Source organism: Mus caroli, unplaced genomic scaffold (genome assembly GCF_978045245.1).
Source record: "Mus caroli unplaced genomic scaffold, Mus_caroli_1 scaffold_13, whole genome shotgun sequence".
NCBI lineage: Eukaryota > Metazoa > Chordata > Mammalia > Rodentia > Muridae > Mus > Mus caroli.
In genome coordinates, this window is record NW_028227268.1 from 47,094,661 (window position 1) to 47,375,987 (window position 281,327).

The 281,327-nt window shown below is 47.5% G+C and overlaps 10 protein-coding genes, 2 long non-coding RNA genes, 1 other non-coding gene and 1 pseudogene across 20 annotated transcripts in view; 5 read left to right on the forward strand and 9 right to left on the reverse strand.

The window, feature by feature from the left end:
• Nucleotides 1–5,284: 5,284 nt before the first annotated feature.
• On the reverse strand, nt 5,285–52,608 carry Slc43a2 (solute carrier family 43 member 2). 6 transcript variants are annotated; one of them, XM_085829820.1, is made up of 14 exons: nt 52,181–52,608; nt 50,483–50,683; nt 39,907–40,114; nt 38,257–38,312; nt 37,181–37,257; nt 22,269–22,361; nt 20,179–20,312; nt 19,892–20,094; nt 19,377–19,523; nt 15,970–16,108; nt 14,596–14,725; nt 12,189–12,262; nt 10,946–11,069; nt 5,285–10,502 (listed from the first exon to the last, which is right to left on the reverse strand). In XM_085829820.1, exons 2-14 carry the CDS (start codon nt 50,640–50,642, stop codon nt 10,341–10,343), a joined length of 1,707 nt encoding a protein of 568 aa, XP_085685946.1. In that variant the 5' UTR covers nt 50,643–50,683; nt 52,181–52,608; the 3' UTR covers nt 5,285–10,340. The 6 variants fall into 6 exon arrangements, with proteins under 6 accessions (XP_085685946.1, XP_021033327.1, XP_085685945.1 ...); XM_021177668.2 differs by lacking the exon at nt 52,181–52,608 and adding an exon at nt 51,504–51,615; XM_085829819.1 differs by lacking the exon at nt 52,181–52,608 and adding an exon at nt 51,541–51,570.
• Nucleotides 52,609–57,766: 5,158 nt separating this feature from the next.
• Scarf1 (scavenger receptor class F member 1) lies at nt 57,767–70,600 on the reverse strand. Its single transcript, XM_021177678.3, has 11 exons — nt 70,249–70,600; nt 69,875–69,933; nt 69,530–69,631; nt 68,271–68,793; nt 63,907–64,125; nt 63,389–63,517; nt 62,410–62,513; nt 62,169–62,286; nt 60,457–60,578; nt 60,216–60,362; nt 57,767–58,985 (listed from the first exon to the last, which is right to left on the reverse strand). Exons 1-11 carry the CDS (start codon nt 70,359–70,361, stop codon nt 58,174–58,176), a joined length of 2,448 nt encoding a protein of 815 aa, XP_021033337.1. The 5' UTR covers nt 70,362–70,600; the 3' UTR covers nt 57,767–58,173.
• Nucleotides 70,601–70,734: 134 nt separating this feature from the next.
• Nucleotides 70,735–73,986, reverse strand: Rilp (Rab interacting lysosomal protein). The gene is made up of 8 exons (XM_021177680.3): nt 73,562–73,986; nt 73,397–73,490; nt 73,196–73,302; nt 72,927–73,112; nt 72,506–72,651; nt 72,038–72,160; nt 71,504–71,587; nt 70,735–71,238 (listed from the first exon to the last, which is right to left on the reverse strand). Exons 1-8 carry the CDS (start codon nt 73,781–73,783, stop codon nt 71,094–71,096), a joined length of 1,107 nt encoding a protein of 368 aa, XP_021033339.1. The 5' UTR covers nt 73,784–73,986; the 3' UTR covers nt 70,735–71,093.
• Nucleotides 73,987–74,494: 508 nt separating this feature from the next.
• Prpf8 (pre-mRNA processing factor 8) lies at nt 74,495–97,971 on the reverse strand. Its single transcript, XM_021177904.2, has 42 exons — nt 97,599–97,971; nt 96,979–97,147; nt 95,714–95,878; nt 95,404–95,622; nt 95,079–95,291; nt 94,840–94,965; nt 94,654–94,759; nt 93,979–94,169; nt 93,734–93,853; nt 93,460–93,649; nt 93,230–93,349; nt 92,975–93,109; nt 92,495–92,624; nt 92,040–92,236; nt 91,562–91,768; nt 91,281–91,444; nt 91,025–91,151; nt 90,713–90,905; nt 90,072–90,259; nt 89,673–89,911; nt 89,322–89,468; nt 88,930–89,140; nt 88,224–88,340; nt 85,063–85,310; nt 84,781–84,960; nt 84,464–84,599; nt 84,172–84,341; nt 83,885–84,014; nt 83,618–83,764; nt 83,145–83,305; nt 82,394–82,585; nt 81,573–81,810; nt 81,332–81,460; nt 80,325–80,438; nt 80,075–80,248; nt 79,620–79,813; nt 78,261–78,500; nt 78,017–78,158; nt 75,524–75,664; nt 75,275–75,414; nt 74,966–75,168; nt 74,495–74,806 (listed from the first exon to the last, which is right to left on the reverse strand). Exons 1-42 carry the CDS (start codon nt 97,696–97,698, stop codon nt 74,652–74,654), a joined length of 7,008 nt encoding a protein of 2,335 aa, XP_021033563.1. The 5' UTR covers nt 97,699–97,971; the 3' UTR covers nt 74,495–74,651.
• A 19,622-nt stretch (nt 97,972–117,593) lies between these two features.
• Nucleotides 117,594–122,602, reverse strand: Tlcd2 (TLC domain containing 2). Its single transcript, XM_021178102.3, has 4 exons — nt 122,297–122,602; nt 122,036–122,118; nt 121,747–121,829; nt 117,594–121,123 (listed from the first exon to the last, which is right to left on the reverse strand). The coding sequence occupies exons 1-4, from the start codon at nt 122,467–122,469 to the stop codon at nt 120,632–120,634; spliced, it is 831 nt and encodes a 276-aa protein (XP_021033761.1). The 5' UTR covers nt 122,470–122,602; the 3' UTR covers nt 117,594–120,631.
• A 1,392-nt stretch (nt 122,603–123,994) lies between these two features.
• On the reverse strand, nt 123,995–129,324 carry LOC110305929 (uncharacterized). Its single transcript, XR_015045024.1, has 2 exons — nt 128,971–129,324; nt 123,995–127,032 (listed from the first exon to the last, which is right to left on the reverse strand). It is a non-coding gene; the product is annotated as an uncharacterized LOC110305929 (long non-coding RNA).
• Nucleotides 129,325–138,199: 8,875 nt separating this feature from the next.
• On the forward strand, nt 138,200–152,415 carry Wdr81 (WD repeat domain 81). The gene is made up of 10 exons (XM_021176176.3): nt 138,200–142,127; nt 143,038–143,145; nt 143,409–143,599; nt 143,730–143,920; nt 144,663–144,828; nt 144,922–145,087; nt 146,636–147,322; nt 147,886–148,031; nt 148,292–148,471; nt 151,267–152,415. The coding sequence occupies exons 1-10, from the start codon at nt 138,482–138,484 to the stop codon at nt 151,585–151,587; spliced, it is 5,802 nt and encodes a 1,933-aa protein (XP_021031835.1). The 5' UTR covers nt 138,200–138,481; the 3' UTR covers nt 151,588–152,415.
• A 1,367-nt stretch (nt 152,416–153,782) lies between these two features.
• Serpinf2 (serpin family F member 2) lies at nt 153,783–161,439 on the forward strand. The gene is made up of 10 exons (XM_021177239.3): nt 153,783–153,927; nt 154,945–155,011; nt 155,148–155,186; nt 155,301–155,363; nt 155,640–155,841; nt 156,323–156,466; nt 156,608–156,811; nt 157,156–157,298; nt 159,843–160,047; nt 160,359–161,439. The coding sequence occupies exons 2-10, from the start codon at nt 154,949–154,951 to the stop codon at nt 160,769–160,771; spliced, it is 1,476 nt and encodes a 491-aa protein (XP_021032898.1). The 5' UTR covers nt 153,783–153,927; nt 154,945–154,948; the 3' UTR covers nt 160,772–161,439.
• A 2,468-nt stretch (nt 161,440–163,907) lies between these two features.
• On the reverse strand, nt 163,908–171,653 carry LOC110304394 (uncharacterized). 2 transcript variants are annotated; one of them, XR_015045025.1, is made up of 5 exons: nt 171,360–171,653; nt 170,672–170,742; nt 170,231–170,354; nt 168,313–168,510; nt 163,908–164,304 (listed from the first exon to the last, which is right to left on the reverse strand). It is a non-coding gene; the product is annotated as an uncharacterized LOC110304394 (long non-coding RNA). The 2 variants fall into 2 exon arrangements; XR_002379077.3 differs by lacking the exon at nt 163,908–164,304 and having other exon boundaries at nt 168,196–168,510.
• LOC110304393 (ATP synthase F(0) complex subunit C1, mitochondrial pseudogene) lies at nt 164,601–167,387 on the reverse strand (annotated as a pseudogene).
• A 273-nt stretch (nt 171,654–171,926) lies between the features above and the next one.
• Serpinf1 (serpin family F member 1) lies at nt 171,927–185,177 on the forward strand. Its single transcript, XM_021175753.2, has 8 exons — nt 171,927–172,062; nt 176,513–176,600; nt 178,416–178,614; nt 179,293–179,448; nt 179,923–180,126; nt 180,994–181,136; nt 184,171–184,381; nt 184,811–185,177. Exons 2-8 carry the CDS (start codon nt 176,520–176,522, stop codon nt 185,068–185,070), a joined length of 1,254 nt encoding a protein of 417 aa, XP_021031412.1. The 5' UTR covers nt 171,927–172,062; nt 176,513–176,519; the 3' UTR covers nt 185,071–185,177.
• A 3,636-nt stretch (nt 185,178–188,813) lies between these two features.
• Smyd4 (SET and MYND domain containing 4) lies at nt 188,814–238,639 on the reverse strand. 2 transcript variants are annotated; one of them, XM_029484211.2, is made up of 11 exons: nt 237,946–238,331; nt 237,299–237,444; nt 212,779–212,923; nt 207,440–207,529; nt 203,717–204,872; nt 195,190–195,372; nt 194,523–194,686; nt 192,523–192,655; nt 191,566–191,682; nt 191,266–191,389; nt 188,814–190,026 (listed from the first exon to the last, which is right to left on the reverse strand). In XM_029484211.2, the coding sequence occupies exons 1-11, from the start codon at nt 237,955–237,957 to the stop codon at nt 189,873–189,875; spliced, it is 2,424 nt and encodes an 807-aa protein (XP_029340071.1). In that variant the 5' UTR covers nt 237,958–238,331; the 3' UTR covers nt 188,814–189,872. The 2 variants fall into 2 exon arrangements, with proteins under 2 accessions (XP_029340071.1, XP_021032632.1); XM_021176973.2 differs by lacking the exon at nt 237,946–238,331 and adding an exon at nt 238,364–238,639 and having other exon boundaries at nt 188,815–190,026.
• Nucleotides 200,580–200,684, forward strand: LOC115032616 (U6 spliceosomal RNA). Its single transcript, XR_003838256.1, has one exon. It is a non-coding gene; the product is annotated as a U6 spliceosomal RNA (small nuclear RNA).
• Nucleotides 238,640–238,784: 145 nt separating the features above from the next.
• The window catches only part of Rpa1 (replication protein A1), a 47,971-nt gene continuing 5,428 nt past the window's right edge, over nt 238,785–281,327 (forward strand). Inside the window, exons 1-15 of the mRNA XM_021177355.3 lie at nt 238,785–238,893; nt 243,968–244,018; nt 245,155–245,233; nt 245,875–245,983; nt 257,855–257,943; nt 268,372–268,473; nt 270,618–270,750; nt 272,090–272,192; nt 273,605–273,673; nt 273,804–273,996; nt 274,129–274,268; nt 274,516–274,664; nt 276,686–276,818; nt 279,582–279,758; nt 280,679–280,786. Coding sequence (XP_021033014.1) covers nt 238,861–238,893; nt 243,968–244,018; nt 245,155–245,233; nt 245,875–245,983; nt 257,855–257,943; nt 268,372–268,473; nt 270,618–270,750; nt 272,090–272,192; nt 273,605–273,673; nt 273,804–273,996; nt 274,129–274,268; nt 274,516–274,664; nt 276,686–276,818; nt 279,582–279,758; nt 280,679–280,786 — 1,668 coding nt within the window. The 5' untranslated portion in view covers nt 238,785–238,860. The remainder of the gene's footprint in view (nt 238,894–243,967; nt 244,019–245,154; nt 245,234–245,874; nt 245,984–257,854; nt 257,944–268,371; nt 268,474–270,617; nt 270,751–272,089; nt 272,193–273,604; nt 273,674–273,803; nt 273,997–274,128; nt 274,269–274,515; nt 274,665–276,685; nt 276,819–279,581; nt 279,759–280,678; nt 280,787–281,327) is intronic.

The following is a 281,327-nucleotide window of genomic DNA, read 5'->3' on the forward strand; positions in this document are numbered from 1 at the left end:
AACTCAGAGATCCACCTGCCTCGGCCTCCCAAGTGCTAGGATAAAAGGTGTGTGCCTTGGAGCTGAAGAGCTGGCTCAGCAGCTAAGAAGAGCACTTGCTACTCTTGCAGAGGACCTGGGTTCAGTTCCTAGCACCCACGCAGTAGTTTACAACTACCTACAACTCCAGTTCCAGAGAAGCTGATGTCTTCTTTTGTTCTCCATGAGCACCTGGCACTCACAACTGTACACATACATACATGCAGGCATTCAAATGTAGACATAAAACTAAAATAAATATTCACAAAAAAAAAAAAAGTGATGTACCACATCCAGCCCTGAAACATTTTTTCCTGTTGTTTTTTTTTTTTTTTTTTCTGAGACAGGGTTTCTCTGTGTAGTCTTGGCTATTCTTAAACTTGCTCTGTAGACAGGGCTAGCCTCGGACTCATAGAGATCCACCTGCCTCTGCCTTCAGAGTAATGGGATTAAAGGTTTGGGCTACTACCACCACCCACCATGATAGATTCTCACCATCTTGAGTCCAGGTTTGCTTTGAACTAGTTTTGAGGCCTGGACTTGTGATCCTCCTGCCTCAGGAGTGAGGGATTATAGGCATGAACAGCCACATCAGGCTCCAATTTTTCTTTCTGTTTGTTTTTTGTTTTGGGGGTTTTTTTTGTTTGTTTGTTTTTGTTTTTTTTTGAGACAGGGCTTTTCTGTGTAGCCCTGGCTGTCCTGGAACTCACTCTGTAGACCAGGCTGGCCTCGAACTCAGAAATCTGCCTGCCTCTGTTGGACCCCCGAAGGGAGACCCTCACTCAAGTCTCAGGGATCTCGAGCCCAGAAAGCCACAACAGTCAAGCTTGCTGCAAACACACGAGGTTTTAATGGCACAGAAACCAGTATGTTGAGGTCGAGACCCATATACCACATAGGGGTAGAGGCGTCTGACAATGACCCTATTTTCCAGTAGGCTTATAAAGGCAAAAAACACAACCTAGGAGCCGGGCGTGGTGGCGCACGCCTTTAATCCCAGCACTCGGGAGGCAGAGGCAGGCGGATTTCTGAGTTCGAGGCCAGCCTGGGCTACAGAGTGAGTTCCAGGACAGCCACGACTACACAGAGAAACCCTGTCTCAAAAAACCAAAAACCAAAAAAAAAAAAAAAAAAAAAAAAAACACAACCTAGGGGGAGGATCGGAGAGGAAATAGGGGAAGTCTAGGGACGGATATTTACTTCAAGGCACCTGGGACATTGAAACATTTTGTGGTTGTTTTTCCCAAAAGTTCCGGGGAATTAGGCCATCTGGCCGGGGGCCGGGACCCATGTTCTCAGGGCAGTCAGTATTTTTTTATTCTTCACCTCTGCCTCCCAAGTGCTGGGATTAAAGGTGTGTGCCACCGCTGCCCGGCCAATTTTACTTTCTTTATATTATCTCTTCTGCAGATCATATTCCAATTTCCCCTTCTAAATTTGTTGTGTGTGTGTGTATGTGTGTGTGTGTGTGTTTTAGAGAAATTCAGTAAATAAAATCCCTGTGGTTGTTTTATATATTTGAGTCTGTTTTTGTCTGTTCTATGTAGCCAAGGATGACCTTAATTGTCTTTTCTTTCTTTTTTTTTTTAAGAATTATTTATTTTCTGTATATGAGTACACTATAGCTGTCTTCATACATACTGGAAGAGATCATCAGATCCATTTTTCAGATAGTTGTGAGCCACCATGTGGTTGCTGGGATATGAACTCAGGACCTTTGGAAGAGCAGTCAGTGCTCTTAACTGCTGAGCCATCTCTCCAGTCTGACCTTGCTTTTTCTAATCCTGCTACTTCCACCTCCTGAGGGCTAACATGACAGGCAGGAGCTAGCACAACTGGTCTAAGTAGTAATGGAGATTGAACCAGGGCTTTATACATACAGGGCAAGCACTCTATCAACTGAGCCATACCACCAGACCCTGAACTTTGTTTCCTAGATCACTTTTACCCTAGCAAGTTTGGTTTCCCCAGGCATAGGCCTTCAGATGTATGATCCACACTGTCTGTAACTGTGCCCCAGTGCCCCACTCTCTACAGCTTCCTCCCAACAGAAAACCCAGGGTCCTGATGCCTGAGTCCTATCCCTAACACTCTCCTACCTGACACTGGGCAAGTTAACCTCTTCACTTATAAAATGAGAACAGTGATAAATGCCTGCATAATGGGCTTGCAGTGGCTCATTAGAGGAACCTCTGTAGCTAAAGCAGTGTTTGCAGCTGATATGAGTCCATGTTATTTTTAATTATCTTATTACTTTCTGGGTACAGGTGTTTTTCCTGCATGTATGTCTATGTACCACTGTGGTTTTGGTACAAAGTAAGTCAGAGAAAGGCATTAGGTTCTCCCAGAACTGGAGTCACAGATAGATGCAAGCTGCCATGTAGATGCTGGGAATTGAACTCTGGTCCTTTATAAGGAGAGCCGGTGCTCTTAACCACTGAGCCATCTCTTCAGGCTAGAGCACTGGCTGTTTTTCTAGAGAACTTGAGTTCAGTTCCCAGACCCAGAACCCATGTCAGGTAAGTCATAAGTTTGTAGTTCCAGGGAGTCTGATATCTCTAGCCTCTGAGAGCAACTGTATTCCCGTGCACATATCCAAGTACACATACATAATTACAATGATGAAAACTATCATTAAAAATTTTTATTTGGGCTGGTGAGATGGCTCAACGGGTAAGAGCACCGACAGCTCTTCCAAAAGTCCTGAGTTCGATTCCCAGCAACCACATGGTGGTGGCTCACAACCATCCATAATGAGATCTAACGCCCTCTTCTGGCGCATCTAAAGACAACTACAGTGTACTTATATATAATAATAAATAAGCCGGGCGGTGGTGGCGCACGCCTTTAATCCCAGCACTCGGGAGGCAGAGGCAGGCGGATTTCTGAGTTCGAGGCCAGCCTGGTCTACAAAGTGAGTGCCAGGACAGCCAGGGTTACACAGAGAAACCCTGTCTCGAAAAACCAAAAAAAAAAAAATAGTAATAATAATAATAAATAAATCATTTTAAAAATTTTTATTTATCTTGTATGTACGTACGTTTCTAAGTAACATACCGCATGTGTACAGGTTCTTGAGGAGGTCAGAAAAGGGTGTTGGATCCCTTAGGACAGGAGTGATAGGTGGTTGTAAGCCACCTGATGTGGGCACTGGGAACTGAACCTGGGTCTTTGGCACGTGAGTGCAGCAAGTGCGTTTAACCACTCTGAGCCACCTCTCCCACCGCCCCTGTTTACTTACTTTGTTTCCTTTTTCCTTTCCTTTCCTTTCCACTGTGTGTGTGTGTGTGTGTGTATGTGTGTCTGTTTACTTAGTTTCCTTTTTCCTTTCCTTTCCTGTGTGTGTGTGTGTGTGTGTGTGTGTGTGTGTGTGTGTTTTGAGACAGGGTTTCCCCATGTAGCCCTGGCTGTCCTGGAACTCACTGCCATCTCTTCAGCCCCATCATCTCCTTTCTTCCTGTGTCTCCATTTCAGGAGCCACCCCACGCCCTCCCCACTGAATGTCTCTGTCACTGGACTTTGGGGAACATACGTTCTGCCTTCCTTTCATTTATCTTCTCTTTGCAACTGTCTTCTTTGGGCCTGTCTCCTCCCCTCCACCCCTTCACCCCCTTCATCTTTGTGTCTCTGGATCTCCTGGCTCAGGCCCTGCAGTCTCCCCTGTGGCTGGCTGGACTCCAATACTACTCTGCTACAGCCACACCTGTAACCAATCTCTTAGTATCTCCGAGAGACTGAGTTTCACTGTTTCCATCTTCTGCACTGCCTCAGCCTAGCAGGCCAGGGTGGGCTGGTCAGCTAGTCTGCTTCCCAGGCTTCTCCTCTCCTTGGCTTTAAGACAGGGTTTCCTTCTGTAGCCCAAGCTGGCCTCAAACTCCTGATCCTCCAACCTGCTCCTCTTGCCTCAGCTGTTGGGACCACAGGCAGGCTCCTACCACACCTGGCTCTGTCTTTTTAAACATCATCCCCACAGTGTTTACTGGGCAGCTATTTCACGCCAGCACAGGCCAAGTCCCCGGGGGTATCATGATGACCAAGACAGAGCTCGTGCCAGCTCTCAGGGAACATTGCTTCTGAAGGTCCAGACAGACACTGGACAAAGAGCAGCCAGGCTGCAGGTGGAACTCATAGGTGAGGCTCTTAGCGTGCCTGAGGCCCTGAGTTCTGTCCCCAGTACTACAAAAAGAAACAAATGGCCCATTACTCATGATTCTGGCTGCTCAAATGATCCAACTGGGCATGAGAGTCGGCAGACCTGAGGGCAAGCTGCTGAGTGTCTATGACAAGTCTGTCACTAAATCAGACTTTGTGTACCTCAGGAATTAGATTCAAGTGGTTAACCCATTTGCTGTCTCTGAATAACATTCCTTATGAACCAGGCTCGGAAAGAAATAAATAGACGAAATTTAAAATGCAAGACAGGGGCTGGAGAGACGGCTCAGCAGTTAAGAGCACTGACTGCTCTTCCAAAGGTCGAGTTCAAACCCCAACAACCACGTGGTGGCTCACAACCATCCCTAATGAGATCTGATGGCCTCGTCTGGTGTGTCTAAAGACAGCTGCAGTGTACTTAGATATAATAAATAAACAAATCTTTAAAAAATAAAAATAAATAAAATGGAAGACAGACAAACAAACAAATAAACAAACAACCCTATGATGCTAGAGGCAATGTTTGCTGGACCTAGTGGGATGGCTGGAGGCCCTGGCATCCTGTGAGGCAGGGGACCCTTCACCTCCATCTCCTCTCACACTGGCCTATACAAGGTTAAAACACAAAAAGCGGCTGGTGAGCTAACATTTGAAGAGTGGTATTTTACAGAAAACTCAGGATTCCTAGCTTCTCAGAGGAAAACAATGTATCAGATCTGGCCCCATGGGGCATATTCCAGCTGACAGTAATTGGCTGTCTCTCTAAGTGGGGGCTGCAGTCCCCAAGTCTTCATTTGCCCTTGAGGTGGAGGTCATACCAGAGAAAAAGACGTCTGCTCCATAAAAAAAAAAAAAAAAAAAGGTTGACTCCATCCAAAGTGGGGTGGGGGTGGGAAATGGTGACAAGAAAAGATGGGGGGCAGAGACACCTTCCAAGCTTGCAGGCTTTGTCTCCCATCCTAGCATCTCTGCCCTGCATCCTCTGACTGTCCTCTCTCCTGAGCTTCAGGCCCCCTCCACTGGAGCAGCAGTGAGAACCATGCTGCTCACTAGGGGCAGGGAGTCTGAGGAAGAGTGGTGTGATCCAGGCAGAAAGAGACATGGAAGCCACAGAGGAGTTCTTCATCATTCTCAGCATACATTTATTAAGAGCTTACTGTGTGCCAAGGAGTATGCTGGGGGCTAGGAACAGTAGAAGTGACAGGGAAGAGCCAAGGTCAGCTGCTGAGTTAACAGTGACACAATGTGACCCCGTGAACAGAAGAACACACCCTCAGGCCTCACTCTAAGGCTTGGTCTGGGTCTTCCATGTGGCCTGCATTGTGACCTGCCTAGATGCTCCTGGTAACAGAAAGGGACACCATGGGCCTTTCCTTTGCCTCCCAGTATTACAGCACATAGGCACACTTATACATCTCTCTCAACAGACACACCAGAACACACCTCTCTCCTCTCCTCCCCACCTCTCCCTCCCTCTCTCTCTCTCACTCTTTCACACACACACACACACACACACACACACACACACAAAGCCTGGCCAAGCAGTCATTCAAAAAGGCGGTACGGGCTGGGCCTTTTGACACCAAGACTCTTTGGCCAAGCCTCCTACCAAAACGTGAAGGACAAAATAGAAAAGTAGGCAGGGGGGACTTAAGGCTTCTCTATAAGACGACTTCTGAAGAGACTGAGGTCAGTACCATCTTTATCTGGCCACCAGTCTGGCATGGTCAGTCCCTTGTGTCAGGGTCCTGTCATAGGAGGGAGGGGCAGGGGGGGGTGTGTGTGCCTGGCTCCCGTGCCTTTCTCCAGGGTCCTGGTGTTAAGTTTCTGCTGTGAGCTACACACACTGCGGTTCTTGCGATTTACCTACAGGCCCCCTTAGCCACCTCGTGAGAGCACGGAAGCCTCCATTTCGCGTGAGGAAATGGCACGAGCTTTCCCTGAGAATGTGGAGTGGCTGCTAACCCACATGCTTCCCTCAGAGAACAGTCAAGGTTAGGAAGTGACCTGTGCTCCTGTCTTGGGTCTATCCATGTAAGAATGACTCACTGCAGGGACCAAGGGGCAGAGTTGGTGGCTGTGCTGACAGAGCCATGATACCTTCCTCATAGAGGACATGAACTCTCCTTAACTCAGGAGGCTCTGTCCACACTCTAGGGCCCAAGGCAGGTTAGAGCATGGGGACACAGCCTCATCTTGACCCTCAAACCAGGGAAGGGCTACAGCCCGAGAAGCCAGCCCTCCTGTAACCCTTGGGTGCTCTTTCCACACAGCTGAGTCAGTACTCATGTATATAATACTCAATATTAGGTTGTGCCAAGTAACTTCACAGATAAGGCACTGTCACTGCCATAAAACCCACAACTACCTTACTGCCCTTCCTAGGGAACAGTATTGAGGCTATAACAGCCCCTGTGGCTGGGCTCTGTGGAGACAAGTGTTGAGCTTTGAGCAGGGGAGAGCTGGGGTTAAAGGTGTGCACCAGCACCACTGGCTGGCTATGTACAAGTTTTGATCAGAACTTCTGGATGTGGGTGTAGGGGACAGAACACAGGAGGTGGTCCTGAGGGCCTGTACTTTGGCTTTAATGAAGGTTGGACCCAGCTGTGAATAGGTCCCTGCAGAGTCATAAGGGTAGAGTCCCAGGGGAATCCATCCTTGCTGAATGCCAAGACCACAAAGGAGGGGCTTCTTGTGATACTGTCCTTGACGGGTAAAACCACAAGACTGGCATCGCTTCCTGTTCCTTCCACCAGTGCCTCTAGCCTGTAGCCTGTGCTTCTGTGCCTATCTTGGGGCAACTCTTCTTGAGGTTGAAGAGATCAGGGAAATTATTCCTGCAAGGATCTGTCAGCCTCCAGGGCTCACGTGACTCTTGTGCAAATAGCTTGCCTCAAACCTGAGAAAGTGTTGGCTCCAAGATATGGAAACCATCCTGAGCTTGCACCCTTTGGGCTCTTTGCTTCCAACGGGGGAGTTCTAGCTGAGACAGCCTCGGCTGTGTTAGTGACTTGAGACCCACAGGAGAGTCCTCTGGGGTTGTTTCTCCAAGCATCTACACCACTCTAGGCTGCCACCGTGATTCAAAGACACTGACATGTCTGCCAAGACAGGGCAGAATGGCCCTTGCCTAGGGAGAGCTCATCTGGCTTGCCACACCTGTTCTCTGCTACCAGTGGACGTCTCTCATCTTTCAGTACTGTTGGCTCTTTTCCAACCCACATTTAGTTTTCTAGTGTCTCAATCCTAGGATGCCCTTACAGCATCATGATCAAAAGTGTGGGAGCCTCAGTGTTGCTGGGGACTGCACAGGTCGTGTCTGATCAACCTCAGGCTATATCCCTAGCAGGAAGGGACATTCCTTCAATCTCTTCTCTTCCTCATAGGGGCATCTTAACCTCTGGGCAGCACCAGAATCAAATGGAGACATAGGTGAAACCAGTGGTCTGCCATCTGATTTTGTCATTCTTTTTCTGAAGATGAGAGTTCTTGGATTCCAGGTTGGCTTCAAACTCACTATCTGGCCAAGAGGGACTTTTGATCCTGATGTCACCACCTTCCAAATGCTGCACTACCATGCCAGGTTTATTCAAACCCAGGGCTTTGGGTAAGCTAGGCAAACATGCTACCAACTGAACTACATCCACACCCAGGCCTGGAGCCAATCCACATTTCAGCCAAGTAGCCACCATGTCGCACATGCAGCAAGGGCATGGCTATGACTGTCACCACTCAGCATGTCACAACCTTGTGTGTGAGCAGGGTTGCAGCTCAGGCTGAAAGATGCCACCCTTTGCCTCTCGGTGCTGGCATTACAGGACTGTGCCATGTTTCCACAGCTCTCAGCTCCACCACTCAGACAGCAATGCCTAAAACTTCCAATTTTTCTCCACATCCTTGCAAATAGGTTTTTGGATCTCTCTTTTTTTTTTTTTTTTTTTTTTTTTTTTTTTTTTTTTTTTTTTGGACAGGGTCTCATTGAATAGTCCTGGCTAGCCTGGAACTCGAAATGTACAGGAGGCTGGGCTTGAACTCACAGAGGTCCTCCTGACACTACACCTGGTGCCACCCCCAGCTCCAATGCTCAGGAACATGGGGAAAGGGCTGTGGATCCCTGCTGTGAAGCGGCAGGTATGACTTTAACTCAGTGTACCCCACTAGACCTTTTCACAGACCAGTGTTGTGAGAGATGGTTTGGAAAACACACAATAGCTCTTTTGGGAAACAGAACCTAGGGTCTAAGCCATGTTAAGAGTGAGCGTAGTCTACCACTGAGCTATGAGAAGCCTCAGAGGGGCTTCCACTAGCTCACTGTTGTGGTTATGTGTTTACTGTTTGAACAGACTGGAGTCAAGACCTGGCAGTCCACTCTCACAACAGGGCCTGCACTGAGACTGAGGGCATCTCAGTTAGCCTGGGTGCTAGTTAGCCTAGGACTCTCCTGGAGTCACCATATAACCCTTGAGCTTACACGGTAACAGCCAACAATGGAGATGAAGGCTCTCTCTGGATTGGCCTGTCTAGTCGGAACAGATAGCAGTGAGGGCAGCCCACACCTCTCCACAGCCCCATTTCCCTGGAGAACAGGGTAGACAGGGCTTTCCTTTGCCCATGCCCCTTCCTGGACATGTCACCCAGGTGTAGCTGGGTTTGTCACTAGCAGAACATCTACAGGCTTTGACTATGTAGCCCTAGAATTCTCCATTTAGATTAGACTGGCCTCAAACTCTGCCTGCTTCAGTTTCCCATGCTGGGATTAAAGTGTGTGTCACTATGTCTGGCTTTTTCTTTTCTTCCTGGCTCTTTTTGCCCTGTCTCTCCTCTCAAATATAAAACAGGCACACGCAGTACTCCGCTGATAGGTGAGGAGGGGCATCCATTACCAACAGGAAATGGATTTATTGCTTCATAAAAAGAATCATGATAAAACCATAAAATTAAAAACCAATGTACCCCTCTTGGCACCCCAAGAGGTCTCAGACAGGGTTTCTAGGGGTTGTCAAGGTAAGGTGCGTTTGTGAGCCAGGCAGGCTTCTACCACATGAACCGCTCCAGTGCCCTGATGTGAGTCTGCCAGCAGGGGGCACTGTGATCACACCACCACACAGAGGTCCCCATCATAAAGCAAGGCTGACTTTCCTATTTTGAGCCTGCTGTAGGGCTGGCTGGCTTCTGGTCTAGTCCACTCTGATAAAAGCAGCCCCTGGGGCTAGCCTCCTACCATATACACACATGCACACACACGTACCACATAAACACACACCCCTCGGGTTACTCTCTAATCCTCTTTCCTACTTAGGCTTGGCTCCTCATGTCTAGTCACAGCCTTATTTCCACCCCAGAAAAACAGCTGTGGGTGGGTGGAAGGGTGCCCTTGTGGTGTCCCCTTAGTTCCCTTCAGGTTGCAGACTGGAACAAAGCGTGCCAGCAGAGAGACACTGCTCTGGCTCCCGAGGAAGAAGCCTCGCCCAGGGCTCTTGAGGCTTTGTATAAATAGTCTGCCCTCCACTCCTTCCCCAGCCTGAGACAGGGGGGCTTCTTCTCAGGCCTTCAAGGAAAAGAGGGGCCAGAGACTAGCCACAGGGGGGGGGTTGGGATGACAAAAGGGTTAGCACCAACAACAGGAAGCGGGTCCTTCCTTCCTCAGGCAGCCAGACTGGCCAGGGGAGGTAAGGGGCCAAGCGAGGGGAGTGCAGACAGCGCAAGCCTTTGTCCTCAGGTGGGCGTGGTTGGTGGGCGTGCAGCTCAGGGACAGGTAGTGTGCTGGAGGATGGCAGGCCCCTCTGCTTTGGCAAGAGGCAGAATCCGATCAGTGAGAAAGAGAAAGAAAAAAAAAAGAAAGAAAGAAAGAAAGAAATGCTCGCTGGAAAGGTCCCCTTGGCTCCAGGTACAAGCCCCATGGAGATCGGGAGACTCCAGAGCCCCTGGGGTGACAGCTAGGCCAGGGAAGCCCAGCTTCTGGCAGTGGGAGGTTCACTTGTCCCAGGCCCTCTCCTGTCCCTCCACACCAGCACTCCACGGCAGGGCCAGGTGGTTCTGAGGAAGTATGGGCTCCAGTGTGGTAAAGGGCAGAATCCAGGGAGAGCATGAGGTCCTCTGGGGTGGGGAGATGACTGCAGTCAGTCACTGAAGCACAGGCAGGAGGCCACAACTGAGGCGGTGGGTGGGCACTACACGAAAGCCTCCCGGTTGGATGAGCCATTGATCTTAAGGAACAGCTTGCTGTCTTCCCTCTTCTGCTGCAGCTGCCTCTCCAGCTGGCGCCGGTAGCAGATGAGGTAAAGTGGCAGGCAGAAGCCCAGCATGCTCATGGCGAGCAGACCCACGTTCACCTGGGATGGTGGGGAGTTGGCTGTGAGAGGGAGCTGCATGCACGCAAGGCAGCACCCTCCCCCCTCCCGCTCGCCCACCCGTGCACGCAGGTCTGGGGAAGGGAAAGAGTCACATAGAAAAGACTCAAAACTAAACAGGAGGTTCAAGAGGTCCCAGCTGTCAACCCACATTCCAGCATCTCATTTCCCCAATGCTCCTCAGCGGCCTCCAGGGAACGGGCCGGGATTGGGACAACTCATGACACCTGGATGAGAATGCTTTGGATGGAAAACCTGGGATTCACCCCAGAATCAGATCCAGAGAGGCCAGTTTTCTCCTCCTTCCTGGTCACCATCCACCACGGACCCCTGACTGGGTACTGTCCAACGTTCCCACACTACCTGTTGTCCTTGGACCCCCCCTTCCCAGGAGCAGAATGGAGAGACACCCTGACCCTTCTTACCCACAGAGGGTCTCCTCCCAGAGGACCCATCATGGCCAGATACAGCGGCTGCTGCAGGAGAGCAAAGAGTGCACTGACCAGGGACTGCAGTCCAGTGAGGCTACCAAACTGTGTGGAGGGGTACCTGTTGGGGCAATGAGACCCATCACAGCCAGCACTGGTGACAGGCTTCCCCAGTCCCTCACTGGCCTGGCTTAGGTATGCTGGTAACCAGGGCTGCACCACTGGTGCCTGTAGGGAGAGGCGGTATCAGCCTCAGGCCCCTGAGGCTCCAGACTCTGGAGCAAGCCTCTCCCTTACTCAAATGTGCCCTTAGCCTGTGGGTGTGGGGCTGTGCAGGGTGGAAAGCATGGTGCCAGCAGAGTCTGCGGCTTGGGTTGGAGGCTGAGCCTGGCTCTGCTGTGCCCCCACCCCCTTCCAGGAGCATTGCGCAATCACGGAAACTCAGCATCACAGCTCCTGCCCGACTCCCTCATACCCTGCCAGGGCAGCCACAACTTCCTCCAGGCTTGGGGAACGGGAGGGGGGGCACAACAAGGGGACAAGCAGACCTGGAATGACCCTGTAGGATGAGGCTTAAAGAGGGAAGTAGCTCTGGCCTTAATCTCGGGGAACACCAGGCTCTGCCAGAGAGGTATGAGGGACTATATTCACAGTCACAGATGGTGGATGATGGAACTCGGTTTCAATTTGTGGGCCAAGCCCTGGGCAATAGAGGGAGGAGCAGCTGGGTAGAGCTTCTTGGGAAAGATGTAGGTTTCACTAGCTGGGGTCCAAGGAGGTTATGGCCGGCAAGTGGCCCTCTGAGGCTCCTGGGTGAGGCCAGCCCAGGGCTTTCTGGGACCAGTTACTTAATTCACTGCCCCTGTGGAGGGCTATTTACACTGCAGTATTTCGCTTCAGGCATCCAGAACCCAGCCCTGACCCAGTGAGCAGCCAGGGACAGTGCCAGGACTTGGCTGAACAGCAATGCCTGGGGCTCAAAGGCACTGACCCCAGCTGAGAGGCTGGCTTCGTGTGAAATGCCAAGGCTTGTGGGCACCCAACTGTCGGCCTACTGACTCACCTGCTGTCAGGTATGGATGACGGCCTGTTCTGACACAGACAGCAGAAACCCTAGTTCATGTCCCCTGATCCAACATCACACATGCCAACAGGTCAGGATAGGCTAGTTTCAGGGTTTCAGGGCCACCAGCAGTCCCCTCGGGTTAAGGCCACACCACCCAGAGCTTCCAGGACTTACACGGCAGCGTATAGGCCCCCTACGGCAGAGTGGATGAATCCTCGCACAATTGTGTGCAGGACGAAGGAGAAGATCTGAGGGAGGGAAGGAGCGAGAGCAGAGCGTGAGCAGCAGACCCTCAGGACTGCCTCTGTCCCTGCCCTCAGGCTCTGGAGACCCGGGCACAGCAATGGCAGCCACCTGGAGTTGGATGCTATCGGCTCTCTAGTGCAGACCGCTCTTTTGTTCTTTTATTCTGGTGTTTGTTTTTGTTTTTTGAGACAGGATCTCACTGTGTATCCTTGGCTGCCCTAGAACTCTTTATGTAGACAATGCTGGTCTCGCACAAAGATCTGCTTGCCTCTACCTCCACAGTACTGGGATTAAAGTTATGCGCCACCATGCCTGACCCTTGATAAAACACTTTGTATCATTAAAAAAAAAAAAAAAAAATAGAACATACCCTGATAACCACAGACCCACAAAAATACATATATTTTAATTTCAGTTATGTGTATCAGTGCACCTTTGTGCCAGAGTTCAGAAAATTCCTTGAAACCAGAGTTACAGACAGTTCTGAGTCACCCTGTGGGTGCTGGGAACTGAACTCAGGTCCTTGCATAAGAGCATCCACTGAACCATCTCTCCAGGTCCTCATTTGTATAATTAAAATAATGTAAATTGAGGCTAGAGAGATGGCCCAGCAGTTGAGAACACTGCCTGCTCTTCCAGAGGATCTCCTTTAATTCCCAACATCAACAGGGCAGCTGACTACTGTCTGGGGAACCTGATGCCCTCTTCTGGCCTTTGTAGACAATTTCTCACTCTTGCAACACAGAGTTACACATGTAGGTAAAAATATATTTTAAGGTCTTTTGTTTTTTGAGACAGAGTTAGTCCTGGCTGACCTGGAACTCACTATGTGGACCTCTGTGGCCTTGAAATCACAGAGATCCTCCTGCCTCTGCCTCCCGAGTGCTGGGATAAGCTTTTCTCTTTAAAAAATTACATTCATTTATTTCACGCATGCAAGCATGTTGTGTGGAGGTACTGCTTCCAGGAATATGGATAGTGCAGGGGCCAGGGCTACTCTTGAAAGGCCATGCAGATGTGGATTTACACAGGCCCTGTCTCTTCCTTCAAATGCATTGCTGCCTTTTCAAAACTGGCCTTCAATGAAAAGTGCGTTAAACAAAGAGCAGTGACTGTCTTCCATTACATCTTCCACCTGTTAGACAAGATAGTCTGTGAGGACCTCCCTCCCCACCTAGAACTGATGCAAGTCTCCCAGGGCTTCCTCTGGTCTGTACACTCAGAACCAGCACATATGTGTAATAGATAGTGCCTGTGGGTGTGCACACCTGTGTGTTCAACATAGCTCAACACCTGGCACCTCGTAAACAAAGAGCCTCTTCATCTCCGGAGCCAGCATGAGACGATGATGCACTTGGCCTACGCCCCGATGGAAGCAATGCTATCAGGTGCATCCCCGTCACCTTGTAAACCTGGGACCCGGGCCCAGACGGACTGCTAGAACGTTTTCACAGACCAAAGGTGGGGCCAGGTGCAAAGTCTACTTGGCTTACAAACTCCAGCAAGTCAGGTTTCAGAAAACTCAGAAATCTTGTGCAGGCAAAGCATGGTGGTTCGTTCTTGTAATCTCAGCACTTGAAGGGCTAAGGCAAGAGGATCAAACCTGAGGCCAGCCTGGGCTACACAGAAACTCTGTCTGAAAAGACGAAAGAAATCTTGTATGAAGGAATTAACCCTTTGAACCCTGACACCAAGCCAGGCCCAGTCACTGTCTGCTCTCTCCAGGATCTCAGGCACATGGACGCCGCTGTCTCTGCATTAAGAGTGCGGGGATTAGCCGGGCGTGGTGGCGCACGCCTTTAGTCCCAGCACTCGGGAGCAGAGGCAGGAGGATTTCTGAGTTCGAGGCCAGCCTGGTCTACAAAGTGAGTGCCAGGACAGCCAGGGCTACACAGAGAAACCCTGTCTCGAAAAAAAAAAAAAAAAAAAAAAAGATCACTCTGAAAAAAAAAAAAAGAGTGCGGGGATTACAAGCGTGCACCGCCACACTCAGCCTTGGCCAAAACCTCTGTAGCTTTCAACTGTCTGAGAAAATGCAAAACCAAACAGTTCCAGGAAACAGAAGATTGTGGCACCCATGGCAGGCAAGGTGCCTGAGGACAGAGAAGAACAAAGAGCTTTCTTAGAGAAGAGTCCTGTGAAGGAAAGCTGGGGTTTACAGCTCACGCTCCTCCTCGAGCCCAGAGCTGGGGAGTAGCGGAGGCTAAGTAGACCCCCAGAAAATACTGCCGAATGGCCAAACTGAATGAACTAAGAATAAATGCATGTTTTAGCCACGAAAACCCCCTCATTTGTGTCCCATCCCCAACATTATCTTCCCTCTCCCCAAACATACCTGTAGAGGCAGGTTGGGAATGAGGCAGGTCACCCCAAAACCCACAAGCAGCACGTTTGTAAAGGCAAAGGCCCGCATGGCATTCGTGACTTTCTGAATCTGCCTGTCCCGTTTCTGCTTCTTTTCACCTCTGTAGAGAAAGAGCACACAGGACTTAGGGTGGCATTGGGGGTGGCTCCCTGGGGGAAGGTAGGCTCTCTCCAAAAAATCAGACCTCAGGGATCCCAGTATGTGGACTGAACCCAGGTCACTCAACCGCATCTTGGCCCAGCAGCAGGGACACTCTCTGGCCTGCTGTCTCAGTTGAGTGGAGGCTGATTCGAATGGAAGCTCTCACAGCTGAGAAGACAGCTTCACCACCCCCACCCCACCCCACCCCCCCTCCTCACGCCCCATCCCCACCCTCCCAACCCTGCTTATCAAGCTCAGCTAATGGCAGGGATGGGGAAGAGCAGAGAGTGCCCCTGCGAAGAGGACCAGGAGGACCGGCAAAGCCTCAGTATACCCATAGCTTGCAGGAAGCTGGCCATAAGCCAGATAATAAGCCAAATAAGGGAGTACGCTGGTTTCGCCTTGCGGGGCAGGATAGGGTGAGGGGAAACAAATACACAGCAGATGGAACCAGGATGGCAAATAGCCTTTTGGCTCTAGGGCCTAACCTAGATAACAGAGAGTCTCTGTCATTATTTCCTTGTGGATTAACTATTACTGATTCCAGCCATGCCACCCACACTGAAACCCCACGGATGATCATAAGAAGGAACAGCAAATGTGCAAAGGAGGGCAGCAGTTCCCAGGCCCACATAACTACACCACCTCTGAAAGAAGGCTCAAGCACCTAGCCCTGTCCCCTCATCTGTAAAGTGGGTACAACGCTGGCACACATTGTATCATGGTACTGAAGCTAAACTGAGACACTGTGTGTTAAATGCTTGGCACTGGGCCTGACACAATAAATAACAGCCTCTCACGTGATGGGGGTTGTAGACGACAGCATTTAACTCATCCTCTGATCTCAGAGCCCAGCCCTTCCATAAAGCAGGACTCCAGAGCCTTGTTTTATTTTTATAGTCAGCACATCGTTAGCACACTCGATTAGAGTAGCCTACAATTCAAGGGAGTGGAACGAACCCCAGTGACAAGTGGCTTGAAGATAGGCCCACGTGTGGCATGTGAGTGCCAGCCTGCGGTCCTCAGTCTCCTCTGCTTTCATCTACCTCAGCATCTCCCAAACGTCATATCAGGAAATGTCCACAGAGGTGGGAACAATGGATGCTGAGCTTGCAAGGGTCCCCTCCTGCCCTCCAGGCTCTGCCTAATATCTATCTTGGCTGTCTTTCTCTGAGGGCTGCAAGCAGGCTGTGGTCTACGTACTGAGTGCCGTCTTTCTCCTCAGGCTCCTCTGAAGTATCTTCACACTCTTTCAGCTTCCAGTCCATGATGTAGCCGATGACAGGAGCTGTCAGCAGGCAGAGCAGCTGGAGTGCGCCAAAGATGGAGGTATAGAGGGCAACTGGGGAGGAATAGGACACGTCATGGGAGCTCTGGGCACACGGCCCTGGGGAGCAGCTTGAGTGGACTCTATGGGTCCTCAGATGTCTGCCTTGGGGCCTCTTGGTCACCGTGGGTTGCAGGGTACCTACGGACCTTAACTTTTCAAATCAAAGCTGGAACAAAGGCCAAGTTTCTGCTCCACGCTTCTGTTGCTTCCCCCGAAACAGCTACTGAAATCCAGCACGTCACAATGACCCACCCTCCAAAGTTTCAGGAAGTCACTCTGACTTGGAAACCACAGTATCACTAATGTCCATAACCAGGGCTTTCTATGTGACTGGCCATCTTTTTCTGCCCCCAGAGACTCAGACGTCAGGGCTTCTATCTTCAAAGAGACTTAAAATTATAGAGGTGGGAACAAAAAAATCGTTGACCACTGAGTGTTCTACCCTTACCCCACCAGTTTAGTCAAGAGGGATGTTTGCTATTTGAGGGAAGGAGCCTCCAGGCTGAGCAGAGAGTACTTAGGGGTGTCGTAACGTTCCCTGACAATGCCCCTGGCTTACCAGTCGCCATCACTTCAGCAAGAGCACAAAGGTGGAAAAGCAGAAAGGAGAGGGGTTAGTGGCAGAAGACATGAATGAGACAGGAAACAAACAGACTAGCTCAGAACACATACTCCACTTCCCAAGAGTCCCTCTCCCCCAGAGCACTCAACGAAGGCCTTGCTCACACCAGCTCTGGGGTTAGATGTGAAAGAGAGCCAGCCCAGCTGATCTTTTCCTGGCTGCTGCCCATGGGCATGCTGGTGTGTCAGGCCTGTGGCCCTGGTCTGGGCACCATGATGAAGTAGCATGCTGAAGGCAGCAGGCCTGGTAGAATCGGAGTTCTACCATGTGGCCCCATGGGAGAGCTGCCCTGTCACTGCTGCCTCCCACTGCACTCAGAGAGAAGGAAAGGTCAGAGGATCTGTGCCAGGCACACAGTCATCTGACACCACAAGTCTCCCTAGACAGCCAGGCTTCTTCCTTCAGCTCCCTGCCCCAGGGCAGCCCTCCTGAGCAGAGCCAGGCCTGTGAGTCCTGGATGCTGGAGACTAGGGGAATACAGTGCTGTCTACTCTACTCCACACTTCTTCTCCTGAGCCCTCTACTTCTTGAAGCTGACACTTTGTTTGTTTGTTTTGTTTTTGTCTTCGTTTTTTTTTTTTTTTAGATAAGGTTTTATTGTGTAGCCAAACTGGACTCAAAATCATAATCTTCCTGCCTCACTCTGCCTCATCCCTGAGATTGTGGGAGTATATCAGGATTTCCATCTCCCCTGCCCACCCACCCCGCTTTGTCTTTTTTAAGACAGGGTGTCTCTGTGTAGCCATGGCTACCCTAGATAAAATTCGATCTGTAGACCAGGCTGGCCTTGAACCCACAGAGATTCACCTGCCTCTGCCACCTGAGTGCTGGATATTGAATGCACAGGGGAAGAAGAGAACTAACTCCTGACCACTGTGTGCTACTTCCACGCTAGCAGCAAGCATCTCTTCCTGCCGAGTTGGTCCCATCGAAAGGTTTTTTATTCCAGTGAAATACCAGAAGATTAAGCTGCGTGTGACGGTCCAGTGTGACGGTTCCAGTCCCAGGCTGAGACAGGAGGACCACCTACTGTCTGAAGCCAACCCTGTCTACTAAGTAAGTCCATGACAGCCTAGTCTACCACATCTCAAAAACAAAACAAAACAAAACAAAACAAAACCAAAAAATGTTCTACTAGGTAGGGTGGTTCACACTTGTAGTCATAGCTACAGGTGCCTGGAGAGGCTAAACAGCAGCGAGCAAGACTCATCTAGATCTACTCTCCCTAACCCATGCAGGCCTCCAATGTGCCCTGCAACCTCAGAGGACTCTGAACCTCGCCTTTCTACTTCCACCTCTGAGTGCTGGGATCACAGGCCATTATCGCTGTGCGACTTATGTGGTGCAGGTGCCATGAGTGCTAAGAAAGCACTCTACCTACCATCAAGACCCCCTATCTTACCAAAAAAAAAAAATTTGTTCCAGGGGTATAAAGTTAGGAAATTATAGCCAGGCAGTGGTGGTGTACAACTTTGATCCTGCAACCTCTCGAGAGGCAGAAGCAGGCAGATCTCTGTGGGCTTGAGGCCAGCCTGGTCTACAGAGGGAGTTACAGGACAGCCAGGGCTACACAGAGAAACAGTCTCAAAAAAAAACCAACCAAACAAACAAACAAATAAAAAAGTTAGGGAACTATCATTGGATTAAACAAAGCTTAAGGTCTTCTCCTCCCAAGGACCCTGAGGCCATTACCGTGGCCCATCATGATTTTTTTGCTCATTGCATTCGGCTTCTTTCCACTTCTCCCCTCTGAGAAGCCCTTAGTTGCCAGGAGCTTTTCCCTCTGTGAAAGCCGGCCTTCCTGTCCCTGTGGATAACTGGTATTTGGCTCCTTGCAAATCTTTCCCTGGATAAAAACAAGTTAGCCAACAAAAGAAAGTGGCAGGCTGGTGAGACTGCCAACAAAGAAGATTTGCCACCGAGTGTGTTTGTCCTGCTTGCTCAGGATGACTAAAGCTGACTCAGCCAGGCCTGGGGAAGTCCTGACTTTCTCTGCACAGCAAAGCCCCTCGTCAGCTCAAGACCTGCTACTGTTTTCCTGTGGGTTATCAGTTCTGTTTCCCAGAGTGAACAAGCCTCAACTGGAGTACTTCGTGCCTGGGAAGCCTCTGTTTTCCCTTGTTCCCAGGGCAGGACATGGATCATAGAGTGGGCCCCCACTGACCCGTAGTCCTCAGTCGGGACAAAGGTCCTCCCTCAGCCCCCAGGTTGTCCAAGTGCCAAGCTAGTCCCTTTGGATCAGAGATGTGATGGGTGGGGCTAGGCTGCTGACTCCGGCTCTGGGCCGTGTTCTCAGCAGACAGCCCGCAGCCCTCCCCACTGGTACTGGAAGCATTCACCCCACACCCTAAACACAGCGCTATTTCAGTCCTCTCCCTCCTTAGCCGGGAAAACCCTGATGGGGACATGAAAGAACAGTCAAGCTGGCCGTGACAAGACAAGCCAGCAGGGCCTCAGACACGGCAACTTCACAGCCCTACTGATGAGATCTAGGTCACAAAGTACGTAAGCTGGAGGGGATGGAGGTCTTTATTGGGCTGGTGAGAGTAGCAGCACTGCCCTACCCTGGAGGGACGCATCAAGGAAGGCCCAGAGGTATGTGTATGTGTGTGTGTGTGTGTGAGTGTGTGTGTGTGTGTGTGTAGGGGGGACACTTACCTGTCTTCTGATCCCCCCTGACCAGGAACTCAAGGATGCTGTTCATGGCCCCCATGTAGAAGATAAGTCGCAGCTGTGTGACACACATGGTGACCAGGCTGAGCACCAGGAGGGGGCTGAACACACTGTGCATGAACGAGGGGGCCGCTGTGGGAAGAAGGCATAGGGCTCAGGTTCAGGAAATATGGCCCATCCAGCACCCAGGGCCTGGGGAAGGGTCGAAGGCTCAGTGTGTGGACTATGCTGGAGGTGAGGGACAGTGAAGAGCCCCGCTGAGGTCTGTGGTCTTGATGCTCATCAGCAGGCCCCCTAAGCTCTGCGGAACTCAGTGTAACCAGGTCCCTCTCCCCCTTTAAGACAGAATAGGTATGCAGTGAGAAGATACCCAGAGTCTCAGTCAGTGATTCCCAATCAAGGGGGCCATGGGCTAGACCTGCAGTGTAAATGCAGCTACTCTCCCCCTGCCCCCGGGTCTCTTGGGCCAACCTGGATGGGGACAGTCGTGTTTTGGGTACCTGCAGCATCAGGCTGGCACTTCACCTCCAGGTCCACAGTGGACAGACACAGCTTGTGGCCCTCCTGCAGGGTGGCTTGCTCCTTGGCAGTCCGCATGGAGCTGCCGACGCTCAGGCGGCGCCCCACTGTGGTCACCTGCTTATAGAACTGCTTCCCTGTGATCTTGTGGTCAAAGCCTAGCCAGCTGAACTTGATCTTCACCCTAGCAGCCACAGGAAGGGTGTTTGTAGGTGCTGCCCGGTCCCTGGCTGGTGTGAGGGTAGGGCAGAGAGCATGCCTAACTTACGAGTAGTCCATGTCCTCTGGGCCTGGGAAGGGCTCGAGTGGCCAGTTGAAGAAACAGTTGAGGAAAACCAGGCCAGAGCAGCCAGCCCAGACCACTAGGATGCCAATGAAGGAGGCGCCAGCGTCGTAGATGAGCTGTCAGAAGAGGGAGCAGTGTTATCAATGGGAAACCAGAGTGGGCATTGGGCAGGGGACAGCTGGGAGCTCTCACTGTGCTGGGCCATATAGAGAGGCTCAACCCTGTGAGCTGAGCTGTTTGGCTATTAGAACCCCCATGCTCTGATAATCCCAATCTGTCTGAACCTAGAATCCAATTTGAACCAAATGTCACCATCTTAAAAGGTGACTGAGTTATTGCTGTCATGTCTGTCTTGGTGGGTCACAGTAAACAGTCCTGGCTAGACTTTTCTGCTTCTTCTGAGTGTTTTTTCCCCTCTGTTTTGAGACAGGTTCTCGTGTAGCCCTGGCTGGCTTCAAACTCTTGATCCTCCTGCCTCTGCACCCAGAGTGTTGGGATCACAGGCAGCCTAGCCATTCTGTTTGACTGTCTAGTTCCCCAAGGACAGGAACCTGGCGGCCTCATCCACTGATACTTCTCTAGCCTCTAAGTATTCACAGGGCAGGTGCTCCAGACGCTCAGGAGACCGACTGACTTAGCTCCTTCGGTGCCTCTGTGAAACAGGTATTGATGCTATACCGGGAGAGTGCGTCAGCCAGGATTAGTGGGGATCCTGGCAGAGGGCAGAGAGCCAAGCATTCTAGCACCAATTGATACCTTTTTTTTTTTCTCTTTCCTACTCTCTTTTCTTTCCAAGAAAGTGTTTCTCTGTGTGGCCCAGGCTGTTCTGGAACTCACTTTGTAGACCAGGCTGGCCTCGAACTCAGAAATCCACCTGCTTCTGCCTCCCAAGTGCTGGGATTAAAGGCATGCACCACCACTGCCCAGCTCTTTTCTTTGTACCAGAAATTGAACTTGGGGCCTCCCGTGTGCTTGCCAACTATCTACCAGTGAACTTTACTCATGGTCCTTAAAAAAGCTGAGATAAGTAGAGACTAACTTGCCCAGGCTGCCCTTGAACGTTCCATGCCCTCCTACCTCAGCCTCCTCAGTAGTCGTCATTACAGGCCCATGCCCCTAGGCCTGTCTTTTTTTTTTTTTTTTTTTTTTTTTTTTGGTTTTTCTAGACAGGGTTTCTCTGTGTAGCCCTGGCTGTCCTGGCACTCACTTTGTAGACCAGGCTGGCCTCGAACTCAGAAATCCGCCTGCCTCTGCCTCCCAAGTGCTGGGATTAAAGGCGTGCGCCACCACGCCCGGCTGGCCTGTCTTGATCATCCCCATTTCATCCCAACGTGAGGTCCTCTAAGTGCCTTAGCATGTACCTGCCCAGCTCCCTGGGCAGAAGCTAGCATTCTACACAGAAGCCAAGGAGCATCTGCTTCTGCCACCATCCAGGAGCAAGAGGAAGTTCACAGGGTGGCTGGCCAGATTCCTACCACCCAGCACATGGACCCCCAGGTTCCCAGCCTACATCTGAGGCCCCCTCTCATCATCACAGTGCCCCATACCCCCCCCCCGAAGTGGGCTTCTACTTGATGCCAGTGCTTGGGGAGAGAAGAGCCCTTGGTGACCTCCTGACAGAAGCCTAGGAGAGTCTGAGCCTAGGCTTCTTCCTGATGCCATGTGACTTCCACAGGCTCAGAATTCTGCCTGGGAGGGAAACAGCTGAACCAACTTGGCGGACAGCAGAGCTCTGGCTACTGGGCAGCAACAGCCCAACATCAACAGGCTGGAGTGTCCTGGAGGCAAGCTCACTCACCCTCCTTTCTTGTCCCCAGGCAGTCTGGGGTCACACACCACAGAACAACACTCAAGCTCCCCTCTTCCGGGGCCCAGGGGTTTTCTTTTCTTCCTCCTGTGGTGCCAGGTGCATCCTGCCTAGGTGGGAGGGGCAGTTGAGGAGCCACCCCTAGTGTTCACAATGACGGACCTCTTCAGAGAGGCTTCAGTGGCCTAGGTAGAGGCCTCTGCCCAGATGCTAGGGAAAAGTGTGAGTTGGGAGGTGGAGAGCCACGGGCTGGCCACATCCTCACCTTGATTCCTGGGAAGGTAACTGCTGAGGAAGCGTAGGATCCAATCATCAAGGCAATAAATGTGGACCGAAGGTCGCCGAACATATTGGGCAGCTGAGGGGATGGATGGGAGAAAGGCAGGCTTAGGTCACAGGTGCATCTCACCTTTTGACATTGTGACGCAACACTCTCATCTGCAAAATTCATACCAGAGAACTACGCAATTGAGCTTACACGAGTGCCAGGAAGGTTCTACGTAAGCTTTATGACTTTGTGTTGGAGTACATTTATAGCTGTCCTGGGCTGTCGGCCTCGCCTAAGGCAGAAGGGAAGGGAGCAGCTAGCAATGGCCAGGCCTCACGTCTCAGCCACCCTCCTCTGTGGAATTCACAGCACAGCAGTCTAGGCAACTGCCACAAATTAATGGCAAGCTTTCTTTCCCTTCCCGGACATAGACAGAGAAAAGACATGACTGTCTGCACACTGCCCTGCCACTCCTGACACAGGCCAGGGCTTACCACAGTTGTTGTATTTGAAGGAGGTTGTCAGAGAGCAAAGCTGTAAGCCTTTAGCACCCCTCAAAGGGAGAAAGCCCGTTAAAAATAAGAATCTATTTGGGGAAATGAGTGTCATTTTATAAATAAAAGTATCAGAGTCCCAGAAAGACCAGATGTCAGCAAAAGCTGCTTTTGGTTTTCAGAGTATGTTTCTGGAAGGTGCCAATCATAGTCCTTACAAGACAGGTGGCTCCCCAATTCCTGACTGAGTTTTTGAGTGTAACCAGGGGATTTGTTCCAACTTGATGTTACCCTGGGAGTCACCTAGCACCTCCAGGAAGCAAAGATTAGGAAGGCTCTGGCTGTTTTTAACATGACCACTTGCATGGGTACAAAGCAAGATTGGGCCCATCTGAAATGATTTCAAGGCCAACCCTCAATGATTCTGCAGAAACTCAGTTGTGATTACAGGCCCGTGCTAAGACACCACAACCTGGGCTGGAGCCACTGCTCGGGAGTTACAAGCGCTTACTGCTCTTGCAGAGGATCTCGGTTTGGTTCTCAGGACTGACGGGGCAGCTTACAGCCATCCGTAACTCCAGCCCCTTCTTCTGTCTTCTGTGTACTGCACGTGCCATATACATACATTTATACACAGAGACAAACCACTCATGCAAATAAATAAAGTAGCTTTAAAATATGCTAGGCATGGTGATGCACACCTTTAATCCCAGCACTTGGGAGGCAGAGGCAGGCTGATCTCTGAGTTTGAGGTCAGTCTGGACTACAGAGTGAGTTCCAGGACAACCAGGGCTACACAGAGAAGCTCAGGGATGGATTCCAACACACTGGAGCAAACCAAATCCTGCCCACAAGCAGCCACAACAACTCTCCCAGCTCAAGAACCTGTACCACGTCCTCATCAACAGTGCTGAGGACATTGAGCAATGCTTCTTTTCTTATTGTCTGGGCCTTTTTTGTTTAGTCGTCGTGACTATAGCCTGAGCATACCCAGAAATCCAGTACTCATGCAGAAAGAGAGGACTCAAAGTCCTAGGCCAGCAGAGGCTTACAGCAAAACCCTAGCAAGACTAGAGAAGGCCACTGCAAGCCCATTCCTTGCTACCAAAATGGGGGTAGCTGTGACACTATGCCTGACATTATTTTTGCCTTGTTTTGCTCTTGATTAAATAAATGAGCAATGAATCTATCAACTAGGGCTACACAGCAGGGTTCAGTCTTAAAAAAACAAAAACAAAAACAAAGCAGAGAGACAGTGGACACTTTTAATCCCAGCACTTGGGAGACAAAGGCAAGTTGATCTCTGTGAGTTTGAGGCCAGTAAGGTCTACGTAACAATTTCCAAGACAGCCAGGGACACAGAGTAAGACCCTGCCTCAGTAAATTACAGACAGACAGACAGACTGAGTGAGTGGCAGCTCCTGGGTAAAGGCACTTACTGCCAAGGCTCTCAACCTGAGCTCAACCCCTGGGACCTACATGGGGGAAGAAGAGAGGCACCTCTCACAGCTGTCCTCTGACCGCCACGGGGGCACGCGTGCGCACGCACGCGCGCGCACACACACACACACACACACACTCACACCCACTAGAATGGCTGCTCTAAGTCAGACAGTAACAAGTGCTGGAGAGAACCAGGAGGAGTGGCACGAGCCTCCAGAGAAATACAAAGCTACAGCCACTCTGGAAACAGAGCTGGTTTTTCACAGTTAAAACAAAATAACCACACGATCAGGGCATTCCACTCCTAGGTACATTCACTCCTAAGAGAAATAAGAGCATGTGCTGCACATGAATGCTTGGGAAAGCATTCTTCTTAATAGCAAAAAATGGCAACAACCTAATGTCCATCAAGATGAACAGATAAACAAAAGGTATATACGCAATTACAGAATGGAGAGCAGACATGCTACAACAGGTGTGGACCTAGGAGACAGTAAGCTAAGAGAGAACAAAGGCAGCTCAGAAGAGCACACCCAGAGGGTACTGCTCCTTCCGACACCCACATGGCAGCTAACAACCGCCCGCAATTCCAGTTCCAGGGGATCTGGTGCCCTCTACTGGACCCCACAGGCACTGCATGCTTGTGGTGCACATACATGCACACAAGCAAAACACCTTTACACATAAAATAAATAATGTTTTCTTTAAAAGCATATGTTATATGGATCCATTGCATGAAATGCTCCACATAGACAAACCCAAAATAACAAAGAGCGCATCAGTAACAGGCAAGGGGGGGCAGGGGATGGGCACACATGGGACAGGGGATGGGCATACATGGGGCAGGGGATGGGCACACGTGGGGCAGGATTCCTGTTGGGTGATGCAGGTGACTGAAGTGACTCTGCACCTCTAAATACACTAAAGCTCACTGAATATACAAGCTTTAGGTGAAATGGGTGGTATGCGTATTCTCTGTCAGTAATGCTTTGCAGGCTATTAGTAAGAAGCAAGGTTGTTGGGGGGGGGGGACCGCAGGGCTGAAAAGGAGCATTAGCAGATCTGTAAGTCTTACGGTCCAAGGCCAGGGTGACCAGCTAAGTTTTCTCCCCAATTCTTAGCACATAAGTGGCTTTTTGTCATCATTTTAGACTGAGAAGGGTGGGAAGGGCACACATGATGGACATAGGAGACAGGACACGTGACAAGGCCAGGTATGCATGAACACGCCCTGGTGGGCACGAAAGGTAACTGTGTTCGCTGTACACCTGCATGGAAGGAATGCTGTAATTCAAGGTCACACTCACTTCCCAAAGGCACACAGTCAGGCAGCAAGGCATACTTGTAGGAAAGGCATCCACCCTGAGGAGATTCAAAAGGTGATACGTGCCTATGTAGAAAGAGGGAAATACAACTGCAGGGGATTCTAGTCCAGCTGAGACAAGCGGAGAAAGGATCAGAGGGTCAGAAGAGCAGCTGAAGCCAACCGCCTGTCCTTCAGGCAGGGTCAAGCAGGAGAACACTGAGCACTCAGGCGCACATGGCTGCCATGCCCTTAGGGAAGAAAATTCCCCACAGCAGAATCAGCCCTGCGCAGAAGCAGACCCTGGGTTGGTCGGCCCTTTTCTTTCTTCTTTGTCTCAAGCCTGCCTTAACCCTTACCCAGGACAGAGGCCGGTGTAACCAGGGCTTGAGCAGCCCTGCTCTGACCTCCTCAGACCAAACTCAGACCAGGGACAAAAGAGCAGATTCACCCATTCATGAAGAAACCCCGTGCCCTGGGCGGGATCAATGGCAGCACTTGAATTATCCCTCTGGTCACCCAGCCTGGAGCACTTCTCTTCTGATTTCTTTTAAGACAAGGTCTGCTATGGTCTTTCAATCTTGCTCCCCCCCCGCCTTCACACCCCCACTCCCCCACCCTAGTCTCCCAAAATGCTGGTATTACCGGCAGGGGCCACCACACCCAGCATCCTACCTGGAAGAGTGTTACTGAACCAAGAAAACTCACATTCTTTTGGTCAGTGTGCCACTCCCAGGGCATCAGGGAGCCTCAGGGCAAGCCACATTAGACAGCTTTCCGCCAACATCTATGTCTTATATTTTAAATTATGAATATTTTTCCTAGTTAGAAAAGGAATGCATAGCTATTATAAAACATTTGGAACAAAAGGACGACTTGTGGGAGTTGGTTCTTTTCTTCCACTATGTAGATCCTAGAGGTTCAACGTCGGCCATCACACTTGGCAACAAGCACCTTTATCCGCTGAGCCCTCTCACCAGTCCAACGTACTGCTTTAGAAACTTCCTTTTTTAAAAAAAGATTTATTTATTTATTTATTTTATGTATGTGAGTACACTGTAACTGTACAGATGGTTGTGAGCCTTCATGTGGTTGTTGAGAATTGAATTTTTAGGACCTCTGCTTGCTCTGGTCAGCCCCACTCACTTAGTTCCTGCTTGCTCCAGCCCAAAGGTTTATTTATTATTATACATAAGTACACTGTAGCTGGGCAGTGGTAGCACACACCTTTAATCCCAGCACTTGGGAGGCAGAGGCAGGCGGAATTTTGAGGCCAGCCTGGTCTACAGAGTGAGTTCCAGGACAGCCAGGGCTACAAAGAGAAACCCTATCTCGAAAAACCAAAAACCAAACCAAACCAAACCAAACCAAAACACTGTAGGTTAGCTTCAAACTTGCTGAATTCAGATGCACCAGAAGAGGGCGTCCGATCTTGTTATGGGTGGTTGTGAGCCACCATGTGGTTGCTAGGATTTGAACTCAGGACTTTCTGAAGATGCTCTTACCCGCTGAGCCATCTCACCAGCCCAACTTTTTCCTTTTTTAAAAGTAGTTTTACTATGTTGCCCGCGCTGATCTTGAACTCCTGGGCACAGGTAATTTTCCTGCCTTGGTCTTTCACACAGCTGAGACTACAGGACTGAACACTGTATCCAACTAACCTTTGTTTTGTTTTGTTTTTCGAGACAGGGTTTCTTTGGCTGTCCTGGAACTCACTTTGTAGACCAGGCTGGCTCAACTAACCTTTTTTTTCCTCTTCATTTTTTTTTTTTTTCTTCAAGGTAGGGTTTTCTCTGTATAGCAGCCCTAGCCCTGAACTCATGTAGATCTGCCTGCCTCTGCCACTCCAGTGCTGGGATTAAAGGCATGCACTACCACACCCAGCTACTTTATTCACTTTTTTGGTCAGTATTTTATTGTATTCTATGTGTATGGGTGCTCTGCCTGCAAGTATGTCTATGGTCCACTTGTGTGTAGGAACCCAAGGAGGCCGGAAGGTGTTGGATCCCTGAGAATGGAGGTACAGATGTTGTGAGCTGCCATGTGGGTGCTGGGGATTACACTAGGCCCTCTAGAGGAGCAGCCAGAGCTCTTAATCACCGAGCCATCGCTCCAGCCCCTCCACACTGTTTTTTGCTTTTATCTTTAAGATAGGGTCTCACGTAGCCCAGGTTAGCTTCAAACTTGCTATTAGGGGCTGGAGAGACACCTCTCTGCCACTACCTCCTAAGAACCAGGGTTACAGGCATGCGTCACCTTTTCCCTTCTAACCCGACATATTAGTATAAAGTGTTTTCTAAACAGTTTCCTCTTCCTTCCTGACACAATCTGAAATGACTGCCTACGATTTGCTTACCTGGATGGTCTATAATTTAGGAAACCATGTCTCTAGTTTTAGACCCTAAGTCCTTTTGTATTTATTCATAAAACGATTTCAGTTGTGGGGTATGGGGCTCAGTACTGGAACTGTAACGCAAGGCTGTGCACAGGTTTGGCAAGTGCTCTACCACAGAGCTACAGCTACAGCCTGCCTTCTCCTTTTAAACCAGGGTCTCACTGATTTGTCCCGGCTGGCCTCGAACTCACTCTGCAGCCTAGGAAGGCTTTTTTAACTTAGAGATCTTTCAACCCCAACTTCCCAAGTCACTAGGACTACAGGCCCTGTACTGCCAGACCTGACTAATTTGTTTTAGAAAACAAGGTCTTACAATATTAGCTGTTGGGCTGAGCAGTGGTGGCACACGCCTTTAATCCCAGCACTTGGGAGGCAGAGGCAGGTGGATTTCTGAGTTCGAGGCCAGCCTAGTATACAGAGTGAGTTCCAGGACAGTCAGGGCTACACAGAGAAACCCTGTCTCAGAAAAACAAAAAAATATTAGCTGTGCTGGCCTTGAACTCACGGTCTTCCTGCCTCAGTCTCCTAAAGCAGCTAGATCTGGAGCATGAAACCGCCTCCCGCAGCTCAGTGACTTCAGGATGAAGGCAAGTGTAGGTGTCTTCCATCTCAAGGAAAATCCCCGCAGCGAAGCAAGAATCGTTAAGGGAAAGGAATGCACTTTCTAGGATTTACCATACTCCGACAAACTGCCGTACAGGAGAGATGCGCCAGCTGGTACCCCACTAACTAACAGTGTGTGCACCTTCAACACTAGCCACTCCAAGTACACTCTTGCTTCAAAGTGTACTTGCCTGGCATGTGCTAGAGCCCACATCCGCACTCAGTACCACACACTCAAAACACATTTAGTTGCATATATGGGTAGAATTAATTACTGATAATTAATTCAAAGTAATCTAGATGGTGGAGGGTGGAAAAAGGAGGAATTATGCCTTCTACAAAGATTCTTTCGTAAAGACAGTCGTGGTCTGAGAAGGTCAGCTCAGTGGTAGAATCCTCGCATACCGTGTGAGGTCCTAGGTTTAGTCTGCAGCACTGGAAGGACATGAGGAGGAAAGCCAGAGGAGGCACAGTAACATGTGCATATGAGCATGTCCTAATGAGAGCCAGAGGAGGCACAGTAACATGTGCATATGAGCATGTCCTAATGAGACCTACTATTTTGTATACCAAACTAAAAAAATTAGTGAAAATACATTAAAAATAAAAGTCAGGCATTCTGTATGACCACATATAAGTATGCTTTTCTTTGTCATCTAATTTCCTCTTAATGTATAATTTTGTTTTTGAGACAGAGTTTTTGTGTAGCCCTGGGTGTCCTGGAACTTGCTCTGTACACCAGGCTGGTCTCAAGTGCTGGGACTAACGGCGTGCTCCACCACCGCCCTGCTCTTAATTTTTTTTTTCCTTTTTTACAAAAAAGCAACAAGGATTTCTGAGTTCAAGGCCAGCCTGGTCTACAAAGTGAGTTCCAGAACAGCCAGGGCTATACAGAGAAACCCTGTCTCGAAAAACCAAAAAAAAAAAACCCAAAAACAAAAAAACCAAAAAGACGTATTTCAAAGAGGCAACGAAGCTGGGTACAGTGGCACATTTCTGTAGTCCCAGCACGTATGAAATGACAGGAGGAGAATTAGAAGCACGAAGCCGGTCTGTGTTAAAATAATTTAACTCTGTTTCAAAAACTATGGGAAAGAGAGAGGGCAAGATAGTCCACGCCTGTTTTGGCTTGAGGGCTACCAGGGCTTATACTGGACAAAACTGCTCAGCAAGGAGCCTGAGGCTGACCTTGACTAAGGAAACCCAAAGCATAAACATCCCAGCAATAGTCAGAGGGCTCAGGAGAGGGGAAGGCTAAGAAAGGCAGCGAAAGTTTCCGGGTGGTATTGGTTACCTTGTACCTAAGTGGTAACACTAATTGTGTTCTCTCCCTCAGGCCGGGTCCTTCTCCTCTTTCCAAAGCCCGAGGCCGGCCTGCCTGCAGGAGATTTCCCTCACGGGTTGGCTCGGGAGCAGTGTGGTCAGATTTCCTTCCCAGTAAAGAGCATGGATACTAATAGCAACTATTTTTAGCACCTGCTTTCTATATCTTTAAAATCCTGAAAGCAACTGTTCTTTGCTCATTCACCGCTTACAAAACTTTCAGAGTCTAAACCAGGCATGGTGGTGCGCACCTGTAATCCCAGCCTCCCGAGGTGGAGGGGGGAAGGATCAGAAATTCATGGTCATCCCTGCCAGCCCGAGTTACACAAAACATTTAAGGGTCAAAAGACTCCCTCAAGCTGGGCAGGGTCAATCTTAGGATTCGAAACTCTTGCTGGGTGAAGGCCTGGTACGACACTTCTGTTTGGCTCTCAAGTCACTTCCCCTCGAATGTTGTCTCTTTCCTCGGGTGTTCTTTATTGAGCATCCTGCCTTGATTCAGCGCACTGTGGATTCTTCTATCCCTTCACACGCTCCTCTTAGATCTACCAGCCTCTGTTTAATTCTGCCTTCGGCTGACACCTGTGATCCAGGACCATTCCGCACAGGGATGTGTGCTTGTATACGAACTTGCCCTGTGTCTGTCTTTGGGAGCTGGGTCCCCTCTTTCACTAGTCTTGTCTCTCCTTGCTTATTCTGTCTGTCTTCCTGCCCCTGCCCAGCCCTGTCAGACATAATGGTGCTGAGACGGTGGTGGTGTAGTTAGTGCTGTCTGAGTGTTAAGCTGACTGCCTTAGTGAGGCCTCGAGGGCCTGCTGGAGGGGAAAACCAGCTCTGCTGCCAAATAGGAAGCTGGAGCCATGCTGCGGGGACAGGTGCCAGGGGGAATGATCCGCTCTGCTCCGCAGAGGCTGCCTCCTGACTCCCTGGCACGCACAGGGAGGCAGCCTAAGCCCCTCTCCCAGCTCCTGGTTTCTTCTCGCAGCCACTTTGCTGCCTTCTACTCTGCTAAGTAAAACCTGTCCTCTGTGCCTGAGCTCCTGGGCCTCATGGTAGGCCTTCCCTCGCCCAGATGACTCACTCTCCCTCAGTCCCTCAGCTGTACCATAAACAGGCCCAGCTGTGTCACATTCCCAGAGGGGAAAACAGCAGCTGCAGGCAGCCCCTCCCCTGGAGTTCAGGCCACTGGACAAGAATCCCCAGAGGCCATGGCCAAAAACAGTTTAGACCATCTTCCTTAGGGACCCTAAGATATCCAAAGATGTGTGCGTCTTTTCACAGGAACCCCCAGGAGAGGCAAAGACAGGATGAATGACAGTCCCTTTTTCGTATCTAAGGCCTCCTGAATCCATTCACCATGGGGTACTATCTGACTCTCTAATGAAGTCACAGAGCCAAGCAGTGGGTGACATTCTAGGTCTGTGGTCCTTTCAAGCTTTGTCCTCGGCTGCCTGTTATATACACCCCGAGTTCAGAAAAGTCTGCATAGGCCAGGATCCAGCCCATCTCTCTTGTCCAGACTACCTACCCAGGAACTAGTCTGCACAAGTGGACTCAGTAAAGCTGGGCCATTCCCTAACTGAAACAAGCAGGCAGCCCTCAGCACGTATCATGGGCCCATGCGGTCACCTTTCCGCTTCACTGGTACAGGGGTGGGGAGGGAAAACTGCCTTCTCCCGGCCGCTTCCCATTCCACCTGCCAAGCCCAGATCCCTGGCGACACCCCCACTGCCTCCTGTCAACCTCTGTACATGCCACGTGCAGCAAATTTATCACATAGAACCCCTCTGAAAAAATGGCCAATTTTCCCTAGGCTGATGGCCACCCACTGACTGCTTTGGCTTCCCAAGATATGGATGGGAATCAGAGGCTAAGTGGGCTCTGGTCTGATACCAGGAGAGTTCTACCTGCCTGGTACCTAGGCTCTCCAGGTAGGGAGGCAAATGAAATTCTACTTGGTAGAATAGGACTTCGCAGGAAGGCTGCTGGCCTCACATCCGCTCACAGGGGGCTATTTGCTTCCACACCTGTCCCTCGGGTCCTTACTCACAGCAATCTAATTCCCCTGAGGTCATTTATTCCTCAGGTTTAAAGCCAAACTCCAATGAATAAAATAGGGAAAGCCCACAGAGAGATTTTTCCCCCTGAACATTTTGTAACCACTCTTCCGTAAGTGTTTCAGACCAGAACTCCCCATCCCGCCCGCCCACACTGACAAGGGTCAGGGTAATGAAGTGGAAAAGATACGTTCACAATTTTGGCTGCATCTGCTCCCATCTCTAAGCAACCCAGGCCCTGGATTGTGGGGTGGCGGCCCAAAGACGCCACCTCAGCCGCTGGCCGATGTTTGTGCTTCAGCTGACAGAGCGAACTAAAGGGCTGTACAAACTAGAGACATTGAGCAAACAGACCAGAGTGTGCTGACCAGATGTCCAGGGCAGGCTAAGGCTCCACAGCACCGGGTGTGTGCTTGCACCAGTGGATTGGCCCTCTGGGATCCCCAGGCCCAGTGCTGCAAGAGACCTGAGCTAAATAGCCATGACAGTTGGATAGCCTTGGAACCTCCACACTGGAGGAAAGGACTATAGCGAGGAGGACAGAGTGTAGACTCCCAACGCTCTGTGAGGGGGGAGGGTGAGAGAAGCTATGGGACACCTCCTTCTGGATTGTGAGGAAAAGGCATCTTGCCAACTTGGGGCCCCTTCTTCACCAATGAGTGTACCAGCCCACAGTCCATGCCATACAAAGCCCTCGGGCCTGAGAAAGTCCCCAAATGAAGGTTTCCCTGACAACACATTCCCCCACATTCCCAGGTTATCACGGAGCCATTCTGTTTAAAAGTCCTTATGGATTTGATTTAGGGAGTTCTAAAGGCAACCTTGAAAACTCTTTTGTCTCCAAAATGAAAACACGGATGGGAGTCACAAACAGAAACAAAGCGCCACTGCACTGCCGGCCTGTGTGTCTGCGAGCTGGTCCTGAGGGTTCTACTTTTTTAAAGGCCCGTGCTGTGTCAGAATGCGATTCAGCTCTGCTCAGCAGAAAGCATCAGCAGCCCAGGGACATTGCCTAACAGCCTCAGTCTGTCCTCGGTGAGCCATTTCCTGTTCCCTCTCAGGGTTGACTCTCATGAGCTCTCAGGTCCCGTGAGAAGGCTCACGGGACAAGGGACTGTCCAGGGAGCTCCTCCAGCTGGGGGAAGGGGTGAAGAAGGTGACTTTAAAAGTGCTTAGAGACCTAACCTGTACAACTTGGGGGCGGGAGTGTCTGTGGGAGGTACTGACCCTCTGTCCTCCGGTGGAGAGCAGTGTAGTGTCTTGGGGCCTCTAGACACAAAGTTGGCAAATGTTTTTCCATGAAGGGCCAGACGGTAAACATTTCTGTCTTTGTGGGCCATATGGTCTCTGTCATGACAGCCCAAGAGCCCCTGTGGCAGGAGAGCATTCACAGACAACACATGAGCAAACTGGCACATTGTAGTTCAGGCAAAACCTTGTTTATAAAAAACAGGCAGACGTTTGGAGTTGGCCTGGGGTGGCAACTCATTGACTCCCAAAATATAGGTCCAAGATAAAGACGTCAGAGGACAAGCCCTATACCTCCCTTACAAGGATGGATCCCCTCCTACCAAATGCATTACACAGTGCCCGCGCACCGAGCACACACACACACATACACACACAATGACGCTGAAAGCAACTGACATTCCACAACTCCCCTGAACAGAACATGTATGTTCACTGCTTGTCTGAGTGCATATTTTTTCTAGAGCATATTCATGGACCATACAGAAATCTCAAGGCCCTAGATAAACCCTTTACTCCTACAGAGTGATTATTTGTATTTCAAAGATAGTTTTACCAAGTATGAAGAGGAAAAAACAATATGAAGGAAAATGAGATAAATGAAGCAATACAAAGAAGCAATTCAATGAAAAGACACACTGATGACAGTGGCCAGGCTCAGGGACTACATCTGTAATCTGAGCTCTTGAGAGGGGAAAGCAGGAGGGTCAGGAGGGAAGGCCAGCCTGGGCAACATGGTAAGTTCAAAAGCAGGCAGGGCTTATAACAACATAAAAGAGGTAAGAGGACGGATGACTTATTAGAAAAGAAAAAGTTTATGATGTATCATTTTTCATGGTGTCAAACCTCCTAATCTTTAAAGGATGAAACATTTAAACACCCCTTCAGCCCCGGCATCTAGGAAGCAGGAACAGACTGAGAGTTTGGAACTACCCTGGTCTACTCAGCAAAGGCCAGGCCAGCCATGACAACATTAGTGAGACTTTAAAAAAACAAAAGATAAATAAGACAGAAGAGACCAGCAAGAGGGCTCACTGTATAAAAAGGTATTTGATAAAAAAGTTCATTCCCACTGGGCAGTGGTGGTGCACGCCTTTAATCCCAGCACTTGGGAGGCAGAGGCAGGTAGATTTCAGAGTTTGAGGACAGCCTGGTCTACAGAGTGAGTTCCAGGACAGCCAGGGCTATACAGAGAAACCCTGTCTCAAAAAAAAAAAAAAAAAAAAAAAAAAAAAAAAAAAAAAAACCAACCAAAAAACAAACAAACAAACAAAAACCAGAGAGAGAAAGAGAAAGTTAGTTCATTCCTCAGAACCCACGTGGTTGAGGAAACCACCTCAGAAAGCCATCCTCCATCCTCCACCCTCCATCCTCATAGCCCCACATGAGCTTCATGTGCACGTGCCTACAAACATAAGACAACAGACAAATCAAATCAAACGAATACATGTAAAAAATGTGTTAAAGATCAATGATGTAGTCTTGGAGGGATATGAAGAAGGCACTTTCAAACATGTTGCTGGACTGTAACTGCAGACAGTGGATTCCAGTCTAGGAGTCGGCTCGAAAGCATAGATTAAAATTTAAAGCATGTTAATCCCGGGGCCCAGAAATTCTACTTCCTGGAACTTATTTTACAGAAATACATGTACAGACCGCTCATTTCAACAGTGTTCACGAAGAGAAGCACTGGAAGCCGACCTGAATGTCTGTGAGTGGGGCACTCGCTGTGTGAACCGCAGTCGTTTCTACTAGGGTAGCACTGACTGAACAACAGCCTGCTCTAAAGACAAAGAATGCAGAGCTCTAGGTACTGGCAGGGAAATGGGAGGCGCATTGTGTACAAGAAGCAAACCGACAAAGCTGAAGTCAGACAGTGACAGACTACTGAAGGACAGACGCTAAAATACATGGTGCGAGACACATAGGTTGGTTTTTGTTTGTTTGTTTGTTTGGTTGGTTGGTTTTTTGGTTTTTGGAGACAGGGTTTCCTTGTGTAGCCTTGGCTGTCCTTCCTGGAAGTTGCCTGTAGGCTGGCCTCAAATTTAGAGATTCACCTGCCTCTGCCTCCCAAGTGTTTGGATTAAAGGCGTGCACCACCACTGCCCAGCTTGAAGGATTTCTTAAACAGAATTCCCACATAGTGTTTTTCATCTTTCTGCCCTTTGCTCTTTGTCTGAGATGGTCTTGTAGAGCCCAGGGTGACCATGAACCTCCCATGTAACTAAGGATGGATAGATACTGTTACTGTTTGAGGAAAGGTAACTGAGGTTGACCTTGAACTCCTCCTGCTCCTGCTCCCTCTAATCCTAGGGACTACAAGAACAGGCTTCTGTTCTGCTCTCCTTTTTATCATTTCAGGGGAACAGGGGCAAGGCTTCATTCTGTAGCCCAAACTGACCTCAAAGTCACAGCAACTGCCTCGCCTCTGCCCGGAAAGTGCTGGGATGACGGGCATATACCACCATACCCAGCTCTTCTCTTTTTATAGATGTAGTGCTAGGGTTGGTAGCGAGTCATGTTCATGCCAGGCATGTGCTCTGCCAGAGCCACACCCCAGCCCGTATTTATCCCATACCTCATGCTAAGAAAGCACCATCCTGAACCGTGGTGCTTAAACTCCTCACGTCCCAGGACCATCCCCAAGTGCTATCCCTGAAATTCAGATCTGCCCTAACAGAGGTCCAGCATTTCTACAACAACAAGGGCGCTGCCAGGTTTATATTTTTCATCTTGATAAAAAGGGCTGGTGGTTGCCGTGTTGTCCCAGAACAAACAGGCCTGTGCAGGACTCCTGTTTCACGTTTACACAACACTGTGGAATCTGTACTCTCCACAGTATGAACATACTTCCCACTGCTTAAACATTTGTTTCCTCTGGGGTTATGAGAAGAGAAAATATATCTATTTTTATTTTAAATGCATCTGATTTTAAACAAACAAACAAACAAACAAACAAATAAAATGCCCCAACAGATACAAAGCAAACCTCACTGGCACCAGCAAAGGTGAGGCCACTGAGCCCCAGATTTCTGTGGGTCACTCAGCCTCAGACACCCACACCCAGGGCACAACACTCAGGCTGCCTATGCTGGGCCTTTTTCACTGAACAGATACCATAGTGAACTTTCCGTGTCCACAGGCACAGGGCCACACGGCTAATCCTCCCTGCCGGAGCAAAGCTTAGGAAAAGGGAACAGAAGGCGTGGCCCTATCACAGGTCACAAAGATGCCTGCACCTCCACGAGCTCCTTTATCAAAAGACCAGGAAGGTCCTAGAGATTTCTCAACAGCTTGACCCCTGACTTGAGCACAATGGAAAATCAGAGCCAGGCTTCACCGCAAAGAGTAACAGCAGCTGGTGTACCCCAGACCTTCCCAGGTAAACAGAAGGAGGATGCCCCTGTTGACAGAAGCCTCTGGTGATACGCCTGCCTGGCTGGGGCTGGACAAGTCTGCGGTCTTCCCTCTGGCAAAGATGCTTCTATGCCTTAACTTCCTTCAGCTCTCCCTCCAACCCTCCTCCCTGACTAAAAAGAAACCCATTTTGTGGCATCCCAGAGGCCCTGGGAAGAGTAGACTCAGAGTTCCAAGAACAGTTCCACTTATCTAGGCAGACATCTGTGCCCTAGTCAAGAAGAAAGTGACAATGTTGCCACTCAGCCCTAGGCACCACAAGCTTGGGGCTGGTTAGTTCTTAAATAGGTTTGTCTACAAATGGCATTGTTAGCTGGAGTTCCTGGAGAACCTCAAGACAGCAGCCATGGAAGATCCTGTCTTCTCTGGATATATGATTAATAACCTGCATCCTCCATGCCAAAGGCAAGGCCAGAGGCAGTTGCAAGTCACCAGGGGAGGCGCAGCTGCCCACTTTGGAACCCAGGGGACTGGTTTTGCTGTCTGACCACTGTAACCACAGCCCCCACACTGCTTGGGACATGCAAGAATATATGTGAATGGAAGGAAAGGACCTGGAAACCAACAAATGTGCCCCAAATTCCGTTTAATCAGCTGAAAATGTTCCTTAACAAACCGGTACTTACTGTTAACGAAGTGAACGTCATGCACATCCCCCCAAAGCCGTTCAGAGCCAAGGCGATAAAGATGAGCACAGAGAGCGCTGTGGGCAGACACAAAGGCATGAGTAGGGGAACCCAGCAGCACAGAGCTCCATGCTGAGAAGGCTACAGATGAGCTAAAAATAAGAGACAGGCCACTGAGGGTCGGCGACACCTGGAGAGAGTTCTCTTTCTTACCCCTCACCCTCCTGTCTATCCTGTGGAGCCTGCGTTCTGGAAAAGACATACACCCACTCTCTTCTGTTAACCTGGCAGCAATCAAATAGCCACAAAAAGCTCCTCACAGACACCAAAACCCCAGTTTCCTGAAAACCAGTAGAGAAGGCTGGTGAAGACGTTAGTGAAATTCAGGTCCTAGTTTGGTGGTGTTCTAAAAGCCCTTCAACTCCTGTCAGGGGACAGGGTCCAGAAGGGAGATGTTCCTAAGCTGTTTGTCAAGGACTGGCCGAAGCTGCCTTGAGGGCTCTGCTCAATTGAGTGTGAGGTATCATGCCTGTAATCCCAGCCCTCAGGCTGAGCAAGGACGGAGGATTGCAGGCTTGAGACTAGCTTGGGCTATCTCTGTCACAAGTGTCCAAGTGCTGGGAACGGTTTGCTCCATGATAAGAGTGCTTGCCTGGAATTTGCAAGCCCTGGGTCATCCCCCCAAGACTGAAGGGAAAAAAAAAAGAGGAGGAAGAGGAGATAGGTCAGTCTACCATATCTGCACCATCGAAGGCTATGTCCTGTGGCTGGCCTGGTCTAGGACTGGGTTTGTGGCTTGGGAATGAGACAGGAGTGTCACACCCTGGGAACACCTCTCACACGTTTGCTTGGGACAATCATTCTCTTACTACCCATGCATCTGAAAAAGCGAAACCCTAGGCAACAGACCACTGGAAAGCTGCCACAGCCACCCACGAGATTAGTGACGAGGAGGGCCAATACACGGGCGACACCAAGCCCAACATAGCATCCAAGAGCAGGTGGGCCAGTGAGCACCTGTGGATGGTGGATCTTCCCTTAAGTTTCTGGCAAAAAGGGAGAAAAGGTGTACTCACAGTCTGGGTTACTTGCTCCATATGCAATCAGCAAGCAGGAGACAGCAAAGCAGGCACTAAAACCAAACAGAAAGTATGCTATTTACACTATGTTATCAACTGCTACTCTCATATAGTTATGTGGGATATTTACTATGTGTCACTTCAGAACGTTTTACAATCATTTAACAGTTCTAGGGAGACCGGGGAGAGATGCCTCATGAGCTATGAAGATGACGCAGGAGGATGCCATCTATTAGGACTTGCTCTCAGTGCTGAGATTTAAGCCATGGCTCTTTTGTATGCTACACGAGTGCTCCACTACTGAGCTGCATCCTCAGCCTCACCTTATAATTGTTAAACTTTCATTCATTTTGTCAGGCTGTAGTGGTGCACGCCTTTGATCTCAGTACCCAGGAGGCAGCTCATGGCCAGCCTGAGCTACAGAGTGAGTTCCAGGACAGCCAGGGCTACTCAGAGAAACCCTGTTCGCAAAACAAAACAAAAGCTTCATTCATGCGGGGCGTGGTGGTGCAAGCCTTTAATCCCAGCACTCCGGAGGCAGAGGCAGGCGGATTTCTGACTTCGAGGCCAGCCTGGGCTACAGAGTGAGCTCCAGGACAGCCAGAGCTATAAAGAGAAACCCTGTCTCGAAAAACAAAAACAAAACAAAAAACAAACAAAGAAAAAGCTTCATTCATTTTAATTAATTGATTAATTTTATTTTATTATTGCAGTGCTGGGGGTAGAACCCAGGGCCATACACTTAGGCAAGCACTCTACTACTGAGCCCCAACTGTAGCCTTTATATTTAAAGCACATACTATTAAGAATGACATATGTGCCAGGACAGCCAGGGCTACACAGAGAAACCCTGTCTCGAAAAACCAAAAAAAAAAAAAAAAAAGAATGACATATGTGGGCTACAATTCATGTATACACATAACTCACACTAGCCCAGCCAGCACTCATTAGGTAGAATTTCATATGCAGCAACTCCCCTCCTCCTATACAGACACAGACACACAGACACACACACACATACACATAGATCTATACATACACACACAGACACACACACATATACACACTACAGATATGTAGACACACACAGACACACACACACAGACACACACACAAACACACACCAGACACACACATAAACCACAGGAGGAGAAGGACACATGATAAATAATTTACATTTGCATATATTTATATATGTTTTAAGACTATTTTTTTCCTGGACAAAGTATAAGACCAGAAGCCTTTGAAAACCAATGCTCTTTTTTATTTTCTTAGTGTGTGCATCCCATGGCACGAGTGGATAATGGTTAGAGGGGAACTTGCAGGAGTCAGTTCTCTAGCTTCTACCATGTAGGTTTCAAGGATAGAACAAAAGTCATCAGGTTGGTGGCAAGTATCTTTACCAGATGAGTCATCTTTAATGACCCCCAAAACTAATGTTAAAGACAAGTTAGGGTCCTGTGGCTCACATGTGGAAATCAGCAGGGTCACGATATCTACCAATTCTGTGCCAGATACGGTAGTAATCCTGTCCAGGGTGGGAATTTAGGGAGTCCCATGGTGCACTGCTACCACAGTCCAAGATTCCCTACAGTAGGGAATGCAGCTCAAGGCATCACTTATGCTGACCCAGGATCCCACACTGACCTGCCCAGCAGCCTGAGCTTCCTTGGACCATACTTGTCCATGATGATGCCCAGAGGCAGGGTGATGGCACTGAGCAGGAAGGAGCCCACGGTGAACGCCAAATTCAGAATCTCATCCTGGGCCTTACAGCTGAGCCAGCCATTCACCAGGCTCACCTCCTCGGGTTCCGGCTCTGCGGTGCCCCCGACCGTGCCGTTAGTGACATTCTCTGTGTGTATAAAGAAAGAGAACAGGGTAGGCTTCCCCAAAGATTGCAGACACAGACTCACCTTTGGGATTTTACCACCAAGAAAGCCAAAGCTCACTGTGAGTGCCTTAAGGCTCTGGCAAATGACAAGATGTGGCTGGTTCGCCCAGACCCCTTAATGCAGATGTTTTCAGTATTTGTAGAAACCAGAGACCAGTCAAAGAATTCAATAAAGAAGCCATTCCTCAAAAAACACAGTCCTGTCTACACTTTCAAGGGTTTCACCCATGCCTTGACACGACATCAGTCCCAGATTAGGATTCTCATTCTACTGGAGGGTAGATGCCTACTAAGTAAGTACTTTAGAGCTGAATGCAAGCAAATCAGGGGCCCAAAGTCATCCACAGATAAGGAGTCTGAGGGCAGTCTAGGCTACAAGAGACCCTGTGTGGAAAGGGAGGGTGGGTGGAGGGACAAGATGGCTTAGCAGGTAATGGCATCCGCCACCAAGCCTGATGACCTAAATTGGATCCTCACCCTCATATTAGCAGGTGAGTACTGATTCCCAAAAGCTGTCCTCTGACCCTGACTTATGTCCTGTGTGCACACACACATACACTACATAAACATAATGAAGCAGGGTTGAAGCTGCAGATACTGGCACAGGCCTTTAATCCCAGCACTTGGGAGGCAGAGGTGGGAGGCTATCTGAATTTGAGGCCAACTGGTTTACAGAGTGAGTTCCAGTACAGTCAGGGCTACAGAGAAACCCTGTCTCAACAGAACAGGAGAGGGGAGAGGAGGGGAGGGGAGGGGAGGGGAGGGGAGGGGAGGGGAGGGGAGGGAAGGGACACGTAGCATGGTGTCAAGTGGAAGAGACAGAGAAAAGCAGATCCTTGACTCTCAGTCGTTGGCCAGCCTAACCTTACTTGGCAAATTCTAGGCTAGTGAGAGACCATGTCTCAAACAAACAAACCCAAGGTGGATGGCTCCCAAAGGAACAATAAACACCTAGGGCTGTCTCCACATGTGTCTGTGCATATGTGCACATACATACATGCAGTGGGCATGAGCACACCCATGCACATACACAAGGCTACCTGGGCTCCAGAGAGAGACCTTGTCTCAAAAAATGATGTGATTTCTGCCAGGCGGTAGAGGTGCATGCCTTTAATCCCAGAACTCGGGATGCATCTCCAAGAATTCAAGGCCAGCGTGATTTCCATTCTAGAGTATCCTATACTCTACACCTAGTAACAGTAGCTCAGGGTCTAGCCTTGACTGTGGAGCCACAGGCTGCCTCAAACATTCTCAGTAGCTCTGTCCACAGAAACACACAGCCAGTGTAAGAAGGACTTGCACAAGACAAGGTGCCGGTCGCTCCAGAACACCAGGTTCTTCCTCAGCTAATCTGGGCAAACTTATTGAGCCTGTGCTTCCCAATCGTAGCATACACCATATACTGTAAGTCAGAACCAAAGGGTTGGAGTTCCCGGCCTGTTTTTGAGGGGGTGGGGACTGAACTCAGATCCGCACGCACGTATATAAGACAAGCCACACCTACCACTTAGATGCACTCCCTGCGTGAGTTTTTGCTTTGTTTTTTTTTTTGGTTTTTTGTTTTGTTTTGTTTTGTTTTGTGTTTTGGTTTTTCGAGACAGGGTTTCTCTTTATAGCTCTGGCTTTCCTGGAGCTCACTTTGTAGACCAGGCTGGCCTCGAACTCAGAAATCTGCCTGCCACTGCCTCCCGAGTGCTGGGATTAAAGGCGTGCGCCACCATGCCGGGCTTGAGTTTTTGCTTTATTAATGGCACAGAGTTATTTCTTTTGATTTCCTGACAGGTGCCTCTCTTACTGCCCCCTCCCCCATGATGACACCCATTGCCTGCTGCGTCAGCCATACGTTGCACACATAAGTGCCCCCACCAAAGTTCAGCCAGGGTCAAAACAACACAAGAAGAAGTCCTGCACTGGCAGGAAGGAGGGTGGGGGCCAAGCTGGGAACCAGACTGGTACGGTTCCTTTGGTGGTGCTGACTAATCCTGCAGAAGCAAGCTTACTGATTAGCTTCGAGGCGCCACCAAAGAGCCAGAGAAACTCTTCCTCAGACTGCCTGCCTCCCTGCCTCCCAGTAGCAACCCTCTGGCTGCCAGGGCAGCCCAGCTGAGGTCTACAAAGCCTGCTTGGGGCCTCTCAGAGCCACTCTAGGTAACTGAAAAAGAAAGCATCTGGAGTGACTAACCACAATGGCTGATCTGCCTCTAGATTCTAACTTCCCTTCCCCTGCTTCCTATTGTATATCCTTGGAAATGCGACTTGACCATGCTCTGCTGGTTTCCTTATCTGTGAACGAGACACAATGTAATGACAGCATACACCCCTAGAGCTTTGGGGACCGTGATGAGAAAAAGCCGACAGCATTCTAGAGCTCCCAACAGGCATATGGAGCATGTGGCAAATAACAAATGTGTGCTTTTGCTAGTGTCGGCCTTCCTGGGGCTCAGATTGGGGTGGTTTATAGCATGGCAGCTTCTTAACAGTAGCGAGGCGCACAGCGCCAGATCACCATGTGACAGTACGGGTGTGTGCTTAGTTCAGCCTGGGCTGAGTCTTAGGCTAGGAATTGTCTTCTGCTACTGTGTAGTGTTATCTCCATGGGCCCTGACCCCCTTAGCTGTTTACCAAGTGAGTGGAAACAACGAACCAGAAACCAGTGGCCAAAAGGATCAAAATGGATATGGAAATAGGACATGCAGAACCAAGCTGAAGACAGAGGGATTTAGGGAGATCAGAGCCACGGACTAACAGCCTGACCGCTCACACAAACAAAACCTTTCAGGTCAGACTCCTGCCCCTGCCACCTTCAATCCCCTTTCCAACATATCCTCCACACTGACAGCCAAAACACATAGCAAACAGGGTTCTCCGAGCCCACTGGTCCCATGTGTTCCTGTGGCTGGTAGGTGTGAGGCAGCTCCTGGAAGGGGAGAGGCTGGTTTCAGGTGTCCGCCCTGCCAGCAGAACAGGAACTGGACCTGCAGTAGGGGGACAGGGCCTCCTCCCAGCCGTGAGCATTCCTCGGCATCATCCAGGGATGGGCAGCCAGCACAGATGAGATACAGTGGGCAGGTGGAGGAGGGTACTCTATTTGCTGAGAGACCTGACTGTGGCCACCAAGAGTCTGCATGCAGTCACTTACTTCAACAGCCGTGAGCTCCTAGTGACACAGAACAGGGGAGGAAGGAGGGCTTTTTTTTGGGGGGGGGTGGCACAAGACCAGTACAGCCTATTTAGAGACACTCTCTTCCAGAGCCCCCCAGATTCCATCCATGACTCTTCTTGTTTTGTTTGTTTTTCTAGACAGGGTTTCTCTGTGTAGCCCTGATTGACCTGGAACTCACTCTGTTGACCAGGCTGGCCTTGAACTCAGGGATCTACCTGCCTCTGCCTCCCAAGTGCTGAGATCAAACGCCTGCACTACCAGGTTCAGCTTCTGTCAACTCTTGATGGACAGAAGATAAAAATCCCAAGGCACTGGCTAACATGTGGCTCAGAGGTACAGTACCAGGTCCTGAGTTCAGTTCTCAGCATTGCAGTGTAACAAAAATAAAATGCTTAGAGCTGGAGAGATGGCTCAGTGGTTAGAGCACTTGTTACCCTTGCAGAGGACGTAGGTTCAGTTCCCAGCACCCCCACGGTGGCTCACAACCACTGAAATTCTAGCTCCAGAGGATTCAATGCTTTCTTCTCACCTCCAATGGCACCAGGCACAAATGTGCTATACATAAATATATTTGGGCAAAACATTTGTACACATAAAATAAATCTTTACAAAAAAAAATTTTAATCCTAAAATGGGCCAGTGATGTGGGTAGGCAGATAAAGGCACTTGCCACCAGGCCTGACAGCTTGAGTCTGATCCCCTGGACCCTACGGTGGAAGCAAAAATCCAACTCCTGCAAGTTGTTCACTGACTACCATATGCACACTGTGGTTAATGCTCATTCACACGCGCACACACGCACACACAAATAACTGAATGTAATTTAAAAGATTAAATCCCAAGGCGCTGGCAGGCTCCCAACACGGTAGAAGTATGCACATGAGGATGGGTTATCTGAAGTTATGTGATGGTCTGTTCAGTCTGCAACTAGACACGGTTTCCGAGGGGAGGGCCTAGAGCAGAAGTAAAGGTGTCTAGCCTTCTTTCATTTATGCTAATGTCACTGCACCCAGGAGCAGGTACCCACGCTTCAAACCACCAGTATCTGTTCTTAAATCTGCCAACAGGGCCACCGGGCCTCTGCTCACAAGCCTTCAGACTTGATGTCTAGCAACAAGTGACCTGGGAGTTAGGTGACTACTTAGGGCCTCTTCTCTGGGGAGTCTGAGTGTCCCTTACATAGGGAGGAAGCTCCTTCCAGGAGCCTAGACTTCTGTGAGCAATAAACAGCCACACAAATGATCTCGGTCCCAATTGGCGCCCACTCACACCCAGGCTGCTCCTGTCTTCTCTCCTCCCACTTGGCCACAGAAAGCCAGGAGAGGGACCAACACTAGGAGTGTCAAGCCCCACGGTGTCCCCTGTGCAGTCTAGAGTGCAGCCAGCGCCAACCCAGTTCAGGCCAGCCTGTTTGGATCTCCCCTGCACCTGTTTATTAAACAGGTGCCACCATGAAGTGGTCAGAGCAGCCCGGGCTAGCCCTGCCAGGGAGGGCAAACAAGAAGACAGGCAAGAAACTGGTGTGCCAGTGTGCTGAGAAGAGGACTCGGCTGCCAGAGCCCGGAAGGGAGAACAATGCCCTGTACTGTTGGCCCCCTCACAAACAAAATCTCCACAGAGATGGCAGAGGAGGCATGAGGGTTCTGTGACCCCACTCAGGGCTCCCCTTGACTTCTCTAGGGTCAGAGAGAGTCCTCCTCTCACCCCAGACAAACAAAGAGAGTGGGGAACTCCAGAACACCTCCCTGATAGTGCTAAGGAAACAAAGAGGCCCACAGATGGAGACACCCCCTAAGTTCCAAAGCAGTCCTTTCTCTGGCTGGTGCCTGAGCCCCTCCCCTCCACGGTGCTGACCCCTGGCCAGCCCTCCTGAGGGTACCTGCCCCAGCATCCCCTGCCTCTCTTCCATCCTTAGTCTATCCGGCAACAGGAAGCAGCATGTCAGCCCAGCAGGAGAGATGTGGGTGAGAGGTCGCCTGAGCCACAGAGCAAGCAGGAGGCCTGACTGTGAGTACCACTGGGCCAGCCCTCTCATGGAGGTCCCAGCAGCAGCAGCCTCCTGCAGGCAGCCTGTGGGTACTGGCCCCTGTGCTCTGTAAAAGGCATTCCTCGGGCCACCAAGTGCCATCTCAGTCTGATCCCATATTCCACACATGGCACGTGGCATTAGGAGCAGGTGTGCATCTTGTGGAAGGTCTTGTGGAGCCTGGCTCGAATGGAGACTGTCAGAGCCAGAGACTCTGACTGTGATGTCCTCGTCCCCATGGGTTAGAGAGGCCGAGAGAACAAAGCTGGGAAAGAGTTGGGCACCACCAGAGGCTCTTCCTATCGCCTGGTGAGAATGGGGCCGTCCCTCCGCTCCCTCACAAAGGCATGGAAAGCCAACCCTACCCTAGCAGATAGGACCTTCGTGAGACACTAAGACAAAATAGGCCGACAGATGTCAGGAAGGGAAACCAGGTCATGAGAGGGTGAGGGTGGTGGGGACAGCCAAGGGTACGCTTTGTGAGATGTTCTTAGAGGTTGTGGGTACACTCTTAACCCCCTCACTGTTTCTTTTGGACTTTTTCTGAAATTCAAAATAAACTAGGGGTGAGCTAAATAAAGGTGTAGCTAAGTGGTAGAACTGGCATGTGTGAAGCCCCGTGTTTAATCCCTAGCACTGAAAAAAATAAATTAACCAACAAACAGGGGGTGGGAGAAGTTAAAACAAGTCCAGGGAAGTGGTTCACAACTGTCATCACCGCATTCCGGAGGTTGAGGCAGTTCAAGGCCAGCCTGGTCTACACAGTGAGTCCTCCAGAGAGAGGTGAGGGTCTTGCTTCTTGCTGTCAGGGTGAGGGCCAGGAACACAAAACCGAGGCCAGAGAATAAAGTGTTCTCTATGCAAACATTGAGCACTGGTGTCTGATCCCCAGAACCCATGGAAAAGCTGTGATCTCTGAGCTCAATAAGTGCCATGGAGCAGGCGACGGGGGTGCATGCCTTTAATCCCAGCACCAAGAGGCAGAGGCAGGCTGAGTTTGAAGCCAGCCCGGTCTACAGAGCTAGTTCCAGGACAGCCAAGAACACACAGAGAAACCCTGTCTAGGGTGGGGAGGTGGGGAGTGGGGACTAGAGAGTGACTGAAGAAGAATCCTGGCACCGACTTGCACATGCACACACATGTCCATAGATGTGAGAGCATTCACAGGCACACACATAGCATGGCCCACCTAAGATCCTGTTCAGAGCTAGGCTGAAGTCTAGCAGGGGCCCTGGAACTTTTTGTCTTCAATCCTCAGTCCACCCACATTCACACCCAGCATGTAGCAAGCGCTCAGCGTTCACAAGAACCTCTGAGAGGTTCACTGGATTCTGGCAGCCCTCTGCCTCCTGGGCTTCTTTCCGGCCTTAGGAATAAAATCTAGTTTTCCTTGTTTCCCAGCCCTTCCACCTGCACAGCCATTAGCTCCCTTCTGCACCAGTCCTTTCTGTCTTCCCCTCTGAGGTGTAGGTGTATCCTACTCTGGCTCTCTCCCAACATCAGCTCAGCCTTCATTACCCTCTAAGCTTGTGCCTTAAGTTTAGGGAGGTCCCCGGGCAGTGGTGGCGCATGCCTTTAATCCCAGCACTTGGGAGGCAGAGGCAGGTGAGTTTGAGGCCAGCCTGGACTACAGAGTGAGTTCCAGGACAGCCAGGGCTACACAGAGAAACCCTGTCTCGAAAAACCAAAAAAAAAAAAAAAAAAAGTTTAGGGAGGTCTCCCACTTGGGTAACTTGGGCACAACCTGATCCCCATGGTTGGTCTTACTTCCCCTCCCAATTCCCATACCCCCCACATCCCCAGGCTCAAAGAGGCAGAGGCAAGCGGAAAGACACAGCGAATACCAGGCCAGCCAGAGTTATATGATGAAACCCTGTCTCAAAAACAACCACCCCCAATCCACCAAAGAACAACAACAACAAAAAAAAAAAAAAAAAAAAAAAAAAAAAACCAAAACCAAGGGAAGAGGTCATGTCAGGTGAATTCTATGGTGGCCATATAATATAGAAGCCAAGGGACTTAGCTTGGGAAAAACCCCCACTCTTCCCAGACTACACACTCAACTGCCACACCAGAAGGACAAGAGAGGTCTCTAGTTGCTATTACCAGGAGTGTATTATTACACAAAACTCACTAACTGCCCAGGCCCAGCTCCCGAGCCCCTGCCCAGGAGACAGAAAAAGCAAAGCAAGCTGTGACCACAGAGAGGTAAGGGACTCCTTTCCTCTCTCCACACCACCAAACTGGAACCCAGCACCACACCGTGTCTGTAGCCAGATTCTGGCTAGAGTCCCAAACCTTTCAACAGGTTCAGGCAAATTTCCTTTGGGGAACGAATTCACACCATTAATCTTAAAGACAACAAAAAGCTGTGACATTTGACTCTCCATCAGCTGTATACAGGTCAGCTCTTTAAAGGCCTAAAGCGATCCACTTAGCCATGCATCAGGGCTGATGATGTTGGGCCACACTGCAAACCTTGACCTTAGCTTTACCAGACACTCCCAGTCAAGGAAGCGCAGAGGTTTCTGGCCCCAAAAGTCAACAGGTTCCCGGGACTCCACACAGCCAGGAGGCTGGAGAGATAAGCTGTATGTAGAATCAGCAGGCTTCCCCAGCTAAGGATGCTAGGTCAGCACGTTTGCCAGATAATCAGAAAAGCCCAAATCAGACACAGGAGCAAAGGCACGGGATAAGAAGTTGATGTTCAACCCATGATCCTGACCCTTTCCCCTTCACTCTGGTTTGTAGGAGTGACCCGTCAAGTCTCTCAAGGGCTTAAATACCAACTCAGCACTCTGCTGGCGAAATCCCTGGCCTCCCCTCACCCAAAGGAAGGAAGAAGACAGGGTTTCCCCAGGAAAACAGTTTCCAGCCCCAGGGTGCCCATGCCGTCGGAGAAATTGTGTAAAAGTGGACAATCTGATGTCACCAGTGCCATGAATCAGAAAAAAAGAAAAAGAAAAAAAAAGAAAAAGAAAGAGAAGAGAAGAGAGAGAAGAGAAGAGAAGAGAAGAGAAGAGAAGAGAAGAGAAGAGAAGAGAAGAGAAGAGAGAAGAGATGAAATCTGACCTCGGGATGAGGTAGTAAAAGCTTTGCCAAAGGCTGATTTTTTTTTTTCTTTCTGTTTTTTAAATCCCCAGTGTATCCTATAACAAAGGCAGAAAAGAGAGCCAACACTCGCACCTGTTCCTTTCAGAGGGGCCTTTAATCTCCTGACATCCCTGAAGCAAAAGAGAAAGCTTGGTCAGGGAACAAGGTCTGACTCTCAGTCTCTCAAGATTTCTTGCTGATGTGGGGAAAGACCTGCCAAGAACCCTTAGGCTATTAGGAAATATTTTTGAGTGCTAAAGGCTAAAGGTTGGTTATAAACGATAGGCTTTCTGCCCTCTCCCAGGTGGCCTTTGATCCCTCCCTTTCTCCCACCTTTCTCCTCTCCTGCTAAGCTCTGTACACTAAGGATCCTCTGGGCAGATCAGAGAAGGGAAGTGAAGACTAACTGACTGGGGTCCAGGCAGTGGGAGCAGGTCCAAGGCTTTCCCTTCCTGCTAAGAATGAGAGGCTGGGTGAGGCAGTACAGGCTTCTCAGCCCATCACTTAGGAGAATGAGATGGCATTATTACAAGTTAAAGGCTAGCCTGGGCTACATAGCAAGATCCTTTGTGAAGAACAAAAGACCAAACAAACTTACAGACAAAAAAATCTTTAGAGCCGGAGAGCAGGGCAGTAGTGGCGCACACTTTTGATCCCACAACTTGGGAGGCAGAGACAGGCAGATTTCGAGGCCAGCCTGGTCTACAGAGTGAGTTCCAGGACAGCCAAGGCTACACAGAGAAACCTTGTCTCAGGGGAAAAAAAATTCTTTAGAGCCCAGCAATAATGGTGCACTTTGATCCCAGGACTCAAGAGGCAGAGGCAGGTGGATCCTTGAGTTTGAAGCAAGCTTGGTCTATGGGTCGAGTTCCAGGACACACAGGGCTACACAGAGAAACCTTATTTTGCAAATAAAATAAAATAAAATAAAATAAAATAGCAAGCCCACTTCTTAGAGATGACACTCAGGGCGTTGAACCTCTTGCCACCAAGTCTGTCAACCTGAGTTTGACCTCATAAATTCACATAGTGGAAAAAGAGTGTCAACAACCAAAAGCAGTCCTTTGTCATCCACAGCAGTCCTCTGTCATCCAGTTCTGTGGCCCCCCATAAATGAATAAAAAAATGTAAGAAAAAATTTAAAGTAAAAAAGTAAATGAATAGGGCTCTAGAAATAAAAAAGACATACCAGCAGTGACCTACAGAGTCAAGCCTGGGCCAGCACCATCAAACAAGACTGAGGTACGGGGTGGGGCAGAGACAAGAGACAAAGGCAAGAAGCAGTTCTTACCAAGGATGCCTAAAAAGGGGAGAGGATGGCAGCTGACTCGGCCCCACTGATGACCCTACAGCAACCAGGGTATGAAGACAGGAGTGGCAGAAGGAAGGGTGGGGGTAGTGTGGGCCAGCCTCAGCCTGCCTGCAGTCAGTCCTGGAGAGTCTAAGCATCCTTCTACCACTGTCTCCCTTCCTCTTCCTCCCTACGATGTTTTGAAAGCCACTGAGATGTTCTCACAGTTCAGGAGAGGAAATGGCCTTTGGAGAATCATAAAGCAGCAAAAATAGACAAGAAATTCTATCTTGGCAAGCCTTTAAGGGGACTCCATAATAGCCTGACTTAAAAACATGTAGGTCTAGATGAACCTTCCTTCGGGTGGAGGCAAAGCCACTTCCTCTCTCCTGCTGCACCCCGGCCTATGAGAGTTCCTCTTTCTTACACATGTTTTTTTGCAAGGCAAGCAATGCTGCAGGTCCTGGAAGACCAGAAGGCCAGCAACGTTCCTGACTGCACGCAGGAGTCTATTAGGCTATTAGTCTACAGCTTGGGCAAATGGAAGACTTGTCCCAGCCTCAGTTTCTCCATCCACAAACAGGGACGATGATAATGATACGCACCCAGAGAGCTGGATGAGGATCAAATGGGCTTTTTGGCACTTAGAGGCGCTGTGCAGCAAGCGGGCATAGCTGGCTTACATCTTCACCACCAACCGCCCTCTCCCAAAGACCCACTCCAGAAACCTGCCCCCGACCGAGGCGCCCATCTCACCTGGCTTCGTACACAGGTAGGAGTAAAAGCCCTCGGACTTGAGCATGATGAGCAGCGAACCCCAGCCCAGGAGGACTGCGGAGAAAAGGAGGTTTTCCAACACAGCGGTGCAGGCCATCCACCAGCGGCGCCGATGGGCAGTGGCCAGGGTGGGCGCCATGGTGCGGTGTGGCGGTGGCCGGGCTCCGGCTCTGCAGACACCTGCGCGCAGACCTCAGCTTCAGCGGTGGCTCTACCCAACCCGTGTGGCCGCTGGCGTACAGCGACTAACTAGCCTGTCAGTCCCTTGCAGCCCAAGCTATAGGTGCCCGCCGCAAAAGAAGAGAACCCTAGCCCTGTCAGGGACCTGGGCCACCCCGTACCCGCAGCTGCCTGGTAATGCTACCTTAGGCCACCGTGGAGCCCCGCTGGCCAAGAGGAAAGGCTTCTCCCTTAGTTCACTCGGAGGTAAACTGAGGCATGGCAGCTGGAAAAGGGCTAATTATGCTCAAGGACGTGGAGAGGGTCCTGATCCCAAGCAAGACTGAACAGCCACTTTGGGGGCCGGAAAGGGAGGCAGCTCGTAGTAAGGTCACCTGAGCGGAGGCACACCTGAGAGCGGCCACTCCCAGGGACCCTGACAGGCTCCCGCCCGCCCGCACTAGAGACCCTTCCTTAGTGCTTGTTCCTTCAACCACAAAATCAGCACAGGGAGCCCCGGAACGGCCCGCCCACGGCGCATTCATTGGCGGGACCGCACAGGAACTGCCGCGCCATTGGTTAGTGTTTAGGTCGCTAGGCGCTACCGCCACGCGAACCCCGCATGGGAGAGGCGAAGCCGGTTCAAACCGGCGGCGCGAGCCAAGCGCGCGACCCCCGTGCCGGGCTGTTACCCCGGCGATTAGCCCGTTTCCATAGAAGCGGATCCCGTCCCTCTGTCCTCCTGGCTTTTTTCGTTACGTCTCCCTCCCGGTGTCGTCCCTCTGACAAGCATGCACCTTCCCTCCAACCCCTGCCTGCGAGCGGCTTCAGGCTCTCGCACCCTCGTCTGAGGCCCGGATCCTGGGAGTCCAGCTCACCCGGCTCCTACCAGTGTGTATCGGGCCCGCCCGGCGCCTTTTCTGTCCCCTTTATTTCCAGCCCTTTTATTCCTATCCTAAGATGAAAAACACTGCCGCCCGTTGATTGGCTGAGTGGGGCTGGAAACAGGCGTCGGCCAATCAGCAGCTACCCACCCGCCCCCCGGCGAGCAGAAGCCGGTTCCGGCCGGACTTGGAGACAAACAAGAGGAATGGGGGGGTTGGGGGGCGGCTCGGGCAGGCTCAGCTTTACCCAGTTAAACTGGAGTGCCCCTCGACCCGGTGAGAGCCGCGGGCATCGCCCCACGCCCTTCTCGTTGCCCTCCTCCTTGTCAAGTTCATGGGTCAGCGTTTCAGGGAGTCTTGGTCCACAGCGAGCTGGGCTCCAAGCACCGTGCGGTTTGGCCCGCAGTATAGACCACCGTTCTCGCCCGGAGAGAACCAGGGCCGGATGCTCCAACTCCCCAGGCCATTGCCGCCCTTTTGTGCTCTGTTTCCCGGCCTGCTCCTTGGGCTTTGTGTCCGGGTTCCTCGCTGCCTAGCCCGCGTTGTCCTATCCAGGCGCTGTCTACGGGTATCAGAACACCCCGACCCAGGTCGAGGCATCATTACCACATCCCTGCTAGATCTCCCGACTCACCGGGTCCTTGCCTGGAATCAGGTGCCTCCTGCCTGGTCTTTAATCGGTGTCCCTTAAGGGTCTGTAGTCAGGATTTTGGACTGAGAGCCCCTGGTCCTCCAGTTGTCTCCATCCCCATCCCGCGCCCTCTTTTCTCGGTGCCTTCAGAGACCAGTCAGTGTTCAGGCCGGTCACCTTGGCATGCCCTGCCCTCCCACTTTCCCAAACGACTCTTTCATGTGGCTGGCACACTTTCTCGTCCACCCTTCTTCATGCTGTGAGCAATCCCGAGCACCTAGTTAGTCTAAGTCTGGCTTTGGAGAGCGCGATAGATCGCTAGGGGTCCAAAGAGCTCCGTCCTTTCTGTATCATCAGCGGAGCTGCGCTCCTCTGAGGACCTGCTTGGACGTGGGATGGAGCCTCAGCACGAAAGATTTAGCTGTCCGTCCGAGTCTCCCTGACGAGAGGCACTAACCTCCCCTTAGAAAACACTCGGTATCCCTCAGATTCTCCACACTTCAAGAGCGGGCTTGCTTTAGGGCGGAGGGAGTCCCCAGCAGCCTGACTCAGCTTCCCTCAGCTCGAGTGCGCCCCCTGGTGCCCAGAACCTTCGCCAGCCATCCTGCTAGTGCATGCTCTCCAAGACTTGGTCTAGGTTTGCTGGTGGGTTTGGGGCCTGATGACCTACTGTGCAGAAATCTCATAAGCTCCAAATTGGACCTACCACCTGCCAATAGATTAAGCCCTTCAATCCTTTTCCTAAGCAATCTGCTTGAGGACCTTCTCCAGACATATATCTAAAATGTTCCCTCCCCCTCTTCAAATAAATCGTGCCCCCCTTCTCCCTCAGATGTGTGTGTGTGTGTGTGTGTGTGTGTGTGTGTGTGTGTGTGTGTGTGTGTGTCGGGAAGTGTTGAGACAGGATCTCACTATGTATGTAGCTCTGGCCATCCTGGACCTCGCTATGTAATCCAAGCTGCCCTCTGCCTCCTCGTGCTAGGGGGCTCAAAGGCACCCTACTGAGCTAATAACATCTAATGATGTTAGACACTGTGAACTTAACATTTAACAGAATAATTAGGTTATCTACTGTGAGCCTTGCCCTTCCCCTGTCCCCACTGCACCAGGATAACCTGGTGTCCTGTTTATCTTATCTGCCCATTTCTGTCCCTGGGACACAACTACTCATCCATCAATCTCTGCATCACATATCTACCCCGCAGTGAATTGTGGGAAATGTAAACCTGACCTTGATAAACCTGACCTATTGCTAGATCCTGCAGAAACTCTTTACCTTGTTCTTCAAGATAAAGTTCAAGTTCCTCAACTGACTGGACCATGCTGCTTCCTACACAGCAGCCTTTTCCTCCTCCCTGGTCCTGGATGCTCCCCTCTGGGGAACTGCTGTGGCTCTGGCCTTGTGCTGCTCTCGCTAGTGACCCTCCCTTGGGAAGCACCTCCTCTGGGAAGCCTTCCCTGGCCACTCTCTATATTGCCTTTTGCTTTCTTTGTCTGCTGACCGTAATGCCTTATAATCTGTATCCCCATTTCCCACTGGCTCTGAATTTCTTGGGGGGCAGACATGCCTCAGTCCTAGGTGCCCAATATGAGTCCTGGAAGGAAAACACAAGCAAGTGAAAAGCACCAGGTTCAAGGACAGAAGATCGCAGAGTGCTGGATAGATGGCGGGAGGATCAATGATAACTGCCATTTATTGATGGCTGAACTCGTACTGGGTGCTTTTACACCGCGTGCCAGGGTGCCACTCCATCCCTACAACTGCCCTGGATACAGCCATTATACTTACATTCCAGAAGAAAAACTGAGGGGTTAGGTGGCTTGTTCAAATGAAATAAGAAGTCACTGTCTGTTGAGATGAAACTACCACTCCTTCTCCTCTTCTCATTTTTTTTAAGATTTATTTATTATATGTAAGTATACTGTAGCTGTCTTTAGACACACCAGAAGAGGGCATCAGATCTCATTACAGATGGTTGTGAGCCACCATGTAGTCTCTGGGATTTGAACTCAGGACCTTCAGAAGAGCAGTCAGTGCTCTTACCCAGTCAGCCATCTCTCCAGTCCCCCGTTTTTGTTTTTGGTTTTGGTTTTGGTTTTGGTTTTTCGAGACAGGGTTTCTCTGTATAGCCCTGGCTGTCCTGGAACTCACTTTGTAGACCAGGCTGGCCTCGAACTCAGAAATTCGCCTGCCTCTGCCTCCCGAGTGCTGGGATTAAAGGCGTGCGCCACCACGCCCGGCTCTTGTTTTTTTTTTTTTTTTTTAAGATTGATTTTATGTACATGAGTACACTGTAGCTTTCTTCAGACACACCAGAAGAGGGCATCAAGCCGGGCGTGGTGGCGCACGCCTTTAATCCCAGCACTCGGGAGGCAGAGACAGGTGGATTTCTGAGTTCGAGGCCAGCCTGGTCTACAAAGTGAGTTCCAGGACAGCCAGGGCTATACAGAGAAACCCTGTCTCGAAAAACCAAAAAAAAAAAAAACAAAAACAAAAAAACAGAAGAGGGCATCAGACCCCATTACAGATGGTTGTGACCCACCATGTGGTTGCTGGAAATTGAACTTAGGACCTCTGGAAGAGCAGCCAGTGTTCTTAACCACTGAGCCATCTCTCCCACCCTTCTTTATTTACTTTCCTTCTCGATCTGGCCCTGCTAGCTCAGCCTTTATTTTTTTTATTTTATTTTTTTTGTTTTTGTTTTTGTTTTTTTCGAGACAGGGTTTCTCTGTATAGCCCTGGCTGTCCTGGAACTCACTTTGTAGACCAGGCTGGCCTCGAACTCAGAAATCCACCTGTCTCTGCCTCCCGAGTGCTGGGATTAAAGGCGTGCGCCACCACGCCCGGCGTTCAGCCTTTATTCTTACTCTTCTTTTTAAATTGAGAGTGCCCAGGCTAGACTTCAGGACTTTTGGCAAGTCTTAAAGAAATAAGTCAGGACGACAACCTTGCCACAGGAAAAAAACACAAGGCTCAATAGGCCATCAGAAGAGAGGCCAGGAAAAGTGTAAGAAGCACACATATATGTATGTGTATACCGCACACAAAAAGTAAATAAAATAAAGCCAGTCGGATTGAGGAGAGCATATCCTTAACATATAAAAGGCCCTTACAAATCAGCAGAAGGATGAATGCTGCCCCTTTTGAAATTGTGAGTCCAAGCCAGGCATGATGGCACACATTTAATCTCAGCACCAAGGAGGTAGAGGCAGGCACATAGCCCAGTCTACACAGAGTTCCTGGCTAGTGCCAACCTGGGTTATCCAATGAGACCCTGGTCTTTATTTGGCTAATTTGTTTGTTTGTTTGTTTAAAGGCAGGGTTTCTCTGTGTAGACCAGGCTGTCCTGAAACTCACTCTTTAGGTTTTTTGTTTGTTTGTTTGTTTTTGTTTTTTAAAGCTTTATTTATTATTATATCTAAGTACACTGTAGCTGTCTTCAGATGCACCAGAAGAGGGCGTCAGATCTCATTACAGATGGTTGTGAGCCATCCATGGGTTGCTGGGATTTGAACTCAGGACCTTCGGAAGAGCAGTCGGGTGCTCTTATCCACTGAGCCATCTCTCCAGCCCAAAACTCACTCTTTAAAGCAGGCTGGGGCTGGTGAGATGGCTCAGTGGATAAGAGCACCCGACTGCTCTTCCGAAGGTCCAGAGTTCAAATCCCAGCAACCACATGGTGGCTCATAACCATCCGTAACGAGATCTGGCGCCCTCTTCTGGAGTGTCTGAAGACAGCTACAGTGTACTTACATATAATAAATGAATCTTAAAAAAAAAAAAAAAATTCTGGGAACCCAGAAGCTTTTAAACCAGGCTGGCCTCCAACTCAGAGACTGTCTTTGCTTTCCAAGTGCTGGGATTAAAGGCATGGGCCACCATCACCCAGCTGACACACCCAGGTTTTTGTTTTGTTTCATTTTGTTTTTAAAGAAAGATTGTAAGCCAGGTCTGGTGGCTCACACCTATAATCCCAACATTCAGGGGAACAGGAACAAGTGGATTGCCTTTGTTCCAGGGCTGCCTAGGATATGTACTGAGATCCAGGTCAGCCTAAGCAACAGAACAAGACTATTTCAAAAACAAAAAGAATTTACTATAATCAGATAATATGTAGAAAAATGCAACCACTTCAAAGACCTGAAAAGAACTCCCACCTTAGAATGTAGAATGAACATAGTACAAAAACATCTTTTTTTTTTTTTTTTTGACAGGGTTTCTCTGTGTAGCCCTGGCTGTCCTGGAACTCACTCTGTAGATCAGGCTGGCCTCGAACTCAGAAATCTGCCTGCCTCTGCCTCCCAAGTGCTGGGATTAAAGGCATGCGCCACCACTGCTCGGCCAAAGATATCTTTTTTAAAATTTACAAGTGTTCTGACTAAATGTATGTAAGTCACCTAGAAATAGAGTTGCCTAGATGGGAAGCAAACTTGGTCCTCCTCAAAAGCAGCAAATGATCTTTTAAGTTAGGTTGTTTTGTTTTGTTTTGTTTTGTTTTTGAGACAGGGTTTCTCTAGGACAGCCTTGGCTGTCCTAGAATTCGCTCTGTAGACCAAGCTGGCCTCAAAACTCAAGTGATCTGCCTGCCTCTGCCTCCCAAGCGTTAGGATCAAAGGCGTGCACCATCATAGCCTGGCATTAAAAGAAAAATTTGCTGGGAAGTAGGAGTGAGAGCCTGTGCCCAGTCTCCAGCACCAAAGAAACAGCAATGGATGGCAGGAACTGCTCTGTGCTCTCCAACCTGTTAGTGACTTTATACTCTCACATGCCAAGTTCTTAAATCTTTAAGTGTATTTCATATATATATGTGTTTTGCATGCATGAGTGTTCTTTTTTTTTTTTTTAAGATTTATTTATTATATGTAAGTACACTGTAGCTGTCTTCAGACACTCCAGAAGAGGGCGCCAGATCTTGTTACGGATGGTTGTAAGCCACCATGTGGTTGCTGGGATTTGAACTCTGGACCTTCGGAAGAGCAGTCGGGTGCTCTTACCCACTGAGCCATCTCACCAGCCCCATGAGTGTTCTGTAAGCGACTTCACACCCCATGTCCTCAAGAGGCCAGGCTTTGAGCCACCATGTGGTTGCTGGGAAACAAACCCAGCTCCTCTGAAGGAGCAGTCAGGGCTCTCTCCCCCTGAGCCATGTCTCCAGATCCGCCTAGCAAATAGTTTTGAATAACGTATCTAGCCACTGTGTAGAAACCAACTGTAAGTAATCTCTTGTTCGGCTGAGCTGATGTGTTGCTCAGTTGGTAGCATGCTTGCTTAACCATGCATGGAGCCCTGTGAAAACAGACAACTCAGGTGATTCAGGCCAGCACTGGGGAAGTAGAGACAAGAGAATCATAAACTCAAGGGCAATCTCAGCCACAGAGCACGTCTGAGAGCAGCTTGGGCTGTAAGAGAGACCTTGCCTCATAAAAGGATGGCTAGTGAGATGGTTAGAACTACTTAGGTCACAGGCCCCAGTTCCATCTCTAGACTCATGAGGTGATGAAGGAACCACCGAGAATTGACCACTGACCTCCATCCATGTGCAGGTTTTGGTACACGCCCTCCCCCTCCCAAATAAATAAATTAATAAATTTTCTAAAAGAAATATTTGTTTAATCAATATTTATCATCAAACATTTAGGATTGTTTTCCAGTTCAGAAAAAAAAATGTTTTGAAGTGATGGAAAGAACAGTCTCTGGACGGGATTCAGAACAACAATGGAGGAAAAGACCCGTAGCCATCTCCTCCTTCCTCTGACCTTGTTACACAGGGTCTCTGCTCAGGCCTTCCAGTCCCACCTAGGGACACCATCAGGGCCAGACCCACAACCAGCTGGCCTCTAACCCTTGCCTCTTTCACGGCAGAGTTTCTGTTTAGTCTGTCACAGCTATGGCATCATTTTCAGGCACAAAGCCCAATCTGGTCCACAGCAGCTTCAGCATCCCGCTCTCCCTGCATCCCCATCCACAGTCTTCCCGTTCACCAAACTCAAGGTCCTCAGTGCTGTGGCAGCACGGACATGGGCACGACATTCTCATACAGGGGCTCCTCTTGCTCCTTCTCTTCGGCCTGCTTCTGGGAACTGCCTCCAGCGTCTGGCTCTTGGACAGTCCCTGAGCTCTCAATGCCATCTCCCAGACCTCTGGGTGTTTCCTCTGGCCTAACTGCGGTGGACTCCATAACCCCGGAGAGCACGGCATCTGGAGCTGAGCCAGTGCTAGCCTGGTTCCGACCCAGAGATCGGCGCAAAGGCTTAGGGATAGCACTCTTTACTTTGGGAGCTGCCTGATCTTTCTGGTAGTTTCCCAAACGACGAAAGACAGACCAGACAGGACCCTCAGGTTTCTGGGGTGTCCCTGCCAGCATATAGATAGTGGCCACAGATCCCGAGCTGTCCTGGATGCCTCCATCGGTGGTCTCCGCACACTCAGCTACCGTCTGGCTACCAGGTGGAAGTTGGCCGTGACTAGTGGCAGGATCTCCAGAGCTTGCGGCTGTAAGAGCATCCTCCTCTGTGTTCACTTGCTCTGGGCCTGTAGACTCCTCCGCCTCCTGCCCTTCAGGATGGGGCTGAGCACCTCTGGAGAGTCTCTTGGGTTTTCGTATGGGGCTGGAGAGATCCCCAGAGCTTCGGCCATTCTGTGGTGCAAACTTCGTGCCTTCAGCAAAGGAGACGGATGGCCTCTTGGCCCTAGCCAGGCTGGAGGTACGTGGAATGGGGAATGGTGTGGAGGCATCCTCAGGGGGAGGGAAGGAGCCTCCAGGAAGGCTAGCTTCTGGCGACTCTTCTTGGGCCATAGGGACCTTCCCTGGCAGGGGAGAAAACAGAGGAACTTCAGCTGCTCTGACCTTTCCAGAGGCCTCAAGATGTGGCAGGGAAGAGTGAGGCAGGAGAGAGGCTGGTGTAGTAGACACCTCTCCTTTGCTCTTTTCTCTTTACCCATCCTTGCTTTGAACCACTGCACACTGCATTTTATCCAAAACACCATTACTGCTGCCAAATTTTCGCTTGGCCAATTCCTACTGATTCAGTTAGACACAGCTATTACTAACAGGCATATTCCTTAAGCCCAGTTACCTCAGGCATGGGTAGCTTCAGAGTCCCTCCTTTTTGTTTGTATGCCCCACTAAAGCATGACAGTTGTGGCTGTCCTCTGAGCTTAGCAACTGCCATGTTGGAGTGTTCACCTGTGCACTTGGAAAAAGATGATCCCAGCTGGGTTTGCTGACTGTTTCCACCCCCTCATGGAGAGATGGGTTAAGAGGCATTTACCTGAGCCTCCAGCCCTCCTGATGACCTGTTCTATGCAACTCTACCTTAATTGCATGAGGCCTATGGGGAGGGGCCAGAATATATAAGCTGCAGAATATATAGGAGAGGAAGGCTCCATCATGTGGCTGGGTAAGCCCACATCCCTATGGGTGAAGGCCTTCTAGATATGGCCTATTGCTGGGAGGAGCGCCTGTACCCTGTAAATAGCCCTTTACCTATGCTCTATATGAAAACCTAATAAATTCATTGGTTCCCAGAACAAGCTTTGGTAGCATCGTGCCTCTGTTGTTGGGACCTTCATTTTAGGAGAAGGGGTAGAGGTCGCTTATGTCTCCCTCTGGGAAGGAATTTTAGCAACTATGACACATTCTGTCCTCTACTGTCAGGTGACATATCTTTTTACATCTCCATCCATCCATCCATCCATCCATCCATCCATCCATCCATCCATTTATTTTGAGACAGGGCCTCTTTACACACTCCTGGCTCTCCTGGAGCTCACTATGTAGACCAAGCTGGCCTTGACCTCAAGCTCACAAAGATCCACCTGCCTCTGTCTCCCAAATGCCGGGATTAAAGGCAATGTGCCACCATACCCAGCGTGGCATTGTCCTTTTTGCTGTTCACTACAAGCTCTGTGAGGACAGGATGTTTCTTTGTTCTGAACTTGTTCTCAGAGCCAGAAACAGCAAGTGGAAGAAAATAAAGCGCGGACAGACATCTGCCAAAAGAACACGGAAGGTGCCACCGTGGTGGGCAAGGCTACCTTCTCGAGGTGGCACGGAGTAGGCATGAGCTTCATCCTCTTCTCCAGAGTCAGGATCAGAAGAGAAGGAGTCGTCAGAGGCCCAGCCGGCAGAGGGGGGCTCAATGAAGCTGTGGTTGAAGGGGACCTCCGGATCGTGATGAGAAACTGCAGGGGGTTCAGGTCAGGCGTGGGGCCTCATGGGAAGCCTTGTCCCACCTTAGCCCTAGACTCCTGTCCCTGATTCCCAGTGCCCACTTACCTGTCACCCAGGGTAGCTTGTAGTTACTGAGGGAGCCACAGGGCAGTGCCGAGCCTAGGTTGGTGAGGGCCCCCCATACCTGCTGCTTCATTCTGAAAAAGGCAGCCCCATTTCTCTCAGGCCTGAGAGGGTGGCAAAGAGAGGGTGATCAGTGTACAAGACCTAAGGGAATCCATGTCAGACTGGCAGGATGTTTCAGGTGACCACATCTACTTCGGTGGCTCTGCATATTGATGACAGAATAAAATCCAAAACATGGTGTCCAAAAATCTAAGTCACAGAAGGCAGCACAGCTCCAGATCACTGAACCTGTAGGCTGCGATCCCTTTGGCAAACTTCTATCTCCAAATATTTGCATTATGATTCAAAAGGAGTAGCAAAATTACAGTTGTGAAATGGCAATGAAAATCATTTTATGGTTGGGGCAGAGAGTGTCACCACAACAAGAGGAACTAATCCCAGCACTCGGGAGGCAGAGGCAGGCTGGTTTCTAAGTTCGAGGCCAGCCTGGTCTACAGAGTGAGTTCCAGGACAGCCAGGGCTATACAGAGAAAAACCAAAAAAAAAAAAAAAAAAAAAAAAAAAGGAAGGTTGAGAACCGCTGCTCTAGATAGAGACAGGCAAGTCTGGGTAACCATGTCGGCTCTGATTTCACTTGTCTTGGCCTCCCTCTGTTGTAAATCTGATAGAGGGTTTGGCACGGCCCAGAACCAAGTACAAAGACTAAATGCCTGCAATGGTTTCTCAGAAACGTAGCTCTTAGGACTCTCATCCTGGCCGAATACCACTCTTCACCAGCCACTCTACTGCATCTCCAAACCGGAGTGACAGTTTGTCACTGTTCTCTGGCAGCCTCTGGATAGGTCCTCATCTTCTTCTGGAGGGTAGGGGGTAGACCAATATGCTCATTATGAATGCCTTACAGCACAGCGGACCGAATCAAGGCTCAGGGTCTACTATGGTGACACATTCCTAGACTCCTAGCACTCCAGGGGCTGAGGAATGAAGGTATCCACTTCATGACAGCCTGAGCTACAGAGTAAGGTATTTTATCACAAAGCAAGCAAGCAAACAAGACGGTGGGTGAGCTCAGTGGTAGAGTACTTGCTTAGCATGAGCAAGCCCCAGCTCTCATTCCTAGCATGATGGAGGAGAAAGAACACTGGGCAGAGAATCCAAAAAGCCAGGCAGGGCCTCTGTGTGAGCCCAAAGCAGCTGAGACCCCATGAGCCTGAGCATCTTTGTAAATTGAAGAAATGAACCCTCCATTACCACATTCCCTGTTCCAGACTCCCATGATGTGGTGGGCCCAAGGGACCAAGAGATGCGAGAATGAACTCCTGGGTCTCACTGGCCCTTCCTCCATAATCTATTCCTCAGGTTTTTCCCTCTGCAAAACCACGGCTCGGACCTCTCTGTCCCTCCCTTTTCTGACGGTTTGAAGTCTTGTCTCTTCCCTTCTCTGCTGAGCTGTGTGGGTTCTCCTCTATCCCAGCCCTCGCAGCGCTATCATGAGCTCAGCCTTCTGCCACAGGTTTGACTCTGAGTCCCCTGCCACCCAGTACCCCTGCTCATTCATATCCATGTGACTCAGACGCTTCCTTGTCAGAAAGCCATGCAGTTCCAGGCTTTAGTCTGTGTCACTCCCTGAAGAGTGAAAAGTTCAGCCCTTCCCCACCCCCAAAGGAACCTGCCTAACCGCCAGTGTTTACCTGTCCTTGGGGTCCAGTCGGGTTCCTGAGCAGCAGTAGGCACAGCAGACAATGCCCATGAGGAGCAGCAGCAGAGGTACCAGGATGCCCACAATGAGGGCGTTCTTACCATGACGGCCTAGGGACACGGGAGATGGTGACATATTTAGGGCCTTTGAGGCTCCTGTCTCTGGAGTGTGCCCGCTCCTTCCCTGCAGCCCGTGGAAATGACCAAATGTTCCTCCGTGCTCTCCCCATTTACCCAGCTGGCAGGTCCCAGACACAGGGTGGCAGAGCCCCTCTGGGCATTGGCAGGGGATAGAGCAGTTGTTTCCATGGAAGCCAGATGGGCAGGAACTGTTGCAGCTAGGGGTACATAACAGGAAAGGCAGGCTAAAGAAAGGCACCGCAGAGGGGAAGGGAAGGTAATTTCTGGATACTGTTCCTGGGTTCTGTCAGGAGACCTTTCTGACTTCTAAGTCACATCCTAAGTGGCCCTTTAGTGTTGACAGTGCTTAACTGTAGAGACTTTGGGTGACAGCCCTCATCCCTCAGCCTTAATGTGGGAGAAGCAAGATGCCTTGCATCAAGACCAGCCCTGCCCCTAACTCCCTGGACCTCCATCTCTTTCTTTGTAAAACAGGTCTCCTTCACATGACCCTATGTGCTGTTCTCTACACAGACATCTGCCTGGGGTCGCTGACTGCTTGATACCTGAAGAACTAGAGAGGGGGTCAGTGGGATCTGAGTCCCACCCCTAAGCAAATGAGGCACTAACTCATTTTTCTTCAGATATTTTTCTTTCCCTTTAAAAATTATTTTTAGGGGACTAGAGAGATGGCTCAGTGGTTAAGAGCACTGACTGCTCTTCCAGAGGTCCTGAGTTCAATTCCCAGCAACCACATGGTTGCTCACAACAATCTTCAGTAGGGTCTGATGCCCTCTTCTGGTGTGTCTGAAGAGACACATATACATAAAATAAATAAATAAATAAATAAATACTTAAATTTTTTTTCTTTCCTTTTAAAAAGTTTCATTTATTTTTTAGTCCTTTTAGATTAACCCCTGAGTTTCCTCAGAAGGTGCCACCCCACACCAGCGAACTAACACCCTCATTACAGGGTGGAAGAGAGGCTTTCTGGGAAATGGAGAGACTCAGTGGGGGACATTTAAGAAACATTACACAGAGGTCTGACCTCATCTCCCATAATCCTGTGTCCCCCCCAAGGCCTTGTCCTTACCTGGTCCCCCAGTAGCCAGCACTGCAGACACATTCCCCAGTCACCGCATCGCAAGTCCCCTGAACACAGGCAGGGCAGGTAGAGCTGCAACCCTTTCCAAAGGTACCAAGGGGACAAGGGTTCTCACACCTGAGATTACACGAGGGAAGCACGACTCAGAATTGGGAGGGCAGGAAGGTCCCACAACATTTCCCATCTTCCTGGACATGGGGTCCCAAAAGGGCCATTCCCCTGCCTCAAAGATCAAGTGCACATGGCCTTGAAGCTAGAGCCAAACCCAAGTGGGTGATGAACTACAGGTCCCTGAGGGATAAGGAAAGGACTAAGGAGGAGGCAGCTAGATGTACATCCTTCCTAGAGCCCCTCCAGAACCTCTTTTCCCCCTCAGCCCGGCCAGGAGGCAGTCCCTGAGATGGGTGAATGTAAACTTTATGGAAGTGAAGGTCCTCCGGGGAAGAACATCTGGGCTCCGGGTGGAAGAGAAAAATGTGCTCTGAGCAAGGTAGCCTCTCCCTCACCTGTGCCCCAGCCAACCGGGGTCGCAGTGCTGGCAGTGCCCAGTTTCTGCTTGACAGGGCTCCCCAAGCCGGCAGCGGGGGCACTGCCCAGTGCACCTCTCACCAAAGGTGCCTGCAGGACATGGCTGCTTGCACTGAGTCCCGTTCCAGCCTGGCTTGCAGGACTCACAGTTGCCGGTGACTGGAGAGCATGTGGCATTCGGCTCACAGTGGCCACAGCTGGCAAGAGAAAGGGATCATGGGAGCCCTGGGATTAGACGGAGAGCCATACCTTCCAGCCTGTGAATGGCCCACATTGTCAGATCTCGGGGCACTGGAGAAATCTGGGTCGCAGATGGACCACTCAAGCTAAACCCTCAGTTTTTCTGTGTTGTACACTGGAAAGGCTGGGCAGATGGTCTCTGAGGGAATTCCAGGTCTCTAGTTTACTCCTGACTCCCTGCTCTGTGACTCATCCTTCCCTGGGTTCACAAAGGATGCTGGGAGCCACCAGCTCAGCCAGAGCAACCATGTTACCTCCCACCCCTCACTTCCCTCCCACTCAGCCCTCTTGCCCCCCTTTCTCTGCTGTTTCCCATACCATACAATCTTTGAGGTTAGGACAGAGTGGCTAGGGACAGAGACACAATGTCACATAAGAAACCGCTCAGGTGCCGGGTGGTGGTGGTGTACGCCTTTAATCCCAGTACTTGGGAGGCAGAGGCAGGTGGATTTCTGTGTTCAATGCCAGCCTGGGCTACAGAGTGAGTTCCAGGACAGCCAGGGCTACACAGAGAAACCCTGTCTCAAAAAAACAAAACAAAACAAAACAAAACAAAAAAAGAAACCCTGTCTCAAAAACAAACAAACAAACAAACAAGCAAACAAAAAAAGAAACCGCTCAGGAGGCTGTAAGAGGAGAGCCACTTGAGCACAGGAGTTTGAGACTAGCCTGGGGAACCTACAGAGACCCTTTCCCTTTTTATTTAATTTTTAAGGGTAAATTAGTTTAACTATAGTGAAAAAATCTACAATCTTCTTGAACACACACACGGTATAGCTTTTTAAGCCAGTGGAAACCCCCCCCTCCTCCTCTTCCTCCTCTCTTCCTCCTCCTCTGCCTCCTCCTCTTTTTAAATGTGTATGGGTATGCCGGGCGTGGTGGCGCACGCCTTTAATCCCAGCACTCGGGAGGCAGAGGCAGGCGGATTTCTGAGTTCAAGGCCAGCCTGGTCTACAAAGTGAGTTCCAGGACAGCCAGGGCTACACAGAGAAACCCTGTCTCGAAAAACCAAAAAAAAAAAAAAATGTGTATGGGTAATTTGCTTGCATATATGTATGTACACCACTTGCGTGCCTGGTGACCAAGGAAGCAGGAAAAGAGCTTCAGCTCTTCTGAAACTGGAGTTCCAGATGATTTCAAGCCATCATGTGTGTGCTGAGACTCAAACCCTGGTTCTCTGCGAGAGCAGCCAGTGCTCTTCTTTGCTGAGCCATCTTCCTAGCCATCCAAGCTTTTGTCTTCTTTCTTTTTTTTTTTTTTTTTGTTTGGTTTGGTTTTGGTTTTTTCGATAAAGGGCTTCTCTGTATAGCCCTGGCTGTCCTGGAAATCACTTTGTAGACCAGGTTGGCCTCGAACTCAGAAATCTGCCTGCCTCTGCCTCCCGAGTGCTGGGATTAAAGGTGTGCACCACCAAGCCCGGCTGATAGACCCTTTCACAAGGATCACTTATCAGATATCCTGCACACCAGATATTTACATCACAATTCATAATGGTAGTAAAAGTACAGTTATGAAGTAGCAATGAGGATAATTTCATGGCTGGATGGGTCACCACATCATGAGGAACTGTATTAAAGGGTGGAAGCTTTAGTAAGGTTGCAAATCACTGTTGGTATAGGATTCAGTTTCCAGCACCCACATGGTGACTTACAGCTGTATATAACTCCAACTCTAGGGGACCTCGTGTCCCCCTCTGGAATCTGCATGCATTTTGTGCTCAGACATACATGGTGGAAAAACACTCACATGTGTAAAATAAAAATAAGGATTTTTTTTAATTCAAAAAATAAATAAATGAAAAGATAAAGAAAATAGAAATTATTTCATCATGATGGTTAGTTTCAGGAGTAACGCATCTTGATTTTCCAGTGATGCTGATAGGAACCTGACTCCTCTCTGCTGATACTTGATCTTCTGGGATCCATTATCAGGGAGAAAGGGTAAACACAAAGTGTAGCTGAGCTGGGTGTGGTGGTTCACAGTTCCAGTACTCTGGATGGAGGCAGAGGCAGGAAGACCTCTGCAAAGTGAACAGTGGCCTGAGATACACAAAAGACCTCGTCTACAAAAAAACAGCAGTTTGTCTGATTCTGAATAGTACTGGCGGTGGGGTGTGGGGGAGGGTGGTTACTACAAACTGGGAGTTGCAGCTTGGACCTGGAATCCCAGCGCTCAGGAAACAGAGGAGGAAAGATTGCCTGGGTTATATAGTGAGTCCCAGGCCTGTCTGGGCTACAGAATGAGACCCATCTCAAAAATATCAAAGAAAAGGGGTGGGGGAGGAGCTGTGTGGCTGCTGTGGTATGAGGGCTTGGGAGGTGGAGGCAGGAGGATCAGGAGTTTGAGGTCAGCCTAAGCCACAAGAGATTGGAACCCACACCAAAACCAAACCAAACAAAACAGAAGAAAGAAAGGAAGGAAGCAAGCAAGAAAACAAGGAAGGGGCTGGAGAGATGGCTCAGTGGTTAAGAGCACTGACTGCTCTTCCAAAGGTCCTGAGTTCAAATCCCAGAAACCACACGGTGGCTCACAACCATCCCTAATGAGATCTGACTCCCTCTTCTGGGGTGTCTGAAGACAGCTACAGTGTACTTATAATAAATAAATAAATAAATCTTTATTAAAAAGAAAAAGAAAAGAAAACAAAGAAAAAGACCACGGTACATTCTTATTCATTCTTAGGAGAGGCCGAGTCTGTGCTGTCTGCTTACATTTTGACTCAGGTTGTTTCAAATACTCACTATGAATTATGGGATATAATGTCTTGCTCTACATTTTGCCCCCTGACCTTTCTGGTGTTGGAAACTGAACCTAGGGCTTAGTGCCTGCCCGGCCAGCAATCTACTACTGATCTGCATCCCCAGACCCTTTCTCTCTTCTAAACAGAGCTTGTTGCTACTTTGTGTGGGAGGGGGATCACTGACAGTGCCTCCACGTAGCCCAGACTAGCTTTAGACTTGCTGTGTTGTGATCCTCCTGCCTCCACCCTGCTTTGTTACTATTGATCCTACACACAGCCTTGCTACCTCAGTGTGTGACACAGGCTGATGTCTAATGTGTGATCTTTTTCTTGCTGTTGGTTTTTTTTTTTTTTTTTTTTTTTTTTTTGATTTTTCGAGACAGGGTTTCTCTGTGTAGCCCTGGCTGTCCTGGAACTCACTTTGTACACCAGGGTGGCCTCGAACTCAGAAATCCGCCTGCCTCTGCCTCCCAAGTGCTGGGATTAAAGGCCTGCGCCACCACGCCCGGCCTAATGTGTGATCTTATGTTTCTGCTGCCTTCCACATGCTGACATTAGAGACCTACCCAGCCCCAACAGGCTGGACAGCAACATTTTATTGAGACTTTCACTCTTGCTTCAGCCTCCTGAGTGCTGGGATTACAGGGAATATATATATATATATATATATATATATATATATATATATATCACATACACACACACACACATTTTTTTTTTTTTGAGACAGAATTTCACTATGTAGTTCTGGATGTCCTAGAACTACATAAATTAGGCTGGCCTCAAACACACAGAAATTTATCTGCCTCTACTCACCAGAGCTGGGATTAAAGGCATATGCTACTATGCTCAGAAAAAAAAAAGAATATGTGTGTGTATGTATGTGTGTTTGTGGGGATGTGTACACATGAGTACAGTTACAGGTCAGCAGAGGGCAGCAGATGTGGGTCCTGAGAACAGCTAAGAGCACTCACTACTCAGGCCTCTGAAAGAGCAGCACAGTCAAGTCTCAAGACTTTAACATTGATAGGCTAAGAGAAGTAGGCATAAATACTCGGAGATGCATGGCTGTGGTCTTTTTTCTTTTATCCTTGTCTTGTATATCAGATTGCCCCTCAGTACACTTGTCTTATTTCTTTCTTTCTTTTTTTTTTTTTTTTTTTTTTTTTTTTTTTTGGTTTTTCGAGACAGGGTTTCTCTGTGTAGCCCTGGCTGTCCTGAAACTCACTCTAGACCAGGCTGGCCTCGAATTCAGAAATCCGCCTGCCTCTGACTCCCCAGTGCTGGGATTTAAAGGTGTGTGCCACCACGCCCGACTTTGTCTTATTTCTTGCCCACCCCTTACCCTGTTGGGTGGCTCACCTTTCTTTGCACTGCGCCCCATAGTGGCCAGGGTTGCAAGGCAGCTCACAGCGGATTCCATGGAAGCCAGGAGGGCAGGAACAGTGGCCAGAAGTAACGCTGCATTGGCCTCGCACACACTGGCACTTACGACTGCACTCTGGACCCCACCAGCCCGGCAGGCAGACGCAGCGGCCGGAGTCCTGCATGCAGGGCGAGGTGTGGCAGTTGCAACTGAAGCTGCAGCGACGGCCCCACCAGCCCGGCGGGCATACACAGGCTCCAGTGGCCTGGTCACAGCGTGCGGCTGGGTTGCACTGGCATGAGCGACGACACGTGGGTGACCACCAGCCAGGGTCACAGTGGCACAAGCCCGTCTTTGGGTCGCACTGTCCGTGGGGGCCGCAGGTGCAGGGGAACTCACAGAGCCTGCCCCAATAGTTGGGCTGGCATTGGCAATCACCCGTGGCCGGTTCGCACTGGCCACGTGGATGACAGGGGCAGGTCTCACGACAGTCGTGGCCCCAGTACTGTCCTGGACAGCCTGTGAGGTTGGGAGACAATCGGGTTCAGGCCTGGGCACAGGGCCTTGTCCTGACCCTTCCTCAAGGAAGAGGACACAGGCTTGCTCCTCAAGAGCCAAGGACAGACCCTGAGAACATCTGGCAGCCTCTCCTGGGACTCAGCTCAGCTCATTTCCGGCCCCAGATTCAGATGACAAAACCCTTAGTCTTGGCTTAGCCTCCATTTCACATTCCAGAACCCAGAGCTTGAGTTTGGACAGCAATGTGGATGAGATGTCATTCATGTCCCTTCCCTCTCTCTGCTAAGGTGTCACCCTGTCCTTGGCCATTGCTGGCATTTGAATTTTAGGTAGAAGATGCCTACCAGGGTGGCAGGAAAGTACATATATCCCCTTCCAACCCAAGGATCCTGGCGCCTGCCACTCAGCCCTTGAGAGCCTGGTTCCAGGCACCTTCTTCTACCTGCCATTCAAGTATGAGGCATAGTTAGTAGAGAACCACAGGTCCACGCCCTCCCATCTATTTGTCTTCACCAAGAAGTTAAAAGTGAAGGTGCCGGATAAGCAGGGCTCTCTGGCTGTAGGTTAAAACCCAGGGCTGTTCCCAGGATCACTTCTCATTTCTGAGCCCATTTTCTAAGCAAAGCTTGGGTAATTTGGGCCTTACCATTTTATGTTCACATCTCTACAAGCCTTGCCTACTTCCTGCCCCTTACCCAGTTCTGCCCAGAAACGCCACCCAGTCATTAAAACTCACGGGAGCTGCACTGGGCTCCGAAGAATCCAGGTTTACACCGACAGAGGCCCGGCTTCACGCACACCTCTTCTTTCCTGCAGGCATCAGGCCCCTCACAGATGGCTGAAAAACACCCCACCTGGGCTTGAAAGGACTGGGGGACAAAGAAGTAAGGGACATCCCTGGCCCTCTCACCCATTCCTGGGATTCTGCTCCCTTCAAAGCCATCCTTAGTGCCAGACAGGGGTAATGTGTCACAGGATGGACACTGCTTCCAGGGCTCAGGAGGGGGGACAGAGTAGAAAGGTTGTCATTGGGTCACATCCTTGCTTTTCCTTGGCTAAGGGGACTGTCCTGGCTACTCACGGATGGTGCATTCTTGATCTTTCTGCCTCCAGCCGGGACAACACTGGAGTTCAGAGGGGCTGTGGGATAGAAATGGGGCAGCAGAGCCCCGTAGCGTGGGTCATTGATGCTGGCTGAGATGTGGGAGTCTTCCCCAGCTCCACTTAGGAAATCTAGCCCAGTGTCACAGGCCATGAGTCACAGTATCCATGTCCCCAACCCTCCTTTTTCCCTTCCCTGACCTTCCCACCATCTGTGTGACCATCTATCATCTGCCAGGCTGCCTCTCAAAGTCCCTTTCTTGAGGCCTATGACCCTCCCACCCACCTCTTTATTTTCCAAAATGACCCAACACTAGTCAGCTACCATACCAGCCAGACTCCCACAAGACCCACCTGCTGCCTTTACAGACGTGCTGACCAGCTGGGTCTAGCGTGGATCCCTGGGTCCCCTGAGCCCAGAACAGCAACAGTGAGAACACCAGCTCTAGTCCCATGGCGGCCAGCATGTTAGGAGGGCCTGGTTTGATCTGGTCCCCACAGCTCCCAACCCCCTCCGTGCTTCCTCCCAAGGCTTTTCCTGAGGAAGCCAGGATAGAGGGGCGGGCTGCTACGAGGCACCTCCCTAAGAGGGCAGGCAGCTTAGCACATAGAAACGAAAGGGAAAATAGGGCTGATGGTGAAAACTGAGTGGATTTAGGCAGGAGAGGACCAAAAGATTGAAACTACAGGTCCCTGAAACACTAGAGACAGGCAAAGGAATAGGGTGGGGGTAGGAGCCATACCCCCCAAATAAGGAGACACTCCTTATCCTCAGTGAGGAGCAGAGGAGACCTTCTAAAGAAACATTACCATTGTTCCTGGCAGGGCTGGGACAGACAGACAGACAAACTGAGAACATTTTAGGGGTATTATGGTTATTTATTGCACTGGTCAACTGCACAAGCCCCAGCGAGGCAGGCAGGCAGGCAGGCAGGCAGGCAGGCAGGCAGTCCTCTGTCTCACAATGGGGAAAAGCAGAGCTCAGAGATCCCTTTATCTCTGTAAAGTGTGGTACAGAGATGTCAAGAAAGGGAGACAGGCTGGCGTTCCACCATAGCTAGTACAGGCGAGGTTTAAGTGGGGAGCCACATCCTCATTTGAGGTCACACATTCACACACAGTTAACTGGAACCCAGAGTTAAGCCTCCTGCATAGCTGAAGCCCTCAGACCAAGATGTTCATTGAAAGCAGGGGACTAGTCAGGAGTTGGGGGCTGGAGGGCTGTTCACAGGCTGCGGGTGGGGTTGCTGTGGGGTCTCTTCTCCTTTCTGTAGGCTGCTGGAAGCTGGGTTGCTGGTCTCGGCTTCAGGGGCCTCAGTTTCACCCCGGTACCATAAGCCAAAGCTGGAAGGGAAGCCAAGAGAGGTACATTGAGCCAGGGAGGCAGAGATGTCAAGGATGCAGGCTGAGGGTCCAGAAAGATGAAAAGGAGATTTTGGAGGAAAGAGGAAAGCATGGGTCACAGGGAAATGAAGGCACAGAGGACAGAGAAGCAGGTGGGAAGACAGATCTTAGAACAGTGTGAAAGGCAGTGGAGCAGAAAGAAAGGGTGGGAGAAGAGCCAGGCAGGCCCCTCCTTCACCCTCCTCCCTCCCCTCCTCCAACATACAAATTCTGGATTCTGGACTCAGGAACTAGGGGAACATCTTCCTTGTCGTTTGAGAGCAGGAGCCACGAGCCATCCTCATCATCACTAGGATAAAGAAATGCAAGGGCTGTATATCAGGGCCTAAGGGATACTATGAGTCCAGCTTGTGTGGAGGCTCCTGAAGGACTTTCAGAAACATCAGGGGAGGATGGAGTAACTACAGAGGCCTCAGGGCTGGAGAGGGGACAGTGAGGGGATCAGGGATACTTTATAGCCAGGCAGACAACAGCCCCTCACAAGACTGCATAGCTTCCTTTAGTAAAGAGATCCAGCCAAGGAAGGAAACATGAGTCTGGAGAAGTAGCATTGACAGTTTCTTCAGTATGAGGCATAGCAGCTGGGGCAAGCAGGAACAGTGGATTCCAGAGGACAGACAGGACAGCAGCTGGAGAGCAGGCTTAGTGAGGTGCCAGGCACAGCTAAGGCATCGTTGGGCACAGCAGAACTGCAGCAGGCCAAGGGGTTTGTTTGGTGAGCACAGAGGCAGGATCTTACCTGCTCTCTGCTTCTTCGGGTGTCCCCAACATCTTGGCCTTGATCTTCCTCCTCTGTTTCTTGACTGCCACCTTCATGGCTTCAAGCAGAAGCCCAGGAACACGGTGATCTGTGAGCAGCTCTCTAGAGAAGCAGGAAGGGAAGAAAGTGGGAAGGCCAACAGGAGGTGTCAATCAAGTACCTGAGCTCTGCTCACTGTTTCCCCTGGAAACCCGTGAAAGCTCTATACCGCCAACACCTCTGAAATGAGCTTAGATGGCCCCTCCTAAAGATAAGGCTTGCTGCTTCAGTTTGGTGACCCCTGGTGCTGCCCTGTTTGAGTGAGGTTCCAGAAGGGCAAGGTCTATGGAAGTTACTTCTTCCCAGTGCCTGAGCAGGACCCTGGCAATTGTCACTGCTGATCTATAAATGATCCAAAAAATAAGGTGGGGTGACCAGGAACAGGCATCCTGGCTTCCAGTCCCTCACCGCTGGAAGTACGCCAACTCCTCCTTGAGCAAGAACACGTTGGCTTTGAGCTCATTCCGCTCCTGAAGGATCTGCTTAAGTTCTTCCCTGCTGAATCCACACTGGACAGCTTCTGGAAGGTCCCCTGGCTGCTTCTGAGTATCCACCTGTGCAAGGTGAGGAATGGTCAGAGAGCAGTCTGTCTTAGCTCTTCCCTAAGTCCCGGCGCTCACAATAATATTAGGGGAAGTGTCTGCTGTAAAAACTTGGAGGACAAGGTTGCTGCTACATAGGTGGCACACAACTGCTGTTGTTGCCTTCCAACTTCCTGGGTACCTTCTATACTGCATGGCACATCCATGCCTGGTAAACCCAGGCTGGGTCACCAACTGCTGAATGCTGTGAGCTCTGGGATGTATTTTGACTTCGCTCCGTCTCTTACCGGGTCATCTGAGGTTGCCGCATCAGGTTCCAAGCTCTGTTCTTTAGCCAACTGGCTGGAGCCATCCTGAGCTATCTGGCGCTCCCTCTCCCGGTCCTGGGCGGCCCTCAACTGGGTCTGCACTGCAGCCAGCTTGTGCCGCAGCTCAGAGTTGATCAGCAGGAGGCGCTGTAGCTGTTCCTGCAGCTGGGGGGTGGAGCGAGAGAGCTAGGGGCGGGGCTCCGAGGACCGTAGCGGCCCCACCCCACTCGCCCTGGCCCCGCCCTCACCGCTTCGGTCTCTTGGCTTCTGCGCTGCAGATCTCGGTTGTGTGCCCGAAGCTCATCCCGCTGTCTATCTGTCACCTCCTTGAGCTGTCGGAGCAGCGCGCGCTCCTCTGAGGAAGGGGTGTCTTTAGCACCACCGGTCTCTGGGGTACGCAGGCCCCGGCTGCCCCCAGCTCGCTCTGCTCCGATGGGCCCCTCACTCACCCTGCGGCCCGGAGCCTAGCTCCTGGCGGAGGCGTTGGTTCTCCTCGCGCAGCCGCCGCAGCTCCACTTCTGCCTGCTGTGCGGACACCTGCAGCTGGGGGAGCCAGGGGTCTCAGGGTTAGGCCTGCTGGCTCTCAGGGGTAAAAGGAGGAGCCGGTGACTCACCGAGTCCGGAGCCGGCCCCACAGCGGCCTTTTCCAAGAGCTCCAGCGCCCGCACGACTAGTGGCACCAGCCCAGCCGCCGCGTCGGGTCCGAAGCGGCGTGCCAGCCCCTGTAGCTCAGAGCCCAGAGCCCCCGCTAGATGGTATACGAGCTCGGCGGCTGACCCCGCGCCCACTGAAGAGGCCTGACTGGTTAGCCTGGGCGCTGCCCTCCTGGGCTCCATTTTTTCCTCTCTTAAGGTCAAAAGCCACCCACACCCTCAACTGGAGCAGGAAAAAGCTTAACAGTTCCGGCCCAGGAAGTTTAGGGCCATAAGGGGCGTGGTAGAAGTAACCTGGGAGGAACAAATAGGGAAAAAGGCCCTGGGGTGGGAGAGTGCTCTGGGCTCCTTGTGCCCTACAAGGTCACTGGATACAGGTCGGCCAACTTCCAGGCAGGTATCCAAGAGTTGAGGACTAGAGCTGTAAGTGGTCACTTTAGGCAAGCCCTCCCCATAGCGCCTGACCCAGGCTCCACCCCTGGACTTGGCTGCCAAGCACTCCCCAGAGGTGAAAGACTGAAGGTCAGCAAACAACCTCTACTGGACTGCAGGGACAGTCACTTAAGTTTGTTCCCCCACCAGGAACCACACAAAGTTTACAAATAAACGAGGCTGGGCACTACAGCTATAGAAGGACCACACAGTCCAAGAAGTGATGCTGAAAATAGGTAGATTCCAAGTACTTTTACAGAGAAACCAGCAAATATGCTCAAAGTAATAAGCCAGCCCCAACTCAGCTCCCTGAGTCTAGGGTAGCCTCAAAGCCTCCAATGGAGAAGGCCTCAAGGCTCTGAAGGCAGAGTCCAGTACCTTGCTGTGAACTGCCCAAGCTAGTCCCCAATCCTCAAATGCCTAGACCCAGAATTTGACCTCACAACAGCAAGAAAACAAAAGCACTATTTATAAAATTTATTACATTTTGTTCAGGATTACAATCTATCAACAACACAAGCACAAAACACAAAGGGGCAGACTGCTGAATGTCAGCAGCTTGTCTGGGGAGGGCGTTCAAGAGGCTCCAGGCTTTGGGATCTGAAGCAGAAGGAAGTAACTAGGCATAGAGGTCCTCTCTGTCTGCAGAGTACACCTCACCCTCCTGCAGAAGGGCGAAGTTGAGAAAGTGGGAGGGCCTGTGGACCTCATGGTAGAATTCCTTGGGGTTTGCAAGCTGCAGTTCATATTTCATGTTGGGATCATGTCGAACACCTAATGGGAGGGGAAACATCAGAAGTTAATAAGGTTCTGCCCGCCTCACCCAGCCTGAGCCCCTGGGCCGTTTCCAAGGCAGCCAGACCTCAAGAACTAACCAAGCATGCTGGTCACCTGTCTCCACCCAACACTTCCTGGGCACACACAATCACGTACCCATAAAGTTGTAGTTCCAGGAGGACTGGGCAGGGACCATGAAGAAGCCGAGGAAACGGTCAGACAGGAGCATCTGAACCCTCTCGTAGTGCGAGGGTAGGTAGCCTTTGGGGTTGTTGCCTTTGTCTGTGTTCTGCCGGCCCCACTCATACCCACTGGGCGTCAGCTTGTAGGCTGTCAGTGTGCAGGAGCCTGGTGTGAAGCTGGGGTGCGGGGGACAGGGACAGGGTAAGCGCTCAAGCCACCAATCCAGGCCCTGGCCTGCCATGCCTGCTCTATAGTATTTCTACCCAGGAGGTCCACACCAACCTGCACGTGATGATAATCGTCTTCTCCCCATCCCAAGATGGGTTGTCAGCCATGATTTTGGCATGAGTGGTGACATCTTGGGGTGATAGCTGGGGGGATTCATTGGGCTGAGTGTGGATCCAACCTAAGGGTTCCATCTCCTATAGGCAAACAGCAATAAAGAGATGTTCAACCCATCTGCAGACAAATGTCACCCATTAGGGTAGCATGACAGTAAGTGCACTCCCAGGCTCCACCACCACCACTAACCTTGAGGTACTCATGCTGGGGCAGCTGGCTGGGCAGGTGCACAGTCTGGTGCGTGCCCCACTGCGGCACCATCACAATACAACGGATCTCCTTCACCTGAGGGTTATCTGGAGGGCTCACCCCATACAGGTATCCTGCAATCTAGAGATGAGATCAGAAGGTCTTCTTAGTACCGACCCAGAATGCCAGAAGTTTCACAAATTTTATTGTTGGGGCTGAGAGGCGGCTCACTGGTCAAGGGTACTGGTTGCTCTTCCAGAGGACCTGCCACATGGTGGCTCACAACTGTCTGTAACTCCAGTTTTAGAACCTTCTTTTGCTCTCTACAGGTACTGCCTGCATATGATGTACAGAAAAAACACCTACATACAAAAATGTTTTTAATGTATTATTATTCTGTATGTGTGGCACTGAGTGTATGTGAAGGTCAGAGGAAAATTCTATGACAGGCTCTTCTTTCACCTTTACAGGGGTTCTGGAGCATCAAACTCAGCTTGTCCGGCTCCCATGAGAAGTGCTTCACCCACTGAGCCACCTCAGCGGCCTCAGGGTTTTTTTCTTCTCAAGAAACCAAACCCAGGTGTGCATAGGTAATGCATACCAGGTAAGCATTCTGCGGTTGAGCTTTCTCTATATCTGTAGCCTTTTTTTTTTTTTTTAAGATTTATTTATTTATCATATGTAACTACACTGTAGCTGTCTTCAGACACACCAGAAGAGGGTGTCAGATCTCATTGCAGATAGTTGTGAGCCACCATGTGGTTGCTGGGATTTGAACTCAGCACCTCTGGAAGAGCAGTCAGTACTCTTAACCACTGAGCCATCTCTCCAGCCTATCTGTAGCCTTTTTCTTTCCCTTTTAAGTCAATCTCTCTCTCTCTCTGAAACAGGGTCTTGCTATGTAGCTCTAGCTGTCCTGGAACTCACTATGTAGACCAAGTTGGCCTTGAACTCATATAGAACTGTTATAAAAGAGCTTTTCTTTAAAAAAAAAATATTAATTTACTTTATGTATGTGGGTATACTGTCACTGTCTTCAGACACACCAGAAGAGGGCATCAGGTCCCATTTCAGATGGTTGAGAGCACCATGTGGTTGCTGGGAATTGAACTCAGGACCTCCGGAAGAGCACCAACTGCTCCAGCCCCCTTTCTTCCTTCTTCACTTTATTATTACTATTTTACACACACCTGTGGGTGACTGCATGCATGGTGTGCATGTGGCGGTCAGAGGACAACTCTGAAGAGCTGGCTCTCTCCTTCCACAGTGGGATTTGGGGTCTTAACTCAGTCAACTTTGTGTGGCACACTTTCTCTGCTGTCCAAGTTTTAACACTTTTTTGTTTGTTTTTCCAGTCAGGGTCTCTCTGTGGAGCCCTGGCTATCCTGGAACTCACTTTGTAGACCAGGCTGGCCTCAGAAATCCACCTGCCTCTGCCTCTGCCTCTCAAGTGCTCGGATTAAAGGCGTGCGCCACCACTGCCCTGCAAGTTTTAACACTTTTAAAACATGAATGTGCATGTGTGTCCATGTGCGTCACACTGGGTATGTGGACAGCACAGGACAGTTTGCAAGAGTCAGTTCTCTCTCTCTACTGCGTAGATTCTGGAGCTTACACTGCGGTTAGCAGACTTGACAGAAGCATCTGTACCTATAGAGCCATTTCACCAGCCTGCCATTTTCATGCTAGGTTTTGTGTATTGTTTTGAGAAAGTTTCTTGGGTACCTGCTGACTAGAACTCAGCATGCCACAAAAGCTGGCTTTGAACTCCTGACCATCCCACCTCTACTTCTAGAGTTTGCCTTTAAACTCACAGCAATCCTGTCTCCTCAGCTGTCCAAGTACTGGGATTAAGGTGTGTACCACCATGCCCAGCTCTGCTTAATGTTGTGTTTAATGGTTTTCCCAATACTAGGTCTTCAGTATTTCCTTCTAGTACTCTAGTATTTTACTCTATTTGGATTTTACTTGTGAGTGGTGTGAAGAAAAGATCCTGTCCTTTCCTATCTCGACATCATAAAGCATGCAGTCATACAGATTCAATACAGCATGTCAAACAAATACATATCTGAATCTATTTGTTATTACTCTCTGCCAATAAATTCTACCCCAATAAAATTTTCTCTTAATTGCCCTAGCTTTACAAAATGTTTTGATACCCCTTTGTTTGTGCTGTCTTTTTAAAATTATTCATTCATCCATAAATTTTGAAATAAGCACCTCAAAAAAAAAAAAAAAAAAGCCGGGCAGTGGTGGCACACACCTTTAATCCCAGCACTTGAGAGGCAGAGGCAGGCAGATCTCTGAGTTCAAGACCAGCCTGGTCTACAGAGTGAGCTCCAGGACAGCCAGGGCTACACAGAGAAACCCTTGTCTCGAGAAAAGAAAAAGAAAGAAAGAAGCACCTCAAAGTTTCTGGAACTCTCAGATGAATGTTAGGCGCAGACTAAGTGGGCTCACACTGTGGTCCAGGTGTGAGCCATAGCTACTCACTTGGGCACGGAGATCAGATATGCAGATGAACTTCTTAAGCACATTTTTCGGAAGAATGTACGTATAACCAGTCTCCTTAATGTCATCAGATGAAACATAAATGTGATTGGTCCGTAGATGCAGGTTGGCAGCAGAGATGGCCCTAAAGGACAGACAGGGAATGTCAGCATCTCAGCGCAAGCCCATGCAGCAACATCAACAGACCTGTCCGTCCATCCCACGTGGCTCCATGCCTCCACGGTACCTGACTCTCCATTCAGTCTTTGATGAGAAGGTCTGGGTCTCATAGTTGCTAGTGGTTGAAGTGATAATCTCGTCACCGTGCTTGTTGACAGTTCGAGTCTGGGTAGCAGTGAGCTGGGACTGTTCCTTGGTCTGCTTCTCAATCTCAGCTATCTGCTGCCGCTGCTGCGATGGCGCCGAGATCTCCATTCCCAGGATGATGTCTCGAATTTCTGACTGTGTCAGTGACGCCACATTCACGCTGTGGGGACACTGAGAGTTAAAAGAGAAGGAGCTCTTCCTTCCCACAAGTCCCTTTTGTCTTGATGATAAAGTAGACTTGGGTAGACAGTGGGTATACTCTGCCAAGATAATCCTCAAGTAAGATTTCTTTTTTTTTTTAAATGTTTATTTTATTTATATAAGTACACATTGGAGCTGTCTTCAGACACACTCGAAGAGGACATTGGATTCCATTACAGATGGTTGTGAGCTACCATGTGGTTGCTGGGATTTGAACTCAGGACCTCTGGAAAAGCAGTCAGTGCTCTTAACCACTGAGCCAGCTCTCCAGCCGGTAACATTTCTTTTTAAATGTATTTACTCTGGAGGAGGAAGACATGTATCACAGTGCAAATGCAGAGGTCAAAGGACAACTTAGAGAAGGTTTCTCCTCCTCCTGTGGGTTCTAGAGACTGAACTCCTGATAGCAGCACCTTTACCCCTGGACCTGGAGATGCTGTCACTCTGTGGAGACTCCCTGCAGCCAAGCAGCACCACACTAATGCACACGACCTTCACCTCTGTAGCTTTTCCCACAGAAACTGTCCTGACACAAGACAACTCTCAAAAACGGAAACCCCAAATTGGGTGTAGTGAGACATACTGATATTCCAGCAGCTACAAGGTTAAGGCAAGAGGGCTGTTGGAAGCTTTAAGGCCAGCCTGGGATATAGAATGACATCCTGTCTCAAAACACAAGAGAAATGCAGACAGAAGGAACAAAAAAGAGAGTGAATCTGTTCAAAATGGCTTCAATGCCTTCACTGAGAACCGTGTTTCTTCCTAAGTTTCCAAAATGTTATTTTTCTTTTTTTCTTTTTCTTTTCTTTTCTTTTTTTTTTTTTGTTTTTTTGTTTTTCAAGACCGGGTTTCTCTGTATAGCCCTGGCTGTCCTGGAACTCACTTTGTAGACTAGGCTGGCCTCGAACTCAGAAATCCACCTGCCTCTGCCTCCCGAGTGCTGGGATTACAGGCATGCATTACCAAACACAGGTAAAATATCTGAGAAACTTGTAAGCCTAAATGTTTCCAAACTCCAGAGCCTATGTCCTGAGCCAGGCTTCCCCTCGCTGCACTAGGACACCTGGCCCCTACTCACTTGTTTTTCTTGCCGTAGTCAGCCAAGATCAGATCCTTGAGCTGTACCTCCACCTTGATCCATTCCTCGTCAGTCAGCGTGGGCCAGATGTGATGCGGTTCCGTAACAGTAGTCTTGTCTGGCTTCAGGATCACCTTTGCTCTATCATTGTTCACATGCAAAGCACGCAGAATCAGAATGAGACGGGAGAAAGCCTGGAAAAAGATGTGCAAAGCATGACTGTCAGTTTTGTGAGGCTCTCTCCTCCTTTACCCTAGCCTCACAGGAAAGCTAGCACTGTCCCCAGTTTCTTAAGGTGCCAACCCCTCTGCAAGATTTCCTGCTCTTTGTATACATAGGTCAAGATTTAAAAATGACCTCATCAAGTGGCTTCTGGAGACCCCTGAGGCACACAGTATCCTCTCCTGACTCCACATTCACCCCAGGGAGCCCCTCTTCCTAAGGTATCTAATTACCGTGTAGGATGAGATAGTCTTGAGCCAGTCATCATAGAGGTTGAAAAGAACCATCTGGGGCTCGGTGGCTTTAAGGATGAGATCCCCAAACTTCTCCACCTTGAGACAAGCCTGGAAGGGCAGCTGGAGCTCCGATCCTTTGATCACAATATTGGGGAAATCCAGTAAGTGGACCTAAAGGAAAGCCTGAAGTCAGAGACACAGCCCAGAGGGCGTGGGCCTACCTCTTTCTACTGCGTCCACCTCTCACCTCCAGAGGATCCAGCATGCCTTTCCGAGTGACAATGATCTGTTTAGGCTGTTCCTCCACAGGCAGAGATCGGATCAGGGCAGCCACTTCCTCAGCAGTCTTCCACTTGGCCAACTAATAACCAAAAAGGAACAAAACAAACTGAGTCTACCTTCCTCAATTATCTAGAAAAAAAAAATCTTGAAATAAACGGTTTCTATAATGACGAACATGGATGCTAAACTTAGTAATCAGAAAAAGGTGCCTGCCTACATGTTTAATGATGTTCAGAAACAGTGAAGTAAGACAGGCGCCAGAGCTACTGGCTTCGGGTTAAGATCATGCCCTTACAGAAGACGTGAGGATGTGGTTCCCGACATCCACACCAGGCAGCTTATAACTGCCTGTCACTCTAGTTCCAGATCTGATGCTCCTAGCTTCTGTAGGTGTCGTCGCCCCCACCCCCCACAATTAAAGTAAAATAATATTTAATTTTTAGAGACATGATCTCACTATGCAGTCCTGGATGGCTTAGAATTCAATATATAAGAGGCTGGCTTCAGCCGGGTGTGGTGGCGCATGCTTTTAATCCCAGCACTTGGGAGGCAGAGGCAGGCGGATTTCTGAGTTCGAGGCCAGCCTGGTCTACAGAGTGAGTTCCAGGACAGCCAGGGCTACACAGAGAAACCCTGTCTTAAAAAAAAAAAAAAAAGCCGGGCGTGGTGGCGCACGCCTTTAATCCCAGCACTCAGGAGGCAGAGGCAGGGGGATTTCTGAGTTCGAGGCCAGCCTGGTCTACAAAGTGAGTGCCAGGACAGCCAGGGCTACACAGAGAAACCCTGTCTCAAAAAACCAAAAAAAAAAAAAAAAAAAACCAAAAAAAGAGAGGCTGGCTTCAAACTTGCAAAGATCTACCCAGAAATGCTGTCTCTCAGTAGAGAAATCAGTATTTTTTTATCATGTCCCTTTGCCCTCTACCAAGAGAGACAGCCAGGTTCTATAGCCTCACTATCATTTAAACTGCTCACCTGACCCAAACGCTTCTGTCCAGCCCATACAGATGTGTGGATTATCTTGAGGAACAGCTGTCCCGTTCGTGGATTGAAGATGAAGATGGCCCCATTGATGGGTTTAGTTGTCAAGTTCCCCTCAAAGGTCTAAAGAACAACTATATTGGTTAGCATGGTCTAGACATAATCACTCTACTGTGTCTTACTCTCACAGGCACTTGAAGCCTGCATGCCCGCCCACACTGCATCCAAGACTCACCTTGTGGATAGTTACTCTATAGACATTGGTGTCATCCACAAACCAGATAATCTGGTTAGAGAAGAGTTCACCATAGTTCTGAGAGGACAGGTAAGGCTCAGTGGGCTCAGATGAATACAGCTGCAATCCTTTGCGTATCCGTTCACGTAACACATACAACGCAGGGTTTGCCTTCATGATCTTGGCCATGGCCTGCTGTATGAGAGGCTTGCTGCCTGGGAACCAGTTTCCATAGGCACTGTGAGAATGAAGGGAATCACAAGAACTTAAGCATAGGCAGAAAGCTCCAAGTACAGCAAAGGGACAAAGACAGTTGGCCAGGCTTATGTAGTAATCTGCTAACACACATACATACTCAGAGAAGAGTCAGTCAGTGACCCAGAAGACAAAAACCTCATCTTAGCCAGGCAAGTTAAAACTGGTGTAAAAGCCGGGCAGTGGTGGCACACACCATTAATCCCAGCACTTGGGAGGCAAAGGCAGGCAGATCTCTGAGTTTGAGGCCAGCCTGGTCTACAGAGTGAATTCCAGGACAGCCAAGGGTACACAGAGAAACCCTGTCTTGAAAAGACAAAACAAAACAAAACAAAAAAAACCTGGTGTAAAGACTAATGTGTAGGCTGTGGTAGCACACACCTTAGTACCAGCACTCAGGAGGTTGAAAGAGGTGGATCTCTGGGAGTTTGGGGCCAAGCTGGTCTATAGAGTGAGTTCTAGGCCAGCTAAGGCTATATAATGAGACCCTACTTCAAATAAATGAAACAAAACAAACAGAAAGTACAGGGCTAATGGAAAACCCATGCTTCTCAGCCCTCACTCACCTGTGTAGATTATAGGCCAGATCAATGGCAATGAGCACGCCTGTGGGCGAAGGGTAGATACTCATGTTGTCTGTGGTGTAATCCAAGAACTTGGCCCGGGCATAGCGCTCAATATCATGGGAATCATAGTCTCCCCAGCGTAATTGGATGTCAATCCAATACTTCTGTGTGGTGGTGCTGTCCATCACATCCCTAAGGGTGGGGAAAAAGGTCAAGTTTCCAGGAAACCACAGCGTAAGCAATGAATGTCTCAGAATCATGAGAACTCTGCACCTAAACCTCAAACTCATCCCCTTCCTCAGTGCAGAGCAGCGAGAGCCTGAGCCGGCCGTGTGGTGCGTGACTGTAATCCCAGCACTTGGGAGGCAGAGGCAGGCATAATTCTGAGTTCAAGGCCAGCCTGGTCTACAGAGTGAGTTCCAGGACAGGCAGAGCTACAAGGAGAAACCCTATCTCAAACGAAAACAAGCAAATCAAACAGATCAGCAAGACCCCCAGGAAATGAGCAGGTCTGACTGCTGATGGGCTACAGGGGTTAACATTACCTCCAAGTTTGAAAGAATGTCAGCAAAAAGCTGGGAATGGTGCCCACTCTTGTACAGCAAGCATTTGGAGGGGCCGAGGCAATAGGATTATAAGGTTTAAGCCAGAATAACAAAACCGAAGAGGCGGGGCTAATCCCTTAAGTAACATGAGTAGTACATTAACACCAAGGTTCCTGATACCTAAAGCTGGACCACAAAACACTTACTTGGAGTCTGCCAGCAGCGAGGGCCGGGAGACATTCCACTTATAGGAGGCAAAGAGTAGTATATCCGCACAGGAAGAGTTCATCTTATAGGACTTTCGGGGATGGATTGTCTCCTTTTGCACTGTTTCAATTTCCAGTGCATCCAGTTCCTGGTCAAAGACCTGGGAGTAAAGATGAGAGGGTTGTACCCTGTTACAGAAATCCACTCACACTGAGTGCAAAGAGAAGTTAGATGAAGCAGTAGGAGTCTAATCCTCGAATGTCCAGGATAAACTTCCCATTCTCAAAAGAGCAAGCTGGCCGTGTGAGGCAGTGCATGCTTTTAATCCAAACCCTTGGGAGGCAGAGGTAGGTGGTCTGAGTTCAAGGCCAGCCTAAGGATCTCTAGGCCAAGGCCACATAGACTGTCTCCAAAACTAGAAAAACAGTGAGGTGATGTGACTCTGTGAAGTCACCCCTCAACTGCAGCCCACCTGACACAAGTCCATCACGATGCTCTCGTGGATCTTCTGCCACAAGTGAGCTCGGAATATCTGGATGAGAGAGATCTTCAGTGTGGGGATCTTGCCGTGCATGAAGATTCCTGTCAGGTCCAGCTGCACCTGGAAGCCCACATAGACCTGCCAGGAAAGAGAAAGGGCTTTAGAGACCCGAGACCACAGCAGGCCACTTCTTAGGACAAAGATTAAAGCAAAAGAAACCACCTTCCCTCATCTCCCCTGCTGAGAAATCACACTCACATTGGCTCGATTGATGGTTGGGGACCACCAGAGGGTGAATCTACGATTAGGAATCTGGTTTAATCCTGATCGCTGAGCATTGGTCAGCTTCTTCCACTTCATGGACTCCTCAAAGCCACTGGCTTTCTCCCTGACGAGCAGAGTAACCAAGTGAGACGCTGCCCACCCACCTCCCAGAGGTGCCTCGCTCTCACTGGGTAAGCAGCAGCAGCAGCAGGCCACTACAGCACACAAGTGATAGGCTCAGGTAGTTGGGACGGGTCCCTGTACAGGGGCAGTGTCCTTACCAGAACAGACCCTCCCAGGTGGGGAAGTAAGTGCCCTTGAAGAGAGTGTGCTCCAGAATGCCCTCCACACCGCCCAGTGCCTGAATCATGTCTGTGCGGTAGTTGTTGAGGTTCCAAAGCTTGCCATCATGCCGCTGATGTGTCCACCAAAAGGGGTTCTGCTTCAAAACCTAGACAGCAAGATAAGGCAAGTACAGTGAAGTAAGTGTCTGGGTGTCTCCCACTCTAAGTGACACGGATGCCAGAAATATCCTGATTGGGAGAAACTTGCTCTACTCTCCACTCCACATACCTGGTACTGCTTAAAGTCAGTTCGGACACGCCAGCCTTTATCATAAGCCAATGTGTGCCGGTCTTTCTGGAAGAGGGTATTGATCCGGGGAATGCCTCGATCCCATGAATCTTCTAAATCTTCTAAAGTCAAGCGTCTGCCAGAAAAAAAGAGTCAATATCCTTCCTCACAAAGAGGAAGCATTCAACATTCTTTGGCCAAGGATAAACAGAATTAGTCTTAACTCCTAAACACATACTCTGCCCATGGCCTCTATATAAGATTCAAAATGCTGTGACCCAAAAGCTGTGTGATTGGCACACTCTCCGCATGCCCACCTGTTCTGAGCAATAGCCTCTTGTCTCTTGAGTGCATACTCAGCCCAGACCCGCTGGGAGTCGATGAACTCGCTCTCCCATGGCTGTATGTAGCGGTACAAGTTGGGAATCAGTTGGTCTTCTTCATGACTCATTCCTGAACGGAAGTGTGTGATACCCACATCTGTCTGCTTGGACCACCTGTTTTGGAAAATTGAGACAAGAGATAAAAGTAAAATCACACGTAACCAAACACCCGTTTCCCTCCCAGTTGAAATAATGAAGCTAGCACCCAGGCCATACCTGAGGTCAGACTGGGGGATAAGAACGTGGCCCATCGAGAGCATGCCAAGCCCACCCAGCTCCTTAGGGGTGTAGAATACAACAGGGGGGAACCGGCTAGGCATCTTCGAGTTCAATCCAATCTTGATACGTGTCTGGATCTTGTTTTCACACTTCACCAATAAGTCTAGGAGTTCCTGTGTATTCACCACAGCCTCTCGAAAATATGTCATAAGGCCGATGAGAGCTGTGTTCCACTTATTCACAATCTAAAGTCAGTGGAAAGGAGTAAATTCCACATGAGCAATGCAGGCCTTGCAGTTACTAGTGAATTACTTACATCCCTACTGTGACGGTTCATCTTAAAAATCATTAGTAGTTACAGAAAATAATATATATATAATATATAAATTTACAAGACACAGTAAAATTAAACAAGAGGAAGAAAAGGAGCTTTTTTCTATTAACCAGGGAGGTAGGGGAGGGGGAGGTTTTGGGGGGTTTTCTGGTGTGGCCGTATATGATGCATACATTGTGAGTATAAGTGTGTATACATGTATATGTGTGGGAACATGTATATGTTGAAGCCTGACATCAGTGTCAGGTGGCTTATGTCTGTAATCCCAGTACTTCAGAGGCTAAATCAGGATGGAGTTCAGTGTCGGCCTGGATTATACATAAAGTTTGTCTTAAGCAAGCAAACCAATGAACAAACAAAAGCAAAGGAGGAGAAAAAGTAAACAAGTCCACACCCATCAGTGTGCGCTCAGCACAATCTCTGATCTAATTAATATGAGCCCTTTATAAAATATGGCTTATTGGACTACTATATGCATTATTTAATTTTCACAAGAGCCTTTTTTTAAAAAGATTTATTTATTTATTTATTTATTTATTTATTAATTATATGTAAGTACACTGTAGCTGTCTTCAGATGCACCAGAAGAGGGCATTAGATCTCATTACGGGTGGTTGTGAGCCACCATGTGGTTGCTGGGACTTGAACTTCAGACCTTCGGAAGAGCAGTCGGGTGCTCTTACCTACTGAGCCATCTCACCAGCCCCACAAGAGCCTTTTTAGCTAAGAAATATGATTATACTCATTTTATAGATGATGCAGTAGAGGATCTCCCAAAGTCTTAACTAGTAACAGACCCAACAATGCAATCTGACTCAACATCATGAGTGTCTAACCATGATTGTGAAACACCTCCCTCAACTCTCATCACTCCTCCATAAGGCTCGGAGCGAGGCTGAGACAGGAGGATTGCTGGACCTCATAGGCTTCTAGAGCTGCAGACTTCAGAAGAGACCCTGCTTCAAAGGAATAGGAAGAGTAGGAAGAGGGTGATGGAGCCCCACGATACTCCACACCTACCCTGTCTCTCTCTCTCTCTCTCTCTCTCTCTCACACACACACACACACACACACACACACACCTTTTTAAAGGAAGGGGCTGCAGGAAGCGGGGATTAAAGAGGATAACAAGAGGTTGATATGGTTATAATGCATTGTATACAAGTAAATATACAAAAAACAAAAGAGAGCCAGGCGGTGGTGGCGCACGCCTTTAATCCCAGCACCCGGGAGGCAGAGGCAGGTGGATTTCTGAGTTCAAGGCCAGCCTGGTCTACAGAGTGAGTTCCAGGACAGCCAGGGCTACACAGAGAAACCCTGTCTCAACTCCCCCCTCCCCCCAAAAAAAGAAAGAAAAGAAAGTGAGTAAAAGTAAAAAACTCCCAAAAACAAAAAGGCCTGTTCTGATGTGTAGCTCCCTCTATAAAAGGGAGATCCTAACGCATCTACTCCAGCTCTGGCAAACTCACTGTCTCCACTCACCTCCAATCAAGTTTTGTCCACACAATCTGGCTTGCATCCCAACACTGAAATAACTCTAAGGTCATCAACGACACCCTAACTGCCAATCCCACTGAGTCTCACTCAGTCTTATCTAACAAACTGATCTCAGGCAACTGAGGCTGTTAAACACCTGCTTGATTCTGGGCCTTGGTCCGTCAGTGCACCTGAGAGCTTCCCATCACCCTCAGCTGTCTCCACTCTTCCAGACAGTCTCACTCATCCTTGAGCTTTCAACCTTTACAACACAATCAGAAAACTGCCTTGTGGTGGTGACGCACACTTGCAATCCCAGCACTTGGGTGGCAGAGGTAGTGGAGCTCTGGTCTACAGGTCAAGTTCCTGGAAAGCCCGGGCTACATGAAGAGAAACCATGGCTTGGAAAAAAATTATAAAATTAAAGTCGAGAATGCCTTATTATTTTTATATTTACTGAAAATTCTATTTCCAGGGATCTAGAAAATATCCAAATCCACACCTTACTGCAGTAAACCTTAAACTTCTTATATTTACACAACACAAGCACCATGGTAATTAAGCACATCTCCACACCTCTGCTAAAGCTGAACACCTTCACTTTGTTTCTTATAGAAGAAGCCTTTCTTCTTCCACACTCAGACAGGACCAGAACTCATGACCTCTGGTATTCTCAGCTCCCAGATAACGTAAGGCTCCATAAACATCACACATTAGGGGTTCTTTGATCGTGTATCTGTCTGTCTCTCAAAGGGAAAGGGCTCTACTTTATAGCTAGCATCTAGTATGTACAAAGTACCTACAGCACAGAGGTTACCAATCATGGGGAGATCAACCTAGAAGGACAAGCTAATTCCTCAGAGCCATGGTTAAAAAATTACATCATGGGATATCTGGCCTTGCAAGACCCTAATATACACAACTAACAAATCCCCAGCTTCCCTCAGCTGTGTTAAATGGGCCCCAGAAACAACTTAAGGAAAAATATAAACAAAAGACCCTGCATTTTAATGGTATTATATGCTACTCCCTAAAATATAAGCTGTTTGACTTAGATAACAAGCCTAAGGGAAAATGCAAATAGATACTTTTGTTCAAATTATAGACTCCACTTTTGCTGTGATCTAAAAATCATCAAAACCCCACAGATGCAGCCTGTTAAATTTTTGCAGGGAATCCTCAGAAATAAACTCAATAGATCTAACATTCTAAGATGCCATCCCAAAATAATACATGGAGATTAGAATACTAGGCAAAGTTGGGAAAGAGGGAACTCAAACCAGGGACGAGCTGAAGGGATGCTAAGACAGAGGCTGGCAGGAAATCTGAGGTTTCCGGCCCTCCATACCTTGGTGAACGTGGTGGAGCCAGAGGCCATCAGAATCTGCCGCACACGGTTATGGAAGCGTTGCATTGACTCATCATCCACACGCAGGAAGCACTGAGCTGTCCGCTCCTTGGTAACCTACACCATAAAGTCAGTGTTAACTTGTCTCAGACACTCCCAAGGGGCTGGTGAAATGGCTCAGAGCAGGCCAAGGTGCTGTTTACCAAGCCTTAGTTCCTTACTTAAGCCCCCAGAACCCACACAGAACAGACTACAAGTTGTCCTCTGACGTCCACACAAATGCCATGGCAAAAATCAAAGTGAAAAGCCAAACATGGTAGTGTGTGCATTTAATCTCAGTACTCAGGAAGCAGCAGAGGTGGAGGGTGGATCTATGAGAATTCAAGGCTAAGCTGGCTAGTCAGAGCTACACAGTGAGACCCTGTTTCAATCAATCGATAAAGCATAATAGCACACATGCCTTTAATCCTTACACTTCTTGGGAGGTAGAGACAGAGGCAGGCTGATCTCTGAGACAACCAGGGCCAGTCTTGTTTACAAAGTGAACTACAGGCCAGCCAGTGTTACAGAGACACTGTTTAAACAAGCAAAGATTAACTGTGACTAAACCCAACCCACTTAATGATAATGAAAAGCTATGACTGTTCTTCACCCATTGACTCCAGAGTTACAGGGGTCGTAAAATGATGTCCTTGCTGGACTGTACCTCATTCTGTAGGTTCCAGACCCCGTCCTTGTGGGTGAACTCTTCATAGCTGGTGCGGCACTTAGGCAGGATGCGGCACTCAAAGCCACACATGTTGAATAGCAGGTTGGGGTTGTCTTTACTGTACACAGACACAAAGCTATTCTCCCACTGAACTGTAGTCACCGATCGTGGCAGCCGGTTTTTGATGTCCCAGAACACTGCCCGACCCCTATCCACAGAGAACACAGAGGCACTTCAGTCTGTTGAAGACACATTCAAAGACCAGGTAGATGATAGCCCAATAGGCCTATATTCCTTCCACCCAAGGCACAACCTCCTCAGTCCTAATTGATTTTTGGGTCCCTAGGACTAACTTCCTCGTGATTCCCACAAACCCAGCTGAGACTCACAAGTTGACATCATGCTTCATGAGCCGCATTCGGGCATCTCGGGGCCAGCATTTCTTGTTATTGTAGCCAACAATGTTTTCATTGTTGGGGTCTGGATGTTCTGTCAGATAACGCTGGATCAGATCCCGAGCCTCATCTGCTGTGAACCTACGTTAAGACAGGTACATGGTTGAACTCCAAATATACTAGGACCCTTTAAGAACTCTAGTTCCACAGTAGGGACCCTATTCCTCACTAGGCTTCATTTCACTTTATAGCCCAAAAGCAATTAATCAACTAATCTACAAGAGCCACTGCACAGACAGAGCTTGGCTCCCAGCCCTGTTGGGTAAGTGAGCTGTGTGTCATTACCTGAAGAAAATATGGATGCGATCAATGTATCTACAGAAGAGCCGGATTGGGTGTGCAGCCTCAGTGGCTATGTCCTGGAAACTGAGAAAGTCATTTGGCATCTGAGGAGGCCCAGCCATCTCACTGGCCCGGTGCAATCCCAGTACAAGCAAATCCATCACCAAGCCATAGTACTGTACAATGAATGAGGCAAACTGCAGGCCTCTGATGATTCCATATGAGTTTGTATGGTTCATGTCCTAGAAATGAAAAAGGAAAAAAAGAGAACCACAATTCTTAGCTATGACTAGGGTTGGCTGTGTCCCAGACACTTCAGGGTCCAGTCTCCCTCAGCAAATCCTAACTCCCTGGGTCAGACACGCCCCAACACATTCCTTTGCTCCTTGCTCCAGGACAGACCTTATAGTTGATGACTACGTTGTTCTTGGCGGTCATGTAGTCAGCTATGTTGTGGTCCACAATGAGTCGCAGCAGCCTGTTAAGCAGGGTCAGGTCAATCTTCTCATACATCTTCTCAAATCGAGACTCCAGCATGACGTTGCACTCGCCCTCACTCGTCTCCCACACATCCTGCAGGTTATTGATGCCTACAAAAGAAAAATGCTGGAGCTATGGCACATTACAAATTTCTTTTCAGGACTAGTAACCTCAGCAGCTCTCAACACATTCCAAAACCCTCTACCATCCATCCATCCATCCATCCATCCATCCATCCATCCATTTATTCATTCATCCCAACTGCTATAAATGTCAGCTTTGCTCAACATCAGTAGTATTCACTCTCTCTTTTTATTAGACAGGGTCTCTCTGTGTAGCCCTGGCTGTCCTGGAACTCACTCTGTAGACCAGGCTGGCCTCAAACTTAGAGATCTGCCTGCCTCTGCCTCCCAAGTGCTGGGATTAAAGGCACGTGAAACCACCACCTGGCAGTACTACTCACTCTTATGCAATAAAACGGACCATGCAGCCTAGGCCTGAATGTTTATACAGAGCCCAATCATCTCCTTTCTCTGTGGAGGGTAACTCCAGCAAAGTTGTACCTTGACACCACTTGTAAACAAGCAGTGGTGGTGGCTCTGTGTCAGCAGGCTTGATCCAGGGCGGGAAAAGACGGCGTTTATCTGCTTCATACCACAGGTACTGGTCCAGGTAAGCATCAGTTATTTTCTCCAGTGGTTCCACATCATACACTGGCACAAGGTGGCTATAGAGATCCATAAACTCAATGCCCACCTGTGGGAGGAGGAACCTGGCTCACATCAATTCACCTAAGGCAATCTGCCCCCCACTAGATAATCTGCCAGGAATAAAGAACACAGACCAAAAGAAAACGGAGGGAACATATTACTCACTTCCTTAAAGGCTCTCTGTGTGAGGAGGTGACGCTTGATGCGGGACAAAGCCTCGTGGGGATTGTCATAGGCTTGTTCAATCAGACCCAGCTCCTCCCTCTGAGACTGGTTTAACCTAGACTTCACACTGACAAAGCAAAAGGAAAGTGAATGAGATGCTAAACCAGAAAGAACTATACCTTCTTCTGAACTCTGACCACAATGCCATTCTCTCTGTTACCCTCCTCCCAACAGGAACCCACCAACCACCCCTTACCTATAAGCTTCCTTGAGACGCTCCAGAGCCAAGATGAGCAACTTGGTATCATGCTTGTAGGAGAGTGGAGGGAAGGGGATGGGAGAAAATCTCCGGCTCTCCAGCCAGTGCACAGTGGTGGTATACACGGCCACTGCTTCCTCGGCTGTGATGTAAGGCCCATCCTGGAAGGTGAACATCAGGTTAGTCTCCCACTACTGTCCACACCAGGACAAAGCCTGATCCTCACTCTGCAGTCCACCTCACCACCCAGCCCCCACACCCAGTCTAGCTGTCCCAACCTTCAGGTAATTGTGCTGCCGCTCCTGCTCTGCCTTCAGATACAGGCGAGTGAGGCGGCCCAGGTTCTTTTTGCAAACAGTCTTGTCTACAGTAGCCCCGCGACGGATCCGTTCCCGGTTGTAGTGGGCAGTATTGGTCCACCAATCAGCCTTGGCCTTAACGTACCGAAGAATCATATTCTCTATAGGTGTTGGCAGTCCTGGGACCTGCAGGTACAGACACAATGAAAGAGTACTAAGACCCAAGCATAGTGCTTCACACCTGCACCCCAGCATGGAGGCGGAGGCAGATTGATCTCTTGAGTCTGAGACCAGCCTGGCCTGCAGACTTCCAGCTCAGCCAGGACAACACAGTGAGACTGTCTCAAGAAGGAGGGGTATTAGAAGAGAAGGTGGACAATCCTGTGAGGATGTGGTACTCCTAACCTCAGAAGGATGAATGAATGGCAGGCCTCCTTGGAGGTGGAGGAGAGCCTACCTTCCAAGGGATGTTGGCCTTCCAGCAGCGCCAGGCTTCGCTGAGGTGCTGCAGAATTGTCCGGGCCTTGTTCTGCTTGATGCCTTCAGGCATCATGTCCAGAATGTCGTGCATCACAGCCGCCCTGAGCTCCAGGTCAAAGTGTGACTCCACCCGCTGCTTCGTTACTGTCTTTGCCACCCCCTTTGAGTGACGGCCTAGAAGTGAAGGACAGCCCAGAGATCAAATCAGTAAATAGTGACAAGTGTCCATGCAACCCACACATGGCAAAGAGACAAGCCATTTCAGACAGTCACAAACATACAAACACATGATAGCTCAAAATCCTAGAGAGCAGCCTGAGAACCAGAACAGGAGTAGGTCAGAGTCACTTAACACAGACCTGGGACAGATGACAAGCGCAGACAGAGACACAGAACATCAGGAACACAAGCCTGGGTGAGAAAACCACTTACCTTCAAACTGTCGGGCCAGAAGGTTGCCCAGCCATCGCTCTAGCAGAGGGGTAATTCCACGCATAAAGAACAGCCAGACCCGCCAGCCAGCAGCCCAGAAACCACAGCCAGGGCCTTTCCCTACAGGACCCTACAGTCAGGCAGAAATCATGACCATAAATGAACAATTCCTTTAGAGAAATGATAGAAAGAAAACCGGGCAGAAGTAGAAGGATGAACATGATAATCAGGCTGCCGTGAGACAGGGTAAATGCTGTTTGAGTTCTCACAGTCTAGAATAGGGACGCATGTAAGAATTTCAGGCAGAAACTGAGGCTCCTGCATGGATTCAGTGGTAGGTTTGAGGGGAAGTGCTGTGATTCATTGAATATAGTAAGGACATAGTCAAGAGCTTCTCTCTAAGGAGGTCCTGGGGAAGAGCTCTAACTGCAAAGAAAAAGCAAGGGTGTGTGAAGGCTGGCAGTGAGGGCTGGGTCTCACCGTGTTGAAGCGGTAATAGATGAGATGTTTCAAGTCCTTGCACATGCGGATCTGCCGCATCAGCTTATATTTGTATCGATACATGCCTGTCAACTGTCCCACATGGGCAAATATATACTGCAAACCGTCTGCCAGCTGCAAAAAAAAAAAAAAAAAAATCACCCATTAGACTTAGAGCCAGAGCCAGCTCCAAAGCCAGCACAGGCTTTACCCTGTCTCTCCATCCGGGCAGGGGTCCAGGCAGCATGGCCTCACCTGGAAGGCATCTACATTGCCCAAGCGATACTGCACATGGCTGTCCACAACCAGCTTGGTTAAACGCAGTACTTCCCGACACAGATGGAAAGCATTCCCAAAACGGGATTTCTTTCTTTCCTGAAAAGGCCAAGAACACAAAGAACATTAATGATAGCGGCCACAGAAGGAGGTATGCACAGTCCCGTCCACCCCTAAGCGCAGCAGAGCCGCGAGATCCCCGACAGGACCTTGGTGGTGAGCGTCTTGACAGGCTTCAGGTTGAAGTTGTAGTCCAAGTGCAGGTAGTTGAGGTTCTTCCGGTGAATGAGAAGGTTGAGCATGTTGTAGCCCTGGCGGCAAACCTGCAGCCCTACCTCCACCCAGTCCAGCTTGGTGGACTGAAAGAATTTGGTAGCTTTGAAAGAACGGAACAGATACCTGGGTAAAAATAAAGACGAGCGTTAAAGTGGCAGAGTGACATTTTTGGAACACAAGGTGTAGCAGGGGCCTCCAGCACCGTACCTCTTCTTCTGGGCTTTGGGAGGCCGGTGCTTGAGGGCATTCAGCACATAGTACTTAAGCAGCTTCTGATAAGAGACTCGAACCTTCACAGGCTGCCCAGCAGGACAGTGCTCCCGATACCTGGTTAAATAAGCCCATCAGAGCCTTACCCACTTCTCCTTCCAGACCCCCTGGGAAGGCCGCATGCCCATCCAGACCGTCTTTTCTCATAAACTGTTCTATTATCCCTTAGGGAGAAGCCTCACCAGTTCTTGACAAGGGGTATGTCCAAGGCCCGGCGGGTACGACCAGAGCGTAGGTTGAAGGGCCGTGGTGCCCAGAGCAGGGCAATGCCATTGGCTGTGTTGTCTGTATAGAGAGGTGTATCCTTCAGGAAGGGCTCGACAAACTCTGGGAGTTCAAACTCTTCATCATCATCAGGCAGTGGTTCTTGGCTCTGAAAAAGAAATCCTCGCGGGTTCATTTCCCACTCACTGAGTGCAGAACTGAGATGGGCAGTAGTGGCTACACATGCCTGACAAGAGCAGCCTAAAGAGCTAGATAAAGAAGCCAAGGGAGTAGAGAAGAGAGCTAAGCAGGAAATCAACCCACCCGCTTACCACTAAAAGCCTCCCAAAGGAGCTCTAGTATCACACCATAGGAAGTACCCACTGCCATCAGTTCCTGACCAAAACTCCTGAGCTCAAGAAAGGAAGCCTGAAATCCCAGTATGTAGGCAGAGGCTAAGACAAAGGGACTGAATGAGTAAGACCAACATGAAACCACACAGCCAATTTAGGCTAACCTACACTATATGTCCGAAAAGAAAAAAGTGAGGCATAGGCTGCTGAGTGGCAGAAAACTTGCATGCATAAGGCCCCAAGCTCAATCTTCAGGACTCTCATTCCCAGCCACCCTCCAAACATGTGATTTCCTCTTACCTTGACTGAGTGCCTATGGGAGATTGGGTTGATCAAAGGATCAAAGTAGAAAGCTGGCAGATCAGGATCCTCAGTCTTGATGAACACAACGTTGGGAGTGTGGTACCTATAACAAAGAGAAGAGTCAGCCAACGTTCTCGTGCTCTGGCCTTCTCCATTCTAACTGCTATGCTGCAAGCGTCTTACCAGGTCAGGTGAACGTGGTGTGGAAGGTTGTTATACAGGTAAGGAAAAGCAATCTTGTACTCAGTACGAATAGGCTGACGGATGATGATCTTATTAATATCGTTAAACTCATTCCAGTCTTCATCCCTAGGACAGACAGTCAAGTGAGTTGTCTAGTTCCACTGTTAGACAGGATCTTAAGATAAATATTAAACTTTAACACACACAAGGCGCCTAAAATTGATATTCTCCCAACTTACTGTAAGTTGATGTCTCGAACAAGAGGCTCAAATTTGGGTCCCCCAGGAATGGCCATGTTGAGTGCCTTAGAGGTAAAGAAGGCCTTCAGATCAAAGAGATAGAAGTAGTTGTCATCTACGAGGTCAGTCAGAAGCTGATTGGCCAGTCGGTAGAGAGTGGACATCATAGGCAATGTGAACTGCCAGCGTTGGTAGGTGGAACCATTAACGTACCTAGGGAAAAGATGGAGGGCCCCCATCAAGTAGGCATTGAGCCCAGTCGCTTACCTACTGCCTCCCCACAGCTCCTGTTTGCAGAACTCTCACAGAAATTAGTTCCACTCACTTCCTACTGTCTCTCAACGGCTGGTGGTCATAGAACCAGTCCAACACAGGGGCATCCTCCTCTGGGTCCAGCTCTAGCTGAATGGCTTCCAGTGGCTCAACATCTAAGATGTTGTCGGCATAATCCAGGGGCGGTTCCTCGTCATCAAAAGGGGGGAAACGCATCCTCTTGAAATGCCTCCTGTCTCTTTTTTCTCTACGCATCATGATCCACATTGACCTAGAATCCAAGAGCATCATGTCCACTGATCTCAGCTGCAACACCCCACCCCAGCGCCCAACACCTCCCACCAGATACCAGCCCTTCTCACCCCCACTGGGAGATGTAAACCGGCTCGATAACCCAGGGAATCTCGTTAACAAAGGAGATGGCTCCAGTGATGTGGTACAGTACAGGCACATCCCGGATCTGCTCCCAAGGCATGGGCATGTTCTCCAGGAGCTTGAGAACCGCATGAGGCATGTACTTAAGAGCTCTGCAACGAGGAGGAGAGACCATGAGAAAGAACTAAGGGTTCTGTTATCTGTCCCCTGCTGACAAGCCATACAGTTATCACGTGTTCCTCACAAAATGCTGCCTTATACTCCAAAGTCCCAAATTAGGACTTAGGCCCTACACAATCACAAGTCCTGCCTCCTCATCTCCACCTTCATCTAATACCACTCTCCCTTCCAAATGTCTTGGTGTGGGACTCAGCCTGTAGAAACTAACACCCATCCCTTTGAAAGCAACTTCCTTCTACCCTTCCTGTAAATACCAATACCTTCCCTGTCCTATATGGTAACCATTTGTCTCTCATCCATCATACCACTAAACTTATACTCCTAAAAGGAAAGGACCAAATACGGTCTATTCACTGAAGACAAAAAGAAAGTTTCAAAAATAACAGTAATAATGTTTATTGTTGTTTGAGACAGGGTCCCACCGTATAGCCCTGGCTGGCCTGAAACTCACTGCATAGAACAGAAGTCTCACCTATCTCTGTCTCCCATGCGCAGAGACTAAATGCCTGTGCCATCACATGTGGCTTTGCTGTTTTTGATGGAGCATCTCACCAGGTAGTTCAAGCTGGCCTCAAGCTCATGATGCTCCTGCTTCTGCAGCTCAAGGGCTGAGATTACATGCAAACACTACCACGGCTGCTTAAGTTATTTTTGTTGTTGTTTTATTTTTCAGGACAGAGTTTCTCTGTCCAGCCTTATCAGTTATAGAACTCACTCTGTAAACCAGGCCATCCTCAATCTCAAAGTCACCTGACTCCCGAGTGCTGGGATTACAGGCATTTGCTATTACCTTGCCCGGCAACAAGTTGGTGTCGTTACACTGTATGTAAGCCCAACATCTGCCTTTAATCCCAGCTCTTTTCGAGGCAGAGGCATGGGGATCCCTGTCAGTTCAAGGGCAGCCCAGTCTACAGAGCTAAATCCAGGGCAGAAATGCCCACACAGGGAAACTGTGTCTCAGTTAAAAAGTCACGTTCCAAATGCTAGTCCCTCTATCCAGCACTATCAATGAAGGGGCAGAGGAAGGAAAGAAGTCAAACTCCATATGATATTATCCTGGGATGTTACTCACCCCAAATAGACCCTTTTGTCATGACGGAACTTCCTGTTGGTCATGTCTCCATGGTCTCGAATGATCTTCCTGACATGTTCTGGGGGCATGTCTTCCTTCTGAGCATCCACAAACCCAAATTTCCGCTTCTCTGCATATCGCTTGGCCTGCAACTGCTGCCATTTTCGAGCTAGAAAAGCACCTCCGCTTAAAGGGCTGCACACATTAACCCTAGTTATCCCCAACTCTTGCCCTGGGGCAACCCTCAGCACACTGTGACGAGAAATACTCACTGCCAAGTATCCTGCCATTTTACTACCCCAAACCACCTGATATTTTTGCTATAGATGTTTAGGGGAGGGCTGTTGTCTAAGTCCTACATTGTAATGCAAACCCTATAAAGAAGCAGGTTTTATCGTCATTGATGCATTTTACACACACACACACACGTACACACACACACGTACACAATTAGCTCCTGCAAAATAACAGGCGCTTCCAAACTTTCAATGATTGGACTCAATTTTTAAAAATGTAAATAGTGCTAATAAGCACACCCCTGATGACCTGCCTATAGAGGGAAGAAATGAAACCCGCCTACACGTTCGGGCCTGCGCACGCCGTTCCCGTTCGCCTCTCACCTTTCTCCTGCAGCTTCTCCTCTGACATATAATCCGGCAGCGGGGCTAGAGGGCCGGGCACCGGGTTACCGGGCCCTCGGTAAGGAAACACTCCGGCCATGCCGGGAGAATCTGGGATAGAGAGGCAGGCCAAAACTAAAGAGCTAGGCCCGGGCCCACAAGGGGCAGATGGAACACGTCCGGAGCCCCCTGGCCTGCACTCTAGCCGGGCTGAGCGCTCGGGACCCGGGCCTGGCGCAGCTCCTTAGGCCGCTCGGCCCACTCGATTACCTTGCGCTCAGCCTCAGACACCCACCACCCACCTGTCGCCCCTCACTCAGGTAGCGGCTAGGCTCGCAGAGCAATGGCGGAAAGACGACGTCCGCTCCGCGTTCCCAACTCCAGGAAGTGCGCAACCGGGCTCAGAAATTCACCCAATAGACGCCGAGATGCTCTGATGGATTAGCGACATCCCCAATTGACGTTGCAGCCCAAGTCGGAGAGGCGGGTCTAAAAGCGGATTTCACCAGGAGGGGTGTGGTCCGGGGAGGCTCACGCCCCGCCTTCTGCCAGTCGGTTTAGGTTCCCTCTCTAATAGATCTGACATTTAATTGGCTATTGATATTGCTCCCCCAAAGCCAAAGCCATACAATTTTAATAAGTTTGCGTACGTTGTACATTTCCCCTATATTTATTCTCATGAATTCAGAGCTGATATGTAGTACTAACTCCTACTCAATGAATCCTTTGTTCTTCTATCCTCCATTACATTACTGTTAATAGTGGTAACTATGTACCAAAGAGTCAAATAACTCTTGGAACATCCAAAGCAGAAGGAAGGCTGGCAAAAATATATGATGATCTGGGATGGGAATGTACTTCAGTTTGTGGCAATGCATAGACCTGTAGGATCTCAGCACTCGGGGGGGGGGGGGGGCGGTGGTGGAGGGGCGGGAGGTGAAAGACAGAATAGTCATAAATTCAAGGTCTGGTCCTGGAAAGATGACTGACCGATTAAGAGCCTTAGCTGTTCTTCCAGAGAACCTAGTGTGATCCCCAGCACATGGTGCCTCACAACTGTCCGTAACTCTGATTCTAGGGGATCTAAAACCCTCTTCTGCCCTCTGTAGATACAGAACACACATGGTGCATATACAGACATGCAACCCAAACAACCCATATACATAAAATAATTTTTTTTCAAGAAGACATTCAAATTCTTCCTTGGCTATATAGTGTTTATCAAACCTCAAAAACAAAACAAAACATACCAAAGAATCATTAATGTTTTGCCTTCATATATGCCTGTCCACCACAGACATGCCTGGTACCCAGGGAGATTAAAAGAAGACATTAGCTCCCCTGGAATGGAGATAGATATGATCTACCACTTGGGTGCTGGGAACCTGGGTCCCCTGCAAAAGCAATAAATCTTTTTAACCCCTAAGCTGTCTCTCCCAATGCCTAAAGATTCTTGTAACGCAGCGTGATGAGCATTGGCAAGCAGAGCATGCTAATCTGACTTCAGGGCACCAGATTTTGAGCTTAATGCTTGCTTATTAGAAGTAAAGTACAGCCGGGCGTGGTGGCGCACGGCTTTAATCCCAGCACTCGGAAGGCAGAGGCAGGCGGATTTCTGAGTTCGAGGCCAGCCTGGTCTACAAAGTGAGTTCCAGGACAGCCAGGGCTACACAGAGAAACCCTGTCTCGGAAAAAAAAAAAAAAAAAAAGAAGTAAAGTACTAGATTTAATGCCTGGAGCTATAAGCAACGAAATAAACTGAAGAATAAAAATAAAAACCCTGCCAGCCATGATGGTAATCCCAGAACTTGAGAAGGCAGAGGCAGTTTTCAAGAGTCTGTGTTTTCAAGGCCAGCCAAATCTACATAGCAAGTTCCAGTACAGCCAAGGTTACATAGAGAGACTGTATCAAAACATAAAATAATCGTGCTTCCTTGGGAGATGGAAAGGAAATAACCTAGAAAAATTAGAAATGTCTCTGGGGAATTTCACTGGTAACAATTTTCTTCTCTCATTTCTCTTTCCTCTATCTGGCAACAATCACTCTAACTCATGCTATAGACAAAAAAAAAAAAAAAATCTGTGTAAATCATAGACCAATAAAGGCCTTAGAAGGAAGCTTAGGAAAAAATATAGGAGCAGGACTGAGGATGTAGCTGACTGTAGAACATTTCTAAATATTGCAGGGAGAGTCTATATTATAGCCTGATGAGGAAAGGTGGATGAGAAGGATTTGACTGCAGCAAAAGATCAGAAACAAAGTAATTCCAGGTGGCCAGAACGGCTACAATACTTTTCTTTCCACAGTGTTAAGAATTGAGCCCAGGGCTGGGTGGTGGTGGCCCATGCCTTTAATCCCAGCACTCCAGAGGCAGAGGCAGAGGCAGGCAGATTTCTGAATTCGAGGCCAGCCTGGTCTACAAAGTGAGTTCCAGGACAGCCAGGGCTACACAGAGAAACCCTGTCTCAGAAAAAAAAAAAAAAAAAAAAAAATGAATTGAGCTCAGGACTTGACTCAGGCTCCCTCTCCCACTGAGCGGACTCCAGGCTCCTAACATAACCTGTGGAAAGAGTATTTTTCAACACTGGGGAGGCTGAAGCAGGAAGATGGCATTTGGGCTGCATAGGACAACCCTGTTATGAGGGGAGAGGAGAGGGGAGAGCAAAGTAAAAGAGGGGTAAGAAGAAACAGCAGAGGGAGAGAGGAAAGGAAGGAAACAAATTTAGGACGAGAGGCTAACATTACTCCTTAGAAATACCCTGCAGACACACCCAGCAGTAGTAGCAAGTCTAGCTTCAATGTTATCATGGTCACTATTGTAAAGTCCTTGCAATGACTGTCACTGTAGCTGTCTTTAGACACACCAGAAGAGGGCATCAAATCCCATTAGAGATGTCTGTGAGCCACCATGTGGTTGCTGGGAACTGAACTCAGGACCTCTGGAAGAGCAGTCAGTGCTCTTAACCGCTGAGCCATCTCTCCAGCCTCTGTTTTCTTTTTTTTTTTTTTTCCTTTATTCTTCACTTTCTTTTTTTTTTTTTTAATTTTTAATATTTTTATTACATATTTTCCTCAATTACATTTCCAATGCTATCCCAAAAGTCCCCCATAGCGCCCCCCACTTCCCTACCCACCCATTCCCATTCTTTTGGCCCTGGCATTCCCCTATATTGGGGCATATAAAGTTTGCAAGTCCAATGGGCCTCTCTTTCCAGTGATGGCCGACTAGGCCATCTTTCGATACATATGCAGCTAGAGACAAGAGCTCCGGGGTTCTGGTTAGTACATCATGTTGTTCCAACAATAGGGTTGCAGATCCCTTTAGCTCCTTGGGTATTTTCTCTAGCTTCTCCATTGGGAGCCCTGTGATACACAGCCTCTGTTTTCATTATTTTTATTATTGTTACTATCATTATTTTTTTTTGAGCCACCACCACCTGGCTAAAACTGTATTTTTATTGCCATACCAAGAAATGTCTTAACACACACACACACACACACACACGTCTGTACATCTTCTAAACTACATTACTGAGACAAGTTTTATTACATTCATTTAAAGTGTACAATTCAATGAGTTTTAGTATATATGCTGAGTTATCACCATTTTTTAGTTCTAGAACATTCTCATCATTCCAAAAAGAAATGTTGTAGCCATTAGAACCCCCCATATCTTCCTCAGCTCCCGATTTCAGAGTTCACATGTTCAATACTTCATACAGATACTCTTGAGCAGAAAGGTCTTGCCTGGTGTGGTGGCACACGCCTTTAATCCCAGCACTTAGGAGGCAGAGGCAGGCGAATTTCTGAGTTCCAGGCCAGCCTGGTCTACAAAGTGAGTTCCAGGACAGCCAGGGCTACACAGAGAAACCCTGTCTATTGTTAGGAAAAAAAAAGGCCTTGTGTGCAACTCGCTCCTATTACTCAGCATAACGTATTTAAGGTTCACACTTGCATGTGTATTTTCTCTTCATAGACAAGGTACATGATAGATAGTATCATGTACCTGTGTTATTAACATTAAGGGACAAGCCGGGCGTGGTGGCGCACGCCCTTAATCCCAGCACTCGGGAGGCAGAGGCAGGCGGATTTCTGAGTTCGAGGCCAGCCTGGTCTACAAAGTGAGTGCCAGGACAGCCAGGGCTACACAGAGAAACCCTGTCTCAAAAAAACCAAAAAAAAAAAAAAAAAAAAACATTAAGGGACAGAGGCAAGAGGATTTTAAAAAGGGAGAGTGGAGAGATGGCTCTTTCTTTTTTCTTTTTTAAATTTATTTGTTTGAGTACACTTTAGCTGTCTTCAGACACACCAGAAGAGGGCATCGGATCCCATTACATATGGTTGTGAGCCACCATGTGGTTGCTGGGATTTGATCTCCAGATCTCTGGAAGAGCAGCATTGAGTGCTCTTAACCGCTGAGCCATCTCTCCAGCCCGAGGTGGCTCTTTCAGATTTGATTCCCAGCACCCACATGGCTGCTCACAACCTTCTGTAACAATAGTTCTAGGGGACCGATGCCCTCCTCTGGTCCAGGCACACAAGTGATGCACAGACATGCATGTATTCAAAACAACCATACACATTAGGTAACAAACACAAAGAAGAAAATTAAAACCTCATCTACTCAGATCCCTTGCTTTTGTTTGTTGAGACTGTAGAGTCCAGCTGTTCTCAACCTCATGGCTCTCCTGTCTCAGTTCTGGATGCTATTATAACTAGACACCACCATATCCAGCTCTGCACCTTTTTAAAAAATACATACTTATTCATTTTATTTCTCTGGTATAAAAATCCTATGTGGTAACCACAGCTGGAGCCTGGGTCCTCTGAACAGAGACACCGGGGTGGGTTTTCACAAGATGGTCAGTGAGTTCCTGAGAAGGAGACTTGATGAACACAGTCTCTTAACAGAGGTCAGAGGTTAAGACAATCATAGGAATTCCTCTTTTCTTTTCCTTTGTATGCCAGGTGAGCACTGCCCCGGCTGAGTTACATCCCCATGCTGTGGTTCAGGGGATCTGGATTTCTGGTTTCATGATCTGTTGCAGTGCTGGGGAGCGAACCCAGAGCCTTACAGTGCATACTAGGCTTACTCTTACTTTCAGGGCTTATGATTCACATTCAGTTAATTTCTGGATGTGGTGTGATGCAGGAATCTAAACGTCTTTTTTTTTTTCATGAGAATATCTACAATCCCACCATACTGGCTATTTTTTATGTCAACATTAAACAAGCTAGAATCTTTTTACCTCTACCTCTGTGTTACAGACCCAGCCTCCTTTTTCTGTTTGTTTGTTTTGGGTTTTTTTGGGTTTGGTTTTTTTTGTTTTTGTTTTTCGAGACAGGGTTTCTCTGTGTAGCCCTGGCAATCCTGGAACTCACTCTGTAGACCAGGCTGGCCTCAAACTCAGAAATCTGCCTGCCTCAGAACAAGTGTTCTTAACTGTGGAGCCATCTCTTCAGTCCTCTCCTTTTCTTTTAAGATTTTTTTTCCTTCTTTTTTTCATTTTTCTTTTTTTTTCAAGACAGGGTTTCTCTGTGTAGTCCTGGCTTTCCTGGAACTCACTCTGTAGACCAGGCTGACCTCGAACTCAGAAATATGCCTGCCTCTGCCTCCCAAGTGCTGGGATTAATAGTATGTGCCACCACGCCCGGCTTCTTTTAAGATTTATCTACTTAGTATTTTATGTAAGTTTTGCCTGTGTATGTATGCATGCATGTATGTATGTATGTGCATTGTGTACATGCCTGGTACCGTGAAAAGGGCATTGGATCCCCTGAAACTAAAGTTATGGATGATTGTGAGTGCCCATGTGGGTGCTGGGAATTGAACTCAGGTCCTTTGCAAGAGGAGTAATGCTCTTAATCACTGAGCCATCTCTCCTGCGTACTGGCCTGGGCAGAGTCTCATTAAAGCTACCCAAGCTGCTCTCTGAGTTAACTCTGGAGTCCAGGTGGGCCTTGAACTTCTGCTGTCCTCCCTCAGTCCACCCAGTAGCTTGGATTTCAGGCCTGTGCTACCAGACTCAGCTCTTCTTCACTTCCTCTGTGGTATTTAATGACATAACTCTTTATTCAGATAAAGCCCAACTTGTTGATCTCTTTTATCATTGTGATTTTGGTGTCTCGAGGATTATCACTTGTCACTTGACTCAAGTTAGGATGCCCTCATCCTCCACTGTTCTCTTTCTACATTGGTGGTGCTAGAGACCAAACACAGGCCAGGCAGGTGTTTTTCTGTTGGGTTACACCCCCAGCCCTATTCCTGACTTCTTGTAGTTCATAGTTCTTCGTAGTTGTTTTTTTTTTAAGATTTATTTATTTATTATATGTAAGTACACTGTAGCTGTCTTCAGACACTCCAGAAGAGGGAGTCAGATCTTGTTACAGATAGTTGTGAGCCACCATGTGGTTGCTGTGATTTGAACTCTGGACCTTCGGAAGAGCAGTCGGGTGCTCTTACCCACTGAGCCATCTCACCAGCCTGATTTTTCATAATTTTAACTCTTACTTTCAGAGCTTATGGTTCACATCGAGTTAATTTCTGAATATGGTGTTATGCAGGAATCTAAATGTCTTTTTTTCCATGAGAATATCTATAATCCCAATATGCTGGCTAGTTTTTATGTCAACATAATGCAAGCTAAAGTCCTTTTGGAAGAAGGAACTTCGATTGAGAAAATGGCCCCACCAGATTGGCCTGTGTGCAAACCTGTAGTGCATTTTCTAAATTTATGATTGCTATGGGAGAGCCTAGCCCACTGTGGGCAGTACAACCCCTAGGCTAGTACTCCTGTGTGCTAGAGCAAGCCAGAAGGGACTCCATGGCTTCTGTATCAGCTCCTACCTCCAGGCTTCTGACCTGTTTGAATTTCTGCCCTGACTTCCCTGGGTGACTGGTCATGTTGTAGACATATAAGCTGAAATAAACAGCTTCCTCCCCAGGTTAATTTTGGTCAGGGCATTTTTAATCACAGCATAGAAACCCTAACTCAGACTCCCAGCACGATTTACAGGAAATACGTTTATTTTTCCTTCAATGCTGTTCAGTGATATACATGCTTGCCTTTCTACTCTCTGTGTTATTGTTGCCCAGGCATGTAAAAATCACTTTCAACATAAAAGTTACTAAGCTAATTTTAGTTTTATTTATTCTTGATGTGTGTTTGGGAGGGCTGTTCATTCCATGGCACACACGGGGAGAGCAGAGGACAACATCATAGAGTTGATTCTCCCCTTCCCCCTTTACTTGGGTTCCAGACAGTGAACTCAGCTCCTCAGGCTTATGACACAAACTTCTTTACCTGCTGAGCCATCTTGCAGGCCCTTGTCTGTGTGTGTGTTTTTGTGATGATGAGAATTGAGCTCGAGGGCTGGGTGGGGGTGGCGGTGGTGGTGGTGCTGCATTTGAGCACCCACAGGGCAGCTCTCAACCCCTGTAACCCAGGCACTCTCTTCTGGCCTTCTCAGGTTTCTGTATACCCATGGCATACTGATACATACACATAAGCATACACACATACACACAAACATAGACAAATAAATCGAAATAAAATCTAAAAGGAAAGAAAGAAATGGAAAAACAGATCTGGGGATGTAGCTCACTTGGCAGAGCTCCTGTAGTCCTGGGTTCAATCCTCAGTACCGTGGGGTAAAAGAAAAAAAAGAAAGAAAGAAAGAAAGAAAACTAGAGCCAGGTGCAGTGGCACACTATTGAGTAGCTGTTTCTTTTTGGTCAGCCATCGTCACCATTTTGGTCATGGAGTAGACCAGCTGTAGTCACTCCCATGAGATCCTAATGATAAACCACAAGGCTCACCCACCCGACAAGGTTGTATAGGAGGTAAATATTTGCTGGTTGAGGTGGTGGAACTCCTTGGTGATGCTTTTTTCCCCTTCGTCATCCAAGCCGGGTGGGGATGGTGTTCCTAGCAGCACAGATGTCCAAAGTTACTCCTGCTCTCACAAGCAGTTCTGATAACACGGAGTCAGCGAGTTAGCCTTGAACAGAGTGGATAGACATAACAAAGAGAAAAGAGAAAGCTGGGCTGGCAGGATGACTCTGTGGATAAAGGAGCTTGCCACCAAGGCTGACCCCAAGTTCCACCCCTGAGTCCTACACAGTAGGAGGAAAAAAACAGACTCTCTCAAGTTCTCCTCTGAACTCTACACACGTCCTATCGTACTCACACACATGTACTGTGGTGCTCACACACATGTGCTGTGGTGCTCACACACATGTGCTGTTGGTGCTCAAACACATGTGCGTTGGTGTTCACACACAAATGCTGTGGTACTCACACACATGTGCTGTGGTGCTCATACAGGTGTGCGTTCGTGTTCACACACATATGCTGAAGTGCTCACATACATGGGCTATGAAGATTAGGCTTTCCCCGAACAAATAAATAAATATGATAGAGAAAAACAGAAAGAGAAAGCAATAAAATCTGATAGAGCTTGGAACAAAGATTTGCTAGCAAGGATGGAAGCTTCTGCCCTTCTCCTTGCAAAGGCGTCTTATTTCAGCCTGTGTCATGGCTCGTGTCGTGTCTGTAATTCAGGCTACAGACTGTGTTTTAAGGTTGTTCACTGACTTAATGGATTATTTTAGTATGTATTTACATGTCACATTTACAGTATTTTCCAACAAATAAGTGTGGCTGTTTTGTAGGCCTTCACTTTCAGGAGTTACTTATTCACCTTCCACTATAGAAAAGCTCCTGTCTCACAAACTAAACTAACCAACCAATCAGGAATGAGGGGGGGGGAGGGGGCTGGAGAGATGGCTCAGCGGTTAAGAACACTGACTGCTCTTCCAAAGGTCCTGAGTTCAATTCCTAGCAACCATGGTGGCTCACCACCATCTGTAATAAGATCTGATGCCCTCTTCTGGTGTGTCTGAAGACAGCTACAATATAGCATTTGAAATGTAAATGAAGAAAATATCTAATAAAAAAAGTTAAAAAGTATATTAGCAAAACCTCATACTAGCATGTTAAAAGCACACCTTAAAGCTCTCAAACACAAAGAAGAAATAATACCCGAAAGAAGTGGTGTTAGGAAATAGTAAGAACACTGACTGCTCTTCCAAAGGTCCTGAGTTCAATTCCTAGCAACCATGCTCACCACCGTCTGTAATAAGATCTGATGCCCTCTTCTGGTGTGTCTGAAGACAGCTACAATATACTCACATAAAATAAGTAAAATTTTTTTTTTTTTTTTTTGGTTTTTCAAGACAAGGTTTCTCTGTGTAGTCCTGGCTGTCCTGGAACTCACTCTGTAGACCAGGCGGACCTCGAATTCAGAAATCTGCCTGCCTCTGCCTCCCAAGTGCTGGGATTAAAGGCATGCGCCACCACCACCCGGCATAAATCTTTTTTTAAAACAAAGTAATGAGCAGGCACTACTGCATCCACCTGTAATTATGCAAATCCTGACATACTTTGCTTGAATCATGTGTCACTATGTAGCCCTGGCTGTATAGAGCATCTGGCCTTGACCTTACAGACATCTGCCTGCCTCTGCCTCCCTCCAGAGTGCTGGGATTAAAGGTATATGCTACCTTACTTGGCTTCAAACTCAAGAGGTGAGAATGATCTGATGGTCTGGTTCTGCTACCTGGACTTCCCGAGTGCTGGGCTGAGAGCCCTGTACCACCAGGCCTGGTCTATGCAGCCACACAGTGCTGGGGGTGGGGGAGTCTAGGGCTTAGTGTGCGCCAGACAAGTACGCTACCAACTAAGCTACATGCCCAGCCCACCTCCTAATACCATCAAAGTTTTCGTCATATTCGAAGTCGGGATGGACGGGAGTACATGGGAAGCTGGAGAAGAACTCTCCCAGTGCTCAGGGGGCTGAGCTAAGAGATTCATTTCAAGCTTGAGATGAGCGTGGATACAAAGTGAACCTCTGTGGGGAAAAAAAAAGGAAAGAAGAAAGGAAGAAGGGAGGGAAGGAGGAAGGAGGAAGGAAGGAAAGAAGGAAGGAAAGAAGAAAGGAGCATGAGATAGTTAATAAACTGAAGAAAGCTATATAAAGAGTAAAGCAGATAATAGCATGCATGAAGAAAGACAAACCACTTGAGCTTTTCTTTTGTCGTAAGGAGGAAGCCAGACGGGTCCGGAGAGATGACTCAGAGATTAAGAGCACTGACTGCTCTTCAGAAGGTCCTGAGTTCAAATCCCAGTAACCACATGATGGTTCATAACCACCTGTACAGCTACAGTGTACTCATATACATTAAATAAATAAATAAATAAATAAATAAATAAATAAATCTTAAAAGAAAAAACCTAACCAATCAGCCAGGCGATTGTGGCACATGTCTTTAATCCCAGCACTTGGGAGGCAGAGGCAGGTGAATTTCTGAGTTCGAGGCCAGCCTGGTCTACAAAGTGAGTTCCTGGACAGCCAGGGTGATACAGAGAAACCCTGTCTTGAAAAACAAACAGACAAACAAACAAAAAAGGAGGAAGCCAGACAGGATGCACTTTATATGTGAATGAAATTGGCAAAAGACAAGTTCGATAAGTGTTAGGGAAAGGGGGAGGACAACAGGGGTTCATGTCTGTGGTGGAACACGTATTAGAAGGCTCTGGGTATCTTGTTTCCGACACCACACAGGCCACTGGATGTCTCAGGCAGAGAAAGATGTGATAGATTGGCTTTTTAACAATCACAGACTGTGTGGAGAATATCTGTAAGGTTGTCATTGTCACCCAGGCTAGAGCTGATGGTTATTCAAACGAGGATGGGACAGCAGAAATGGAAGAGAGGGATGTGAGAACCATTCTGAACCAGGGTGATTTACTGCGCCCGTGTATAGGGTCTACAGGCAGTGGGATATCTAGAGGAGGCCTATGTTCCTAACTTTGGTAATGAGCTTATTACAGTTACTATGCACAGCCTGGAAGATACTGGAAAGGGTGCAGGCTAGGCTAGAAAGGTACTAAATGAGGGTTTGACAGCCCCTTGGATGTCAGGATGCAGCAAGCCTACCTCTGTATGTAGTCAATCCCTTCTCAGGCTATGGGTCCTACAGATCACCCGTCTCTGTATCCATCATTCCCAGTCCATCCTCTGAGTGGCTCCCACTTATCCAGTTTAACAAAATGCTGACTGCAAGCTCCCAAGCCCAGGGCTCTGGCTCCTTTACTCATTGTTATTGTACTTTACCCTGTTTGCTTGGGACAGAGTGTGCCCTTTATAAACATTTGTGAAAGGGGGAATGAAGAAGAAAAAAAAATGAAGTAAGCCTCTTGGAACAGCAAAATAAAATGACACTGTTCCTTAGATCACAGTACTGGTAGCTGTGCTTGACAGTTTGTAGATATGTTAAAAATCAGTTTAATACACAGAGAAACCCTATCTCAATAAACCAAAAAAAAAAAAAATCAATTTGAGATGGATCAGAAACCTAATTTAAAACCTGAAACACTGACACTTGTAGAAGAGGACGTAGGGGATACACCCTTCAAGACACTGGTGTGCAAGAACTTTTTGAATAGAACACCAGGAGCACAGAAAGTGACCATCATCAACAGACTGAACTCCGTGAGCAGATAAAAAGTTGCAAAGGAAACAATGGGCAGAGTTAACAAACAGCACACAGGACCTGAGAAAATCTGTATCAGCTACACTTCTGACAAGGGGCTAATAGACAAGAACTGCAGGAACTAAATACCACAGAAATAAAACTCCAACCAGTAAATGGACAAATGTGCTGAATGCACAGTCTAAAAACAAACAAACAAACAAACACAACTGCCAACAAGCACAACAAAACAGTCAACAACTATTTTTAAAAGTGTTCAAGGGATGGTGAGATGGCTCAGCAGTTAAGAGCACTGACTGTTCTTCCTAAGGTCCTGAGTTCAAATCCCAGCAACCACATGGTTGCTCACAACCATCTGTAATGAGATCTGACGCCCTCTTCTGGAGTGTCTGAAGACAGCTACAGTGTACTTACATATAATAAATAAATAAATAATTTTTAAAAATTATATTAAAAAAAAAGTGTTCAATATCCCAGCCATTAGGGAGCTGCAAATTCGAACTCCTCTGAGAGAGCATCTCACCCCAGTCAGAATGGCTGACATTAACAAATCTGACAACAGATGTTGGAGAGGATGTGGAGAGGAAGAAGCCACTATTCATTGTAAGGGGAGTGCAAATTAGTACAGCCATGGTGGAAATCAGTTTGGAGATTTCTTTACCTTATGACCCCACTATTTCTTTTCTTTTTTAAAGATTTATTTATTATTATATGTAAGTACGCAGTAGCTGTCTTCAGACACTTTTTCTTCTCCAGCCCGGCCCTGCTTTCTCTGGCCCCCGCTCACTCTGGCTGTCTTCAGACACCCCAGAAGAGGGCATCAGATCTCATTACGGATGGTTGTGAGCCACCATGTGGTCGCTGGGATTTGAACTCAGAAGCTCTGGAAGAACAATCAGTGCTCTTTAACTACTGAGCCATCTCTCCAGCCCTGACCTCACTATTTCACTCCTGGATCTATATCCAGAGAACAACACACCCTACCACAGAGTTATCTGCACTGCCATATTTATTGCTGCTTTACTCACTAGACCAAAAAAATTAAAGCCAACCTAGTTCTTCAACAGATAAATGGAGAGAGTAGAACTGGTCTGTATGTAAAATGGAATACTATTCAGCTCTGAAGAAAAATGTAGGGCTGGTGAGATGGCTCAGTGGGTAAGAGCACCCGACTGCTCTTCCGAAGGTCCAGAGTTCAAATCCCAATCCCAAATCACAACCATCTGTAACGAGATCTGGCGCCCTCTTCTGGAGTGTCTGAAGACAGCTACAGTGTACTTACATATAATAAATAAATAAATCTTTAAAAAAAATGTAATCACAAAATTTGTGGAAACATGGAAGGACTTGAAATGTATAATATTGAGCAAGGTTGTATGCATAATTTTTTTTTTTTTTTTTTTTTTGGTTTTTCGAGACAGGGTTTCTCTGTATAGCCCTGGCTGTCCTGGAACTCACTTTGTAGACCAGGCTGGCCTCGAACTCAGAAATCCGCCTGCCTCTGCCTCTGGAGTGCTGGGATTAAAGGCGTGCGCCACCACGCCCGGCTGCATAAAATTTTTTGACCTACTTTTTTTTTTAAATTAATTAATTAATTTATTTATTTATTATATGTAAGTACACTGTAGCTGTCTTCAGACACTCCAGAAGAGGGCGCCAGATCTAGTTACAGATAGTTGTGAGCCACCATGTGGTTGCTGTGATTTGAACTCTGGACCTTCGGAAGAGCAGTCGGGTGCTCTTACCCAGTGAGCCATCTCACCAGCCCTTGACCTACTTTTAATAAGGGTTCAACCTCTCCTTTAGCCCAGCACTCAGCAGATGTAGTGGAAGAGAGAAGTTCTTAGGATGGGGGAAGTGGACCTGCTCAGCCATAGTTCTTTGGGGTGAGCTTGATCTTCTTGGGAAGCAGTTCAGTCCTGTAGCAAACACCAAATAAGACTCAGCAGCGGCAGACCAGTCCTCTGGGCAGGCAGACACCAGGCACGAACCAGCAGCTACAGTCCAGTCCTTGCAGCAAGCAGACACCAGGCAGCTGTAGTTCAATCCTGAAGATACTGCCAGGCTCGCCAACCTGGCAACAAAGCCACACAAGTGGCAAGCTGCCACAGGAACCTCCTGAACAGTTCTTGAGCGAGTTTCTCTCAATATCGAAGTTATCACAAGTTGAGCTCAACAAAGCTATGTAAGGCAAACCAATACATGCGCGTCTTTAGCGAAGAACAGAGAGGCAGAGCGAACCAAATCAAGGCTCAGTGCTCGTCCCTCACTGTCGGTGGGGTCATATTTATACTCCTCCATCAAGAGTCCTTTCACGTGTCTGCTATATCCAAACATTCTTTCACCTGTGTCTGCTTTAGGAAAACACTCTTTCACCTGTGTGCCCCAGCAAACCATCATTTGATTGATATGACTAACTTTCCAAAGAACTAGAAATTTCCACTTTACAAGGTCACATAATCTTAGGGAAAAAATGTGTGTTCTCCCTCATACGCAGAGTCTGGACAGTGATATATGTGTTTATGTAAACAACCGAGTGTGTGGATTCAGTATAAAATGTAGAAAAGAGGACAGGGATGAGGTAGGACTAAGGCAGGGAGTGGATGCGTGTTATGACAGAGGGTCAAAGCTAACTGATGTCTAATTCTAACTCTCTCATGGGTGTTTTGTTATCAGTAGTAGATAGGTGCATAAAACATATTCTATAAACAAAGTATAAAATTCAATGTGAAGCGCCATGGCCTCCACTCCAAATGGCTACTGTAACTGTGTACCAGTGCACTGAGCCTCACTTGTGTATGGTTAATTTCATTATGTGATTTCTTTCTTTCTTTTTTTTTTTAACTTGTAACTTTTTAAAAATAATAACATTTAAAATTTATTTAAAAAGTTAAAGGCATTTTTAAATCAAGTATTGAAAATTTTTAATTATTCCAAATAGCATTTTGAAACATTTTGTTGTTGCATTTTTGTGTTGAAACAGATGGGGTTATATTTAGAAACAGAACACAAAGTTTATATGAATTTTTAACACTCAATATACAGCAAAGAAGTTCTGCTGCAGCTGCCTTAAGCTGTACCCGTTGCTCCCCCCATCTCTCTAGAGCCCCAGCGACCACTGGATTACTGCGGGGGAGGAGCACATTTGGAGAGGGTAAAGACTTAGGTTTAGGGGAAGGAAGAGCGGGAGGTAGAGGCAAAGTATGCTCAGCCGATGGCTACAGAGAAGAGGTGAGTTCACAGCACACCAGTTTATTCTTCTTTTGTACCGCTTGGGATCTGTAAGTCTCCCAGCCACAATTGGCCAATGAGGCTCAAGGCGATAAAGGAGGTGTCCAGCGCATGCGCAGATGGGCCTGGGTGCGAAAGCAAATATTAACTGGGAAATCTGAGGCTGGAGATAATGGCTCGACAGTTAAGAGCACATACCGCTCTTGTGGATGAACCAAGTTTCATCCCCAGCACACACATGGGACTGCTTACAGTTGTTTGGGACTTCATCTCCAGGAAAGTCAAACCACACCTTCTTCTGGCCTGTGGGGCACCAGGCATGCACATGGTGCACATACATACATGCAGGCTAACATTCGTGAACATAAAATAAAGTTAAGTAAATCATGAGCCAAGTATGGTGGTGCATGCCTCTAATCTTAGTTCTTGGGAGGCAGAGGCAAATGGGTCTCTGAGATGTGAAGCCATCCTGGTTTATACCCCCGTTCCAGGACAGTCAGGGCTACCTCATGAATACATACATACATTTCCAGGAATGTCAGATATTACCCTGAGATTTGTGCTTTCGGTGATGGTGGGGGCAGGGAGCCCTTTCCAGGGACCCTCACTTTGTACTTGTAAACACACACGGCTTGTACCCTTATCTCTGTAGACAGAGCTCCCCGAGGCTGAGTCACACCAGTGTCTGGATCTGGCAGAAGGTGTGTGAGGATCTACCAGATCAGAGGCAGGGACTGCTCAGCAATGCTAACGTCAGTCTGCAAAGGAAAGCTAAAGTGACATTGCCCTGGACAGAGACGGAAGTCTTGGAAATGCAGAAGTCAATAGTCACTGCATTGGTTTGGCTGACTGAAGCATCCTGATGTGGAAATGGCGTTTTGGAAGTAATATATCTGACCTGATTGAACTTTGTCGGCAGTCTCTGTCTGGCTCGTCCGCTTTGGCGCTTCTCCACCCTTAACTCGTCTTAAGCAAATCTGAGGGGCTTTCTCTTGAGTTTCACTTTTCCAGAGTCATCTTCATTAACCATTCTCTTTCTCCCTCTTTCTTTTTCTGTAGCCCAGGCTGCTCTTGAATGCACCACACACTTGTGGCTAGCCTTGAACTCCTCAGTCTCCCAAGGGCTTAGATTACAAGTGTGTGTCCTCAGGCCTGGTTGGGTCTGTTCTCTTTTGTTTGTTTGTTGAGAGAGGGTTTCTCTGTGGAGCCCTGGATGCCCTAGAGCTCACTCGGTAAGTAGACCTGGCTGGCCCTGACTTCAGAGTCTCTTGAGTGCTAGGAGGGATGGTTCTTTTTAAAATATTTTTTTTTAGAAAAAAAAAAAAAAAGACAAAAAGAAAGAAAAAATAAATCTTTAGCCAGGCAGTGGTGGGACATCCTTTAATGTGCTTGGGAAGCAGAAGCAGTTGGATCTCTGTGAGTTCAAGGCCAGCCTGGTCTGCAGACCAAGTTCCAGGACAAATAAAACAAAATAAAAATAATATTTAAAGTGTTTTTTTTTTTTGTTGTTGTTGTTATTTCGAGACAGGGTTTCTCTGTGTAGCCCTGGCTGTCCTAGAACTCACTTTGTAGACCAGGCAAGCCTCAGAAATCCACCTGCCTCTGCCTCCCAAGTGCTGGGATTAAAGGGGTGCGCTACCTTGCTCGGCTGCATTTCTTTCTTTTTTTTTTTCTTTTTTTTTTTTTTGGTTTTTCGAGATAGGGTTTCTCTGTGTAGCCCTGGCTGTCCTGGCACTCACTTTGTAGACCAGGCTGGCCTCGAACTCAGAAATCCGCCTGCCTCTGCCTCCCGAGTGCTGGGATTAAAGGCGTGCGCCACCACGCCCGGCTTGCATTTATTTCTTGATTGTGTGTTTGTGTGTAGGCACACACACGTGTACGGCATGCCTGTGGAGGTCAAAGGAGAGCATAACGAGGCTATAAGTTATCACCAGGTGGTCAGCTGTAGTGGAGGTAGCTTTGCTTGCTGAGCCATCACACAAGACCTGGGTTTGATTTTTTTTTTTTTATTCTTACATTCTTTTTTTATTTTTCCTTTGGGGAAGGAGAGCCCATGCTGCAGGGCACATGTGGAAGTCAGAAGAGCCGGTGAGAGTCTATTCTATCCTCGGTACCATGTGGGTACTGAGGCTCAAACTCAGGCAGTGTGATGGTTTGTATATCCTTGGATCAGGGAGTGGCACCATCTGAAGGTGTGGCCTTGTTGGAATAGGTGTGACCCGGTTGGAATGGGTGTGTCACTGTGAGTGTGGGTATAAGATCCTCACCCTAGTTGCCTGGAAGTGAGTCTTCCACTAGCATCCTTTGGATGAAGACATAGAACTCTCAGCTCCTCCTGTGCCATGCCTGTCTGGATACTGCCATGCTCCCACCTAGATGATAATGGACTGAACCTCTGAACCTGTAAGCCAGCCCCAATTAAATGTTGTTTTTTTAAAAGACTTGCCTTGGTCATGGTGTCTGTTCACAGCAGTAAAACCCTAACTAAGACAGAAGTTGGTACTGGGAGTGGGGTATTGCTGTGATAGGCCTGACCATGCTTTTATTTGACAGAATGTGGATTTTGGGACTTTGGATTTGGAAAGCAATGGAATGCTTTAAATGGGGCTTAATGGCTCATCCTAGTAGGAATATGGAAGACTTAGTTGCTGGGAGTAATTTGAACTGTGTTGACCTGGCCCAAGAGATTTCAAAGGAGAAGAATTTCAGAATGTGGCATAAAGACTGGTTTTGTGGTACTTTGGTGAAGAATGTGGCTACTTTTTGCCGTTGTCTGAAAAGTTTGCCTGAGGCTAAGGTGAAGAGACTTGGATTAATTGCATTGACAAAGGAAGTTTCAAAAAAGCCCAGCAGAGACTTTGTTCTCTGGTTAAGTCTTATGAAGAGAAGTTTGAACAAGCATAGCAAGCTTAGAAAGGAAAAATATAAAATATATGGTTTGAGTATTAAAGGGGTACCAGGAAGTGAAATGGAACAAATTCCTGTGTTCTAGGAGATAACAGATTAAGGGAGTGGGACCTTGGGGCAAGATCCTACCTAGCTAAATTAAATCCAGGCATGGTGGTACACACCTTTAATCTCAGGAGACAGGCATGCTGATCTCTGCATTCAAGGTCAATCTACAGAGCAAGAACCAGGATAGCCAAGCTTAGGCAGTGAAGGATTTAGAAAATATAAAGCTAGTGATAATGTAATAGGACAAGGGGATCATGTTCTAGTTCCCGTATGCAGCAGAACTCCGCAGCTTCAGCCATGTGGCTCTGGCTCTAGAGTTAAGAATGGAAGGAACTACTGGGAAAATTGATGCTGGTTAGCTGGAGCTAAGGAATTAGCAGTGATTAAGAAAAGACAAGCATTACTGAGGTGAAATCTTCTGGAAATTGTTTTCTGGGAGCACAAAGAAGCTGTGTTCCAGAGATACCCAAGGTTGTACTTCATGCTGCGGCTGGACTTGGTAATGTGTAAGAGTCACTCAGGTGGTACTGCTCGTGAAGGAATGAAGGGATCATGGAGAGAAGCTGAGGCTTAGCACTGTGAGAGGCCAGAGAAGGCCATTGGAGAAGTTGAAGCCTCAGCTGTAGTTGATGGCCCAGGACTGAAGGGGTCATGCAAAGAATTTGAGGCTTGGCACCCTGAAGAGAGCCTATGAGAGACTATTGGTGAAGCCTAGTTGGAGTGGAACACCCCAGTGTATTGGAGATGTCAGTACCATGGGATGATCACCAAGAACAGCAGCCGTAGTGGAGTGGATCAACCTGAGCATAGAGTGCTACAGAGCACAGAGATGGAAAAGTGATGCCAGCCCTTAGGAGGAGTCCAAAAGATCAAGTGGAATCCCAGACACTGAAACAAGAAGCTGTAACATTGAAATTTCCTTGGAGACTCAAAGATGTTAAAGATGCCAGAGCCATGGGATACATGCTGAGGAAAGCTGCTAACAGGAAGTGGAACCAGCCCAGGAGAAAGCAGTTTGTTGCAGTCAAAAAAACATGAACAAGGAGTGGAGATCTGAAGACCACTTTGACATCAGCCATGGAGATGCAGTTTGGAGTTTGCCCAGCTGGTTTCCTGCCTTGCTTTGGGGATTACAGTTAATTAAGTTGAATGAATCTCAGAAGAGACCTTGAACTTTGGACTTTAAACATTGTTGCGACCGCTATAGACTATGAGGACTTTGAAAGTTGGACTAAATGCATTTTGCATTATGCTATGTTTAAGTATGGTCCCCATAGACTCATGTTTTTGAACAAGTCTATGGGGACCAGGGAGTGGAATGTGATGGTTTGTATATCCTTGGATCAGGGAGTGGCACCATCTGAAGGTGTGGCCTTGTTGGAATAGGTGTGACCCGGTTGGAATGGGTGTGTCACTGTGAGTGTGGGTATAAGATCCTCACCCTAGTTGCCTGGAAGTGAGTCTTCCACTAGCATCCTTTGGATGAAGACATAGAACTCTCAGCTCCTCCTGTGCCATGCCTGTCTGGATACTGCCATGCTCCCACCTAGATGATAATGGACTGAACCTCTGAACCTGTAAGCCAGCCCCAATTAAATGTTGTTTTTTTAAAAGACTTGCCTTGGTCATGGTGTCTGTTCACAGCAGTAAAACCCTAACTAAGACAGGCAGTTAGGCCAAGTGTGGTGGCACATACCTTTGATCCTGGTACCTGACACTCAGGAGGCCGAGGCAGGTGGATCTCTGTGAATTCCAGGCCAGCCAGCCAGCCAGTCCCCCTTCTCCCCCCTCTTGCGCGCATGCTCATGAGCACACACACACACACACATAGAACAAAAAAACGCAGGTTATGTCTTTACCTACTAAGGCATTTCTGTGGCCCCCTGGGTTTGTTTTCTGATCACAGAGGATCTAATAATACTCTAGGTATTTGTAGATCAGAGAATATTCTAGCCTGGCCTGGTGCGGTGGTACACTTCCATACTCACAGTGTCTAAGAGGTAGAGGCAGGGGGATCCAGATATATCTAATGCCAGTCTTCACTACATCATCCATACCAACTTCTAACACACACACACACACCAGACAAACAAAACAAAAACCGGGAGGAAAGAAAAGAGCCAGAGAAACCTTAACAGGAAACCCTCCCAACTCAAAGCTTCCACAACTCCACACCACACTGCAGACCAGGATAACACTGGAGCCAAGAAAAATGACTCAAAGCAATCACATTCACAAGAGACTGATGAAATCATTTGCACAGCAATTTATTCATATACAATAGGGCTCAATGTTCTCTCCTCAGCGAAGTACCTCCCTTTTGTTGGAAGGCAGTCTATCAGCAAGTTGCTGGGTAAGGTGTTCAGTTAGCCATGGTATTCCAGGGTGGCCAGACCCTTATCAAACTAGGCACTGCCAACTTGGCATTGAACTCAGGACCTTATGAATGCCAGATAATGTTCCGGCTGCCATGTCCAGTTTTTGCTTTCTCTTCTTTGGTTTGTTTGTTTGTTTGTTGAAACAGGGTCTCTTGTAGCCCAGGCTGGCCTTGAACTCCTGATCCTTCTGCTTGTCATTCCCAAGTGCTAGCAATATCAGCATGTGCCACTTTGCCAGGCTCTAGTCTTTGTTATTTACCTCTCTTCGCTCCTGCTTTCCTGACTGTAATGGAGATCTCATACAATGTTCTCTCTCTTTCTCTCTCTCTCTTTCTCTCTTCCTCCTCCTTGTCTTTGCTTCCTTTGGATGTTATCCAGTTATCACATCCCCATCCTGTCACCCACCCCATCCTCCCCCATAGTTCATCTCTGCCCTGGTTTATCCTTCTGTCTCACTGCACATCTCTGATTCTGACGCTGGTCTCTGTTCTTTGTCAGACTGTCTGTGTGTTTTCACCACTTGTGCTTTGTCCTTCTGCCCATCATGCTTCCTGTTTCTATATAGCAACCCTTCCTCTTGCCTGCCTCTACCATCTCAGACCCCTCTCTAATCCCCCTCATCTCTATTTCCACCTCTCCTCACTGTTAATCTCTCCATTTGCCACTATCATCCATCTCTCCTGAGTCTGCTTTTAGTATTTTGATGTGTACATGTGCTGGTTCTTTCTTGGGGTCCCTTTCTGCCCACATTCTTGTTTTTCTTGCCTGGTTGTTTGTAATCATTTTTACCAATGCTATGATTTGGGTTCCTCTTAGCCTCCATAACTACTTTTCTCATTATGTCTGCGGCAGCTTTGCTCTTCCTCACCCTTGAGATCTCTGTGCCTAGATTCTCGATGGGTTTAATTTTTCTCTCTTCTTTCCAGACCTCTATCTGTGCACATCTGTCTTCCTTATCCTCTGTCTTTTTCTTCCTTCACTTCTTAGCTCAATTCTTAGCAGTGCTTTTCTTCCTTCCTTCCTTCCTTCCTTCCTTCCTTCCTTCCTTCCTTCCTTCGTTTCTTTCTTTTTCAAGACAGAGTTTCTCTGTCTTTGGCTGCTCTGGAACTCACTCCTCTGTATATCAGGTTGGCCTCAGAGATCTGCCTCCCTCTGCCTCTCAAGTGTGGTATGTGTCACCACTGCCTGGCTTGGCAGTACTTTTTAAAAATCTTTCCTAGCTGGGCGTGGTGGCATACGCCTTTAATCCCAACACTTGGGAGGCAGAGGCAGGCAGATTTCTGAGTTCAAGGCCAGCCTGGTGTACAGAGTGAGTTCCAGGACAGCCCAGGACTACACAGAGAAACCCTGTCTCAAAAAACAAAAACCAAACAAGCAAAGGCCTTTCGTGCCTCTTCTTTTTGTTCCTGTATTTTTTTTCTTTTTTTTAAAGATTTACTTATTTTGTTATTTACATGAGTACACTGTAGCTGACTTCAGACACACACCAGAAGAGGGCATTAGGTCCCATTACAGATGGTTGTGAGCCACCATGTGGGTGCTGGGAATTGAACTCAGGACCTCTGGAAGAGCAATCAGTGCTCTTAACCGCTTAATTGCTTAATGCTCTTAACTCTTAACTCTCCAGCCCTCCTGTTCCTTTTCTATTGATGACGAAGAGTTATCACTTTCTGCCCTGCCATTCAGTACAACAGTAACCTCAATCTGCTCTACAGTTCTGTATTCTAGGCTTTCAGACTAGACAGGGAGGAGATATGCAGAGATAGGGAGGAGAGAGCCTTTAAAAGACTCCAGAAGAGGGTCAGCCAGTGACCCCGCCCCTCTAGAGATGGGTGGGAGGCTCTTCTACCGTGCTGTGCCTCTGCCTCAATGCTCAAAACACCACAAAGCCCTGAATAGCTTAGCTCTGGGTGATCACACTGGATGCTTAGCACTGGGTGATCACACTGGATGCTTAGCACTGGGTGATCACACTGGATGCTTAGCACTGGGTGATCACACTGGATGCTTAGCACTGGGTGATCACACTGGATGCTTAGCACTGGGTGATCACACTGGATGCTTAGCACTGGGTGATCACACTGGATGCTTAGCTCTGGGTGATCACACTGGATGCTTAGCTCTGGGTGATCACACTGGATGCTTAGCTCTGGGTGATCACACTGGATGCTTAGCACTGGGTGATCACACTGGATGCTTAGCACTGGGTGATCACACTGGATGCTTAGCACTTGGTGATCACACTGGATGCTTAGCACTGGGTGATCACACTGGATGCTTAGCTCTGGGTGATCACACTGGATGCTTAGCTCTGGGTGATCACACTGGATGCTTAGCACTGGGTGATCACACTGGATGCTTTAGTCCCTTTTATGGTTTGGGGCTCCTGTGCTGCCTTAGGAGACACACCATGTTCATCGAAGAATTCACATTTCTTTAAAAAGGTCAGAAGATACACAAGAATTAGAAAGGCTGTACATAGTAGAGGAGGGTTGGGTATAACCTGGGACTTGCAGTCTGACTAGGGGATCGATCAGAAGGATCAGTAGCAAGTGCCATGGCCTGGCTTCTTCCGTCTGTCACTGGCAACTGCCATGCCCCTCCCTCCTGGTAACAGATATGTTTCTTGTGCTCTTATCTCATGTCCAGCATTTGATCATAAATGAGGTCTCTCTGCTTCTGGCTCTACTCCCTCCATGCCAGGCCTCTGATTCTAGAAGGACCTCCTCTCCCATTGCCTTACACGGGAGCAAAGGAATTCAGTGAGCAGTAGCCTAGGTTCCCATGTAGCCACTAACATCCACATTTCTTCTTGCATCTTGGAAGGGGAGAGAAGTGAGTTAGCTGAAAGAGGTCCTGAGATGCTGATGATACAGTCTAGTCCTTGCTACACAGTAGACTATGCCGTGGGCTACCATCTCCTCTTCCCAGCCCCTCCTCCCTGGGGGCTGACAGAAGAGAAAACCTCCACACCTTTCAGACTGAGAGTGGACGTGTTCCTGGCAACAGGCTCACATGTCTTGGTTTCCTTGTGCATGAGGATAAACGGGTAGGGCCGAGACTGCAAGATATCCTTGGTCAGAATTCGGATCCCCGTGGAGATGCTTATGCTGCCCACGGTGACCAGCCCAGCCACACAAAGCAGAACCAGAGCAAGAGACAGCTGGTAGTGCTGCCGGGACAACCACAGACTCATCCATCCCAGAGGCAGAAGGCGGAAGAGAACCAGGGTGGCCAGGCTGGCCCAACTGCTTACTCTGAAGGCCAAGGATGGGGCCTTATGGGATAGCAGCAGTAGCTTCCGTAGATGCAAACAGATGGAATTCAGCTCCAGAAGCAGGGATACCATAGAGAAGCCCACATAGTGGCCAGACACAACAGCGGTGCTGAGGCAGCTCACTACCTGCAGGCAAGGTTCAAGGTCAGAGGGCTTTGCATGACCTGTACCCATCAGGTCCCAGCACCTACTCCTTATCCTGGGGGTACCCACGCATGGTTTTTCTCCTCTCTGCCTCATCCTTCCAGGTATTAGCTTTTTAAAAATTATTATTTATTTATTTTTTATTTATTCACTTTATATTACCCAAGCATTTTTTAGGACTGCCTCCAATCCTGGCCTTTCTGCTGACCCTTATCTAGGGGGTATGAGCAGCCCTGGACCAGAGGCTCTCTCACCCCAAGCCACACTATTTCCATAGCACACCCTAGCTTTCATTCCTGGCTTTTTTTTTTTTTTTTTTTCTCTCCTCATTCCCTCACCCAAAACTACAACTCTTCCTTCTCAGCAAAACTCTGGGTTCAATGATTTCATGATCAGCTGGAGGTTTGTGAGGGAACCAAACTCCCTGGGCAGTGCCCAGGAGTGGCTAGCAGTCAAAACCTCCCTCCAACTCAATCCAAGTCTGGGAGGATAGGTTTTCAAGGGGCTTTGTGGGAAAGTCAGAGGACAGAACACTGAAGAGAGAGGTTGGGCTCTTGAGTTGGACATGCTCCCTTTCTACCTGGCTTCTCTCTTCAGAGTCTTACCGCCAAATGGTGACAGAGAAGGTCCCAGGCCTGAGCCAATGTCTGGTTCCACAGCATATCAACTCCATCTGCAGCGAAATAACCTGAAGGCACCGGAGAAGACTATGAGGCTCCTCTCTCAGAGCTGATGCACAGCCTAGAGAGACATCTCAAGTCCCACTTTTCTCAGGTCCTTAATTCCTCACAGCAAACCTCCAGCAACACCTGCTCCATTCCAAAGATGAGGGAGGAACCTAGAATTCCCGGTCCAACAAGGCCTTTCCTGATTCAGCCTTTTCTGTACACTCACCCACTGACACTGCTACTAGGTCCTGTGCCCACGGTGGGTGATCATTAATTGGGTCGGTGACCATTTGAGGAAACAGCCACAGCCTGGAGAAGACAAAGAGCTAAGGTCAATTTCTCCCAGACCTAGATCCATTCTCCCACCGGGTACTCCCACCCATCCACAACCCAAACCAGTTCCACTCCAAAAGGTTCCAACTTTAGTCTTCTGGGCCCTCTTTTCCACCCCGCCCCTCAGTGCTTTGTCAGTCCCCAAGTTCCGCACCCGACCAGCGCCCCTACTCCAGAGAGTAGGCTGTGTATCAGCGAAACGAAAATGTTCCGCCACATCCAGCGGTCCCGAACAGATTTCGGGGTGGGCAGCAGCTGCAGCCCCCAGTGCAGTCCCCGAAACGCCGCGAAAGAAGCGCCAGCCACAAGGAGTCCCCAGGATGCCATAGTCTGGACAGATCAGCTAGGTTTCAGTCAGTTTCTTTGATCCTGGCACCCGATGCCCAGGACCTCAAAGGGGCCCCCCTCCGGCGGAGTCGGGATCTGGCTTTTCCACCCTGCTGTGCCCGGGGCTTCCTGGTCTGCATTATCTTTCCAGCGAGTTGTAACTTTCCCTGGCTTATCCACGCCCCTACCTCTCGGCTGCTCAGTGATTGGCGCAGCTGTTGGCTCAGACGTGGGGCCACCTTGGGTGAAGCCATGGAACGGATGGCGCCCCGCTCCTGCTTGGGGATAGCAGTTTGGGGGCTTTCTGGCATCAAGTTCGGCTACTGAGTTCAGAGGCCTTACAACACAACATTAGAGGTCTTCTCCAACACCACTAGTCTCTGAACCCCTTGGAGTTCCAGAAAGCCAGATAGTCTACCCCCACCTGACAAGTCTGGGGCTCCGCCCCACTAACTTTCACCTTCTGTTCTGGTTCCCTCATCTCTCACCTACTGGTCATCCTTACCCACAGACCAGAAGGTACAGGGCCAACAGAGCCAACTCCTGAGGGCCCAAATCTTGCACCATCTCACCTTTACCTCAGAGCACGCTAGTCAGGCAGAGCCCAGCTCTGCCCACCTGTAACTTCCTTACATAGTACTACCCAAACGGAGCAGCCTATTGGAGAATCCCTTCTTGAGTCCTACCCCCCAAAACACCACCACTAAGGATCTTTATAAGGTAGAAGAAGCAAACAGAAGACACATACCCCTCACCTCCCCAGGTCTCAAGTAAGAAAAACAAACAAGCTAACAATAAGACTCCAGATTCTAGACCCCTTTGGCCTTAAAAGGAATATCCTTTCCAACCACAAATCCCCCAAAGAGTGACAGGTTTTGAGCATTTCCCTTCTTTCTTATTCTAAGCCACACCTCCTTAGCTGGCTGACAGCCAGAAAGTCAGAGGAATGCTTCCTGTGTGTAGAGAGTAGATGGATTCAGACAATTAATGAAGTTCATAGAATTGACTTTAGTGTGGTGGAGCTTGAAAAGGCCCTGGATATGATTCCTAGCTCCCAGTGTACACACACACACACATACACACACACACACACACACACACACTCAAGAAGCAATAGGTACCCAAGCGAACATATTCATCTGGCACTTGGTGCAGCCCATCTTCCTACAAGCAAATTCTCCAAAGTCTAAACATGACAATGAGGACTAGAGGGAGAGATGGCTTTAGTGGCTAGGAGCATTTGCTGCTCTTCTAGAGGACCTGAGTTCAATTCTGAGCATCCACACCAGAAGATCCAAACAGCTGCAGCTCCAGGGAATCTGATGCCCTCTTCTGGCCTCTGCAGAATGTGCACCCACACTCAGGTGCACAAAGACAAATAATATAAAATACAAATATTTTTTTAAAAATTACACAGAGGGAGTGAAGAGATGGCTCAGAAGTGAGCGCTAGCTGCTTTTTTAGAGAACAATGTTGGATTCCCACCACCCACAGGCAAAACACTCACATTATAAAAGAGTAAAAATTTTAAAACATTTGTCTTTTGTATTTTATTTAACATATGAAAGCAATACACAATATTAAAAAATTAGAAAGACAGAAAAAACAAGGGGAAAATTCACAATTGTTCTATCCCACCATACAAAAACAACCATTCTTAACATTTTGAATCTACTTTCAGTGTTTTTTTAAAAAAATATATTACAAGTATGCATTTGTATTTTAAAAACAATCACAAACTCATACTTTTTATAATCTTTTTAGTATTCAATATTTATATTTCCACTCAATTTTTCTTCTATAAGACTTTGGATGGCTGCACAGAACAGCACCATCAGATAAATATAATTTACTTAGGCAATCCCTAGCTATACATTTTCATGACAGCAGAAAAGGAATGGACTTCCAAACAAACAGCTGCGTTCCATTTTTCTCTATTACAACCCTGAGATGAACATTTTATAACCAAATCCTTATTTTAGGATACATTTTTTTTTTTTTGATTATATGTAAGTACACTGTAGCTGTCTTCAGACACTCCAGAAGAGGGAGTCAGATCTCGTTACAGATGGTTGTAAGCCACCATGTGGTTGCTGGGATTTGAACTCCGGACCTTCGGAAGAGCAGTCGGGTGCTCTTACCCACTGAGTCATCTCACCAGCCCTTAGGATACATTTTTAAGACAGCAAACTACCAGGTCCAAAGGCATCTCTCACAATGGTTGGTACTGCCACACACAAGGCACAGGAGCCTTCTTCTGGCTTTCATTCGCTTGTTGTATTATGATCAGGGAAAACGGTTTCAGCCACATCTGCCTTCTTTGAATTACTAACCAATGCTTTATTTTATTTTGTTTTATTTTTTGAGACAGTCTCATGTAGCCCAGGCTGGCTCAGAACTCACTGTATAGCGGAGGATTACCTTGAATGTAGGCTCCTTTGCCACCACCTCCAGAGTGCCAGGATTGCAGACCTGCCTGGGCCAACCTGTCCAGTTTTATGCAATGCAGAAGACAGAACCAGGGCTTGGTGCATGTTAAGCAAACCTACCAACTGAGCTACAACCCCAGGCATAGATATGTCTCCCCACAGTGTTACACATTTGAATCGCCTTTTGAATTTGCTGTGTATTTATTTCCTTTCAGAGGTGGCTCATGCTCCTTGAGGCTGTTTATAGAAACTGCGGGTAGAGATAGGACCATACTTCCTGGAGGCCCTTCATCTCCCAGGAAGGCAGGTCCTGAGAGGAGATGGCTGGAAGCACGTGTCTTTCACTGAGGCTGGCTGGCTGCTCTCTTTCCTGGTGTTCTCCAGGCTTCTACGTGCCTCTCTGACCAATGTCCGGATAGGCCCTTGTGGCTCCAGGCCAGGTCCTCCACTGTCTTGTGCCTGCCTCTGTTGCTTCCAGGCTGCCCTTTCTCACCTCTCAGGCTCCACGTTGGATGAGGACAGCAGAGCCATGTACCCAGTGCTGGAGGGACACACTGTGGCCAGGGAAGGGAGGAGGAAAGAAAGCAAGCGAGGTCGAGGGAAGGGCAATCTTTGTCGTAATGTGTGAGCAGACTCAGCCTCCCCACCTCGTCTGCTACAGTCCCTTACACATCCTATCCCTCATCTTAGACTGCAGTGGGGCTGGATTAGAGAATCTAGTCTCCCCTATGACTTTCAGTTTCTCACAAATGGGGAATAGGCTAGAACTCCTCCTCCTGCCAAATACAACAAACAGCCTCCTGTACCCCCTGAACCCATCTTCTGTTAGGAAGACTGGGCCAAAGGTGAACCACAATCAGAGACCAAGCCCATACGTGAGAATGAAGCAGGAGCTAGAGGCAGCAGAAGGGACTCACATCATACAACCCATCCCCCCTGATGGCTGCTGCAGGAGACAATTTCTTGCCTGCACAGTATTGAGCAGAGTCTCACTATCCTGGAAAGCAAAGGCAGAAAATAAATGGCAGTGGTTGCTAGAACCCAACTGAGAGCTACAGTTTTGCTATAGGTGGAGGGAAAGCCTGGGGCCACCCATGCATGGTGAGAAGTCAGTAGAGGACCAGCCTCCCATGAGCTTGCCTGGGGCTTAACCATAGCCTTTTCTTCCATCCCAATCCCCCCCGAGCTGGGTGAGTAGTCAGGGGGTGGGGGAAGGTCAACAATTCATGTGAAGAGCTGTTTTATTTCCATCCACGAGAAGAGAAGAGCAGAGCCCAGGCTCTGAGTCACCACTGGTGGACTTTTGATGCCCTCCTGCCTACTTATCTATGAGATTCCCCATTGTACAGGTGGAAAAATCCACAGGTGTAAGGGTGAGTACCCCTAAACCCAAAATCTGGACCAGTCTAAAAATAAATAAAGAAATGTAAATACAGCCGGGTGGTGGTGGTGCACGCCTTTAATCCCAGCACTTGGGAGGCAGAGGCAGGCAGATTTCTGAGTTCCAGGACAGCCAGGGCTATACAGAGAAACCCTGTCTCGAACAAACAAACAAACAAATAAACAAAAAAAGTAAATACACAAATGACTACTTAGAACGGAGTTTCAATGTCCCCCTTCCTGAGTACATTTACTTTTGGACCTTGTGGAAAGGAAAGTGTGTGTGTGTGTGTGTGTGTGTGTGTGTGTGTGTGTTTTGGCATGGTGATGGTGAAGATAAGAAACGCAGGCCTACAAGGAAGTCTCAGTAAACAGACAGACTTTTCCTTCTATTTCTTCCCCCATTACCACACAGACATCAACTAAACTTGGGGAGGTGGAGTCACCTATTCCCCAATTTATAGACAGTGCCTTTAGCCTAAATCTTTTCCTGGGCCAGTGGGGGTAAGGGCTCCCCAGAGGACCAGGGTTTCCCTCCCATAAAGCCATCACCCCAGCTGTCCAGACCTTCCCACCCCAGTTCTGTCACCTTCCGGATGATCGGCAAAGCTGCTGCTTCTCCTCTTCCTCCTCGAAGCCAGGGGCAGAGGGCAACAGTTCTTCAACTGGCAGCTTTAGCTGGGTCAGGACATAAAGCTTGCCACTGAAGAACTACTGCGGCTCAGCCAGGTGAGGGTGTGGGAGGCACAGGTTCCTAAAAGGAAGGGGAGGAAAAAAAAACGGGAAAGCTGGGTGACAGGGCCAGCGACCCACAGGCCATCCAAACCTAGCTCTAGCGGACTTTCAGTACCTTCTAATGAGGGGTTCTTGAATAAGAAGCAAGAGGCTTCTAAATGCACTTGCCTTGTGCCCCTTTACAGACTAGGAGCTGGCAACTCTTGGCAACCTGCTAAGGAGCCCAGCATCTTCGGCATTCAAAGGGCAGGGTGTAGAACCCAGGTCCCAAGTTAAAAAAAAATTGTACTTCAGAAATATGAACTCTGTGATCAACTCAAATGACTTGTTCTTACGGAATTCAGCTGCAGGGAGGGGAGTTGTGGAGGGTTAGAAAGGGGAGGGGGACTAGAGTTTGGAAGGTCAGCAGGGGCTCTCAGGAGTCTGAGGGAGAGGGCAGCTGACCAAAGGCAGGAGGGGAGGGAGGTATGGGTAGGGTGGCTGGGCAGCTTCCTCAGGACTAGAGATGCCAGGCATTCCGCTTGCACATTCCGGGTACATCTGGTATGAATTCCAGGCTGTCTGACGGCCCCTCCACGTCTGAACTTTGTTCCAAGTTCCAAGCCCCGCCCCCACAGTTCCAACGCATGAATCAGCAGGAAAAGCCGGGCCCTGCAGCATGGCCCAGGGAGGGGGCTGGGGGCGTGGCAGGCTAGAGGGGCTGGGAGCCCGAGAGGGTGGTTCTGCACAGTCAGTCCAAGGACATGGCCACTGCCAGATAGAAGGGCCAAGGAGACTTTGCCTTGGGATTTCTATTTTCAGAGAGTGGAAAGATTACGCTAGGGTGGGCAACTTTCAAATTCCAAAAGCCTCTTGGGAAGTATAAACTTTGTCGGATCTTCCTTCTCCTAGGTGATCAGTCTCTGTCCACTTCTCTCTGCCCAGGATAGCTCTGTTCAGACCACAGGGTTCATTGGCTGCTGAGAGTTTGTGCCAAGCAGGTGCCCTTGGCTGCGGAGCGGGGTGGGCCCAGGGCACTGACCCTCTGACCAGCTGCTCCATCAACCCGCTGGCACCATGACAGCTTCTAGCCTACTCTGACAGCCAGGGTGACAGGCCAAATGAGTTGGAGACTGAAACTAGGGCCAGAGGGAGGTGGGAACGTTAGCCTAACCGGAGGCCGTGGGGAGGGGCCAAGAGTTGGCCAGGAGGTGGGGAGAGAGGGAGCCCAGCGATGACTAACCCAGGCGCCCCACCCAGCCAGCCGGCTTCCCAGGCGGTCAGGCCAAGCCGGGGCTAGGGGCCTCTCTACCGGACATACTGGGGGGGGAGGTGCAAAGGTGACCTTCTCTCTGTCCAAGACAGCCAGTTAGGCTGGGGGGGGGTGCGGGTAGAGTTTCCAGGCACTCCTCCTGTCCGCCCCCCCAACCTCCGCCCAACCCGCGGTGAAACCCTAACCTTTGGGTTGCATAAGGCCTCCGCACCGCCGCCCCCTACTCCTTTCCCCTCCCCCCTTACATAACATCCCCGGGAGGGAACGAGAGGAGGGGCCGGACCGCCCAGCGACCCCTTCCCTGCCAGGGACTTGAACTGGCCCTGACCCAGTCAGCGCCGGTAGAGGCAGTGCACCTCCGCACCCCTCGCTCGTCCAGATCCTCCCTAGGCTAAATGGTCAGCTCGGGCATCCTCAAACCAAAGGGCGTCGGGGTTAGACGCCCCCGGCCCTCTGGCCTCACCTATTCCTCCCCAGTTACTTCTCCAAACCTTCTGCCACGACTCCTGTCTGGGACTTTCTCTTTAAACGTCCAGACATACTACTCAGGAGAGTCCAGGCTCCTCTCCCAAGAGCGCCCCTGTCCCCGCCGCCCCCTCTCCCCTCCCCCAGAAGGGCAGGGTGTGGCCGTCAGGACCCTACTTTCCCCATCACCCGGTTACCGCGGTTCCCCCAGGAATGACCGGGTCCCCAGATCACACCCACCTGATGCTGGGTGCGGGGGTTGCTGAGGACAGAGGAGCAAAATCACTGCGACCTGTCCGCACGGCCGACCGCTCTGTCTCTTCCCAGCGCCCAGCACACACCGGCTCCAGTCTCCGATCAGCTGGCGGCGTCGTGACGCACGAGCCGCGAATGCACCACCCAGGGCCAATCACCGCCCATTGCTGGGCAACGTGACCACACCCACTCGGGGGCGCCAGCACCTCTGCTTACTCCCGCCCATTCAGGCGTCTGGGCTCTGATTGGCAAGGAGGCCACCCCCTTGCCTGGAGGAGCTGCTCTAAGCCACGCCTACCAACTAACCAACTGGCCAATAGCTGAAAAGGTGTGGCTAACCCTCGGCCTAGGCAACTTGCTTAGACCAGTTTTACGTCAAACTACAGTTTAAAGAGCAGAAGGAAGTGGAAGTATAGGCGTGTGTTTTTGCAGTGCATTCCGGTCAATGAAGTTCTTACGGTGACACTCAGCTTCCCAGAATGCAGCGCGCTCTGTGAGTTGGCATTTTTAAACTGATCTCTGAATCGGTCGCGGGGAAGTCCTTAAAGGGCTACAACCCCTCCTTCTTGGAACTTCTTTTAGACAGCCTCAAAACTGATTCACCAACCTTCACAGGAGGCCTGAGCTAAGCGAAGGTGGAGCACGCGAAGCAACAGGAGTAGAACTGAAGATGGAAGCCAGCCACCGATGCAGCAGAACTCCCGAAGTCTTTTTTTTTCCCACAAATAGGACTTTTTTTCAGGGTATAGGGACCACTGTCACTCGCACGGCCCCAGTCTTCACTGGAGAGCTAGCTCGAGGTCTTCGGGGTATAGGGACAAATGTCACCCGCACAGGCCCAATCTTCACTGGAGGTCTAGTCTATCCCTCGTGGGTTTAGTGAAATCTTTTCTAGTGAATGTCTCGTCTTAGTCGCCGAAGAGCCCACGGCCTCTCAAGGGGCACGTCCTTAACAAAGATTCATATCATAGCCCTCACTTTTAGAGAAGAAGCGTCTTTTCAAAAATTAGGGGAAGATCTTTACCAAAGGAGTATCAGCCAGAAACCCCGTTCTAAGATTAACACCCATTCAGTCCCGCCCTCCGAAACGCTTCTCTGACTCAGGCCTACTTAGGGAAGTGATTTCAAAGGTGGAGGCCAATGAAGAGGCGGCTCCTTCCCTAGGGGCCAATCAGAGTCTGAAAGGCGGGGGATGGGCAAAAACCGAAATGAACCCAATGACTTGGCAAAAGCTGCTGAATTGCTTATTTAAAGGGACAGGTCTGGGACCACCTCTTCACTCCCTCCCCACCCCCAAAGAGAAACTTGTGGCCTGGGGTTTCTTGACTTTTGCGTCATTTCTAAGAGCATCTAAGCTTTCTAAGTGAGAGCATCTGAGCCGAAGAAATGAGAGGGAAGCCTGAGATAGCCAGTATGGGCTCCACTAAGGTGACTGCTGGGCTTGCTTCAAATCCTGAGTTCAACGTTCAGAATTTTGTGTCTTTAAGGAGACTTCCTGCCTTCCGCCCCAGTAACAGCTGATTGTTCGACCCCAGGGGACGAATCAGCCCTAACCACATCCTCCTTCTCCATCTCCTTTCTGCCCTTCCCCCTCAACCCCGCCATGGGTGGTCATGGACAGTAATGGAACCCCGACCATAAAATGTATGCTTTTCATGATCTTTTCTCCATCATTCCAAGAGCGACGCCTCTCCCCAACATCTGTCCCTTACTTATTCAGACTTCTGAGGAGATTGGAACGGGAGATAGTTCCTGTCACCACTGTCAGTTTAGTGGGGAGCCTGTCCTGGTGACCAGCAGAATGTGGGTGCTCCAGAGGCTCCAGCTGAGTGTGGGTGCTCTATAGAGGCTCCTGTGGATGTTGCAGGGAAACTGAGCCCAAGCCTAAACAGGAAAGGCTGTGGAAGATAAGCCTAGTGGGTCAGAATCCAGTCTCTTGGACCAGCTCTTTGCTGCTTCAGTTGCTCTCGTCCTAGGTCAGCTGATTGATGGGGTCCTCCTGCCTTTACCCACACCCCACTTTTAACTTCTCAGATGCCACTTCTCTTTGACTTTTAACCCACTCCTGGGAAGACCCAGGTAAATGTGTTGCCCAGCTCCAAGCTGGAGTCAGGGTCACTCCAGGACAAACTTAGTGTGAAGTCCCAGGACTGACTTGGCAGAGTTGGGGGAAATTGAGCAGGGCTCTGGCCAAGCTTGGAAGAAAGAAAAGTTTCAACAAGCTGCCCTATTCTCCATTATCCCTAGCATAGGAGCCCTGTTCCCTCCTCACTCGAGGCCTCTGCAGTGGCCCTCCTGATTTTATTCCACTCTCTAACCTCCTCCCACCCACCTCAAGGCCAAATGACAGGGTTTCAGCCGGAGATTTCTCAACCTTAGCACTGTTGATGTTTTGATAGAGAGAATTTATGAACATGGCTGCCCTGTTAATAGTAGGAAGGTCAGTACCACCCTGGCCTCTACCCTAGGTGCCAGTAGCACATGATCCCAATTATGACGACCAGAAGTGTCCCCAAATATCCCCTGGGGAGTCCAAATCCACCCTAGTTGAGAACCACTGAATTAGCCAAACAGATTCCAGTTCCAGTGCTGACTGGCAGTGAGCTTAGGAATGGTGTCTTCTTCATCTACAAAACAGTGTAGATAATACAATCTGTGGTTTCTTGTAGGGGGTTAAGAAGAAACTCCTTAAACCACTTAGCACAGCAGAAATCCAGCAGACCCACAGTTGGCACATTTGCTGTCAGCTTCTTTCTTGCTGACCTCACTTGGCATGGGCTGGTGGCCCACAGGCAGCTGCCGTTTTCCTCAGTGACTAGCCAAAATGGGTACTTCTGGAAACACAATACTGAAGTAGGCGAAGGGAAGTGACTACATTCCGCCCCAGATTCTGCAAACCCCATGGGTGCTTGTGCAGGGATTTGGTAGATAAGAGCTAGGGTGAGAGAGAGGGAAGTGGGGAGAGCAGTCACAGAGAATTATTTTAATCGTCATCATTATTATTCATGGGAAGCACGTCCTTCGCCACTGAGTTATAGCCATGTGCACCCAAAGCCTTTCTTTCTAGATGGGCCTTGAATAACTGTTCATCAGAGTTCTACTACTGCTACCACCACCACCACGCAGGGTGCTTAACACAAGTGCAGGCTCCAAGGTCTCATTGCATACTAAGTCGGAAATACACCTTTAAAGTTTGAAAATCCTCTCTTAGGGGTTGGAGCTGGGGAAGTTAGTTCAGTGGTAGAATACTTGCCCAGTTGGCACACACAAAGTTCTGGGCCCACAAGATAACAAAGCCAAGAAGTTTCCTAAAGTTCAGATGGAGGAAGGCTCAGTGCCTTAGAAATTTCTGAGTCAGGTCCCAGCCATGAAAGGACATCTCTAGAGTAGGCAGAGAGAGAACAAGAGGTAAACTGAAATACAGTCAAGATCACCAATGTAGTATACAGCCAGCACCACTAGAGGGCAGGGAACACAGACAGGGGGGCAGGGAGGAGGGGAGGGAACAGTTTTTGATCAGGTAACATGTAAATTTTAGATAAACTGAAGCCAGAGCCAAGAGCAGGCCAATCCATTTCTGTTGGTAACAAGATCAGTCCAGTGGTCTTCATGGAGGATGGTGATAAGGCATGCCTGAAACCACGGCACTTGAGGGACGGGAGCCCAGATGATCTTGAATTCAAGACACACCTTGGATACACATTAAGATTCTAATTTTTTTTTTTTCTTTCGAGACAGGGTTTCTCTGTAATAGCCCTGGCTGTCCTGGAACTCACTTTGAAGACCAGGCTGGCCTTGAACTCAGAAATCCGCCTGCCTCTGCCTCCCGAGTGCTGGGATTAAAGGCGTGCGCCACCACGCCCGGCCCAAGATTCTAATTTTTTTAAAAAAAGATTCTCCCCTGGGTTCCACCCCGCTACTTCCAAGGTATATGTGGGAATAAGCAAAAAAAAAAAAAAAAAAAAAAAAAAAGCAAAATCTCTGTGTCCTTTGGTTTCAGGCTTTCTTTCCTGACACGAAGGTGGAGAATTGTCTTGGTCCATCTTGTTTCTCAGTTGAAAGACAGTAATGTCCAAGTACAGGAATACTTTAATTGTTTAATTAAAATGTTTTAGTTAATTAATTTAAAGAGAATGCAAGCTTTCTTTCATGTGTTCGCTCTCTTTCCCTCCCACTCTGAGACAAGGTCTCACTTTGTCACCCTGGCTAGCCTGGAACCTTCTGTGCAGGTCAGGCTAACCTGGGACTCACAAAGATTCTCCTGCCTCTGCCTCTCTAGGGTTGCGATTAAAGGCAAGTGCCACCATGCCTGGCTTTCTCTTTTAAAAGAATTGTTTTATGTGCATTAATATTTTGACTGCATATGTGTATGTACACCATGTGAGTGCCTAGGGCCCACAGAGGCCAGAAGAAGGTACCAGGTCCCTTGAAGCTAGAGTTAAAGATGATTGTGAGCCACCCAGTATAGGTGCTTGGAGCCAAAGCCAGCCATAAGAGCAGCCGGCGCTCTTAACCACTGGGTCATCTCTCCAGCCCCTGACTCATTTATTTTTGTATTGTGAAGCAATAATTGCCCCCATTAACTTCACTTTATTTTATTTTTAGATTTTTTAAAAGATTTGTTTATTTTTATTTTATGAGCATGGGTGTTTTGCCTGCATATGTGTCTGTGTGTGCTGTGTGCATTGCCCGTGGAGGCCAGAAGAGGGCGTCAGATCACCTTGAAACTTGACAGTTGCTAGTCATCCTGTAGTGCTGGTAATTGAACAGTGTTCCTCTGAAGCCCCCTCCCTCAGTGCTCTTAATCACTGAGCCATCTGTCCCTTTAACTTCATAGCGACGTAACAACATGCTTGGAAGGGACGTCAGCAGACTCAGACAGGGACATAATGAAAGCTTCAAGGCCTTTCCCACTGCGGTGATTTATTGGGGGTCTCATGTGGCTAGTGTGGCTCTCCCTGAGTGTCTATGGAGTGGCATTAGAGCCCTCAAGAGTGGGAAAGGTGCAGGCAGATAGATACATCCAGAGCAGGTCTGCCTTTGTGTGATGTTTGAAAATCCACCTACTAGGTCCTTCTTTAGCTATCTGTATAACAAATATCAAGTAATCTCTTGTCGGTTCAACTCAGGGTACTTTTAGGATGAGAGTCATTATCATTTGTACACAGCGTGAGACTCTCACAATCCACTCTGAGGTCATAGGGATGGTTGGCTAAGCAAGCTGAGTGTTCCTTTTTCCTTGTCTCATCTCATTGTTGAGGATACCCAATCTGTAACAGTTACTTTCTGTTGCTGTGTTGCTGTAATAAAACACCATGGCCAAAGGCAGTTTAAGAAAGAGTTTAGCTGGACACCTTTAATTCCAGCGCATGGGAGGCAGAGGCAGGTAGAGAGTTTAGCCAGATATGGAGTCCCACACCTTTGATCTCAGTGCTTGTGAGCCAGAAGCAGACAGATATCTGTAAGTTTGAGGCCAGCCTGGTCTACATAGTGTGTTCCAGGAAGCCATGTCTACCTACAGAGATCCTGTCTCTCAAGAAGAAGAAAAAGAAGAAGAGGAGGAGGGAGAGGAGGAGGAGGAGAAGGAAGGGGGAGTATTTTTGGTTTTTTGGGTTTTTTTCAGAGAGATAGAAGTCCATCCTGTCAGGGAGACAACATATAACAAGCAGGAAGCATGAGCGGAGTCAGGAAGCCAAGAAATCAATCAGAACTTTAACCACAAGCACAGAGCAGAAAGAACAAACTGGTCTGGTGGTGAGGCTTTAAACTCCCGAAGCCCATCTCCACCGGAAGGCTACACCTCCCCATCACCTCTCCAGCCAATACCACCAACTGGGGACCGAGTATTCAAACACCTGAGCTGATGGGGAACTTTTCTCATTCAAACAACCGTATCACCTCTGGGTATAGAACTGCTCACACACCTTGTGGGTACACCTGGGTAAACAGAGTTGAGACTCTCCGGCATTACTGTTAGGGTTCACTTTTTTGTTTGTTTGTTTGTTTTTTGTTTTTGGAGACAGGGTTTCTCTGTGTAGCCCTGGCTGTCCTGGAACTCACTCTGTAGACCAGGCTGGCTTCAAACTCAGAAATCTGCCTGCCTCTGCCTCCCAAGTGCTGGGATTAAAGGAGTGTGCCACCATGCCCGGCAATACATTTATTTCTTTTTGAGATAGGATATCATGTAGCCAAGGTTGGTCCTCAAACTCACAACATAGTCAAGGATGACTTTGAATTTCTGATCCTCCCACCTCTGCCTCCCAAGTGGAGGTTTACACCACCGGTCTATCATCCCAGCAGGAGGCAGAAGCAAGTTCAAGGCCAGCCTGATTTACACATTGAGTTCTAGGACAGCCAAGACTACATCACACCATGTCACAAAACGTCAAAGCAAAACAAAGTAAGGAGCTATAATCCCAAGTGGGACTACAGGTGTGCATCAGTGTACTGGCTTGAAGCACTGGTTTTAAAAATTGGTCTGGATTTGAGTCCTATCTCAGGTGGATGGCGGTGGAGGCAGTGGCGGCAGTGTTGTCTTCTTCTTCTTCTTCTCCTTCTCCTCCTCCTCCTTCTCCCCTCCTTCTTCTTCTCCTCCTCACATTCCTCCTCCATCTTCTTTGTTTTTCTGAGACAGGTTTCTCAGGTTTCTCTGTGTAGCCTTGGCTGTCCTGGAACTAGCTCTGTACACCAGGCTGACCTTGAAGCCCAGAGATCTGTGTGCCTTTGCCTCCAGAGTGTTGGGCTAAAGGCATGTTCCACTGCTGTGTGGCATTCAAGTTTCTTTTTTTTTTTTTTTTTTTTTTTTTTGGTTTTTCGAGACAGGGTTTCTCTGTGTAGTCCTGGCTGCCCTGGAACTTGCTCTGTAGACCAGGCTGGCCTCAAACTCAGAAATCTGCCTGCCTCTGCCTCCCAAGTGCTGGGATTAAAGGCATGCGCCACCACGCCCGGCTCGGCATTCAAGTTTCTTATGAGATCTTTAACAAGTTTACCAAAGGTGGTTGGTTAGCTTCCTCATTCTAAATAGGTGTGAAAAGAGCCCCTAACTTTGTTTTGCTTTGACGTTTTGTGACATGGTATGATGCAGTCTTGGCTGTCCTAGAACTCAATGTGTAAATCAGGCTGGCCTTGAACTTGCTTCTGCTCCTGCTGGGGTTACAGGCTTGAGCCACCATGACAGCTTTAGCAATAGCTTTGTAAAGCCACAGTGTCAAGCAGGATGTGATGGCACATGCTCACAATACTAAGCTCCAACGATTCCCTGAACTCGAGTTGGTGAAATAGTCCATCAGGTAAAAGAGCTTGATGCCCAAGCCTGAGTCTGATTCCCTGGTGGCATGCTGTAAGGAAAGAACTTTCTAAAGATGTCCTCTGAGTGCCATGTGTACCAATGCATGCTTGCAGCCACCCACCCACCCACACAAGTGCACTGTCTCACACAGTGAGAACAGCAAGTGGATAAACAAACAAGCTGGAGTGGGGGATTGAGACACAGAATGAAATGAAACAAGATATGTAAAGCTCTTGGCAGGTGGCTGGCTCCTGGTAAACACTCCATAAGTGGGGAAGTTACCACATGTAAGGTCATGTGATCGAGTACATCTGGGGCTCCAACAGTCCTTAAAGAAGAGACGGATGGAATCTGTCATATCTAAACCATTGTTGTCATATCTCTGGGCAGTCTTTGTTTTTCCTTTCTTCTCTCTCCCTTCCTCTTTTTTAAAAATAATTATTTATTTATTATTATATCTAAGTACACTATAGCTGTCTTCAAACACACCAGAAGAGGGTGTCAGATCTCATTATGGATGGTTGTAAGCCATCATGTGGTTGCTCGGATTTGAACTCAGGACCTTCAGAAGAGTAGTCAGTGCTCTTAACCGCTGAGCCATCTCTCCAGCCCTCCCTTTCTCTTTTGAGTTAGGTTTTGTGTATCCCTGGGTAGCATTACCTTAACTACACTGACTTTGAACTTGCAATGATACTCTGCCTGATCTGTCTTATCCATTTTGAGATAGGGACTGACTACATAGCCTTTGCTGGTCTGGAACTAACAGAGATCTGTCTGTTTCTGCCTTGCAAATGCTGGGAATAAAGTTATGTACCACCACACCTGGAGTTTAAGGGTTTTTTTTGTTTGTTTGTTTTTTCCTGAGACAGGGTTTCTCTGTGTAGCTCTGGATGTTCTGGAACTCACTCTGTAGACCAGGTTAGCCTTGAACTCAGAAATCTGCCTGCCTCTGCCTCCTAAGTGCTGGGATTAAAGGCGTGCACTACCACTGCCCAGTGATTTTTTTTTTTTTAATGTGTGTATTTGTATGGGTGTGTGGGTGCTTGTGGAAGCCAGGTGTCAGATCCCCAGAGCGGAAGTGTTCTTAACCGCTGAGCCATCTCTCTTCCCTAACTCTGATTTTAAAGGCACCAAACTCTTAGGTAGGAGACTACACACACACACACACACACACACACACACACCCGTACACAAACTCGAACACATCACATGACCATGCCTGAGCACACAAGTGGTTTTACTGCTGGTCTGGCCTGTGTATGAGCTGGAACCAAAACCTTTGTCGGGAGATCCGCAGTCCAGTCTGCAGTTTGAGCACAGGCTCTCTGGTTTCTGTTCTCTGTCCTGTGTCGCATCTTGCCTAGAGGCACAGAAGCATCTGCAAGGCTGTGACCACGCTGGCTGGTGCTCTGCCATCTACATTTTCAACAGGAAACCTCAGGAGAGTATTTCCTTTTAAGAACGCCAGACTTCTGTGCCTGGGCCACTTCTCTACTTCCCAGAGCATCGTGTGCCAAGTGGCAAGTTATTAACCAAGTGCTTTGGAAAATTAAACTCCTTGGTTTGCAGAGTAGCATGGGAGCATTGAGAGGGTGTATGCCTAAAGGCCTGGTTCTGCTGCTGGCAGAGCTGACACTTGGCTAAAGGGCTGGCATTTCTGAGATGAGCCTCACTAGATCCGCGTCTCAGAGTCTGCAGGAGAAATCAGAGAGGGGAGAAAGGTCCAGTGGCCTGTTCAGGATGATCTTCCTCTGCATTTAAGGGCGGCTGGTTTGCCCACGTAGCCCCAGAACCAAACGAGCCTGGGACGAAGCCCCCTAAAGGCAGTAGGAGAGAGGGCGCCTTGGCTTATCAGCAGGGGTGGGGACAAGAGCAAGAGGCGGGACCTCGCCCGGCCCTTTAGAGACACGTGCGGTTGTTTCCGTGTCTGGGAGATCACATGACCCGCATCAGCTGACCCGTCACGGTGGAGCTCAGCGCTGGCGCTTTGCGCTCCCCGCCCTGCTGCGCCCCGGAGCGCAGGACCCTGCGGAGGGGTAAGAAAACCCCCAGGCTTTCTTCCCTTTGTCGCTGGTTCGCGCAGTCACCTGCACCCCACCTCCCGCTCCTCGTTCATCCCAGTCTTCCCGGCCTGGCACCCCGGAAGCCACTGCGAGGAGGGCCGTGGCCAGGCTCAGCCTTGCGCTGCCCCCAGGCGGCCAGGACCAAATGGCCCAGGGGAGCAGAAGGCGGAAAGTGGTTCTTACAGCAGGGGCTGAGGGCTGGTCCCCTTCCTCAGGACCTGACATGGAGGAGCTGCTCCGGAGCGTGGAGAGAGATCTGAACATTGATGCCCGGCAGCTGGCCCTGGCGCCGGGGGGCACTCACGTAGTGGCCCTAGTGTCCACGCGTTGGCTGGCTAGTCTCCGGGAGCGCCGACTGGGACCCTGCCCCCGGGCCGAGGGCCTGGGTGAAGCAGAAGTCAGGACTTTACTGCAACGTTCGGTACAGAGGCTGCCCCCAGGCTGGACGCGAGTGGAGGTGCATGGGCTGCGGAAAAGGAGACTGTCCTACCCGCTGGGTGGAGGCGTGCCCTTTGAGGAGGGGTCCTGTAGCCCTGAAACTCTCACTCGGTTCATGCAGGAGGTGGCTGCCCAGAATTACCGGAACCTGTGGCGCCATGCATACCACACTTACGGACAGCCTTACAGCCACAGCACTGCCCCCTCAGCTCTACCTGCCCTAGACTTTATACGACAAGCTCTCCAGAGGGTGTATGGATGCACCTTCTTGCCAGTGGGTGAATCCATCCCATGTCTATCAAATGTCAGGGATGGGTCCTGCCCCTCTCGGGGCAGCCCTGCCTGCCCCAGCCTTTTGCGAGCTGAGGCTTTGCTGGAGTCGCCCGAGATGCTCTATGTGGTACACCCTTATGTGCAGTTCTCCCTGCATGATGTAGTTACCTTCAGCCCTGCCAAGCTGACCAACAGCCAAGCCAAGGTGCTCTTTCTTCTCTTCCGTGTTCTGAGGGCCATGGATGCCTGTCACCGCCAGGGGCTGGCCTGTGGGGCTCTGTCTTTGCACCACATTGCTGTAGACGAGAAGCTATGCAGTGAGCTCCGGCTGGACCTGAGTGCTTACGAGATGCCTTCCGAGGATGAGAACCAGGAGGGCTCTGAAGAGAAAAATGGGACAGGCGTTAAGTCTGAAAAAGAGGGGGAAGGGAGAACTGAGTGTCCCACCTGCCAGAAAGAACTTCGGGGCCTTGTGCTAGACTGGGTCCATGGCCGAATCAGCAACTTCCACTACCTCATGCAGCTGAATCGATTGGCAGGTCGACGGCAGGGGGATCCCAACTATCACCCAGTGCTGCCCTGGGTGGTGGACTTTACCACACCTTACGGGCGCTTCCGAGACCTTCGTAAATCCAAGTTCCGACTCAACAAGGGAGATAAGCAATTGGACTTCACCTATGAGATGACCCGGCAGGCATTTGTAGCAGGTGGTGCAGGAAGTGGGGAGCCACCCCATGTTCCTCACCACATCTCTGACGTGCTCTCTGATATCACATACTATGTATACAAGGCCCGCCGCACACCGCGCTCGGTGCTCTGTGGACATGTCAGAGCGCAGTGGGAACCCCACGAGTATCCTGCCACCATGGAGCGAATGCAGACCTGGACACCGGATGAGTGCATACCCGAATTCTACACGGACCCCTCTATCTTTTGCTCTATCCACCCTGATATGCCCGACCTGGATGTGCCGGCCTGGTGCAGTTCTAACCAGGAATTTGTGGCTGCCCATCGAGCCCTGCTGGAGAGCTGGGAGGTGTCCCAAGACCTGCATCACTGGATTGATCTTACGTTTGGCTACAAACTCCAGGGCAAAGAAGCTGTGAAGGAGAAGAATGTGTGTCTGCACCTGGTGGACGCTCACACCCATCTGACCAGCTATGGCGTGGTACAGCTGTTTGATCAGCCACACCCCCAACGCCTGGCTGGGTCTCCTGCCCTGGCCCCTGAACCTCCACTCATCCCCCGGCTGTTGGTCCAGCCTATTCGGGAGGCCACAGGCCAGGAGGACATTTCAGGACAACTTATAAATGGTGCAGGCAGGCTTGTCGTAGAGGCCACTTCATGTGAGACTGGCTGGACTAGAGATAGACCCGGGACAGGAGAAGATGATTTAGAACAGGCTATGGAAGCTCTGGATTCCATTTCCCTCCCCGGGAAAGCAGGTGACCAGCCAGGCTCTTCCTCCAGTCAAGCCTCACCTGGCCTGTTGTCTTTTTCTGCACCCTCGGGGTCTCGACCAGGCCGAAGGAGCAAAGCTGCCGGGTTGGACCCTGGGGAGGGTGAAGAGGGCAAGATTGTTCTTCCAGAGGGCTTCAGTCCCATACAGGCCTTGGAAGAGCTGGAGAAAGTGGGTAACTTCCTGGCCAAAGGCCTAGGGAGCCAGTTGGAGGAGCCTGAAAAGCCTCAAGCCCAGCCACCTGTGCACCTGCAGAGCCTCTTCCATCGAGACATGCAGGTCCTAGGTGTCCTGTTGGCTGAGATGGTGTTTGCCACCAGGGTCCGGATACTGCAGCCTGATGCACCTTTGTGGGTACGCTTTGAGGCTGTTCGGGGTCTCTGCATACGCCACTCCAAGGACATCCCCGTGTCTCTGCAGCCTGTGCTGGACACACTCCTACAGCTGAGCGGACCCAAAAGTCCCATGGTGGCGAAGAAGGGCAAGCTAGGCCCACTGTTTGAGTACAGGCCGGTTTCCCAGGGATTGCCCCCACCCAGCCCAGCCCAGCTCCTCAGCCCCTTCAGCTCCGTGGTCCCCTTCCCTCCATACTTCCCAGCACTGCACAAGTTCATTCTTTTATATCAGGCCCGGCGTGTGGAGGATGAGGTCCAGGGTCGGGAGCTGGCGTTTGCTCTGTGGCAGCAGCTGGGTGCGGTGTTAAATGACATCACTCCCGAGGGCTTGGAGATCCTCCTGCCTTTCGTGCTGTCGCTCATGTCTGAGGAGCACACGGCTGTGTACACAGCCTGGTACCTATTTGAACCCGTTGCCAAGGCCCTGGGCCCCAAAAATGCCAATAAGTACCTCCTGAAGCCTCTCATCGGTGCCTATGAGAGCCCCTGCCGCCTGCATGGCCGCTTCTACCTGTACACTGACTGTTTTGTGGCCCAGTTGGTGGTGCGGCTGGGCTTGCAGGCCTTCCTCACCCACCTGCTGCCCCACGTCCTCCAGGTACTGGCTGGGGTGGAGGCTTCCCAGGAGGAGGGCAAAGGCCTGGTTGGGACCACTGAAGATGAGGAAAACGAGCTCCCGGTGTCCGGGCCTGGCTCCTGTGCCTTTGGGGAAGAGATTCAGATGGATGGGCAGCCGGCTGCTTCCTCAGGACTGGGGCTCCCAGACTACAGGTCAGGCGTCAGCTTCCATGACCAGGCCGACTTGCCGGACACGGAGGACTTTCAAGCTGGACTCTATGTGGCTGAATCTCCACAGCCCCAGGAGGCTGAGGCTGTGAGCCTGGGCCAGCTGAGTGATAAGAGCAGTACCAGCGAAGCCTCCCAGGGCGAGGAGAGGGGTGGGGATGATGGCGGTGCCCCTGCGGACAAGAACAGCGTCAAGTCAGGGGACAGCAGCCAGGACTTGAAGCAGAGCGAAGGCTCTGAGGAAGAGGAGGAGGAGGAAGGCTGTGTGGTGTTGGAGGAGGACCAGGAGGATGAAGTCACGGGAACATCTGAGCTCACTCTGTCTGACACGATGCTGTCCATGGAGACTGTGGTGGCTCCTGGTGATGGGAGAGACAGAGAAGAGGAAGAGGAGCCGCTGACAGAGCAGACAGAAGGCAAAGAACAAAAGATCCTCCTTGGTGAGCCCGTGGGCTGAGGGGGCATGGGTCAGCTGCTCTTCCTTCAGGGTTTCACATGCTGGGCATGGGTCCAACCAGATCTACTGTAGCACGCACAGCCACAATCAGACACAGTGGATGGAATGTGAAAGTGCTGTGTGTGAGTGGAAAGTGGGGCTTAGATTTAGCTTTCAGGAGCCAGAAAGCTCCTTTAAAAGCCATACCTTGGGCTGAGGCTGGGAGTGGAGTCGAGTGGTAGAGCACTTGTCTGGTATACTTGAGGCCCTGGGTGTCTTATCTCTAGCCCCAGAAGAAGTATTAAGAAATAAAAGCAAGCAGTGGTTGAGATGTGAATGGAGCCAGAACTGGCCGGAACAGTCGGGTGTGAAGTGGGAAGAGTGTTCCAGACAGGGAACAGTGTGTGTGTACCTCTGAGGCTCTCATGGTTCCATCAGAGAGGCAGGGAAAGGCTAAAATGGTTTTCTTAAGAGAGTCCAGAAGGGCCGGGTGTGGTGGCGTACTCCTTTAATCCCAGCACTCAGGAGGCAGAGGCAGGCGGATTTCTGAGTTTGAGGCCAGCCTGGTCTACAAAGTGAGTTCCAGGACAGCCAGGGCTATACAGAGAAACCCTGTCTCGAAAAAAGAAAAAAAGAGAGAGAGAGAGAGAGAGAGAGTCTAGAAGGGCGGAAGCCAGGGACAAGTCTGTACAAGAAGGAACTTGGGAGCATTGCCGAAAGGATGACCTCTCTGCAGGTCCTGCCTGAGGAGCCAGGACCTCGACCATGGCTAGGTGAATGGACCCAGGATGGTCAGGCTCGCTAGCAGAGCCACAGCCGAGTTGGCTGGGTGGGGTGGGGTGGGGTGGGGTGTAGTGGGTGGGGTGGGAAGGGTGAGTTATCTGATGAGCTCAGGACCTTTTCCTGCCCTGCAGATACAGCCTGCAAAATGGTCCGCTGGCTGTCTGCCAAGCTTGGCCCCACAGTAGCCTCTCGCCATGTGGCCCGGAACCTGCTGCGCCTGCTGACATCTTGTTATGTTGGTAAGGTCTGTGGTTAGTGCTGGAGACCAGGTTCCCCATCCAGGCTTCTGTCCATCCTTAGCCCTCTCTAGGCGACTCCTTCCCTAACTTCCCAGCACTCCCTGAGCAGGGACTGGGTCTCACCCACTAAGCTGGGTTTTCTTGGGTTACAAGTGGGGAAGAGCCCAGTACTGAATGAATTAAAGCCACCCCACGGTCTCAGAAGGCCGGCTTCCCTCCTGCCCTCCACTGGCTTCTCAACGCTGCTGGCCCTTCCTTGGCAGGGCCCACTCGACAGCAGTTCACTGTCAGCAGTGATGACAGCCCCCCACTGAACGCCGGCAACATCTACCAGAAGAGGCCAGTCCTAGGTGACATCGTGTCGGGGCCTGTGCTCAGCTGCCTCCTCCACATTGCCTACCTGTATGGAGAACCCGTTCTCACCTACCAGTACCTGCCCTACATCAGCTACCTGGTCAGTCCCTGGTTCATCAAACCCCAGATTGGGGGTGGGGGCAAGGATCCAAGGACCGGCCCCAGGTCTTGGGGGTTCCAGGAGGTCTGTGGGGTGACCTGTCCCTCCCTTATCTATTCTGTGGTTCTAGGTAGCCCCAGGGAGCAACTCAAACCCCAGCCGACTGAACAGCCGCAAGGAGGCTGGGCTGCTGGCAGCGGTGACACTGACGCAGAAAATCATCGTATACCTCTCTGACACCACCCTCATGGACATTCTGCCCCGCATTAGCCACGAGGTCTTGCTCCCTGTGCTTGGCTTCCTCACCTCCTTCGTCACAGGGTAGGCCCCGGCTGCTTGGGAGAGCCACCTGACTGAGGGGGCCCCCAGGAAGAGCTAGGAAGCTCAGGGGGAAGGAGATAATACTGGCCTGAGTCATGGTTCTGATGTTGGGAGTAGTGGCACAGATCTTTAATTCCAGCACCCAGAGGAGGGCAAGTTTCTGTGAGTCTGAGACTAGCCTTGTCTACAGAGAGAGCTCTAGGCTAGCTAAGGCTCCACAGTGAGACTCTGTCTTAAGAAAAGAAGAGTCGCGGTTCATTCTGGGTTGTGGGTGTGGCTTGGTGATGGGACACATTCCCAGCATGTTAGAGGAGCTATGCTTGAGTTCCAGCCCTTCAGAAAAACAAAAACGGGGAGCTGGAAAGAATAGCTCAGGGTTTAAGAGCACTGGTTGCTCTTCTAGAGGATCCAGGTTAGATTCCCAGCAGCCACATGGTAGCTCATAACCGTCTGGCAGTTCTATGGAACCTGCCACCCTCCTTCAGTCTCTGTGGGCCCTGCAAACATGTGCACAGACATACATGCAGGCAGAACACCCATACATATAAAATTAGACAACAAAAAAAGTTCATGTTCTCTCCTATCTGTAGCTCTGACTAAGCTACACTGTTTCCCTGTGCCTCAGTTTCCTCCCCTGGTCTGGACTGATCAGCCTTACATACAGCTCCTGTTATTTGAAGTTCCTGGTAAATTGGTCAAGTCCTTCAGGGAAGGGCTGGGAACTCTTGCACTTTGATTCTAGGTTCCCCAGTGGGGCCCAGGCCCGGACTGTCCTATGCGTGAAAACCATCAGTCTCATCGCCCTCATCTGCTTGCGCATCGGGCAGGAGATGGTCCAGCAGCACCTGAGTGAGCCAGTGGCCACCTTCTTCCAAGTCTTCTCTCATCTGCATGAGCTTCGGCAGCAGGTAGGCAGGCAGCTTCTGGGCTGGGTGGGCCAGGCCAGGCCAGGTCAGGCCAGGGCAGTGGACCCACTGAATCTGTGGTCTTCCTACCCACAGGATCTGCCACTGGATCCCAAGAGCTGTACTGAGGGCCAGCTGCCAGAGGCGACCTTCTCTGACGGGCAGCGACGACCAGTGGACCCCACCCTGCTGGAAGAGCTGCAGAAGGTGTTCACCCTGGAAATGGCGTACACAATCTACGTACCTTTCTCCTGCCTGTTGGGTATTGCCCATCACGTTCCTTTGCATAGAGTTGGTGACTCCATCTCTTTCCTGGGGTGGGCCCCGGTGCTCTCACCTCCGGAGTCAGCAGTGGAATCTTTTTTATTTTTATTTTTATTTTGACATGGGGTCTCGTTTAGCCCAGGCTGACCTTTAACTCCAGCTCCTTCCGGCTCCCACCGTCTCCTATTGGCATTGTAGGCATGTGGCATTGCTCAGGCTTCTTCACGTTCTTATTTTTAAATGACCTCTGTGTGTGTGTGTGTGTGTGTGTGTGTGTGTGTGTGTGAGTGTGGAGGTGACAGAATAATGGTTGGGGGTCAGCAGATCCCTTGCCTGATGAGCATCTCTCTAAATCCAGTTTTTGTTTTTGTGGGCTTTTGTGTGTGTGTTTGTTTGTTTTTGTAGACAGGGTCTCTCTGTGTAGCCTGGCCATCCTGGAACTCATTCAGTGGACCAAGCTGGCCTTGAACTCACAGAGATTCACCTGCCTCTGCCCCTCAGTGCCGGGATTAAAGGCGTGCACCACCATGCACCAAATTTTTTATTGTATTCACCCAGTGCCTCTCAGCTCCTCCCAGATCCACCTGCACTTCCCTACCCTTCTGGCTTGTTCCTCATGGCTTGCTCAGTCTGGTGTACCCCCTCCCCACCCTCCTCCCTGCAATGGTTTCTCTGCTTATGCCTGGCTATCCTAGAACTCACTCTGTAGACTAGGCTGGCCTCAAACTCAGAGATCCCCCTGCCTCTGCCTCCCAAGTGCTAAGATTAAAGGCGGGTGCCACCACCCCTGCCCCAGGGGTGGCACTACCCACTGTAAGTTGGCCCCTTCCCATATCAGTTGTTAATTAAGAAAATTCCTCCATAGGCCAATCTGGTGGGGGAATTTTCTCAGTTGAGGGTTTCTCTTCTCAAATGACTCTAGCTGGTGCCGAATTGAATTGATAAAACAAATCCCAAACCAACAACAACAACAACAACAAAACAACAACAACAAAACCAAATAAACAAAACAACTAACCAAGACAGTGACTTATAAAGAGAGAATCTGAACATTTTCCAGCAGGAAAGGCTCAGGAGCTGGCCATTCAAGTCTGGGGAACAGAACGTAGGGGAATATGATGGTCTCCAGAAGCTACCTGCAAAGGAATGAGCAGCCTGCTGGGTTTTGTGGCTTCCCTTATGGGATGGGTGCTGTACTGGGCTTCTCTCTGAATAGGATGGGCCGCCCTGTAGTTGGGAATGTTTTGCTCCTACAGAATTGTAAGTTCCCAGAGGCAGGACACATCTGTCTTATTCTTCATTGTGTGTCTGATGCTAGAATGGTGCCTGGCATACACGTGTGTGTCTCTGTAGAGACAGCACTCATGTTTACGTATCGATAAGCTGTTTTAGGGGGAGGAAACAGGCTTACAGATGAGAAGTTAATAACCCAGAGTAGCCCAGTCAGTACCTTGCCTTGGCTTCTGTGGTTTCTAAGCTCTGGGTAGATGGTAGCAGCTACCTTGCCATCTTCCCTGATCTTAGAACTTTCCCCACTCCCCTGTAGGTGACATCATCCGGAAAATCATCCCCAACCATGAGTTGGTCGGGGAGCTGGCAGGGCTCTATCTGGAAAGCATGAGCCCGAGCTCTCGAAACCCAGCCAGCATGGAACCCACCATGGCTAGTGCCGGCCCTGAATGGGACCCTCAGAGTGGGAGCTGTCTCCAGGATGATGGCCACTCAGGGACCTTTGGGAGTGTCCTGGTTGGAAATCGCATCCAGATCCCTGACTCTCAACCCCAGAGTCCTGGGCCACTGGGCTCCATCTCTGGAGTGGGTAGCGGAGGCCTCAGCAACAGGAATGAAGACAACGCCCTGAAGCGGGAGCTGCCTCGGAGTGCCCATGGGCTGAGCGGGAACTGGCTGGCGTACTGGCAGTATGAGATTGGTGTGAGCCAGCAGGATGCCCACTTCCACTTCCACCAGATCCGCCTGCAGAGCTTCCCAGGGCACACGGGGGCCGTCAAATGCGTGGCCGCCCTGAGCAGTGAAGACTTCTTTCTGAGCGGCAGCAAGGACCGGACTGTGCGCCTCTGGCCGCTGTACAACTATGGGGATGGGACCAGTGAGACGGCTTCCCGACTCATCTATGCCCAGCACCGCAAAAGTATCTTCTACGTGGGCCAGCTTGAGGCCCCACAGTATGTGGTGAGCTGTGATGGGGCAGTGCACGTCTGGGACCCCTTCACAGGTGAGCGGGCCCAGGTGAGGCCTGTTCGGCAGCTGCTTTACTGTGCCTTAGCCAGGCCTCTGGGAACGGGACCTAGTGGGAAACGTACAGTGGCGTATTTTGACGGGGAAGATTCAGTGAGGCAGGACAGAAAAAGAGTCAGGACTTAGAATCTGTGAGACCCGAGTTTGAATCCACTCCCCCAACTTAACAGCAATCGGCTAGCTCAGTTGCTGCAGGCGTCTGCCTTCTACCTGTAAGAACCAAAAATTTAGAAGATTCCACGAGTATGGCTTTGGCTTCTTGTACGACGTCACCTGTCGTCGTTGTAAAGAGAAGTATCGAGTGGAGGAGGGTCAGGGCAGATGGAGGTGGCAGCTGGTTAGAGCGTGCTATGTGAAGAGAGCAGACTGTTACGGGGCTGGACCCTTGACTTCACTGTGGAAGCAGCAAGATGAGAAAGCCCTGAGATTGTGTTTTCTGAGGGTCACTGGGGAATGGGATGCAGCTGTGGGGTGAGTTGGAGTTTGAAGTAGCCAGGGCTCTTTGATAGCCACTAAGTCCCCAAATGTGTCTTTTTTCAGGAAAGACCCTTCGCACAGTGGATCCTTCAGACAGCCGGGTGCCCCTGACGGCTGTGGCTGTCATGCCTGCCCCCCACACCAGCATCACCATGGCCAGCTCCGACTCCACTCTGCGCTTTGTGGACTGCAGGAAGCCAGGCTTGCAGGTCAGGAGGGGTGCAGTTCTTGGGCTGCTGGGGGTCTCTAGGTACCAGTCAGGAAAGACACTCAGAGGGGACTCCACCAGGAACGCTGCAGTGACAGGCAGCCCTGTGTGGGTGGGGCGCTGGCACGGATGGGGATTTTCTCTTCCGTGGATGGAGTGGGAGGGTCAGGCCTGCTGGCTTTGTGGGCCTGAATGGGGTGGGCTGCAGTAGGGTGGGTGGCAGTGATGGATGGCGACGGGCACTGCAATCTCCTCCTACAGCATGAGTTCCGACTGGGCGGAGGGCTGAACCCTGGGCTTGTTCGCTCGTTGGCCGTCAGCCCCAGTGGCCGGAGTGTTGTGGCTGGCTTCTCCTCGGGCTTCATGGTGCTCCTAGATACCCGCACGGGCCTGGTTCTACGAGGCTGGCCAGCCCATGAAGGGGACATTCTACAGATCAAGGTGACTGACTGCCTGAGGTCCTATCCTTTCATTTCTGCTTAGGGCCTGGACTGAGAGAGGACAGGTTTATGCTGGTGTCCCTTATAACTACTCAGGGACATTCAGTGGGGTGGAAAAATGGCCCTCGTAGGCCAGCTCAGGAACCAGCTGCACAGGAGGCAGGCTAGGGGCAGGAATCAGGGCTAGAACTGACCCTGATGCTCCACAGAGATGTTCTAATGAGTAACCCTTGTCCATATTTGTCTTGCTTGGAGGATCAGGGGTCACGCCCTGTCCGTGACCCAGTTCAAGTTAAATAAAGCCAGGAGGCTGTTTACTGCCTGGAGACCACTGAGCAGAGTCCATGCCCCCTGCTGGGCTGTCCTGATGGGGGCAGGAACAGGCCCAGGCCTGGGCATCGTGTTCCTGCCACCTATATTCAATCATAGACCTCAGAGCTTGGCAGGTTCTGGGAGGGGAGAAATAGGGCTGCTTGTGGGAGGATTTCTCCCTGCAGTGGGAACTCTCCTCTCCTGTCCAGATGGAGGTGAAAGACAGGCACTATTGCTTACAGGGAAGGCAGGTTGCCCCCAGCTCTATCCAGGACCCCAGGCGACCCTGGGTCTCAGTGTCTCTAAATCCCAGCATTCTAAGAAAGTGTCAGGATGGCTCTGGGGTCATCCTGGGTGTTAGTCCCAGACCTTGGAGGCTTCTCTGAGCCCCAGTTCTTTTCCTATGGGAAGTAAGGACATGCCAGGTGCTCTTTGAGAGGACCTGAGTTTGGTTCTCAGCACTGTCTAGCTCTGGCTCCAGGGGGTTCAACACCCTTTATGGCTTCTGTGGACACATATTCTTATGTGGCCTGCATGCACACACACGAACACAAATAAATATAAATGTTAAAATGTTAAAAGAAGACAGCGAGCCGGGCGTGGTGGCGCATGCCTTTAATCCCAGCACTCGGGAGGCAGAGGCAGGCGGATTTCTGAGTTCGAGGCCAGCCTGGTCTATAGAGTGAGTTCCAGGACAGCCAGGGCTACACAGAGAAACCCTGTCTCGGAAAAAAAAAAAAAAAAAAAAAAAAAAAAAAGAAGACAGCGGCACCTTGTACCTCACGTTAGTACGATTGGATGTGGCAGTGCCTCACAGAATCTGTGGGACTTTATTTATTTATTTATTTATTTATTTATTGGTCTTAAAATTTTAAAAGATTGGTTCAGGAGTGGTAGAACACACCATTAATCGCAACACTCAGGAGCAGAGGCAGGTGGATCTCTATGGGTTTGAGGCCAGCCTGGTCTACAGAGCAAGTTTTAGGACAGCCAAGGTTACACAGAGAAACTCTTTCTCAAAAAATTAAAACACTGGTCTACAAAGTGAGTTCCAGGACAGCCAGAGCTACACAGAGAAACCCTGTCTCAAAAAACTACAAAAAAAATAAATAAAATAAAAACAAAATATTTAAAAGATTTACTTACTTACTTGAGCTAGGATCTCTCTATTAGCCCTGGCTGTCCTGGAACTCATTGTATAGACCAGGCTGGCACCTTAAACTCACGAAGATCCTCCTGCCTCTGCCTCCTAAGCGCTGAGATTAAAGTAGTGATATACCATGCCCCACTATTTTCTTTCTAGATTTGGTGTTTTGCCTGCTTGTGTATATATGCACTCCCTTCGTGCAGTGCTAATAGGGGTCAGAGGCGAGTACCAGCTCTTCCTGGAACTAGAGTTATGGACGGTTGGGAGTCACCATGCTGGGACTGGGTCATTTGCAAGAGTTACAAGTACTTCTGAGCCATCTTCAGCCCCCTAGAGTTTTTTTTTCCCCCTGGCTGTTCTGAAGTAGAATCTGTTCTCGTTTTGTTTTGTTTTGTTTTTCGAGACAGGGTTTCTCTGTGTAGCCCTGGCTGTCCTGGAACTCACTCTGTAGACCAGGCTGGCCTCGAACTCAGAAATCCGCCTGCCTCTGCCTCCCGGAGTACTGGGATTAAAGGCATTCGCCACCACTTATATATAAGTACACTGTAGCTGTCTTCAGACACTCCAGAAGAGGGAGTCAGATCTCATTACGGATGGTTGTAAGCCACCATGTGGTTGCTGGGATTTGAACTCTGGACCTTTGGAAGAGCAGTCGGGTGCTCTTACCCACTGAGCCATCTCACCAGCCCCAGAATCTGTTTTTTTGGGTTTTTTTTTTGTTTGTTTTTGTTTTTGTTTTTTTTTGGTTTTGGTTTTTCGAGACAGGGTTTCTCTGTGTAGCCCTGGCTGTCCTGGAACTCACTTTGTAGACCAGGCTGGCCTCGAACTCAGAAATCCGCCTGCCTCTGCCTCCCGAGTGCTGGGATTAAAGGCATGCGCCACCACACCCGGCCAGAATCTGTTTTTAAATGAGAGTAATAGTTACAGGTTTTTTGTTTTGTTTTTTTCTTTTTTCTTTTTTTTGTTTTTGGGTTCATTTGTTTCATTTGTTTTGAGACAGGGCTCACTCTGAGCCCCTAGGTGGCCTGGAACTTGCTATGTAGAACACACTGACTTCAAACTTGTTTTCTGAGTGTTGGATTTATGGGCTTGTGCTATTTTGCCCAGCCTCGGATGGTTGTTAATAACAATATTAGTTTTTCTTTTGGAGATAGGCTCTCACTGTATATCACCAAGACAGTGGCTGGTCTGGAAATCACTGTGTAGGCCAGGCTGACCTTGAATTCACAGAGATCTGCCTCCCGAGTTCAGAAATTAAAAGCACTCTGGAATGGTTTTGGAATTTGGTGAGTACCCAGGCCGCCATTGATGCTATCTGTCCCTCCTGCTCTCTGCAGGCTGTAGAGGGCAGCGTGCTCATCAGCTCCTCTTCCGACCATTCCTTGACTGTTTGGAAGGAGCTGGAACAGAAGCCCACGCACCACTACAAGTCAGCATCCGACCCAATCCACACCTTCGACCTGTATGGCAGCGAGGTGGTCACTGGCACTGTAGCCAACAAGATTGGTGTCTGTTCCCTGCTTGAACCACCCTCTCAGGCCACCACCAAGCTCAGTTCGGAGAACTTCCGCGGCACGCTCACTAGTCTGGCTCTGTTGCCCACGAAACGCCACCTCCTGCTGGGCTCGGACAACGGCATCATCCGCCTCCTGGCATAGGGCCAGCCAGGAGTTGGCTGAGGGCAGGGCAAGATGACATCTCTCAGGGCCAGCTCCTCATCCTTGATCTCGAAGCCGATTCTTCTAGGCAAGCCCCAGGCTCTGGCTACCCACATGGCCTGCCGTCTGGGATTGCACAGCTCCTGAATCTCCAAAGCCTTGAAGTGGCTTCATGAAACTCGGGAGATGGCTGTTCCTAACCAGCAAGAATGGGGGCAAGGAAAGCACTGTGATCCCCATTGCTCCCCAGTTCTGCCTTCTGGATTCACATGGGGACAGGGCAGCTCCAGGAAATGAAAGGAGTTGGGCCTTCACTCAGCCAGCTTCCTCTAGCCACGCTCTCCTTAGCTCTGTCTCTCCGTTTGGTAGGAAACTGCTCCTATCTAGGGTTCTGATGGTACTGGGACTCCAGGCTCAGGAGGGCTGGCCAGGACCTATGACTTTCAGGGCTTGGTCTGGGGTTTTAGTATTCATTCAGCCAGGTCTTCCAGTGTGGGACCAGAAAAAAGGGGATGGGAGAACAGGGCCAGGGAATGGGTTATATGGGCCCAGCTGGTCCAGGAATGAATCCATGCCTTGCCTTGGTACCCCTAACCACAGCGTTTGTGCCTTCAGCCGGGGAGGCAGCCCTTGGGACCAGCACCCCTAGGGAGAAGAGGCAGCGGGAATCATCTCTGTATCTCGGGTTCTTCCCAGGGGATGGGCAGACTCTGGCATCTCTTGAGTGTTCATTTGGAGAAGCCTGAGATGTGGCCCCTGCTGCCTTCTCACTATTTGCAGACCATGTAAATAAGGTCAATAAATTCTTTGGAAGAGCCACGGAGCTGAGTGAGGCTGTGTTGTGTTTTGCTTTGCCTAGGCTGGGCTCAGGCAGTTCTGCCTCAGCCTCCCAAGGAGCTGGGGAACTGGTATATGTCACTGAATATGTCACTGTGCCTGGCTTATGGCTTGGCTTGGCTTTTTTCAGATGGTCTCAAGTGCCTCATGTTGGTCTTGATCTTGGGATGACCATCCTGCTTGAAACAGAGTAGTGGACTTATAGGCATGACCCACCAGGCCCAATTTTTATTTTTTTAAAGGCATTGATTTTTGTACGTGTATGATTGTTTTGCCCACTTGTACATATGCGCACCATACTTGTGTCTGGTCCCTGTGGAGGTCAGAAGAGGGCATCGGGATCACCTGGAACCGAAGTTAATGAACGGTTATGAGCCACATCTGGATGTTGAAGATTGAACCTGGATCCTTTGCAAGAGCAGCCAGTGTTCTTACCCACTGAGCCATCTCTAGGTCCCATGCCCAGCTTCTTTTGATACAAGGTCTGGTAGCTCAAACTTGATATGCAGCCGGGGTTGACCTGGTATTCCCTACCCTCTTCTCTCTACCTTCCAAGTGCTGATATTATACATAGGTGTGGACAGTCATGCCCACCAGTTTGCCTTGATGGCACCAGAGTCAGGAAAGTCCAAACCTGGTAGTTCCAAACACAGCAAGAGGGTAGAGAGGCAGCCATTGTCCTCTGGCTGCCTTGGATACAGAGCTTCTGGGTTGGGTGGCCTTGGGTCAGTTTTCCGAATGGCTCACCCTTGGGGAAAGGGAACACTGCTGAAGAGGTGGGACCCTGGGAGGGCCGGCCTCCAGCTGGGTCTCTCCACCCCTCGTCTTGGAACCTAGGCGGAGGGAGCCAACCAGGATCCTGGGCTTGCTACAGTTAGATGAACAGGCAGTACAGTTAGATGAACAGGCAGTACAGTTAGATGAACAGGCAGTACAGTTAGATGAACAGGCAGTACAGTTAGATGAACAGGCAGTACAGTTAGATGAACAGGCAGTACAGTTAGATGAACAGGCAGTACAGTAGATGAACAGGCTCCTGCAGCCTCCCATTCTCTGGGGTAGCTGTGGTGGTAAGACTTTGGCTGTGACTCTGGAGCCCACTCTGCGCCCTTACACAGGCCACACAGCCTCTCTGAGCCTCACTGACTGTGGATAATCCCCCATGTTGAGGGATCATTAGAAGGCTTGCCAGGCCCCTGAACTTCCTGGCCAGGCCCAGCCTCCTCAACTATCTGCTCCTGTAAACCCCTTCTCCAGGCTCAGACAGGGTTCTGGGTAGCCTTGATGGGAAAGGGTCTTCTGGCCCCCATATCAATGTTTAACCGGATGTACAGGTCAATATTTACCAGCACTGAACACAAGCTGAACGGGGGTTGGCTGAGAGCAAAGGTCCTGTGGGAGGAGAGAGCTAGGCCCTGCTGGCTGCACTGGGGGAGCGTGGGGAGCAAGCGGGTCCAGGAGAACACCGTGTGCTGCGTGTGCTGCGCTAAGAAGCCTGGAGAGGTAGGATGGAGGGGTGGTGCAGCCTGCTGCTTGGGCAACAGAGGAAGTGGAGAGCTGGCACCTTGGCAAGGGGTCTGGATGAATTTATTCAGGGAGCCCGAAGCTTCACAGCGTCCTGGGGTGGTGAGGAGCAGAGGTACAGGCAGCTCCCAGGAGAAACCTCTGGAACTTCAAAACCTGGAGGCCTACTCTTGGCGAGAAGAATCATATATCCAGATTGGAGATAAGGCCCTGGCTGAAGGTTCTTGAACACAGTTGTGGAGGTCTAGGGATAACAGAAGGACCTTTTAGAAGAGCTGGTCCCTGAAATAAGGCCTGGGTAGGGGGCTGAGGATGGGAAGGAAGCCCTTATTGAAGGCTCTAGGCTGAGAGCCTCCCCCCATCCGCCAGCTGGGCTTCCCCGAAGCACCCTGGATCAGAACTTGGAGCAGAAGTGGGATGAGGCTTGTAGTTCCCGTAAGTCCAAAGGTGTCTGGGCCAGTCATTCATTGGTCAACAAAGCAGTTTCTGGCTGTCCTGCCAGCCCAGATTAGCTCTCAGAGCCTTTGGGTAGGACCAGGGCAGCCTGAGAAAGGCTGGATGAAATGAACAACAGGTCAGGTGGCTTTGCATGGGTGGGGGCCAGGCATCATGCTCAGTATTTACAGAGATTCTTATTTGGGTCCTCAACATCTACATGGGAGCAGGAAGAACTTCTGCCATGAATTACCAAGACAGGGTAAAGCCAAAGGCATCAAGGGAAATGCACAAGGTCCTCTTGCAAGACGAGGGCTCTAGATTTGAACCCAGGACTGACCCACAGTGTAAGACGAAAAGAATGAAGACTAAATGAGAAACTATACGGGTGAAAAAAAAATGCTTATGGAAATCCCACCTCTCAGAGTGAGTGAGGTCCACAGCAACTATGTTTTGAGTCCAGGTTCCGCAACCTGGTGCGGTCAAGGAACCCATGGATAGCAGTCTACTGCTTGGCCTTTAAGTGTGAGGTAGGAACTAACCTCCCTGTTCTGGATATAGGAACATGGCACTGCTCCGGGGGCTCCTGGTACTCAGCTTGTCCTGCCTGCAAGGTCCCTGTTCCACGGTGAGGCAGAGCTGAGGTCTGAGTGGGAAGTGGTCAGTCAGGCTGAAGGAGATGCTGGGGGCAGGGGCAAATCTGGGAGAGGCCAGAAGGGTGGAGAGGGAGGAACGCTGAGTCCTCTGTTCACCCTTCTCAACAGTTCCCTCCTGTGAGCGCCGTGGATCTCCCGGGCCAGCAGGTACTCAAAAGTGAGAGGTTTGGGGGAAAGAGCCAAAGGGGCTCACCTATGTCTTGGACAAGATGGGGACCCATGGGAAGGGCCTTTTCTTCATCTCCTTTCTCATTTCTACAGCCAGTGAGTGAGCAGACCCAGCAGAAGCTGCCCCTGCCTGCCCTCTTCAAGTTGGACAACCAGGTACAATCAGGTGGGGCTGGGGAAGAATGGGTGGGGCCAGAGGGAAGAGGAGGACCCGATCAGTGGAAGCAAGGGAATGGGGGTGGGGGAGTCAATAGTTATGGGGCTGATGTTCAGGGGTTCAGAAGGGATGGGGTAGGAAGGACTTCAGCATGACTCTCCTCTCCTCAGATCTAGGACAAGGCCTTTGCTGCCCTGTAGCATCAGGACTGTGAGGGACACAGGGAACCTGGAACTGCTCCCTGGACCTCACTGACTTCTGATCTGTCCTTGTAGGATTTTGGTGACCATGCTACCCTCAAGAGGTCCCCAGGACACTGCAAGAGTGCCCCAACTGCAGAGGAGACTCGCAGGCTGGCTCAGGCCATGATGGCTTTTACTACTGACCTGTTCTCTTTGGTGGCCCAAACATCTACCAGCTCCAACCTTGTCCTGTCACCCCTTAGTGTGGCCCTAGCGCTCTCTCACCTGGCACTAGGTACTGGGCTCACACCTGTCCAGAAGAACTAGGAGACCACAGAGGGTTCAGTTGCTGCAGACGTTGTCCAGGGGCAGCTCCTCCATCAGGGACACAAAGCTATTTGGTAGAATGCAGGTCCCTGAGCTGTCACCACCCTCTATGAGTCAGAAGTCCGGGGCTAAGAGTGTAGTGATTGACAAGTCCCCCTAGTTATTTTAGGACAGGAATTTAATGGCTACAATATCTTCCAGTGGACATGAGTGTCTCACTGTGGGAGACACTGCTGCTCAGAGAGGAAAGGAACCTTGAGGGAGGTGACATTGCCCAGCTTGTTAGCTGCAGAGATGAATCTGGGGACCCTATGGCTCCATGGATCTGGGAGGGGAGCCGAGGAGTGATCTGTGGCCGTGTTCATCATGGGGATGTGAGAGGGTGGGAGTGGGCAGTGGGGCCAGAAAGAACCTGTGGCCTGGGCATCAGCCTGCTTGGTCCCCTTCAGGTGCTCAGAACCAAACACTACACAGCTTGCATCGAGTGTTGCACATGAACACAGGATCCTGCCTCCCACATCTACTGAGCCATTTCTACCAGAACCTAGGCCCAGGGACAATCCGACTGGCTGCCAGAATATATCTGCAGAAAGGTAGGTGCTGGTGGTAGCAAGCTGCCCAGAAAGAGCCCTGCCTTTCAAGGTGCACAAGGGTGAGGGAGAGGGGCTTGGCTTCGGGTAGCACACTGGTGGATGTGGAGGCCCTGAGATGAGCTTGTGGCTCATTGTGTGCAGGATTTCCCATCAAAGACGATTTCCTGGAGCAATCGGAAAGGCTCTTTGGTGCGAAGCCCGTGAAACTGACTGGAAAGCAGGAGGAAGACCTGGTGAACATCAACCAATGGGTGAAGGAGGCCACAGAGGGGAAGATTGAAGATTTCCTCTCTGAGCTGCCGGATAGCACCGTGCTGCTCCTCCTCAATGCCATCCACTTTCACGGTGCACTATTCTTCTTAAGCTGCTCACCCCCGCAGCCCCGCCCACCCTGTTGTTGCAAGCTTTGCTCTGAGGTTGCTAGGCCATGAAACTGGGGATTGTCTGAGCACATGAAGGGGAAACTCAAGCTGCAGAGGCTAGGCTGTTTTGAGAGAAGACTAGGGCTACAGAGGAATGGAGAAATGCAAATCCAAGTGTAGGGAAGGTGCCTAAGACCAGCGAGGTGTCAACCGGCCAGCGCCTCTGGGAGCTTGGCTTCTAGTCCTTGTTCCTTAAATGGGTTCTAGGCAAGACAGGCAGGAGGCTGGTTTTATGTTACATGGCTCCTGCCCTCTGCCTGGCTGCAGGTTTCTGGAGGACCAAGTTTGACCCGAGCCTCACCCAGAAAGATTTCTTCCACCTGGATGAGCGGTTCACGGTGTCGGTGGACATGATGCATGCGGTGTCCTATCCTCTTCGATGGTTCCTGCTGGAGCAACCTGAGATACAGGTCAGTCTGGATTTTGTCTTTGGCTAGCAAACTAGGCCTGGTACTGGGAGGTAAAGTCTGGTCCCTGGGGTAGGTAGCTCCTGAAGGGTCTATTATGCTGTGTCTATCCAGGACACAGCTTCTTTGAGGTTCATCTCCTCAAAGAAAATATATTGAATTTTTGTCATGTGCCAGGTAACTGTTCTCTGTGCTGGAGTTTTAGGGGAGCCCAAGAGGACCAGGGCCCTGCTCGTAAGGGAAAATAGGAGTTCCCACACAGTGCTTCGTAGATGGAAGTCGGGTTTCAAAGCTTATTGCTCTGAACATTCTGATTGGATGATGCTCCGTGCCAAGCTGTCTCAGCTAAGGCTTCCCTTGCGTCTAGCCTAACCATGACTCCTTGGCTAGAGTATTGATCCTTGGGCCCATCATCTGTGGCTGAGATAACAGGACAGGCTAGTTTTGTTTGTTCGAGGGTCTGACAATGTTACACAAGCTGGCTTTGGACTCATGACCCTTCTGCCCCAGCTGTCTGAGTGCTGGGGTCCCAGGTGTGTGGCACCACACCTGCTCATCCATTCTGTGGGTTAGTTTGACTGGGCAAGCCGGGCCCAGCATTGCCAGTTCTGCAGGGAGGAGCCATGTGGAGGGGGCAGCCAGACTTCTCTGTAGCCCGTGGTGAGAGGATGCGAGCCTGCTCAGCTCCACTTAGCTCTCACCTTCCTGATACTACAATATCTCCCAGTGGACATGAGTGTCTCACTGTGGGGCATTGAGGTTCAGAGAGGAAAGATCCTCTGGCTCCATGTTTCCATCGTCCCACTGGCAGAGGACCTGCCTGCAGGCATTATGCTGGTACCCAGGGAGGCCTGAGCCTGGTCATTTCCATGCTGTCCTAACTGCACGGATTCTTAAAAAAAAAAAAAAAAATAGGTTGTGTGAGCTGAGTGTGGTGGCTCACACCATAATCCCAGCACTCAGAAGGTTGAAGCAGGAAGACTGAGGTTGAAGATAGGGCCACATAACCAGACCCTGTCTAAAGAGAGAGAGAGAAAAAAAAAAAAAAACTCACATTATAGTCGACTCTCTGGGAGAGGGTGAAAGACGAGGGGCAAGCTTCCTACTCTTTGCTGTGGCTCCTCTATGGGTCATTTTGAAAGCCAGTAGCCCCACCTGCAAGGAGAACTGAGAGGCAAGGACAGGAAGGCCCATAGCTTGTTTGTACAGCTTGCTGACAGCAGATAGAGAACTCAGGCTGTAGTGAAGACACTACTACTAGAAGAGTCAAAGTCTGTCAGGATGTGTAGCTCAGTTGTTGAGTGCTTGCCTGGCATGCACAAAGCCCCTTTGTTCAACCCTTAGCAACACATAAACCAGGCACATGAACGCATATCTGCCATCCCTAGTACTTTTAGATCGAGATAGGAGGAACAAAAGCTCAAGGTGAAGAAGTGACTCAGCAGTTAAGAGTACTTACTGGCTTCTCTTACAGAGGACCAGGGTTTGATTCCCAGCACCCACCATGCAGCTCACAACCAGTTCAGGGGGGATATGGTGCCCTCCTCTGGACTGTGAGGGTACTGCAAGGACATGATACACAGACAAATGCTCAGGCAAAATACCCATACACATAAGATAAAAACAAACCTTAAAAGAAGTTCAAGGTCGTTCTGAATTACATAGAGAGTCTGAGGACAGCCTGGGATACATTACTATGTCTAAAACACAGCAAACTTGGGCTTGTTGTACAGCTCTGTAATCCCAGCACTTGGGGCAGAGAGACAGAAGTACGTAGCCATCATTTCTTTCTCTTTTTAAAAAAGATTTATTTATTTATTTATTATATGTAAGTACACTGTAGCTGTCTTCAGACACTCCAGAAGAGGGCGTCAAATCTTGTTATGGGTGGTTGTGAGCCACCATGTGGTTGCTGGGATTTGAACTCGGGACCTTCGGAAGAGCAGTCAGTGCTCTTAGCCGCTGAGCCATCTCTCCAGTCCTAAACAGTCATTTCAAAGCCAGCTTGGGATCCATGAGACCTTGTGTCCAAAAAAGAGGGAGGTATGTGTAGTTACACACATCTTAAATCCCAGCACTCAGGAGGCAGAGGCAGGTGGATCTCTGCGAGTTCAAGACCAGCCTGATCTACAGAGTGAGTTCCAGGACAGCCCGGGCTACACAGAGAAAGCCTCTCTTGGAGAAACAACAAAAAAAAAGATGGCAACACCAAAAAAAATAAATAAATAAAGTGGAGAGCAATGTAGGAAGACGACTGATGTCTACCTACTTCTGACTCCATACATCCACGAACAAACACACTCACACCGATACAAACATATATGCTTATGTGTGCACACACAGAGGTGTAAAAGCATTATCTCATTTGGTCCCATGTCACCTTGCAAAGGGGTAAGTGGTATTATTCCACTTCACGAGTTAAGTGAAAGCATGCTAACCCTGAATTTCTGGCTCTTGTCTCAAAAGTACAGAAGTAATTTTGGCCCAGACTCCAGACAGGTCCAGGTGCTGTCTGGTCCTCATGTTCTCTCCTTTTCTTATCTGTAGGTGGCTCATTTCCCCTTTAAGAACAACATGAGCTTTGTGGTCGTGATGCCCACTTATTTTGAGTGGAACGTGTCCGAGGTACTAGCCAACCTGACCTGGGATACTCTATACCATCCCTCGCTGCAGGAGAGGCCCACCAAGGTGTGGCTGCCTAAACTCCATCTGCAACAGCAGCTGGACCTGGTGGCCACCCTCAGCCAGCTGGGTAAGGAGCTTGGGGATAGGGTGCCCCTAGGTGGCCTGGGCAGAGTACGGGAGCTGCCAGTATGCCTGAGTCAGAGGTGGCCCTGCTTCCTGGAGGGGAGCATTTGATATGCTTCCCTTAGACTTTCTGTCCTGTACCTAGCGCAGATCCTGATTTAAAAAAAAAAAAAAGGCTTCTAGAAGTGTTGTCTAGACTGAGGTCTAACAGATTCCAATCAACCGCTGGGTTCAAGTGTTCCCTTGAGCCAGGATGCTAGACAGATCCACATAGCCTTGGGGCAGCACTGACCAGTCATCTGCTGTTCTGGGCAGGCCTGCAGGAATTGTTCCAGGGCCCAGACCTGCGTGGGATCTCTGAGCAGAATTTGGTGGTGTCTAGTGTGCAACATCAGTCTACCATGGAGCTCAGCGAGGCTGGTGTGGAGGCAGCCGCAGCTACCAGCATAGCCATGAATCGAATGTCCCTCTCCTCCTTCACTGTGAACCGACCCTTCCTCTTCTTCATCATGGAGGACACCATAGGCGTGCCCCTCTTTGTGGGCAGCGTGAGGAACCCTAACCCCAGCGCGCTGCCCCAGCTCCAGGAACAGCGAGATTCCCCTGACAACAGGCTCGTAGGCCAGAATGACAAAGCTGACTTCCATGGAGACAAGACCTTTGGTCCTGACTTGAAACTTGCACCCCGCATGGAGGAAGACTACCCCCAGTTCAGCTCCCCCAAGTGAGGAAGGGCCCTTGGCAGCAGCATCCTGAGTCCCCACCTGGATCAGCCTCTCAGCTCCTGTGACTCTTTCTAACCAGCTTTGTGGGATAGGGTGGGACCGGAAGGACCATCACCAGTGTAGAAGCTGTTCTCTTGCAGCAGGTGGGGTGGGGCCTGGAAGAAGGCAGGCACGGGGAATCTTCATTTCTTCCCAAGGGGCTCAGGGGGTGATCTTTTGTGGGCTGGCACTTGTGGACACAGTTTTGGCTAGAGGTAGGTTAGGCGAGTCCCTAACTTAGGGTCCCTCCACGATTTGTAAGCAGAGGCTGGAGAAGCCATCTTTAGACATATCCCAAACACCCTGGGTAGGAAAAGGAGAGACAAGTGTTGGTCTCCCGAGCTTAGACTGGCCTTGGTGTTATACTTCATGGGTGGAGGCTGACCTACCCTACAAGAGTGTCCCTTGCTGAAGACATTCAGGTCCCCAACCTGTGTCCTGTCACCCAAGTCACCCCTCTGGTTTTTGGAGATGCCAACACTGCCTGGAGTCTTCCTCCTTCGTCTCTTTCTTGTCCTCCCCTGCCAGGAATCTTGGGGATTGAGGCAAGGAAGGGACCCTTTAGCTCCCAAGACTCTTTTGTAAAGTTTTTGTAGTGATTTTTATGCCACCTGAATAAAGAATGAATGGGCCGGGCTGGTTTGACGTCACAGTTCTGGGCAAGTGGATGTGGCTGGGAGGCACCCACGGGGCAGATTGCACTGAGCCCTCTCTGTGCCACGTTTGGTCCCTGGCCACATGCCAGGCCTCTCTAGGTCTACTAGGGCTACCTCCATGCCAGCCTGGCTCAGTTCTCAGCCTTTCCCTCTATGTGTGCCTCGGGCAGCCGATAACAAGGACAGCTCAGAACTGGCAATTAGGGAGCTAGCGGGTTTCTAATTACACCCTAGTCGCTATGCCAGGAGCAGGCGCCCGCCAGCCGGGGCCAGGCTGACAGCTGGAGGCTGGCAGTGTCTGAGAATTTTGGGGATGTAGTTGGGGATACTTGGCACCGGGCTGGCTACTTCCTGCGAGAGAGTAGAAGCTGGAGGCAGAAGTGGTGTGCTTGTGGATGGCGAGAGCTACCCTCTGGGGTAGGCACATCTCCCTGATGAGATCTCCTGTGTGTCCATGTGGCAATAGCCCTCTGGAGCCCCAGTGTCCCCGGGCAGGGTCGAGTGGGGAGGATGAGAAGGGTAAGAAGTCCCTGGTGTAGGATCCTGATGCTGCTAAGTATGTATGTGCGTATAGGGTGGGGGTGGGAGGTAGAGACACTAGGGAAATGTGTGGTATGTCAGAGGGTGAGGGTCCCTAATTGAGACATGAACAGTGGAGCCAGGAGCAAGCCTATCCAGTAGGTGACACCAATCAGAGCAGGAGCCAAAGGAGGTGATGGAGAGCACCTCAGAAGTTTCAGGAAGAGAACTGGGGGGCTGCCGGGGAGAGGAGAAGCAAGAGCAGAAGGTCTGGGCTGAGGACATGCGCAGAAGTCCAAGATGAGCAGAGCATGGGGCTGGGGAGGAGGGAGGAGGGAGGAGGAGTCAGTAGCTGAGTACAGGACCTGCAGCTCTAGGACCACAAAGAGAAAAGAGGTCTGCTATCTACTTTTATTTTGTGTGTATAAGTATTTTATCTGAATGTATGTTTGTGTGTCACATGTGTTCAATGGCTATGGAGACCAGAAGAGGGCGTCAGAGCATCTGAAACTGGGGTTGCAGGTTTCTGGTACACCATATGGGTGCTGGGAACCGAACCTGGGTCACTGAGAGAGCAGCAAATGCTCTTAACTGAGGATCCATCTTTTCTCCACTCCCTCCCTCCCCTCTCTCCTCCCCTCCCTCCCTCCCTCCCTTCCTTCCTTCTTTCCTTTTCCTTTTGTGTTTTGTAGACAGGGTTTCTCTGTGTAACTGTCTTGGACCCCCTTTGTAGACCAGGCTGCTCTTGAACTCACAGAGATCCACCTGCCTCTGCCTCCCAAGTGCTAGGATCAAAGCCTCTACCTCCCAAGTGCTAGGATCAAAGACATGTGCCACCACTGCCAGGCATTCCCTGACTTTTTTTTTTTTTTTAAAGATTTTAATTTTAGTTTTAATTATGTGTAAGTATGGCCGGGCGGCGATGGCACACGCCTTTAATCCCAGCACTTGGGAGGCAGAGGCAGGCGAATTTCTGAGTTTGAGTCCAGCCTGGTCTACAAAGTGAGTTCCAGGACAGCCAGGGCTACACAGAAAAACCCTGTCTCAAAAAACCAAAAAAAAAAAAAAATATATATATATATATATATATATATATATATATATATATGTGTGTGTGTGTGTGTGTGTGTGAGTGTGTGTGTGTGTGTGTGTAGGTATGTATGCATGTGTGTGTATGTGTGTGGAGGGTGGGGGGTATGTGTCCATGAGTGCAGTTGCCCTCAGGGGACAGAAAGAGGGTGTCAAATGACCTGGAGATGGATTTACAGGTGGTTGAGAACAGCCTGCTGTGGGTGCTGGGAACAGAACTCCAGTCCTGCATAACAGCACCACACTAACCACTGAGTCAGCTATCCAGACCCCTAGTGTGTGTGTGAATGTGTGTGAGTGTGTGTGTGAGTGTGTGTGTGTGTGTGAGTGTGTGTGTGAGTGTGTGTGTGTGTGTATGAGTGTGTGAGAGAGTGTGTGAGAGAGAGTGTGTGTGTGTATGAGTGTGTGAGTGTGTGTATGAGTGTGTGAGTGTGTGTATGAGTGTGTGAGTGTGTGAGTGTGTGTGTGTGTATGAGTGTGTGAGTGTGTGTGTGAGTGTGTGTGAGTGTGTGCGTGTGAGTGTGTGAAATTTAAATTTTTTACATTTATTTATTTATTTAATTATTTAGTTGAGTATTGTTTTGTTGGTTTTGCTTTTGACACTAGATTTCACTATGTAGTCTTAGTTTACCTGTTACTCATTATGTAGACCAGGCTGACCTCAAACTCACAGAGATCTACTGGCTTCTGCCTCCCAAGTGCTGGGACTAAAGGTGTGCACCACCACATCTGGCAATTTCCTCACTTATCTATTTATTTATAAGTGTGTGTGTGTGTGTGTGTGTGCGTGCGCGTGAGCATGAGCACGAGCATGCACTTGTGCCATAATGCCTAAGTAGAGGTGAGAGAACAACTCGCAAGTGTCAGTTCTTTTATTTTACCATGTGGGTTTCAGGGATCAAACTCAGGCCCTTGGCCTTGGCAGCAAGCTTCTTCACCTGCTTAGCCATCTTGCTGGCCCCTTCTCCCAGCTTTTTGTTTTGCAAAAATGAATTATAAAGTCTTTTTTCTGTCCCCATGCCTTGCCCCAGCCTGGAAGTTCTGGGGATTAAACCCAACATTGTACCACTGAGCTATGTTCTAGCTCAGTTTACAGACTCTTGTTCTTATCGGGTGTCTTGCCTCACATTTTGGAGGTTAGCCCATGTTGTGTACAGCAATGCCCCTTCACCCGGAAGCCTTGAACTTGGAGATGCTGGGTCTGAGCTTGGCTGTGGAAGGCTCACGTGGCTTCTGAATGGGATGAAGTAGGAACAAGAAGGCTGGTTGGAGCTGGGTGTGGTGGCACACGTCTTTAATCCCAGCACTAAGGAGGCAGAGGCAGGCGGATTTCTGAGTTTGAGGCCAGTCTGGTCTACAAAGTGAGTTCCAGGACAGCCAGGGCTATACAGAGAAACCCTGTCTCAAAAAACCAAAAAAAAAAAAAAAAAGAAAAAAAAAAGGCTGGTTGGTTTGCCTACCCAGGGTGCAGATCAAAGTCAGAATTTGCAGCTAGACCACAGGGGATAAGAGAACAACAGACTCAAGGATGACGGGATTTGTCCTTTTAATTCCTAAGTTCCCATAAGAAATGGGTAGGGGTGGTGCCTTTGACCAAGCCAGGAAGCAGAACAATTGTAGGGTGGTTGGGAGATTTGCTCTTTAAACATGTTATAATGGCAATGTCCCTCTGATACAGGACAATCACACGCCCCATTTTGCCTGGGAAAAATTAGAGTTATTTCTGTCACTTGAGCTAATTAGTAGCATCCAGTCTTGCTGTTGGAAGTGTCCTGTGAGTTCATTCCTGGGCTACCAAGTGGATGGATCTGGGAGGCATGGCACCGCTGACTCTGGCTTTGAGGTCATCCATTTTGAATGGCAAGGAGTTGACTGAATATTTTGGTAAGGGCTGGAAGTGTATATTTGACAGCAGAGAGATGCTTTAAGTCATGGAGCTAGAGGCTAGATGGAGCTCCTGCTGAGCATGTGCAAGGCCCTGGGTTTTGTCCACAGTGGGGCAGGGGGACCCTGAACTAGAAGAGATCCTTTAAGGAGATATTCTGTTCATAGAAAGGAAAAGGGTTCAAGGATCAACAAGCAGAGACAGAGAAGATAGGGTACTTAAGGTGGGAGAAAATGGCGACGAGACAGAAGGAGCTCCGAGAAGACAGAGCTCTGCTCTGCTGCCTGCTACTGAGGACAGTTTCCGTGTGGCAGTCAACACAAGTCACTTGCTGCAGTCGTTTCAGAGGAGATGAGCACAGAAGCAGAGGGGAGGAGGAAGTGGGAGCCGAGACTGTGTAGACATAAGAGCAAACAGCTCCTTAGGTCATGGCGGTGAGGGAAGTGGGCAGTGACTTTAGGGGTGTGTCACAAAAAGGAGAATTTGAAATAATTGAAGCCCCCTTCCTTTTTTTCCTGTGTTCAGATTGAATCCAGGGTCTTATATAATATGCTGAGGAAATGCTCTACAGTAGACTATACCCTCAGTCCTGAGACCCTGACTCTCTTTAGACTCTCTCTCTGTTTCTTTCTCTGTCTCTTTCTCTGTCTCTCTCTCTGTCTTTGTCTCTGTCTCTCTCTCTGCTTTTTTGTTTGTTGTATGGGAGTACCATGTTGTCTGGTTCCGCAGCAAGTACTACCAACTGTGCCCTGGAAGTTTAGACCATCTGTTTGTTGGACTGCCGGTGTTGTCTAATTTCCTGGAATCCCACAGAACCGAGACTGAAACCACCCTTCCAGTAAAGGGTGATCTCTTGTCCAGAGCCTTTGGCAGCCAGTTGCTTCCAGAAGGCTTTCCCATCATGCATCTGTGGCGGTTGGCTTGGTAAGAGCCCTCTTAAGCATTCCCCTTCTTCAGGTGCAGCCCCAGGAGGCACTGGTACTGGAACAGCACGAACACAGTGAATTGAGGGCCCTCCAGACAGCTATAATGTTCCTGCGAATAATGCCTCTTGTCCACATATTCATTTTATTCTTCGGTGGAGTGGGGGATGGGATCTAGGGCCTCATGCATGCCAGGCAAGGACCCTATCAGAGCTGCACCTCTGGTCCTGTGGGAGGCGTTTGGTGCATGCATTTAGAAGTAGAACATTGGGCTTTCGCTTCGGGCTTGTCCACTTTTAACAGTCAGGGTTGCTGCATGCGGTCACACATGATGTTAGCATTTTCTGTCACATTGTTCTTCACAGTCGCCATGTGTGATGGGTAGAGTTCCTCATTTTCCACGCCCATATGGACGCTGGTGTTGTCACATGATTAATTAATTAATTATTATTATTATTTTAGAGAAACATTGCTGTTTAATGGTAAAGCTCAGTAGACTCCAGCACCAGGGCTGGCATGGAGTCAAAGCAGCAGGGACGGCTGAGTGACCCCAGGGAGCCTCACATGGCGAAGAGGATGAGGAAGGTGACCATCAAACAGAAGAGTCCCATGGCCTCAGACAGGGCAAACCCCAGCATGGCATAGGAGAAGAGCTGTTGCTTGAGAGACGGGTTCCTGGCATAGCCAATAATCAAGCACTGTGCCAATGCCAGCCCCTGATCCTGCCACACCAACTGTGGCAGCCACAGCACCAATAAACTTGGCTGCTGTGTTGATGTCCTGGGAAATGACACTGGTCTGGAATTCCCATCTGTCCACCTAGAGAGAGGAGCTGCTGCAGGCAGGCTGTTTAGATGGGGCCTCTGGTCTACTCAGGGAGGCAGACACAGGTCTGGTAAGACCCCTGGTACAGGAGCCCATCAGAACTAGAGAAATGAGCAAGGCCTTAGTGGTCTGCATTTTTCAATCTCCCAGCTTTAGTTCTTGGTCTCAGCGCTCCACAAGATTAAATTTTATCAACCTGATAAGAGCTGGAGAGATGGCTCAGTGCTTAAGAGCACAGACTGCTCTTCTAGAGGTCCTGAGGTCAATTCCCAGCAACTACATGGTGGCTCACAACCATCTGTAATGGGATCCAATGCCCTCTTCTGGTGTGTCTGAAGACAGCTACAGTGTTCTTACATACATAAAATAAATAAGAATTCTTTAAAAAGAAGTTCTTGGGCTGGTGAGATGGCTCAGTGGGTAAGAGCACCCGACTGCTCTTCCGAAGGTCCAGAGTTCAAATCCCAGCAACCACATGGTGGCTCACAACCATCTGTAAAGAGATCTGACGCCCTCTTCTGGAGTGTGTGAAGACAGCTACAGTGTACTTACATATAATAAATAAATAAATCTTTAAAAAAAAAAAAAGAAGTTCTTATGGTCTTAATTTGATTATTAGCAATGATAACATTTTTTCTTGGTGATTTGGGGACTCCAACCTAGGCTCCCTTTTACTTACTTACTTATTTATTTAAATTTAAATAATAATACAAATAATAAAAATTTAAATAAATTTTTATCTGGGAATTCAACTCAGGACCTCTGGAAGAGCAGTCAATGCTCTTAACCACTGAGTCATTTCTCTGGCCACAGGTCTCCCCTTTTTTTGGTAGGGCTTTAGGTAGGATGTTTCTGTTATATCGCCCTGGCTGTCCTGGAACTAGCTATGTAGACCAGGCTGGCCTTGAACTCACAGAAATCCTTCTGCCTCTGCTTCGGGAGAGCCTGGATTAAAGGTACCACATGCAGCTGAGGGACTTTCATACACCAGGGAAGGTGCTCTCTGCTGAGCCTCACTCCTAACCCTATGGAACGCCTTTGTATACACTTAGTGTCCCCTTGGGATTCTTCCAAGAATTACTTGGCTTTATTTTTTTCTCTTAAATTATTAGTTAAAACTTTTTTGCTAGATTTATTTTGTGAGTATTTTGACTATGTGCATGTCTGTGCACTGTATGCAATCCTGGTGCCCACAGAGGTCAGAAGAAGGCATTGGATCCCCTGGAAATGGAGTTATGATGTTGTGAATCACCCTGTGTGTGCTGGAAACTGGGCTAGAGTTTTCTATAACAGCAACAAATGCTCTTAACTGTTGAGCTGTCTCTCCAGGCCCTCTTGAATTTTTTTTTTTGGGGGGGGGTGTTCGAGACAGGGTTTCTCTGTATAGCCCTGGCTGTCCTGGAACTCACTTTGTAGACCAGGCTGGCCTCGAACTCAGAAATTCTCCTGACTCTGCCTCCCGAGTGCTGGGATTAAAGGCGTGCACCACCATGCACCAAATTTTTTATTGTATTCACCCAGTGCCTCTTGGCTCCTCCTAGATCCACCTGCACCTCCCTACCCCTCCATCCCTGGTTTTGATTTTTATTGATGTGTATGTGTGCACACCTGTGAGTGATGCTGATGGAGGCCAGAAATGGGTGCTGGATCCCAGGGAGCTGGAGTTACAGTTTTGATTCTCTTGGCTTGATGCAGGTTCTGAGAACATAATTCAGGCCCCTGCAGCCATCTCTTGAGTTGTTTCTGGTTTTCTCGTTGATTTACACTCTTTTGATGTGGCTGCGTTTTCTCTTCCTCTTACAGTATCTACACAGTGTGAAGAGAGATTTCTAACTTTAATGTCACATTGGTCATCCACCTTTTTCCTTATAGCTTGTCCTTCTTTGGTGTAGGTCTTTATGTTGGCCTTAGATTTCCAACAACTCTGCTGCTTCTGTCTCCTGAATGATGGAATTACATGTGCACCACCACACCCAACTACTCATTGTCTGTCTTTGTGTTTCTGCGTATGCCATGGATTGCACGTATAGATCAGAAAATAGCTTGTGGGACTCATTTCTCTCCTTCCACCCTGTGGGGCTTGGGGGTTGACTCACATCCTCATGCTTAGTGACAAGTACTTTTCTACTTTCAGAGACATCTCTTTTCTTTCTTACCCCTCTACAACGCCCCCCCCATCCCATCTGCCTTCTCCCCCATCCCTTTTGCCTCTATGAAGGTACTCCCCACCTACCCACCCACTCCTGCCCCACCGCTCCAGCATCCTCCAACACTGGGGCATCAAACCTCCACAGGATCAATGGCCTCCCCTCCCATGCTGTCAGACAAGGCTGTCCTCTGCTACATATGCATCTGGAGCCATGGATCCCTTCATGTGTACTCCTCGGTTCATGGTCTAGTCCCTGGGAGCTCTGGGTGGTTTGGCCAGCTGACATTGTTCTTCCTATGGGCTTGCAATCCCGTCTCTGCTCCTCCAGTCCTTCCCCCAGCACCCTCACTGGGGTCCTGAGCTCAGTCTGATGGTTGGCTGTGAGCATCTGCATCTGCATTGGTCAGGTGCTGGCAGAAGCGCCCAGGGATCAGCCACTCCAGCCTCCAACTCATATGGGAGATTGATGTGAATTCCTCATCTCCCTTCTACTTTTCAAGTCCTGAGATTACAGGAGTCCACCATCCTGCCTGCCTAGGTTTGCTTTATAGAGCATGGTATTGCTTCAATAACATGGTGGTCATGATGGGCTCATCTTGCAGAAGCAAGAGGATCACTGTGAGTTCCAGGCCAGCCTGGGCTACATAGTGAGGCCGGGTCTCAAATCAACTGATCGATCAATCTGGAAAGATATCAGCACCGCCTGTACTCAGAGTGTGGCACTGGATGATGGGAGACTGAATGAGACATTTTTCACAGGGCATCTCTAGCTGCTTTTGACTCTGTGTGTGGGTGCATGCGCATGTATATGCATGTGTGCATGTGGACATGTATGTGAGTGTGCGTACACGTGCATACATGTATAGATCAGAGGACAAATTTGTGGAGTCAGCACACTCCTTCCACCTGGGTTCCAAGGATTGAGCTCATGTCACCGGGCTTAGACTGCAAATGCTTTTGCCCCTAACACAGGACTTTGCCTAGAGGCCCTGCACAGGTTTTATGGAAAGCTGGACTCTGACTGTTGACACTCTTCTTCCTACAGAGCTGAACCTTGCCCACTACAAAGTCTCACTGGCCCAGGCTCTGCTTTCTGTGGCCTTCCTGAGGATGCTTGTAGAGTCCCCTAAATTTTCTCTTTTGAGCCTTCTCTGAACGGCCATTGGGCTTTCTTAAGGCAGCCAAGAATACATTTGTTATATAGGTTTAGAAAGGATTTTTTTTAATTAGTGATTTTTTAGAGATAGGGGTTTTTCTGTATAGCCTTTGATATCCTGGAACTCACTCTGTAGACCAGGCTGGTCTCGAACTCACAGAGATCTACATGCTTCTGCCTCCCAAGCTTCTGCTGGAATCCAAGGTATATGCCACCATTACCTGGCCCGGAAAGCAATACTGTTCATCAGAGTAGCTGCAACATGAAACATCTCAAAATCTTTAGCTCCCTGGAGCGGATCCTGTACTACACGGTCGACAGTTCAATGTGCACGAACTTTGTTCCCTAAACAAGATCAACGAAAATATTGTTCTTCAGAAACTAATCATTACAACTATTTATGTCGTGTGGGTGGGTAGGTGTGGGGGTGCACGAGCCATGGTGCACGCAGAGGGCAGAGGACCACATGTTGAAGTTGGCCTTCCATGTAGAGGCTGTGGGTACAGCTCGGGCTTTCAGGCGAGGTGGTTGGCACTTTTACCTGACGGGCCACCTCACTCGCCACCTTTTCTTTTCTTTCATTGTTTTATGAGTTTTCATGGAGCCCAGGCTAGCCTCAAATTCACTGAGTAGTCAAGGCTGCTCTTGAACTTCTGACCTACCTTCCAAGTGTTGGGATCATGAGCAAGTGGCACCACACCAGTTATGAAAACATTGAGATTACCTTCAGCCCCTGTGGAGTCAGCAGTATAGGAAACTGATGAATTTCAGGGTTAGAACTGGGTTTCCTCCCAAGACCTCTTATGTAGATGCAAATAGTCCAGATTCCAAATCCCAAACACTTTTGGTTTTTTTGTTCTTACTCATTTTAGATAAAGGGGGGATTCAACCTGGGGTCCCCAGTCACTGCTCCTGTCAGTGCTTTAGCTTTGAAACTGAATTCTGAGTTCTAACGCCCCAGGGCAAGCTGAGTGCAAGTGTTCTCCTGTGCAGACGCCTCCAGTGAGGGCCTCCTCTGAGGGTGGGTGTCCTGCTCACCCCATTTCTTCCTCTGCTCAGATGTCTCCCCACTATCCTTTCTTTTCTTCTTAAAGATCTTATTTGTGTGTGTGTATTTTTTTTTTTCTTCTTCAAGACAGGGTTTCTCTGTGTAGCCCTGGCTATTCTGAAACTTACACTGTAAACCAAGCTGGCCTCAAACCCACAGAGCTCCACCTGCCTCTGCCTCTCAAGTGTTGGAATTAAAGGTGTGTGCCACCACCACTGGGCTAACCTTTTATCCATTCTCTCTCTCTCTCTCTCTCTCTCTCTCTCTCTCTCTCTCTCTCTCTCTCTCTCTCTCTCTCATACCTGATGAGGCCAGGAGATAGCATCAGATTCTCTGGAGCTGGAGTTCCAGGCAGTTGCAAGTCCTTGGTATGTGAGCTGTGAACAGAACTCAGGTCCTCTGCGAGAGCAGCCCGTGCCCTTAAGCACTGGGCCAACTCTCTAATCCCCACCCCACTGTCCTTTGGAACCTTCAGAGCCATCAGGAACAGTCCCATTCCTTCATTTTCCAGGAGAGGGAGGGAGGAGAATCACCCTGCTCCCACCTGCAGGGAGAGCCAGAGCCAGAGCCAAGCACCTGGAAGAACCCAGTGTCTCCATACCTGCCAGCTCACAGTCTCTCCATGCAGCCTGCCTCTCAGCCAATCCTTTCAGATGTTCAAGTTCAGACTCATGACCTACCCCAGGCTGGCCCAAGTGCCCCTGAAGTTAGCCATCATGTGGAGGGTCCCAATGAAGAGAGATAAAGGTCCAAGGGAGATGTGGTGGGAGAGGAGGTTGGCCAACATGTGGTCTTGGAGCCACATGGCAGAAGGGCAGCAGTGGGTTAAAGTTAACACCAGACAATGATGCAATCACAGATTCCAAATGGAGTCAGGTCACTTTAAGAAAGGAGTAGCTGTAATCTGAAGCCTGCTGGACGCTGGTTGAGAGGCAGCTACTCCCTTCACTGCTTGCTGGAGCCCCTCAGAGTGCAGGCTGTGAGAGAAGCTGCAGCCGACCACAGGTAAGGCAGCGCCTGGTCTAGCCTGGGGAAGACAGATATGGAAGAGGCTCCCTGGCTAGAGGGACTGGGAGTGGCAGGGGCACCCCAGAGAGCAGAAAAGAGGGGTGCAAGGAAGTGGAGGTAGGGTTATAGTAGCCCCTGCAGTTTAGGAACCAAGGTGAACAGATGAGAGGGGAGAGAGAATTGGGGGGACAGAGGCCCAGGACTCTATTAGCCGTTCACTGTATACCAATAGGAGAGGCTGGACTGTGGTTTTGAATGGTGTTGGGAAAGGATGTGGTGGTGGGTGATGGGAAGCAGGGAGCTAAGCTCTGGGACTGGACTCAGCAGTACCCCGGAGGGGCTATAGTCCCATAGGCTGGGTTCTTCTTGAAGTTGCTTCCACCAGCAGTGAGAAAGGAAGGTGAGCTTCCTGCAGCCCAGCCTGACTCCATTCGGATCGCTGGTTCCCTTACAGCAAGGAGCAGTGGGCTGCCTGAGGCCTGCTAGGTTCTCTGTCCAGCTTCCTCTCATTCTCTCTTACCAAGAGAGCTGAGAGACAAATGAGGTCACGGCCTCTTGCGAACAATAAGCACCATTTAGCCTAGCTGGTTTGTGGGGTCTGGCTGCCCTCCTGCAGCCCTTGCACCTCCTGATGTAAGCCACGGCAGGGAGTGGTCTGAGTCAAAAGAAAGAGACAGGCTTTCCAAGAGCCAGCCACTGTCTGGACCTTAGCTGCCCATCAGTTCAGCCCCCAGGGCTGAGGGGGATGGGTGGGGACCAAAGAGTTCTGTTCTGCAGGGCTGACCTTTCTGGGGGTGTTGGGAGGTACAATTATGGGGTATCTCAGGCTGATTCAGATCCCAAGATTTCAGGAGGGAAAAACCCCAAACTGTCCAGGGGGTGAGCGGCGTAGCCATGAGCCAGCCAGACTGAACCCCTGGAAACAGTCCTTGAGCCAGTGGAGAGAGAGGTGTCCTCCCCTGCACTGTCCGCATGGTCACTGCCATGTGGCTTGAAGGCAGCTTGGCTCTGGGAGGAGGAGGAGCAATGTGTTTGTCTCCGACTGGGTTTAATCTGAAACACATGTACTGGCTCCCACTTGTCTTCTCAGCTTGGATGTGAGACCACAACATCCCAGTTTCTGTGCCTCCTGATTTGGGGCACATGGGAAGGCCAACCTTGACTCAGAGAGGGAGAATCTTGACCCCTCTCCCCGGACCCTCCTCCCCCTGGAGCCTAGAAATCTGGCTTGGACACTGCCCTTTGGACAGGATGGCATCACTGTCCTGGTGCCCCTGGCTAGCCAATAACTGCCTCCCCAATCCAGTTATTGCAGCCAGGGCCTTGCATGTGTCCTGTGTAGCCCCTGCTGCACACCCTCACTTTCTGCCCTTTAGGGTCTCCATTTCCGTTATTCCTGTGGCTTGGGGTGGAACATTCAGACACCCCCCTAGCACCTGTCCCTGCTTGTAGCTCTTGGCCAGCATTGGACCTCTGTGTTTCCCCATGCACATCAGATTTCCCACCTCAGATTCAGTCCTCAGTCTAACCACGTGGTAACAAAGATCTGTGACTTAGACTCCCACCACCACCACCCCCGCCCCCGGGAGGAACTTCAGGGGGTCCCATCTGCAAGGGTACCTCATTTACTTCCTGGAAGAGGATGTCCAGGGTGACCACCTCCTCATGTCTCAGTTGCTACCTACCCAGAGGGACCAGAGGTGCCTCTCTGAGCACCTCTCTGATAAATCAGCCTCCTGAGGCTCAGCCAAGGGAGGCTGCTGCCTGTGATGGGAGGGGCTGGGAAGGGTAGACAAGAAGCCTAAATCTGCATTGATTTCTCTGTTGTTCTAAGGGGTCTCTCCTGAGCAGCTGGGTGGCAGTGCCCCTGGATGAGAACACAGAGGTCCCTAAAATTCCCACTGGGAGACCTGCTATAGATGAGGGGTTAGGGAGAGCCAGGTTGGTTCCTGCTGGTGGTGCTGCCAAAAGCAGAGTGAACGAGGAACGAGGAGTCTTCCCGTTGTTGCCCTTCACGCACTATAGCCGTCCCATGGATTGTCTGACTTAATTTTAAGGACCGTAGCCGATGATAGCAGACTCCTAACTTCTCAGATCAGATATTTTTCTGGGAAGTCAGAAAAGTTAGTGATGCATGTGTCTGGCAAGGGAGGGCACGTGTATGTGAGACGATGTTGATGGAGCGGAGGGGGCACATCAGCATGTGCGTGCTATAGGATGGGTGAGGGCACACTAGGACAGTCAGTGGTCTTTTCTGAGTCGTGAACCCTGTCTTCCTCCCCTAGACCTGACTCCAGGGGGGCACAGGAATGATGTGCGAGGACACACAGCCCAGGCTGCAGTTTTGTCTTGTGGTCCAAGTGCCAGATGAGAGACAGAGCAGAAAAGGTCATTGCTTAGGGAGATAGAGGGAAATGGGAGGTCCCACCAAAAACTGGTGCTGTTTAACCTGAAGGAAGGAAGGCTCTGGGGCTAAGAGCCATCTCCATGCTAGGAAGGGGAAGAAGACATAGCCCTGCACAAGAGAAGCCAGCTAAAGGGACAGTTGAGGGCACTGCTAAGGGCTGCTAAGACATTGTGTAGGCAGATGTGACTGTGCACGCCTGTAACCTCAGCACTTGGGAGGCAGAGGCAGAAGGATCACACGTTCAAGGGGAGCCTAAATACAGTATGATTGTCTCAAAAAGGAAAAAAAGGAGAGATGTTCTAAAATGTAACCCTCATAGAAGTAGGTCAATACTACTATACTTTATACAGAGAACTTGTATACTATACTATACTATACTATACTATACTATACTATACTATACTATACAATACTATACTATACTATACAATCCTATCCTATCCTATCCTATCCTATCCTATCCTATCCTATCCTATACTATACAATACTATACTATACTATACAATACTATACTATACTATACTATACAATACTATACTATACAATACTATACTATACTATATTATACTATACAATACAATACTATACTATACAATACAATACTATACAGTACTATACTATACTATACAGTACAATACTATACTATACAATACTATACAGTACTATACTACACAATACTATACTATACTATACTATACAATACAATACTATACTATACTATACAATACAATACTATACTATACAATACTATACTGTACTATACTATACAATACAATACTATACAACACTATACTATACAGTACTATACTATACAATACTATACTATACTATACAATACTATACTATACAATACAATACAATACTATACAATACAGTACTATACAATACAATACTATACAATACAGTACTATACTATACAATACTATACTATACAGTACAATACTATACAGTACTATACTACACAATACTATACTATACTATACTATACAATATTATACTATACTATACAATATTATACTATACTATACAATACAATACTATACTATACAATACTATACAGTACTATACTATACAATACTATACTATACAATACTATACTATACTATACAATATTATACTATACTATACAATACTATACTATACAATACAATACAGTACTATACTATACAATACTATACTATACTATACAATACTATACAATACTATACTCTACAATACTATACAGTACTATACTATACAATACAATACTATACAGTACAATACTATACTATACTATACTATACTATACTATACTATACAAGTAGGGCTTTATTCTTTAGATAGCTATGAAGTCCCAGAGACCAGGTTTGGTCCCAGGCAGTGTGGCCCTGGTTCATACCCTCTTAACTAAGAATTGCTCTTGAAATAGAAGAAGGGAGTCAAGTCAGGCATGATGGCTCACATCTGGAATTGTAGTACTCAGGAGGCAAATGGAGTAGGGTAGCTGCAACTTCAAGGCTAGCCTGGGCTACATACACAAGAACCTACCTAAAAGAAAGTGTGTGTGTTTGTGTGTGTGTGTGTGTGTGTGTGTGTGTGTGTGTGTCTTTAACATAGGCTTTGGTCAGAGAACTAATGGTGGATAGCAGGACCAGACCAGGTGTTCTGTAAGTCTATGACCTGGGCTCTGCTCCCATCCTGAGACAGGGTTCCAAATCCTACCAAAGGAGCTGGCCGTGTGCCTCCACGGAAAAGCCTTGGTGTGTGTTTGTGCTAGAGCATTGTCTTGGGGCCTGAAGAGCCTGCTGCTGGGTCTTCCCTGTGCTGGAGCTTAGATGGGAAGGTGGGTCTCCTGATAGGAGACCAACATGGGGGCACAGCTCAAGGAGGAGTGCAGGGGCAGGTCAGGGATGGCAGACCTCAAGCCAAGGGTCCACTTGGGGCTGAGAGCTGGAGGGAGGGGAAGGGCTCACTCTGCCTGACTCTTGTCCCTGGGCAGTGTGCAGTGGCAGGGGAGGGTGTGGGTGAGGGGAGTCGTTTGCTCTCTTGTTTCTCTTGTAGTTCCGGGATGCAGGCCCTGGTGCTACTCCTCTGGACTGGAGCCCTGCTCGGGCACGGCAGCAGCCAGAATGTCCCCAGCAGCTCTGAGGTCAGTAGGGTGGGTAGGTGGGACAGCAGAAGAGACAGTGCAGGGAGGCAGTCCTGGATCCAGGGTGGGTTTTGGCCTTCACTCTTCTAGGCCTTGGTTACTTTAACATCGAGACAAGAATATCTTCCCTCTCCTTTCAGAGGAGCTGCCACTATACGGAGGAAGTAGGGGTGGGGTCATGTCACACAAGGACAAGGGGGCTGGGCATATTAGACCTGGGTTGTGGGCTTTAAGTGTGGCTTAAGGCTTAGTGACCTTAGACAATACTGTCTTGCCACTAGCCAGTCACTTATTCCTCACCTACTAACTCCCCCTTCTCTGTTGGGGGTGAAGCCCAGGCCCTCACACATGTTACACACGTGATGTAGTACTGAGCTCTATCCATGGACACTTCCTTTGAGGTTGGTAGGTACAGATTAAAATCTAAAAATCCGGGCTGGTGAGATGGCTCAGTGGGTAAGAGCACCCGACTGCTCTTCCAAAGGTCCAGAGTTCAAATCCCAGCAACCACATGGTGGCTCACAACCACCCACAACGAGATCTGGCGCCCTCTTCTGGAGAGTCTGAAGACAGCTACAGTGTACTTACATATAATAAATAAATAAATCTTAAAAAAAAAAAAATCTAAAAATCCCAGCACTTGGGAGGCAGAAGCAGGTGGATCTCTGAATCTAAGGCCAGCCTGGTCTACATAGTGAGTCCCAGGACAGCTAGAGCCACATAGTGAAATCCTGTCTCAAAACAAACAAACAAACAAAAAACAACAACAAAAAAAATCAAAACCAGCCGGGCGTGGTGGCGCACGCCTTTAATCCCAGCACTCGGGAGGCAGAGGCAGGCAGATTTCTGAGTTCGAGGCCAGCCTGGTCTACAAAATGAGCTTCAGGATAGCCAGAGCTATAAAGAGAAACCCTGTCTCGAAAAACCAAAAAAAAAAAAAAACCAAAAAAAAAAAAAAAAAAATCAAAACCAAAAACCAAACCGAAAAGCAACAGGGACTGGAGGTACAGCTGGGTGGCCAAGCATTTGCCTAACGTATGTAAGAGCCCAGCTTTGATCCAAAGCCCTGGAAACAAAACAAAAAAGCAGAAAGTCTCATAAGGAAGAGGCTGACACTGAAAACAGGTCAGAAAACTACAAATTCCTCTGGGGTCTGGTCAGAGGGGATGGCTTGTCAGGAAAGACAGGGAGGGTGTCACAGCAGAACCTAGGCAGACTGGGACCAGCCAGCAAGCTGAATAGGGAAGACTGGTCTGAGGATGGGTGTCTTTGGGGGTTGTTGGTGGTGAGGAAGTTCCCTGCAGAGGGAAGGGGATAGAGAGGGATGGATGGAGGGAGACAGACAGACAGACAGAAACAGACAGTGTATTTGTAGGCTAGAAGTCAACCTAGAGTCATTCCTCAGGTCCTCTGAAACAGGACCCCTCACTGAGATGGAATACACTGATTAGTTCAGGCTGATTGGCCAATGAGCCCCAGGACCTGCCCATCTCTGCCTCCCCAGTGCTGGGATTATAAGCATGCACCTCCGTGCCCAGATCTGGGGACTGAACCCAGGTCCTTGAACTTGCATGCTGGTACTTTATCTACTATGCTATCTCCCCAGCCCTACAAGTTTTATTTTAAAGTGGGCCAGGCTTCAGGTTCTCAGGCCACAGTTCAGGTCTGGCAAGCCCTTTTGTGTCGCCCTTCCCCCTCCCTGCCTCCCAGCACACAGGTTGTGTAGACTCATGGCCCCAGGGACCAGAGGACCACCCTAACCAGGAGGCGATGTACTCACTGTGCCTCCCTACTGGTTCTTGTATTCTAACCCAGGGCTCCCCAGTCCCGGACAGCACCGGCGAGCCCGTGGAGGAGGAGGACCCCTTCTTCAAGGTCCCTGTGAACAAGTTGGCAGCAGCTGTCTCCAACTTCGGCTACGATCTATACCGCCTGAGATCCAGTGCCAGCCCAACGGGCAACATCCTGCTGTCTCCACTCAGCGTGGCCACAGCCCTCTCTGCCCTTTCTCTGGGTGAGTATCAACTGAAGAAGGCTGCAGGTGGACCTGAATTTCCTCCACTCAGAGTTTCCATGCTGCCGCCACCAGGGGAACAGGAAAGGGGCGGTGGGGGCCATACACACAATCCCTACCACTTTGTAAGTGGCACTCGACCTTGGTTCCTTAAGTGGCCTCCTATTGTGTTTTAGTCTTTTTTTTTTTTTTTTTTTTTTTTGGTTTTTCGAGACAGGGTTTCTCTGTGTAGCCCTGGCTGTCCTGGCACTCACTTCATAGAGTTAGCTGGCCTTGAACTCAGAAATCCGCCTGCCTCTGCCTCCCGAGTGCTGGGATTAAAGGCATGCGCCACCATGCCCGGCTCGTGTTTTAGTCATTTAACCAGGTTCTAGGGGTACAGCTGCCGTGAGCAGAGCTGGCTCCTCCTCAGAACAGGGTAGGTTACGACAGGAGAACTTCAGGACCATGTCCCACTCTTCTCTCTGTAGCTCTGATAACCTTGCCCAGTCTTAGAGCTCTTCCTAGCAAGGCAGTCATTATTTCTTTCCACGCCCTGAAGATCTTGTCCAGCTAAAACACCTGCAATATCGGCCTCCTCGGGCTCTCAGAGGACAAAAGGGTTGATGTCTAACGTCCCTATCCTGATGCGGGCCCCACGGGCAGTTATGAAGCTTGGCATCCTTTTCTCTCTGGCAGGAGCTGAACATCGAACAGAGTCTGTCATTCACCGGGCTCTCTACTATGACCTGATCACCAACCCTGACATCCACAGCACCTACAAGGAGCTCCTTGCCTCTGTTACTGCCCCTGAGAAGAACCTCAAGAGTGCTTCCAGAATTGTGTTTGAGAGGAGTCAGTAGCCCCGGCCCCACCCCACCTCTCAAAGTCTATAGAGTCCCAGCTGGTCCCCCAACTCATAAAGCTGCCTCTGCTTCTGAAGGGCAGGCACGCCCCATTATGCCTGGCGCGAAGTTGCTTCAGAAAAGCCTGGCCTGGGTTGTCTGTATGCTTCCATGCGGTCTAAACAATAGGCTGTGTGTGCTCAAGCCAGGCCTGGCACTGGTGGGCAGGAAAGAGCCAGTGAGACCACAGAGGAACAGAAAGAGGAAGTGGGCTCTGGGAGACAGCGGGAGGGTCTGGGAGGGAAGTAACACGATGACTGGGAAAGCAACGGGTGGAATCCACTGTTCCCTAGCCAGGGTCTGGGCAAGCTGGCAGATGCCCCAGCAAGTCAGGGGAAGATGCTGAGCAGGAAGCTAGGGTCTGGCATGCTTTCAAAGTGAGGGTGCTGGTTCAGCTCTCATCTTTGATCTGTTTTCTCTCAAGAACTTCGAGTCAAATCCAGCTTTGTTGCCCCTCTGGAGAAGTCCTATGCAACCAGGCCCCGAATCCTCACGGGCAACCCTCGCGTAGACCTGCAGGAGATTAACAACTGGGTGCAGGCCCAGATGAAAGGGAAGATTGCCCGGTCCACGAAGGAAATGCCCAGTGCCCTCAGCATCCTTCTCCTTGGCGTGGCTTACTTCAAGGGTGAGGGCTTCCCCACTTGTCTCTGGTCGAGGGAGGGCAGTGTGTGTGTGTGTGTGTGTGTGGTGATGGTGGTGAACCTGAATGCAGGTACCAGGCCAGAGGGAGATCTGAAGGCCACAGTGCTTGTAGCATATGGGCGTATCAGACCAAGTGTTTCTGAATTAGCTGACCAGTGAAATGGCTGCATGGGGCTGGGCACAGATCTCTGGCTTTTTGAATCAGACCAGATTTAATCCTGGCCCTGCCCCCCATGAGCCCATGTCCTCATCTTCACGGTAAGGATAACACAGCCCCCTCCCAGACACTCTACAATACATGCTGTCCTGCTCAGAGCAGCCCCCTACTCCTGGAGTCATACCCCTGCTCAAGAACTGCTGTCAGCATCCTTCTAGACAGTGGTAAGGCCTCGGGAGACCCTTCCACAGGCCTCCCCTGAGATCTGTTTTATTCTTGTGGCAGGAATGGCTTGATTAATTTCCATTTTACGTTGCTTTGTGACCATCTTATGGAGTAGTAGCAAGAGTGGATCCTAACTTAGAGGGAAGCCCTGGGGCTTCCTACTCCAAGTCCCCAGGGGACAGGAGAGCACACACACACACACCAGCATATTAAAGGCCACTTTAAACAGAAGGAGCCTGGTGATCTAAGTCAGAGAGAGAACACTCACTTATTTCTGAGTTTGCCTCAGGAGGATAGCCAGAGCCCGTGGTGCATGGAGCCTGTGGTCTGCGCCACACATGCCGGGACCCAGCGGCTCCTGTGTTCTTGCTGCTGACAACTCAGGTTGCTTGGTCAGTGGACGCACAGCACGGTCCTGTGGCCTTTCTGGGGACAGTGGCTCAGGATGCTCCATCTGTTTCCTTCCAGGGCAGTGGGTAACCAAGTTTGACTCGAGAAAGACGACCCTCCAGGATTTTCATTTGGATGAGGACCGGACCGTGAGAGTCCCCATGATGTCAGATCCTAAGGCCATCTTACGATACGGCTTGGACTCTGATCTCAACTGCAAGGTCTGTAGGGATGGAGGTGGGGAGGTCAGAGAAGGGCAGGGTGGGTATGGCACAGATGGCCACTGAGATGTGCAGGCTGTCTGAATTTTGCTGTGTGACTTTGGGCAAGTTATCAATGTTTCTGGGTCTTGCCTTCCTTTCTCTCTCTCTCTCTCTCTCTCTCTCTCTCTCTCTCTCTCTCTCTCTCTCTCTCTCTCTCTCTCTCAAGTTATCAATGTTTCTGGGGCTTGCCTTCCTTTCTCTCTCTCTCTCTCTCTCTCTCTCTCTCTCTCTCTCTCTCACATCAATGTTTCTGGGGCTTGCCTTCCTTTCTCTCTCTCTCTCTGGCTTTCCTTTTCTTGAAGAGGAGTGAGAAATAGTTATCAGAACTCATTCTCCCAGGGTTTGTTTTAAGGATCAAGGTCACGAGAATGGGTTTTCAAGATCTGACACTCAGAGTTGAGGACAGTGACACACCTGTAACCCCCAGCAGTCAGGAGGCTGAGGGAAGGTGATCTCAAGAGCTCAGTCTGAGTTGTACTTTGTGACCATCTCAAAACACAAAGAGTGGCTGGAATGATGGCTCAGTAGTTAAGAGTACTGGCTGCTTGTCTGGAGCTGGTGGCACATGACTTTATCCCAGCACTCGGGAGGCAGGAGCAGGCAGATCTCTGAGTTTGAGCCTACAGAGCAAGTTCCAGGACAGCCAAGGCTACATAGAGAAACCCTGTCTCAAGAAAACCAACCAACCAACCAACCAACCAACCAACCAACCAACCAACCAAATAACTACCTCCTGCCCCCAATAAAACCAACAACAAGAGCACTGGCTGCTCTTTGAGAGCACCAGGCTCAATTCTCAATACCCACATGGCAGCTCACAACCATTTGTCATCCCAGTTCCAGGCGATCCAACATCCTCTTCTGGCCTCTGCAGATACCAGGCATGTCTGTGGTGTACAGACAGACATGCAGGTTACCACTCATACACATAACAAGCAGACAGACAGACAGACTAGGCACTCGCCAGGGTGTTCCTCAGTGGAGAATGCTTGCCTAGTATGAACAAAGTCCTGGGCTTAATCCTCAGCACCGCCAAAAACAAAGCAAGAAAGAAAGGAAAAAACTCGACACTCAAATGTTTATCTATTCATTCGTTTCTTTCTTTTTGAGAAAGCCTCATGTGGTCCATGCTGGCCTCAAACATACTAGCTGAGATGACTTTGTTTGTACTCCCAATCTTCTTAACTCTACCTCCCAAATGCTGGTATTTGTTTGTTTGTTTTTGGTTTTTTGGAGACAGGGTTTCTCTGTGTAGCCCTGGCTGTCCTGGAACTCACTCTGTAGACCAGGCTTGCCTCGAACTCAGATATCCTCCTGCCTCTGCCTCCCAAGTGCTGGGATTAAAGGCGTGCGCCACCACTGCCCAGCAGGAATGTGTTTTAGTTAGGCTTTTATTAAGAGACACCATGACCAAGGCAACTCTTATAAAGACAAACATTTAATTGGGGCTGGCTTACAGTTTCAGAGGTTCAGTCCATTATCATCATGGTAGGAAGCATGGCATTGTGCAGGTAGACTTGGTGCTGGAGGAGCCAAGAGTTCTACATCTTGATCTGAAGGCAGCCAGGAGACTTTGTCCTCTGTAGACAGCCAGGAGGAGGCTCTCTTTCTACCCTGGGCAGAGCTTGAGCATAGAGACCTCAAAGCTCACCCCCAAACTGACAATTCCTCCAACAAGGCCACACCTCCTCCAACAAGGCCACACCTTGTAATATGTCATTCCTCATGAGGTAAACATTCAAACATACTAGTCTACTGGGTTCAAATCAATTCAAACCCCACAGTGCTGGGGAGTAAACACACAGCTTCATGCAAGGGCTCCACCAAGTTGGCTACAGTCCCAGTTCAAGTCTTTTGACAGCTTCTCTCTTTAGAATTAAGAGCAAAGTTTTGACAACTTGTCACAAATGTCACATGCTGACATTCTACAGCTCTAAGTGTACCTGATTTCTTTCTGTTTTAAATCAGTACTTATTAACCTTTTCTAGGCTATGGCTCCTTTGGAAATCTAAGATCTTGAAATAGTGGGGTGTGGTGACACATGCCTTCAATACCAGTACTTGAGAGGCAGAAGCGGTGGATTGCTATAAGTTTGAGGCCAGCCTGGTCTACACAGAACGTTCCAGGCAGCATAATAGAGAGACCTTGTCTCAAAAAAAGAAAAAAAAAATCCTGAAACACTCTAAAGAAGTGACATTTCTGTTTATGATTCCATGGGGACTCTGGGAAGCCCAGAAGCTATGTCCACAGGCCCTAGGATCAACACATCTGTTCAAAGGATCCATTTTATTGTTCATTTCTGGTTCAATGCTCTACACAAAGCAAATGGTCAGCAAATGCTGGCAGGCAGTCTCTGGGGGACATTCCACTTCAGCTCCTAAGAACCAGGCCCTGATTCGTGTGGTCAACTTGACACAAGTTAGAGTCATTTGGAAGGGTGAAACTCAATTGATAAAATGCCCCCACCAGACTGGCCTCTGGGCAAACCCGTGGGTCATTTTCTAGATTAGTGATTGATGTGGGGGGGCCCAGCCCACAATGGGCAGTGTCACTCCTGGGCAAGTGGGATGGCATAAAAAAGCAGGCTAAGAAGCCATGGGGAGCAAGCCAGAAAGCAGCGTTCCTCCACGGCTTCTGCTTCAGTTCCTGCCCTGAGTCCCCTTCGTGATAAGAAGACACCCTGCGAATTGTCAGATGAAATAAATCCTTTCCTCTCCAAGTTGCTTTCAGTCATGTTTTATCACAACAATAGAAACCGCAGAGGAATCACAAACAAACTTGTGTTCATTGAACTTCTGTGGGTTTTAGGCTGAGAAGAAAACTCCCTACTCATGGAAGGACTGCCAGTAACCAGTAGCCTACAGCCCAGGCTGAGGCTGGGGAACACAAGCCTGGGGCCCCGTTACAGCAGAGGGGAAGGCAGCTGTTGGTGGTTTTGTTTTTGTTTTTTTTCTGGCTCACAACTAACCCGTGCGCATCTCTGCTGGGTTAGATTGCCCAGCTGCCCTTGACAGGAAGTATGAGCATCATCTTCTTCCTGCCCCTGACGGTGACCCAGAACTTGACCATGATAGAGGAGAGCCTCACCTCTGAGTTCATTCATGACATCGACCGAGAACTGAAGACTATCCAAGCTGTGCTGACTGTCCCCAAGCTGAAGCTGAGCTTCGAAGGCGAACTTACCAAGTCTCTGCAGGACATGAGTATGTTTGCAAGGCCACTTTGCTCTCGGGGCTGAGTCTTGGAGCCTGCCACCTTGCTGACAGAACTGAGTCCTGTGACTTTCTTTGTAGGGTGGCTCAGGGAACATGTGACATCATTACAGGGGAGGGGAATGAAGAACCACCTCCCATTAGACTCAGTCCTTGGTGTATGTGTGTGTGTGTGTGTGTGTGTGTGTGTATCTCTATGTGTCCTATAACAGCCCAAAACATTCTCTCAGGCCAGGTCTGGCTTCAGTCTTCTTTGCTATATGTTCTTAGGTAGGTCACTGAGCCTGTCACAGAGTGCCTCATACCTCACAAGTCACTGTGAGGTGCTCCACTTCTAGCTTGCTTTCTTGAAAATCAGCTTACACAAACAGGGAGTATGTGTGTGTGTGGTGTTAATGGAATCTCTCTGACTCTCCACAGAGCTACAGTCGTTGTTTGAGTCACCCGACTTCAGCAAGATTACTGGCAAACCCGTGAAGCTCACCCAAGTGGAACACAGGGCTGCTTTTGAGTGGAATGAAGAGGGGGCAGGAACCAGCCCCACCCCAGGCCTCCAGCCCGTCCGCCTCACCTTCCCGCTAGACTATCACCTAAACCAACCTTTCATCTTTGTTCTGAGGGACACAGACACGGGGGCCCTCCTCTTCATAGGCAGAATCCTGGACCCCAGTAGCACTTAATGTCTCAGTGTTCTAGAGAAACCCCCAGATGGAAGGCTGATTATACATTCCAGGAAGGCAGCCGGTAGCTTCAATGTAGCCTCTGCAATAAAAGAGCTTTTCCTTAATGTTTGCTTCTTCCTTCTCCTGTTTGAAGCTGTTTCATATGGAGAGAAACTGGTCCTCATGAATTTACATACTTGAAACTGGAACTGGCTCTGCAAAAGTCACCATTTCCTGCTCTCGGAGTGCTGGTGAATGAGGAGGAGGAACGTCCTGCCACAGGAGGGCCCGGTCCCTGGAGGGCCCTGTCCCCGGAGGGCACCTCCACACACAACTACTAACACTTGCTGTGGCGTTCGTTCCTCATCTGTCTCTTACGACCACAAATATCTGGGGAAATCAACAGCTGCATTAGAGGTCCCAGCCATGACTGCTCCCCTTGCTTCTGGGACCCAATTTTTCCCTTGGGGGACACAATCCAAACCATAGCACATTTCCAAAACAACCAGACTCAGTTTACTTACGTATTTATGTGTGTTTATGCAGGTATGTGTTTGCACATGGGGTCATGTAGGGACCAGAGGACAATGCTAGGTGCCATTTTCCATGAGATGGCTGCCTTTAAAAGTTAAACAGTCAGGTAGTGTGGTGGTGGGGTGCTGGTGGCCGCAGCAGCCACAGAGGCAGCAGTGGTGGCACAAACCCTGAATCCCAGCACTTGGGAGGCAGAGGCAGGCGGATTTCTGAGTTCGAGGCCAGCCTGGTCTACAGAGTGAGTTCCAGGACAGCCAGGGCTATACAGAGAAACCCTGTCTCGAAAAACCAAAAAGAAAAGAAAGAAAGAAAGAAAGAAAGAAAGAAAGAAAGAAAGAAAGAAAGGTTTATTTATTTACTTTATGTATGTGAGTGCACTGTAGCTGTCTTCAGACACACCAGAAGAGGGCATCTGATCCCATTACAGATGGTTGTGAGCCACCATGTGGTTGCTGGGAATTGAACTCAGAACCTCTGGAAGAGCAGTCAATACTCTTAACCTCTGAGCCATCTCTCCAGCCCCAGAAATATATACTATTGAGGGGATGGAGAGATGGCTCAGTGATTAAGAGCCTCTTTTGGAAAACCCATGGTTTTGTTCCCAGAATCCACATGGTAGCTCACAACCCTGTGCAGCTCCCAGGGGATCTGATGTCCTCTTCTGGCCTTCACAGGCATTGCACACATGTGGTGCACAGAAAGATGTGCATGTAGGCAAAACACCCATACACATAACATTTTAAATTATTATTTGTATGTATATGCATGTAACAAGTGTGTGTGTGCGCGCGTGTGTGTGTACCACAGCATAAAACTGTCAGGAGACAATTCTGTGGAGTTGGTTCTCTCCTTCCACCTTTAGTGGCCACTGAAAATTGAGGGTTGCTAGGCTTGAATGACTAGCATCTTTTCCCGCTGAGCCACCATGTTACCTCTTCCTACCCCCCCTTTTTTTTTCAGTCTCTCACTGGCGGGGACCATACTAAGTAGAGCAGCTGGCTGGCTGGCCAGTGAGCCCCATGGACCCGTCTGTCTCCACCTTGACAATGCTGGATCACAAGCAAGTGCCGCCACACCTTGCTTCTTTTTACATGGTTGCTGGGGTTGACTTTGGGTTCTTGTGTTAGGAGGGCAAGCTAAATTTTGCCAACTGGGCCTATTTATTTTTTGAGAAAGGGTCTTAGGATGTACCTGGCTAGCCTAGAACTTGCTACGTAGACAATGCGGGCCTCAAATTCAGATGTCCATCTGCTTTGCCTCCTGAGTTCTAGGATTAAAGGCGTGCACCACCACGCCTGGCATTCAGTCCCTATTTTCTGAGACAGGGTCTCATATAGCTCAGGATGGCACTGAACTCCTACTCCTCCAGCCTCTACTTCCCACGTGCTAGGATTATAGGCATGTGCCATTATACCTGGCAAGGTTTTATTTTTTATTTTTAGTTATGTGCATACATATGTGTCTGAGTGTGGGCACATGCATGAGTGTAGTGCTTGCAGAGGTCAGAGCATCAGATCTCCTTGGCGCAGGAGTTACTGGTGGTTTGAGCTGCTTGTCACTGAGGCTAGGAACTGAACTCGGATTTCTTGTAAGACCAGTATATGCTTAACTGCCACCTCTCTAGCCTATCTATCTATCCATCCATCCATCCATTCATCCATCCACCCATCCACCCACCCACCCACCCACCCACAGACAGGGTCTCACTGTGCAGCCCTGGAACCCATTTATGTAGACTAGGCTAGCTCAGGACTCACAGAGATCTGCCTGCCTCTGCCTCCTGAATGCTGGGATTAAAAGTGTGTACCACCTTACCGAACTTAAATGTATAGTTTTATTTTATCCTTCTTTTTATTTACTTTGAAAGATTTTCTTAAAATTCTGTGTGTGTGTGTGTGTGTGTGTGTGTATAATTGAGTGTAGGAGCTTATGCAGACCAGAGGTGTTGGATCTCATGGACCTGGAGTTACAGGTGGCTGAGTCACTCGGTGTGGGTATTAGGAACTGAAACGAGGCCCTCTGGAGAAGCAGTGTGTGCTCTTAGTTGCTGAGACACTTTTTCCGCCCTTTTATTTTTGAGACAGGTGTTTTGTAGCGCAGACTCTAGCTCTTGACCATCTAGTCTCAATCTTCTGAGTGCTGAGATGATAGGTGTGTTGCTACCGTGGCCGGATCATACTAGATTATAATATAAGCACAGGTATTCTCAAGGTAGGTCACATGAGACAATGAGAGAGTTTTTTGAATTTTGTTTTATGTATGAGTGCTTTGCCTGCATTTGTCTGTGCACTATGTACACGCAGTGCTCACACAGGCCAGAAGAGGGCATCATATCCCAGGAACTGGAATAACAGCTGGTGTTAGCTGCTGAGAATCAAACCCAGGACTTCTAGAAGAGCAGTTCATGCTTACATCTTACAAAGCATCTTAAAAAAAACTTCCATGCACAGAAAAAGGCCTGATATGTAAAACGTTAAATATATCCTTTGAGGAAGAGCACCTATTTTATAAAACACATGGCATGTGTTTGGACTAGAATAACTATAGAGTTGTCTGTAGGATTAAACTTTTTTCTTGAAAAAGCTCTACCCCAAACAAAACAAACCTTTCAGGTCACCTCCTTGTCAGGGTAAGTTAACAGACAGCAGGAGACTCAAATGCTGCCCAGTTCCCAGTCCACAAATGTTTGAATACTGTCTTTTAATACCAGCTTCTTGAAAAGCTGCTGCCAGGCACCTTCAGGACTGTTTATCTCCTCACTGTAATGCCTTGACAGTCAACGGCTGCTCCTTGGGCATGGCTAGGATGAGCAAGTTCTAAAAAGCAGAGTGTATGGACTTGGGTTTTCTTTCCCACTAACTCATCCAAACAAACTGGTCATCAGCAATAATGTACTAAGGATGAGTCAGAAAACCCCATAGCCACCTGTTCCTTGTGGTCTGGACGATTACCACCCATCCTTAGGGAAAGGGGCAACGTCCTTCCCTCTGTCTCAGTTGGAAACCATAAGCAGCAGTGCTCACAACCACAGCACTCGGGGCATCTGGAGATGTAACCAGGAGCCTCACAGTCTATCAATGAGTGATGCCCATGGCTGCTCTTGGAGTGCCCTGCAGACAGACTCATGGCTCCCCCTGGAGTGCCCTGCAGACAGACAGACTCACGGCTCCTTTTGGAGTGCCCTGGATTTCATGTGTGAGCCTGAGGAGACATGGCAGTAAGCAGCAGTCTCAAGCTGGGCGAGGTGGCCTTTTCCTATAAATCTAGAACTTGGAAGGCTGAGGCAGGAGGATGTTATGTTTGAGGCTAGACTGGCTTACAGAGTAAGATTCTGTCTGCAAGTGAAACAACCCGAGTGGTCTGCTTTCAGGTGTGCTAACAAGGAGGCCTGTGTTATAAAGTCATGCTACAGGGTTGCCTTGCATCAGTGCTTGGACAGTGAGTGCCAAGAACACTCAATGAAAGCCACTGAGTAAGAATTAGGACACTGGTAGGAAACAAAGACAGAGTTGCCATCCCAGGAAGAAACTGCCTAACAGTAAAATGTATTTATTTCTCCATTCACAAATTATATGTCACCAGTCTTAATGAAAAATTTAAGGAAGCAGGATATTGTAAGTGGAATTGTATGTCTCTTGAGGTAAGCAGTCATACTGATTTCTTGCTATATATTATTTTTCAATTATAATACAAGACTAAAAATTGAAGTCCTCACTGGAGTGGAACACAGCACTTCATTACTACTAGAAACCATAGGAATGTTCCAGGGAAACAGATTCATCGTTTAGTGAGATGAAATCGAGCCAAAACCCTAGGCTAGCATGAGCTGCCTGCAGATCAGTGACAACCCTTTATTTATTTATTTTTTTACTTATTTTTATTTTTATTTTTTGTTTTTCAAGACAGGGTTTCTCTGTAGCCCTGGCTGTCCTGGAACTCACTTTGTAGACCAGGCTGGCCTCGAACTCAGAAATCCGCTTGCCTCCCGAGTGTTGGGATTAAAGGCATGCACCACCATGCCCGGCTGCAGTGACAACCCTTTAAAGCAGGATTTAGATACTGGATTTAGTCTTTTCTGGGCACGGGGTTTCCATCAGAGGGCAGTTAGCTCCTGAAAGCAGCAGCCAGCATGGCAGGTGAGTGTCTCAATCTGTTTTCAAGTGCTCCCTGTGCCAGACACTAGGTTCGGGTCAGCTGGGAAGGTCCCGTCCTCTCTGATGAGAGCTCCAAGCCAACAGAACATCTGTCATTACCAGAGCTCCTTCTTGAGGGTGAGGACACATGCTCTACACCAAGGGCCCCACAGGGACGAATGACGAGTCCAGTAAGCAGGACCTCATTTCCCGGAGCTCCCGGACCTCCTCACTCTCAGGGCCACAGTGCACCAACAGGATCCTTTCTGCCTTCCAGATGGCACTCAGAGCTTCAGGCACTGCCAACCTGAAGCCAGAAAGGGAAGCTTGTCAGTTCCCTTCCTTAGTCTCAACGAAAGTGGACTCCTTTCTGTGCAGAGAACACAAAGTCGGGTCCACTGCATCCCCCAGGGTCTTACAGAGGGCACAAAGGGTCTGAGTTCCTCTGCCCTCAGGGTCTTACCATCTGAAAGTATAGATAAGAGACATTCACGGGCATACTGCAAAGCAGATTTGAGAAAACTATGTATGTGTGTGATAGACTCTGGGATCCTGACAAAACTGGGCAAATTCAAAACCTTAACCAGCATTTATAAAAGCTTATCCAGAGCTGCTCACTGTGGAGTGCTCGTGTCTAACCTGACTGATGCCCCCTCTCTGATATTGCCCTCGTCTCTCAGTTCTTCGCTCTCTCTGACCAAACATACTGTTTCCATGTCCGAGTATCAGGTCTATGTTTCAAACCCTTTTTCTTACCAATGTATACCAGGAGATTTGATCAAGGCTGGAGGTGTGGCAGCCACAAAAAAAACTAAATTGGGGATATACTTCCCTTCAAGTGACCTCAGTGGCACACTGGGTGAGGGACCAGCTCATTAGGGTTACTCTTCCTTGTATTCTATTTTTTGTGCAGAGCTAGGGACAGAACCAGGGCCTTGTGCATGCCACCAAGGGTGCTTCCAACTGAGTGGTTCCCTCAGCTTCCTTTTTTAATCTCCAAAGCAGGGATTCTCGGCCTTCACATAGCTAACTTGGGTCTCTCCACTGTGGAGGCGGTCCTGTGCACTGTAGGTTTAGCCTTTACTAGATGCTGGCAGCACCCTCTCCTCAAGCCATAACAATCAAAACTGTCTCTAAACACTGCCAAATGCCATTTGCAATCCCTTCTAGTTGAAAACCACTGCTTTAAAAGGAATAAGAGGCAAACCAGGGAAAGGGCTGAGCCCTGGAGTTGAGAGAGCAGGGACTGAGGCAGCCAAGGGAGGTGTGATTAAGCAGACAGGAATGCTAGAGGCGGGTGAGGCTGCCTCCAGATCCTCCCTGGGAAGCTCCATGCAGACCTAAGGGCTTTCTCCACATCTTCAGGAAGGAATTCAAAGCTTAAAGTCTACCAGTGAAGCAGAGGGCAACTATCTGTCCTAAAGAGGAAATAAAAGAGTTTCAACATGCTCTAAAGCACTGTAGCAAAAAGCCACACACAGAAGCACCTAGGAAAACACAGAGCACTGTGTGCCCTGGCCAAACACTAGGAAAAAGAAAGGCCTACCCATTGAACAGGACTTGGGCCAGTTTGAAGAGCTCATGGCCAATTTCAACACTGGATGGCCCATGGCGAGTTTCAACCACCTGGAGACTCTTCTGAATATGGGCAGCAGACTTTAGCCAGTTCCCTGGAGAAGAGAAACGTCTCATTCCGGAAAAGAAACACCATCAGCCTAAGGCTCTGAGGGTGAGGAATGCAGAATGGGAGGGAGAAGAGTGTCGATTCAGATGGCAAGAGAGAACCAAACAGCCAAGGCAAGGGCCGCACTGAACACACGGCAGGGAAGGAGAACTCCGGCCATACCTAAGGTAGCATGGGCCTGGGCCAGGCCGTCTTCAATTTCCCCCAGCATGGTGTGCTCTGCTGACAAGAAGCTCTCAGCAGCCTCCCGGCATCGCAACAACTGCTGAATGGCTTGCTCTATGGATTCAAAGGAAAAATGCCTCACAACAGATACAGACCTAGTCCTGGACACGAGAGACCACGTTGCAAGGTCTCTATCCGTTAGGCCAAAGTGAAAATGCCTCTTTATCTCACAGAGTCAACAGCCGGGTATGCCAGGGAAGCTGTTCGTTGCTTATGTTTTCTCTTTCAGTAAAAAAGGTGTTAGATGAGGCTTCCCCACATTTACCCTGGGCTTCTAACATCCATTTTCCAATACAACCAACTCTACATTCCTCCTGTAATCATTAGTTTTCTTGACTCTAGGCTAAAGGTCAACTTCAGAATGTAGGCTAGAATAGTCAAAACAGATTCCTGCCATGTCAGGCTCTAACATCGAGTTCTGCAAATCCCTTTCTGAAAAGAGAGGAGTCCTTTCTTCCCTCTCTCAGCTCGGGCTAGCTACCGAGCTTTACTCTTGAGTCACACCACGAGCCCAGGGCAGCACTCATGACTTGCTGCTGCTGCTGAGGGCAGAGCAACCTTCTCGGAGCTTAGGTCCTTAAGCTGGGAATCAGATGATGGCATCGGACCTCTGGAGCCACACAAAGCCCATGGAAGTCAGCCAGCCTTTCTGGTGCTCGAGCTGCTAGAACTATCTGGTGCAGCAGACACAGCTTGAACCATCAGGAATACTTTCAGGGGCGTAACAGCTGGTCAGAGTCCGGTCTCACTGGCCTACATAGCCATCTTGTGGCTGGTGCTGGGATAATTAAATTCAAGTCCTCAGTCATTTATTGAGGACTGCTCAGTAAGGCAAGGTGATACCAAACTAAACAAGGGAAGGGCTGAGGCCTAGGGCGAGGGAGCCAAGCTCACCTGGTTTACCGTTTCGGAGAAGCTTCTGGGCCATGCGGACCTGTTGCTGAAGGTCCTGCAGGTGAGAGACTAGCTGGTCCCTGCTGACAGAGTTTGTGCAGGATTCGTCGCTACAGCTCAGCACATCATTTCCCTGTGGAAGTCAGTTCTATTTTTATTCCTAAGCGAGAACAGTTATCAATACTGCATGTTGCATGTACTTGAGCTAAGGGGTCACTGACCTGATGAGGAAGAGACTTCTTCAATAACACATGCAAGCAAGGCCTGAGTGAATTCTAATGAAAGATGCAGCTGATCCCACTCTGAGGTTTAATTTTTGAACAGAATTGATAAGTTTGTAATCCTTTTCACCTTAGCAGCCCCTCTCATCTCTTTTTGGGGTCAGGACTTTAGATGATAAACACATGTATAATGGCTATTTTAAAACGCCACAGGAAAACCAATATAGAAAGCTGGATGGGTGGTGGCAGTGTACAGCAGCACTCTGGAGGCAGAGACAGGCAGATCTCTGAATATGAGGGTAGCCTGGTCTACAGAGTGAGTTCCAGGACAGCCAGAACTACACAGCGAAACCCTGTCTCGAAAACAGACAAACAAACACAGAACTCTGGATGTGGTGACACACTGCAGTAAAGTGGCACTTGGAAACTAAAGGCAGTAGGATGGCAATTCTGAGGACAGTCAGCTATGGAATAAATTCTAGATCAACCCTGCAGGAAGAGAGGAAGAAGCAGAAGAGAGATACGGCTCAAAGGATAATCATCTTACTAGGAATCTATCAGAGAAAGCCAGGTATAGGCCTGTAAATATCACTGTATTTGAAAAGCTGGGACACGAGGATCTCAAGTTTGAGGCCAGCCTGGGCTCTGAAGTGAACTCCAGGTTAGCTGGGGATACAGAGTGGAAGGACGACTGTCTCGAGAGTGAGCAGGAGCGAGGGAGTACTAATGCACAGGGTGATCGGGCCCAGTATGGTGGCACACCTGAGAGAGGTAGCAGAGGGCAGGAGCCAAGGCTACACAGAGAGACGCTGCCTAAAAAACAAAACAAAACAAAACAAAACAAAACAAAACATGCTAGGGAAGGCTTCATTCTTGACCCTTGGCTTTACAACTTTCCACACAACCAATTCCATTTACTTATTCCTAATGAGAATGCCATGCTCTGGTGTGGAGACCATTTTGCATTGGGGCATGAATGTTGAAGACTCCAGTGTCTACACCATTACCTGGCAGTAGCACCCAAGGGTCTGCTCTCATGCTCTCCACTGTGGCTCTTCCCTCTCGGTCAAAGGCTGAGGGAAAACTATGTGGGTCAGATTTTCCCACAGTTACTACAAAGTGTGTCTGATGAGGCCATCACAGAGAGATGGAATTGAACAGACAGAAAATCCACAATCTGAGTCCCCAGATTAAACTGTCTCTGAAACAGCTCCTTGGAATGGTGTTCTCTTAGATGGGGTCTCACTTGAGCCTGGCCTCCAACTTGAGATCCTTCTTCCTCAGCCTCCTGGGTGCTAGGATTACCAGTACCCAAGTACCAGGCCTGATGCACAACTTTTGATGACTTATTTGAGCAAGTAAATTTCTAGAGTTTATGCCGGGCATGGTGGCGCACGCCTTTAATCCCAGCACTTGGGAGGCAGAGGCAGGCGGATTTCTGAGTTCGAGGCCAGCCTGGTCTACAAAGTGAGTTCCAGGACAGCTAGGGCTACACAGAGAAACCCTGTCTCAAAAAACCAAAAAAAAATAAAAAAAATTAAAAAATTTTCTAGAGTTTTTTTGTTTTTTGTTTTGTTTGTTTGTTTTTGTTTTTGGTCCCTTTGTGTAATTTAAGACTTTGTGTCACTTATAAAGAAAATATTAGGAAATACAACCTGTGTTTTGTGCAGGATTGGGCAACATGTAGGAAGGAGTTACAAGAAAGGAAGCAGGAATGGTTCTTCTGGCGACTGACAACCTTTAGCTGGAGCCCCGCCCCTGGGAACAGCAGAGAGTTACCTGCAGGAGCGCTCTGCAAGTCTTACAACAGAAGGCTTCCCATCTGGGTGCTGCAGCTGCTCTCAGTGTCTCAGCGTGACAGGCCCCACAGCGGCAGTCAAAGAAGTACTGAGAGCTCAGCCTCTGCTGCCTCTCGGCCACGCCCATCCGGCTCTCGTGAGGCCCTGGAGAGAGATTACCCACAGTTCCTAGTCACACCAAGAGAGTCAAAGCCTACTCTACTGAGGGGCTGGGCTAGTCATCATGTGACTGGCATGGTGGTGCTGGGTTGGGGTTCTGGCTCAGTGATAGACACTGGCCTAGCCTATGTGAGGTTGGGTACTCTGTCCTATCATCTCAGAAAAAACAACAAAACATGGGTGGAAGTGGATATGTTTCCAAGCTGCTGGGGCAGGAAGAAAGAAGCCAAGCAAGTGCTCCTCGCTCTTTTCCAGGATAGGCTGTCTACAAGGCTTCGGCATGGAGGGATATGGCTCACTGCCCTCAACGGGCTTTTTGATTACAGCCAGAAGACTTTTTTATTGGCCCAAGGATGCATTGCCCTTTCCAGGAAAGACTCAGAGGATGAGCAGAGGCACTGGGCCCATACCTGCTGATTCCTGTCCCCTTATCCTTTTCATGTGAGGTGTGAGGCACAGCAGGGTAGTGGAAAGAAAGGCTGGCTCACCATAGCAGTGCAGAATCTCCTGTCCTTTTGCAATCCTCTGTGCTGCCCGGATGGTGGCGACAGTGCCAGTGAAGGACACACTGGTGTTGGGGCTGCAGGAGTGGTTCAGGAGGCTGACAACAGGGAAGATGCCTGTGGCAAGGCGTATCTGCCTGCTGTTGGTAATGATGCTCTCCTTAGACCCTGGAAATGCAAGAACAGAAGGAAATGTGCGTCAGGACATTTGTCCTGTCCTTGTCATCTATTCCTCAGAAGATGAACTGAGCAGCTGGGCTTGAAGCCCATCTGAGTCATGGCTCTGCAGCCGGATCCGATAGAAATCAGATGGAACATGACTCATCGCAAACTCTGGTCCCCAGGAAGCAAAGTGAATGAGCACACAGAAGTCCACTGGAGCCTAACCATTATGCCTGTGTGCCACTTAAAACCCCAAGACTAGAATTTATAAAAAAAAATAATCAAAAAGGGATTACCAGTAGGGTGCTTTCTAGACAGTTTCATAATACTTGTAGGACGCAGAACCATAGCCCTCCTGAGATTATCTCCCCACGATGTTTGAAGTCTAAGTGCTTTTGGTTTAACTGCTCTTTGGTTGGCTATTAGAACGAGCATCCTGTCAGTGTAGCTCAGTTTATTTACTTATGCACCTTAAGTGTGTGCGAAACCCCGCAGCCTTCTTCATCCTACCCCTTGTCTAAAATTTTTGGAAACTGCTCTGCAGTCTCAGGTAAGCAAACCGTCTGTGCATGTTTTATTGAAGGCAGTCTTATGCCCCAGACAACCTTTTTTGTAGTACAGTCAGCTAGCACGACAACTGCAAGAAGGAAGAAAGGGGCCTCTAGGCAGTGATGCCGGTCTCTATGAACTTCCATTCACACATATGTGAGTTCCTCATACCATGTGTACAGCTATGCTTAGTTAGGTTAGATTTCTGTTGCTATGGCAAAATCTATTTTAAAAAAAGCAAAGGAAAGGTAAGCTGAGGGATGCATGCTTGTAATTCTAACATTTGAGAGACTGGGAAGAGAGGCTCAGCCTGGGCCATATAACTGATCTTGGCTTAAACAAAACCAACCCCCCCCCAAAAAAAAACAAAAACAAAACAGGCAGCAAAAGGTGAGTAGGTTAACAAAAGTTAACAGTGGTCAAGGCGTTGGCAAGTGGACCTGGGAGACATGTAAGATCCAAGCTCTAACAGCCTACCTGCTCTTTAAACAAAATGCTAATTGATTTGGTTATGGAGTTTCTCAGGCCAAAGCAGTTCAGAAGCAGAGAACCTCCACATGGGGAACACACAGCAGGGTTTTCTGGCAGTGGCAGGATAGTGATAGACCAGAGGAGGCAGAAAACAACTGTGTGAAACACAACAGCCTTGGGGCACACAAAAGGCCATCCCCACTCCAGGTTCATCACACACACAACATTTCATTTAACTAGAGGCTTCTAACTGCATACCTACGAGGTCTTTGTAATAGACAAACATATGCCAGAAATAGTTTTGGTACATGTAAGATCGGCTACCTAGAAAGGGTTAAATTATGATCATAGCTTCGGTTTAAGCAGGAGGGAAATAATATTTCCAATAATCTGGGTGAAATGTGCAAAACACTGACTCTTAAAGGCAAACGGTTTTGTAAAAAAGTGGGAAACGATCAGACAACTGTGGTGTCACTGTCCGCGTGCCAGGAATCCTAACTAACCGCTTATCAGAAGTAACTAGTCTGGATACAAATGTAATGAACAAAGGAAACACCACGAACCATCATGTGAAAATGTTCGACAAAGAAAAAATTAAATGTAAGAATTATGTTGTCTCTCCGCAGACAATCCTATTATCTGTTGCTATGGGGGACAGGGACAGGCCATGTAAATACAATTCACAGGGAATCCAAATGACTCAATTTTAGTCAATAATTCTACAAACTGCATTAACATCTTTCATCAGAGCGTCTCTAAGTGCTTAGCTGGTTTGAGTGCCTGTCCGCGCCTCCAAAGCCTACCTTCTGGAACATGCGCTAATGAGCACTGAGAACGGTTAAAGGTAGGCAGCAGGAAGGAGCCGTGCAGGCACCAACAATTTGTCTTCTGAATAATCAGCGTCTGCATAATTAAAAGTTGACTTGCATTCCCAACTACTGATAACTGGCAGGCTCTATTAGAACAGTTGCTAAAATTTTCTCAGAAAAAAATGACTGCAACCCAGTGAGTAATGTCAGCTTCGTGAGTTATTTATAGATTCTCCTCCGGCAGAGGAAGGCTCAGGAACTGAGTAGGGTGCTGGTGTCAGAGTTGAATGTCTCTCTAATTATTTCTAAAAAATTGAGTATTGATTTTTAAAAATTACTCAATATTTCGCATTAGTCACCTATTAGTGGATAATAGGAAGAGAGAATATGTATGTACCATATCAGCTGCAGTTAATAGGTGACATTTTGCATATAAAAATGAGTGATTCTTTAGCAAAAGTGTACCTTGGATTGAAGTGTCCCTGGCACATTTCAAATGGGATTTAAGTAAAAGAAAAACGATAGAAGGACTCATCCGTACTCCCAGGACATAGCTACCTGGTTAAGTGCTCTGCAAAGTGAGAAGAGTGAATAGTTATCTGGTAATCAAGGGAAAGCCAAGGGCAGTTAGCTGGCTCAGGACCACTCAGAGCCTGAGCAAGGCTTGTTAAGACAGGAATTCTGATACAACACAGATGTGCCCTTCCCACAGGGACAGAACCACGCACACCTGTACTGTGGCCTGGACACTCATCAGTGGCCAGACCTACTCCCTGAGATGGGAACAGAGAGAGGCTTTTGAGGAACTCTGATTAAAAAGAATTTATGCAAAGATAATAAGATATGTTCTCATAGTTCTTTGTCAAAGTCTATCCTAGTTAACACTGTAATCCTTCTTCTGTGCCATTAATGAAACAGCTGCTAATGAAATTCAATGAGAACATTCAACTGGGAGGTGTTGGAACCCAGGGAAACAATAAAAAGGGATATAACAAGATCAGAACTACGAATAGACTGAAACAGAATCAGATGGTAGGGAAAAAAGGAAGCTAACATTGCTGGTGGCACGTAATTGGTACAGCTCACCTGGAGGGCAAATCTGAGGTATGTATCAAGTGCCTTGAAAATGTTCGTATGAAAATATTCTTAGCACTTAGCTTGTTTCTATTATTAAAAAAAAACTAATTAAAATTACAAAAAGAATACATGGTAGTTATGTAAAAATTAGAATCTGAAAATTACAGAGACGAGGACAGTTATTTAAATTACAATTAGGCAGGGCCAATGGTTTTGTCATACTGTCTTTGAAGTGGCCCCTTCTAGTTCTATGTATAAAATTATTACTGTTGTTATTATTCGGACAGGATCTTGTTATGTAGACTAAGCTGGCCTTGAGCTCACCATCCTCCTGCCTCTGCCTCAGGCTCATGAGTGCTGAGATTGTAGCCTGAGACTGATGTCCATATAGAAATTTTTACATAATTTATGGCAAGGGCACATGGTGATTTCTAAGCACTTCTTTTTATATTATATGACATGGCCATTTTTAAAAAAAATCTAAAATGCATTATAAATGTATTAAAAAAAAGAAAACCAGTCAGGCAATGGTGGCGCACGCCTTTAATCCCAGCACTTGGGAGGCAAAGGCAGGTGGATTTCTGAGTTCGAGGCCAACCTGGTCTACAAAGTGAGTTCCAGGACAGCCAGGGCCATACAGAGAAACCCTGTCTCAAAAAAACAAAACAAAACAAAACAAAGAAAGAAAACCAACTATCTTAGTTACGGTTTCCGTTGTTGACATACAACATCATAACCAACAACTATGGGGGAGAAAAGGGTTTCTTTCCTCTTACAAGTCTCATGTGACATGCCTTCCCTGAGGAAGTCAAGGTAGAAACCTGAGACAGAAACTAAAGCAGAAGCCATAGAGGACTACTGCTTTGTGATTTGTTCAGCCTGTGCTTTTATATACCCCAGGCCATCTGCCCAGGGTGACACCATCCTCGGTGACTTTCCACATCAATCATTAGTGAGACATACCTACAGGCCAATCTTATGAAGGCATCTTCTCATTTAAGATTCCTTCTTCCAAGACATGTCTAGGTTTGTAACAAAAACTAATCATGACATCAACAAAATAACTGCCAATCTCATAGACAAAAAAATTATATACATATATATATATATATACACACACACACACACACATATATATATCTTTATTTAACTTCTAGAGAGAGGATATAGACTATCATTTTTAAGTTTCATGAAGAGGGTGTGGGTGTAGTTCAGTTGCTAGGCAAGGATCAGGCTCTGCATATGTTTCAGTATGGAATGTCTCCTTTATAAAATAGAATCATTTGTTTTATTAGATATCTTGAGTTCTGCTATTTCATATTAACACCAATACCCTGGTTAACTTGTAATTCTATTTTTGTTTTGTTTTGTTTTGTTTTGAGACAGGGTTTCTCTGTGTAACAGCCCTGGCTGTGCTAAACTCACAGAGATCCTCCTGCCTCTGCCTCCTGAGTGTTGAGACTAAAGGCCTGCCCATTACACCTGCTACTTGTGATTTTTGACACGCCCAAATCCTCATATTATTGTTACAGCAGTCATTGTGACTGGAACACAGAAGGATCTTTGTTTTTCAAAACAGGGTTTCTCTATGTAGCCCTGGCTATTCTGGAACTTGATTTGTAAACTGGGCTGGCTTCAGACACAGAGATCTACCTGCCTCTGCCTCCTGAGTGCTGGGATTAAATATGTACACCACCACACCTGTCAAAAATACATTTTCTGGGGCTAGCAAGATGGCTTAATGGGTAACTTTCCATGTAAGCCAGATGCCTGTCCTTGTCTCAGTGCTGGGGCCATGCTTATGTGGTGGCTGGCATCAGTAAGCTCGGTAAGCATAGGGCAACATGAGAGGCAGAAATAGAATAACCATCTTGAAGTTCATGTACAAAGTGTAGGGCAGAAACAAGAGACTGCCTCAAAAACAGGTAGAAGGGGAGACTCCGCTCCTGAAAAGTTGACTCCTAACCTGGATACATGTGCTGTGGCCTTTCTACAGCCCCTCTTTCTTTCTTACACACTAAAATTTAAAAAGCTTTTTCCCCTAGAATGAATGATGGGCTATTTCAAAGTTTCCTAGTACACTGTTGTTGTACCTTGTGAATAGTGTTCTTAATTCAAAGACACAGATGACCTCAAAGAAGATAGTAGCAGCCACTCCTATTGCAGAGATGTTTGGATATTCCTCTATCTATTCTGTGCGGCAGGAGCAGATGTCATGATGTATGTGAAGGTCAAGAACAGCCAGTGTAGAAGATGTTGGTTCCCTCCTTCTACCATGAGGGTCCTAACGACACAACCCAGGTCCTCGTGCTCATTTCTGCAGTGCATATACTAAAACTGGATGTAAAGAGACAATTAGCATGGCTCCTGTGCAACTGTGACATGTAAATTGGTAAAGTGTTTCATATTTTTTTAGCTGGGCAGTGTTGGCGCACAACTTTAATCTAAGCACTCGGGAGGTAGAGGCAGGCAGATCTCTGAATTCAAGTTGAGCCTGATCTACAGAGTGAGTTCCAGAATACCCAGGGCTATGCAGAGAAACCCTGTCTCAAAAAAACAAAAACCAAACCAAATCAAGTGAAAACTCAGGCCTTCAGGCTTAGAGGCAAACACCTTTACTAGCAGAGCCAGCTTCCTGGCCCAGATTTGGATATTTTGTAGCAGTAGCTCAAAGAGCCAATGAAGGCAGAAAAGAAAACAGACACTTGTTGGGCCCTGCTAATTAAGAACAAAGTCTATCAGTGTCTTGATAGCCTTCTGAAGAGTGGCTCAAAATGGGGGCTTCCCTTAGCAGCAGGGCTTCTCCTTCTCCTTCTTTGTCTGGGGAGCCTGAAACCCCTATACCCTCTGCCATACATAACCTTGGTGAAATCACTGCTACCCTCTCAACCCCCTAAGAAACCGGTCAGCAAGCACCTGAGATTCCTGGAATGCCTCCCCATGCTAATGAGGCATCTCAGTACGTTAGGCTTCAGCCAATGACCTTTGTCCACCCAGGATATTCCTATCTTCTTCCCTAAGAGTGGATAACCTATGATTTACTTCCAATAAAGTGTATGCATACAAGCTCATCTCGAATAAAAAACTATGTACAGGCTAAGATTGTCAGAGAAGGTCTTTGCCTAGAGCTGTAACACTAAGAAGGTCCTTGGAGAAGGCCCTCTCACCCATCTCCTCCTGACCCCAGCATTCACTCCCAGCTGGACCGGGATGCTGCAGAATTCCACTCACTCTGGACTCCACTTCATCCTTCCAGCCCAGTGTGCAGCAGCGTCTGGACACCCTGAGAGGGAAAAGTGTGAGATGCGGAACCACAGATAGACCCCAAAATGTGTACCACAGAGACTAACTTGAAATGTGATTTAACAGGACCATAGGCCACATAAATGCCAGCTTTCAAATCCTACTGCTTTAAGATGGGGAAAAGATCTACGTCACAAAGAATACCTACATATTGTATAAATTGGCAGCTGAATTAAGATCTGTAGACATATACACACAAAAAGGATGGCAAAATCTGGACAGTGTAATGTGAAAGTCTAAAGAATAAGCTTCTATAGTGTAGTTAGGCTAACAGAGTATTAATCTGTCAATAAATCCTAAGTTTAGGCAACATCTACCTCCCTCCCTCCCTTTCAGCTTAATTAACTAGAAAAGGAGATGGGGAGATGGCCCAGCAATGAAGAATACTTGCTGCTCTTCCAGAGGACCTTGGTTTGATTCCTAGCACCAGGAAGTACTTATAAGTGTCTGGAACTCCAGTTCCGAGAGATCTGATGCCCTCTTCTGGCCTTCATGGGCACCAGACATACATGTGCATAGACATACATGCAGGCAAAACACTCAAATATATAAAATAAATATTTTTTGTCTGTTTGAGACAGGGTATGTCTATGTCGTCCTGGCTGAAATGGGCTTGCTATGTAGAACAGGCTGACCTCCAGTTCACAAAGATCCTCCGGCCTCTTTGTCCCAGATGTGAGATTAAAGGAGTGTGCCATCACAATGAGGGAGGGGGAGAAAAAACAAAACAAAAGACCCCAAACAACAACAACAACAACAACAACAACAACAACACCTTAAAAGGACTTTTCTTTCCTTTGTGCATGTCTGTGTGCTCAGGTGTGTGCTTGCCTGTGGAGATGATCACTCTCCATCCTGCACAGTAAGCCAGGGTTGCTCTCCTGAACACACAGTTCAGCTAGTGTCTAGTATGGTTAGCTAGGGCCCGTCTGACTCCGTTGTCCTGGAATCTCAGGCAGGCCACCATCATTCAGCATCTGCCTGGGTGCTAGAGATCTGAACTCTGGCCTTCATGCTCACACATCAAGTGCAATGCCCACTGAGCCATCTTCCCAGGCCCTTAAAGGCATCTCTGGATAAAATGGAAACCACTTAATAAGAATACTAGAAATGGGGCTGGAGGATAGCTCAGCAGTTAAGAGCACTGACTGCTCTTCTGGAGGTCCTGAGTTCAAATCCCAGCAACCACATGGTGGCTCACAACCATCTTTAACGAGACCTGATTCCCTCTTCCGGTATTTGAAGACAGCTACAGTGTACTTACATATAATAAATAAAATAAATCTTTCAAGACAAAAGAAAAGAATACTAGAAATGGCTAGGGAGATGGTTCAGGAAGTAAATACTTGCCCCCACTCCTAAGAACCTGAGTTTGATCTCCAAGACACACATGGTAGAAGAGAATTGACTTATGAACCTATATTATAGTGTATATACCACACACAACATGAGTAAATGTTTAAAAATACTCTAGTTTTAAATTTTTAATTAATGGACTGGAGAGATGGCTCAGTGGCTAAGAGCACCGACTGCTCTTCCAGAGGTGTTGAGTTCAATTCCCAGCAACCATATACCTGGTGGCTCACAACCATCTGTAATGGGACCCAATGCCCTCTTCTGGTATGTCTGAAAAAAGCAATGGTGTACTCATACATAAAATGAATAAATACATCTAAAAAATTAATTTGTTGCTATTATTATTACTGTTGTTGTTATATTTATTTATTTGAAACAGGATCTTACTATGTAGCCTGGTGGGGATCTCACTATAGACAAGGTTGGATTCAGGGATCTGCCTGCCTTTGTCTCTTGAGAGCTAGAATTAAATGCATGTGCCACTACCACCTGGCTCTGGCTCAAGTTTTTAAGAGATGAGTTCTCATGTAGTTCAGACTGACCTCAAACTTGCTGTATAGCTAAAGCTGTCTTAGACTCCTAATCATCCCATCTCCACCTCCCAAGCTCTGGGTTCACAGAAATGTGCTCAAAGCTTCTCAATAGCATAATGATATATAAGACGGCTGTGTTTTCCTTTTAGGTCACTGGTTTGTTTGATGCCAGTCTTCTTTTATAGTGTTTTTCTCCTTAAACATTAGCTCTTGAAATACCAATAATGTAAGTAAAAACCATTTCTGACTTACCTGTGTGACATATGGACGTTATTGCCTGGGCATTACACTGCAGCTGTAGCATGTGTCGCAGCATGGCTACTCCCCAAACAGTCAAATCTGCACACATTCCTGGGGTCACTGCTTTCAGCTTGGGGGACTTTAAAGTTTGGGCCTGTACGCTGGCGGCTTTGAGTTGTCTGCACAGTGCGGAGACACTGATGGCACAGATGAATCTGTGTTCTGGGCTATGTTTTTCAGTATGAGGCAAAAGGCTGAAGACAGCATTATAATTACTTCCATACTTTCCATTGACATTGCATCCAGGAATTGGGGGTTCACCTAACTTGCTCTTCTCTTCACTCCCTCCCTGACTTGTGTTATCAAATGCCTTGACCAGATTCTTGCTTTCAGGTAAACAGGTGTCTGTGCTACCAGCCTTGTCACAAAGCATCCTTACAACTCTATCAACATCTTCAAATCTGGCTAAAAGAGTCATTCGCAGGGCAACATGGCAGAAGACCCCGAGTGTGAGGAGCAGCCCCCCAAGAGAACACTCTGTGCTATGGTAGAGGTCCCATGCCTGCTGCATACATTCCTGGCTGCAATACTTGGCATAGCTGCAGCTGCCACAAGGTACTGTGGCCAAAGTGTGCTTCAGACATCGGTGACAGTAGAGGTCTCCACTGGTAACTCTGGTATCCCACTTGTTCTCTAGGCAATGATGAGGTCGTGGCATTTCTCCTGGGATAAGGACACTTACAAAAGCATCTTCCTTCACCAGCAGTTCTCCTGGGAGAATGTCTTTTGTGGCAACTAGATGGCGGCCTTTCAAAGGGTGTGTGCATAAGCTGACAGAGAGGGATGCCCCAGAAATCTGTTTGTTCTCTTCCCCCAGGGCTATATCCTCAAAGGCATTGGTGAGAGCTGCAGGGAAGGGTTCTGGGAGAGTCTCCTTTTCTTGGATCTTTATTTTCAGATGCTGGACATTCCTTTGCAGAGTCTGATAGGAGGAAAGCACCAGGCTTGGCTTGGCAGTGAGGCTGCTTTCGAGATCACTGATGCTCTGTCTTGCCTCCTGGAGTCTCCCCAGGTTCACCAGGCATTCTGTCTTACGCACCATCATCTTGGGCCGCAGTCTTTCAGGATACCCATGCATACCTGCTTTCACTATGTCTTTAAGACATGCCTGAAAACAAAAGGAAATTCCAGGATGACCTTTGCTTTCCACTCTTCACTATGTACAGAAAACTATGAGCATGAAAAGGATCATTGAAAGTGGACAACTTCAGTCGAGAGCTTAGGTCTTAAATTACATCCTGTGTTCTGCTTTGAGATCTTTCCTTTTTCTCTCTTCCTTCCTCCTCCCCACCCATTCATTTCCTTCTCTCCCCTCCTCCCCTCCTTATGCTGGGGATTGATCTCACCTCCTGAGTGACCTTTTAATTGAGTGACACTAATACTTGTTTATAATATTATGTCTGATTTGTCTTATTAAACAGCCTGGCTTTGTTTGTTTGTTTGTTTGTTTGTTTTTGAGACAAAGTTTTGTCTCAAAACTTTAACCCTAAACTTTAACCCATAGAACTCTCTCTATAGATCAGGCTGCCCCAAACCCATAGGCCTGTCTTTGCCTCCTAAGTGCTGAGATTAAGCCTGTCTCACCATGACTGGCTCAATAGTTCCATTTTTTTAAGAGGAGAAAAGTCTTAGAAAATTAAGAAGGTAGATTTTGCTGGGCTTGGTGACACATCCATTTAACCCTAGCACTCGGCAGGCAGAGGCTATCAGATCTCTGTGAGTTTGAGGCTAGCCTGGTCTATATATTGAGTTCTAGGACAACCAGAACTACATAGTGAGATTCTGTCTCAAAGGAAAAAAAAAAGGAATATTCATGGAGTAAGAGGCTAGGTGTGATCTTATGCAGGCAAGCTAGGTTTTTCAATGTCTTTGTTTCTTATCTGAAAAAGAGATGACTCATCAACAGGTCATTTTAGGATGAGATAAATTATATATCTAAAGTGATGAAATGAACTCCTGGATATGTTCAATAAATGGCCACTATTATTAGAAGTAAAAGAGATGATCAATATAGGGAGGGGATAAAGGGAGAATTCTTCCTAAGTTTTTCTCCACTTGTCCTTTGGATCTACAGTCAGATTCTTGGATCTTTTTTTCATTATTTAGAGAATACTTTGATAGTTTCTGTAATCAAACCCCTGTAGATAAGTCTGAATATTTAATACAGTGCATTACTTCTGTATAAATGGAAAAATGAAGTTTAATGTGTCTAGACTAATATGGCTGTTAATTTCTGTACAGTACCAATTTAAAATGATAAACTGGGATACTTTTTTTCCAAAGTTGACAGCACAGCTAAAGTATACAACAAAATTTATATAACATGTAGTCAAATATTAGCAGTGTGCTATGCAGCAGCAGCAGTAGCAGCTTTTCTAGGTTCTGTGGCCATCTGAACAAAATCAGAGACATTCTGCCCACTCTATTTTTTTAAAAAAAGGAAAATATATAAAATCCCAGATTATTAGATTTTTGTTTTTTAGGTTTTAGTAGCAGCTCTGACCGTCCAATATTGACTATGTATCCCAGGTTAGCCACAAACACATAGCATGCCTCAGTCTTCTACATGTTAGGAATACAGTTGTGCATCACCATGCCCAGATAGATTCTTGTTCTTCTATTTGATTTGAAGAACACTGAGTGTGAACATTCAACTATTCCAACAGTCCTTAACTCCAGTGTGTAACCAATTTCTGTAAAATGCACACACGTGGAATACTTTCCTGTCCTTAAGGACCTCTATCACACACGTCAAATAGCTCATAGGCATCTTCCTGAAATACAGATCTGATTTGTTTATTCTTTCCAGATAGAATTTCTCTATATAGCCCTGGCTGCCTAGACTCCCTCTGCAAACTCAAACTGACAGAGATCCACCTACCTCTGCTTCCTGAGTGCTGGGATTAAAGGCGTGCACTAGTGCCTGGCCATAGATCTAATCTTTGTCATTTCCTAACTTAAAATCCACGGACATAATGCTCCACAGTTGATGATGTTGCAGCAGTTAGGGGATGAGAAGAAAGCCACTTACATCAGCTACCTCACTGATGCCCCTGGGCGGGGCTGGGCACCTTTCCTTTCACACTGCCCATGATGACTTCAGAAGAGCTGTATCATCAGAGGAATAAGCTCAAGCGTGGGCTATTATTTAATATCTTCTTTCAATTATGTTTATGTGTTTTGCCTGCATGTATGTCTGTGCTTTCTGCCTGTAGAGGCCAGAACAGGAAGTCAGACCCCTTGGAAATGACGTTACAGCCTATTGTGAGCTGCTATGTCGGGGCTGGGAATCAAACCCAGCCTCTGGAAGAGCCATCAAGCCATCTTTCCAGTCTTTGTGCCTGGCTTATTTAGAAGAAACAAATGAACAAGGTAATATCTGGACACATTTGGAATCTAAAATACTATTAGCAGCACATCTAGCTGATACGGACACAGAAGTGCTGGCCCATTGGAACAAATCCATGCACTGTGGACAATGACATAGCTTCTTCTTGTCAACTAACACTATTGTTTGTGGTCACCTATGAGAGGTAACATGAGTCAGAAGATAGAATGGGTCTGGGTGGATATCAGTGTTTGCAAGCTAGCTGATTTCAATGTGTGCAGAAGAACAGAGAGGAGCTCATTTTCCACTGAAGCCACAGGCAGGACACCAGGTTCTTCAATACTCACTTCATACTGACCCAGATGGAAGAGCGCTGCAGAGCGATTGGCATAGCACAGTGAAATGTCCTCAGTGTTAGGCCTTGAATGAGACACTCCCTGAAAAACAACGAGATGGTCACAGGAATAAATGGGACTCTGCATCTCAGATAATGAGGGATCTACTACTAAAGACTGAATAGAATTGGGAAAAAAAGAATACTGAACCTTCTGTTCCACTTACTTCCCATTAGCAAACCTCTGAAGATCAATGAGGAAATGAATACAGCAGTGTCAGTGTCTGCCAGTTCACCCAGGATCCTGCTGCCTCAAGAAGTCCAGTGTAAATGGATCAAACTCTTTTTTTTTTTTTAAAGAATTATTTATTTTATTTATATGATTACACTGTAGCTGTCTTCAGACACACCAGAGAGGGCATCAGATCCCATTACAGATGATTGTGAGCCACCATGTGGTTGCTGGGAATTGAACTCAGGACCCCTGGAAGAGCAGTTGGTGCTCTTAGCCACTGAGCCATCTCTCCAGCCCTGGATCAAACTCTTAATGTAACAAATGAAAGTGTAATAACTCTGGAAGAAACTATGAAGAATCAAAGTAATGCTGGAGGGATCCCTTTCAAACTCCAATAAAGAAACCCAGATATTGTTAGGTGTGGTGGCACGTGCCTTAATCCCACCACTTGGGAGGTAGATGAAGGAAGACCAGAAGTTCACAGCCAGAAGTTCTGCTACAAAGTTGAGGCTATCCTTGGCCACATGGAACCAGTCCATTAAATTAAAAAAAAAAAGAAATAAAAAAAAATGAATAAGAAAAAGTAAAACAAAACCAACCAACCAACCAAACAAACAAAAAACCCTAATAAGCCGGGCGTGGTGGCGCACGCCTTTAATCCCAGCACTCGGGAGGCAGAGGCAGGCGGATTTCTGAGTTTGAGGCCAGCCTGGTCTACAAAGTGAGTGCCAGGACAGCCAGGGCTACACAGAGAAACCCTGTCTCGAAAAACCAAAAAAAAAAAAAAAAAAAAAAAACCCTAATAAACCCACAAAAACAAACCTCTGGAGATCATAAAAGGATAAGAAACCTGAGTCCATAAAGAGAGTTCTCTGTGTGCTCTAGGCTAGCTGAAATACTTTTTCACCCATCAATTTGGCAAAGAAAAATAAAACCAAGAACAGATTACTTGACAACGGAGTGGGATGGTGAACATTCTCATTACGTTGCTAGTGAAGGTACACAGCAGTCTGACAACTAGCAATATAATTTAGCAAATGCTTTGCAGTGGGTGCTAGGTTTAGAGCCAGAGTTTTACGCATGCCAGGTAAGCATTATAACACTGATCTATGCCCTCAAGTCTTACAATTTAATATATTGTATGTATTTTATTTAGTTTTGCTTTGTTTTGTCTTTCTTTCTTTCTTTTTATTTTTCTTTCCAGAGTTGAGGACTGAACCCAGGGCCTTGCGCTTGCTAGGCAAGCGCTCTACCACTGAGCTAAATCCCCAACCCCTGTTTTGTTTTTCAAAACAGAGTTTCTTTGAATAGCCCTGGCTGTCCTGTAATTTGCTTTGTAGACCAGGCTGGCCTCAAACTCAGAGATCCTCCTGCCTCTGCCTCCCGAGTGCTGGGACTTCTGTGCATGTGCATACTACACACAGACCATGACATGTGTACTGAGGTCAGAGGACAACTCGCAGGGGTTGGTCCTCTCCTATTATCTTGCAGAATCTGAAGACTGAACTCATGTCATCCAGGACTTTGCATAACTGCCTTTATACATGGAGCCATCTCATTGGCCCACTTGGAGTTCCTAAGATTAAAAACCAAATGTGTATTTGTCCACATGAGTGACGTACCCAAGGATGCCAGAGGCACTGCATCCCTTGGAGCTGGAATTCCAGGAAGGCTTTCGGAGCCAAAGTCATGTTCTCTGCAAGAGCAGTTTTCAAGTAACCTGAGGTTAACGCCACCATACTAGGCTGTTTTTATTCACCTACATATGCCTTATATACAGTATATTATTTAACAAGGTAGATTATGGGGCTGGAAGTGAGACTAAACTAGGGGACAGGAAAAGAAACAACACCATATATATATATATATATATATATATATATATTTTTTTTTTTTTAATTTATTTATTTTATTATATGTAAGTACACTGCAGCTGTCTTCAGACACTCCAGAAGAGAGCATCAGATTTCATTACGGATGGTTGTGAGCCACCATGTGGTTGCTGGGATTTGAACTCTGGACCTTAGGAAGAGCAGTTGGCGCTCTTAACCACTGAGCCATCTCGCCAGCCCTTTTTTGGTTTTTTGAGACAGGGTTTCTCTTTATAGCTCTGGCTGTCCTGGAGCTCACTTTGTAGACCAGGCTGGCCTCGAACTCAGAAATCTGCCTGCCTCTGCCTCCCGAGTGCTGGGATTAAAGGCGTGCGCCACCACGCCCGGCTAACACCATATATTTTTGCAACTCTTGAAATTTAACTATATGAGCATATTTCCTATCCCCCTAAATAAATGTATAATACTAACAAAATAATAGTATGTAATAATAACCAGTGTTGCTTAAGAAATGAGCATTCCCACATTCTTTCAGAATGGATGTTAACTAGTCCTTTCCTGGAGAACAATTCAGCATCACTCAGAGGCTTGACCCCACACTTGTGCTAATTCATCCCAAACAAAACACTGGTTGTACATAAAAATATTTATACAGAAAGATGCTTATTATAGCATCATAATGCCAAATAATATGCCAATATTAGATCTTAAATTAAGTACATTTCTTCTCTGTAACAGAACACAGAGTTAGCTATGGAAAATTACTTGGAGCTGAAAATTTAATACTGTGAGAAAATGGGTACAATAAATCGTGAAGGGAAAGAGTGGGTTACAAAACAGTAAGTGCAGCATTATCCCAATTTTGTAAAAGAAAAACACATTCTCACAGGAAAAACTGTAGCTGGCCGGATAGAAGCAGAAATTTAACAGTACTTCACTGGTTATGACTTTTTTTTCTTACTCTTTATACTTCTCTATATTTTCCAAAGTAACATTTATTACTTTTACAGTCAAAACAACAAGCATTACTTTAAAAGAAAGAAAATAGCAGCTCTCTATAAAATTGCAAAGTACCGTAATCACCAAAACAGCAGCTTCATGGAATAGGAAGTCATCCCCCTCTCCATCCACAGCAAACCTTCATTTCTTTCTTCTTGAGACAAGGTCTTGTGTAGCCCAGACGGATGTCAAACTCATTCTAGAGCTCATTTTAAAAGATTTATTTTATTTTTAAGATTATGTGTATGTGTGCATGTGTTAACGTGGGTGCCTGCGGAGGCCAGAAGAGAGTTTTGGATTCCCTGCAGTAGGGAGACCTGCCATGGTCTCTGCAAGGGCAGCAGGCGCTCGTGAGCCTGAGCATCTTTGCAGTTCCTCCTTTCTTATTTTTACCTGTTTTCATTAAGCAACTTTCCATGGGGTAACATTTAGGATGCAAAGGCCGTAAAACTGAAGCCGAATACCTTCTTACACCATTACAAAGAAGGGCTTTACACGTTTGTAGAGTGGATGTTGAAGCTTTAATATTTTTAGGAAAGTTAATTCCAAGGGTGGAATATTGACTTTTAAAGATACAGGACATGCACAGCTCTCTGAACCCCAGGGCTGGGAACAGAAACCTTGGGCATCAAGCTTGTAAGGAAAGTGGTATAGCTTGGAGCTACACCTCATTTTACCCTTTTCTTTCTCCTCTCCTAGACAGGGTCTCATAGAGCTCATGTTAGCCTCAAACTTGCCGCAAAGCTAAGACTGACTAGCCTTCAACTCCTGACCTTCTTCCCTTCCTAAAGCTTGGATCATAGGAGTGTGCCAAACTCCTAGGCTCACTCCATTTTTTTAATATATAAAGTCACAGATCAAGAGTTGGACATAGGGCTGGTGAGATGGTTCAGTGGGTAAGAGCACAGACTGCTCTTCCAAAGGTACTGAGTTCAAATCTCAGCAACCACATGGTGGCTCACAACCACCCATAATGAGATTTGGTACCCTCTTCTGGTGCGTTTGAAGACAGCTTCAGTGAACTTATACTAATAAATAAATCTTGGGCCGGAGCAAGTGGGGTTGGTTAGAGCAAGCAGAGGTCCTAAGTTCAATTCCCAACAATCACATGAAGGATCACAACCATCTGTACAACTAAAGTGTGTACTCATATACATAAAATAAATAAACTAAAAAAAAAAAGAGTTGGACATATTCTTGTTTTAAGCCCATACAGATCTCTGAAAAGTCAACAGAAGGAATTTTCCCAGGGTTCCAAGGAAGCAAGTCTGAGTTAGAATAACACAGTGTTCATAGCCTCAGTTCTGCTTCCAAATCTAGCTTGGTAGGGCTGGAGAGATGGCTCAGCAGTTAAGAACACTGGCTGTTCTTCCAGAGGACATGGGTTTGATTCCTAGCACCCATACATAACCTGTAACTCTAGTTCCAGGGGATATGATGCCCTCTCCTGGGCTCCTTGGGTACCAAGTGCACATGCAGTTCACATAAATGTAGGTGAAAACCCATACATATAAAATAATAATTAAAAAATATAGTTTGTCATGGTTAGTGTAAAGTATTTGTTGTTGTTAATAGTAGTATGTTAACATATAACCAAGAAAATCTAGTTTGACTAGGCTATGGCAAATCCATTCATTTTCTTCCTTCTTTCTTTCTTTCTTTCTTTCTTTCTTTCTTTCTTTCTTTCTTTCTTTCTTTTTAAAGCAATATTTAAGTCATTCTGGCTGTTTACTTTATTGAGACAGAGTCTTACTACATATCCCTGGCCAGGCTGGAACTTGTTATGTAGACCAGGCTGGCCTTGAACTCAGAGATTCACCTGCTTCTGCCTCCTGAGTGCTGGAACTAAAGGCAAGTGCCACCAAACTCAGCCAAAGTCATTCTAGTTGTAAGCTAGCAAGGTGGCTAGCTAAAAACCTAGCCATTCACTAACTTAGGAGCATCAAGCTAAAATTTTCATTAGTTCTTCAGACAAATGCTGTACAGTTCAGTGAGAATACCTGGCAAAGGGACAATAAGCTTGCTGCTGCTATGGGTCTGAAGGAATATGGGAAGAATCTTGCCAAAATTCAGGACATATAAACAGTCTTTTGTTTGTGAATATAATCAACAATAGAATTCTACTATATTTTTCCCAAATCCAATCCAACTAATAAAGAAGAAGAAACAAACAAACAAAAAAACCCAAACAACCCAACCAACCAAAGCAAAACAATGGACTGGTTATGAGTCTGCACTTTGCCTCTATCTTCCGCCTTGTTCAACTGCTGGTTGGACGCACGTTACCTTAGAGTACAGCACTGCAGCATCTGTGTACTCCTTTTCTTGGAACTTCCTGTTTCCTTCTTCTCTGTAGAAGAGGGGAGCATCATAGTCCTTTTCCACCGAGTAACTACTAGAAAGTTCCTTCAAAAACATCTCATCCTCAGGTCTTTGTGAAGAAAGAAGGGAACAAACAAAATGGAGAAGTCTGTTATTTCAAGGAAGACTCTGAAGTAACTGTATTTGAAATGGCAACAAATGGTTGAGGGCGCTGTGCACATAGGGCTCTATGCACTATGTGATCCAACAGGAGAATCCTCCCCACTCTCAGAGACACAGGGGCAGGGAGACCCACTCAGAGCAGAGGGCGCTAATTGTCTGACTCTAACTCATACTTCACGCCAACGAATCATCGCTGGGATCACAGGTCGCAGTGAAGCCTGGGTGTAGAGAATGATAGCCCGGGTGTAGAGAATGATAGCCCGGGTGTAGAGAATGATAGCCTGGGTGTAGAGAATGATAGCCTGGGTGTAGAGAATGATAGCCTGGGTGTAGAGAATGATAGCCTGGGGGGAATGATAGCCCGGGTGTAGAGAATGATAGCCCGGGTGTAGAGAATGATAGCCTGGGTGTAGAGAATGATAGCCTGGGTGTAGAGAATGATAGCCTGGGTGTAGAGAATGATAGCCTGGGGGGAATGATAGCCCGGGTGTAGAGAATGATAGCCCGGGTGTAGAGAATGATAGCCCGGGTGTAGAGAATGATAGCCCGGGTATAGAGAATGATAGCCCGGGTGTAGAGAATGATAGAACTGAGGGGATGGCTAAGCAGCTAATTGCATTTGCTGTAATTCTAGTTGTAAGGCAGCAAGGCAGTCCATATCATATCAGATGGCTCTCAACCATGTTTAAGCCCAGCTCCAAGGGCATCTTACATCTCTGACCTCTATGAGTGCCTGCACTTGTGGGAACATATCCACATACAGAAACATATACGTGATTAAAAATAATTAAAAATAAGCTGCCCCCCCCAAAAAAAGGGAGGGGGCTGGAGAGATGGCTCAGGGATTAAGAGTGAGGTCCTGAGTTTAATTTCCAGCAATTACATGATGGCTCACAACCACCTGTAAATGGGATTTGATGCCCTCTTCTGGTGTGTCTGAAGATAACGACAGGATACTCATTCATATATAGAGATATCTATATCTATACATAATAAATAAAAATACTTTTTAAAAAGTGAGGATCTGGGCATGGTGCAGCCGTGATAATGCCAGCTATCAAGAGACTGAAACAATAGGATCACCACCAGTGAGACGGTAACCTGAGCAAGACACTAAGGTTTTTTTTCTCCAAACTCATAGGCACATAACACACACACACACACACACCACACCACCACCACAGGACACTAAGGATGTTAAAAGTGTGTGTATGTGTGGGGTGTGTGTGTGTGGTGTGTGTGTATGTATGTGTGGTGTGTGTGTGTGGTGTGTGTGTATGTGGTGTGTATGTGTGGTGTGTGTATGTGTGTGTGGTGTGTGTATGTGTGTGTGAGTGTATAGGAGCAACTCACAAAGGCACTTGTTACCAAACTTGCAACCTGAATTTGATCCTGGCATCCAGATGATGTAGGAAAGAACTCCTACTAGCTGTCTTCTGATTTCTACATCAATGTGTATACATATAACCACAAAAAAAAAATCAAATAATTGAAAAAACAAACTTGCTGAGTGGGGTGGTGCACACCTTTAACCCCAGGATGTGGGAGGCAGAAACAGGGGCATCTGTGTGAGTTTGAGGACACTCTTATCTACATAGTAAATTCCATAACAGCCAGGGAGACACAGTGATGTCTTGTCTCACAATAAATAGATAGATGGGGGCTGGAGAGAGAGCTCAGTGGTTTGGTTCCCAGCACCAACAGAGAAGCTTACCACCAGCTATACCTCTAGTTCCAAGGGGTCCAATACCCTTCTCCTGGTTTCCACAGGCACCAGGTATGTACACAGTGAACATACAGACATGTAGACAAAACACTCATACACATAAAATAAAGATAAATTTAAAAAATGAAGTGCAATAAAACCCTTTTTAGCTTGAAATAACTTTTTACAAACGCAGCACAGGAATTCCTGTGTGACATCTAAGACTGTATAAGGGCAAACACCTCTCTCTGTTCACATTACCACTCGCTGTCCTGTAATCCACCCAGGGAGTGTTGCCAACTTAAAAGGCAGTGCTACTACTCTCAGCTTTAATTGTTTTTTCTTGACATGTCTTTGTACCTATCATAGACAGGCCTCAACCTTTTTTTTTTCCTGTATAGGAGTTCACTGTAGCTGTCTGTCTTCAGACACACCAGAAGAGGGCATCAGATCCCTTTACAGATGGTTGTGAGCCACCATGTGGTTGCTGGGAATTGAACTCAGGACCTCTGGAAGAGCAGTCAGTGTTCTTAACCACTGAGCCATCTCTCCAGCCCTACAGGCCTCTTACCTACAACCTCCCTTCCTCAGCCTCCTAAATGCTAGTAAAGATTTTTTTAATTTTTAAATTTTTTATGTGTACCTATATGCATATATGTGCATTGCATGTGTGCAAGTTTCCATGGAGATTAGAAGAGGATGCTGGGTTTCCTGGAGCTGGAGTTACGGGTGTCTGTGATCCAACTGTCATGGGTGCTGGAAGTGAACTCCAGTCTTACAGGAGAGCAGCAAAAGCAGGTGGCGGTGGCAACACACGCCTGTAGTTCCCAGTGCTTGGGAAGCAGAGAGGGAAAGATTTTTGTGAGTTTGAGGCCACCATGGTCAACAAAGCAAGTCTATGACAGCCAGTACTACACAGAGGTACCCTGTCTCAACCCCCATCCCCACCCCACCCCCCAAAAAAGAAGAAAGAAGAACAGCAAAGCCTCTTAGCGGCCTAGCCTCTCTTCAGTCCCACAGATGTTTTACTTAGTTGAATCTCACTAAGTAGAGCAGGGTGGCTTCAAACTCAGAGAGATCCTCCTGTCTCTGCCTGAGTATTAGAGCAAATATCACTCCCTATCACTGTGGCTGAGAGTGTAAATGTTAATGTGTGTTGCTGAAGTGAGCCTGAAAGTATACATTTTAAAAATTATTTATTTTTATTTTATGTGCATTAGGTTTGAGGGTGTCAGATTCCCAGGAACTTGAGTTACAGACATTTGTAAGCTGCCATGTAGTTGCTGGAAATCGAACTCAGGACCTATGGAAAAGTAGCCGCTTTTCCTACGGAAAATCTTACCCGCTGAGCCCCTGAAAGTATAAAATTTAATGTGAAGCTCCCCAGCTTCCGATCCGAGTGCCTGTGTAACTGTACAGAAGTGTACTGAGTTTACAGACTTTGGGCCTGCTTAATTTTGGTGTATGATGCTTTTATTTATTTATTTCCAAGGCATTTTATAATAATATTTATAAAATTATTATTTGAGAGGCAGTTGTTTTAAAGCAGGGTTTCTCTGTGTAGCCCTGGCTGTCCTGTAACTCACTCTGTAGACCAGGCTGTCCTTGAACTTGGAGATCCACCTGCCTCTGTCTCCCAAGTGCTGGGATTAAAGGCGCAAGCCACCACTGCCTGGTTAAATTATTATTACAAAAGAAAAAAATGCCAGGCGTGGTGGCACACGCCTTTACTCCTAGCACTTGTGAGGCAGAGGCAGGAGGATTTCTGAGTTCAAGGCCAGCCTGGTCTACAGAGTGAGTTCTAGGACAGCCAAGGGCTACACAGAGAAACCCTGTCTCGAAAACAAAAAAAAAAAAGAAAGAAAGAAAAAAAGCAGAGAACCTGACATCCTCCACTGACTTCCATGTTACATGCACATGCAAGCATACACATCTGCATGCACCACACACACACACACGTGCAGAAATAATTCTTTTCCTTTTAAAAAAAGATTTCTTTCTCTTTCTCTTTCTTTTCTTTCTTCCTTTCTTCCTTTCTTCCTTTCTTCCTTTCTTCCTTTCTTCCTTTCTTCCTTCCTTTCTTTCTTTCTTTCTTTCTTTCTTTCTTTCTTTCTTTCTTTCTTTCTTTCTTTCTTTCTTTCTTATATGTAAGTACACTGTAGCTGTCTTCAGACACTCCAGAAGAGGGCATCAGATCTAATTACAGATGGTTGTGAACTCAGAACTTCGGAAGAGCAATCAGTGCTCTTAACTGCTGAGCCATCTCTCCAGCCCAAAATAATTCTGACAAGTAACATGGAACAATCAAGTTTTATTATATGATACATATTAATCAACACTTATAAATACATGATTATGCACATTTATCATATTGTGCAACCATCACTGCTGTCTTTTTGTTTTGTTTTGTTTTGTTCTTTTGAGGCTGGGTTTCTGTGTTGTTCTGGAACTCACTCTGTAGACCAGGCTGGTCTTGAAGTCAATGATCTGCCTGCCTCTGCCTCCCAAGTGCTGAAAACAAATGTGTGCACCACCATCTCTGGCTATCACTGCTGTCTTTTTTTTTTTTTAACAGTTATTTATTTCGTGCATGTGTATGTGTATGTGTATAAGCATGTAACATATGTCATGGCATGCATGTAGAGGTCAGAGGACAACTTTCAGGAGTTAGTTCTTTCCTCCCACTGTGGGTTCTAGGGACCAAACTCAGGTTGTTAAGACTTGTATGGCAAGTGCCTTTACCACAGAGCCATCCTGCTGGCCCTTTTTATATCCTTATATAAAAAGATCATATGCCGGGCGGTGGTGGCGCATGCCTTTAATCCCAGCACTTGGGAGGCAGAGGCAGGCGGATTTCTGAGTTCGAGGCCAGCCTGGTCTACAAAGTGAGTTCCAGGACAGCCAGGACTATACAGAGAAACCCTGTCTCAAAAAAAAAAAAAAAAAAAAAAAAAAAACCAAACAAAAAATAACCCCCCCAAAACAAAAGGATGATATAGTATTGTGGGGGAGTGGGTGAAGTCCTGAACGAATGTGTTCTGTTGACACGATGTACTTGAGACCGACCCATGGGAATTGGCAAGCCTTCCTCTGGTCCTGTGAGGATGCTGATAGTCTGTCTAAGAACGAGAGGTCACAGGCCTCTCCTCTGGATGACTGTAACCCCAGACTGTTCCTCCACAGAGACTGTCCACCAAGCTGCCCTGCCTACTTAAGCTGTACACAGTGAATGAGCTGACTTTCCAGGTTACAGCACAGTAGACACTGTCCATTAGTGAGAGCACAGCCTAGCCTAGTACAAATGTCTGCTTTCTTCAGGTTTCCAGAACCAAGCCTTGCTGGATAGAGCATATTTGTTTGTTTGGCTTATTTCACTTGATAAAAAGTTTTCAAGGAGGGCCAGGCATGGTGGCGCATGCCTTTAATCCCAGCACTCGGGAGGCAGAGGCAGGGGGATTTCTGAGTTCAAGGCCAGCCTGGTCTACAGAGTGAGTTCCAGGACAGCCAGGGCTACACAGAGAAACCCTGTCTTGAAAAACCAAAAACCAAAAACAAACAACAATAACAACAAACCAAAAAAAAAAAGTTTTCAAGGTTTAATTTATTGCATGTCACAGAATTTCACTGTTTAAAAAAATGGCTGAATAATATTTCACTATCCATTCATGTATTTGTAGGCATTCATGTGTGTAGTGGTTTAAATAAAAATAGCCCCCTAGGCTTCTACAGTTGAATGCTTAGTCATTGGGTAGCACTACTAGAGAGGGAATAGAAAGTGTGGCCTTAGTGGAGTAGGAGTGGCCTTGTTGCAGGAATTGTGTCACTTTGAGGTTCCAGCAACAAGGCTGCTCTGATCACATCCAAAGACCTTCTAGGTCTGTGATCTGGATGGAATTCAGACATGCCCTTAATATACACCTTTAATCAAAAACAATTAAGGTAAAGTTAGTTTGTAAAAAGAAGCACCCATGTTTGAAAGTGATGTTTAATTAAGAGTGACGAATTAGAGAAAGATCTGCTGTCACGAGAGCAGAGAGGAAGGAGAGACAGTATAAGAGGGAGCATGGCAGAGGGAGAGGGGAAGCAGGGGCTTTCACCAGGGCATTTGTACAGAGACAGGTTGCAGAGCTAGAACAGGTGTAGACAGAACAAGCCAGAGAATGAGAAGGAGCCAGAAGATTAGGACAGATTGCCAATGTTAATAGGCTAAGCAGAGCATTTTAGTCAGAAACTGAGAGAAGTCAAATTGAATCAGTTAGCTTGGAAAGGAGTTTGAGCAGCAACAGCTGAGTTAAACTAGCCAACAGAATCCAGAAAGAACTAGAAAAGTTCTTTACTCAGCAGCAAATCTCAGAGGCTAAAACATCCTTGGCCTAGATTAGACTGCATGGAGGCTAGACACTTCCAGGGCTAGGCCTAGGTTAGCAGACGGAGAGAGTAAGCCTTGGAGACAACAGTTACTACAGAAGACTATGTACAGACATGGATATAAACCTCTTAGCCACTTCTCCAGCGTCATGTCTGTCTGCATTGTTAGGAGTCATCTAGGAAAGGCTAAGGGCATGCAAGCAACTTTTCCAGAGATGGCCCACTGTTTTCTGCATGGCCTTTGAGAGGCGAGCTCTGAAAGGCAAGGTTCCAAGAGACTTCATTCCAGGATTGCTGCTTATTTACGATATGCCTTTTCTTGTCCCTGTTAGTTAGTATAATGATTCCTGAGCTTTAGCCCATCCTATTGGGCATATTTTCTGCAGATCAACAAAAAGATGAACTTTCACAAATTAATGCTGTTTAGATGAATTAATGATTTTATAAAATTCCTGATTTGATTTAAATAATTTTAGGAAGAAAGTTTTAGGAGATAGGTTAGTTTGCCAGAAAGATGTAATAACGTCAGAATCAAAAATAGAATGTGGCTGGACAGTGGTGGCGCATGCCTTTAATCCTAACACTTGAGAGGCAGAGGCAGGCGGATTTCTGAGTTCGAGGCTAGTCTGGTCTACAGAGTGAGTTCCAGGACAGCCAGGGCTACACGGGGAAACCCTGTCTAAACAAACAAAACAAAAAGAATAGTAAATAAAGGCTGCATAATAAAGAATACAATGAGCTTTCACAACTACCCCAGAAAGAGACAGGCTTGGGGCAAATTTGTGATCAAGGAAAAATATTCATTCTAGATCAGGTCCAAGGATGAAGCCACAAGTGTGTGATATGATGAACAAGACCATGGATAAACTGTTGTTTTGAGCTTATAATGAGCTTAAAGAATAAAACACTGCTTTGAACGTAACTATCAACATTCTTCTGTAGCTTTCCTTTTATATAAAATTTTACCTATGAGATAATTTTCTAAAGAACTTGTGTCTATAAAGGTACAGAAGGACAGAGAGAAAAGAAATAAGGTGGTGGCATCTGGGCTCTGCCCCATCCACCCAAATAAATATGTGTGTGTGTGTGTGTGTGTATGTCTGTTTATCTATATGTATGTATATACATACATGTGTAGGTATATGTGTATGTGTATAAGTATGCATGAACACTTGTGAAGTTGATGAGACAAGTGAGTGGTTGGGCCCCCCAGATAGAATGTGTGTGCCTGTATATGTCTATGTGTGTGCTTGAATTCATTGTTTCTTCTTTTTCTTTTCTCTCTGGTTCACAAAGCGTTAACAAGTTCTAGGCCTCTTGCTTGGCCAGCAAGATGTCCTTGAACTAGAGAACTAAGAAACTGAACACATAAGCAGTAAGATCATAAGGCCAGGGATCATCAGTCTTTAGTCTTCATCCAACTCTGTCCCACCTCAGCTCGTTCCTCAGCCGGAGGCTGCTCTGGCCCTGCACGCCATCAATGATGACAATGAACGAACTTTCTGAAACTGGAAGTCAGCCCCATTGAAACGAGGGTTTTAAGAGTTTAAAGAATTTATAAGAGTTGCCATGGTCATGGTGTCTCTTCACAGCAATAAGACACCAAGAAAATGTGTTTTCCACTTCTGATTACTGTGGAGAATGCTGCTATGAACACTGGTGTGCAAGTATCTGCTTACATCCTGCTTTCAATTCTTTGGGGTATAAACCCAGAAGTGGGATTACTGCACCATACAATAATTCTCTAACTTTCAAGCAATTTTCCACAATGGTTGTATCATTTTACATTCCCACTGGCTACGAGAAGGGTTCCCACTTCTACACATCTTCACCACCATTTCTGTTTTTGTTTTTGAGTAACAGCTGCCTAATGACTGTGAAGTGGTATCTTATCTCAGTGTTGATTTGCATTTCTCTGATCATTAATGTTGTAAGGCATCGTTTCATATGTTTATTGGCTGTTTGTGTATCATCTTCTTTGGAGATGTTGATTCAAGTTATTTGCTTGTTTTTTAATTGGAGTTTTAAAAATTGTTGTTGAGTTGTGGGAGTTCTTCATTAACTCTGAATATTAATTCCCTGATGAAAATGTTTAACAAGTATTTGCTTCCATTTTTGGGGCTTCCATTCTGGGCTGTGTTTTTATTCTTCTGATACTCTTTTGATTCTCAACAGTTTAATCTGGCTAAAATCCAGTTTATTTCTTCTTTTAATGGCCATGCTATTGACACATCCCGTAATCACTGCCAAATCTAGTCATGAAGAGTTTCTTTCAAGAGATTTATAGTTTTAGCTCTTTAAGTTTGTCATGTCTGTTTCACTTAATTTTGTATATTGTACAAAAGTCTAACTTCATTCTTTCCTATACGGCTTGTTCCTAGCGTACAAAGAGCTAAATTTCTCTTTCCTTGAGTCTCAGCCTCTGATGTGTAGCAATTTCTTCAGAGGAAAACATCACTTTGGTGGGAAGTTCCTTAAACATAGGATGGTCCATGGAGGTGAAATAGTTCATCCTACAGGGAAGCTTGTTAACACAGGAAATACTCTAGTAAGTGAGTGAAACCGACTGGAGGCACTAGGTCCCTCCTTCCCTATGCATATAGAAGCTGTAAGGATTGGGAAGAGATACTGTCAGGTCAGCTCAGCTGCTGCACGGAAGAGGCTCAGACCCACTGGCCTGGCTCCAAGAGGCACTCTCCAGCCTGTTGAGCTGCCTGTAGGTTGTGCAGTGAACTCTAGGTTTCTAGCTTTCACAAGCTTCCATGCTGAGGTGAGCTTTTAGAGATTCAGTGTCACACAACACCCTTCCTCATTTGTTGTCTTAGGGTTATGTTAAGGTTTTACTGTTGTGAACAGACCCCATGACCAAAGCAATTCTTTTTTTTTTTTTTTAAGATTTATTTATTTATTTAATGTATGTGGGTATACTGTCCTGTCTTCTGACACACCAGAAGGTGGCATCAGATCCCATTACAGATGGTGGTGAGCCACCATGTGGTTGCTGGGAATTGAAATCAGGACCTCTGGAAGAGCAGTCAGTATTCTTAACTGCTGAGCCATCTCTCCAGCCCCCTCCAAAAATTCTTATAAGTACAACATTTAATTGGGGCAGCAAGGTGGGAACAAAGGCAGCTTCCAGGCAGACATGGTGCAGGTGGATCTGAGAGTTCTACATCTTCATCTGAAGGCCAATAGGAGAAGAGTGGTTCTCACATGGTTAGGACGAGGGTCTCATTGCCCACCCCCACAGAGACACACTTCCTCTTAACAAGGCCATACCTCCTAAAAGTGCCACTCCCTGGTCCAGGCATATTAAAATCACCACAGGTTACTATTTCTGTGAAGAGACACCATGACCAAGGTAACTATAAAAGAAAGCATTTAATTGGAGGCTTGCTTACAGTTAATTCATGATCATCGAGGCAGGAAGCACACAGGCTTGACACTAGAGTAGTAGCTGAGAGCTCTGCATGCAGCAGGCAGAGAGAGACAACCCCCCCCCTCAAGGGGGGTCTGGGATTAAATTTTGAAACCTCAGAGCCCCTAAGACATACTTCCTAATCTTGTAAACAGTTCTACCAACTGGGGACCAAATATTTAAATATATGAGCCTACTGGGTATTTTCAGTCACACTACCCCCCACTCCTCAACCCCTTTCTCTCTTCCCTCCTCTCTCTCCTTCCTATCTAGTGAGACCAAGAGAAGAAAAGCCTCTTAATGGAGCCAACTTGCAAAGTGGAGAATCCCTATTTTGGCCTTAGACTAGGTACAAAGTTTGACTGGAAGTAACAATTTAGTAATCGGCATCCATCTTTATTTATGTATATTTTTTTTCCTCTAACCATCTCAAAGCAAGTGTTGCTGGATGTGGTGATACACACCTTTAATACTAGCACTCAGGAGACAGAGGCTAGCCTGGTCTACATACATAGTAAGTTACAGGTTACCTAGGGCTATATAGTGAAATCATGCCTCAAAAAAAAAAAAAAAAAAGAAAAGAAAAGAAAGAAGAGGAAGAGGAAGAAAAGGAGGAGCAGGAGGAGGAAGAGGAGGAGTAAGAAGACGAGGGGGAGGAAGAGGAAGAAGAGGAAGAGGGGGAGGAGGAAGAGGAAGAGCATCAGCATCAGCAAACACAGCAATTACCAGTGTTTGCCTTTAGATATTTTAGGCATCTGCTAGAAGTGAAGATATTCTCTTAGATAACAATATTATAGTTTGAATGTGGCAATTACCTCAAAGGCCATATGTTTGAACATGGTCTCTAAGTGGTAAGACTGTTTTAGAAGGTTGTGATGGGTGCCTTTTATATATAAGGTCTAGCTGGCAGATATACACAGCATCTTTACATTATATAAGTGACTTAAGAACAGAGAAACAGATAGGAAGCTCCTGGTTTATTCTGAGACTACCATACTCTGATTCTAAGAGTTGAAAAAGAGAATAGAAGAAATATGTAGGCTAATATTATTTATAACTATTTTTATAAAAATTTCACATTAACAGATTAAGAAAAATGGTCATTTCTCTCAAGATATTTTTTAAAATTTGATAAAGGTCAATGTGTATTTGTGATGAAAAAAATGTTAATGCTAAGGAACACAGGGCGACTCTCTTGAACCAAAGCGCGCTGCATATTAAAGACTATGGTAACTACCTTAAATACATATTAGTGCTCAACAGTATAAGATGTGAATCTATGCTATGGAAGTTAGAAAGTAAGATGCGCAAATACTGGATCAGAGGATTACTCTGTACAGATATCATCATTTAACCTAAACACGTCAAGTAGATTGGCATAAAAATGAAAAGAAGTTGAAGTATAGCAAAGCAGTCATTCATACAGCAATTTAAAAATTCTATCTTTTATTTATACTCCTAACCATCAATTATGGTATGTAATTGGGAGAAAATGTTTATACACAATACCAAGCAAGGAAACCTTACAAGTAAAAATAAATCTAACAGGAAATGTGCAAGACTGATATAAAAAAAACTATAAACCTTTACTTAAGGGCATAAAGAAAGCCCAAGTAAGTGGCAAGACAACCTTTTCCTCGGATGAGAACATCTAATACTGTAAAGTTGTCAGCTCTCCCTAAATGAATCTATAAATTTAACACAAGCCCAATCAAGAGCCCAACTACACTTTTTATGAAACACAACAAGCCAATTCTAAAGTTCACACAGGCGAAATACACAAGACATGAAAAAGGCTCTGAAGAAGGGTAATGACTGTGGATGTGTGCATCTCAGCCTAATTATATAGCTAGGAAGTCTCATTTGTAGGAGGGCTCCCTGCTTTTTGAGTGCCCCCTTCCTTCCACTAGTAAATCTCAGGGGGAAACTGTTCCATGAGAGAAACAGGAAGTTTGGGTAATCAAAGTTGAAACTGAGTATCTTTGACCAAAGGGATATGAGGGAGATCAAGGTTAGGCTACTCTATTCCCAAGGCTGGACATAGTGGCCAACAGCTTTACCTCCCCACCCCACCCCCCACCCCGGCACTCAGGAGACAGAAGCAGGAAGACCTCCAAGAGTTCAAGGTCAGCCAGATCTACAGAGTGAGTTCCAGAACAGCCAGGGCTAGCTACATAGTGAGACCCTCTCTTGAAAAAGAAAAAAAAAAAAAAAAAAAAAAAAAGCCGGGCGTGGTGGCGCACGCCTTTAATCCCAGCACTCGGGAGGCAGAGGCAGGCGGATTTCTGAGTTCGAGGCCAGCCTGGTCTACAAAGTGAGTTCCAGGACAGCCAGGGCTATACAGAGAAACCCTGTCTCGAAAAACCAAAAAAAAAAAAAAAAAAAAAGAAAAAGAAAATAAAGAAATAAAGAAGTCTTTATTTTCAATGAAACTCTCCAGAAAGAAGGTCTCCTTCTATGGGGTTAGTAATCTATGAATGTATCCTGGGCTAAGAATGGGTATAGTATTACCAAATGCAAAGTCTGTTGGTTGTTGAAGAAATATGAAGTTTCTTGGCATGCTCCAAGCCTCTGTATACAAGCTGACCTGAAAATATACATCTGCTTTTAAAAATTTTAAATTTGAGGTGGGTTTCTGCTAACCTGAAACTCAAAGAATTATAAAATGAATGAAGCCATAGTAATGAGAACTCTGTTTTGGCACACAGAATCTAGAGACAAATTTAAAAAGTAAGCAGTAACTTAATTTTCAGTAAGAACGGCATCTGGGAAGAAGATGGGTCATTTAATAAACACTGTAGAAAATTGTCTGGCTCAAAAATAAATAAATAAAAGGTAAATTACCATCCTAGTTTGTTCTCTGTTGTTGTAATAAAACAGTGATAAAAGCAACCTGGGGAGGAAAGAGTTATTTGCCTTCCGTGTCCTGATAAATGTATATCACTGAGTGAAGCCATGGTAGGAGTTCATTAAGCTGGAATCTGGAGGCAGGAACTGGAGCAGGAACGTGGAGGAAGGTGGCCTACAGGCTTATGGCCAGGCTTAGACAGCTACCTTTCTTATACTTAGGATCACCTGCCTAGGTATAGGTGCTCCTACAGCAACAGAATCAAGAAAATGGCCCCACATTTCATCTGATAAAGGCAATTCCTCAATTTAGATTACCTCTCTCATATGTCTAGGTATGTGTCAAGTTGACAAAAACTGATCAATCATACATAATACTAATTTCAGATGTGTATGCATATTGTAATATCACATTGTGGTTTGAGAGAGAATGGACTTCACTGCTTAGTCACCAGGGAATGGAACTGTTTGAGAAGGAGAGAAGGATTCGGAGGTGGAGCCTTGTTGAAGGAGTGTGTCACTAGGCTTTGAGGCTTCAAAAGCCCACACCAGGCCCAGTCTCTCTCTCTCTCTCTCTCTCTCTCTCTCTCTCTCTCTCTCTCTCTCTCTCTCTCTCTCTCTCTCTCTCTCTCTCCCTCTCTCCCTCCCTCCCTCCCTCCCTCCCTCCCTCCCTCCCTCCCCTGCTGTGGATCAGGATGTAAAGTTCTCAGCTCCTTCTCCAGCACCATGCTTGCCTTCATGCCACCACACTCCCTGCCATGATGATAATGGACTAAAGCCTCTAACACTGTAAGCAAGCCACAGATAAACGTTTTCTTTTATAAATGAGGGTTGCCTTGCTCATGGTGTCTCATTGAAGCAGTAGAACACTGACTAAGATAACACCTTAGATATACTTAATTTTATCTATTAATTATATGTTAATAAGCTAGAAAACATTTTGGATGGATTAAAAAGTTGAAAGTATAATACTATCCAAAAACATTAGAAGAAAATACACTTCTATAATCTTGATGTAAAATAGATCTAATAAGCAAGACAGATAATTCAGAAGCTGTAAGCGAAGTGTTTATAAAAAGATAAATAGAGGGGGGATATGTTCTATTGAGGTGTGCTGAGGTGTGTGGGGAAGGGGGTGCCTCAGTGGGCCCATGCTGAGGCATCCTTTCCCCGAGGGACCAGCCACACGATGGTATAGTATAAAATAGAGTTTACTAAGGGTCTGGGGAGGGAAGTTAAGAGGGTAATAGAAGCAGAGAAAGGCAGAGAAAGAGAGTAGAGAAGTAGATGAGTACAGGCCAGCCATAAGCATGTGGGGGGGCGGGGAGGGACAAGAGGACAGAGCAGGAGTGGGAAGGCAAAAGCAAGAGAGGAACAGAGAGAGAGGAGGGGGCAAGCAGGCCCTTTTATAGTGAGTCAGGCATACCTGGCTGTTGCCAGGTAACTGTGGGGCAGAGCTTCGACAGAATGCTAACAATAAGGGAAAATGACAAGCCAGCCATGTGGTGCACACTAGTAATCCCAGTGTTTGAGGCTGAGGAGGAGGATGGCTATGAGTTTGAGGTCAGCCTGGGCTAAATGACAAATACTAGACCAGCAAGGACTATATAGCAAAACCTTACCTTAAACAAACACGGAAATTGGGTATGGTGATATATACCTACCTATAGTTTATGTACTAGAGAGGGGGAGGCAGGATTACTATGGGTTCAAGTTCAGTCTGTTTTACATAGCAAGTTCTGGAACAGGTTTATATAGAAAACAAAACAAAAAACAAACACAAACACAAACAAACAAACAAACAAACAAAAAACCCAGCCAACCAACCAACCAAGAGACTAGAAAGACTGATCAATTAAGAGCAGTTGTTCCTCTTGCAGAGGACCTGGGTTCAGTTCCTGGTACCCACAATAATCTGTAACCCCAGTTCCAGGGGATCTAAAGCCCTTTTCTGGCATCTGTGGGCACCAGACACACATGTGATACACAGACATACATAAAATAAATCTAAAAAATACACTAAAAAAACCACAACCCAGCCCAAATAACAGATATGCTTGTGTGAATTCACACTCACACACATACACACACACACACACACACACACACACACAATTTGCCAGTGCTTAAGTCCCTATACAATATGGTTTAATATTTGCATGTAATATGTACATCCTTGTTTATTCTTTACAACATGTCTATACAACATGTGTGTGTGTGTGGGGGGGGGTGATGGTGCTAGAGACTAAGACCAGGCTTTTACATATGTTAGGTGAGATCTCTACCATTGGCCCCATATGTTTCTTATAATACCTAAGGTAACATAAATACCATATACGTAGTTGTTATGTCATATGGTTCAGTGCCTAAGGACAAGACAAAAGAGCTTACATGTCCAGTACAGATGCATTTTAGGGTTACTTACACACATCACAAATGCTGTAAGAAATGCAGAGAATAAGGGGGTTAAGAGTACCTAGGTTCAATTCCCAAGCCCCATGTTGTGGCTCACAATAATCTGTAACTCCTGGGTAATCTGTCAACTTTCCCCAGCCTCCATGGATACCTGACACACACATGGTACATAACAACGTATGCAGATAAAATATTCAGACACAAAAAATTAAAAACAAAATCAGATGCAGAGAATAATGCTCAGACGACAGAGTGCTGGATAGAGCACGTGTGTCAAGCAGGAAGTTATAAGGGTGTGCCTACATATGGACTCAGTACAGTGTGATGCAATTCAAGTTTAGCTTCTGAGGAGTTGCTGGGATTCTTTTCCCTGCTTAATAATTTTCATCTAAGGTCGCATGAATCTAGGTTTGCAGAACCTGTGGATATGGATGGCTGACTGTATAATGAGAGACACCATTAAATCTTAAAAGATTTTTAAAAACCAGAAAGATCAGTAGCATACATAGTGCAGTATATCAAATATTCAAACAGCCAGACTTATAGGTAGATGTAAGATGAACCACTAACAAAATGGACAAAGGATGCAAATTGAACTCAGAGGAAACACAAATGAGCTGTAATGACAGAAAAGGAATATTATTTCCCTTGTGATCAGAAAGCTATAGATTAAACACCAGCCCTTTTTGCCTTTGTTTTTTCATATTTAGTGGTTCTGGGCACTGAACCCAAGGAAGGACTGCTGCTTGGAATGTTGGAAATATCTCTCAGGCATTGTTTATGGTAAGCTGACAAAGGCTTTCTGAATGCATATGGTAGTATATCTATTCATCTTAAGATGTCTATAACCATGGGTGGAGCGATTCTCTAAGAGTCTGTGTGAATTTCTTAAGTATGTGCTCAAAACACACACATAAAGATTGTTTACTGAAGCAGTATTTGCAACAGTGAAACAAAACCAAACAACAACAAAAAGTACTTAATAGCTCATCAGTAGGAAAAAGAACAACAAACTGGGACACATTTATACTATTCTAGTCCTATCACATGACTATTAAGAAGATTAAGGTGTGAGGCTGAAAAGCCCCTGCAGAACAATGCACACAATGAAATTGAATAGAGAATAAAGAAAAAATATATAGTGTATTTATGTAAAACATACGTAAACACATAAAAAGACTAGAAAGCTCTTTGACTGTATATCTTTGAAAAGAACCAGCAGAGTGTTATGGTTTATAAATGAAAAGTTCCCCCAAAATTCCCGAGTTGGAGGTTCAACGCAGAGTTCATACTCTTAGGAAGTGACTAGATCAGGCTGGATCAGGAATACGCTCATCTAATCAATGGATTGACCAACTGATAGATTAATAATCTGAAGGCAACACTTCCAGGGGGCAGAAAGAAGGTGAGGCCTAACTGGAGGAAGTTTGTCACCAGAGGCATGTCCTTGGAGAGGCTACCTCATCCTTGATCCTTCCCTTTCTCCACTTCCTGGCTGTAAAAGTATTTATTTGACTGATGTAACTGTCATCTTGGGGGCTTACTGGCTCCATCAGCTAACCTAGGCCTAGCCCTGGAAGCGTCTAGCTTCCATACAATCTAATTCAAGGCTAGAATGTCCCGGCCTTTAGGACTCGCTGCTGAGAAGATCACCATTTCCTGTTCTTTCTGACCTCTAGCTGGCTGACTCAATCCCCTTGTTCTGGCTCAAACTCCTCTCCCAGATGATTTTATTCACAATCTGTCTTTTCTCTTGGCCTCTGAAGTGCTCTGCTTGGTCTCAAACTAACTCTAGCAATCTTTTCTAATCTCCTGTCTCCTTCACACTCTCTTGCTTGTTCTGTCTTTACCTGTGTCTAGTTTGTTCTCTCTTCCATCCTTCTCTGTAAAGCTCTCCCGGTAAACCTGCCTCCTCCTCCCCCTCTGTGCTGCTCTACTCTCCCTCTCAGCTCTACTGCACTACTCCCCACGAGCTCTCCTGTATCCTGTGTACATCTGTCTCCTGTACCATCTGTGTCTCCCTTACGTAGCTTCCCTTTCCTCTCTCTTCTCCTGAGGGTTGGGCAGATCCTATCCTGTCAAACCTTTCTCTGATTCTTCACTTTGTCTGCCACTCAGTTAGACATCACTTTCAAGCAGGAGCACCTCCTCTACAAACCAACTTTACCTTCATTGTTTCAAGTTAAAGGTGAGTACTAAGGGTGGGTCTCAATTTCAGCCAGTGAGAGTAAAGGTGTGTGCTAAGGCTGAGCCAACTCTAGATAGAAATAGTTTCTTTTTCTCCATAAATAACAGAATCCTGGGGTTCACAGTACGATCAAATATCCTGAGACAGCTGGCTGCCATGTGGTGAGGAGAATGCAGAGAGTTAAGGATGTGCTTTCGAGGTTTCAGATGGGAAAAAGCATTTTCTTGGGAGTTGGATTAGAGTCATTCCTGTGACACTGTGACAAAGGACTTGACTACATTTTGCCATGCCTTGAGACTGTGGAGGGCTGAGCCTAAAAGCGATGGATTAATACACTGGAGTGAATTTTAAGGCAGCCAAGGCTATGGTTTGACTGTTACTAGCTACATTTACCTGGATTTATATTAAGAATTGGGAACAAAAAAGCAGAGTAGAAAGGACAATTTTGGCAGAAGGGGGTTTCTTCATACACAACTTAGTTTTTATAGTTAGCTTTTTATGTTGCTATGACCAAAATACCTTATGGAAACAACTTCAGAGGAAAAATGTATTCTGCCTCATGGGTTCAGGGGGATTTCCCTCAGCAAATTCAGGGAAGACAAGATGGAACAGCTCAACCTACTGGCAGGAGGGTCTGGGAGAGGACAAGTGTTCATTGTGTGGTGGACAGGAAACAGAGAGCTGCCTTACAGTCTTAGAGGCCTACCACCACTGACCTACCTCTGTCAGTCAGGCCCTACATCTTAAAGGATCTACAGTTTATTAAAAGAACACTACCAGCTAGGAACCAAGTATCAAACCACCAGTTTGAAGGGGGATAAAAATACAAGGAACACATCTCAATGGGAGTGTGTTCCAGGATGTGGACAAGGAAAGCACAGTTGTTTAAAAGCTTAACACTGGCCAGGAGAGTTGCACACCTTTAATTCCATTACTTGTAAGAGGGAAGCAGGTTCATCGCTGTGAGTTCAAGGCAAGCCTGGTCTATACAGTTCTAGAATAGCCAGAGCTACATAGTAGGAGCCTGTTTCAAACCAAACCAAACCAAACCAAACCAAACCAAACCAAACCAAACCAAACCATAAAAAAGCAATTCTGAGGCTTTGGGTTTAATCCCTATGACCTCAAATAACCAAACAGCTCTCCTCAGTCCAAAACAAACTACAAAATTGGGGCTAGTGAGATAGCTCAACATATGAAAGTCCTTCCCAAAAAGATTGACAACTGTAGTTTAATCTCTGGGGACACACATAATGGGAGAGGACCGATTTCTACAAGTTACCCTTTGACCTCCACACATATGCCTCCCACAAATGAGAAAATATATATAATAAAAAGAAAGAAGTCTACAGCTGCACATGGTCATGCATGCCTATAATCTAGCACTCCAGAGGCTGAGGCAGGAGGATTATCAGTTTGAGATCGCATAGCAAGCACTAGGCTAGACAGGGCTACATAGTGTAAACCTGCCTTAAAACACAAAAGTCAATTAAGCAACAATAACAGTAACAACCGCAACAAAACCCCAAAAGAGTACTTTGTAGTAAGGACAATACCAAAAATGTGCCTTTAAGGACAGTTCTGGAATCTGCAATAGCCTTCCAAGTGCTCAGGGATGTATAAATACTTAGAAAACTTTCCCTGGAGAAATGAGCACCAGGGTACACTGCTCTCAGAGCTGCCCAGAAAGTTGTTTATCCTGGATTCATTTCAGCCTTCCCAACTGCTCAGGCATTCGGAGGTCACTTCTGTAGTAGCCAATGTCTAGAAAGGCTAAACTACTGCTCAGCATGGCTGTGGAACTCGGCATTATCATTTTGTGACTGTTTTGTAGTTATGCAGAATTCAAGAATTAAAGCATCATGAAAGTTCCCACCAAGTTCCTGATCTAGTCACCTCTTAAAGGTTGGATGCACCAAGTGCCTTTGAGGTGATAAGTTATATTCAAATAATGGTATTCCACCCTAATCCCCAAAGACTTCTGGCCATCTCATAATGTAAAATGCTGAGCCATCTCACCAGCCCACGGCCTTGAACTCTTGATGGTCCTGTCTCAGCCTGTGTTTGGATTATAAATCTGTTGGTGAGGTATTCCTTTGCTGATAATACAAGCAAATTCTTCAAGCTTCCAACCTAGACTGAAGACCAGCAGCTCTCCAGGAGTCCTCAATGCAGACTGGCCCAGCAGGGACATTGAGCCTCATGGACTCAGCCGCTACTAGATTCGAAACCTCTTCAGACAAGCCACTGTTGGACTACCCAGACAATACTATGTAAGCCAATCCCATTTTAATACACATATTCATCTGGGTGTGTGGCACACACCTCTACTCCCAGCACGCAAGAGGCAGAGGCAGGCAGATCTCTGAGTTTGAGGCCAGCCTGGTCTATAGAGTGAATTCCAGGACAGCCAGGGATATACAGAGAAAACCTGTTTCAACAAAACCAAAACCATAAATTCATTCTATCAGCTCTATTTCTTTAGAGAATTCTAATACATGTGGGTACCAGGGGTTTGAACTCAAAAAGTCTTCATGTTTACGTAGCAAGTTTCCTTCTGCCAGCCTAGTGAAGCTGAGGCAGGGACAGCTGGTTCTTTACTGGCCCTTGCAATGGTCCTCCTGAGCTTTCGTTTGAGAGCCTAGAAAGAACTCTTTTTTTCTTTAGGTCTCCAGGTTTTGGTCTTAAGAGGCTCTGAACTTGGATCTGTAGCTGTCATATCACAGACATTCAACATCTGGCAAATGTCTTGACAAAGACATTGTGTTTGCTGCAGTGTCCCTGCTGGCTGTGAGATTTTGCTCCTCACCACTGCAGGACTGCAGGTCTATTCTGCCTTTTTAGTTGACTTTTCATTCCTGAGAACTGGGGAAAAACTGATTTTGTATTTGGGCTTTGAATTTGTCCATTTGTCAATCATCACACCAGACCTAAGCAACTGCCAAGAGTTCTGCTGACTTCTGTTTTCTCTAGGGTGGTCACTTTGCTGGACTCATCCTCATCCCTTGGCCTGCAGTTTATCCCCAGGAAAGAAAATGGCTAACGACTGCTAAGAAGCAGTCTTTCCTTCCAGAAATTTTAGTCTATCTAGACCTTGCTGCCGTCTGAAGTCTTTAAAATGTGTTTGTTGTGTAGAATATTTTGAGTTGCCTTAGGAGTATTGCTTGCTGTGACCTATCATATGCTTCCAGGAAGCAGACGTCCCACTTACCAAGTGTGAAGAAATCTGGCATCAATACCTACTGTAAAAAATGTAAATAAATAATAAAAAAATAGATTTAATACAGAGTGCAAGGGAAAAGAAAAAAATTAGCCAGTTTCAGAATTGTAACTGGACAAATGTTGGTACTGTTCAGGAAGAGGTTCTACAAAATGATCTGATATAGGCTGGGGGTGGAAACATAATGAGTTAGTTTGCTTTTTTTCTCTTTCCTTCCCTTTCCTTTCCTTATGAAGACAAGGTCTCGTGCAGTCTATGGTCTCAAACTCAGCACTGTAAATTACCTTGAACTTCTGATCCTTCTGCATGCTGGCAATGTAAGCATGTGCCACCAGGCCTGGCTCACACATTTGGTTTTTCAATACAGAATAGCTCTGTGATGATTAACTTCAATCGTCAACTTGACATAACCAAGAATTGTCTGAGGAAGAGTCTCAATGACTGGGTGGGCTAAGGGCATGCCGATAAGGGATTATCCTGATTGTTAATTGATATGGAAAGATCAAGTCCATTGTGAGTAGCAACACACCCTGAACAGAAGTCTTCGGAAGTATAAGAGGAGAAAGCTTGCTAAGAGGAAGCAGGCAAGCAAGCCAGGATCCATGTGTTTATTCTCTGTCTGTGCTTGACCGTAGCCTTGGCTTCCTGGGAAACATGAACTGCACCCAGGAATTGCAAGGTAAATAAACCTTTTCCTCTTCCAAGTTGCTTTATGCTAAGATATTTTATCACAGCAATAGAAATGAAACTTAGAACAGGCCCATAACTGCCAGCTTTGGAACTGAACCCAAGGCTGTTACAATTCACTAGGATAGGGACCACTGGAAAGGAATCTGATTTTGATGGTCAAATCATGTGTTTGTTTCTGGCTATGATAGATTTATAAATTTGAGACTCAGAAAAGAAGTTAGGACTTGAGTTCCATTTTAGAGACATTCCAGAGAGAACTGATGTCATTGGTCTGAATGTAAGTACATCAGCTGAAAATACAAAGTGTACAGGGAAGAAAGCCCAGGCTAGAATCTGAAGGAACTCCTGTATTACACAATCCGACAAACCCTCTTCTTTAATTAACTGTTCCTGCCCATGTACCAAACAGTCAATTGATTCCTGTTTATTTACCACATGTTTCTTTTAGTAAACCAGAATAACTTATCTAGCCCAAAGTCTGCCTATTAGCCATATTTTCATCAGTTCCCAACCATTTTTGGAATTCTGAAAGGGGAATCCACAGATGCTGTAGACCGCTTTAGACATTTTTCAGCTTTTTTCAAGTTGCAGGTCATGATTCAGTGGGTCATGAAATTAATTTAGTGGGTTCTGATTAGCATTTCAAAACGAGGCAAGCAGAGGGCATATTGTCACAGTACAGCACCTGCGGTAAGCAGCCACACATTCTTGCTTGGCGGCTTAGTCAGTTTCATGGCTCTAAACGCCACAGAGATCCTCCAGGTTTGTTTCTCTATCCTAGGCCTCTCCCTTAAATTCCAAACATAGTTAGACATTACCACTGGGACATGTGCAACTCAAACACGGAGTGTGACTCCTTTCCCCATCTGCGGTTCCCAGATTTGGCAATGTCACCCTCCTCCCTTCTCCCTAGGGTCAGTTTTACTTCTCACACTCCACTCCACAACACAACACCTCTCATCTCAAGAATTGCCATTAGGGCCGGTGAGATGGCTCAGAGGTTAAGAGCACCGACTGTTCTTCTGAAGGTCCTGAGTTCAAATCCCAGCAACCACATGGTGGCTCCCAACCATCTGTAATGGGATCTGATGCCCTCTTCTGGTGTGTCTGAAGATAGCTACAGTGTACTCACATACATTAAATAAATAAATAAATAAATAAAAAAGAGTTGCCATTAAATCTACCTCAGAGTCTAAATGCTTCTTCCTCCCCTGACTACACTCACGCTGGCCTGAGTCCATTTTCTTATTGGGGTTACTGCTTCTCTGCTTCTACCCTGGCTCCTTCTGCTGCCTATCCTTGACACAGCAGACAAGCGGTTCTTTAAAGCAGGGCTCAGGACCAGTGAGACTGATGGGCTCTGGTGGCATTTCCTGCCATGACTGATGATCTAAGGTTAATCCCTAGAACCCACGAGGTAGAAGCAGAGGACCTATTCTCCAAAGCCATTCTCTGACCACCATGTGTAAACTGCACATGTACATGCGTGCACATGGTACACACACATGCACAGAAGTAAAAAGAGATTTAAATTGAAAATCATTAAAAAGAAAAGTCAGGGTTCAGCAAACTTTCCGTGTAGAAGACTAGAGTACTTAGGCTTTGAAAGCCAAGAAGTGAATATTAATTACAGTTATTCATTATAGCAAAGCGATTTCTAAAACCTTTTGACAAAACTAAAAAACATAACAGAGTATAATTTTTTTTGTAATGTAAGTCTACTAATGACAGCAGTGGGACTAGTTTCTTTTTTAAATTATTGTTATTATTTTTATTATTAGTGTTTTTGTGTTTATTCATATTCCACAGCATGTGCGTGGAATTGGATTTTTGCTTCCACCTTTGTGTGGGTCCAAGAGATTGAACTCAAGTCATTAAGCTTGCACAGTAGGTGGTCAGGCTTGCACAGTAGGTGGTCAGGCTTGTATCTTTGGAAGGCAAGCATTTTACTTCCTGAGCCAGCTCACTGGCCTTCTTTATTTAAAAAAAGAAAAAAAAATGTCTTTTTTTGTTTAATTCAATTTAGTTCAAGGCCAGTGCTCTTTATCTTAAAATCAACTGCAAACTGGTAAAAAGCCATTCTTAGCTGTGGTCCTAGGAGAAAAACATACAGGCGGATGGCTCTATCCTGCAGGCTTAGTTTGATCATCTCTCTTTGAAGATATAATCAGCTCGCATCACACTCAAGCCTCTGCCAACTAGTTTTCTACTTCTGTTCAACAAACTACCCAAGCCGAGCAGCTCCAAACAACAGCCAGTCCTGTGGGTCAGAAGCCTAAGCAGGCGTGGCTGCCTCTCTGCTATTGCCTGAACCGGCTCGGTGCATCCACATCAGCATCCTTTCCTGGGGAGTGTGGTTCTTTGACTGGTTCTGTTCCAATTTTTAGTACATGTGCTGCTGAAACAATCTTTTCGCCTCCAGACTGCAGGGATTAATGTTCTTGACTGCCACAGAGCAATAATATTTACTGAACATGTGACCATGTGGTGCTCAGCACTCTTGCACCGAAGGCTCAGGGAACATGGAGGAAGAGGGGGTGGAAAGATTCCAAGAACCAAAGGAAGAAGAAAGTCAGCTGTGAGTCTGCATCTCCTAGAAATGTCAGGGAGGCTATACCTCTGAAGTCTCAACAACAAGGCCTGAAAGTCTTATTTATATAGGTTAACCTGAAAGGGGAAAAAATTCTTACAGGGGCCCAAAGTTAGACAAAGAACTCTAAGCAACTAAGGAATGTTGGGGGGGGGATAGTCTTCCCCAGGGAACACTCCTCTACCCTTCAAGCCCCACCCACCAAGTTGGTTATCCATAACAAAGTGGTCAGTCCTGAAGCCATATATGCACAAGTAACATCACATTTAGGAATACACACACACACACACACAACTTAAAAAAGAGAGGCCATGAATTTGAGAGAGCAAAGCAAAGTGGGAAGGGGTGCATGGGAAGGTTGGAGGCAGGAAGGAGGGAAATGATGAAATTATATTTTAATTTCAGATAATTAAAAATTAAAAAATGAGATTTGCTGAATAAATGAAACTTCTACCTATGTATACATTTACTAGGTTGTGATATAAAATGTCTATCTCACCAGTGAATGTAGTCCATAGAATTTGAAAATTTCTGGGTCTCAACTAAATGATTTCTAGGGTTCTTTCTCACCTTTAGTACTGAATGAGTTTCTATGGGCAGCTACACAATCTGCACCATATCCTTTGAGTGACAGCATTGGGACGACAGCAAGATACTAAATTACTTAAGTATAACACATATCAAAAGAGGAAAACAGTTATGCCTACCCATTCTATAATCACAGACTAGGGAGAAATGTAAAAACCAACAGTAACTGCTAAATGCCCCATACTATAAAAATATAAAGCTACTCTCTCCTATAAAAAAAGAGATGGTCAGACCAAATGACAAGGCAGAACATTTTCCAGACCAAAATTTCCCTGACGTTTCCATTCACTTACTGAAGAAGGGAAGAGGAATGAAGGAAGATGTCGCTCAAAGTCTCTGCTGTAGAAATTGTGACCTGCACAGACTTCGGGAGTGAAGCCCACTTCTCAAGTAGGTAGGACTTCCATTCATCCACCGGTAGATCCATGCTACTGCAGCTCTGTAAAGTCAGAACATAAAGATTCAGCTTTCTATTAATGCATAGCTCTAGAAAATCGAGATTTCATCCTACCAAGTAAGACACAACCAAAACCATTTCTTCTGGTGTTTTCTATAGCTGTTGATATGCTAAAGGAGAATTAATCTGTGGTGTGGCACCAATTCACCCAGACATATTCTTTGGAAGACTGTTCGAGAAACTATAGTAGGTTGTGGTTGTACAAACAGAGATCAAAATACCAGTAGATGGCTACTATTCCAGTCTTTCTAGACCTGTTTACCCTACTTGCCCAAAGTCTTCCAGACTTCTCACTCACTCCAGCAACTATGAAGTTAAATATTTTCATTTCCTTGACGGCTCAGTTTTCTGTTTTGATCTCCAGGTCTTTCTTTCAGTTCATATAGCCTCTCTCCCTTTATATTTTTATTATTTTTTTATTTTTGAGACCGGATTTTATGTTAGCCTGGCTGGCTTCGAACTCAGAGATCTGCCTGCTTTTACCTCGAGTGCCATCACGCCTGGCTCCCAGATTTTGATTTTTCAGGGTCTCATTTAGTCCAGGCTGACCTCGAACTCAACGGCGTTAAGGGTGACCTTGAACTTTTGCTGCCTCTACATCCCAAAGGCTGGGATTACAGACAGATCAGAGACAGCATGCCAGGCTCTCCAATACTTTTGCATAGGCCATTTGGGCTTTTAGGAACATCACTATCTTCACTGGAATCCACCTGACAAATTTCTACACACATTTAACTCAGTTCAAACCGCATCGCCTCTCGAAAGCCTGATTGATTTTTGACCCCCACTCTGGAGCTCCACATGTGTGGCCCATATCGCGTCTACCATCCTTGAGGCTGGGTTCCTTGCGGCCACAACTCTCAGGTGGAACTCAAGAGGGCGGAGACTGAGTCTGATTTACCTTGTTTATCCCACAGTGCCAAGCTCTGGGCCTGGCACGGGCGCCGGGCACGCACTGCGTGAAGAAGTACCCAGGTCACTGCTTTGACTATATTTAGCAGCAGTTACCAGGGGAGAGCTCCGATTGTTCCCTGGGTTGCCATTCTGTCTATCCGCCAAAGGACTGGGCGGGCAAAGTTCCCACAGCTGGCGGGGTAACAACTCAGTGGCACCGCGCTGACACAGGCGCACTGCGACCCAGCGCCCCGCCCTCACGTCTCGCCAACCCGCCACTAGGCCTCGAACCCGGCCTCGGAAGAGTCACGTGCTTTGCCCGCCGCGCGGTAGCCAATGCGGTGGCTATCAGCGTCTAGGCCCGCCCCTCGCACCGCGCTCACGCTGGGGGCGGATCGGCACGCACAGTTGCTCTAGCCAATCGTTGAGCAGCCCGCGGGACCCCGGCAAAGAAGCTCGGGCGGTGCAAGAGCGCGAGCGCGGGAGTTAGCGAGCGGTGCAGCCATGGTGGGACACCTGAGCGAGGGGGCCATCGCGGTAAGGAGACGACCCTGAGCGGGCTCGATGACCCTAGCAGCGCGGGCTTGGAGCGATGCAAAGAGGACCGGGGGAGGGAGCCGCTGTCGATCGGGAGAGCGTCAGGGAGGAAATTATACGGCCGCGGGGGATGCTGCCCCAGGGTCTCTAAGACCATCACGCAATGCAGAAGGCATCCCGGTACTCGCAGACGAACTCACGGGTTTTTTGGGTTTTTTTACATCTAAGAAAACAGGATAAATAAACATGCCGCTGTCTACCTTCGGCGGCCTCTTTTTCCTCCCTTTCTCCATCACCCCAAACTTTTCTGGACTTGTTTGTTTTCGGCTGTTTGACTTCTTTTACATCCTCCTAACTCATTATTGCTACTAGACATCTCTCTGGTCAGAAGAGAGAAAACGCTGGCCGAAGTCACCAATGACCTCCCAGTAGCCAAATCAGAAGACATTTTAAAGTTTTTCAGCCGACCTAATTGTTTGGGCTTGTTGGCTTCTTTCTGCTAACACTCCTCTCTTGCTAGTGTTCTGTGTTTCATGTTGACTATTCTTTTCTTATTTTACCGGCAAGCCCCTCTGATTTTTTTTGTTGAGCCAAGGCCCTCTGCAGACTAGTTTATAGCCCTTCACCTGCATGTTATTAATTCCTTCCTGCTGAGCTTCCTTCGATCTGCCCTCTATCTTCAAAGTCATTTTCAATCGAACATATATCAGAGCAAATCCTTTATGTCCCTCTAAGTTTGAATTTTAAAAAGAATTGTGTGTGTGCACGCGCGCGCGCGAGTGTGTAGTATGTATACATATGTATGACATCTTGGGGATGGCGAATGTGCGTCGGATGCCAGAGGACAACTGTGGGACGTTGTTTCTCTCCCCACTCCGCTGTGGATTGAGCTCAGGTAGCTGGGCTTACACAGCAGGCACCTCTACCCACAGAGCATCCTTGTGCCCAACTCTGGACACCTAGTCATCACCAGTTGAAGTATATTTTAACTCCACACTTAACTTTTCCATCCCCACTGGAATAGTCTTTTGTTGGCTGAACAAGTCAGTTCCAGTCAGCACACTCTCTTCTCACAGTCTCCTTGCCAGACCTTGCTTGTTTGTTTTTTTCTTTTTAAATATATTTTTGCCCTAGAAGCCATTGATAGTTCCAGTTTCTTTTGCTACCACAGTGTTCCTGTTCAGCTCAGTTGTTACTGAGTTGGTTGGCAAAGTAACTAGCCCAGATCCATGCATTTGGAGACTCCAACTTCTTTTTGTTCACTTATGTATGGCTTTGGGCCACATTCCAAACCCTTTTCCCTTGTTTGTAAAAATGAGGCTGAAGCCCAGCAAGGGGCTAGTTGGAGGACTGAGTTTCTAGATTCAGTGTTTAGCTTCTGCTAGTACAGCTAGCAATCGTCACAGGTGTACATGTTTATTTGGTAAATACTAGCTACTTTGTATTTCATTCAGGAGATTGTAGAGACTGTAGCAGGCAGCTACTTTCAGTCCCCCTTTAAGGTGATATCCCAGTATCTGGCAAGTTTTAGGTGCCTAAGATAATGTTTGCTAGTGGTGTGAATGACCAAAATCATGAAAAGCCAGGGACAGACTACGAAGCAGCTTAGAAGAAAAGAAGAGGGGAAGCAGTTGTCAGAATGGAGGTATTTGAATACGTTAGGGCTGTAGAAATGTTGAACTGGAATGTGAAGCTTGGATTGTTCTGAATTTTAAGAGGCTGCCACCTTGGACTCTTAAGGCTATTGCAAATAATTCTTTACTTTTATAACGAATGCTTATAAGGTCGTTTGAATAATTTGCTGAGTTTTCTTTAAATATAAATATTTTAGAAAGCTATTTCCAATACTGAAGTATTACTTAGATTTCATTCATAGATAAATTTGCAGTTTTTTTCTTTCTTTACATGTTTTGTTCATAAATAAAATAGTGTTTTGTTTTAAAGACTATCCCTACTATCCTAGAACTTGCTATGTAGACCAGGCCAGCCTTGAACTCAAGAGATTCCTCCCACGTACTGGGGCTAAAGATGTTCCACCATGCCAGGATCCGTGTTGTGTTGTGTTTTGTTTGTGTTGATGGTAATGGAGTGTAGAGACCATTGGTTGTGTTTTGTTTGTGTTGTTGTGTTTTGTTTGTGTTTTGTTTGTGTTGTTGTGTTTTGTTTGTGTTGATGGTGATGGAGTGTAGAGACCATTGGTTGTGTTTTGTTTGTGTTGTTGTGTTTTGTTTGTGTTGTTGTGTTTTGTTTGTGTTGATGGAGTGTAGAGACCATTGGTTGCCTGATGATTAGCGAACAAAAGTGTCAGCACAAAAGCTTCAGGCCCCAGTGGTTAAGCAAACAGTGGAAAATGGAAGTACTAGGGCCCAAGGTTATAAAATGTAACTGTAGTGATAAGTAGAAGTACAAGGCTGGCCTCCAACTCAGAGATCCGCCTGCCTCTGCCTCCCAAGTGCTGGGATTAAAGGCTCAGTAAAGCACCTACCACCAAGCCTAACAATCAGAGTCTGATCCCCAGGACCTACACACACACACACACACACACACACACACACACACGAGATGAATAAAGATTAAAAACAACAGCCAGCAATCATCTGGATGGGTTCTGTGGAACATTCCCATAAATTCCCATAAACAAAGAACTCTTAAGGCAGAATTTGAAAGTTGACACTATGTAGTAAGATCCTGTCTCAAAAAGGAAACCTATAAAAAGTCCAAGGCTATGGCTCAGTTGGTAGAGTATTGCTTAGTTTGCCTAATTAATCCCCAGCACTGCAGAAAAGTAATTTGATGGTTGGTCCAGATCAGTGATGTCCCAACTTGAGAGGTGGAAGTAGGAGGGTTGATACTTAGCTGCATAGTGAGTTCATTGGGTTTGCTTTGGTTTTTTTTTTTTTTTTTTTTTTAAGCACTGCGACGTTACACAGATTGGCTTTGAACTTCTGGCCTCAGTCATTTCCTGTTTCTACCTGCCAAGTAGCTGGGACTGCAGGCTTTATATATAAATATATATTTGGCTATTATAAATGAAGATGCTTTGAACATTTATATACAGATCTTTATGCATATAAATATTTAAATAGATTGCATATAAATTATTCATAATATATACATAAATTATGTACTATGTATTAAATTTCTTGTACATGCAAAGTAATCCAGATATTTACAGATAAATATCTGAGAGTGCAATTGCTAGGTCATATGGAAACTGAATGCTTAATTTGATAAGAAATCGCCAGCTTTTCCAAAGTGTTTATGAGAACTCTGCTTGCCGGTGCTTTGTGCCGCCCCTCTCTGGTTTTTACTATGCCGGTGGGCGTATAAGTGCAAGGCTGGCTCACCGCTGTGCTTTTATTTGTATTTTCTTGATTAGGAAGGACACTGAGCATCCTTCTGTGTCTTTATTGTCCGATTGTACATCTTGTGAAGTGTCCACATCTTTTGGTCCCTCGAATTTGGGTTTCTTCTGGAACGTGGTAGCATGTGACTGTCACCCCAGTGCTTGGAGCAGCAGAGGGGTCAGGAGCTCCAGGCTGGTATTAGCTGCAGAGCAGGAGCAGGTCCCGAGGAACAGAAACTTTGGTTGCAGCATTAATGAACTAGAAGAATTTTTTTGTCTTCTGTTAAATATAAATACCTTGATTATTTTCTCATAAACGGTGTTGCCTTTTCATTTAAGTTTTTAAGGATCAGGCACAGAGACTCCGTGCCAGACTACCACTCAACCACTGAGCTACACCCCCAACTTGCCTTTCTACTATTTTTCTTAACATTTATTTATGAGAGTGTGGGTATCAGTGGCCACCGAACACGGGGAGAGGTCAGAAGGCTACGTGGAGGAATTGTTTCTCTCCTACCAAGTGGGGCCCAGGGTTCAAATTCAGGTGACCTGGCTTGGCAGCAAGCACCTTTACCCCTAAGCCATCTCATTGGCTTCATCTTTTAATGGCCCCTTCCCCTGCTCTGAGGCAGGCTCTCCCTATATAGCCCTGACTGGCCTCAGGCTCACAGGTCCACCAGTGAGCGCCAGGTTTCTGCTTGTCCTTACCTCCCTAGCACTGTGGTTATCAGCATGTGCCACTGTGCATGACTTTGTAAAGCACAGGCTCTGGGGGTCAAACTCAGTCACTAAGCTTTGCCAAGCCATAGCCCAGCCCTTGAGTTTACTGTTTGTTTGTGTGGTGATTTGTCAAAGCAGTTTTGTTCCATTGAGGTATTTTGTCAAGTTTGACAAAATTAGTTGAGTATGTAGGTCTTTTTTCTGGAATCTTCTGTTATAGCTTAGTTTGGTCTTGAACTCATGATCTTGCCTCAGCCTCACGATTATTGAGGATTATTGAGATGGACAGGCTGTGTGACCATGCTCAGCTGTGTGTTTTAGCATGCATTAGTCATTTGAAAAACGTTGGCACATGACACTTTACAGGTCTTCCATGTTTGATGTGCTTTATTTAATCCAAAGTAATTCCAGCACCAGAGGCTGAGATAGGAGGATCTCAAGGGCAACCTAAAGATGCACAGCAGGCGGGGCCCCACTCCGTTATGTTAATATTATCACTGAGGTCAGGAGAAAAGTCTTTTAAGTATTGGGGACTAAAAGCAGGAGGGTCTGAAGTTCAAGGTCATCTTTAGGAATTTAGCAGACTTGAGGCCAGCTTGGGCTTTGTGGGACCCTGTTTTTAAACCAGAAAACAAATTTAAGGAGGAAGTGAATGTGAGTGTTCACATAGTCCTGTTTCCACAAGAAAACAGTGTTACTTTTGGCAACAAATAAGTGCTTTCTTTAAGCTGGCATTTTTGTGACTTGTCATTGGACAAATGATTTAATTAAGACTTTTCTACTGAGTGCCTCTGAAGAGGCTCTTTTAAATTTAGTTTAATTTTATCTCATTGTTAGTGTGGTGTGCTTGTGCACACAGAAGGCAGCTTTCAAGGTCTTTTCATGCTGTCTCCTCCACAGCTCCTGGAGTCAAACTCAGGCCCTGGCTAGGCAAGCTCTTAGGACAGTATTAGCTGTGGCTTATTAAGTTTTTAAGAATTTTTATAAGACTCTGTTTTTCTTTCTCAGGCCATAATGCAGCAGGGAGATACATCCATAAAGCCTGTCCTTCAGGTCATTGTAAGTACCCCCATGTGTGTTTAGCAGAATGAAGATGTTTCAACTCATAGATAATGAAACACTGCATTTGATGGAAGACATCAATGATGTAGTTTTGTCTACATCCCAGAAACACACATGCACATTCTCTTTCTCCCATTTCCAGAACACACCTTCCCCGCCCCTCTCTCTAACACATACTCACTCACTCACTCAAACTCACCAACAGAAACTATAGGTTTTTTTTTGTTTTGTTTTGATGAGCTTTTAATTTTGGTTTTTCAAGTCAGGGTTTCTCTATGTATCTCTGGCTGTCCTGGAACTCTATAGACCAGGCTGTACCACCACCACCCCGCTTAAATTTCTTTTAGTTAATCTACCCATCATTTAGTGGGTTCTAAAACATAATGTGAATTTCATATATCAATAGATGGGAGACTCCAGGATCATTCCTTCAGACTTTGAGGCAGGAGGTGAAGGTGGCCACCACTCCTGGGCCAATCACCTTCTGGCTCTATTTCCCTTAACTTCCTTCAGAGGCTGCCCCACCCTTTCCGGCTGAGTCCGTGACTGCTCTGCCCCAGATCCGTATGTCCACATGTTGCTATTCTCTCTGCCTCTGTCCCTTCACCAGCTCTGAGCTGCTTTAGGCAAATTGTCTTTTTTTTTTTTTTTTTTTTTGGTTTTTCAAGACAGGGTTTCTCTGTATACCCCTGGCTGTCCTGGAACTCACTTTGTAGACCAGGCTGGCCTCCAACTCAGAAATCCGCCTGCCTCTGCCTCCCGAGTGCTGGGATTAAAGGCGTGCGCCACCACGCCCAGCTAAATTGTCTTTTTTTCCAATTTTAATTTGACTTCCTATTTTCAGCATGTTCCCTAAACAGTTTCTGCATGTGTTCGATGCCATCTTACACATTGTTTTGACATATGGGAGAAAGAACACGTGACTATTGATACTTCTGTTTATATCGTTTTTAATAATGCCAGCTCAATCCACTGCTCTTTCATTAGTATTTAGGTGTCAGGAGGATGGGCAAGTGGTTCATCTTGTCTCAGATTAATGGCAAGCCCAGTCTCCTGCCAGTTAGCTTTGCTTACCCTCAGGGCTTGGGCAAAGAGCCTGCTTAATGAATCAACTTTTCTGTCAACTTTTCCAGAACATCCGTCCTATTTCTACGGGGAATAGTCCACCCCGGTATCGACTGCTCATGAGTGATGGGTTGAACACGCTTTCCTGTGAGTATGATGAATACATCTAAGCTTTGGGAATCCTTGAATAACAGCAGCACCCCCCCACCCCCCACCCCCACACACAACCTTTGATTGCAGTGTTTAGAGCCCCTGAAGCCCATGTTGGCTGTGGGCTTTGTTCAGGCAGAGTTGCCAGTGGCAGTGAGCCGTCCTGACGGTAGCCTGGATACAGCGGAAAGCTGCCATTCGGCCTGATTAACTTTCTCTAACTGGTGGTGTGTGTTTTCTTTGATTAATTTCCCTGAGGATAGTATTGACATTTCGTGGGTGTGATGGGTGAGCTGTCCTGTCCTTCCTTTTCAGGAGTTTTATTTCTGTCCTAGAAGCTTTAAAAAAAAAATGGGGGCCTTTCTGGACTATTTGCCTGTTGTCTCTAGTCACGGGGCTAAAGACCTAGAAAGGGCTTTTCCCCAGAAACTAGAATGACAGTAAAAATGATTTGGAGACTTTGAGAAACAGCTACCATTTAGGAAGAGCCTCAGATTTTTACACGGGGCGGATTGATGCTGCTTTCCTCTCTGCAGGGCGGAGGAGTTTTAAACAGCTGTATTTAATGGTTTTCCTTGTGATGAGCTTTCGGGTTAAGGGCGGGCTTGGAGACTGAGCCTCTCTCTCTGCCTTTGCAGCGTTCATGCTGGCCACGCAGCTGAACACCCTGGTCGAGGGTGGGCAGCTGGCCAGCAACTGTGTCTGCCAGGTCCACCGGTTCATCGTCAACACCCTGAAAGACGGCAGGTATGCGCTTCCTTATCCACTTGCTTGCACTGTAGAACGGGAACTACAGGTCGGAAGTTCAGGAAGGAGGTTTAACAAGGCAGCGAGGAGCTTCAGCCGGACGTAGACGAACATTGCCACCCAGGGAGAAGTAGCAGAGGAAACAAGTTGGAATCCCAGAGAACAGATTACAGTAGATGTGTAATTTCTTCAACATTACTGTAGTATCTTCTAAGGAAGAGGTCACTTACTACAACAAAAGAAACGTTTAATTATCCAGTCTGGGTCCTTTTTTTTTTTTTTTTTTTTTTTTTGTGATCTTGAGTCTTCAGTAGTAAATGTGTTGAGCTGATATAGACTACGGTTAAGTACTTGCAAGATGTTACATGCTAGAAATACAGTGTGAGCAGAACTGTTGTTCCCATTTCTAAAAAAAAAAGTGACGTACTTTTAGAAAAGAAAACTTTATTTTAGGGAGCGGTTTATATACTTTCTCCTAATTTTTTTTTTATTTTCGGTGATAGAATGCAACCAAAACCTCATGGGAATCCGCATGGTGAACAGTCAGTGCTGAGGGAGTTAGGCCAGTGGGTGTTATAGTACACGCGGGTGTATGTGTAACTCTTTTTAAAACTTATTTTATGTATGCAGGTGTTTTGTCTACATGTATGTCTGCACACCAGAAGAGGGCATCAGCTCCCACAGGACCAAAGTTACAGACAGTTGTGAGCTGTCGTGTGGGTGGTGGGATTGGAACCCAGAACCTCCAAAAGAGCAGCCAGTGCTCTTACCCATTGAGACATCTCCTCCAGTCCCATTACTTGTATATTTTGAAACATATTTTCTTTTTCGGCTCATTTATTTTTTTTATGTTATGTAGATTGCCTACACCTATGTTTCTGTGAGTGTTGAATCCCCTGGAACTGGAATTGCAGACAGTTGTGAGCTGCCATGGTGGTGCTGGGAATTGAACTGGAGACCTTTGGAAGAGTATCCAGTGCTCCTAACCATTGAGCCAGCCATCTCTCCAGCCCTATTACCTGAATATTTTGAAACACTTTTTTCTTTTCATTTCATATTAACTTGTTATGTCTGTATTCTAATTTTAACATTTAGCCTTACTATTGTCAATTTTGAATATCTTTTTTTTTTTTTTTAAGATTTATTTATTATATGTAAGTACACTGTAGCTGTCTTCAGCCACACCAGAAGAGGGAGTCAGATCTCATTACAGATGGTTGTGAGCCACCATGTGGTTGCTGGGATTTGAACTCTGGACCTTCGGAAGAGCAGTCAGGTGCTCTTACCCACTGAGCCATCTCACCAGCCCTTGAATATCTTTTATAAAATTGAGTTTAGGATATGATTGGTAGCCGGGCAGTGGTGGTACATGCCTTTAATCCCAGCACTTGGGAGGCAGAGGCAGGCGGATTTCTGAGTTCGAGGCCAGCCTGGTCTACAGAGTGAGTTCCAGGACAGCCAGGGCTACACAGAGAAACCCTGTCTCAGAAAAACTGGGGAAAAAAAAAAATTTTTTTTTAATTTTTTGATTGGTAAGTTTACACTTGGTGTTAATCTTTAAATTTTTTATTTTATTTTATTTTTGAGGCAAGATCTCACTGTGTAACCCTGGCTAGCTGGAACTCATTATATAGAGCAGGCTGGCCTCTTAAAAGATCCACCTGTTTCTGTCTCCTGAGTGCTGGAATTAAAAGGGGTAGTGGTGAGCAGTTCTGCAAGAGCAGCAAATGCTCTTAGCCACCAAGCCATCTCTTCTCCAGTACCTGTGTATGGGTGTGTGTGTGTGTGTGCGCGCACATGTGCAACACGCGTGTGTCTTAGTTACTGTGGTTTTGCTTTGGTTTCTTCTGTTTGTCATGAACTGACATTTTTTGTTAAAGAGCTGAGGGTAGCCAGGACCTCAAGGCAAGCAGTGCACTACCGAGCTCCACCCCAGCCCTCATGTCATTCTTTATAGTCATTGTTTACTCAGGCCACCTACACATGTTTATAGCCTGCCTTTGTCTCTTTGGCGATACTTCCTGGTTATGTCTATGCCTCCCCTCTTTCTTTTTCTTTCTCTCTCCTTCTCTTCTCTCTTCTCTTCTCTCTTCAGTGGGTAGCCTGGTCTAGAACTCACAAAGATTTTACTGTCTCTGTCTCCTTGCACTAATTAAAAATTCTTTTACAAGCATCTTTTAGCAATTCTTACAGGGAAATTTTGAAATGTTCAACTCTGATTGTTAGCAGGCTGAAGATAACAATAGCTCTGATGATAAATTACTTGCCAGGCAAGTGGGAAAATCTGAGTTTGATCCAAAAAGCTGGGTACAGAGGCCAAAGAGTCCATAATCCTAGTAGGGGCAGGAGTCAGGGATGGGTGGGTCCCTGGGGTTTCCTGGTTTGCCAGCGTAGCCCAATTGGGAATACCCAGGTTTCAGTGAATGATGCTTTCTGCAAGCTGAGAGAGGTCCTTGTTCAATCTCTGTGACCCAGCTGGAGGGAGAAGAGAGCCAGCTTTCCAGAAGTGGTCCTCTCAACTTTGTGCATGCATGTCCATGTTCACACAGGGAATGGATAATGCTTAAAAGGAAGACAGGCGGGGGGCGGGGGTGGTGGTGGTGGTGGTAATGCACCTTCTTTGGTGATGTGCTTTCCTCTTGTTCATGCTGCTCTGGGTGTGGTCAGCAGCACCAAAAATCCAGGTGTATGTTTGTAATCCCAGTATTCTCTGGTCATCAGTTAGGATATGAAAAGCGTGGTCATCTTCGTATAGAGTTAGCAAACTCTAAGCCAGCCTCGGCTACAAGAGACTTTGTCTCAAAACAAAGGAAAAATCAAGGAGGATGGCTCCCGAGCACTGTCACCTGAAGCTGACCTCTGACCTCCACATGCATGTGCGCAAACACGTGTCCTGCACAAATGCACTCAAACACACAGACACCCGCATCTGCTCCCTGACAAAAGAGCCCGTGGTCTAAAACTGTGCCTATTTGACTCCAGTGAGACCAGTATACTTTGAGAATTTCCCATTCATAGTTACCGTTGTGTGTTCCTTGTGGTCCTTCTGAGAACTGTGTGGTTATTCAGTTCCTTGCAGGAACTCAGTGTGGCCTCTTGGTGTGGGGAGGAGCTGTAGTGGAAGAGCGCATACTAAAACAGCAGTGCTCTAGTAGATACGGATCATCAGGAAGCGATACTTCACGCGCCCTCCGTGTAGCATCCAGAGACACTTGAGTGATGTTTCTGTGTGACCTAGCAGTACTTCTACACAGTACTTCTACACAGTACTTCTACACAGTAGACTTCTGTATTCGTAGTTCTCTCTTCCACTACACGGGATGAAACCCAGGACTTCTTGCATAGTAGGGAACATTCTATTAATCTGGTTTTCTCTATGCCTCCCACCTCTGTCAGTTTGAGTCAGTCTCAGCTGCCCTGGCTGCCTTCCATCTGTAGTGCTTTTGCTGACTCTGCAGCAGCTGGGATTATAGGTGCGCACTCTCACCCTTAGCCAGCAGACCTGGCATTCGGCATAACTGGCCCGTGAGCTTCAAAATCTCACACACGTAAACAAGGTTGATGTTTACGTTTTTAAGTATTGAGTGTTGTATTAGTTAACCTTTCTCATTGGTATGACCAAATGCCTGGTAAAAGCAATGTAGAGAGGCGGTTATTTTGGTTCACGGTTTGAGGGTGTGGTCCATCATGGCAGCTAGAGCAGGAAGCACCGTGCCTCACTGCAGCCATAGACAGGAAGCCAGAAGCAATGAGCACTGACTCTCAGCTCACTGGCTCCTTTTTATTCTGTCTGAGGCCTCGGTCCATAGATGGTGTTGCTCCCACCTCAGTTAACCCAGTCCAAAGACCCCTTCAGGGGCATGCCTGGAGATGTGCCACCTGGAGTTCTAGATACGGTTGACAGTATCAACTGTCAGATGGGTGACGTTATTTTGACCTGTTTTCCGTGATTTTTGAGCCGACTCTCCGTTTATCTTTGGCTCTTGTTTTAATGAATTCAGTCTATTTTATGCCTCCCTTCTGGGAAGTGCCACTCTGTGCTTAGGCTTTCTTGTATGCCAGGTTCTTTGTCCTTTGTGTGCCTTGTTCCTTTCCTTTCATACCCCGTGTGTTGAATTGTTCTGTGCCATTCCCTCTTATCTGTACATGATTAATATGAACAGTCCTGGACAGCTCTGCCAGCCTTGATGTTTGTTCTGCCGTTGTCTAGGCAAGGCACATCTTCTTGCAGGCTTGCCTGCTGGGGATCCAGTGTCTTCCACTCCAGGCTCTCTTGAGTGTTAACAAGCAGTGCTTCTGGCTGCTAGCACATGGTTGTGGTTGGTTGTCTCCTTCCAGCTTGTCCGGGATTGAACTCTGGTACCAGGCTTAGACAGCAGGTTTTTCTACCCACTGAGCCACATTACAGCCTATTTTAATGTTAGTAAATTAAAAACAAAAAAATGTGTGTGTGTGATGTGTACACCCCTTCTCATACTCATAGAACCCCCGATGTCTTCCTCTGTGGCTCTCTACCTTATTCTCTTGGTAACTTCTCACTGGCCCAAAGATCACTGGGTTTTTTGCCTAGGTGAGTGTTTAAAGTGCCCCATCCACCCTGCCTCCAGCCCTTCTAGACTGGGTAAGAGAAAGGCACCGCCTAAATTAGTTGACTTTTCAGACGGGTGCTGGGGATCTGAACCCACGCTTACACAGGTCTCTCACTCACTGAGCTGTCGCCCCAGCCCCAACTTTGTTCTTTAAAAAAAACTTTTTTAAAGTTTTATGTATATGGGGGATTTGTCTGCTACATATATGTCTGTGTACCGTGTGTGTGCCTGGTATCCATGGACTGCACAAGAAGACATTGGATCCTCTGGAACTGAAATTATGAGCCATTATGTGGATTCTGGCCATCAAACCTGGATCCTCTGGAAGAGCAGCCAGTATTCTTAACCTCTGAGCCAACTCTCCAGCCCCGATACTTTGACCTTTAATTTTTATGTGTTTGTTTGTTTTTAATTTACAGAAGCTCTTAGTAAAGCAGGCGTATTAACTCTGGCGTCCGTTTTACGTATTTATCCATTCTAACTTTGTTTATATATGGTATTTTGTGGTATAAATCTCTGTTTGCATTTGTCCACTTTCTGCATTATGTCCTCTGAATCAGTTGCTGGGGAAGCTTTCTGACCAAGCTTAAGACTGTATTTCCAGTGAGTTTGTTATTACATATGACACGAGCAAGGAATGTAACTTAGGTTTCTCTTCCAGATGGGCAGTCCTAAAAGGGCCAGTAGAGTGCTTTATTCTGAGTGTGATGGGAAGACATAGTGTTTGATCAGGAGCTTTAAATTATTTATTCTGTTTATGAGAAAGGGTCTCATCTAATGCAGCCATCTAAGGCCTCTAACTTACCTAAGGATGACCTTAAACTGGGTCCTCTACAGAGCCTGCCTGATGTGCACGGTGCTGGGGATTGAATTCGGAGCTTTGTACACAAGACTGCATAGTCATCCTTGAGTCGTGAGTGTTTTTAACTCTTTTTCATAAGTGCTGGACATTCAGCATAGAGCCTCACACATAGTAGGCACACACTCTATGGTAGGCACGCATTGTGTCTTGTGTTGCCTTAAGATGCTAAGGCGCTAAGGCTTGTACAGATTTCTCTGATAAGGCTGGGGTGTGGTTCAAATGGCTTTGTGCTTGCTGGGCATAGTGGTGCACCCCTGTAATCCCACCACTTGGGAGATGGAAGCAGGAGGATTAGAAGTTCAAAGTCATCCTCAGCTATATAGTATGAGGCCAGCCTTGTATCTTACTATATTGAGATTCTACCAAAAGCAACAAATAAGATGAAACAAACCAAAAAGTTCTCTGGTAACTATAACTGGGAAATTGATAGTTGGCAGCAGACATAAAAGACACTGGTATCCTGAGTTTGCCACTGTCCTCTCCCGCCTCTGATTGTGTTCATGAGTCACTGGGCAATTTTTAAAAGTATGATTTTGAAAACTTGACAGTGTTGAATAGTCATTCTCACAGTTAAGTTTAGAATGTTTTCTTACCCCCATAAAGAAACCCAGTACCCTTTAGCTACCAGTCCCAAATCTCTTGAGTCCCAGAGGGTCACTGATCTTCTATATAATGTAAATTGAGTCATGCATTTCCTGGTCCTTTGTGACACTTCTTTCTTTACCATAGTATTTTCAGGGCTAAGTTTGTGTTGTGTTACTGTGTCGTTCCCCTGTGGTATCCTGTTGTGCAGACAGATCACATTTTGCTTGTTTTTTTTTTTTTTCCCTCTGTGATATGGGTGTCAGTGCACATGCTAAGCAGATGCTCTATACTGGGCTATATCCTCAGCCTCTTTTTGTTTTGAGACAAGGTCTTGCTAAGTTGTCTAGGCTGGCCTTGAACTTGAGATCCTCCTGCCTCGACCTTAGTTGGGATTATAGACCTGGGCCTCTAGGCCCAGCACATTTTGCTTATCTTGTTTTTCAGCTTACAGGCTGTTGGATTGTTTCCATCTGTTTGCATTTTGAGTAATGCACTGAGTATTAGTGTACAAGCTTGTATATGGTTAGCCCTCTTTCTGTGGCTTCTTGATCCGTGTATTCAGGGGAAGTACTGCACCTGAATAAACCTGAGTAGAGATATTTTCTTGTTACGCCCCAGATAATACAGTGTAACATAATTTGCATCATCTTGGCTACTATAAGTAATGTAGAGATAATTTAAAGCATTTAAGAAGATGTCAATTAAATGCAGATACTACCTTGATCCATGTACAGATTCTGCTAGCAGTGGTGTCCTGGTGATGCAGATGCTGAGGGTGAATGTATTTTAGAGACAAGTTGCTAGTTCAGGTTCTGACTGTGATTTAACTAGTGAGGAATTACCAGGTTATTTTCCCAAACAGCTATACCCACCCGCCCTCTCCCTAGCAAGGCGTGGATGATCTATACATCTTTCACAGCCCTTAGAAGTATGTGCTGCCAAAATACCATCTGTGGAGTATTCTAATAATGTTTGGCAGTTTTCATATTTTTTTTTTCTTCTATGTGAATTATAAGAGTGCTATCAAGTTCAAAAGCCAACCAGAGGTCTCCTGAATATACATAATTGCATTAAATTGATATATTTTGACATTAGATCTTTTCATCCAAGAATATGATATCTTACCATTTAAAGCCTTGAGTTTTTTAGACAATTATCTCTTTATTACAATATGTATATTTATTTGGCATTTGTTTCTTTGAATTTCTTTTTACATGTGTAGATTTGTTTGTGCAGGCACACGGGCTATAATGTAATTTAACTTAATTTTTTTATTTTTATCATTGGGAGGGTGTGTGTGTGCTGTATGTACCATGTGTACCATGTATGTGTGGAAATCAGAGGACATCTTTCAGGAGTTAGTTCTTTCCTCCCTCTATAGCTTTCAGGGATCAAACTCAAGTGTGAGCTCTGTGTACTGAGCGCTTACGCCCACTGAGCCATCGCACCAGGCCTGCTTCTTTGTTTTTTATGGTTCTGAATCAGCACCATTACAAGTGTTGAGAATCAGCAAGTACCTTTCTCTACCTGGCTAGCAAGAGAAGGACCTTTGGTGTTGAACGCAGTTTATCTTGTGAAGTGCATGGACTTGATCTTTGCTCACAACATTTTTTTAGGTCCTTAAGTTGTTTGGGTTTTATGGGAACGGCTCTTGGGTTTTTTTAAAAGCTTTTACTACAACTTGATATAATCATTATTTTTAATCCTTTAAATAGTATGACTTATTTTAACAGATTAATATTGAACTGTTCTTTCATTCTTACATAATAAATCCTGCCTTAAAAAATAATCCTCTTAGCTTCCTTTCTCTATTTTCAAATCTGTTTTATATTTTTCATGATTTTGAACATTTATAAAAGTAGACAGACAACACAGTAGAACCAAGTCCCCATACAGCTGTGCACATAGCCTCAGATTATTGACTGATAATAGGTCCTGCTTTGTCTCTGTTTTCTCACAAGGATGTGTTATTGTGTGGGTGTGTGTGTACACATACATACATATATGTATGTATGTATGTATGTAATGAACTCCCTTTAACAAAACAAGTCCTGGGCTGGGAAGACAGCACAGTTAGTTATGTGTTAGCTACATAAAAAGCTGGGCATGGTGGCATGGTGGCACTGACCTGTAGCCCTGGTGCTGGATGAAAGCTGGGGAGGCAGGTGGATCGATCGGCAGAGTTTACTGGCAACAAATCTGCCCAGCGGGTGAGCTCTGGGCTCAGACATCCTGTATAGGAAAAAGATGAATGGCTAGGCGTAGCGGCACACACCTTTCGTGGTAGTGCTTGAGAGGCAGGGGCAGGCCAGTCTCTGTGACCAGCAGCCTGGCCTACATGTCAAGTTGCCGGACAGCCAGAGCTACCACCTACTGAGACTGTCTCAGAAATAATTTTTAAAAATAATTAAGATGAAGGAAGGAGCTGGTGAGATGGCTTATCACTAAGCCCTGGACCCCACACTGCAGAGCCAACTCATGCAAGTTCTTCTCAGACCTCCACCAAAGCACAAGTGTATGCAGACGCACACACTAAGGAAATGAATGTAAAAAGCATGACGTAGTGGCACTGGCCTTTAAACCCAGCGTTGGAAGAAGCGGGTGGATCTCTTGAGTTTGAGACCAGCTTAGCCTACATAAGGAATTTCAAGGTAGCCAGGGCTACCTAGAAAGTAGCTGTTTATGAATGAATGAATAGAAGGAAGGAAAAAAGAGAGACAGACGTAAAAAATATATGCTGGAGAGTAACAGAAGAGGACACCGGCTTGCTGGTGTCTTGACCTCTGGCTTGTACACACACGCGTGTGTAGCTCATACACCCACATACAATTGTACTCACACACACACACAAACATGTACTCATTCATATACTGCACACCTCAACACTCAGAAAATGAAAAACAGGTACCATTTACACCTAAAGTAAATACTCCGTGTTCAGTTTCCAACCACTCATATGTATGGGTTGTAAATGCTTATATCTGTATGTGTCTGTATATTTGTGTATACATTCATAGTTGAGTCAGGATCCAACATAAACTTGTAGTGGGTTGATGGTCTGGAAGCCTGCTCACAGCTGTCTTTTTCTCCTCGTACCTTTTCCCCTGTTTATTCCTAGGACAGCAGGTCATTTGTCTCTAAGTGTTACCGTTTCCCATCCTCTCTCTTTTGCTGATGGTGGCCTTGTAGTAGTCACCTGTGTTCTCTGTAAAATGGCTTTGCCGTGTTATTTCAATATGCTATCATCCTCATCTTGCTATATTTCATTCAATATGTGTATGTATTACGAGATAGATTAAAATTATTTTAGTTTTATGCTTATGAATGTTTTGCCTAAGTGTATTGCACCTTGTGTGTCTGGTGTCCACAGAGCTCAGAAGAAAGTGTCACACATTCTGGAACTGGAATTGCAGGTGGTTGTAAGCCATCATGTGGGACCTGGAAACCAAACCCAGGCGTCAAGATGAAATTTTAGAAGACATCATTATTATTATTATTATTAAATTATTTTTTATTATGTGTACATGTCTCTGTAGTTATGCACATGTGTGTACATTGGTAGGGACTGGGGTGCCTTTTGAAGCCAGAGATATCGTATCCCCTGGAGTTGGGGTTAAAGGCAATTGTGAGCTGCTAAATATTGGTGCTGAGAACCAAACTCAAGAGTGCATACAACAGTGTGCACTCTTAATTGCTGGCCAGTCTCTCTAGCCCTAGCTGGTTTGTTTGTGTTTGTTTGTTTGTTTGTTTGTTTTGGTTTTTGAGACAGGGTTTCTCTGTGTAGTCCTGGCTGTCCTGGAACTCACTCTGTAGACCAGGCTAGCCTTGAACTCAGAAATCCACCTGCCTCTGCCTTAAAGGCGTGTACCACTACTGCCTGAATTGTTTTGTTTTTTAATGTTTTTTGTTGTTGTTGTTTAGTTTTGTTTTTGATTTCTGAAGCATGATGTTATGTTGCCAAGGCTGGCCTCTAACTCCCTGCATCTGGGGTGGCCCTCGAGCTCCTGGTTCCCAGGGCTGGAATTCCACACTTGGCAGACAGTTCTAACAGGTCATCTTTATCAGGTTCTCAGTAGCAGACCACTTTTTCAGGCTTGTTCTATTGAAGTAGCATAACCTGATAGGATAACTTTACCGTAAAGATAAAGATAGCACATACTGAATAATTCTGTGTGATAAAGCCCAGCATTCTGCAGCCAGGCTGTGCAGACAGTAAAGCGTGGTGATTGCTGAACCCTTGCTCAGACTCCCCCACCCTTCTCATTGCCACTAGCACAGCTTTCCCTTGGTCCACTCAGTTCATCTTCTGTCATCCCCCTACCCCCACCCCCACCCCCGCCTGCAATTATGTGTCCTCAAATTACATTTTTTGGTTGCAATTCTTTTTATTTTCTCCTGGTTTTCATGTGTGTGCATGTGTGTATGCCAGTTGACATTTGTACATGACCATGATAGCCTGAGATTGGCGAGCCATCATCCTTTTGCTTGGGAGTTACACCTGGAGGCAGGGTCTTGGTCAAGCCCAGAGCTCACTGATATGGTTTGTCTTGCTAGCCAGCTTGCTCTGGAGAGCCACTGTCTTAAAGAAGGAATTAGAGGTGGATTGCCACATCCATATTGCATTTATGTGTGTTTCTGGGCACCTGGACTCCAGTGCTCACACTCAGCGTGCCCAAGCACTGGACCCCTGAGCTGTCTCCTCACACCAGTAGTTCATCTTGATCTGCAGATGATGTTAGGCATCTTGTCCCAGTATGTATTGAATGACATCTTTGGGCTGTTGCTTAATTAAGCACTGTGGCTGGCTACCTGCCTTTATTGAAAGTGCATTCTAGCAGAGAGAATGAAAACAATCACTAATTAATACAGAACTGAAAGCTAAGACGAGTGTTCTGAAGGAGTGAAGTCATAGCTGCAGGAGGACAAAGAAACCTGATATAAATAAGAGACCAAGAAAATGTCTTTGGAAATGATATTTGAGATGGGAGTTGGAGGGGTATAGCTCTATGGTAGAGCATTCGCCTAGCATGAATAAGTCCCTGGTTCAATTCCAGGTTTTCAATAAGAGTTGAAAAGCGCATATTAGATGAAGCAGAATGAGGGGGAAAATTCAGTCAGAGGACCATGTGTAGGCTTAGTGGCAGAAGGAAGCGTAGCATGTGCCAGGAGCTGAGAGAAAACAGCTGGGCTAGAGGGCAGCAAACTTGGGATTGTGAACTGAACTGCAGAGGATAGCCCAGGCGAGCAGACCGTGTAGCCGTGGAAGCATTTCAGGAGTGCGAGAGTGCGCACACGCACAAGCACCTGGACCTGCACTTTGAGATAGGTACATTGGCCTGGAGCTTGCTGGTTATGCGAGGCTGACGGCCCAGCAAGTCCCAGGGCTCCAATCATTTCTCAGCCCCCCCAATAATTAAAATTTTAAAATGTCTACTGCTATAATTGTTTCTTTTTAACTGGGAAAAAGTAACGTACATACTTTTTCTGAAAACATCATCTTTTTGTGTTTTAGGATTTTGTATTTAATAATCTAAATTGTATCAGTGCCTCTATGAGGATAATGGCATGCAGCAAGGTCTACTGTTTTAATCAGGGAACTAGATAGGAAATGAATTGCCCTATAATAATATAATAAAGACGAAAACATTGGAGATGTGGGGACAGAATAAGTGAAGTATTTCCTTAGGAATGAACACTTGTCAAGTTAGTCAAGAATGAGAAAAGGTTGGGAAAGGATCCAGTTTTAGCCAGACAGCAATTAAAGTGAACTTCGTGGTAACTCATCGGGAAGGCTGCAGAGCTCCTAGCTCTAACTTGTGTCTGTCGTCTTTGTAGGAGAGTAGTCATCTTGATGGACTTGGAAGTTAAGAAGTCTGCTGAAGACGTTGGATTAAAGATTGGGAATCCCGTGCCCTATAATGAAGGTAAAATCCTCCTTAGAGGTTGTAACTCTCGGTTGGATATTGCTTTTTGGATCCAGAATGCTACCTTGTGACTTAGCAGTCTCAATAAGACAGTGATTGGGGCGTCAGGGAGGATCTAAACAGCTGGTTATTCTGGTTTTTGTTAATACTGAAGCAATGATGCATGGGTAGGTCAGGAGAAGTTATAGGCGGAGTATGATGGCCATTCTGTGTAAGAGTTGACTGAAAGTAGAACCTAGAATGTTCTGATAGTGCAGGCTTCATATGAGGGCTGAGACGTGAGAGAGCCAGGTGCAGTCTTCTGTGTGTGAGTGAACATCAACGTATTTACACGCGCGTGTGTGTGTGTGCATGGGGCTAGAGACCAAAGTCGAGCCTTCTTGATTCCTTACTTCTAGAGAGAGGCTCTCCTCCTGACTTGGAAGCCCAGGCATCTGAACTCGGGTTCTCATGCTTGAATAAGAAGCTCCTTATGGTCTAAGTACCTCCCCAGCCCCAGGAAGCGTCTTGTCTTAGGTTTTATCTTACAGGTCTTTGTTTACTGGGTTTTTTGTTTGTTTGTTTTTTGTTTTTTAAGATTTATTTATTTATTATCTGTAAGTACACTGTAGCTGACTTCAGACACACCAGAAGAGGGCATCAGATCTCATTACGGATGTTTGTGAGCCACCACGTGGTTGCTGGGATTTGAACTCAGGACCTTCAGAAGAGCAGTCAGTGCTCTTAACCGCTGAGCCATCTCTCCAGCCTTATTTATGTTTTTATTTATTTTTAAGTGGCTCTTGTTGGCCTTGAACTTCCTGCTTCAGCCTCCTGAGTGGTGGGGTTACAGATGTGTGCTACCACAGCTGGCTCACGGTGCTGCCTTGGCTGGCCTCAAACCCACTGTAGCTGAGGATGACCTTGTATCTTCCTGCCTCTACTTTCCAAATGCCACCATGGGTGATAGCAACCTTGATCTTGATGGCAAAAGTATTCTTTTCTTGTGCAAGTTTGAGACCAGCCTACATCACTAGAGACCTAGTCTCAAACAGCACCTGTGTGATGTTTGTCTGTGTGATCCTTGTCTTGTTCTTTTCAGGCAGCGTTTATCCTTGTACTGTTAAATGGCATTAACACTGGGTGAGGTGGCTCGTGATTGTTTCCCCACTCTCTGGAACTGAGGCAGAAGAGTTTTGAGGCCAGCATTGACTCCATTCAGGATAGCCTGTGCCACAGAGTGAGACCCTGTGTCAAGCCCCTCCTCCCAAGCCAGCGTATGTGGAGGTCAAAGGACAACTGAGGAATCTGTTCCTTCCTGCGGGATGCAGGAATGGAGATCCTTGGATCATTAAGTGTCTGGGTGCCTCTGGCCCTTGGTTCTCATGCCAGCCCAGTCTGGCCTGTCTGGGTGCTGGGGTTTCAGTATGCGCACTGTGCCCAGCCAGTTCCTGTGTTCCTGTTCGTCAGGTTGAGGAAATTTTACTTCTCTCTCTTGCTTGGTAACATTTTTATTAAGAGTGAACGGTCAGTTTTGTCAAATGCTTTCCCTGTATTTATTAATAATCAAATGCCTTTTCTGTTTCAGTTAGCTAATACGGTGAATTATGATGATTGATTTTTTTTGGATGCTAAAGCAGCCTGGGGCTTGTGGGACAAGACTGGATTTGCATTGTATTATCCTTTCCGCATATTTGGATTTGCTTTGCTGAGTCTACCTGATTAGATTTCGTTCAGTATTTTTTGCTGTCTGTCCACGAGAGATTTTTTTATTTTTAATTATGTTTATGTGTGTGTGTGTGCTTGGAGGATAGAAATGTTTAGGGTCTCTGGTACATTACAGGTGGGCGAACTGCCTGATACGGACGGGTTGCCCTTAGCCACTGAGCCATCTCTTCAGCCCCCTGAGTCAGTTTGGTTTTGGTATCTTAGTAGTACTGACCTTACAGGGTGTCTGGAGAATATTCATTTCTGCATTGTCTAGGTTCCTGTAGAATCCGTCTTTCTTATTTAATGTTTACTTGGGTTCACTAGTGCTCCCTGGACCCGGGGGCTTCTCCAGACTTGATCCTGCTGCCTCAGCCACCACTGTGCCGCTGCCTCTGGCTCAGACAACAATTCTGATACAAGGGTATTTGGTTTATAAATGTGGAGACTTTGTAAAGAGCTTTTCTGTTACCAATAATTTAATTCCCCTAGGATCAAACGTGTGTTTGATGTCTCAACTTCTATTAAATTCTCAACGTGTCTAAAATTCCGGTAACTTACAGTGTTATGTTTGTGCTTCAGCTTACGATGCCCTTTGGTAAACTCAGTCTACACTAGAAAGGAGTATTTATAGTTGTATGGTGTTTCAGCTGCATTCTCCTGGTTTTCTCTGTCAGGTGGGAGAGGGATGCTGGGCCCTCAGATGGAATCACGGGTTAATGTTTCTCTTGTGGTGCTCTGCCTTCTTCCCTTTTCCTGTGTTTCTTACTGTCTCTGTTGCTGTATTGCTGTGACCCTGTCACTCTGGCCGTGCTGTGGTGTTTGCAATGTGCATGGTTTGAGCTTATCACAGCCTGTCACTAGGCTCAGCTGTGTCGATTTGTAAAATGTTGTGCAAGAATCCTGTTTCTCCTTCCCAATCTTTGTGGTATGCCTGTCAGCCTATCTGTCATAAAGCTGACAATTTATTGCTGGCATTTTGTTTAAACTGTTTGTAAGAGATTGTGCCTGTGCTTTGTTCTCAGTTCAGCCTTCTGGCTTCAGGCCTTGCAGGCTGGGTTTATAGGCACAGGCTTCCCGGGCCCACTCCCTCCCTCAAACTCCAGTTACTCTGATTAATGGTTAGCGTGCATCCATTGCTTTTTTGAAAGCAGTGTCTCACTCTAGTCCTGGTTGGCCATAAATCCCGGCCACCCCTGCTTTACTTCGTTTGGATAACAAGAATGAGCCAACAGACACACAGCCATAATTTAAATGGTATTTAGAACTTGTGTTTATTTTTTCATACTTGCCATTTCTGGCATGTCATTGGTCGGGCCCATCTTTTCTGCTGTCATTTAATAACGCTGACATCCAAACCCCCACTCTCTCTGCTCTCTCTCTTGCTCTTGGATCCACTTCCTCTCTCCCCAGTCAGTGATTTTTGAGACAGGGTTTCTTTGTTGCCTGGCTTTCCTGGAACCCACTGTATAGACCAGGCTGGCCTCGAACTCACGGATCCTCCTGCCTCACCTGCCTCTGCCTCCTGAGTGCTAGGGTTAAAAACGTGCACCCCCCATGTCTGGCTTTCTTTCTTCTTTTTTTTTTTTTTATCATGCTCTGGGAAGTTTTGTTAAATAACTTTTTGTTTCCTTTTCTCCAGTCTGGCTTGCTTCCAATAGTGCCAGTGTCGCCTGGGTTGATGATAGCCAGGGTGCGTACTCTGTAGTCTTTTTCTGTTTTCTGAATGTTGTGCCCAATTCAATTACTGCCGTTGTAGTGATGGGCACCAGTTTGGATCAGTATGCGTCGTATTATGTTTCAGATTTCCTCCGATAACCAGTCTCTCCTTCTGTGATCTCTGTCCTGATCACCTTCAGAGTCTGCTTCTGTCCCAGCGGGTACTTCCCGCTTTTCTTAACAAGCAGAGTCTAGAGTTGATCAGTTCCAGAGACTTTTGTCCTCTTTGCAGCCACGGTCTTCCTGCCTTAACTGCGGGACGGCTCCCAACCATGAGCAGCCACTATGGTGGACCAGAACTTTTGTTTGTTTGTTTTTGTTTTATTGACTTGCCAGGTCCGGTTTGTGCTGTCCACACTTACTCATGGGTGTGGGGCCACTCACTAGAGCATGGCTGACCCACCAGGGCCCATATCAATAAAGGAAATCGATTCCCCCTACTTTAGAATCCATCAAATCAACTCTCTACAGCTTCTCCTTTAATAATAGGGCCTCTCGAGCCCATCCCACCTCCATGTTAGAGTGGTCCCTGGCATGGTTTTGAGTAGGCAGCCATAGTTACTAAGAGCTGATGAGGGCAGAGGCCCTGACTTGTCCAGAGGACACCATTTTGTGCAGAGCTTTCCTGACACCTTATTTTTACAGTTCCTCACCGCACTTCCCTTTTCACAGTGGTCACTAAGCCTTGGTGTGTGTGTGTGTGTGTGTGTGTGAGAGAGAGAGAGAGAGGCAGAGAGACAGAGAGTGTATGTGCATGCATGTGAGAAGAGAGAGACAGAGAGAGTGTGTGTGAGTGTGTGTATATGTGTGTGTGTGTGCGTGTGTGTATACTCTGACCATCTGTGAGTTTCTGTTGCTTCAAGAAATTCTAATCAGGGTGGAAAGATGGCTTAGCAGTTAAGAGCTCTTGATGCCTAATATTGAAGACCAGAGTTCTAGTCCCAGCAGCCATGAAACAAGCCTAGTGCCCACACACACTTATAACATTGGTTCCAAGAAAGGTGAGACAGGAGGATTGCTGGGACTTGCTGGCCTGTAGTCCAGCCAAGGAACAGGAGCCCCAGGTTCCAGGTTTAGCGAGAACCACTGCCTCAAAGGGAATAGGTGGGAAGTGACAGAGAAGAGAGCCTTTATGCAAGTTTACACACTCACACTAATGTCTGAGACAAAGAAATGAAAACTGTCATTTGCGATTTTCAGGGTACGTTTCTAATGTATCCAGAAGTCTTCATTTCAAAGCTTTTCATTATTGTGCAAATTGTATTTAAGTATATAAGTTGTGTGAGTGAACCTATTACAGAATGTTACATGTGTATATTTATGTATATATTATTTATTTCACATTGGCATTTTTAATTATGTTTGCCTATAAAACTATGTAGTTTTTTTTATTGAAACTTAACAAAAAACTTAATAAAACGCTTTTAAAAAAAAGAAGAAGAAGAAAGATATGTATAATGTGTGTGTTAAATATCTTTAATTCCAGCACTGGGGAGGCAGAGGCAGGCAGATCTCTGGGTTGGAGGACAGCCTGGTCTGCAGAGCAAGTTCAGGAACAGCCAGGGCTACATAGAGAAACCCTGTCCCAAAAAAATGAAAGAATCTTAAGATGGTCATATATCTGGGTTTTATAACATTTTGTTTGCGGGCATGTAGGTAAGCGTACCATGTGTATGCAGTGCTCTTGGAGGCCAGAAGAGGGCGTTAGCTTCCCCTGGAATTGGAGAAGCAGATGGCTGAGAGCCTCCATATGGGCACTGTGCTCTTAACCACCCAGCCATCATCTCCGCAGCCCTGTTTCTTTAACAAGCATTAATGTTTGTTTTAATTTTTGAGTAGAGCTGCGTGACTTTGTAATCAAAAACTATGGTGTGCGGCAGTGGGTGGACTCCTACCCACTGCATTGTGCACCCACTGCTGCCCTTTATAGATGACACATTGTAAGGTTTCTTTATCCTACCAGGGCTATTCGCCAAGTAACCAAATGCAAGTGCTGCTCCTGTGCCCCACATAGTTATGTAAGATAGCTAGTTCTCCACACTGCCTTCTTTCTGTCCTCTTAAAAACATTATTTATTTTTGTGAAGTAAACTCTTACCTTGTACCTCGACTGAGCCTGAAACTTGTTTACCAACCTCTGCATCCTGAATGCTGGGATTACAGCTTCTCCCTCCCTCCCTCTTTCCCTCTTCTTCTCCCCCTCCCCTCCCCTCCCCTCCCCTCCCCTCCCCTCCCCTCCCCTCCCCAACCCCCCGCCCCCCAGCAGTTCTGGTGTGGCTGTTCTGTTGTTTATTTAACCAACTCTGTGGTTAGATCCTTTTGTCTCCTTGCTCTGACTCTAAAAGTGTGCTTGATCCTGATTTGAACCCAAGCACTGCAAGAAGGAAAAAAGATCCACCAGAAGCCGCAGTGAATTCTGTCCTGGGTACACCAGTGTGCGGGCAGAGTGGGCTTTTTTGCCAGAAGTGATTGCTGGGTTAACTGGGAATGTGCCTGTGATTGGCAGACACAGTTAGACATTCTCCTCTGCTTGTTACAGCGTACCCCAGCAGTGCGTACCCCAGCCATGCGTGAGCACACTGGTCTCTTCCCAGTCATGCCAGCAGCCCATCTTCTGTGCCTTTAAGAATTGGTGGATGAAAAGCGGTATCATGGCTATAGCTTGTGTTCTGAGTGAGGTCTGTCCTTGTAAATGTTTAAGAGTCCCTTTGCTTTTGGTTTTTGGACTCTAAAGTGGACTTGTTGTTGTTGTTAGTCTGTTATGTGCTGTTTGTTTGCTTGTTTTTCTTCTTGATTTCTGTGAGTTCTTCAAAAAATAGGGAGTGTCGTTTTTTTGACTCAGATGTGAGCTCTGTGCTTCTTTTTTTTTTTTTTTTTTTGGTATTTCTTGGCATTGTTACCAAGCCAGGAGTATTGTTACTTAAACCACCATGGGAATGTCGTGGCTTCAGAAACAGCGCCTTTCACCACAGCAAAGGCTTCAGAGGAGGCCAAGAACCAAAGTTCGATTTATATCCGCTGGAAGCTAATCCAGGACCTCTTACGTCAGAAGTCCACTAGAGTCAGTGAGCAGACGCAGCCCAGACTAGTAAGAATTCCACCGTGCATCAAAGTGCGAATACACATTTATTACTGCTGCCACATTGAGCAAAAATGGATGGATGGTTCAAAGTGTGCGGCGAAATAAAACTAGACAGTCCATGCTGCATATACTGTAGGGATGGGTGCCTTTCAATCCTTCACGCTTGCAACTGTGTGTGTGTGTCTTGTGTATCTGTGCTGGTGGTGATAATAGCTTGCTCAGACTAAAACTAGGTACTGTATAATATACTTATTATTCATATTGGAATTATACCCAGCCTAATTATGTCCATTTTCTGTCAGTAGGAACTTAGAAATATTGTATTGATCCATTATCGTCTTACTTGTTTTCAGTGGTTTGGGAGTTGAGACAGGGCCTCACCATATTGTGTGGTTGATCTTGCAGCTGTCTAGACCAGGCTGGCATGGAACTCCTGGCAGAGATCTGCATGCCTCTGCCTCCCACATGCTGAGATTACAGGTGTGCACTACCATGGCAGGCTCTATTTATTTATTCTTTGTATTTGTTAAGAAAATGCTTGCTTGGGAAGTTGGTGGGTTTGTTTGTGAATTTTTCTCTGCCCAGAGTTCACTTGCCATAATAGACTGTAAGAATGATAGCTATGAGCAGGTCGCCGAGGGCGGAGCCTGCTGTAATCTAGTTCCCTCCTGGTTTGGGGCCAGTGTGTAGCCAGCAGAGCCTAAGAATTACAACCTGGCTTCCTGGGATAGCTTGATTTGCAGGTGGCCCAAAACAGGTTATTATAAACGGAGCCTACATTACTGTTTTGTAGATGGTTTTAGCTTTAGAAAGATTTTTCCTTAGCTATAGACTGATTGATTTGAGGTCTTGTGGGCAGCTGCTGCGTTACAATGCGTTAATTGAAGGGCAGTTGCTGCTGTTTACAATGCTCTGGGATTCCTGCCGTCATTTGATTTGGGACTGTCTCTTGTACCAGATTTGCAAGAGATAAAGGTTACTCTATTAAGTGGGTTAGTAGCTTTTCCTAATTACCACATCTTATGTTCTATATAATTAGAGTTATTGCTGCCAGGATTGGTTGTTTACAAATTAACTGCATGATGATGAAGTACATGAACTTAGCCAGACAGAGCTGAGGAATACCAGGTTTTCTCTTCTCAGCCAAAGATGTTAAAGATGTAGTGCTGTCTCCATCACTGTGCGGACAGTTACGGGAGGAATGCGCTCAGCTCTTGTTCCTGGTCCAGAGCGAGCACTCCAGACAGTACTTGCTGTTACTGGTGTGTCTCCCGCGTCCCGGGCTGCCTCAGACTCCTCATTACCTGAGGAGGAGGAGGACCTTGAACTTGTGGTCCTCTTTCTGCCTCTTCCCCGAGCACTGGGATACAGGCAAGGGACTGCCCGGACTTAGGGACTGCTAGGCAGGTACTCTACCAAATGAGCTACACCCCCAGCCTCAGATTATCAGTTGGAGACTTATCATGGTATTATGTTCAACTAAAAAGTATAACTGTGAGCCGGGCGTGGTGGCGCACGCCTTTAATCCCAGCACTCGGGAGGCAGAGGCAGGCGGATTTCTGAGTTCGAGGCCAGCCTGGTCTACAAAGTGAGTGCCAGGACAGCCAGGGCTACACAGAGAAACCCTGTCTGGAAAAACCAAAAAAAAAAAAAAAAAAAAAGTATAACTGTAATTCATATAAAAATGAAAATTATATGTTAGAACAGGTACGTGTGTTGGTTTTTTTGTTGTTGTTGTTTTTTTAATTGTAGTAAAATATATGTTTACTGTTCAACTTTGAGATGGGGGTCTACCTTTGGTACCTATGCTGGCCTTGACCTCCAGCTTCAATGAGTCTTCTGGTTCAGCCTCCTTGGGTAGCTGTGGCAACAAGCAGGTGCCAGTGCAGTGGGCCGCTTGCCGTGGTTGCGGGCACAGCACAGTGTCTTCTGTGGTTACCGGCTTTCTTACTGAACCTGGAGCTCATCGGTTGGGCTGCCTGGCTATGAGGCCTGGGATCTGCCTGCCTCTGCTCCCTGCCTAGTCCGTCCTCACCTCTCTAGCACGCACGCCCCCACGTGGGAGCTAAACTCAGGTCTTTATGTTTTCTCTACCAACCAAGCCGGCTCCTCAGTTATCTTTTTATAGAAATTGAGTCGAGTGACCACATCCAGTTCAGTCAGACATGCGCAGCAGAAATGGTTCTGAGAATGAGGCTCCTACTTGAGGTAATTTGGAGACTGTAGAAAAGGAGAGGCTCGGGGCTGGAGAGATAGCTCAGTGGTTAAGAACACCGACTGCTCTTCCAAAGGTCCTGAGTTCAAATCCCAGCAACCACATGGTGGCTCACAACCATCGGTAACAAGATCTGATGCTATCTCCTGGAGTGTCTGAAGATAGCTATAGTGTAACTTACATATAATAAATAAATAAATAAATCTTTTTTAAAAAAAAAGAAAGAAAGAAAAGGAGAGGCTCTGGAAATGGCTCAGCAGGTAAAGGCATCTGTCCCCAAGCCCGGTGCCTTTGTGCCATCCCTAGGACTCTGGTGGAAGGAGAGCTGACTCCCTCAGGATGGTCTCTGCCCTCCACATAGGTGCAAGCACCTTCATGAGGTGCACACACCAGCAAATACCGCGTTCTTTTTAAAGAAGGGAAGAACTTAGCTGGAAGTTAGGTCACCTTTTAAACTGTGTCTTATGCAGCAGGTCAGTGTGTGTTCTGTAAAGGAAGGGCTCATTGTCAGTAGCCTGGGCCCCTTTCCTATGTAAATAGGTGTCTCACTTTTTCTCTCTATTGGACGAACTAAAGCATAATCAATTCTATTTCATCTTCTCAACTTTGTGCTAAATGTATTTGTCTCCAGCGACACAATTACATCTCATTCCCTGAGCTACTTAAGAGTAATTTTGTCAAAAATGGATTCCATGGGCATGTAACATGCCCGGTGAGTTGGGACCTCAGGAGGCCCAGCAGGAGTTAGAACTTACAGTTGGAGAAGGGAGAGCCTCGGTGGCAAGGGAGACTTCCTGCCTGGGTGCATCATTTTTGGTGTTTCGGGAGCTCTGGGACATTTCTTTTTTTTAGCTGCCTTTGTCGTCTGCAAGCGCTCTAGGTGAGCAGCCCAAATGAGGCTGGCTTCAGCCTTCAGAGCCAATCACAGAAACGAAATCAAACCCCATAAACTCGTTATTTTAAAACACAGTGGTAGGCAATTTACAATGTTAACATTCTTCAACTTGGTAAACATTTGTATAAAGGGTGAAGGGCAAATACACACTCCGACGGGGTGGCGCGTCTTATTTGCTGCTTGAGAGGCATGCCCCGTTCCCCTCCTTTTTATCTCCCTGTTGCCTTGACACGGCTGCTTCTGAACTCTGTTCTCATCTCTCCCTGCTGTGACAGTTCACTAGCACTTCACGGTACCTGAGACTCTTTCAACTCATATTTTCCACCAGCTGTCAGTCGCAAAATAAGGTTGCTTTGTTTGGGGGAAAGGGTAGAATCCTTTCTAAACGTCTCCTTTTCCTTTGAAGCCAAAGCACTTGAGAGACAATTGAACTGCTTTTAGGTTTTCCTTACCACCCTGCTTTCTCTTCTGATGGATCCTGCCACGAACACACCATCCTGTTGATGACATCGATTTGTTGCTATGGAAATAGTGGTAGCATCACAGATTGAGACCAGTGACTTTACTGCAGGTTCTTGAAGGAGAAATGGGCAAGGCTTCAGGGAGAACCTCATTAAAACTGAAAGCTGTCAATTCTAAACAGTTGAAAGGGAAATGGAACCAGTCTTTACTATGCACAGACAAAAAAGTGAGCCCTTTGCAGATGCAGGCTGTGCAGCCTAGTGCAGTCTGCTCCTCTAAGAGCCAAAGGTGGGCTTTCCTAAGGTATTTACTGCTGGTGTTGAAATCTCTTGACTGGGTTTGCACTGAATTGGCCTGTTTTGATCTCCAGGACATGGGCAGCAGCAGCAGCAGCAAGCAGTCCCTTCCCCAGCCTCTGCAGCGACACCACCAGCCAGCAAGCCCCAGCCACAGAATGGGAGTCTGGGAATGGGTAAGATGGGACGCAAGAGATGGAAGTTAGGGGTCAAGGTTGAAACCGTGTTTGAAAATTCACTGAGCCTGGGTCAAGCAGAGTAGCCTAGGCCAGCACTTGGGAGGTGGAGACAGGGGAATCAGAAGTTCAAGGTCATCTTCCACTATTTAGCAGGTTCCAGGCCACTTTGGATTACATGATACGGGCTCAAAAAACAAACAACAGGAACAAAAACTCCATTCATGGTAGAATTGCAAAGAATAATTCCAATTACTGAAGAGTGTTTTTTAAAATATTTATTTATTTACTTATTATATGTAAGTACACTTGTAGCTGTCTTCAGACACTCCAGAAGACAGTATCAGATTTCGTTATGGATGGTTGTGAGCCACCATGTGGTTGCTGGGATTTGAACGCAGGACCATTGGAAGAGCAGTCGGCGCTCTTAACCGCTGAGCCATCTCACCAGCCCGAGTATTTTTTTTTTAATAAAGGTAGTTAAAATACACTGTTCCTGACTCCTCTTAGTTGATGCTTTATCTGGTAGTCACTCGCTTTCACCTTACATTCTGTGCCTTTTTTGTGAAATTTCTTTTAAATTCCCCTCTTTCCCCACCTACCATGCACTTGTTCCATTTGGCTTTTCTGTCTAAGTCTCTCCTCTGACTTTGTAGCTCTTGTGGGACTTTATCTTCTCTTTAGACATAGCATGTGTTACCTTTGGCATGGAGACCCTCCCGCCTGCCTCCAGTGTGCTGGGGTTGTTGGCCATGGCTTCTATGTTTTCATCTCTCTTTCCTAATTTACTGGTTCTTTGTAAGTTTCACATCATGCACCTCGATCCTGCTCACCCCTGTTCCCTTGTACCTGCCCTCCACCCTTGCAGCCTCTCCGCTAAAAGGAAAAAAAAAGAAAAATAATCTGATCGTGGAAGCTGTAGTGTGTGACATTGTGTCCCCGAGTGCACCCTTTGTCCACACATCTTCATGATGTTCATCATGGTGAAATTGTTGGTCTTGTTTGAGGCCTCTGGCTTCTGCTACACGACTCAATGGGACTCCTTCTCAGATATCCTGTTGTCCCGTATCACGGAGATCATCGGGCACGGCTCTGTTGTGTTGCCCGGGTACCTGAGGTTACAGGGCCTCTCCCTCCCTCCCCCCAGCTTTCTCTGTAGCAGGTCTGGATGGGATCATTTTGATTACTTCCTAGGCTTTGTTTTAGGACCCTTTTCTGGGACACCATCCTTGAACATAGTGATCTGTGGAACATGACTAGATCTACTTGTAGAGGGTTTTTTTTTTTTTTTTTTTTTTTTGCTGGTTTTTCTTACCACATCATACTCTCCTCCTCTCCTCCCTCTTCAACTCTGCTTTTCTATTTCAATTACATGAATTCCTTCTCTTTAACCAACTTCTAGTTTTTTAAAAATAAGTTTGGTGGCCCACAAGATAGCTCAGCTGGTAAATGCCTGCCGACCCTGCTGACGCTCCAAGGACCCACAGTGAAAGGAAAGAATCAACTTCACGGAGTTGTCCTCTGGCCGTCACATAACTACATCCCCATATACACTTCAAATACATTGCTTATGTTATGCTTCCCTGTGGCACGTTCACAATGAGAATTAATTTTAAACTTCTAAAAGTTAAATAAGGGTTGGAGAGATGGCTCAGCGGTTAAGAGCACTGATTGTTCTTCCAAAGGTTCTGAGTTCAAATCCCAGCAACCACATGGTGGCTCGCAACCATCTTTAATGGGATCTGATGTCTTCTTCTGGTGTATATGAAGACAGCCACACTGTACTCATAAAAATAAATAAATCATTTTTTAAAAAAGTTAAAAAACGGTTGTCTGGCTTGGTGAATAAAAATTTCCTATACAACCATGACGATCTGCGTTCAAATCCTCAGAACCCACCTAAAAGCCAGGTGTAGTAGTCAGAGTGTCTCTGATGGCAGTGCCCTTAGGAGAGCAGGCAGTCCTTGCGAGCTTGTGCCCCTAACCTGGCAAGTGTGGTGGGAAGACAACGAAGAGAACCTGTCTCACAAAAGTTGGATTTTTTGAGATTATCATCTGACCTCCAGATGCGTGCCATGGTGCGTGTACCTTCACTTTGAGAAATAAAACGGGAATGACTGCCCTTTTCCTGTGTGTTTGTATAGGTTCCACTGCAGCTAAGGCTTATGGTGCCTCAAAGCCATTTGGAAAACCTGCCGGAACTGGCCTGCTGCAGCCTTCAAGTGGGACACAGTCCAAAGTGGTGCCCATCGCCAGCCTCACCCCGTACCAGTCCAAGTGAGTTGTTGCTCGGGACCAGCGTGGGGCTCCTCACAAATGGTCCAGGACATTGCTGTGTGCTCACGTGTGACTTGGGTGTAAACTCAGGTCACCAGCTCATAGGATGTGCTCCTTGCTTTTCTAAGAAGGATACAGATTATGACACCCTTTGGGACTTTTATCAGAAAGAATGGCAAAAGCAGCATTCTGTCATAGCCTGAAGGGGTTTCACTATTTTTTAAATTTTAGAGCTTAAAAATATTTACTGCTTAAAGAGTTATTTGGTAGGCTTAAGAATAAAAGGACTGGAGCCGGGCGTGGTGGCGCACGCCTTTAATCCCAGCACTCGGGAGGCAGAGGCAGGCGGATTTCTGAGTTCGAGGCCAGCCTGGTCTACAAAGTGAGTTCCAGGACAGCCAGGGCTATACAGAGAAACCCTGTTTCAGGGGGGAAGAAAAAAAAAAAGAATAAAAGGACTGTATGTTGCATGTTTGCACGCGCACGTATGCTAATTCACATTTCATCTCATATAAGTAGATGACTTTTGGTCCAAAACTTGTTACCGTGGTTTAATTTGGCCAAGATAATCTGTCCTGTTTGTATTAAACACATTAATATGCCATAGACATGGATTTCTTTGATATTACTTTTTCCCATTAAAAATTAATTAAAACATTGAACATTAGTGGGCTTTTTTTTTCCTCTAGAATTCTTTAAGCTATGTCCTATTTATCCTGCAATGCTTGGTGAAATAGGGGAGATAATTCCCCCTGTCAAATTGTAAGTAAGGAAACCAGTATATCAACTTTGAGGAGAGACGCCAGGCCAGGGTTTTGGGTCTGGGAACTCCTTTTATGGTAGACGCTCTCTCAGGTCAGACCATTTGAGGGTCTTTCTTTCGGTGGCCCATGAAAAAATACCGTGCTTTGTAGCCTTGTGTTTATGCTTGGGATGCATTAGAAATGTGACAGACATTGGATAGTGATTGTGTCGGCTCCTGTAATTGAAAATAGTGGCAAACTATAATTGCTAGTATAACTGCAGTTTTCCCTTGGAACCTTTCATTAAAGGGATATTGTTGCCTTGGTGATGTTTTTTGAGGAAGGAAGAGGGCTTATAGATTTACTTATTTGACAGGAGACTGAGTTAGTGTTAAACTACCTGGTATATTTTACTGTTTGCTTATTCTGTAAACTGTCAAACCTGTTTGTCATCTTGGGGTTTTAATTAGCTGGATTAAAATACAGCTAACATTGACAGACTGCAGGAGAGAAGAAAGGCCACGGGAAGATGATTTCCTGCTTATCTTTATTCCGAGTGAGAGAGACTCCAAACACTAATGTTGTCTGGTTTTTAGGTGGACTATTTGTGCCCGTGTCACCAACAAAAGTCAGATCCGCACCTGGAGTAATTCCCGGGGGGAAGGAAAGCTTTTCTCTCTAGAACTTGTGGATGAAAGCGTGAGTATGTGCCATTCCATTTGGGAAGCTGCTGACCTCCTGGACTTGGGTGGGGCTCAGCTCCAAGGAGCATGGCGGTCATTGTGGCTTTCCTTCTGTTGGAGACCTTTGATGCTATCTGGGGCACAGGGCCAGACATGAGATAACATGCTCCTAAAGGGAAGCGTCTGTAGCAATACTGATTGGTGGACTGTAAATAGTCTCCGTCTGCAGAGACTGCAGCGCTCTAATTACATTGCTAGGGGCACAGCTGAAGCCCTGGGGTGATACCTGCCGAGCAGGGCGCTTGCCTCCAGCAGAAGGAGCAGCAGCTACTCAGCTTTAACTAGTCTGCGGGGAGGGCTTCTGATCCTTTATACTCACTAGGCAAAGCAAAATGCAGGGGCCAGAGAGAGGCTCAGCAGTTAAGAGCACTCGCTGTTCTTTGAGAGGACCTGGGCTCAATTCTCAGCACCAACAGAGTAGCGCATAACCAACTGTGACTCCAGTATCAGTGATCCAGTACCTCTCCTGGTCACTTCATGCATCAGACACTCAAGTGATGCTCATACATGCTGGTAAAACATCCACACACGTAAAATAAGCCATGGTGCTGGGTAGGGCAAAGCTTTGGGGCTCTCTCCCCCTCTTCTTCCTCTTGTCACGGTGTAGCACAGCAGATATCTTAACTGTGATGGCAGATTCAGTATCAGAAACTAATTTCCTGCAGCTTGTCTGGGTAAGATTTTAGCCATTTAGTTAAGTTTCTTATCCATCTGTAACATATTGCCTGACAGAAAAGTAACAGTGCAATCAGCTTGAAAGCATGACTTGTTGGAACATTTTTGGCACCAGCTCCTGACTGTGAAGTAAGCCTTAGGTTGCGGGCGTGAGGAAGACTGCTGAATCATTGGAGTTCAGCACGCCTTCCTGTGGGCTTCCAGCCCATCACTCGGGACCCAGAACCTTAGGTTTTCATTATCGGAATATTAAGCTATTCCTTCTAGAAATGTTTTGATAAGATGTAAGAATTATTTTAGTGTGTGTGCACGCACACGTGTGCAAAGGCTGGAGAACAACTTGGTGAGGCGATTGTCTTCTCCATCCCGAGGGTTCCGGGATTGAACTAGGGTGGCCAGGTTTGCACAGGAAGCACCTTTGCCTCCCAGATCATCTCGAGGCTCCCTCGTTTTATGTGTTAACTTACAACTGTAGGCTCGCGTGGCTGAGCTGCTTTTGTTTTACCAGAGCTGATGGCTTGAAAATGTAACTGTGTGTGTGGGATTCTGCAATGTCTGCAGCCCTGTGAGGGTCTCTTTACCCTTGGACTGTTGCTCCAAGGATGTTGTCTAACTGTCCAAACGGCCTGTTCTCGCTGTTGAGAGCGAGGGCCTAGCAGCGCAGTTCTAATGTGCTCTCCCTTGCTTCTGCAGGGTGAAATCAGAGCTACTGCTTTCAATGAGCAGGTGGACAAGTTCTTTCCCATTATTGAAGTGAACAAGGTAAGAAGACAGTGTTGAGTCAGAGCTGACAGGCTGAGCGGTGAGAGCCATGAGCACAGTTTGGAAGGCTGCATTGCGGGGCGGGCTTTGATGGACTGAGTAGCTTGCCCTGACTTGGCCTCTTTTGCAGGTGTATTACTTCTCAAAGGGCACCCTGAAGATTGCTAACAAACAGTTCTCAGCTGTTAAAAATGACTATGAGATGACCTTCAATAATGAGACTTCTGTCCTTCCCTGTGAAGATGGCCATCACTTACCCACAGTTCAGTTTGATTTCACAGGGATCGGTGACCTAGAGAGCAAGGCTAAAGATGCACTAGTAGGTGCGTCCAGGGTTGAGGGCAAAGAGTGGTGATTTTTGTCTCCAGTGTTTGGGGTGATGCGTAACTAGCATGCTTGCCTTTCGTCCCTGGCCGTGTTTTAAGAGGAGCCTTGATGTGAGCTCTTTGTTTCAGACATCATTGGAATCTGCAAGAGCTATGAAGATTCAATTAAAATCACAGTGAAGGCGAACAACAGAGAAGTTGCTAAGAGAAATATCTATTTGATGGACATGTCAGGGAAGGTGGTGACCACAACGCTGTGGGGAGAAGATGTGAGTCCTTGCACTGAGCAGAGTCCTGTGGGCGGGGCTTTAGCTCAGAGAGTTGTGCTATCCAGTAAGTTTTTGAAGACCTTCGCTTGTGTGAGATGATCGGTTATTGCAGCTTCTCGTAGTGCAATGTTCCTTCCCGAGTGTGAGGTCTGTCTTACTGAGCCCACAGACATTGACTGACTCTTCTCCATAAAGCCATCCTGTACGATATTCTTGTCAGTGACGTTTGCGTGCGTTTGATTTGCAGGCTGACAAGTTTGACGGCTCTCGGCAGCCCGTGATGGCCATCAAAGGAGCCCGAGTCTCTGACTTCGGTGGACGGAGCCTCTCGGTCCTCTCATCCAGCACTGTCATTGTGAATCCTGACATCCCAGAGGCCTATAAGCTTCGTGGCTGGTAGGTTTTGTGCAACTCAGCTCAGGGGTTATCTGTGCTCAGGCTTTGGGAAGAGCTGGACACTGTCAGCACGTGGACTGCTGCCAAGCTGTTTTGCCAAGCCTTTGCTATTGAGTGGAGTGGTTCCTGTACTTCTTGGAGGCATTATGTCTTCTGAGATGGTGGCCTGAAAGCCCTCTTAAACTAACAAACCCATGATCCCCTAATGAACATAGAGAGCCAGAGAAAGCAATTAGAATCTAAGTGCTGCGTGCTGACCTTGATCCCGCCAGGTACAGCAAGGCTTTAACAGCTGCGCGCTGAAGAACAGTGCTGAGAGCATCTTCAGTTTGCACTGTGGGCAGCTGATGTGGGGGTAGAATGTACTTTCTTACTCTGCTGAGTCTCTGGAGCTGGTCACATCTTCTGTTGTGTTGTCACTGGACTCGGATAAAGCACAGTGAGAACAATGGACTCTTTGTTGCCTGTACCTTGTTATTCCCAAAGCACTCAGGAGATGAGGAGAGCTTGTTAGAACCTCCACACCATATCTAGCTTTTTAAGGCATTAAACTCTGCCTTGGAAGAGCACTTCACCCTGAGGGTGTTGTGTAGAAGGATTGAGGTGGTCAAAGAAAATACTTTACCTAGTCCAAGCTTAAGGAAATTGTATAGCTGTAGTACAGGGTGGGCATGTGTGGTTTCCAGCTGTGTCTTAGATAGAGTTTAGGGGACTCAAGAAAAACAGCTCATATTTCACGCTCCTCATTTCTGTTTTGAGTCTGATATAAACCAATAACAATATTCAATACTTAGAGCATCCATCTGGGGTGTCTTGTCACTTAAGGCATCCTCAGTGGTGTGGGTCTGGCTGTGTAACTGTGCTGATAGCTAGCGTTGCATCGTAGGACAGAATTCTGTAGTAGTCTGACCAGAGACAGCCATGGCATTGGTCTGGTTTGTTGGTTGGTTTTTCTCCCAGACTCTGAGCACAACTCCAGGTTAATTGTGTGTGTCTACATTAAGGTGTTCATATTTCACTGTCAGTAACTGTGATTACAGAAATCACAAACAGGCATGTCTGTTCCCCGAACAAAATACCCTGTCATTGATCTACAAGTTCAGTATACCCCCCCTACCCAGGCAAGGATTAGCGATCTTTAGATCTTGGCTCTAAGAGAGTGGACCTTTTACTATAAGAGGGGCTGCCTGTCTCCTGATGAGCCGTCTTTGGTGGCCCATGCCTGTGTGAAGTTAAACTTGAGCGGCTAGTAGTGGTGAGACAGATTTATGGACCTTGTCCTCTGACGGATGTGACTGCTTGCCTGACAGGATGAGGAGGTGATTGTCTGTGTGTGGGCAGCTTTAGTTACCACCACTTGTGTAGTTGAGGTGTTTTCATCTCAGGCTCACTGTCCTCTGCCACTAGCCTGTCCTTGCTACCTTCTCCCTGGCCTCTTCCTTCAGATTAGCCAAGAGATGGTCAAGAAGTATAATCAATTTTAATAATAATTTCATATAAATGAATGTAACCTTGATATTTCCATAAACAAATTCTCACTGAGAATGTGCAAATATCTAACAGCAGATAATGCCTTCTGATTGAGTTCTATAACTGACTGGGCTTAAAAGATTTTCTCCCATGAAAACATTTTTGGCAGACTCATGAAACAAAAATGTCCCTTTTCATCTGGTTCATTTTGGTGATTGGGGTGAAGGCTTGAGGCCTGGGGGGAGGGGGGGTGCCAGTGTGGCTTGCTGTTGCTGCCTTTGTTCGTGGCTGCTGTCAGTGTGAGCCCAGTTTGGGGAAAGGGTCTGTGGTACTTTGACACTGTTTGTCTGACCTTGCGGGTGGAGGGTGAGGGGCATGGAAGGACACGAGATGGAAGGAACAACGGCATTGCATTTCTTGAGTGGACTAGGTGTGCTGGGACCCAGGTGAGAGCCGAGGGGGGCGCAGCTCGGGGCTGGTGCATTCACACAGCACATTTGAGAAGGATGTGAAGTTCCTGTCAGCAGTACCTTTGTTTCTTTCTCCCCTAGGTTTGACTCAGAAGGACAGACCTTAGATGGTGTCTCCATCTCTGACCACAGGAGTGGAGGGGCCGGAGGGAGCAACACCAACTGGAAAACTTTGCATGAGGCTAAATCCGAGAACCTGGGCCAGGGAGACAAGGTACCTTGCACCCCTCGCTCCAGGCACCCAGAGAACGGCAGAGGCTTGAGTTTTCACACCTGTTTCCTAGTGCCAGGTCAGGGCTGTGTCCTTACCTGGGACCTCAGAGGCCTGCTCCAGGGCACCACGTTGCTGCTTTCCAGTCACGGCCGGTGTAGAGGGACGTTATGTAGCCTCTGGTGAGAGGCAGAACTGGTGTGAACTTGGATATTGCACAAGTGGTGAGGACCAGGCTTTGCAGTGTAGTGTGAACCCACCTCAGGTCCGTGTTGGGTTTTGAACAGACTGTAATTCCTGCTGCCATGCCACAGGCTGGCTCGCTCTGGTATTTCATTTCAGTTGCATCTTCCATTTCAATGTGTGCTCAGTGATCCTCTTCCTTTTTTTTTTTTTAATTAAAGATTTATTTATTTATTTATTTATTTATTTTATGTAAGTGCACCGTAGCCATCTTCAGACACTCCAGAAGAGGGCCTCAGATATTATTACAGATGGTTGTGAGCCACCATGTAGTTGCTGGGATTTGAACTCATGACCTTCAGAAGAGCAGTCAGTGCTCTTAACCACTGAGCCATCTCTCCAGCCCAGTGATCCTCTTCCTACCTTGGTCTAACCTGCGTTCTCTTGGATATTTGAATCATTTATTTCTATTGTATTCCCGAAATATCACTCGCCGCTGCTCCGTCATTGTCCTCGTATACAATATAGGTTTTCTTCCTCACCGTCTCATTTCACTGTGTGCCCGATCCATCACTGTCATCCACAGCAACTTATAATGCTATCACAGGACATCTTGAGAATTAAACATCAGCTAGACTCTCGGTTTCTTCTCACCCAGTTGCTCTCTTAAACTAAAGACAGACAGCAGACAGCCAGGACTGGGCATACAGAACACGTGATGGCACTCAGACTTTTAAATTGGTCTTTGAGTCTGAATCTCACCTGAAAACGCAGAGAAGTTCCTTAGGCATCCTCCTAAAAGCTATTTCTCTACAGCTTCCTCTTTGAATTTTAAGTTAGTTTTTATTTGAGGGTAGAGCATGCATGTTCCACCTCAGTGTATAGAAGTCAAACTCTTCCTTGTGGGTCCCAGGGACCAAACTCAAGTCCACCCAGCTTGGTAGCAAGCACCTTCACCCCTGAGCCAGCATAGTGGCCCGAGGCACCCTGCATATGAGCCAAATGAGTCGCATGTCCCCAAGGTGGTCAGAAGAGGACATCGGATCCCCGGGAACTACAGTTATGGATGTTGTGGGGGCCGGGAAATTAAGCAACCAGCTCTTAACCTCTAACACATCTCTCCACCACCCCCTCTAAGCCTTCTTATGTATTCAGTTCTGTCAAGCTGAGGGTTAAAACCAACCTAGCTTCGTCTCTTTAAATGGCCACATTGTTTTGCTCCTCTGGTACAACCAGTGAGAGCCAGGCATAGTGGCAAATGCCTTTAATCCCAACACTTGGGAGGCAAGCGGGTCTCTGAATTTGATAACAGCTGGTCTGTATAGAGAGCGCTACAACAGCCAGGGCTACACAGTGAGACCCTGGGTGGAGGTCTGGGGGCAGGGTAGGTAGCCTATTTTTGAATTCAGGCTAGATCTGGATTTTGTAGTTATTTGACATGATTGAGCATAAACCAAAACCTGTGCAGAGTTCAGAGGCAAAGAGGGCATCGACCCCTTCCATGACTTAGCTCCTTGCTGGCTTACTTAACCAGAGATTTTTCCATTTAGAAGATCTCAGTCGTGGGTAATTTTGCATTCTCTTAAACGCATTTAGTCCAAGAATTGCCTGTCAAGCCTGTGAGCTGGCTGGCTGTTACTGTCAGTAAGATTTTATTGGCTCACCTTCTGTCTTCAGGTTGTCTGTGGGTTGTCCTGCCCCACAGACAGGTTGAGGAGTGGCAGTAGAGACTGACTGAATGGCTCATTGGGCCTAAAAGGTTTTTCTGGCTTTTGTCTCGGGGAAAAACTTACTGGTCCCTAAAGATAAGGGTAGGCATCACCGTCTTGTAAATAATGCTTGGCCAGCAAGGGGACTCAGTGAGTAAAGGCACTGCCACCAAGCCTGACAGCCTGAGTTCCTCTCCCTCACTCACATGGTGATGGGAGATCACCGACTCCCACAGGTTGATTTCTAGCCTGCACACGCATGCTGTGGCTTATATGAATACATGCAAAACCACTACATGCACACTGAATCATTACATGTAGTGTCGAGATAACTCAGCTGTTAAAGGCACTTTTCCTGCTATCTTGGAACCTGAGTTCCCCAAACGCCACAGTAGGAGGAGAGAACGGACTCCTGAGAGCTGTCCTCTGACCTGCACACATGTGCACACTGCACACAGTCATATACATATGAACATCATACACACTGATACACATATGTAACAAGTAATAACTATAAATAAATAAAAAGAATTGGGACAGGCGCTGATGGCACACGCCTTTAATCCTAGCGCTTGGGAGGCAGAGGCAGGCGGATTTCTGAGTTTGAGGCCAGCCTGGTGAGTTCTAGCTAGTGAGCCTCTGTCTCCAAAAAGGAAAAAGTGAGGTGCATGAGTGCTGGTTTGTTACCTCTTTGGGTTCTGCATGTAGCACGTGTGATTTCTGAAACCACAGGGTTAGTGATTTCTCCATATCGCTCTTGAGCGTGGGAACTAGAATGTACATGCGCTCACCACTTGCAAGGAAGAGCAGCTTTGAGTTTACCTGTTCCAGACCTGTGTTGCTTGCTGATGGCGGTCTTCCTTTTCGCCTGCAGGCGGACTATTTCAGCACTGTGGCAGCGGTGGTGTTTCTTCGCAAAGAGAACTGTATGTACCAGGCCTGCCCAACCCAGGACTGCAATAAGAAAGTGATTGACCAGCAGAATGGGTTGTACCGCTGTGAGAAGTGTGACCGGGAATTTCCCAATTTCAAATACCGCATGATCTTATCGGTAAGTAGTGTGGACTGTGAGAAGCCTACGATGCTCATGGACTGACTGTCATGGGTGAGACCCTTGGGGGTGTGGTCGAGCCCTGGTGGTTTGTGGTGAGGAAATCACAGATACGCCTGGGCTGCAGGGCTTGCTGCTGCTTTGTAAATAAGGAAGGCTTTGCCCTGCTGGACAGCAGTCACTTACACTGAACATGGCAGCATATGTCTGTAACCCCAGCACTTGTTACGGGGTAAGGGAGACACAGGAGGAGTTCAGGGCCAGCTGTGGCTGCACAGTAAGTATGCGGGCAGATCGGGCTACGTTATTTGCTGTCTCAAAAAACTAAAAGATGTCAAGCATGGTGAGAAGGAGGAGGAGAGAGAGGAACCCACTATTACCATGGAGGCTCATTAAAAACTTGCAGTGCGAAGCCTTTCGCATCAGGAGGGAACAGCTCTGTCTGATGCTCCTGCATCTACGGAAGTTTACTTGGCCCATCTCCCAAGGTCTAAACTCACACCTCTAGCAGATTGAGTTCGACCACATTTTAAGCTTCTTCCTGTGGCATAAAACTGGCATAGCATTACCTGCATATAGCAGGGCTAGCACGGCCCAGCCTCCCTTAAGTGTGCTCAGAGCATTTGCGTAGCCTACTACACTTGGTCAGAATCACCTAACACATAGCCCACTTTATGATAAAGGTATTGAGTGGCTCCTGTAATTCGTTGGATACCATACTAAAAGTGAAACACGGGGTGACCGGAAGTGGATACTTCCTCATAAGGAGGAACCGTTAACCAAAGAGTCGGCTGTGTGTGGCGGCAATGTCATTTCTCCCTTGGAAGTTACTTTAAGTAGGAAAAGATAATCTTCCCTCCTCCTTGGAGTGTCTTCCTTGTGTTATTTATTCACTGAAATAATAGAGTTGTGTTTTTTAGGCAAATATTGCAGATTTTCAGGAGAACCAGTGGGTGACGTGTTTCCAGGAGTCTGCAGAGGCCATCCTTGGACAGAACACTATGTACCTTGGGGAACTCAAAGAGAAGGTTGGCTTTGTGTTTGTCTGCGCTTTGATAGTGCTCGCCTTATGCCACTGAGCTGTTGAATGCTTGCTTTGGGTGTGGTGGATGCGTGCACTGAGTGAGAACTTACCTTTGTCTGTTCTGTATGTATCTGGTGTGAGGTGATGCGTCAGGGAATACAGTGCATTGCACAGAAGCACAAGCCACCTTTGCCCCATCCGCATCGCTGTTTTTTGTTTGTTTGTTTGTTTTACGTCAGAGCTGGTGTACTTCCGGTCACTCTGGAGCTACGGGGTGTCTCCTGAAGTGGCTCACAGGTTGGGTGTGCTTCAGCCTTCTAAACACCTTTTAGGAAAGTGGAGTCAAAGCTTGAAGTAAAAAAAAGAAACGCAAGTGCATATCCGGGCACTTGCTGTTTGGGGTTGTCAGGTGAAGGTCATAGGAAGCCACTTTGGTGTGAAGGGAAGACTTCATTTTGCCTTGATGGTTGCTGTCTGTTGTCCCAGCACTTGGGTGGAAGCAGGAGGTTCACTCAGACCTCCAGGCCAGCTAGTGTCCACAGTGA

What these genes read in the sequence shown, in the direction of transcription:
- Slc43a2 (XM_085829820.1), bottom strand. Translation starts at nt 50,642, where the DNA reads ATGGCGCCCACCCTGGCCACTGCCCATCGGCGCCGCTGGTGGATGGCC. An exon ending in CTACCTGTGTACGAAGCCAG is followed by an intron (nt 40,115 to 50,482) that starts GTGAGATGGGCG and finishes TTATACACACAG; the next exon opens with AGAATGTCACTAACGGCACG. An exon ending in AAGCTCAGGCTGCTGGGCAG is followed by an intron (nt 38,313 to 39,906) that starts GTCAGTGTGGGA and finishes GTTTGGTTTTAG; the next exon opens with TGCCTGCTTTGCTGTCTCCT.
- Scarf1 (XM_021177678.3), bottom strand. Translation starts at nt 70,361, where the DNA reads ATGCTGGCCGCCATGGGACTAGAGCTGGTGTTCTCACTGTTGCTGTTC. An exon ending in CGGAGCCCAGTGCAGCTCCC is followed by an intron (nt 68,794 to 69,529) that starts GTGAGTTTTAAT and finishes CCAACCTCACAG; the next exon opens with GCTGTCCAGGACAGTACTGG. An exon ending in CCCGGTTGGCTGGGGCACAG is followed by an intron (nt 63,518 to 63,906) that starts GTGAGGGAGAGG and finishes GTGTAATCTCAG; the next exon opens with GTGTGAGAACCCTTGTCCCC.
- Rilp (XM_021177680.3), bottom strand. Translation starts at nt 73,783, where the DNA reads ATGGAGCCCAGGAGGGCAGCGCCCAGGCTAACCAGTCAGGCCTCTTCA. An exon ending in TGGGGCCGGCTCCGGACTCG is followed by an intron (nt 73,491 to 73,561) that starts GTGAGTCACCGG and finishes TGGCTCCCCCAG; the next exon opens with CTGCAGGTGTCCGCACAGCA. An exon ending in GAAGCCAAGAGACCGAAGCG is followed by an intron (nt 73,113 to 73,195) that starts GTGAGGGCGGGG and finishes TCCACCCCCCAG; the next exon opens with CTGCAGGAACAGCTACAGCG.
- Prpf8 (XM_021177904.2), bottom strand. Translation starts at nt 97,698, where the DNA reads ATGGCCGGAGTGTTTCCTTACCGAGGGCCCGGTAACCCGGTGCCCGGC. An exon ending in GACAGAAGCGTTTGGGTCAG is followed by an intron (nt 80,439 to 81,331) that starts GTGAGCAGTTTA and finishes TTTGGTTATTAG; the next exon opens with TTGGCCAAGTGGAAGACTGC. An exon ending in CCCAGCATGAGTACCTCAAG is followed by an intron (nt 75,415 to 75,523) that starts GTTAGTGGTGGT and finishes GTTTGCCTATAG; the next exon opens with GAGATGGAACCCTTAGGTTG.
- Tlcd2 (XM_021178102.3), bottom strand. Translation starts at nt 122,469, where the DNA reads ATGGCATCCTGGGGACTCCTTGTGGCTGGCGCTTCTTTCGCGGCGTTT. An exon ending in GGAGTAGGGGCGCTGGTCGG is followed by an intron (nt 122,119 to 122,296) that starts GTGCGGAACTTG and finishes TGTCTTCTCCAG; the next exon opens with GCTGTGGCTGTTTCCTCAAA. An exon ending in CCTAGTAGCAGTGTCAGTGG is followed by an intron (nt 121,830 to 122,035) that starts GTGAGTGTACAG and finishes CGGTGCCTTCAG; the next exon opens with GTTATTTCGCTGCAGATGGA.
- Wdr81 (XM_021176176.3), top strand. Translation starts at nt 138,482, where the DNA reads ATGGCCCAGGGGAGCAGAAGGCGGAAAGTGGTTCTTACAGCAGGGGCT. An exon ending in TGCCCTACATCAGCTACCTG is followed by an intron (nt 143,600 to 143,729) that starts GTCAGTCCCTGG and finishes CTGTGGTTCTAG; the next exon opens with GTAGCCCCAGGGAGCAACTC. An exon ending in CTCACCTCCTTCGTCACAGG is followed by an intron (nt 143,921 to 144,662) that starts GTAGGCCCCGGC and finishes CTTTGATTCTAG; the next exon opens with GTTCCCCAGTGGGGCCCAGG.
- Serpinf2 (XM_021177239.3), top strand. Translation starts at nt 154,949, where the DNA reads ATGGCACTGCTCCGGGGGCTCCTGGTACTCAGCTTGTCCTGCCTGCAA. An exon ending in CAATGCCATCCACTTTCACG is followed by an intron (nt 156,812 to 157,155) that starts GTGCACTATTCT and finishes GCCTGGCTGCAG; the next exon opens with GTTTCTGGAGGACCAAGTTT. An exon ending in GGCCACCCTCAGCCAGCTGG is followed by an intron (nt 160,048 to 160,358) that starts GTAAGGAGCTTG and finishes TGTTCTGGGCAG; the next exon opens with GCCTGCAGGAATTGTTCCAG.
- Serpinf1 (XM_021175753.2), top strand. Translation starts at nt 176,520, where the DNA reads ATGCAGGCCCTGGTGCTACTCCTCTGGACTGGAGCCCTGCTCGGGCAC. An exon ending in ATGTCCCCAGCAGCTCTGAG is followed by an intron (nt 176,601 to 178,415) that starts GTCAGTAGGGTG and finishes ATTCTAACCCAG; the next exon opens with GGCTCCCCAGTCCCGGACAG. An exon ending in CCTCTCTGCCCTTTCTCTGG is followed by an intron (nt 178,615 to 179,292) that starts GTGAGTATCAAC and finishes TCTCTCTGGCAG; the next exon opens with GAGCTGAACATCGAACAGAG.
- Smyd4 (XM_029484211.2), bottom strand. An exon ending in CTGCAGTGCTGTACTCTAAG is followed by an intron (nt 207,530 to 212,778) that starts GTAACGTGCGTC and finishes GTTGTTTTTCAG; the next exon opens with GGAGTGTCTCATTCAAGGCC. An exon ending in GCCCAAGTCCTGTTCAATGG is followed by an intron (nt 190,027 to 191,265) that starts GTAGGCCTTTCT and finishes TTCTGGCTTCAG; the next exon opens with GTTGGCAGTGCCTGAAGCTC.